Below are 263,085 nucleotides of genomic sequence, written 5' to 3' on the forward strand. Positions count from 1 at the left end.
AGACAAAATAGGGAAATTTAATTTATTTCTGAGATAATGTAACTGTCTCAGATCTGTGTTGTAACTGGGTCCAGGTTCAGCTGCAACATCTGACTTTAAATGAGTGTTGAATGTCATGTTATATTGAGAGAAGTGCAAAGAGTCCTGATCAGATCAGATCAGACTGGTCCCACAACGAAGAAGTTAGCTTAAGCATGTCACTCCTGGGTGGGCTCAGCCACCAACCTGTAGCTAAATAGTCGAATGTCGTTCCTGCAGCGTCTGAGCTCCAGTCTTTTCATCCAATCATGGCTTTCAATCCAATGTGAGATTGGATTTAGGCCAATCGCTACGCGGGATGACTTTGGAAAGCACCAATCGCGGCGCTGCTTTCCATTGTGAGATTGGATGACGTACAAATATTGGAGAACAGTTATTGGTCCCACAATGAGGAAATTAGTGTAAAAGCTTATCATACCTGGGTGGACCACCAACCTTTAGCTTAATAGCCAAATGCTGTTTCCGCAGCGTCTAGACTCCAATCTCTCCAGCCAATCGTGGCTTTCATGTCCAATGTGATATTGGATCTAGGCCAATCGCTATGCAGGATGACATTGTGAGATTGGATGACGTACACAAAGAGTAAATTAGCATAAAAACATGTCTACCCTGGGTGGACTCAAACCACCAACCTTTTTGTTACCAGCTGAACGCACAATCGAAAGCAGCGTCGCGATTGGCCCTTTCCAATGTCACCGTGCATTGTGATTGGCCTGAATCCAACCTACTTGGAAATAAACCTTGATTCTGACCCTAATGAGATTCAATCTCATTTATCACAATTATCAAAATAAATGGCCCATTTATTCAAAGTTATATATTATTATTGAGTTTTAGACTGAATTTTTTCTCCTGGATGAAGGTTGTGGTTTTAAACTTCTTTACAAGCAGAGAATGACAAACACTTGATAAACAACAGAAACATTTAACAAATCTGAGGTTGATCCATTATGTGTTATTCTTCCTCAATGTAAACCTGGATAAGCATTAAATCAAAATATCAATATTTAACCTTTGTTATTTTGATGAAAATTATATTGAGGTTATAAATGATACTGTTTGATCACCAAGCCATAAATCAAAGTAATGGATTGAAATGATAGATTGATTTATAAATTATTGTAACAGTCGATTATCATTTACAGTAACACAAATATTATACTGAAAAAAACCCAATTCATAACCATTGATAATTATGACGATAAATGCCCCACTTGGTAAACTTGAAACTATTGGTTGATTTATTGATTATCGCACAGTCGATGATCATTTAAGTTATTTATCAAGCTTAAACTTATAAAATGTGACAATTTGCTGCTTTTTCTCTGTGTTTTGTTGCCACTTGATAAACAGCAAAAACAAATGTGTAGTTGATCAATTATGTGTTAAACCTCCTGACTGTGACACTACGAGCATTATATACATATATCAATATATATTGAACCTTTGTTATTTTGATGAAAATTATATTGGGAGAATTATTTATATCTTTTATCGCCAAGCCCCAATTAAAATGAAATGATTGAAACTATTGGCTGATTTATTGATAATGGTAGAGTTGATTATTTAAATAAAGTTAAACAGCGAAAACAAATGATATAATATAACAAATCTGTATTTGATCAACTACGTGTTAAACCTCCTCGCTGTGCTTACACCATAGTTATCAATACATATCGAACTTCTGTTATTTTGATGAAAAACCTTATTGCTTGTGTTATTGATTCCTCACCTATGTGTCATGTCTTTATCTGTCTGTCACCAGCTTCTCCTGCAGGAGGAACAGGAAGCTTCACATCTTTTCGTTCCCACGTGACCTGTAGTTTAACATCAAAGCCCAACCGGACACTACATCCTGCTCATTAATTAATTCCCCCCCCTCTGTGTCCGTTATGTGAGTGAGTGAGCGGTTGTGTGGTGGGTTTTTTTTTTCCTCCAGTGGAAAAATATGAATTACAGCACTGCGTGGTGGACATGCGCGGAGCTGCAGCGAACATGGCGGCTTGCATCTGATAGAAAGTGAGGGGATCTGCTGCTGCTCGCACGGTTGGTACCACTCATGCCTCGTTCTTTTACACCCACCCCCCGCGTTCGATTCCCCTCGCGTTTGCGTTGCGGGCTGCGGTGAGAAATAAGGAGAAAAAAAAGAGCGGACGTGCTCGCGCGGCCGTAGGAGCGCGCGGTGCAGGGGTAGATGGCACAGCGTGTTTCCCCGGGAGCAGCAGCCTGGTGCGCACTGTGGCTCCTCTGCAGATCCTCCCTTTACTGGCTGTTTTACACTGAGAGGAGGACACCTTCTCGTCCCCGCTGCCTTCTAGCGTCGCGTTGTTGTTGTTGTTGTTGTGATGTAACGTTAAGAGGTGTTTATAGTTAATAACCAGCACCGTCCCGCCCACTAAACGTGACCGAAACCCAAACCAAAATGCGTCACGCACTTTCCTTTCACGTTCCAATGTTATTTTCTGCTTGTTCAGCCTCTTTTTCTTTCCCCCCAGTCAGACACAAAACTGAGAAATGCTCCCACTGATGCTTCCTGGTTCCTCACAGGTTTGATGTAAAGCGTCTAAAAATGTTCTGCTGAAATAAATAAATTAAATATCCAGGCTGTATATTGATGAAATTACATGTTAAGTGATCCTGGAGGTGACGCCCTGCAGCGGCTCACACCCCTCAGCAGCACTCATGCTGGATTTATTCTTTATTCTAACAGTCAATTATCATTTCAATTGTTTATGAAGCGAATAAATCTGAATCTGGTGACTCTAACTTCTAAAATGTAGTAATTTGCTGCTTTTTCTCTGTTTTGAATCCTCACTGTAAATTTGATAAATTATTCTTTTCCAAATATCATCAAGATGCAGGTTCTCATTTGTGAGGAATTGAGAAACACTGGATAAACAGCAAAGCATTTTATAAACCTGGGGTTGATCAATAATGTGATAAACCTCCTCACATACATCAAGCTGAGAAATACTCTCATTGATGCTTCCTGGTTCCACGGAGGTTTGATGTAAAGTGTCTTAAAGGTTCTGCTGAGATAAATAAATTAAATATTCAGGCTGTATATTGATGAAATAACATCTTAAGTGATGATCCTGGAGGTGAGGCCCTGCAGCAGCTCACACCCCTCAGCCTCGCACCAGCTCTAATGGTTGATTTATTAATTAGTGTAACAGTCCATTTTAATTTCAATTATTTATGAATCAAAAAATCCAAACATGAGGTGGCTGTAACTTCTAAACCCACTTTTACTAAGCTCCCACAGTGGATCAATATATCAATATATATTGTGATAAAAATTACACTGCGATTATACTGTTTTATAACAAAGCCCTAATGGATTGAAACTATTGGTTATTATATTAATTATTGTAACAGTCAATGATCATTTAAAATTATTCTTCAAGCAAAACAAATCTAAACATGGTGGCTCAAAGTTCTTAAATGTGACAATCAGGAAATGTGATAAATGATTTTGTTATTTTTCAGGTGACGAATATAGATATCATCAAGCTGCAGGTTCTCAGTTGTTTGGATATTTTTTTGTCTATAAAATATCTTTACAATCATTTGGAAAAAGTTAGAAACCAAAAATACATTTTGAACTGCAGCAAATACTGTATGTGGCATTTCAGATAAAGAATAAAGAGTCTATTGAACTAAACTTTTGACATTTTCAGCATTTTCTGACATGTTATTAACTAAATGATAAATCAGTTAATAAAGATAATTATTATGAGATTATACAGCGTTGACAATAGTGATTAGTTGCAGCTCTTACAAGTTTGAAGAGGCAGAAATCAATTGTGAAGATAATGATGAAAACAGAGTAAAGTTTATTTCTGGTTGTTTATATAAATTTATCATTCTTCAGATTCTTTAGATTTATTCTTAAGTGGAGAAACATTAGAAGTTAAGGCCATATTTATTTGCAGAAAAACATGACTTTGTGTAAGCACTCCTGTGGGTGTTAACATGTAAAGTGGGACAATTTATCTAAAACCAATCACTGTAAAATGAATCAAAGGTCATTTTAATATATACTTGACTAAAATGTCAAATCTGAGTTGGCTACTTGACAGAGAAAAGCTATTTGCTTTTATTGTGAATTTACTATTTTTGGAAAGATTGAACGTTGCAGCCACGCCTTTCATCTCTGTGAAGTTTTACACAACTTTAACAAACTTTTATAGACTTATTGAATTAACTTCTTGTAAAGGCAATTGACTGTTTAATTAATTAATAATTAATTTACTTGTAGCTTTAATGTCATTGGAAAATGCTTCTATTTTATGAGAAGTAACACAGTGAACTAAAATTTGTGTGAGCAACAAACATCTAAAAAGCAAATCCCTTGTAATGCAGCTTAAACATATGCACTAATAGTTTTTTTTACTATCATAGCAAAGATATTTCTGTGCAAAGTATAGTTGAAATATTATCTGTAACCTTTGACAGTTCCTCATATCACACAACAGTTAAACCGGCTCCTGAAACCAGGTCTGGGGTCGTTTTTCAGGTTTTTGAACATCACACTAATCCCAGATCAGTGGCGGCCTAAGTGGAAATGGAGGTTGTAAAAGTTAAGTGCTTCCTGGTCTTCGGGGCGGTTTTGTCTGACCCTCTTGAGTGAGGCAGACAGACCAGTGCAAACACTGGAGCAGTCTGAGGCAGAGCGAGCTGCCGAGCTGGAATCCTTTTCATGTGATCCAGCAGATGTCCCACATCCACACGTCTTAATGGCTTTTTATGGCAGCTTGGAATCTTTATGGCTCCTTGTGACTCAATGGGTTTCGCTGCAGAGACAGAAGGGTCTTCAGAGGGAGGAACAGCCACAATGCTTTGCAGATGCTAACATTTTTTAATCCTAAGTAAAGGAGGCTTTGTTTGGCCTCTGGAGAGATTTTAACCTTTGGGATTCTTGGGATTTCATTTGGACTGGATCACTGTTTTTGATGCTCTGCGGCCTTAGACTGTATCCCTGCTCCTTTTGGACCTACACTATGAACGCCCTGTCCCTGCAGTGGGACCGTGCTGAGAGTTTTTGCAAACCTGATCTGGATGTTTGTGGTGGATTTTCAGCATAAACAGTGTGGTAACAATTGTATTTGATGAGTTGTTGTTACAGTGCATCAGAAGTTAATGTAGCAGAGCTGCTAACTCAAAGAGTTTGGCCAGAGGAGTTCATATGGACAACACATGCCACTTTTTATTTTGAAATGCTCTTGCATCAGCCATGTTGTTAGTGTTCATGCTGCATGATAATTATTTATTGTGCTCACTCATACAAGTAGATGTTGTTGTTAGGTTCTAATGCACCGGTTGTAAATGTTGTAGTTGGAGTTTTGATTTGAAGTTTCACAAAATTGTGGAATATTATCTCTTTGGGCGGAAGTTGGAAGTAACAGATTAGATTGCATGATACAATCGGTAAAATGCATGTGCGCCTCTGTTCCTTAGGCCCGTCTGTCCCTATAAAGTACAGACTAACAACCTAGTGTTATGTTGTTGATGTTAGAAATATGTAGCTTGACGTATTTCTCAAAACATTTTTTAAAACACACTGTTTTTCTGCCATGGATTGATTCACATTTGGTGCTGAATATTTCCTGCTGCAGGGCTGTGAATGTGGGATTGAGTCAAAAGAAGCTACAGCCTGTTTTCATGGTAATGAAGCAACGTGTCACTCTGTGTTTAGAACAGAAGAATAACTTCTATCAGGTTATGGCCTCTCAGACATTACTTGTTAACTGGATCAGTCTATTGTTGAGTACAGAGTCCAGAGTACATCTAAAAGACAAGACAAATTGCTTGAAATACAACATATTAATGAAACATATATAATAAAATACAAAATATAAAACGTACACCTGTGCATCTTATAAATCACATTCATAATAAAAAAAAAATTAGAAATAGTAATTTCCCAGGATATTCAGTTTACACTACAGGCTACATTAGAGCAGGTCTGTGCCTTCTGGCATTCTGTGAATATTCTGGATGAAGTTGTGTATCTGTCTCTTTTGCAGTCGGTCTGACTTCACCTCCTCTGCAGCGGCACTTTGACTCTGGTCGTCATGGGCCGAACTCCACACAGAGGTAGGTCTCCACAGGCTGCCGGCTACTACATTCTCATATTAACAGGCTTCACGAGACAAAAAGCTCCCAGATGTAATTTGAGTTTTTGCTGTTTGGTATTCTGGACGTTTATTTTATTTTTTTTCTCAGAACTATTACAGTCGGAGGTTTAATGACTTCATTCTCACAGTAATTAAAGTCTGCATGTCTGAAGCTCCCAGAGTGATGAGCGCTTCAATCACTGTTTTGATTTCAGATCAAAAAGAGGAGAAGAAGGAGAGGAGAAGCAGCATCACAGCAGGCTCTGCCCTCGACAAATCCAACGGTTGGCAGTTTTCATTTCTGGCTTATTTCTTTTCATTGCTCGTCCTTTTATTAATGATTCAAAACTTTTAAAGTTATTTGTTGTTTTTTTTTATTAACCCAGTTATGTCTCAGTACTTGCATCATCAGTGATCAGTGGGCTGTAAAGTATTTTTCAATAAAGTCTAGGGTGGGTTTGACAAAAGCTTTCACAAATTACACGTTAATCTCTCTAACAAACTCGTTTCCGAACATTTTTTCTTGTAAATATGTTTCTTATAAACCTCCGTGAACTCTGCAGATTTGGCATAAACAAGCATCAAATTGTCATTTTCCTCTCTGCAATTAATTTTACTTCCAAACTGGCACTAGAAGGCCCGACAGTCCCCTTCAATTCAATCAAGCTGCACCGAATTGCACACACTCACAGATAAAGATGCCTGATTTGATTTGATCAACGTTCCTGCATAGAAATCGATGAAAAAGTAAAAACAAATCAGCCCTATTTCACAAATTTAAAGACAGGTTTAAATATTTCTGGATCCAATCCCTTTGTCCATGTACACGCTAAAATTAAATGGGTCTATTCTCGGCTCATGTCTCATCCATCCACCAAGATTCATGGAAATTCATGCAAAATATTTGTTTTTGTGTGTATTCCTGTTGACAAACTAATAAGCTCACTGGCAGAGGTGACAATTTATTTAGGAACACATTATAATGATTCACTTAAATGAGACTTATTCTTCTTTTGATTCTTGCTTTATGACGATACTTAAAAAAATTCTTCTTGAAGTATGTCTCAAGCCCGACAGACTCCTATTTTCCAGTAAAGAGCTCAGATTTGTTAAGGTCCATAGTCGTCACTGCTGTGCTTTCGTTCACACTTTCTTTCAGTAATCTGTGGTTTGTTTCTTTTGTTTTTCTTGCTAGAACCGTTCAGCTGGGAAGATTATCTGAGACAAACGTCCTCCGTTGCAGCTTCGCCTACATGCTTCAAACAGGTAGCTGATCTGTAACGTTCTCGTATCGTTTCCTCGTGCTGTCTCCGTAGATGATATTCTGTTTTGTTAAATACAGTCTGCTGTGGACAAGCAGCTGAAGTTTGGTGATATTCTATGTTTTGCTACTTGTCAGCGAAGACCAACAATGATCTTTTGTATTCCTCTTCGTCACGCAGCTCCATTATTGTCCAAAAAACATTAAAACACATCAGTTACCGATTGTGTTGCACCTACTGACACATTCCTTCATTATGAGGAACAAGAGCACAGAGTTCTATTTTAAACTGAAAATCACAATGTAACGTCAATGATCATACTGGTCATCGCTCAATTTGACCTGAGGCTCTCTTTGTGTTCCTGTGCAGTCCAGACTCCCCCCCTCCAACGACTTCAAAGCAGGTATGAAACTCGAGGCGCGGGACCCTCGCAACTCCAACTCGGTGTGCATCGCGACGGTGATGGGCATGATGGGTACTCGTCTACGTCTGCGGCTGGACGGCAGCGACAACACCAATGACTTCTGGCGGCTGATCGACTCCTCGGACATCCAACCAATAGGAACCTGCGAGAGGAACGGAGACATGCTGCAGCCCCCGCTGGGTGAGAGATCCGAGTGTTTACATGTCATTGTTTCAGTTTGGGGTTTGTTTGTTGTTTGAATAAATACATTTGATTGAAAAATTAACAAAATTTGTTGCAATGCACAATAAGAGATGAAAGTGATGTGATATAAATGAGTATTTGGCGCTTACACCCTTCATGATGTCATTGAAAGGGGGTGTGGCTGCATAGGGTGTGGACACTGCTGGTGGTTGATGGGATCTAGAGAATCCTGTTGATGTGAAGGAGATTAGATAAGTGGACTCAGCATGACTCGACTAGGTTGTTGAGCCAGGAGGAGACTTGGGGAGGAGGTTGGCACAGAATCACTGAAATGACATTGACAGAGAGGAGAGCAGATTTAAAGTTTGGCAGTAATGACATGATTGGCTTGTTGAGATCATGGCAAAATCTGATTGGATTAACGTAAACACCACCAGCGGTCAGCTGATTAGAAGACGCAGGGCGAGTGATAAAGAAGTGTAAAGAATGATGGAAATGAGGAGAAATAAATTGTAATTTATGAATCTGTGAAATCTCTACTCTTACAGAAATCCAGTATTAACACAAAGAAATAGATTTTCACAATTGGCCACAATAAAATAACCCACAGAAATATGAAAGAGAAGGTACCTCGGTTTAAATGGAAATGTTGTGACACAGGTTTCAGGATGAACGCCTCCTCGTGGCCCATGTTCCTGCTGCGGACGCTGAGCGGAGCGGAGATGGCCCCTGCCTCTGCTTTTAAGAAGGTAACAAGAACCAGAAGGTTGATACCAACAAGGCCAATACATTTCCTTATTGATCCTGAAAAAACAATTTGTGTAAATTTGTGTGTGTAGGATCCAGCCAGCCCTGTTAAAAACTACTTCCAGCCTGGTATGAAGCTGGAGGCGGTGGACAGGAAGAACCCCTACTTGATTTGTCCTGCCACAGTGGGAGAGGTCAGGGGTCAGGAGATTTTCGTCATGTTTGACGGCTGGCGAGGCGCCTTCGACTACTGGTGCCCCTTCGACTCCAGAGACATCTTCCCCGTCGGCTGGTGTTCTCTGACGAAGCACAGCCTACAGCCGCCCGGAAACTTCTGTAAGTTCTTCTTCTTGTGTATTGCTTTGTGTGAAGTTTGTTTTTGACTCATGGACATTGTGAGTTCCACGTGATAGGAGCAGCTTTGTGTGTAAAGAACAACAGATGATAGAGCTGGTGCTGATACCACAGGTTAGGTAATATACTTACAATTAAGCCAAAACCTCCCGGATAAGAACGCTGGCATCTTTTATATTTGTAGCCAGAGTCAGCACAGTTGTGTTTGAGGGGTGGAGTTTCAGAATCAAGGTCCCGCTGATACACATGCTCAACCAATCGCGAGTCCTTCTCAGCTGTCAATCATGACATTTGATCCTGCTTTTAGAGCACGTTACTATAAAACTTAACTTAACTTAACTTACAAACATCAGTGTGATAAGAACTACTTACAATGACAGCAGCTGTAGTTGAGAAAAAATGTATCTGGTGTGTATTTTGACTCCGTAGTGTGGTCCATGTCTTATCTGTTAACAAGGAGGAGACAGAGTTTATGACCTATACTGCAGCCAGCCACCAGGTGGCGATAGAGACGCTTTTGTTGCTTCACTTTTGGAGAGCAGTCATGTCCTCAATCTTTATATAGTCATTGTATTTCCAATAGGAATGAAGGCAGAAACTATACAGTCTATGATCTAGATTAATAAAAGATTATTATCTTCTTGCTGTAATTCCATTAATATGTAATTCGATATATATAATATATATATATATATATATATAAATGTATATGTGAAAAGCAAATGAATATTATAACTAGCTAAATTGATTATGTTTTATATACTAGAATTTCTATAAAATGATATTTCAGCTCATGTGCTTATAAACTGTGACCAAAGTTCATATAAGATTCTGAATATTGTTCACTCCCACAGATTTCTTTTAATAACTCTACATTATTTTCTTTATCAGACTCTGCTCATTTGGGTCAATAGGTTATTGTTGTTGTTCTTATTGTAGAATGGTGTTGTATCACTGAGACGTAATCTGAAAGGAGATGATCCAGTTTTCACCACTAGAGGGCAGCACAAGCACAGATTCTGATGTGTCTGTTGCATCGTTACAGGATCAGAAGCTGTTTAGAAACTTGTTTTGTTTTATCGTCCATGTTGTGATAAAGGTCTAACTCGTAATATTTACTAATAGAGTCAGTGTTGGGGTTGTGAGGCCTGACTGTAATTTGTGCGATCTGACAATAGGAGCAGAACAACAATCACTGATACTGAGTGTGTAAAATATTAATAATAGATCATGCAAGTGCAAATTTGTCTGAAGCCTCTTCGGATAAAAGAAACAAATATTTTACCACTTTCTTCTGTCTGTTTTCATATCCTCCTGATTTTTATCTCTGCTAGGGGAGATTATGTTTTCACCCGTCAGTTTGTTTGTTTGTTTGTTTGTTTGTTAGGATAGATCAGGGAAGATCCGTAAATTGTTTCACTCTTTCTTTAACATTGTGGAATAAACATTTTCTCCAAATTCCCAGGGGAATAATTCATGGATCTTGATAACGAAATCAGGCACATTAAGGGAACTAATGACCTATGAGTGTGTTAAATGTGATGAGGACTCTTGGTATGAACTCTTCTGAATACCGTTCTTGTTCCATTCTTTTTTTTAACCCCTGAACCCCAAAGACAAAACACTTCCTGTGTCTGCAGAAATTAGAGCTTCAGTTGACATTGTTCAGTGCAGGCACATCTGAACTCATAGTTATCAATCTGGATGTAATTATACAGTAATTACACTCTGCAGTTACAGTTGCGTGTCTCCACATGAGTTTCTCTGAAGCTGTTTAGTTTCCTTGGCAGATATTTTGACATTTGCCATCCGTCAAAATCACTTTGACGAACGGCAGCGGCGTCTTAAGATTCTGAAGTTTGTGGTGTGGATAAGGTTTAGCAGGGGTAATAAATATCAATCGTCCTCTTCGCTGTTAATGTTACATCAGCTCCAGCCGGTTCCTCCCCTTCACCCTGTCACTGGTCAGGGAACATGTGGCTCTGAGTAGCCCAGGCTGTCTGTGTCTGTGCACTTGTATATTTTTCAGGACCATTTTGAGCATAGACCTTACGCAGTGAGGACATTTTGGCTGGTCCTCACTTTTCCAAAGGGTTGTTTGAGGGTGAAGACTTGTTTTAGGGTTAGAATTAGGTTTAGATTAGGGTTATGCATTTAGTTGTGATGGCTAAGATGTTGTTATCTCTTTAGAACTTGCACAGATCTTGTCAGGATTCCCTAATGGGGAACAAAGCCTGGTCCTAATGAGACAAAACATAGTTTCTAAGGTCTTGGTTATAGTTAGTGGTAAGATTGTGGTTAGGTTAAGGTTAAGGTATGAATTGGTCATGAATTGGGGATAAGGTTTTGGCAAGGCTGTTCAGAATAAGTGGAAGTTAATGCCTAACAAGGATAGCTGTGCTAACTTGTTGTGAGTGTATGTGTGTGTTTGGGTTTCCTCCTCTCAGTTGATGGATGACAGCAATTTCACGTCTGTCATAACATGTCTGGACATTCAGGTCTGGACTTTCTCCGGACTTTGCCTTTCACACGTGAAGAACGCCTGCAGCACGTAGGAGGCAGGACGTGACGTATTGGCCGTTATCACCGAAAGCTCTTGAATGTCGTTGTCTTTCCAAGTTGACATCTTCGCCAGCATCTTCCATGTGCACGGCTCCTCATTCTCAACCGGAGATATTTGTATTCTTTTGGCTTTTTCACTTTTGTGTCCATCACGTGTTAGAAAAGCTGTGCATTTTCTAGATATGTTCCTGCTGAATTGCCTAGTGGGCTCATTCGGACATTCTTGGAGTTTTTACTCAGGGGCTGGCGGGAAAAACTCTGGAGAATGTCTGGAGCAACTGACTCTGACATTTGCGATCTCGCATACAGCCCCTTCGTATAATTTCAGGAGAATATCCAGAGTGCTGTGCATGTTACAAAATAGCTTAAGTAAAATAAATGACCACAGCAGCTCAGCTTTTCTACACGTCAGCACTGCCAATCTGAAGGGTCTGCCCTGGTTTGGAAACAACCCCAGAGTTTGTGGCAGTTCAGTACGACACAGACCGAGGCAGCTTTGTGCAACAGATGCACTCAGACGTGTATTTCAGCGACAGTCTGTGCTTTCAAATGAGTGCGAGCGCAGTTTGGAGAGAAACAGACGTGGAGGAGAGGATCATGTAAATTAGCAGACAGCGATGTTTGTGTGCATGTAAGTGAATAAGTAGGGCCGGGTTGAGGTGTTAATGAGCGTTAATTAGCTCCGCATACGAGAGAGGCAGCGAGGATCTGTAATTACCACTACATTTAAAATTTCTAATTAGCTTTCATCAGATTTGTCCCGTTGTGAACCGCATACGTATTTTTGGTGAGAAGCTTCAGAGGATTTCTAACGCTTTTTGAACAGTTTGTGCACGAATCATCATTCAAAAATATTTTTGGATTTGTAGTATATATATTTTAATTTGTGTTTTTGTGTGATGTCTTTGTTAAACTGGGTCAAAATGCAGGATAATCCTTTTTGAATAATGTATGAAGAACACAATGTCTCCATACAAGTAGAAACAGATGCTGTAGATTGTATCTATTTAGGGCAAAATAACACAGCTTTTGTCAGCTTATAATTTATATTAGGACAAAAATGACCTTGTAGACATGTATTACATTTTTGGGGATTAATGTAGATGGAAACAATAGTAATGTATTTTGATACAGGCCTATGTTATCAAACAAAACATATCAGTGTGATCTTTTAAAAGTTGATAAATGTATTGCCGCCTTTTGCTGTAAACTCATAGATTTTTTTATTTTACTGCAACATTAACCTTCTTTCATATTTACATTGAATAAACAAATCAAACTCTCAAGAATCCTGATGTAAAAGTAAAATAATTATACTTAATTTTTTTATTTATCTTTTATTTAACAAGGAAAGTCCTGTTGAGATGCAATTTGCCAGGATGTCCTGGTCAAGTTGGGCAATGAAGGAAAAAGTCTGAAATATATAATATAAAATAATACATTTACACAATTAGCACATCAACACCAGCTTCTGCCCTCATCACCAAAAGCTCTTAAATGCTTTTATTGGTTGGTCTTGTCTGTGGTTGGCACAGCTTTTTAATCCGGAGGTATTTGTTTTCGTTTTGTGTTTTGTTTGTTTCATTGCATCTGTCACATTTTAGAATCATCATGAAGATGCTCATTCACTCCTGGTCCTGGTCAGTCCTGCGGAGTATCTCCTGTTGTTTTTGTTTAGCTAAAGAAACTCCTCAGAATGTCCGGAGGCTCTCAGTCGGACAGTTGCGTTCACAGACACACTCTTGGAAATTTACAGGAAAATGTCTGGTGCTCTGTCTGAAAGCAGTTTTACACACACACAAAAAAACATACTAAACACAGGAAACAGATAAAAAACAAAGACGATTCAACATAGGCTTCAGGAATCAGTGCCTCGAATTAGTCTTGGAAAACAAAAAGCAGATGTTAAAAGCCCAGAACGTTGACACAAGATTTAAACAGGCCGAGAGAGGATGACGATTCAAAGTTCAGGATACTTGTCCAAAAGCTTTTTTCCTTTCTTGAATTTGCATCGTAACCGTTCAAGACGTTTGTGCGATGAAGGGACTTTTCCCAGGCCGGCTTCCTCCGGCTGCTCTGCTCCACATTGTTCCAGAGCCGGGGTGACATCCGACCATGCCACTGTTTCCTGACGCGGGACCTGGCCATCTCTCATCAGGGGGAATGTCTGAGTGGGCTATAGGGTTACAACTGAGTGTGTGTGTGTGTGTGGGGGGGTATCCCTCTGGGCCGTGAGAGAGCGAGCGAGAGAGAGAGAGAGCGAGAGAGAGAGAGAGAGGAGAGAAGAGAGAGAGAGAGAGAGAGAGAGTTGAGAGAACGCTGGCTTCTGTTTGCGCCAACTCCAGAAGTTTTGCCCCTTTCACCCGTTTCAATCAGGAACTCTTCAGATCCAGTTTAACCTTTTACGCCCCCCTCTACCCCTCTTCCTACTTCCCTCTTCCCATCCCCCATCCGCTCTCGGTGCCCCCGCCGTTCACCCCTCTCTCCCCCCTGCGTCATCTCCCCCCTCCCTGAGAGACTTGCTGAGAAGCAGGTGACTGATGTAGACTGTCGATATGGCCTACAGATAACATGAATAAAGGGCCGGACCCCCCCTCTCCTCACTCCTTCCTCACCACAACCCCCCACCCTCCTCCCTCCTCCCTCCCTCCCTCCCTCACTCACTCTATCCAAGCCTCTATGCAAATCCAAACACACACCCTCCTCCTCCTCCTCCTCCTCCTCTCTCCTGTCCATTCATTGGAAGGGAAGCTTTGCATGCTTCGACCAGCAGCAGCAGCGGCAGAAGCAGAAGCAGAAGCGTGGGCTTTGTTGTGGACTACTGCCGGCAGAACAGAGAAGGACGAGGCAGAAAAACAGAAAATTAAGTGTAGACGAGGAGAGAGTTTTCAAGCTGGGAAGAGAGAGAAGTCCAGAGAAAAACAGACCAAACACCGGCTGAAGCAGAAAGAGTTGCACCAAAGAGGGAACCAGGAAGCAACTGTACTGAGTGACTTGTATTGTTCCAGGCTTTACTATCACCACCGCTGCTGCTGCTTCTGCAAATACTTCTGCTACTGCAAAGGACAGTAGCTGTGAAGTTTTTTGGAGGGGGATTTCCTGGTGAGTTTCAATTTTGCAAAGTTTTTCTTTTTAGATAAATGCAACAAACAAAAAAAGTTTGTACTACATGTGTTGTGTTTTAAAGAATGTTTCATGATTAGTTGTGCAGATTTAGTGAAGGGAAGTGGAGGCACATTAATGCAGCAACAACATGTTTAATGAGACTTTAGAAGTATTAATACTCCTTTGGAGATTCCCTATAATGTATTGAATTAGAATTAGTGAAAACTGCAAATACTCAAGTCAGTTCAGTCAAGTTCTGAATTCAGGAAGTTGTCAGGTCTTAAAAATAGCTTGTTTATGTTTGATACTTTTCACATTTTATAATAAAAGTGAATCTCATTGTCCTGGTAAAGCAGAAAAAAGTAAAGTGAGGGAAAATCATGCTTTCCTTGTTCGTGGTGCAGCCGCCTCCTCGTTGAGAGTAAATTTATTTTTCTATGTTTTTTTTAGATTCATTCAGATTCACTGTAAAGAGACCAGTGGCCCCCGTCACTCAGAGAGTCTGGAGATTTAACAGTATCCTCTGCGGTAATCAAGTTCAGGGCTGCATGTGTTTTTGATCATGTGCTTTTTGTGTGTAAAGCTTCGGGAATTAGTTTGCACAAGGCTCAGGAGAGGATTAGTGGATATCAAATATTTTCTCTACACTAATTTTATGCATCTGTCAAGTTAAGTTCAACACTCACACAAGTCACATTCGGGACTTTATTTGGTTCTTTTTTTGTCTTTAAGGCTTGAGAATTTGTGCAGGGACTAGTGTTGTGGTTTTACTCTGTGGCCTGAAGCTGTTTGAGGCACTTCCCCTCCTCTGTTATCTAGTGTGCAGTCACACACACACACACACACACACACACACACCACACACACCTGAATCTGCAGTTCATGAGTGCCATACAGCTTTAAATCTTCTCGAAAGAACATCCTGTGTGTGTTTCGACTGTTTCCATTGAGGCTGCTCGCCAGTCAGGGGTGTGTGTGTATGTATATATGTGTGTGTGTTGGGGGGTGTAATTAGATGAGAGGCAACTCTGTGGTGCCCCTCCCCCAACACCCCCAGACTGTAGACACACTTCTCTATGACCCCGTTCTCATGCGTGCATAACACACACACACACCCATATCACACACAGAGACACACAGACACACACACACGCACACGTTTCCTCGGGCTGTGGCTTACTCGGGTCATTGGGTCGAGTTGGAATTATATCGTCATGATCAGTACCATATGTCTTTGTTTGGTTGCATGCTGGATTCCTTACTCACGTTTTTTTTTTTAAGCTTTTTTGGGGAAGATCTAATTATTGATGTTCAGTTTTAGTCAATTTACAGAAAACATTTTAGATTTTAACCTTAGCTTTGGGCTCTTGTGCGAATCGTGTTTCTTTGGTTTGATGATTAAGTCAAATAGTTTTTTGAGCAAAGACACCAGACTTTTTCTGATTCGAGCTTTGTACATGTGAAGATTTGCTGCTTCTCTCTGTTTCGTGTCATTTTAAATTTAATAATTTTGTCTGGTTGAGAAGAAATAAGCAATTTGAAAACTTTGGTATCTTGGAAATTGTGATATGTATTTTCAATTTGTCAATTAAACTTTCAGTAGAGCGCATATCTCCTTAAAGGCTCAACACTCCCCCTTATGAAACCACATGAAATTTCACTAGCGCTGCATTTTTATTTGGATCTGCACCAAATTGCACACACTCACAAATATCAGTCCCCTAAACGTATCTAAATATCATTCATTATTCTCTGAGAAATCAATGAAAATGTGTTATTTTTAAAGTATTAACGTGCAATGTTAAAGAAATCCTGGACCTGCACTCTGATCCAGATCCACGCCAAAATGTTTGTTTTCTTTTCTGACCCTGAGGGTTACGGTTAAGTTTCGTAATCCATCCTGTAGTTTTTTAATCTTACTAACTAACAGACAGGGAAATAAACATAAATTGTTGGAGGTAATAACTTTAGCTGGTGAGTAAAAAATAACCATTTTGAAAACTTTGGGCTCAAGGAAAATTGTGAATTGCATTTTTAATTAAGTAAATTATTGAAAGTAGGTGGATATGTTTAAAATGATGATATTAGGTGGTTGCAGCACTAATATCAAGTGAATGCAGTTGAACATTCAGCTTTAAATGAGACCCAAGCGGAGGAAGTTTCCATGGCGACCGATTGTGAGGCTGCATTTTAGGGGAAACGGTGTATAAAACCATAAACAACACATTTGAAATAGTTCCAGTTGATGAAATGGTGCATCCATTAAGAAACACAGCGCTCTGGTCTTAAATTATTCACTCTGTGCCGACACCATATAACTTCAATGAAGCTCATGCAGAATACATGTGACACCGTCGGACAGTGTGGAATAAAATTAGCGTGTAAGCAGCTCTTCTTTGAAAGTTAAAATCCAGAGGTGATTAGTCTTTTTACATATAAACTAATATATGGTAGAAGATGACATTTATCGGTGAGGTGGAAATGGTGCATGTTGCTGTCACATAATGTGAAGGGATTAGATTTTCCTCCCTACAACAGGAGCAGATCAAAGAGGCCCCTGACTCAGATTCCCCGGGTGCGTTGAAACCCACTGATACTGATTGGTACCCTGCAAACAAATTTTGATCTGCCTTTGTAGGGCTTATGTCTCGGGGCTCAGTGTGAATAAGTGTGCCAGTGTTCGCGCAGGTTGGCGCTGCCGCTCCTCCCGTGTGCGAGCTTTGTGCGACTGCTCCTGGTGAGAAACTGAACTCTCGTCCTCTGAAACAAAACACTGCTCCATTCTACGCCCACTTTCACTCATTTCCCAATTAAGCAGCTTTCAGGGTGCCCCGGCCGGCCCTCGGAGAATACTGTAAACCTTCCATAGTCGCTCCACATCGCCTCAGTGAAGGAGGCTCTAATGAAAGCCCCCGGCCCCTTGAGAGTTTCCACATGCTCTCACCAAGCCAATGCATTTGTATTGAAATAGGAGATGGTTATCTTCCTCTTTTCCACCCTTTCTCTCTCTTATTTTTCTCTCTCTGTCTTTCACACATTCCCCATGATGATTGTGTGATCGTATCACAGAGTCACGCTCAGGCTAATGAAGACAGCGGCAGCGTGGTGGGGCCACTGCTTTGTGATTTATTTTCTCTTTCTTCCGAACAATGGGTAAAACCTTTTCACACTCTATTTTCACTTGCTTTACATTTGAATCCTTAAGCTGATTGACATTTTAGAATCCTCTTAATTTCCAGGGCAAAGTCTTTAAGTGGGAGGTTATCTGGGATCACAACAGGGCCTTCATGTATTGTTGCTGGATTTTTTTCACCTCTGCAATGAGGTTCTGCTTTTGTCTTGTTAGTTACGCAAAAAAGTGCTCAACCGGTTTCTGTGACATTTTGTGGATTGGTGGGACATGACTCAAGAAGTTTCACTTTCTTTAACATTGTGAGATAAGGATTTTTAAGCATGTTTCTCAGAGAATAATTCATAATTTCATTAAAAAAAAAATTGACATATTTAGAGGACTAATATTTAGGAATGTGGGCAATCTGTTGCAGATCCAATGCAAAGAATATATTATTAATGTCGGTTGCTTATTGCTATGTGTTGATTATTCGCATTAAAACTCTCAAAACACCTTCAAGTGGTTTAGTTCAACCACAGAAACTGTTCAATACACTCAGATACAGTCTGTTTTTTATATTATTTTCTTTTCTTTATGACCACTCAAAGCCATGAATAGGACAAAACAGAATTTCTTATATTGACATGAGAAATTACATTTAAAATTGATATTGTAAGTTTATTGTCGTATAATGGGAATCAGGCCCAAGAATCCAATATCTTGCTGTTTGAGGAAGGGTTTAAATCGGATCAACATAACTACTGTTTCTGTTGTGTTGCTGGAAGCCGAGGGTTTGATGAATTCTGGAGCAGGCAGGTCTCTGGGGGCTCGTGACTTTTGACTCTGATTTCGGTGCAGGGAGGGGTTTAATACAAAGGAGCTGCCAATCTCACAATCCTAACAAATCTCGTCTGCAGGGCCAGTGAATCGTTTCCCTGTGTTGTGTCTCTCTTCACAAATGTCTTCATCAGTTTTGAAAAAACAATTTAAATCTGGACAAACTCCTAAAATACTGTCCCTTAGGTGTGAGAATGAAATGTGACATATTGTTTGGTGCCTGTTGATTATTAAGTTATCTTTTTCTCCTATTATTCTAAATGCAGGAAAATACAGGAAGAAAAACAATATATTATTTATCTCACCTCCTCTTTCTCCCTTCTTTGTCCTATTTTTCTAGTTACCCTCCCTGGTGCACTCCTTGCCCCTGTTTCTTCCACCTCTGCCTCCCTCACGACACGTCGCTCCTCGTCTACCTCCTCCTCCTCCATGCAGACCTCGTACCGACTGCCCAACCCCTTGCCACCCCTCCCAGTTCGAAAGGGTGTCCGAGGTCGCCGTCCCAAATCCCAGACTATTGCTTTGTTGAAGGCAGCGGCCGAGGCGGCGGCGGCAGCGGCAGCAGTAAATGGGGCACCGCAGAGCCCTGCCAGGACTGAGACTCAACTGGCCCCCAGACCACACAAGAAGAGAGGGCCCAAGCCCAGGAACAAGGTGAGATGTCAGAGGAGCAGTAATCTGTTATGCTGTGGGCCAGCGACCCTGTCATTTTATGCTTTATGCATCATGGCAGAAATGATTTTGATAAAGTGGAGGCGAGATCAGAGGTGAACTTTTCAAGGAAAGACAGGGGGGGGAGCTTTTGTGGATGTTTATACCTGAAGAAAATGTACAGAGGAGAACAGCTTTGTTTTGTGCTGATGTGCATTTGGTGAATAGCGGTGAACGAGTTAAGGCACAGCTCTTGATAAATCATTAACTAACTGCCTTTGTAGGTTGCAGAGAGTAATGAGAGAGGGTTTGTTTGTTTTTTTTGCACCAGAAGAAGCCTCGGGTGGTGCAATCCCTGGGGTCATCATCAGTCACAGCTCCGCCTCCAGAGACCAGGCTGAGCTCCAGCCACGTCTCAGCCGACAACAACAACCATAGCAACAGCTCAAATGTAGTTTGCACAGGTGAGTCAGAGGCTTGAATGTGCGCTCGCGTTCTCGCGGATTCGACGCTTCAACCAAAATTGTTGGAAAAGTTTTGTTTTTATTCTTCTTTGCTGATGCTTCCCTCTCTGTGCGATGTCCTAGTTTGTGTCTACGTGAACAAGCACGGTGACTACGGCCCGAACCTCGACCGAAAACTCGTGCAGCAGCTGCCGGATCACTTCGGCCCGGCTCCAGTCAATGCCGTGCTTCAGCAAGCGGTTCAGGCCTGCGTGGACTGTACGTACCAGCCGTCAGTGCTGCTGTCCTTCCTGCAGAGCCAGTCCCACACGGGAGGAGAGGTCATCAGAGGTAAACGCAGTAAACAAGGATTTTATCTCTGGGAGGAAACCAAATGTATTCAATATGAAGTGATACAGAAACAGAGAAGAGGAGCACATTCTCACATTTGTGAAGCTGGAATCGTTTTTTCTTGAGAAACCACTTTAGGATTTAAAACTCATTGACATATTCTATCAAATTTTTTCTTTCTGACCAAAGTCAAAATTATAAAATGACTTCCTGGAGTCTTGGCTCATCTCAAGAAACTGTCTCCTATTCAGATATGATGTGTAAATTAATGGGCCTTAGAGGTGGGACAATTATATTATATTTGGACAGAGCCTGGCTAGCTGTTTCCCTCTGTTTCCAGTCTTTATGCTAAGCTAAGCTAAGCAGCTGCTGGTTGCATATCAATCTTCTCATCAGCTTATTTGCCAAAATGTTGAACTGTTCCTTTACAAAAACTCACTTTTGTAAAATGTCAAGCTGTCTGGTGAAATTGGTTTGAACTCACTCTCATTGTGTGTGTGTGTGTGTGTGTGTGTGTGTGTGTGTGTGTGTGTGTGTGTGTGTGTGTGTGTGTGTGTGTGTGTGTGTGTGTGTGTGTGTGTGTGTGTGTGTGTGTGTGTGTGTGTGTGAAAGAGAAGAGGAATAAAAGACAGTGCCTGTGGCAGCAGCTGATGCGAGCACCGTTCCTGTAATCAGAAGTGACATGTGCATCTAACCTGGTTTGGGATTCTGGGATCGGGTCTCCCTTGGGGGGCCAGACTGGGAAAGTTATGGGTGGGGTGGGGTTGGGGAGGGGGTTTTAATTTGTGGATTTGTGCAGGCTTGGCTTGGGTAGGTGGGTGCAGTGCAGAGTGTGGGATTGGGTGAAAATGTGTGTGTGTGTTTATGTGCGTGTATATGTGTGTGATTATAGAGAGGGAGGGTGATCACCCTAAAACACATCTGCTTTTCTTTTGCTTTGTGTGTGTGTGTGTGTGTGTGTGTGTGTGTGTGTGTGTGTGTGTGTGTGTGTGTGTGTGTGTGTGTGTGTGTGTGTGTGTGTGTGTGTGTGTGTGTGTGTGTGTGTGTGTGTGTGTGTGTGTAAATAGATACAGCATTCAGACTTATTTATGTTTATCTCCTGCCCCCTCCTCCAGTGCGGTCAGAGCATGGTATCCGCTACGTGAAGCTGCCCTCCGTCTCCAGTGCATCGTCGGTGCTGCGCTTCCTGGAGAACATGTGCCAACATCTGGAGAGCGACAGTCTCTTCAGCTCGCAGCCGTTCAGCCCCTTCAACAACAACACACGCTTCTACAACAAGACCAAATCAGGTCAGGGTTACTCTCCATTTTATTCTTCTGGTTTTGTTGAGGCAAATTATGAAATGACTCACTCCCACCACCCACTGCTCTCATTGTCCTTAACTCTGTCTCATCCTCTCTTGAAACAGAACCGGCTTCCCACGCTGAAAACGGCCTGCGCAAAGATGACACGACGAATGATCCCATCCCCAGCCCCCGCTCCATTCACGCCGCATCGGACTACAGAGCAACCAAGAAGGAGCGGCCATATTACCCTGGACACACCCACACACCGCCGCCACTCCGACGCGTCAGCTCCAACCCGGCTGAGCTTGATCCGATGTGTGCACACAGACGAGTGGAGGGTAGGATGTAACACACACACACATAAACAAACAGGACCAAATTTAAGTTTAAATGTTAGTGATACTAAGAAACATACAAACAACACAAAACATACAAAGAAATATCCATAATCTTGTGGTTTGCCATGCTGCTTGCCCGTGTTACACAAAACCCCTGCAGAAATACACATCCCTCATTCAAGTGACACGGATGAAAAAATGGGCAGATGCTTTAATAATTAATAAAGATATTAGGCATTGGTTTGATTCCTTTTTTTCCCTCTCACCCTCACCATCTTGAGCAGCGAGCTCAACAACAGGACCGGACCACTTGAAACAGGACAAGGAAGGTTCAGGGAACAACGCCTCTTCCTGGTCTGTTGATGATGTCATACGGTTTGTCCAAGAGGCGGATCCCCAAACTCTGGGCCCACACGTCGAACTGTTTAGGAAACATGTGAGTATTTCCTTCATGTGAACTTCTGTCTTTGTCTTGTTTGATGTTCGTCGATTTTATTTCAACCATTTAAACCGTAGGCTGCACATAAAGATGGACCAAGAGCCTCCACTTCCTCCCATTATCCAGACAGGAAGCTGTAAAACCCAGCCATCTTTAATATTTGGAGGCAGAGTCGGTAGTGATTGGGGGGTGGAGCTGCGGAAGCGAAGTCCTGCTGATACACATGCTCAACCAATCATGAGTCAGTCTCAGCTGTCAATCATAATGTTACACCCCATGTGGGGTGGATGTGGGCCAGTTCGGGGCCAAAACAATTAGGATAAGAACTACCTATAATGACAGCAGCCTTTGACTCTTTAGTTTGGCTCATGTTGGCTCACCCATCCACTAACATGGAGGAGGTTGGATTTATGACCAGTACTGGAGCTGGCCACTTGGGGGCAAACAAGACGTTTTGGCTTCACCTTTTAGGAGCTGTTATGTCGTCCATCTTTTTGTGCAGAGTATGATTCAAACCAGGTTTTGGAAATGGAAATGCCGTGAGGAAGTGTTTGTAAAGTGAATTCCCCCCCCTTCTTCACAGGAGATTGATGGCAAGGCTCTGATGCTGCTGCGCAGTGATGTCATCATGAAGTACATGGGACTGAAGCTTGGCCCGGCGCTCAAACTCTGTCACCACATCGAGAAGCTGAAACAGACCAAGCAATAGACGATAGAGACTCGTTCTTCTCTCACGGACAACCAAACACACAGACATGTATTATTCTGCAGGGACGTAATGCAGTGATCATCCACCTGAAGCAGGTCGAAGCCGCCGCTGAGGACGCCGCGCTCACGTCCTCTGGACTTTTTATGAATTTGGGGATTTTAGCAGACTGCCTGGAGTTAAGGATTTACACGCGGTGGGTATTTTATGAGCGGATTTAACTTTTTTGGCCAAATAAACAAATAAATACACAAAGATTACAGCTTTGATACCTTTGAAAAAATAAGTTAGACCTTAGATCTTGAGAAATAAAAATAGCATAAAGTAAAATTAAACAGTAATCAACAATAGTAATTACTACAGCCATGAGATGAACAATATTTATTAATGGAAACATCTTTCACATTATGACAGATACACAACACATAAATAGTATCAGTTCATCTGACCACAGATAACATTAGTGTATTAGTTCATGTTTTTTGCCTTATTATGAACTGGAGGCCATAATTTATCAGTTAAGTTACCTCTACATTGCCACTGTTACACACACAGACACACACACGTTGCTGTCACTGTATTTCCCCCCTGCTCTGCACTGGAGACTGTGAAAGGCATAGTTCAGGTACTGTCAGTGAACGTCTCACTGCGTCATTTCTCACGACGCTCAACATCGGTCTCTGTCACAGTCAGATTTCATTTATGCAAGTCAGTGAATGTATGCAGTCCCGAGTGTCGTAACTAACAGGTACTAAAACCAGGAAGGCTCAGAAGCGTTGGAGGTTTTTATTCCAGAGAAGACGTCTTGTTCCGTGAAGTCAGTCGTCCTCAAATGACTCAGCTGTTTTTCGACAAAGATCAGAAGTGAACTCTTTGCACCTCTGTTTATTTAAACTGTGGAAGTTTGACTTCAGAGGAAAACCTTCCATCACTTGTGATTCTGCAGCGCAGGCCGTCGGTGTAGGAAATCTGTCACTGAAGAGTTGCTTTCTCTTTTATTTGTCACGTGCTGGAAGTTGGACGATCATATCTGATTGAAGTCGGACAGTTTCAGCTTGAGCACTGATGATTGTATTATGCTTTGACAGACACACACGTGTACAATGACTGGAATACTGTCAGTGTTTTGACATTAACAGAAAGGCCCTTAAGTGTCAAGTTTTCCTGAACGAGTTAATGACGGACAACCTGTTTTGTATAAAGTCAAGCCAAAAGGTTGTTTTTTGATAGCATTTTGTACTGTAACAAAGTGTATCAACCTGTATCAAACTAAAGTGTAATCCTTTTTTTTCTGCCTGAGATAGTTTTTGTGTGCACCATCAAATAACTACTTACAGGGCTACGTTGTGTCCGAGTAATTATTCACACGTCTCAAAGTATTTATCTGTTGTCAGCGGCAGAAATACTGATTTTCTGAACATTTCAGAACCATTTTTCAAACCAAATCATGTTTGTTGTAGCTGCATTTCACTCGTTTGCTCTCCTGTCGTGGTGTCAAGTCCACACTTGAAACCATCTTGCTTTAAATGTTAAACTCAGGTTTTAGTCGGGGTTGATTCTTAGAATATGTTTTACATCATTCGCAGTAAAACAGACTGCACAATAATCAAGTGTGTATATTTTGATGCTTTGTCATCTATCGACCCGCAGCATTTCATGTGTGTATATATTCATAAATATATATATACAACTTTTTACTGTAAGTTTACTGTTTGTTAAATGTTTGATATGCGTTCACACAATTAAACATCTGTTAACATCCTCTTAGCGTTTGCTGCAGTTATAGTCCACAAGTTCCTCATTTGCCACAACTTTTTCATTTGCGATGCTATAAAACAGAGAAATGTCTCCTTGTAATCGATCTTAGCGATTGTTTGCAAATTAGTTACGACCAAATTGATCAAATAGTTTATGATCTCCGCCAAAGAGGTTATGTTTTGACCCGTCGGATTGTTTATTGGTCTGTTTGTAAGCTGGATTACGATTTGCCTTATATGCTTTACTGAGTACCAATCTTCTTGTTTTGTTGTCAGAGGAAACAAAAGAAAAAAATTGGTAATTTATGAGTTAAAGGGGGAAGGAAGTCTGAAAAAATAACAGCATTGTGTGTAGAATAAAAGGGTTGTTCTGCTCCCCTGTCTTGTTAATCATCTTTGGGCCCCCTCAGTAGTTTCTTGGGACCCATCAGAGGGTCGAGGTCCCTAGGTTGTGAACCTCTGGCCTGTCATTTCAATAGATTCCTTGAAAACTTAATTAAAAGTAAAATGAGAGATATTAGAGGATTTTAAGGGGTTAAAGTAAATTAAAAGGCAACATAAACAAACAAATAAATGAAAAAATAATGTTTAAGAGCACCAGAAGAACTTAAACTATGTTTATTGTGCAGGTGTGTGTATGTGGTTGTGACTTAACCTTTGACCCTTTACATGGGGGGTAGGGGGGGGGAGGTCAATGGATCTTAGACATCTTATTTAAGGAAAGTGACAGTTCAAAAGGAATCATTGTTCAAAAGATCAGCCAGTTCAAACATTATGATTATGACTCTGCATTATGTTGTTTCATGGTTCAGAAGAAAGATCCCAGCTCAGTGCTCATTGCTGAAGACTCACGAGTAATAAGGTGATAAACAATGTTAAATGATTATATGATGTGTAGCTTTAAGGAAACAGGAGCAGCTCCCCTCAGTGACACTGTGGACATTTATTTAATACAACCCACCTCAAATGAAATCACTGCTTAAACAAAACCTTTTACTCTCAGAAATGAAAATAGCAAAAATGTAGGATGTGACTTTGTGGACCAAAGCCTTGTGAATCTTCAGGTGAGATTTCAGACATTCAGTTTACCTTTAAAATTAAATTATCTCAGTTATATAGTAACTGTAAACTCAGAACACAAAAATACCACTGACTTGTGTCTAATGCATTCAGGATAGCTGCCCATTTCAGAATAATATACATTATAATTGTATTATACTGTTATACATGTATATTCCTAATATTTAAAGTTGCAACTGATAAATCTGGGGGTAACTTTAGTTGCTTTTAATATTGATGGATGATTTTTATTCCTCTTAAGTAATAATTTCTCATGTATTTGTTAATTCTTTTTTGTATTATAAATCTGCATCTCGAAAATAACGCTACAGCTAAATAAATGATATAGACAAGAAGTTTTAGCAAAAATTCAAAGCAAATCGATAAAAAAATACAAATGGCATCATGACAATCTGTAAAAGCAAAATAACACAATACCAAAAAACAAGCATTTAAAAAGAAAATTGGAGAATAATACAAAATAAATAATAAAGTGAAAATAATAGTCCAGAGAAATAAATTAGTAATTGTTTGATTTAATAAAAGGCCGTAGAACATAAATAATAAAATAATATGTAAAAAAGCACTCAGTTTAGACTAATTTTAGAATAATGTATGTTCAAGTATATCCATGTATTTTACCAATATCATTTTAATGCTGGAGCTAATAAATATGTTAATTTTAAACACTTCAACAAAGGGTGTGGATTTTTTTAAAAGTTCTCTAAGTAATAATAATAATAAACCATAGTTTATTTTTTGATTCTATAATTATAAACATGAATGTGAACGGTAATTCCACAGTTAAATAAATAAATGTAGTGGACTAAAAAGTAACGAATAAAAGGGAAATACTCCAAAACTGTACTCAAGCAAAGTACTTGAATAAATGCACTTCATTACTTTACATCACTATATTATTATATCATATATAATATATTAATTTGAGCTCTTTGTAATGTAACGTTAATTATTGATTCGAAAAGATTCCACTATAGGAACTAATGTTTTTCGTTGATGTGACAGTCGAGATAGTTTTGCGGGGGCACGTGGAGGTGTTGGTTTGCAGGTGGATCCTTTTCTTCTTCACTTCCTCTGAAGTTACGCGGGTAAAACACAGATGTTGGCGGGTTTAAATAATCTGAGCTCCAACATGAGATGAAGATGAAGATGAAGATGAAGATGAAGATGAAGATAAAGAGATGAAGGTGCGAGCTGGACCGGCCAGCTGCTGTAAAAACAACAGGAAGTCAGTATCAACACGATAGAGAGACGTGGAGGAAACGGAGGTAAGATCCATGATGTGTCTTAAATCAGCCACAACTCAACGATGCACTTATAGTTTATTATTCACTGTTCAACACACGTTCATTTACTGCCAATTTCATATGTTTTACTTTATTTTCGTACATTTAAAGTATTTTAGATGTTATGATACTGGGAGTTTTAAAGATTTCAGGTATATATATTTGTTAGTTAATTAGTTAATTCCTTGTTTGGAGTCGTCTGATCAACTGTAGAATGATTCCTTGTCACTAGTGAGTCCTCCTCAAACATTTCTACAATATACTGTCACTTTCTATCGTTGGTGTGCTCAGCTTTTTAGTCTAAGGAGCTAAATCTATTGTGTTCATCCTACCTGGATTATCTGCAGTGAAGTATGTTCAGTCAATGTTGTTTCATAAAATGAAACTGAATTTGCTTTATTACTTTTCATGTGTGTTGCTTTTAAATATGTTTGTGGATTTTTTTAAGCGCTTTGCAAACTTGTTTACATAAGTGTTATATATTATATATAATGTGTACACACACATAGTGACTGCAGTGGTGGGAAGTGCACTTTCTCTGGTAATTTACAATAATACTCAAGTGTGTAGATGAACGTTTGCGAGATGTGTGTTTAACAGAAGATGCTGGCAGAATAAAGCCACATATTGAATAGTATATGTTTAAATAATATACGAAATGGCAGATGAAGGTTCAATCTTTCTATCTAATGTTTCGGCATTTCAACTTTTTCCGCTCCAAGCTGCTTCAAATAGTTTTTTTTCAACAGTGAAATTCAGATGTTTCTTTTTTCCACGACTGTAGTTTGAATCTGATCAGTAGCGTTATAGTCACAGTTCAAGGTGAAAAACTGAAGTCCAGGGTAAAAGTAGTAAAGATGAAACACTGCCACCTAGTGGAGGCATCGTGTCGATGCACTTGTTTCTGACATGGAGGAAATGAAGTGTCACACAAAAGGTTTTCAATGCAATCACATTTATTGGCTTTTTTTCTATGCACAGTTACTAAGCAGCCTGATGAGCTGTTAAAATGAATTAGATATAGAATAATGGAATTTTCACAATGTTGTAACCCCCCAAAAATAAATACAAGACTGAAAGTGTTGCACAGCTCCAAAATATACAAAGGCTTGGAAATAATCATGTAAACTTTGAAAAAAAAAAAAAACTTTTTTCTTTTTAATCTTTTATTGGTTTATTTTACAAAAGAAAGAATTTGCAAGATTTTTTTCTTTAAAAACGTATTTACAGGTTTATACAAAAATACAAAAGTGATTCAAATCTCTTTAAGTCCTAGCTAGTTTTAAACATGGAGCTTCTTTTAAATAGTTACACTTTGTCTGCAATATCAGAATTTGTCCTGCTCTCTGTCACTTATTCTAAAGTTAGTGGTATTCCATACTGTACACCCTTGAAAGAAAATATCAAGTGGATGTTGTCACACTTTCCCTTTAGGGCAAAACTGTGTGCAGACATTGGAAAACAGTTAGGGAAAGAAGAATCTATATCTATCTAAGGTCATAGATTCTTATCTTTTAGATTCCCAAGCTGCGGAGGACTGAGCTAAATGAGCACTAAGAGTTTGCATGGCAACCACAGTTTGTCTTTCTAATCAAATTGTCAGTCAATCATTTATCCACTGCTTTTACAGCTAAAGGAAACAGTCTTGAAGTACCTCTTTAGCATCGCTGCTAGCACCGGTACAGTACGGAAAAATCACACCAAAAGAAAATCCTCAAATACTAGGAGTATTTTTGTTTTTAAGCTTTTTCAATGACATTTCACAGAGTGACATTGCATTTTTCATATATATCAACTGTATCAACTCTACATATTTATTTTAATTGTTCAGTAATAATGTTTTGTGGGAATCAAAAAATTCTGTTATGAGTCAAAAGTAAATACAATGACTTTCTGATCAGATCAAAGTTTTTTTTTTTTCATTCTTATATTTGTTTTTTTCCCCAAAGCGGGCTTGTTCAGATATGCACTTTAAATTCAATCAGCAGTTTCTCTTTGAAAATATTTCTCTCACTCCCACAGCTCCAGCAATAGGACCCAGCACCAAAAGTGTTCAGATTCTCTCCCCCCCGACAAATTCAATATCATTTTCTTTACAGTCATTTATACGTATGATTGTCCAGTGAGTAGATATACAGTACAAGATAAACCCCTGTTTGTGATCACAACTATACAGAACAGAATTAGCCAGACAGTTTGTACATCTATAGAACACACTATTGAACTTGACATTTGAATGGAAAATACAAAATCTTTTCTTGTGGTATGGAGACATCCCTCAGATAAAAATAATGATATGGTGGTATCCTTTTCTTTTCTTCTTTATTTTCTTGACTTATTGCATGCGATAGAAAACACAACAAATAAAACAATGAGTAGGAACAAGTGAGTTTCAGCAATATGGGTATGACGAATGTAAAATTCTCATAATCAGTTCACAGCTTTGTACTCTCCCCATCTTACACAGTGTCAGTTCTGCAATTCAGATTCTCTGAGTATCAAACAGTTGTAGTTTTGTTATCTATCTATCTATCTATCTATCTATCTATCTATCTATCTATCTGTCTATCTGTCTATCTATATAATTTACAATAAAACAGTAATATGCTTGCTGAGGTATTCACAGAATACAGTGAATGGTTTCTATTGAAGTACGGTCTCTGAATTTAAGAAGTATATGTGTTGTGTTTGCTGTGGTAGGCAGGTGAGAGTTCAAATTTTCCACTGATGATAGCTTGCTTCTGTAACACACTTGATTTTACAGCATACTCTAATCCCTGTGTTGGGCAGAAAAGGAAGCAGCAATGCAATATATGCATCGCTGTCTTTTTAAATATCGGTTGAATATAGTCCTATACTCCTCTTGTCTCCACTCTTTCAGATTTCGTAGTAAATTTAGACAAGGGTAAGACAATGGCGTACCCCAGCCACTGGGTTGAGCTTTCACCTGTCTAATGCTACTGGGTCAGTGCAAATGAAGGAGAGGCAACAAGGAGAGGAGAACAGTGTATATTGTTAAGATTCATGTGTAATGTCAATAAAACCTGTTCTTCTTTGCTACACTCAGGTTCATTCCCTATAAAATTTCTGCTTGTTGTTTTATATAGATATGACTTTTAATATTCAGTACAAATATACATATGCAATTTTTCATTATAAGATATATTTTTTTTTCAAGGAATATTCTTGAAGAATCATGAAGTGCAAAAGCAAGGTTGGTTCTTGGAATCTTTTCCAAATCAACCTCTAGTAAAACCGATTGAGGACCTTCTAAAGCATTTTCACCATCTCCACGCAATGTTCAGATTAAAACTGCTTTGAAATGCACCTTTGCCACTTTAAGTGAGCACAGCAAAACTTGCCAGCAGCTGGAAAAGCTGAAATCAGTCTAAACATACTAGATTTCAAGGTTGGGTTTAAACAAGTCTGTGATTGAATTCTGGTGGAACATGGCGAGGGTCCTTGTATACGTGCAGAGACTTATAAATGCCCTGCTTACAACAACCTCTAGTAGAGAAAGGCCACTGTGCGATTGTCCAAAATTAGCCAGTATCGTAGAGAAGTGGGCTCCATCTAGTTGCAAGCCCTTGCTCCTTCTTGTTTGAAACTCATGTCTAAGACAAATCAATTTAGATCACTGGAAATGGGGTACAAATGTCACTGAAACCTTTCACAGTGAAAGATTGATAATTCTTATAATACAAAGGAACCACAAAAATGTTGAAACCGGGATCCTGGGGATGTTTCCATATAGGGTCATGCAACATGGCGAAACTTTATCACCATGTCAGGAGGCGCAATTTTATAAAAATACATGCATCATGTTATCTTTTTGGATATAATTTATGCGAAGAAATATATGATTGGCTCTGTGTGATATACTCTCAATGCCAGGTCTGCAGATGGAAATACAATAGATACGTTTGATGCTGTGTTGAGATGTTGTTAGTAACTTCCACAACGGAACAACCTTTGCTTGTTGGCAGGAATATTGAGTCATAGACTCTGGGCCGATGCTTTGGGCACCAAAAGTTCAAAGAATATTAAACTTCATAAGATTTTAAAATGTTAATAAGAAAGCAGTTCCTCAGGGACACACACGCACTCACACCATTCAAAACACAAGAAGTAGAAATATCAGTGGATGTTGCATGTGCTAGTTCATGCACACGCACATTGTCCGTATTCCACAAAATGTCTTTTGTCATTATTTACCAAACATTTAGGACTCTTTTATTTTAAAGACAAGTCAATCAAAATAGGTCTTAAATCTTTTCTTTTTTTTTAACTATGAGGGAGCTATTGTTTTGATAATACAGTATTTAGATATATCATCAAAGCTGGTTCAGTATCTCACAACACTCTGACACCCTTAAATAGAATAGTGGATCCAAAACTTAAAAAAAGAAAAACAAAACTTTTACCAGATTTCCGTGTGTCACAAGAATTACACTGTTGGCCTTGATGAGACACTTTTCCAGGATTAGAAAAGTACGAGGGGCCGTTTTAAAGTAAGAACATCATCAAGACATCTCTCACTGGTTGTTTTTTTAGGATGATCTGTCATCATGGGGGCTCCCATCTGAATTCTCTGTCTCCCCTTCAGAAATGGCTTGCATCGGGGCGGTGTAGAGGCGGCTGCGTGTACTGTAGCGACTGCTGTTGGCTACAGGGGGGATCCGAGAACGTCCCTGTCGAGATGCAGCTGACATAGGCAGGGTTTTGAGGGTGAAACTCTCAGCGTTGGCCCTGGGAAAAAGACCTGGTATCTGGATTGGGTCCATGCTAGAAATGGGGGGCTCTTGGAATGCGGAGGTTGGCTCCTCGTACTGTCTGAAGGCTCCCTCTTGAAGGGACTCCCCTGGCATTTTAGGAGTGATGGGGCTCTTTAGAATCTCTGTCGCTGACATGCGGTAGCTGGAATCAGACCTGCTACCTTTCTTCAGCAACAGGAGTTTAAACTCCTCGTTGGATGTGGTGGATTTCTTGGCGCTGCGGTAGATTGGCACTGGGGCTCGTTGTGACCCAGCAGCAGTGGCTAAATTGGCTGGGAGGTTCAGAGGAGGTGCTGGCGGGATAATGACGGTGGTGACATTGCAAGGGGTCACTGCCGCTGGAGGGCAAAGACGAGACTTCACATTTAAATCTCCTGAATCTTTACGGCCAAGGACCTTTCTTTTGGATCTGAATGAAGAAATCAAGGTACAGATGAAGACAGTGGACCAGTAGATACAGGGATAGACAATATAACACAAACAGTAAAATTTACAACACCTGTGTATCATGGCAAACAGATCCTCAGTTGTACGGGTCTTGTTGGGTGAGGTGAGAAGTTCATCGTCCACTTTGTAGTCATCCGTCAGAGGGGAGAGCGAGTTATCACTGGGTGTGGAATCTGCAGCACACAAAGTACCTATCACATGTCATCTGGTTGTCTGATCATTTATTATACAATCAGTGAAATATAATTTACACTAAGCTCTCCATTTGTAATTAAAGGAGATTTTAAACTAGCTATATTTTCAGCTATTGTGCCTTTTTTAAAATTTTCGATCAGTTTTACAAAAAAGTTTTACTTCTTCAAGTGGAATTTTGTGTAAAACCGTACCTTTACTGAAGTAATCCTCTGTGTCAGGAGTTGTGGAGTCGTCTTTATTCTCCTGTGAATGATGCTGATGGGCACTTCTGGTAGCACCGGATGTCACTTCATCCTCTTCGTCTCTCTCTACGAGTCCTCTTCTCCTTGCATCGCTGATTAGGTAAGGATGCGATGTCTCCATTATGGTACCAGGCACTTTGACTGGACTAGCCCAGGGCCCTGAGTCTGAGTGGCATAATCCAGCAAACTCATATGCTGGGGGTGGAGGGTGATCCGATCGCATGCCTCCTCTGGAACATGCAGCCCTCGGTAGGTCTTTCACCGGCTCTTCCTCTTCCTCCTCTTCATCGTCATCATCATCATCATCCTGGGAGAATGAGCGTTCCCCCAAAACCCTAAACTCAGAGTGTGCATGAGTTGAATGTGTGAGCCCTCTGAACTCTGTGTGCGAGTGGATATGTGTGTGTAGATCCACAGGCGAAGGGTGGGGAGCACGTGGCACTGGCCGATGCAAAGGTGAGCTGTCTTCAGACATATCTGATAATGGGTCTATCCGGGATCTGAAGGCCGTCATAGCCCAGAAAGTTCCAGGTCCATAGCGGTCCTGTCTGAGTAGCAGGCTTTCATAGGATGGTGGCCCATCAGGGTGGCGGCCAGGGGGAGGTGGTTGTGAATGTTCAGGGGAGGAGATGTGGTCATGACATGGGGGTCTGGGTGGTGGTCTGCGAGGCGGGAGTGGCCTAGGGTTAATAGGTGGTGGAGCCAGGGTAGAACAACTAGGAGGATATTTGGGTCTCGTAGCAGTCTCCAGTCCACTTGCTGTTTCCTGGACTGCAGTGGCAGCACTATCTGTGGATCGCCTAATAGGATGGAGCTGCACTGAACGAAGAGCAGATGGCGTTATCACCAATAGATGGGAATTTGTAATTGTTGGAGTAGAGTTTGAATGTGGTGGCGGGTTGGTATTCGATGTCTCAGGGACCAAAAACTTTGTTCCAGTGGCTAACACATTTGAAACTCTGTGTTTGCTGTGGTGGAGCGTGTGCATGTGGTGTGTCCGGTGGGATAGCGTGTGTCTGACATAGCCACCATGAAGAATATTGAGATCAAGTTGAGAAGGTGGAGGTGGAAAGTCTGGGTCTCTCTTATAGCCAGATGAAATGGAAACTCCATCTCTGGGGAAATGCTGCAGAGAAGAAAGAGAAGACTTTCTCTCTGGCACTTTAGGCTTCCTTTTGCCCGTGGAGGGAGATAGAGGTCCTGGGAAAAATGCTGTTGAAGATGAGGGTAAGGTTGATGTTGGAGTCTCTGATTGGCTGGAATAGCCACTTGATGGCGAGGCCAGGCCTGCCAGCTTCTCAGGTGACCCAAGTTTGTAGTCTCCAGGTGGGAGAGGTGGACTAGTTGGCCTGGTCTGTGACACCTGGGCAGAGGCCTGGGTTTTGGATTCTGTGGAGGAGGAAGAGCTGTCTGGTGACTTGATACAGTCCATGACAGTAGTGCCTGTGGCTGTGCTTGAGTTGGACATAGATGTGTACTCACCATTGTTGGACTTCAGCTCAGTGTTGTGAAGCCACAGGTCTGCATAGTCAGATTGCACAGCACCTTCATCCTTAAACGAGTGTGTATCTGCAGAGCTGAAGGACATCGGTTCTACAATGTCGACAGTTTCACCCAGTCCCATTCCCCATGATCCTAAAGGCTCTGCTACTAGACAAGATGTCTGTAAGGGTTCTGGAGCACCTCCAAGCTCAAGCTCCAGTTCCAGCTTCATATCTGTGGAAGACAAGGTGAGGTCTTGTTCACTAACCGTCTTTGGTTGATCTTGATCTGCCTGTGTGTCCGTTCCAACATCAACACTACTACTGCTTTCCTTCAGCGAAGAAGTCCGTTTGGGTGGTGGAGGTTTGACTTTAGGTTTCTTCAGTGGACGATAGCTTCTCCCCAGGGTCATAGTGCCTGCTCTGAGGTCAGATGAGGATTGGAGGTAAACTCCATGGGATAGTGCTGCTGCCACAGTGTTGGATTGACTGCAGTCAGGTCCTGGGTCTGCATAGTTATACATGTAACCTCTGTAACTCTGATTACACTCCCCAAAATGCACTGATGAGGAGTAGAAACTGTTTGTTTCTGATGCGTAAAGAGAGCCAGGCTCCTTTTCATTGTTGGGGGTATTGTTGCCGCTAAAACAGGTTTGGTTTTCCAAACCTTGTTTGGAGCTGTACTCCTGAGCTAACCCATGACTCTGACTCAGGTTTTGGATCTGATCAGGGTCTTGGTCTGGATCAGTCTGGTCTTGGTCTTGAGGGTATGTCCACTCCCCCTCACTTGCTGTACTGACCCCTGCGTCATCTAGCTGGTCGGTGGCTGAGGATGTAAATGAGCTTGACCTGTGGCCCTGGCCCTGGGGTCTGAGGTCAGAGTGGTATGAGGGATCCAGGGAAAATCCCTCATCGATGGCATTGGGCACAGTGTTGAGTGATAGCTCTGAGTCACAATGGGAGGAGCCTGTCAGTGGTGGAGAAGAGGGCGGGGGTATGGTTTCAGATGTCTGAGAGGGGCAGGTGGAGCTGGAACCACTCCAGTTCCCACTTGACGACTGGTGGTCCTCTTTATGGTCCACATGGCTTCCTAGAACTCCTGTTGTAGACACAGAGTGAATAGGACTGCTGAAAGTATCTGAACTTGATGAGATCTCACAGCTGCCCATGTCAGCTTTGCGGGGTAAGCGAGAACGGCCCCTCTCCATCCAGCTATGCTCCGGGCTTCCTCCTCCTCCACCCCCTCGGTCTCTTTCCCCAGATCGCTGTAACCTTTTTAGGCTTCCAAGTTGCAGCGGCTCAGGGGCTGCCTGGTCATCTGTGCTCTCTTCCTCATCCTTCATCATCATCATCTTCATTCTTGGACTGGGGCCAGATGGAATAAAGTCCTCAGCTTCATATGGTGACAGCTCCTCATCTTCATCATCATCATCATAATTGTCATCATCATCATCGTCATCATCATCGTCATCATCATCACTGTCCATTAGACGTCCACCCTCTCGTGGAAGACTGCGAGAGCGCAAGCGTCCACCGTGGCTTGAAGAACAGGTGTATGTGGAATCTGACTGGTCACCCAGTGACGAAATGTTGCCTGTCGAATGAGAGAGAGAGGCAGGGATTCCCTGATGGCCACGTTGCGCTCTGATGCGCCGTCTGGAGGGAGCAGCTGAACCTGGAAATGAAAAAGACAGAACAGAGAGGGGGAACAGAGGGAGGGATTTTTAACTCAGGTGGATGTTGACCATATGGACTATACTAGGTTACTATAAATAAATGATTTGAATTCCAGTTTGATGGATCTCGTTTGAGGATGAAAATACACAAATCTGATAATATTGGTAGCCTTTTAGATGGTTGTCCTGTTTCTGATCCCGAACCAAATATTAACCCACAAATAATTGTAGCAGTAACTGTTAAGTCAAACATATAGTCATTTAGGGAATTAAGCGAACTCCTCGTCCTTTATAGAGAAAATATGGGAGCCTGACAGACTAAAAGAAACTGCAATAAAGAACCTAATATACTTGTTCATTCTCAGAAACGTACATGCTATAAGGAAATCATCTGTCTGGCAGCCAGAGTCACGAGTGTGATGGAGCCGACCACTGATTGAGAGATCTTCCTGATAGAGAGAGAGTTGGTGCGGGTTGGCATGGACGATCACTGTGCGCTCTCTTGCTACGGGTGATTCATCTGAGTCTGAATGCAAAGAGACAAAGCATGTTGCGTGTCTGTAATATCATGTGCAAACCTTTTCTTTAGAGGATGAGGATAAATATGATGAAAAGTTACAAAATAAAGACCCACACAACAAAATAGTCCTATTTTTCTATCAGTGAGCAGGCGTTCTCTATAACATACCCATGTCCTGGTGCACTCTTTTGGGTATTCCTGTGATGGTCTTCCTCCTCCTTAGCTTCCTCCTCCTCTGAAGAACCGACTGGGAATGTACTAGAGAGCAACGAGCACTGGCTTCCCTGTCAAACCCAACACCTGCAATAACAGAGACCATACGCTATAAACAGTATATAGACTATATGCACAGAAGCAGTTAATAATGCTTACTATTGAGGTTATATTTAAGAATGTTATCATTTTGTTTCTCATTCAAACATGGTGTAGTCAATAGAGCTGTGACCCTCTGGAGTTTGCTGTTGTGAACACACGTCTGAGCAGAGAATCTCCCACTCTGTCGTGCATGTGTGAAAAGTAAAACTGCGGAGAAAGTTCGTACCCAGTTCTCCGGAGTTCCACCCCAGGTCATGTCTAAAAAGGGCTTCGGATTCCTGGCTTTTACAGTAGAATTCCGTATTTGACCCCTGATTACTCCAAGGTCACTTATTTGCACAGCTGCTTAATAGTTACACGTAGGTTATCAGTTTTGGTTTTAACCAGGGTTAAAAGCTCATTCCTAATTTGTTGTCTCGTCTTTATCTTACCTGTGACGTTGATGGGGATGATGCAGGAGGAGATGGAGTGAGAATCGGCAGATATCTTCTGATCTGAAGGTGGGTGGTTTTCCTTGGACCAGCTCGTCTGCTTATCTTGGGTTGAGGAAGCATTGGGGGCTGAGGACTTGGCTCTGTGCCCTCCCAAGACCTCACAACCTTCGTCTTCCCCCATCGAGGTAGCCTGGAAGTAGCCGGCAGCAACATTACATGGTGGGTACCGATACAATTTAGTTAGCTAGCATGATGTGGAACAATAAATAGCCACTATCTTTAAAACGTCTCTAACATTGGTAGATATTTAATGACAAAAACAAGAATGACTTCAACACGAGTGAAGCTGTTAAAATGAACTACCGGACAACTAAAGTGACAAAAGGATAAACAGAAAGTAAAAACAACACAAATGCTCAATACCTTTCTATTCCATGGGATGAAGATGCAACTTTCAATAGGGTGAAGTGAGTAAAAGCACTCAAACTATGAACATAAAAAAATACAACAAAAGAAAAACAAAATAACAGATGAGATGACACAAGTAATCCAAAAGATTACATAATTTCAAACAAAAATATTAAAGGAAAGTCAAAAGGTGATGGATGAAACAGACAATCAATGTTTATTAGATCAGTCTCAATCTCAAATTGCCCTATTCTTCATCTTAAAACAATTTTTTTGTACAAGCATTGATACTCTTTTCTTTCAAATCTTCTCATTATAGATACCGTCTCTTAATAGTTACTTTAAAGGAAGTTCAAATATTTGCCCTTTTGCCATTTAAGCATATTTCTTACCTTTCTTTGGATCGTCTGGACATCTGCTTCTCTCCCTGGCCTCTCCTGTGGCAGCAGCACATACAAACAATTATTGCTCTGAGTACAACACAGATAACTTTTTTTTAAAGATTTATTTTTCCAACCACGTGTCACAATATTTTCTTACTTTTCTCTGGATGGTCTGGATCTCTGTTTCTCTCACAGTCCTCTCCTTCAGGGGATTCAAAAAGAAGTCGGGGTTAAGTTAGTGTGAGAACAGACCTATAATAGATACTGTTCATCTTATGTCACATGAAACCTCAGACACACAACAGTAACTGTACACACAAGCGGGTATTACACAAATCTGACAGAAGGGACCTACATTTTAGACGAACAAGACATGGACAGGTTTCTGATTTACCTTCCTGGGTTGATAGTCTAACTCTCGCTCCCTCTCTGCTCTCTCTTGCTGCACGGCAACACCAGAATGAGATATTGTGTCAGTTTATTGTTACACACGGTAAATAAGAATAAAATATGTCAGTAAAGTCGAAAATAATACATGTTTTTCTCTCATGTTGTTCCAAATGTGACCTTATTTTTATTCTCACTGTCCAATAACTCTCTCAAGATGCCAGTGTCCAGTTGCTCAGTGGTAAATGTATTAAAAGATGACTTAGATTGAGATTTAAGTTTAAGAAGCCTTTGCACGTAAGTTACATCCAGCACAAAATGTATTGAGAGTTAACTGCTTACTAAGACACATTCACATAATATGGTTTGAGCCATTTAATGAAAACACTGGATATCTGCCCCACGTGTTCACGGTGCAACGTTCTTACCGCTCGCGCCAGCCGACTTCTCTGCTGCCGGCGAATGCTGTGTGGTGAGGGGAAGGTGGGCATAGGGGGCGCCACTGAGATAGAGATGGTCACCCTGTTTCTCTCCCGACTTGTGGACCGTTGTTCGTGCTGTTGTTCGTCTGTAAAAGAGAGAAACAGAAAAAACTCCCAATACCGCGGAATTTGCACGTGGTAAAATGCGACTATGCGGACCGGATGAGCCTCTCACCTCGGTTCTGGGCTCTGAGGCTGAGTTGAGCATTTCTGTGCAGCTCCTCCAGACATGGCGGTCGGGTGCAGGGATGAAACACGTTGTGTTGTTGGTGCCATGGAGCCTGATAGTGCACTGACAGCTTGCTTTCTATGTCCAGGTTCGACACCGCTGAAATACGAGAGGATAGAACACGTTAAAGGGAATCTCTTTAATTACTCTAAAATAAAAGAGATAACAACCGGTCTGCACATATAAAAAGTTGTTTACTATAACATATATGTATTTAAAGCTATGACCTATTTTATTTTCTATAAGTACGGTTCTGTATTGTCAACATTGTTTTTATTACCTATCCCAAGGATGTAATGTTTTCCATGCTGTTTGTATGTTTGGCTGTTAACAGGATTATCTAATTATTTTAGTTTAACATTGTGAGATAAGGCTTTTTTGTTTTTTTGGGACATATTCTTGGATTTCTCAGGAGAATAATTAACGGATTCTGTTTGACAGTCAGGCAGATTTAGAGAACTGATAGTGTGTGAAATTTGGTCCAGCTTGATTGAATTTAAGGGGACTGTTTGGCCTTGGTGGAGTTATGCGCTTTACTGATTCTACTCGTTTATGTGATTATCTAAAAGGTCCTAAACATCCTTGTTTACACTACAAAATAAAATATCGATTGTTAGTCATGGAAAAAAATACAGCTCATTTAAAGATGCCAACTCTCGTTGTACATTTCACCAGCCTTACAGGGAAGCAAGCTTTAAACCCTGGCAACATATGAAAAAAACATAATAAAAGAAAATAATATTATAAGTTGAAATGAATAAATATATTTTAAAACATTTATGTAAAGAATATCACAGTCCTCAGTCTCTCTGGGGTTTACAGTAAAACTATGCCCTGGCCCACCAGCAGATGGCAGTTAAGCCCACCTCAGCCGAGCAAGTGTGCACACACCAGCAGACCACTGTAAATTTCTCACGGTTCCTCCTTGTCTGGAGACATTATTGCGGCAAATTCGCAGTATCGGAAAACAAGAGACCCTAATTTTATTAACAATGTTACAGCTGAGTATTCTTAACTTTCATTTCCAAAGGTTAGAACAATCGGTTATAAAGGAGATGACTGTGATTATCCATCTTTCATCTGCCTTCAGATCCTCTTTAGCTTTTGTTGTGAATCCTATTTCTCCTCTTTTAACTTGGAATTCAAAACGCAATAGTGTCCTTGAAAGCCACACTGCACGTCAGTAACCAGGCAACCTTTTCCTCGCTCATGCATTTGTGTGCAATTAAATCAGCAAGCTCGCATCAACAGCATTCAGTGTATTTAAACATCAAGGTTAAAGGAGCACATGGGAGCAGCGCATTCAGCCCAAACATCACACAGCTTTCTGCTCTACAGGCTGCCACACACAGGAAGTTACATTCATTTTGCAGCTTGTCTCTTTAACAGAGATGGTAAGAGAAGATGATAACAACTGTAAAATACAACCATTAAAATCAGCAGCTACACAAACTCACTTGGCAGATGGAACTGTTTGAAATAGTCACAGATAAACAGTGACATCAATTTTAGGATTAACTGAGATACATGTCAGATTCAGTATTTTTTACCATGATGGCATTTTATTTAGATTGTCTTCGCTTTTGTGGTTGTCTCATCATTAAACTGACAGATCTGCAAAATCTGCAAATAAAAGTATCCGCTGCTGCTTTATTATTCCTGGATGTGAGTTGTAATTTCTATCATTAAAGTAAAAAAGGAAGGATAGAATATTGGAACAAAGGTGTTTCTTTGAGAAGAGTCTGTGGAAGATGCTGACCTAGTTGTTGTGACACAGTTAAATTAGTGGATTTGTTGCTGTGGCTTTACTCCCTGTCAGCCCACTTGTTTCCCTCATCTCTCTTCTCATCGTCCCCTCAGTCTCTTCCTGTTTTGTGTTGTTTGTCTCGTTCTCTGGCTGCTGCCTTGAAGACGTCCTCTCACCATAATCATCAAATTGTGCTTTTGTTGCACAACAGCATTTTCCCTGCTGTTTTATCATCAACAAAATTCAATTTAATCATTTTAAGATTCCTTCCAGATGTTTTAAGTCATGTAAAAATATCATGTTCGGACTAATACTATATGAGATCATGTTTTCTGTAAAAACAAAAAGTTCAAACTACTGGTTGAAAATACTTTTCACATCAACTCCCCCCTCATTGAAAAATGTTATAGTTTAAATCATTGCTGCTATCGCAAAAATCTTTATCATATCTTTTATACCCACTTGAGCTCAAATAGCAACAAACAAAGCCTTATTTACAGTTGAGGAGGAAATGAACATATGCCTGTGAAGTTTGGGAATATCGTCCAACACCTGCATCGCAAACAAAACAAAACCAAAGCTTCATCAGATGTAGTTTTAACTTACTGTACATTATCACACTGCAGAATCAACGTCACTAAACAAACTTGGGAAAAAAACGGTATCAACCACTAGACACGTCCACACAGTGATTCAATGTTTTCCTCCTGACCCTCAGATTCAGAGCCCCAGAAAGAATCAGTGATCACAAACAATGCAGCGCTGAGGACTCAATATACAAAATTAACCCCCAAAAGTTATGATGAGCAGTGTGAAAGAAAATCTGAGTTTCACCTCTCCTCTGTCCCTGTACTCTCTCGCTCCTGTCTCGCTCTTATTCACCCAGACTACATCATCTGCATTAAATTGTTAAAAAGCTAAAACTGGGAGTTTCCCTTTTTGTAGCAGCAAAGCACACATACACACTTAGCTCATGCACGCTCTGTCGTTTACCCATCATCCCTCTCTTCACTGTATTTCTCCATCTCTGTTTCACCTCATCCTGAAATCTGCAGGTGCTGAGTTAGCAGCTCGCAGTGTCATCACCAGGACTTTAATGCCGGCAGAAAACACTATGAATGAAGAAAATGGAGCAAAATATAGAAAAGAGAGTAATGAAGTAATTCACAAGGTCTAGACTCTAGAAACAACGATGAAATTATTACACAGGAGCAATTGAAATGTTTAAAGTAAAGTTGTGTATGAACTTTCTGCTATAATGTTTATTATAATATTAAGTAGTGTATTTATTTATTTCTCGTCTTTGTAGCACAGTACTCGTTCAACATAATTCACAAAACTACGTAATATAAACAACAAGATATAGTAAACGTTTTCTCCGGGCTCAGATGATTCAGACAGAAAATTGCAGCCTTGGCTGCAAACATAATCGGACACATCCGAAATATTATCACAACCAACAATCTTCTACGTCATCGTCACAACCAAGGAACAACACCATCACTACGATCACGGCGTCGCAACAAAAGAGGCAATGAGTGACTTCAACAGAACGGCTGCTTTTCGCTCTGCCTTCCAGTCAGAAATCTCTTATGTCTTCTGACGTTATTAGACTGCTTGTAGTACAGGAAGTTGTGTTCAAACTGTCATGCAGACCCACTCCTCAGCCTACTTGGGGAAAACCTATATTGTCAAGGGTTTGCCAAAAAAAACCCCCCAAAGAGTATCGATCCAAGGGACCTGCTGACAGGAAGCTGGCCCCTGAGGACAAAGTCTAAAGATGCAAACATGGTCCGTCAACATAGCTTCATGCTGACGGCTGCTATCGGCCTCACTCAGCCGACCATCTGAAGAACAGCAGCTTCTGTAGAACTGATGATGGTGATCACAGGCCCCAGGTAAAGATGCCCCCCCCCCCTCCCCATTGCAGTGGTTCAATACACACAGGATCAGTGGGAGAATCTAGAAAGTAGGAGTGTTTGGGGATTTACTACAAGGGCTCTGCTTGCTTTTGACTTGGAAAATTTACGTGGGTTATAGTAAAAAATTATTTAACTTCTGTAGCACTTTTCAGTGTTTCACAAAGATGGACAGATGAATTCATCTATAGACGGTTGAACTGGCTGTCTGCAATGAGTTTCAAGATGTAGTACACATCGTCTTTATGAACTGCTGGAAATAGTGTTTATGTGATTGGTCGGGAGGTTTATGTCGACTCTTTATATAGAAACAGAAAATTCTCTAGTTACACATCAGAGCATAGTAGAATATATTTTTGTAAAGCCCAACAGATTTATTGATTGGCTGATAATTTTGGCTGTTATGAGCTTTTCAGAGATATCAGTATCTGTGTCTCTTTGCCGATTTGCACAATATATAAAAGCTTTTATTTGACAGAATAAACAAAGCATGTTGTGCATCCAAGTTTATGTTGAAAATATTTATTTTTCTCATTTCAAGCTATATATTTGGTTGTGTTTTGTTTTTATTTACAATCATTTATAATAAGGTTTATGGTTAAACTGTAAAATATCGAGCCGCAATCACATTAGTCATAAATATTTGATGATGACATTCTATCAATCATTGCCAATTTTGTTTTCCTAATAGCCTAAATATACCAGTATCAGTATCAGAAAAGTTTTACTCACTGACATTGTACTTATCATTGCCCCCCCCCCCACCAAAAAATGTTGGATTCCTAAGACAGAACCAAGCCGTCAAGTATTAAACAGCAAAATCAGGAAACTAACTGACTGACTTTAAAAGCTTTAAAATGTGTGACATACAGAAGGTTATTGGCTAAAATGTAAAAGTGTTGTTTATGGCACCACTTCAGCCTCATCTTGCTAATGGGTCTAATTTTTATTACCTGAGCAGTGGATCAGTTATTTTCAGCTCAGCTTATTGCTCGGTTTTTATGGTTTCACAGATCCACAAACTTCCAGGGAAGGAGACGAGGAACAGAAAGGAGAAGGAGAGGTATAATAAATTCTAGTAATAACTGTAAGATTCTATAATTCTGTGCTCAGACCATTAAGGAAATAACAGTATTAGGGTCAGTAGCAGACCACAGCCTTTCTATGCACAGATGACAGTCTTAAGAGTGAAGATTGAAAATAAAAAGCTGTGCCAACAAAAGCATAAAAAGATCACAGCCAGACACGTCAGGGGTGCGTCTGCATCGTCCACGACATTTGCAACGAGAACACCGACTGCTTTAATACTCTTCTTCCTCGTGCTGGTGCAGCTATATGATTTTGTAACCCTCTCTTTGGCCCGCTGTTGTCTCTGGTCCAGATGTGAGTGAATGTAAGTCATTAGTAGGGAATGTATTAGGGTGTATCTGGGTCAGGCAGCACACTCCCTATGGCAGTAGCTGCAGAATCTTGTCATAGTAGACAGCTGTTATATAAGAAACACTGGCTGCCCAGTTCTGCAGAGGAAAAACTGTGCAGTGTGTTCGTGGACCCACGGTGGCTGAGCAGTCCCACCAGCTCATCTCATCTACGGTGACAATATCGTTTTCTTATATAAAATATATCACACCAGCTGTTTGTTTCAGCCAGTGTTTGAACTGGTGCAACATCTGCAGGAGGAGCCGATTTATTTAGAAGAATAACTAATACAGTGGGCGACAAAGTACATCATAATTAAAGCTTGTAAAGATTTCACAGGTTAACATCTATTTATTTCACACCATATATACATTATATAGTACTTAGCTTTTCATTGCGGCTGTGTATAATGTAATGGGTATACAACTAACATGATCTAATAAGATACTCAAAAATGTCCATCCCTTCTTGGAACTTTGAACCAACAATCCAAAACCCCAAAGGATGCAGCTGAATATGAGAAAAATAAGAAAAACATAAAAAACTGAAATATTCTGTGTAATTTGCCATATTTACAAAACGATTAATTGATTTGCCAGTTGTCAAAATTGTTGATATTATTATGGGTTTTTTATTATAATTACTCTTGAAATCTCAAGACTTTTCTTTTTGGTGCACTGTTCCATGTAAAAGTACAAATAATTGGACAAAAATAGTAAAAGTACCACATTAAAGTTCTACTTGAGTAAAAGTAAGAAAGTTCTTGCTTTTAAATACACCTCAAGTATTAGAGTAGTAATCTAAAGTACTTGCACGGTGTAGCTTATTCCCTGTACTACATCATTAGGACTGAGTCTTGGCGTTGGCCTCCTCTGACACCTCTGAATCCATTTTTGATGTTTCTTCACCAGAGAAGCTGCTGCTGCTGCACTTTGCTCTCGTTGAAGGAGGCGGGGTCTAAATGTTACCTGATTGGATCAATGGATCAATTCCCCTCTCATTATTGATTACTTTTAAAAACTCATTATAAAAATGTAGTGGAGTAGAAAGGACAGATATTTGCTGATTATAAGGAGTGGACTTAAAGTGAAAAGTACCTGAAAATAAATCTACTTAAGCACATTTTTGTGTACTTTACTTAAATACAGTAACAAATGTACTTCGTTACATTCAACCACTGTATGCAGTTCAACCTGACACATTTGATTTATGGATATATTTGATGTATTTGAAAAATGTAGGATTTCAGGATTGGGTTGAACACACAACTCAGTTCAAAACAACACAACACCCTCATGCCCACAACAGTGTAGTTTGCACATATAGTGATTTAACATTAATCTGCTAAAAAAGCATCTAATTAAATCAGAATTAATAACCGTTATTGAAAGTGAGCAGGATTGATTCGAATGAAATGAGCATCATAAACAATGTTAACAGTAATGGGTGATTTTAAGGATGATAGTTATAGACAGTACCTCTGGATCGCACAGGGACGCAGCCTAAACCAAGACAAACCAAAGCCATGGTCCTCCTTCCTTTCTTTTCTTTCTCAGTTGCTCTTCCCTTTCTCCTGCAGACTCCTTGTCATCTGTCTCTCAGTAGCGGCACCTTATTTCCTCCTGCAGACCTTAAACCAACCCTGTGCAAGACCAACATCCAGACGAGCAACATCTGCAGACTCAGACTCTCCCCCACCGCCTCCTCACCCACCCACCCAGCCTCCCACCCACCTGCTGTCCCTGCTCGCCTCCCTTCAGCCGACCCAACGCGGCCACTGAATAAGAAATATTTCTTCCTCTTTGTGTGCGCCTCAGTTTGGCCTCGCTGAGAGCTACATCTCACTCACGAGGAAGGACGGTGCACCTACGCTTCCTCGCAAACTCAAAACACGTCTCCGTCCCGTCTCTGTCGTCTCCACGATCCACCCCCGTCAGATGGTAGGGTCCCGCCTGGGCATGGCCTGTCACTGACTGTAATCTCTTTATGATGTGGAGGGAGGGGGAATCAGCCATGAAGTATTAATGTATTAATCCACCACATGCTGGGAATATGTATCACGTGCTCAATCCTTCTATTGCTGCCACCAAAGAGTCATGATCTAAGATTGCGTATGTGTGAGTAAACCTGAGTATGTGCTGGTGTTAAAACACATTTTTACTTTCAAATAATCAATAAATATCTGACATTTAGGGCAAATCTGACATTTTAACGCATAACGATGAAGGCAAAATGAGATGCAGCACATAAATCTTCATTTCACTCAATGTCCACCTCAAGTAAACTTTCTCTTTGTCTACTTTTGATTCGGAGGAGTCAGAATCCCCTCGCCATTGCACAATAAACAGCATGACGCACACACAAACAGAGAGAGTCTGTGAGCACCCTGCCTGGTAATCTGCTGTAATCTGGAGCTCTGGCAGTTCACTGACTTTGGAGTGGAGCTGGGGGAGCTGGCAGTGTGCTCGGGCAGCTCCCAGCCTCCCGCTGTTGCTGGGAAAAAACGCAGACACACCAAAAATATCCCAACACACACTCAGAACCAGCGACGTGTCTGCACGCGCTCCGCCGCAGCGGTCAACATCAGCAGGAACAGAGGAGGGGGTGATTATTAAATGTACGGTTGTTTCATGTGGTTTGCCTCAGTTATTAGTTAGGCTCCTCAACAGGACTGCTGGGAGGCCTTTAATAGCTTCTGGTCCCTGGGGTTGTTTGTCGGTTGTGCTGTTGAGTGATCTATGAAACATCAGGCAGGATCACAGACCTTTCCACTGTACAGGAACCTGAGCTTCTTGGAAAGGGCCCTAATGACTCGTCCCGTCCGAGCAGCTTAGGCCAAATCACTTCATTAGCATCATCTTTAAAGTCAGTTAAAACACACTCCCAGAGACTTGCTTTTTATGTAGAGATCATGCTCACGTGTCCTTTTACCTTTTAGCTCGATTACCTCCGCCAGGGTATTTTTGTTTGTTTGTTAGTTAAGCAGCATCACACAAAAACTAAAGGACGGATTGTCATGAAAGTGTGATTGTGGAAAGATGTGGTACGGGTCGGAAAGGACTCATCAATCTTGGAGTGGATCCGGATCAGGGGGCTGATCAAGGACGGGTTTTTTATCTGTTTTTATGAAAATTGCTAGTTTTTATTCCCTTGAATTCAGTCAAGCTGCACCAAATTGTACAATACATTCACTCAATACATATCAATCCCCAAAACATGCATAATTCTTACCTAGATCCATTAACTACTTCCTGAGAAATTATGTGTGAACCTTGATGACAATATTCCCACATGTTAGTGGGTTTGTATCGTTGTACAATTTGGTATTGATCCATATAAAAAACTGGATCTAGTGGATTTAAATGTGGCTTATTTTCAGCCGCTGTAACAAATAAGGCTAAAAACCTTTAATTAGCACCAACGTGTAGCTGAGAAACGTAACATTGCCTCAGTTTTGATTTAACGGGACTGTTGGGTCCTGGCGGAAGTTTACGCTCGATACCGAGTGCAATTCTAGTTCAACTTGTTTTGTTGCACATGAACCTCAACATAAAAAGTGATGATGAATGAATAATTGTAAAATACCTCTCTCTCTTTCTGTTTCCTAATATTTATCTCTCTTTGTCTCTTTTCTTCCTCATAACATTAATAAATCATTCTGCCCCGTTCCCTCTTCCCATCCCTTCTTTTTCAGGCTGCACACCTGCACTATTGTTCATCTCCTCCTCCTCCTCCTCCTCCTCTTCTTCCTCCTCTTCAATCCCTCTGACCTGCACAACATTCGCGTTACAGCGAACGAGGGCACGTTTCTCCAGTGTTCGGGTTCGAGGCCTGTCTGTGAGCGCAGGCAGAGGCGAGCCACAGTGTCTCACAACACAGCCAAAAGTTTTATTTATAGCAGCCGCCACGTCACAGCGAGCCCGACGAGCCAGAGAAAATATCAACAACATAACAGCAGGTTAAATGTTCAAGGGATTATTTCCTGGCTCTGCACACACTGTTTACCCAATAATAACAGACTCCACACAAAGTGCTCCTGTACTGCCCCTTAGTGGCACAGAATTGACACGACACAAAGTCAGAGTCGGTGCATGTGTGTGGCAACAACATACTGTGCCACATGTGTGTGTGGCCTGAGTCACACAGCTGAGATGTTGGCTGGATTTACAAGTGCTGCCATATGTTTATCATATAGTTTCTATACGACAGAAAGATTTACTGGAGGGATGATCCAACATACAAACAAATCCCAGTGTGCATACTGAGCTGTTATAATGTCTTAATGGTAAAAATCAGGACACTATTCTGTGAAAACATCATTATCTGGGAACCTCTGCTGCTATTCTACACTTTGTTTTCAGTCCAATATATTTTCTCTCCTATTTAAAGGTTAGATGAGACAGTTGTTACTTCTCTTGTGCAATCGACTCATGTGATACCACCTCCAAAATGCACCAATTAATATATTATATTTTATTTATTTATTCGTTACCCAAACTATTCAATCCGCTGGTTTCATTAACTCTGCCTGAGGTTATGTTTCTGTCTACTTATTTCGTTTGTGGATTGCACAAACTGAATGTTGTTGACCAGTGTTACCAGGCTAGCTTGTTCCCAGTTTCCAGGCTTTATGCTAAGCTAAGGTAACGTGCTATTGCTATTGTACAGACACGAGTTGTTTGAATCTTCTCGTCTACATCTTTGAAATACAGTCAGTAAAGCCGTTTTCAGACATGAACTCCAAACAATGGGGTCCGGACTTTAACAATTAATAATAATAATAATAATAATAAACTTTATTTATATAGCAGGTTTAAAAACAGAGTTTACAAAGTGCTTTGACAGCAAATCAGAAATGCAAATACAAGAGAAAACCATCGGCAGGGTGCAATGTTCTAAAACAAAGTTGTGTTTAAATATATTTAATAAATATAATACTATGTCACATAAGAACTTGATGCCATAAAAGCAGTAAAAGGACAATAAAAAAAAGTAAATTAATAATTTAAAAGGTGATAAGAAAAAGGTAAAAAGACAATGTGAAGATCACAGCCTGGGATTCTCTGGGTCAGATGCGTTCACAACAACAGGAAAATCTCCCGGATTCAGGTGAGGGGCGGTGTCTGAGTAGAGCTTATGAGCAGGTGGCAGCTCAAGACGTAATTCCACTGTGGAAAACGTATGTTTTTGTTTATAACCCCTCAACATCGGCACCGGCCCTAATCACCAAAAGCTCTCAAATCTCATTGTCATCCAAATTTTCAAGTCAAGTCCCTTTTTTACAGCTCAGAATCACAGATTTGTCTCAAACGACTTAACAGCACGGACGACGTACAATCCCTCTATCCTCACAACCTAAATTTACATAAAAAATAAAATATTCCGTCAGAAACGAGGAGTTTATCAAATATGTGCGGCGAACGAAGATGAACTGAACAGGTCAAAATACCACAATACATTTCTGTGTCAGTCGACACGCGGTTGCTGAGAAAAGCAGCAGCGGGAGTTCAATGTTTTATTATCTCATGTTGTTGTAGGGCTTCCTTTCCTCGCTCAACCTTTTTGAGGCTTCTGTATTTCCCCAGCCCTCATCAATATTGCAGCATTGTTCCTAAAGAGGCAGTAATCAGTGAAGGAAATATGGAGGGGAATAAAAGAATGGTGTTAACCAGAGGAAACATGTTTCTATTCTATTGTACTTGGTCGATCCTGTTTTTTAAACTGCGTATTTGTTTAAATACATTGATTTACACACACACACACACAAACACACACACAGGGGTCTTTGGGTTCGGATTAAATGTTATGCCAGGTAAGTGGCATCACACTACACATTAATCTGCTTTTCTAAGTTACTTACTTACTACAAGTAACATAGATTTTAGTGAATAACCTCAATGGCTGGAATAGAACCCACAAATCCTTTGTTTCTCTCGACGTCTGTGCTTCCACACCGACTGCTTCAGGCCACAGATGAGGATAAATGGCGTCCTGCTACTGCTCTGCCACTGAAGAGACCAGTGGCAGGAGGGTGGGAATAGATGCAACTATCATGCCAATAATGATGTGTGTGTGTGTGTGTTTTCATATTGTTCTGTGTGTGTGCGACTTATACTAATTCTAACAGTGTGTGTGTGTGCGCTTGTGTGTGAGTGATAGAATGTGTGTTTGTGAATACTTCAGCCATGTTGGTGGAATGGCACAAGACAAGCCATCGCCCATGTTATTTTTAACTGCGTGTCTCCATGGAAACCGGCACATATGCCAGGGGAGGGGGGGGGATCTCCTGCTGTGCATGTGTCGTGGAAGACTCCTACCACTGGTCATTGTGTGTGTGTGTGTGTGTCCCCTTTTATGTGAGTTTGCAGGTACATGCACATCTGTGTGTGTGTGTGTGTGTGTCCTTTTAAGTGAGTTTGCAGGTACATGCACATATTTGTGTGTGCGAGCCTATTAATTGTCTTTGTAAATCCAGCCTTTCAAATTAAAAGCATATATTTCCTGAGAGACAGACAGCGATATGTACTGAGAGGGAGAAGGGAGGATAAAGGGCTTCTGAGGCGACTGAGGAAACACCAACATGCTGAACCTGATAACAGGGAGGGGATCTACTGCTGCTGCCTCAACCTGAAATAACCCAAGCTGGGCTGTGAGCTCACTGAACGCATCCCCTGCTAAATGTCGATTGGCTTGTCTCCTGTATGCAGGGGAGCCTCTACTTCGGTGTCATTGAATTATTGACATACCTTAGAACTTATAGCTGCGCTGAACAGTGGATAATTCCAGGAAACAAAAATCAACTGGATGCAGTTATTTGTGGCCCCGTGTGCCTGCCGTCATCAATACTGACTCTTCATTATTTCTAATCAATGGATCAGTGGCTCTACAGTGACTAAGACGTTCCTCCGCTGCTGGTTTGTGGAGGCGGTTTATGTTGAGCGAGAGCATTCTTCTATAGCTTTGGAAGCAATTGGACAGTTGTCAACTGAGTGAATGTAGTCGTTTCTATGGAAACAACTTAAAGATTAAAGCTGTGAAGAGCGAGAGCAGTGCCAGAGTGATTCCCATAATGCTGTGTGCCTGGGGATCTCAGGGAAAGAGAGAGAGAGAGAGAGACAGAATGGGACACAGAGGCAGGAGAGAGAGAGAGAGTGTGTGTGTGTGTGTGTGTGTCAGCTCTAGAGGTGCAATGCCACAAATCTTCCACTCTATTGTGACACATGACCAAAGACACCAAAGTCTGCACAAACACACAAATGTGCACATACACTCACATACACTCATTTTGTTTCTTAAAATAACCACATGATGTCTACCCCAGCCGTTAGTCTAACATGGTCTGAAAACTAACCTTTACCATCACCAATTAAGACTAAGGCTACAACCACACTCCAACAACTCTGCGACAGATACACTTACGCTCCAGACTGTTGGTGCTGCGAAAATGGAGACGTCTGGAAACGCTGCTGCTTCCGTTTTAGTGTGAAAACTCCGGGAATGCGTATTAGTCTGTACGGGCAGAAACAGAGATGTTTGGAAACGATGACTTGGACACTTCGTTTGGTCACGACGTAGCCTTTGCTTATTCGTCAGGCTCCTATCACATAACCCCCAGAAAACAACCCGGCATTACCCTCGGCTACCAGTGCAGAATGCAACAAGGAAAATCAATTACAAGCGTTGCTGACAGTGTTGTGCAGTTAAATTCTGCATTTTACAATGATACAACTGCTTCATGTGTATGAGATGAGATGTTATTTTTGGTGACAACAACAATTTTGTTAACACCAGCACGCTCATGCCCAGTGTACGTGAGCGGGCACTTGATATGTGTTTTCAGGCGTGCTAGAATGGACAATGGTTTAAAACTGATAAGAAGCCAAAACGCTTGTTTTAGTTTGAAAACGCAGATTTCAAATTAAAATGTAGTAGAATCAGAATCAGCTTTATTGGCCATGTATGCGCACACATACAAGGAGTAGTATGAATGCAGCCTGACAACCATATTAGCTGCTCTTAGTTTAGTGTGGTAGTGTGCTAACATTTGCTAATTAGTGCTAAACACAAAGAACAGATAAGGCTCATAGGAGTATTATTATTTTTACAGGTATTTTGTGAGAGCATTGCACAAATTTAAAAATGTAACCTAATGGTGGCACTAGAGGAAAATCGAAGGGTTCAACAAAGTCACTATGAGGCTTCATCCTGAGGGCGACATGAAGGTGGGTCCAGTTGTTGGGACTGGAACCACAAATGTCTATTAAATTTCCTGGCAAACCATCAAACGGTTCCTGAGATATTTTCAAATCTGGATGAAAGTGGTGGAACATGAGACCATCAGATCGTCAGAGAGATCAGATGCTAAAAAGGTCTTCACTACCTACTACATAAACTAATATTGTACCTTGTGGAGACCAACTTTTTGTCTGCAAATGGATGCGTGTCCTTTTTAATGTAACTGTGAGTTCCCAAAATGTGCATAAACAAGTATACACACACACACACAAGCATTACTGTCTCTAATTGGAGCATTTTCCTCACTCTCACACTCTCCGTCTTATTTCTCCTTTTACCCAATCGTCTATTTGCATCTTCTCCTCTTTTCAATTTAATGTATGTACCTCCTCCCTGTGCCCTCCTCTCTCTCTCTCTCTCTCTCTCTCTCTCTCTCTCTCTCTCTCTCTCTCTCTCTCCCTCCCCTCCCCTGGGTGATGCCAGTGCTGTTGTCAGGCTGGAGCTGAAAGCAGCCAATCGTGTGGCTCTGTGCTGAGGAGCTCTGGGGTGATGTTAGGCAGTTTCATGCTCATACGATGAGCTTTGCCAAATGTAGGTCATGCTTCTCTCTCTCTCTCTCTCTCTCTCTCTCTCTCTCTCTCGCTCTCTCTCTCTCTCTCACTTTTACAGACACACATACACACACACACACATAAACCTCTTCACCCCTCCACAGATGCACACATACACAGATAAGGAAGTATCCTCATCAAATGGGTACTCACATATAGCCACAGACACACAAAGGCACACACACAGGTTTCATACCTACACACACACACACACTCGTTCTGACACAGGGTGGGGTGACACTGCTCGGTGGTAACACTCTCGCCTGTTGGTAACTTTACTGGTGGATCTGTTCCCTGCAGGACACATGGGTCTTCAGATGTTGGGATTCTTTCTCTGCAGCCAATGTTTCCACCAACGATAAAAAGTTGATCACAGAGTGAAATCACTCTACGAAACAAAAAAACACTCTTGGCTTCCTCCTGAACTCTTGCTGAACTGTCTGTGCTGCAGTATAGCACAGGCTGCATTATGATCTGAGCAGCAGCCATAGAAGCCAGCAGATTATATATAGATGGTAAATCAGAGACCTGAATTCTGCAGTCTGACTGGATTTAAAAAATAATGTAATGAGTCTAAGAGCGACTTATTCTTTTTCATGAAACGATGGTACACTGGTGAGCAGGTTTACTGAGGTCATGGGAAAAAAAACTGGAAAAGAAAAGATGCAATTTCACATTTTATCTGTTCAGTTACAGGATTCATAAACAATTCTCTGTGTCCTCATAGCACCTTCTCATAATACTAAGAAGGTGACTGCAGGTGAGTTTCTTTTCCTTTATAGAGTTTAAGTGGTAGTTCTGGCTGTAAACTACACTACAAAGTACAGCCACAAACTTTTGTGTTCTATGTTCTGGGGCTAATTTCCATGGTTATGTCATGCCTTGCCCCATTAAACATTAATGTTGAATTATACTTTGAACAAGACCATGCTTTAGGACATTTTTTTTAAAGTTTGACCTTTTCATGTTCAATGCGGCAATAACCCTTTGCACAAAACACGGTCCAGAAAGAAAGAAACTCAGTTTGCTGTTTTAAAGCATTGGACTGTAAACCTGAAAACCTGAAAGCTGTTCATAATCACACCAGAACCACTCGAGTTAATGCAGCCAAAGATGTTACTATGAAAAAGTTAAATAAGTGGAACTAGAATTAACGCCTCGTGAAACAGGGAAATTACTGTTCACACCCATGTCTGTCCTGACACATATAGTGTCTATTGTGGAGAATTTGAAGAGATTTAATGAAAGTAATTGCATGTTGTCATGATTAGTGTACGAAGGCTTGAGTTACATGTTCACAGAGACTTCCAACATTTGAATGGCAAATTCAACCTTCGTCCAAAATCAAATTAGTTCATCTTTGAGTCGACATTAACGTCTTGTGTCCAATTTAACAAATTCTCTTCAGGCATTCCTAAGATATCGTGTTTGCGAGGCCAAACCAGTGAGGTCACAGTGACCTTGACCTTTGACCACTAAATTCTCATCAGGTCGTCCTTCTTGAGTCCAAGTGAACGTTTGTGCAGGTGTAACAGATATAATCAAATTCCCGCCTGCAATCCTGATAAATCTAATGTGTTGTGAGATGATGAATGACATGTACAAGTAAATCGGTTTTCAATTTGGGATGTACATTTTTTAGATTTTGTGAAATATTGGATAAGATTAAGTCTTTACGTATTGAACAATCATTTAAATGAAACCTTCTGAGAAGTTCAAAGGGGACGTGTCTATTTGGTGGAACTGCGTACAACTCTTAGACATGTGAAAGATGACAAGACATCTCCAAAACCTCTTTTACACCAAAATTAGCAGGTATGCAAGAGGCTCCCCGTGACTTTTCAACTATAAAAAGGTGATTTTCCCATTGCCAGTCGAGAAGCCTGCTGTTCTGTAATTTTTTCCCCTGATGCGTCATGTTCGACGTCACGGACGAGGACTGAGGCCCTCTCTCACCTGGCTGTCTCTCAAATTAGTGCAGTAGTGTCACATTTACGTCACAGCTGGAGCCAAGTAAAACCTGTGTCTACTGCACATTCATTTGACCTGGGAGTGAATGCTGATTGTAACCATTTCTATTGCAGACAAAAGCTATAGATGGGTGATGGTGAGTTTATTTACCAGTGGAAAAGGTGCTTGTTTGTTTTTTTATACCTCAACATATGTTTTTGTTCATATAAACTCATGATCTCAATAGTAACTAGTAACTATAGCTGTCATATAAATGTAGTGGTGTAAAATGTATATAATAGGATGAAATGTAAAACCCCAAATGTGACACATTTTGTATGGAAGTTGGTAAAAGTTCTAAACACAACCCACAAATCAATTACTTAACTCCCACATGTGTTTATGCTGATGTTTCTAGATGTTGCTGATGTTTCTTTTTGGACTTGACTTCATGATCTACTCGAGTGTTAACATTTAGCTTTTCCTTTATAGAAACCTTTATAAGAAACCTTTCCTCTTAAATTGCTTTGTTTTGATCGGAATTAGCATTACACCGTGAGCTGCTGACAAATATGCAGCCCTCCCCACACACACACACACACAAAGCTCCTCCTCAGAGTGAGAATCATTTCTACTTGCCTGGGTTGCCACTGCTAGGTTGACCTATTTTTGTCCAGACCTCTCTCTCTCTCTCTCTCTCTCTCTCCCCTCCTCTCTCTTTCTGTCTCTCGCTCTCTCTCGCTCCAGCCCCATAATTCACCCTGCTTAATAATTCACTACAGCTTTATAAGCTTCTACTCGACTAAATGACAGGCTCAGGAAAACAACAACAGTTTTTACAGATGCATTTGGCAAAGCGACATTAATAGAATGGATCAGGATGTACAGTATGTAAGGTAGAATATATATATATACATATACATACAGAGAGAGAGAGAGAGAGAAGGATATAAGTTATTTGTAGCTAGAAGAGAATAGAATAATATACATTCATCACCTTTTAAAGGATAACCGAATGAGAAACAGACGTATAAGGAAACAGAGATAATGGTGGTGGTTGTAGGGTGTTGTTGTACAACCGCAGAGTATTTGCAAGTCTATGCACAGACTCGCTCTGCCTGATGTGATTGGATGGCCAGATTGGACAAGAACCAATAAGGGCACCAGGAGAAAGAGAACAGGCACAGAGAGTACTCTGGCTGATGCTGGGCACACCCTGTAGCCCTGTGTGTGTGTGTGTGTGTGTGTGTGTGTGTGTGTTTGAATGTGTGTACCAGTGACTATAAAATTAATGTGTATGCTAAGTTTGTGATTATTTATATATTTTGTGCACAAAACGCAGATATTTTTAACCAAAAAATTCAGCCTCCTTTATTTTACATCTTCCCTGCCCCTGATTGAATCCCCTCCCAGGAGCTGATGCCGAAAGACAACAACTATAATATATTCTGTACCCATATTGTCATTGCATTATAAATAACACACTGCAGCTTTTTGCATAAACCCAAGTACCTGTGCAAATCTTTAAAATTTGATGCTGTTTTGTCTGAATTTCCCTACATAGTCTATTTGTAAGATTTGCCGGCTTCAGCTGAAGATTCAGAGCTTTAGTGGGAAGAAAACGAGGCCAAATGATCTAGTCTTAAAGGAGACATTTTGAAAATACCCACAATGATAACGCATTGTATCTCTTTTGTTTCATCTGTAGAAAAATGTAAGTGTAATTTTTGGTTTAAAGGGGTCGTGTGTCTCACATTCCAACACATATTGGCACATATGCTTTCCCCACATACCCTGAGGAGGGCATGTTTTCCATGGTGATATGCGCTGGTGAATTTTCATAATGCTCTAGCCCACAGTCATTAAAGGCCTTTTGTTTTTAACCATTCACTTGAGTGCCAGGAATAGGATTTTTTTTAATACCACACCCCACCCAGGGATTAGGACGTATTGTCTCACCTTTAAAATCAGGGGCTCTCTTTCCTGAACACGTGACACCCAGCAGTTTAGTGTTTTTTCCTGACGATGACATTCGTACCCAGTATACTGGCTCATACAGTAGGTGGGGAGAGAGGCACAACCAGTTGCTGACAGAATTTAATAGAGGTAGTGCAATGTGAGCTGTTGGCATTTTGCACTGAGATGCAGTTTATACAGTAATTTGGGTATTTTGTCTTAGAGAGCAAAATAAATACTTGATGGGGGAAATGCGCCGCAATTAAAAAATAATGCTTAAAATATAAACAGATTTGATGAAACACTCTCCAAACACTAGATGTGTTTAAATTGACCTTTCAACAATCAAAAGTTGAATGTGAACATATTTGAACCAAAAGAGGTGTTCCTGCTCTGGATCAAACTGAACCATGGTTTGGCTCTTTTTGGATAGTTTGGACTTTCGGAACCAATTGTAGGAAGTAGAGACAGCATCAAAGAATAGAAGAAGAAAGAAAGCAGAAGCCTAAGTGGCCTCTCAAGAGACGGAGTTGCCCAGGGTCGAATGATGCTTGCATTCTTCGCCTCTGACAATATAATGTTTGAATAACAAGGAGGTTCATTTGGTGCATTTGAACTAGTGTCAACACCACGTCTGAGGACTCTCCCCCCCACCCCCCACACACTAAATTGACAGCATAACCTCATCAAACACACCCGTCTTCCTACCACTCAGTGTCGTACATATGTAGACGCAGCTCACATCGGTGATGACGACAGGATTTGCATTTGTCATACAAAGGTTTTTAGTGCGCTCCCTAAATTCCAACGTGAAAGCAGAGCTAACATCACACACATGAACTTTGGTCGGGAACATTCAGGTGCGAAAACAAACCCTAAAAGTTCCTGTTGTCCAAAGCTGAGTCAGATTGTATGAAATTTCTTTAGCCACCTGAGAAGCAGGAAGGATAATGTTGTTAAGACAAAGCCAGGATGGCTGTTTCCCCCTGCTTCTAGACTTTATGCTAAGCTAAGCTACCTAGCTGCTGACTTCAGTTTCCTATTTACCACACAGACATGAGAGCGGTACCGATCTTCTCATCTGACGCTCACCAAGAAAGCAAATACGCACATTTCCCCAAAACGTCAAACTGTTCATGTAAGTCAAGGCAAGAATGCATTTTCATTATATTATTTAATTTAAAACAGCCTCCTGTGTTCACTTCCGTGGCATATTTTCCACAACTGCACTAATGAGAGCACAGATATAGCCGTGGTGTTGGGTGCGTGAGTGTGTGTGATGCTGTAGTCTGATTGATGTGACAGTGAGAGTGAGTCTTGAAGAACCACGGTCTTATTGCTCTTCTCTTACACACTGCCCCACACACACATACACACACACACACACACACACACTCACACGACAATGCATTGACTAACATTCATTTCCCAGAAACTACGCTAACCTTAACCATAACTAGTATTTGCTTTACCCTTTAAAATATAACAATGGGACTACTTAAACAAATTTAGATCCCCACAACATGAGACTCACACACACACACACTCAAAGACACCCACACCGCAGATGCACAATGGTAGCAGTTTCCCTTCTTCTATCTCCTTCTGTCATCTTCTCCCCAACATCACCCTTTTTTCTCTTGCTCCCTTCACCACTCCTTCTTTATCCCTTCTTCCTCTGTCTACACTTCATCTACTGCCTCCTGGAAGCCAACCAGCTGTAATGATCGCATTGTCTCTGCTCCGTCTCCTCAGCTGACCAGATACCGATGTCTATTAGCCAGTCAGCATCTGAGCCACCACAAGGGAAGATAACCATAACCATAATGTTGGTGTGAGGTCATTTTCTTGCACTTTGTAGTTTTGTTTTTTCTGAGCCTTCTTCTGTCAGGAAATGGTGCTAGCTCCGGTTTCCTCTTTGGACAAATAATAACTACAACGCTGTATTAGGGCCGGAAGTACTCACAACATCATCGATGAGTAAACAATCAGGTTTTAACAGTCGGTCTTTGCCAAGACCAGCAGATCCTGGATAATATCCAATGGAACAATACTCAGTATTGTTCCCTACTCTTGGTATAGACTCTAGAGACTCTGCGTAATTATAACCACAGTTGGCTGCAGTGACGCCAACTTTACGAAGTTACGAACAGTTGACAGGTGGGCGTTGACGTAATTCAGACAGGATGGTCACTACATGTTATCAGATTAACCAGTTACTGTGGTATTTTAGTTGTCAATTAGTCATTAAACTTACCAATAGAATCATTTAGTCAACACGAGATTAGACAGTTTCTGATTATGATTGACCTCAACATTACATCCACTACGTAAGGGTCTATAACCCTTTTGAAAATATCGCTGTTGCAACGTTTGCACCCATCTCAAAACGTCATTATATCCATGTCCCTTAAAACACGTAGCATCACTACGGTTTCTCCCTCACCCCAAAAAAGTGACTTCTTCGTAGCGCCCGCCATCTTGTTTACACTCACACCCAGGGCGTGCAAGCCCTCGGTAACTGCCGTATGGAGATGTCGCAAAATACTCTCTGAATATTTTAGATATTAATATGCGATTTAGGTCGAAATACTCCACATGCCGCATAGTTTATTGGGGGAACAAACCATTTAATGTATTTATATCTGCTATTTTAAAAAAATGTAGCTGTAATTGTACAGTAGGCTACGTATTTTGTTAATCTGTCAGTTAAGGTCATGTTAAGTGGGATTTAGGAACATAGTGGTAAGACTAGCAGACACTACTGCAAACTGCAGAGCATAAGAATTATTAAGAAGGAGAATAAACGGAGGAAACACATGGATGATAATGGTGTGTCACATATCCAACATTTCTTTAATGTTTCATGAAGATGTTGTTAATAGACTAACTACATAAAGGTTAGAAAGGTTTTGTTGTTTTATAAAAATGACAATTCCACCCCTCTGAGATCAGAGGAAAACAAAGTGCACAGTTTGAATCTAGGAAGAGCTGGCAGAGGATGGCCTCATGGATTATCACCTCCGGAATCTACTGAACGATTCTGACAGCTTTGAAGGAGCTGGTGATGCAAAAACACAAAATTTAAACCCCACCGGGGATTTCACTTGCATTTAATCCCCACAGTTAAAGCAGATTTCACCAGAGTAGTGTGTGTGTGTGTGTGTGCATGTGTGAGCATGTTATAACTGAATAGCTGTCACTGAATTGTAGGTGTTAATAATTATTTTCCAGACGATTTCTTGTTGAATTTAGGGGCATTTTCACACCTGAAAGTCTGAACTAAGGTTCTTGCCTTTGTCACATAGTTTACATTCGATCCTGTTTCACATTGTAATTTAGGGAGCCCACTAAAGAACATGTCTACCTATACTTGACACTGATTGGTTTGTAGAGCATCGTCCGTCTGTCATCAGCATGCTGCATTCTTCTTCTTCTTCTTCCTCTTTTTCTATTGTTTAATGCTGTCTCAGCTTCCTACAATTGGTCCAAAAGTCTGAACAGTAGGTGTCATATGTTCCGTTTCCTTGGTACACCCGGGGTTGGACCTCTAATGACATGAACATTTTCAAATAGGCCTGTTTGGAGTTCTTGAGTTGGTGTTGTGCACCTTCTAGGCCTGAAGAGTGAAGGGTAAATGTACATGATGTGTGGGTATTGATTTAAGTGGAAGAAAATCAATTTATGCTTCATTATCCTGTTTTATACTGAGAACACATGAAATCAAGATGTGGTTTCCTGTACTGACTTGTGTTGATGCTACACTGTGTATTTTTTTCACAGCAAATAAACAAGCGTCTTCCAACTCATTTATTTTTTGTATCATCACAATAGCAGAAATGACTTGGCGACAATAAAAGCAACGAGTGTCTCCAAACTCCACAGGCAGCAGGAATAATATCCACAGGCTAACAGGCTAACAAGCACTGAGTCTACTGTGACTCTGAACGAATCTGGTGAGCCCCCAAGCCCTAGAGCGCTCTCGTCCGTGTTATCCTGCAAACGTGCTGCAGTTCGGGCGTCTATTGGAAGTGTGGAGGGCAGGCCGAGTGGGCGGGAGACAGCGAAAGCTTTTGTCAGTGTCAAACTCGGAGAGCGAGCATATGGCTGCTTCCTGGAAGCAGTTTTTACCAGAGCAGGCCCAGAGTCAAACTCACAAAAGAGTTGCTCCAAAAATCAGTTGTCAATTCTTGGCAGCACTAAAGAAAAACAATATCATACAACGATAAGACAGGAGACAATACATGGCAGGTGCTATAACGCATCTATGTCTAAGAGTAACTTAAAATTAAAGGATTTAGAAATGTTGGCAGAAATCAAATACAATTATATAAATAAGTATATATACATTCCTTTTTATACATATATTTATATATATACTGTTTATTTGTATGTAGATAGATAGAAAGTAAGATTGTCTTCCTGTTTCGTTTGAATGAGTCCTTTATTATGAATGTGTATTTGAGTACATCCTCTCCCCCAGAGTCGGTCATGTTGCTCCAACACATTTCAACATTAGCTCAGAAGAAAAACATGAACTAGTGTGAACTAGTGTGAGCCTTTTGTGTTTTAATGTTACCTGAAGGCCACCGTTGGTTTTCCTACACTTTGTATGAATAGTGTGAGACGAGGGATATTACGTTGATTGCAATCTGTTACTTCAAGTTACTACGATATCCTCCATACTGACATTTTTACGAAATGTCCACGTATTTTAAGAATTTACATGTGAAGCATTCTGCAGCTTGCTATGAGATATAACCTGAAATTCAGCTTTAAAGAACAAAAAAAAATGGAATTATATAGAAATGACCACTTTCTTCAATTAAAAAAATCATAGTATAAGATGTGGATAAATGCAGAGTCAGAAATTAAAGGCAAATGAAAAAACAACCTCCCACAGTGGGCTTTCATGCTGCTACATTAACAAGCTCTGAGGTCAATCCTGCTCTCAATCCTGCTTCTCCTACAAAAGGACACAACCTAACGAGATCAGCGTCAGTCCTATCCAATCTATCTGTTTACTGTGGAGTTAAGTAAGGTATTTACCGTCTAAATCTGTTCAAAGGCTTTAAAACCACAGCCCTGGTCACATTTCACCCCGGCTTTAAGAACATACAGTTGACTCAGAGTACTCCCAACATATGGAGTCTAGCCATAAAAACATATGGAGGTGCACTTTGTTCACAAGGAATAAAGCAACACAAAGAAAGAATCACATGAGAACGAGAAAAGCAAGTAGTAAAACCAAGTCATAGCCAATGGAAAAACTGCAGACCAGCATTATAATAATGCACTGGACTTGAATATTAGATTATTGTAATATTATAATTATAATAGACATATAGGACATCTGTCTACCACTGTTTTAACTTCCAAAAAGTTTTCATAATGATTTCAAGCAACAACATAAAAAGGATTAGGTGTGACAGGCCAATAAATATTTTTTGCGTGTTTATCATAAAATTGTCTATTGGCTAAAACGTGTGGTGTTATGCGCTTGTGAGAGATGAACTTACTGTTTGCAGTGCAGCATTTGACAAGTTTGCATTCAGAGCTACTAATTAGAGCGTGGGCTCACTCAGATATTTTCTGGATAATTTACCAGGGGGCTTTCTTTCTCACATACAGCGCCCCAGGAAAATTTCAGGAAAATGTGTGGACTTCAGTGTGTGTTAAAGCAGCTTATGAGTGTTTTGAAAAAACTATCCAAACTATTAACAGTTCTAAAGTTAAAAAAATCTCTCTATGCTGTTTATAGATTTATTGTAATCAACCAGTGAGGATTAATGGCTTTTACCTGGATTCACAATACAGTAGATGGCAAAAGCGATCTTGAAAACCAAAAGAGTCAACTGTAATGTGGTGTAAATAATGAGCGCACTCTTCTCTGCAGTTATAAATATTCATCTACAGAAGCAAAATGCAAGGGGGGGGGCGAAATGCTCTTAAAAAACTCTAATAAACCATTTGGTCATTTTGACTGAAAACCACTGGCGTCTGTACGAGTTTGGACGAGAAGGCGGAGACACGACCAGAAAATGACTTCAGAGTTACACTTGAATGAAAAAGACGGGATTGTGTAGCCATCTTCGTCTCATTAGAAACAACCTGTTTAAGGCAGAGTCTGACTGTACTATAATGAACCATTGAAGAGAGCAGGAAATGTATAATGCATTATCTCCCCTTTTATCCCGAGGATGAGAGAACGGCCAGTTTCTGTGGGACATCTAAGCGTCGGTCATGGATATGTGCATCTGTGTGTCTTGATCTGGCATTGAGCGAGAGTTTGCGTGTCTATACGTTCATGCAGGTGTGTGTATAGAGTGTTTTATAGATCTTACAGAAAAGAAGATACTTGACCCCCTCTTGTGAGACGTCTAACCTAACAGGAGACACCAGAGACCAGCGACGGAAAGATAAATTAACCTCTGAAACAGCAGAACATCAGTCATCTAGAATTGTTCACTTCCACTGGTCAAAAACACCCACAAACATCTGCTAACATCTGGCTTTTGTCTGCAATGGGAATGGATACAAACCAGTATTCACTCCCGGGTCACATGACTCTGCAGTAGAAGGGTTTTTTATTGGCTAAGGCTCTGAACGCCACTGATGAGACATAAACGCATCAATTCTTCTTCTTCATTTCGGGAGTCTATCTGCTGATGCTGCACCTTTTCTGACGCAACGTTACGGCGCGCATTGAACTTCCTGACTTTGGTGTGTGAGCAGCCATGACTGTTTGCGTACTTGTTGGGTTTTTTACATCTTGGGAACAAAGTGCTTCTCAGTTTACAGCGCATTGACGTTGAACATGACTCGGTGGTGGAAAGCAAACTCCTCTACTGGCAATGGGAAAGGAGTCGATTATCTTTTTTTAGCAGGTTTACCCATTTTTTTAAAAACCTGCATATACCTGCTAATTTGATGTAAAAGAGGTGTTAGGGGCTCAGTGGTGTGAAAGGTACATGGCCCCAAACTGCCAGGTTTGACATGCATTAAGCCGTTTGCTATATTCTGTCATAATGAGCCATGTAGATTGTATAAGATCAGTGCGCTCGGGACTGAGGCCGCACTGCAGCACTAACACATCAGATGGTGTAAATGCACGGCACGAAGGTTCAGCCGGGGTCACATCATCCTCAGGATCACTGCTTCTGATCCACTGCGAACCAGATGGCCCTGCTTCACTTTAACACACTTTGATTAAAAGGTCTGCTTTGCTTGGACACTTGGTTTGAATCCGTCAGTATCACTGTGTGGTGCTTAGTAATCGTCCAATCTCTGCCTCGGAACAGACCACATGTCATTAAAGTAACACATTTTCTGCTTTTCGTACGAGAAAGGTTTTATCTGTACAAAGCATGGAATAAAATGGGAAACACTGGAAACAACAGTTCCTCTTAATTTGCTCACCCATTCAATCAGGGCTCAATGTCACACAATTGTTTTCTTCTATTTAATTGTATTTATATAGTCTATGTAAATGTCACATATCTTTACTTTCATTTAAAAGATTTTGCATTGGATTTTATCATTATTATAATTCAAATGTAATGTTATGAGCATTTTTTTCTTCAGGGGACTGCCTCCTTTATTTGTATCTCATTAAACATAACTCAAATAAAGTCAACGTTGCTTTTCAGGACAAGGCAAGAGATATTTACTTGAAATAAGTCAGAGAATCTTCCTTACAAAGCACCTAAATATTCAAATTATACAAAAAATAAGAGCGACTAGGTAATATAGATTAAAAGTAGATCATATAAATCTAATTACACTTTGTTAGATCTGCAGTTTTTGCAGTGTATGATCTAGATTAATGTTTTCCCTAATTTGAGCAAATATAAAATAAAAAGTCAAATAAAATAAAGTAGAATAAATGAATCAACGTGTGTTCAGCGTAAATAATATTGACGATATTAATTGGTTATTTTTCTTCATGATATATTTTATTTAAATGCAGTTTTACAATACATGAAGTTGCATAACTGTAAATGGACTGTACATAAAAGATGAACCTTATAATCAGTGTGATTAATTTTAGATTAAACTGAAGGTGGCGCAGAGGATCTCTGACTGGTGAATAAGCTGTTAGATATTAATTGATTAAGCACAGATACAGGGGGAAATAATAGGGTTTGTGACATGTGATATGTTAGGCTATTAATCTGCTATCACATGTCATCTGTAGGGACTTGGCCTCAGTGGAGTAATCTGCTGGGTAAGGCTCGTTCTCACACGCACACACACACACACACTCACAGGCACAATAGTGATGGGGAGTCCCCGGTAAATCACACAATCGCTTAATTGTAATTTCTTGCTACTGTAATTATTTGACTGTGTGGTGATAATTACTATCATAGAATGGGAGCAGAATCTGTCAGGAAACTGTAATTATTTTACACATGTTGAATCTGCAGTATCAGTCCTGTATTCTATTGGATAAACAACGATTTTTGTTCTCTGCACTTACCTTAGATATATCTGCCATAGAATATTAATTGTAATAACCTTTGTAGCAACTTTTAAGCTATACTATTTCCTGTGCTGTACTTTGTCTGCTAGACGTTAGCATTATAGCATGCTAACGTCTTAAGTTGAACGCGGTAAACGTTAAAACTGCTTAACATCTGCATCATAGACTGTGTTTAAACATGGATTTACTGCTCTTGAAAAACTGAGGCCAAAGCATCTCAATCGCCCCCTAGTGGCTGGCTGCAGTATAGGTCTCAAAACTCTACAACCTCCATGTTAGTTGATGGGACATGAGCCAAACTAAAAAGTACACGTCAAACAAAGATGGTTTCTGTCATTTTAGGTAGTTCTTATCACACCGATGTTTGTTCAAGTGTTTTCCTGTGAGTTTGGTTTTAATTAGTTATTCTGATGATATATGAACATCGTGATTGACAGCTGGGACTGACTCTCGATTGTTCATGCGCGTGTATCAATACCACGGCTCCATCCCGATTGCTACTATACGCCGACTCGTATAAATAACGTCATTGCCGCAAGATGTCTGCCTTCATATCTGGGATATTTTGGCTTAATTTCTGGATAGCGGCAGAAAGTGCAGACGCGTCAACCATCTTTATTTGCCTCAAATCACCACTGTGTTTAATTTCAGTCTATTCAGAGCTGCCTATAGACTCTGTGTCTTGTTGCAGTTCAATTTCTTCCACTCCATCATTTCTCTCCTCTTTCCTCTCCTCTTCTCTCGTTCTCCCCTTATCTGTAACAGCTGTGCTAGCCTGCAGCATTTTGCTAGCACATCTCTGGTCTGTCATCCGAAGGTGCATTAGCGCAGTCATCAAGCCGGACACAGTTGCATATAACACGCATGCAAAAGCCTACACAAGGCACATACTCCCACTCATTATGGCTCAGGTATGGAAAGAACTGGTGCGTCCTGGTATCAGACCGTGGCTGTTTGTGGAGGTTGTAGCTGCTCAGTTTAGGAGTACATACTGTATACGCATGTTTTTTTTGTGTTTGATCCAGAAGAGGCTGGTAGGTTTTGGTGGGCCCTCTGATACGATCGATAGTGACAGATATATGGTTAATTAGTGCAGCCTTGGCTCGGCTGTCCTCACCTCTCACCAGCCTGCTGTGAAATTGGATTAATTTACCTCGCCTTAACACTGTATATCAGCAACCAATACTTCTTTAATGAGCACAGATTTGCTGCTACTCGGGGAACGAGGCTTGTTTCAAATTTTGCCTAATCTGTAAAGCTTGTCCGTGCACTTTAATGTTGTAGAAAAACTGTACAGCAGTGTCTCTCTCTCTGTCTCTCACGCACACACATATGCCTGCACAGTATGGTGAGCATGTTTCAAAGCAGGGGTTGCTAGTAGTCCAATTAGGCTGGCTCTTCTTTACGGTGTGCTAAGGTTCTTACGGGGACAATCTGTTTCCAAGGAAGTCCTTAAGAGCAGCTCAGTCCTTAAAACAAGCAGCAGACAACCTCTCCTAAGCTTTTCCTGACTCCATCTGTTTCCATCTTACGCTGATACTTTATACTAAGTCCATCCAGAGGCTCTTCAGCTGAGAATCATCTAAACTGTCCGTGCTTTGGCCCTAAATCCCCAGCGGATACTCATAATCTCTGCTGTCCATATTCTGAACCCGCTCAAGCACATGGTCACAACATTATTGATATAATTGGCTTCCCATCTTATTTTTGTCATCTGCTAATACCGACTGTGTGACGACTGTCAGCTCTGGTGATTCCAGCGTTGGGGTAGTATCACCAACTCTGCTGAGCCGAGGGAGAAACGACTGGATTCCAATAACCTTTAGGTGCATGTTCCAGTATATTTAACTAATGTAGCATACAGTAATGAAGCAGACATTAAGGAGGGATGAAAAAAAGACTCATCATAATTTCTTTGTAAAGTTATTGTTTCTCGTGTTTAGATGAACCAAAAATGGTTCTTATTTGTGCTCATTCATCATTAACATTCTTCTTTTCTCCCGTCTCTTCTGTTTCTCTCCCTCTTTTTTAAAATTTCTGTTGTAACATGACTGCTCTTTGCCAACAGCACCCCTGCGAAGTACAAAAACACCCCTCTGTGAGCGTCTCAGCGTGGGACCCTGTTGCGATGCTGAGCGGAAAGTGAGAGTGAGAGAGGCATAGAGAATAAGAGAGAGAGAGAGTCCGTCTATCTATCCATCCACCTGTCTGTCCCTCCAAAATACAGTAAATAGGTCTAAAAACATGTAGCTTTTTAACAGAAGACTGTTCTAGAATAACTGTAGAATTTAAATATGTTGGCGAAATTTGTAGATTAACAGTGTCGTCTCTCTGCTGTAGGGAGTTAAAGTTGGATCTAAACCGGCAGCAAACTGTTACCTTGTGTTTATTACGTCAAAGTGATTAGACGTCACTGACTTTCATTACATCCGCCAAGGAGGTCATGTTTTAATTGCCTCTTGTTTGTTTGTTTGTCTGTCACCAGGATTACGTATTAACTACTGAACCGATTGACTTGAAACCTGGGGGAGAGGTGGGGTCTGGGTCAACTTGTGAAGCACATTAAAAAAGGAGGCAGATTCTTGGCAAGTTTTTTCCACATTTCTGTGAATTTCCCAAGATATAATTCAGATATCTTAATGAAAAAAAATCAGGCATATGAAGAGAGTATATCTATGAGGTGTTATTTGGTGCAGATCCAGATGTATCTGATCCCAATACAATTACATGCAGTATGTGATAATGTGGACACTCAGCCTTGGTGGAGGTATGCGCTCTCCGAGTGCCCTTCAAGTTTTCATATAAATCTTTAAAAATCTCATTATAGTCATCTACATCACTTTATCTCTATCACTTCATATTTTTCACAAGTTTTATTTATTAAGAGTTAGACAGTTATTTAATGTCCTGTTTTATGCTTCAACCTGAACCACATCTTCCTTGGTACCCCACAGTTGCTGACACACCAATGAACATTTAAGTTTCTCAAGTAATAATTTTTATTAATGTAAATCAGAAAAGGCCAATGTTAAGTTCTCAGAGAACGAGGTCTGATTTTCATTTGTTTTTGCAGTTTTGCTTAAATAAATACTTAAAATCATAATCAGAATAGAATATTGATAAACTCCTTGTTTTTAGCTCTACTTAATATTTCATTTCAAAACATGTGTAAACCTTGTTTTATACTTCATGTAAAGCTACACAAGAACAGCAGAGGTCATGTGTTATGGTTCATTCATTGTTTTTCACACCGTCTCCTGAGTGACTGGATATGTAACATTTCCTTAAGAGCCAACAACATCTCATTGTGGTGACTTCAAAGTCTATTGTTATGTAATTGTACACAAAGAATAAAGTGAGGTACAATGTGCTATATGCTGGAGTCACTAGATAAAAGAGTTGTCCACTGCACAGACACACAAACACACACACATGCACATTGACCCAGAGAGATCGCTGAGCGTGTTCGTTTCTCTGGTCCCCTGCCATCTGTCAAAGATTTTGGGGGAACAGTGATGATCATGGGGTCTCCAGGCAGAGATGACAGCAGCTCAGGACAGTTCAGTACAGCAATGTCACAGGAGGCTGACACACACACACACACACACACACACACACACACAGTCACACAGAATCAAGCTTTACTACAACACAAACACTGCAATGCAATGATATGAGTCAGTGACTCAGAATTACCAGTGATCTACATAATGTAACTTTACATTAATCCTCACTATTTTAAGATTATGTGCTGAATTTAGGTATTTTTGCCTTTTGATCTCTGCAGTTCAATCTCGTAGTTGTAGTTGACTCATGTTTGCCTCCTGCTCTACTCACACACAACCTCTCATCTAAATAAAACCATGTATATCTTCCTCATAAAAATACACCTGATAAACACTGGAATGGTTCTCACTAGAGCGCATACCCCCTCCAAGGCCCAACAGTCCCCTTAAATTCAATCATACTGTTCCAAATTGCTCGCACTTAAAGAATTCAGTCCCCTAAACATGTCTGGTGTCAAGTGAGAAGAAAATCCTCAATCCGCCCCCTGATCTGGACACACACCAAAATTTAAAAGTGAGTGGAAATACGTCCAGTAGCTTTTGCATAGCCTTGCTTACCATCAAACAAACCAACCAACAAACGGACAGGGGTGAAAACATAACCTCCGTAGCGGAGGTAAAAGTAATCTAATAATAATGCTAGCCAATGTCTGTATATTCTAAAAGTTAAAGAAACAGTTGAAAAACCGAGCAACACAGTGATTTAAACAGCTGTTTAAATGATGTTAAATCAATGAAGTGTCTCCGTCCGACTTTAAATGATGGAAGTTACATGTAAGAAAAATAAAAGTAATCATCTTGTACTATAAAGCTATAAATAATAATTACATTGTCAAAGTTTCGTATTCTGTACAACACATTAGTTATTGTATTCTGTGTTTACGTGTCAACATATTTTACCACAAACTTTAGAGCAGTGACTACCTATCTGCTTTCGTCTGTGCTTTACAAAGGCAATACTGTCTCCTTGATGATATGAGCTGCAGAACCCGTGTAGTTTATTTTTGGCGTAACTGCTCAGCTCTAGCAGAACTTCCACAACAACATGGAAAAAAGCCAGAGGCCAGTTTGCACAGGTGAGGAATCGTCTCCAGAAAGCCAGCATGCCAGCCATCCAGCCGGCCGAGCGCTGTGATGTACAGACCAAGAAGTCCTGCATGCATGTTTTATAGCAGGCTGCAACAGCAACAGAGACAGAGGCACTTAAAGCGGAATTTCAAATGATGACATGAGAGACAGAAAGAAGAGGCTTGCAGAGTTCAGCGGGTTGTGTGCGTGTGTTGCCCTTGCGTGTGCGTGTCTCTGTACTTTCCTCTACCAGCGTGTTTATGTGTGTGTGTGTGTGAGTGTTTACCTGTTGGTTTGGGGGAAAGGTTGGTCTGAAAAGTGTGTCAACTCTCTCTGTGTTACTCTACATGAGGCGGTGGAATCACTTTAGCCAAAATTAGCATAGAGGTAATTGGGCCACGAGAACAGAAAATGTGCAGTGATGATTTTTACTCTCTGTGACGTAAGAGATTTTGAGGAGCCAAATAAAATAAACTGTGTGTGAGTGACACACTGTATCATCACATCCCTTCCCCCTCTCGTGGCCTCCTGTGGTAGCATACAGTAAGTGGACACACGCTGCCAATAGATTTGATTTGGTTGTTTTTGTTGTGTATATTTGTGTATGAGAGCATGAGAAAGTAAGATCCCAGCTGACGGGGACGTTCTCACAACATTAATTAACTAATACATTTTAGTTACCTAAAAGTTCTTCTTCTTTGTTCGGTGTATTGGTGGGAGGCAACCAACGCCAAACCTAAAACTTTAATCCATAGACTGTTAATAAAGAGGAAAGACAAGTCTCAGAGAAACTGTCTTGGACGAATAAGAAAATTGAGAAAACAAATGTCCTCTTCCACTTTTTAGTTTGGCCCATTTCCCATCTGCTAACATGGAGGAGGCAGGATTTATCATCAAGATGCTTTGGCTTCACTTCTGGGGAGCTGTTACGTCGTCCATCTTTATTTATGGACTATGGCTCAATAAGCTCCAACCCCCCCCCCCAATGCAACCCTTTAAAGGACAAGCAGTATAGAGAATGGAATATACATATTACAAAACGAAATTTTAATATAAACAGAGTTTACCAGAATTAAACTTTTTAGACTGTCTAAGTTTTCCCCTGCATCAAAAACAAACGCTGACAGCTGCTGATTCTGAGGACAGGCGAAGTGGACAGTGTCTGAAACGCGATGCATCTTTAATAACGTGTTGAATAAAACAGCACAAAGTTGGTATCAATCAGCACCAATGTGTTTAGCCTCTAAATTAAAAAGTTTTTGGCAGTTTTGATGAGTCAGCGGCAGAGCTCATGTGCTCTTTATCCCTCTGTGATATTATCTCCATACAGGTTTCCGATTGAAACACTCGTATGTTATTACATGTCACACACGTGCGGGTATCCAGGTCAGCCCATCCCCACCCCTGCCACCCCCACTGGAAATTTGCCCCTGCCCACATGCGCCTTTCACATCAGAAGCCCGGCCCTGCACAAGCACGGCCGTCCCTTATCTTCCTCTGTCTCTCTCCCTTTAACTCTCTTATCAAACCTCTCCTCTCCTCTCAGGCTCGTAAGTGTCTGGGTGGAAATCAAAGTGCATTAAACATTAAATACGCTGTCAAGAGGCAGAAGTCTCTCCATGCTGATGATGATGGGGAAAGTAGGCCAGTGAGGGAAGAGGTATGGATGGGGAGGAGGAGGAGGAGAATGGACACAAAGATGCAAAGATGGAGGGAAGAACAGATGGAGGCAGAGACACAGAGGAGGCTGCGAGAGAAACAAGAGCAAGTAAATCATCGCACATATTGGATTCCGCAAACACCTGAATGGATGCTCTTAGTGTGTGTGTGTGTGTGTGTTTGTGCATGTGTGTGTGTGCTGAGGTGTGAGACGTGCCTGGACAGAGTGTATCCTAACCTGCCTTGTGCGGTAGAAATCAGATGCCTGAATCACACGCACACACACACACATAGAGACAGAGGCTGTTGGCCAGTCGCACAAACCGAAGTTGGTAAATATGTCTCTATTTCTCTTTTTACCGTCAGAGTTTCTGTGTGTTTGCGAGTGAGAAACAGGGAAAAACACATTTACTTCCAGACCACTGAGATTCACACACTGTACCGTTAACACTCAAGTCACTGTGCTTCCCGCTTCTTCCTTTTGTCCATAACAAAACGCTTTGACAACACGACGTGCGCCTGCTCAAGAGCTGATTCTAGTTGTACTACAAAAGATTGTGAGTAAAAATGTATGACCAGCGAGGGAGAGCGAGAGAGAGAGAGAGAGAGAGAGAGGGATGGAAGGAAGGAGGGAGGGAGGGAGAGATTGACACAGCTGAAAGGTTAAAGCAGGCCTCCCTCTCTCTCCTGTTACTATGCAGACTAGTGAGATAGAGTAGTCCCCCGCTGCCACAGGCCATACACTCCTACATTCAAATTCAAAGTCAAATTTCCTTTAATGGCATACCAGGAAGAAACCAGTGTTGCCAGAGCAGTACAATATATTTACTACAGACCAATATTTTCACATTAGAATCATCTCCACTTTGTGTGTGTGTGTGCGTGTGGGTGTGGTGACTTATCTTCATTTTCGGGACAAAAAGCATATCCCCATATCCTAAATCATTCAATGTTAAGGTGAAGACATGTTTTGAGTTTAGGTTTGTGTGTGTGTGTGTGTGTGTGTGCGTGCGTGTCACCCTACAGTGAGTCTTAGCTTTGAGTCGTGTTAATAAAGTTAAAACAAACCAACAGACTATAATAGGTGCGGGTGGGGTCAGTGGCTGAGGGCGGTGACTGTGTCGTTGTGATATCAGAACCTTACAGAATTCCTGGCAGCTTGTTTCAAGGCACAGTTTCTGAATACGAGCTGTGCAGCCTTGACCATTTGATGCTCTCGCAGTATTTGTGTTGCACCTACATGCTTCATAATTTAAAACGATGTGGAAATTTAATGTATGCGCTCAATATTTTTGTTACTGTAGGCATATGTTTTCGAGGATTAAGATGTGTATTACGAGAATAATAAAACATTTTAAAAGTATTTACCCTAAAAACCATTTACAGCCTAAAATTAGGACTTCATTCTTGCAATATTTTCACTTTTCCCCCCTAAAATCATAACTTTATTCTCTAAATCTCCTAATTGTTCCCTTTAAGTGGTTCTACTACTCCATTGTGTAGACTTATGCTACTCATAGTCTTCAGGAAAGTTAGAGCTGGAACTAATAAGTCCAGTTTTAGTCAGTAAATAATCTGATTCAATCTGAGTTCTCATTCACCTTAAAACCCTGAGAAGGAATAAAAGCCTTGACTTGGATGAGTCAGTCAAATATGTGGGAGGAAATGCTGACGATGCTTCATTCAGTTATGAACATTGACCAACGCCGTCTCAAAGCTTCTGTTTCCACTGGGCTCCTTTTGAACTGTGACAAATTTGACCTATGACAAACTCTTTGTCTGTTCCATTTTATCTGATGCTCTCCTCTTCTTCACCTCTCCTGTAGCTCTCTCTCTTCTGTCTGTATCACTCCTCATCTCCTCTTCTCCTCCTCTCCCTCTTCTCCTCATTCCTCTCACATAAAAAGAATCTAACCAACCAAAATCTAACCAAATGTCAAATTTGTATCTGGTGATTCCCCGTATGTTTACACCATAAACATACTTATCTATATATTAGAGCCCAGCTGATACCAATATTAGAGGGTAAAACAATTCTGATACCGATATATCAGCCAATATATATATATATATATATATATATATGTATAGCAGTGACCGTTGCTCAATATTCCATATGGGCTGACAGTCACACGACACAGCAACACTATACTGAATGCAGCTCCAGGCCGATGTTCAAACAGATGTACATCAATCAGCTTTATATTGCTATTTACTGAATTACTTACTCTTATCAACTGTCATCAACAGTTGTAATCGATGGATTCTGTGCTCTGATAACATCGATCTCCCATAACATCGCTATAACCTCATCCCTTCCTCCGAATTTCTCCCCGTCTTGTCTTAGTTGTGATGATTCTAATGGCTGTAATCATATGTAAAGGCTTTGGAAATACTTTTCATAGAGGGCGGCATGGTGTGGAGTTTGCATGTTCTCCCTGTGTCTGTGTGGGCTTCCTGTGGGTATTTCAGCTTCCTACCACAGTGCAAAGACATGCAGACTGAGGTTAAGTTAACTGGAGACTCTAAATTGTCCGTAGGTGTGAATATGACTGTGAATGGTTGTTGTCTCTAAATGTCAGCCGTGCAGGTGACTTGTCCAGGGTGAACCTCACCTCCTGCCCAATATCGTTTCTCAAAATTGTGTGAGACCTGAGCTAAAGCCACTAGACCAGCTATGAAGCTAAAGAGTTCTCCTCCGACACCCAGAGCTTGTTCTCACATCCTGACTCTGAATCTGCTGCTACAGCACCAGGACACAACTCTTCCTGCACCACCTCTAACTCCGCCCGCACCTGTTCCCTTCATCTTTTTCTTTTTAAACAAGCTTCTTATATCAACAACCTTCAAGTTTTGCCTAACTGGATCAGCTAACTAGTTACCACAAGATACCAACAATGACAAGTAACCAGTGCACTAACTATGCCTTTTATATTCTTATTTATATGTTGTATGTTTAAATAAGTATATTTATTTTAGATCTGGGGCTATTCATAAAACATTAGCGGCTGTTGCCTCAGACACCCACACCAAATAAAATGGTTTCTTTCTCCTTCAACCAAGTTTTGTGAAAATCAGATCAGTAGTTTTTGCGTAATCGTGTTGACAAACTAACCAATCAACAATCGGACAGGGGTGAAATCAGAACCTCATTGGTGGAGGTAACTGAAGCTTTAACTTGAAGTGTAAAAATATGTTTTGCACTTATACAGGTGGCTCGAATAAAACTAGAGCCATTATAAGGCTTATGTAGAAAGCTGGATTTACTAAAATAGAAGCAAATCTCCTCAGTCAGCGATAAGTGAAATAAATGACTGAAAAGGCATCAGAAATTTTGCTCAGTAACTAAATAATGGATAGATCTTCTGACCTAAATGATCATTTCAGGACGTTGTGTATGTCAGTATTTGTGTCACTCAAGGCCGACATCGTGGAATGACACGTGCAAATCAATCAAAACAAATCATCCTGATCATTAGTGCCATGTGTTAATGGATAGCTCTTATTGTTAGTGCTAACATGTGACTTCTACTTCTGATAAATGTCCAACACGACTGACTGAAAACCATCTGAACACTGCCCACTTCCATGTTCAGGATCAAATCCAGGTTAGCCCCACATTGGCTGCTCTGGATCTTGATGCTCTCATGAGGAAACCATTGTCACTGATACTGAATCCCTGTCTGTGTGTACACAGAGATATTTAGCTCCTTGGGGTCATTGCTGCCATTTGAGAGAAAGAGGCGAAGATAATAGCCCTTTTGAAAGCTGAATAAAAATAGCAAAACTTTGGTGGGCGTCCAAGTCTGAGCCCTGGCCCACAGAGCACTCAGACTGAAGTCCCACACACACAAAGTGTATTCACTCAGTTTTCAGTCATTTCACGTGTTATTTTTTCTCCAAAATATCCTTGAAAAAAAATGGAATGACCAAAATAGTGATGACGGATGAATGAAGATCCAGGATTCACTGTAAAAACAACACATCCAGTACAATGGTAGCATATCTACAGACTGTGGATATCACCGACCAAGTAAACTGTGTCTGTGTGATCAGTTTTGAGGCATTTCATATTGTAATTTTTGGTGAATTGTACTCAGAAAACCAAAAAAAGGCAGATACAGGAGGAGACATCATGTCTGCGTTTGCCAAATACTGTAACTTCTATCCATTAAAAAAAGAAGAGGAGGAGGATGTTGTGAAGCCAGTTTGGAGCTTGGGAAAAGATAGCAGCATAAAATCAGCTGTATCAATACCCACAGGTTGTACTCACTCACTCTACATTGTGAGAATTTGTTTCTACATTTCTGGTAGTACCCAAGGTTTGGGTTAACAAAGGTTTACACTGGTCTTCGGTGGATACATCAGATAGTTAAATATAAAACCATAGTTTTGATTGGTTAAAAAAGATGTAACCATGGTTCTCTCATGAGTGCGAAGCTTTGTCTGCTCAGACCAAACACACAGATCCAGGATTTCAGCCTCTTGGATTGTTTTATTAGATTTTGGGAGCTTTCACACCTACTTCGTTGGGTCTGGACCTTCTGACTTTTCAGTTTAGCCCGAACCAAAATAACAGAAATGAAGGAGCGCCCCCAATGGACCAAAATTTTGTCTCACCAAAAAGATGTGGTTCGGTTGGTTTAGGGAGTGAAAACACTTTCATGAATATTTCAGAGTTTAGAACCAATCGCAGGAAGTAGAGAGACTATTAAACAATAGAAGAAGAAAAAGAAGGGGAAGCGGCTTGCATGATTGCTTGTAGTCTTATGGACTATAAAACTTTTGAGGATTGGTCAGTTTCATTTTTGTGAATTCAAACAACCATAATGATATTGCAGCAACGAAATGAGCAGCTTCATTCATTTTCTCCATTCAAACAGAAAGACTAATACCTGCTGACCTGACAATATGCAGCCGTCAGACTCACGCCCATCAACAACCTGATCAATGTCAAGTATAGGAAGACGCAGCCAACACAGGACATATACAAAATACTAAATTCTCATGCGTTCCCTAAAAAAGTATTCACTAGAGACAAGTAAAGACCAGAGAATACTATGAAAAATAAACAGAATTGTATCTGTAATTTAGTTTTTATGTCCTATTGGTGTAACCCACTAGCCTTAATTGATAGCATTAGCTCATTCGTGGATTTCAAATTTGCAAAACTCCAACAGTGAAGCATCTTTGGATTTGCTAAGTGATACTTATCTCGTATGTCTGGACTGGCTACAGGGATATCGAAGCACAATCCAACAAACCAACAAAAACAATCAATATTTGAGGGTTTTCTGAGCACAACAGGTGAAACAGACAGGGTTCCTGGGTGTAGTTGCCCTGACAGGTTCAGGAGCAGTGAGATGTGAGGGAGCTGTTGTGTGTTTGTGTGCAGCTCGGATGACACTTTCGGACTGTTGTACGGAACTACAAATCCAATGGGCTGTCCCCGTCTATATTTCTCACATGACTGAAATCCAAGAGACCTCGTATATGTTTCGACATCGGAGCCTCATTCATCCAAACCCAAAGCAAACAGGAGTAAACAGAGCAGAGCAGTGAGACTGGTTTGTGTTGTAAAGACATGGCTCCTATGCTCTGATGTGTGTGTGTGTGTGTGTGTTGTTGTTGTTGGGGGTTGGGGGTAAATCTAAAGCGGGAGTTCATGAGCATACAGTAGCTTTAGGCCCCAAAATGCTCTTCTGTGATTGTCCCAGATTGTGATAACCTACAGCGGGCGATGCTGCACTGAGCGTGGACTGAAATCAGCAAAAAGGACGGTGGAACATCAAAAGCTTTATTCTGAAGGGACTGCAGAGGACATAAATAATCTGTAGCTGCTGCTGTACAGAGCGTGCTGTTACACCGAGTCTCCCACTGACGCCGAACAGGCGTTTATTCAGCGGCTGTAACCACGGCTGCACCTGAACATCCAGACATGACCGGTTCATATTTAACCTGCAACATAGGACATCTGGATTCATTATTGATGCTGTGTTGGTGCGGGCTGCATGTGGAGAGGGTGGGTTTGGCGCACGGGGAGTCGCCTGTGAAAACCCCAACACACACACACACACGCACCACACACACATCTCCAAACCCTTTTCAATAAGAGAAGCTCGACCCTGAACTTCATGTGTTCACATCCCTTAGTATGAACGACCCCCTGCAAACAGCGCCTGCCTTGTGCATGCTTCAGGTGTGCGCTACCCGCAGTAACGAGACTGCGATGCTGAGCCAATGCAGCGGCAACACACGCCCCTCCGCCCCGCACACACACACACAGACACACACACACACACCACCTCACCCCCTCCACCGTCGACTGACACACACACACACACACACACATCCGAGTCTGGACCGCCAAATGAATGAGCAGTCAACACATCCTGCGCTGTGAAAACGCGCCTCGGTGTTGCTGGACGGCTCCGATGTGCAAATGCAACCGTGTGACACATTTCAATGAGGGATGAGAGCGCGGCCGCGGCTCCGGCGGGCGCGCGTCGTGCAGCTGGATGGGAGAATGAATTTTAAAGGTGGGAGCCCTTCGAGGCTTCAAGGCGCATAAGTGTGGTGTGAATGAATAAAAATAAAAAAACACACGCACGCCGCTCAGGTGTGAATCATGGGGTGATGTTTCTTTTTTGAGGGGGTATAAGGGGGGTGATTTTTGGTGTACTTACGCACTGCCTCCTTTTTAGGGTCTAGGGCACTGGCAGTCTGCTGTATCTGGCCTATTTTGTTCTGGAGGACCCAGACCCGCTGGTTGGTGTGGATGATGTCGTTCTCCAGCTCCTGAAATAAGGAGCAGGCGTGCCGGGCCAGGTCGGACAGCTGTCGCAAGGTCCGGGACAGAACCACGTTACTGATGGCACACAGGTCCTCGAAAAGCAGACCCTCATCGTTGGGGATGTGGTGCCTGCACAGAAGCGGCGGCTCCACAATCCTTTTGGCGAATGGCATTTTGCGCACGCCACAAATAACAGGAGTTGCGAGCCAAGTGTAAATTCCCACTGCCTAGAAGAAAGAGGGGGAACGGGGGAAACATCCAAATATTTTTAAAAATCCGCGACAGAGCCGATGAGGTTCGGGCCGACCGCGCGTTATCCCCGGGCGTCAATCCAAAGTTCCCACATTCTCCTTGAGATCCTCCATCCTGCTGCTGGTCTCCGGGGATCACTCACACTCCCGCTCACACATGCACACACATGCACACACATGCAGGACACGGCTAAGCTCAGGTCAGTGGTGTGAGGATGCGTGTTGAGTCTGCGATCATGGGTTGCCTCCGTGCGAGCGTCAAGCCTCACGCTGCGCAAAGGACGCACCGCTGCAACGTTTCCAAATAAGAGCATTGGTGGAGTAGAGCTGCAGGAGAGGGGGTGCAGAATTCATCATTGAGGACAAAACAGCAAACAGCATCATGCAGATTATTCCCACAATGTTCAGCTTCAAATATTTCAAATGTTTTCAGTACACAGTCTGCAGATCTTTGACCTTTATTTTCCAAGTGTGTCCTTGTGTTTCCGGTGCTGCTGTGGCGGTTTCCCGGGGATTGTCGCAGCTCGTCTCAGTGGCCTGAGCAGCGAGAGGCTGAGAGGATGAGAGAGGAGACTGAGGTAAAACCCGGAGATGTGCACATGTGGGGCCGGAACCGAACCCCCCACAACTTTCTCATCATGTCAGGAGCGTTTTATTACAAGACGGTGATTAGTTCAGACTTTTATATTTGACCCCTGATGTAGTAAATAAATTAGCTCTATGAGGAAAATGTGATGAATTTCCCTTCATCCTCATCACGATCTACTGTTGCAGCTCTGGATCAGTGGAGGTTCAGTGTGATCCTTTCTTACAGGAGCAGAACTTCGATTTAGGAATTTCAGGTAGTTGATGATGGAATTGCAACTTGACCACAAGTCTGTATAATTTAATTAGTCAGAATGATCTTGAAATATAATGATTCTGAAGACTTATCTACGATGGCCCTGAAGTGCAAAACACAACGACAAATCACAACACAAAACGACAAATTACAAAACTGTCCTAACTTATTACACGAATGTACCTGCTATCGGACAAGGCTTGTTGCTTATTGTATAGATGCACTGTCCATGTGTTCTATGATTTGTTGTTGTGTTTTCTCATTTGCTGTTGTGTTGTTTTTTATTTGCCATCATGTTTTCAATTGATATTGTGTTTTCTTATTTGTTGTCGTGTTTTCTTATTTATAATTGTGTTTTTTTTATTGGCTGTTGCGTTGTGTTTTCTTTCTCAACATTTCACCCAAATCTTAAAAGACCAAAATACATTTTTATAGACAAGAGCTGAGACATGGGGGCGAACAATATTAAACAGTTAAAAGCAATTAGAAAGCAATAACATTACAAAATAAAACCTACGGAAACACATGACATGATAAACTTGGAATAAAGCCCACTTCACTGTACACTGTGTATCCTCTAAATAGAATAGAATAGAATAGAATGACAAACTGTGGGCTTCTAGGAACAGCTCACCTACAGCAAGAACCTCTACTTAGTGAACAGATCTCTTTTTTTCTGCTGAATGTGAGTTTCCAGAATGCTAAGCCTGGCTGTTGTCTCATCCATTCACCGTGATTAGCCTATAGCCTCCAGGCTCAGTCTCTATATAGACATGTCGGCTGTAAACTTGCTGCTGCAGCAAATCTGAGGCAGCGCAGATTGACAGTAACCTATCATGGGCCTCACTCCGAGCCGGAGACAAGCGGGCTGCATACTGTAAAAAACCTTCTGCACACACATCCCAGCAAATAAATCGTGGAGTGATTCATTCAGAATAAGTCGACCTGCGACCATTAACCCCCGTCACGATGAATGTGAAAGGCCTGTTGATCTTTGCTTTAGATCTAATGAGTATTCATGTGTTGCCAGGGGGCGTTTTCCTCAGTGTCCTGGACGAGTTCACCAAGTAACACGGAAGTATCGACTCTACTCAGTCGTCAAGTGAGTAGTGGTGGAAAGTAACTAAGTAGATTCACTCAACTACTTCAACTACACGTTTAAGGTACTTGTTCTTTATTTGAGTTTCATTCTTTACATGTTCACACTCACACATGTCAAAGATAATCGTTGTTCTTTGCTTCTTATTCATTACAGTTATGTGATAGTTACAGTGGGTTTAGTTCTTACCTCCGTTTGTTTTGGATTAGCATGAATCTAGGTGGAAGGTTTGGAGCAGGGAAGAAACCAATACAATTTTTGACGTGGATCTAGATCAGGGGGAATCCAGGAATTTATTTTTCACTTGCGTTAACATCATGAGATTGTGAAGGCTTTTTCAATATTTTCCTTGATTTCTCAAAGAATAATTCATGGGTCTTTATGCAAAAATCAGGCACGTTTGTAGGACTGATATCGATTAGTGTGTTAAATTTGGTGCAAATGAAAATCTAGATCTAGTGATTTTTAAATGTGTTTTCTAGTTTGTATATTAATTCTACTCTATATGTCCACACTCACACATTTCAAAGATGAACCTTGTACTTTGCTTCTGATTCATTACATGTATATGACATTAAGAGTTGCTGGTTATCTTGCTCATTATATCGCATTGCTGAGTTTAGGCAGTGATGCACCGAACAAGAACAGTTTATTTTTTATCAGGAGTATCAGTTACAGATGCTTTTAATGTACATATGTGTTGTATAACATTAAGATAAACTTGAAAAAGTGTGAACCTATCCTTTAATGAGCACGGTTATTCCAACTCTTTCCACAGGGAGGCACTGTTGCTTCAAGTTAATGTTGCCATGGATGTTCTGCAGGTGCTTTGAGTTTATTTGATCTTGTACAACAAGTATAAACTCTATAGACAGTATAAACTAAGTATTTACATTATATAGTGATTGAGGCAGAAGAAAAGGTTTTTATTTGCCTGCCTATATTTTTATCAAATAAAACGACCCTCCAGAAATTTACAGAGAAAAAATAATATTTACACTCGTTGCCTTCAAAAATAGTTTTGTTAATCACTCTTTTAAAAATCAAAAGGGAAATTACAAATTTTAAAATCTATATTGGTATTGTTCCACATCTCTGTTTGATTCCTTTGAGTCTGGGGGGGACTTTGATTTAGCTCTGAACATTATTTGTATTCTTTTATACCAAATGATTATATTTCATAGCATCACAATACTAAGATCATAATAGCCGGTCTTCATAATAATATGTATTTGCACTGATATAAATAATTGATCAGGATAACTGTGACCCACAAACAAAAAGAAATGTATAAATACCTAAAGACCAAACTTTCGTCTGAGCACTGATGCATTTTCAAAAGAAGTAAAGTGTTCAACTGAGGCGAGTGTATAAAGCAATGTTTCCTGATCTGAAGTCACGTTGCTGCTGTGGATGCAATAACAACTCTGATTCTTTTTTTATTGTTTGTATTTTATTGATGTGTTAGTAGATTATTGATTAATTAGTTGCAGAGAGAGAGAGAGAGAGAGAGCGAGAGAGAGACTATTAAGCAACCTGTTGTTAGTAAAAAAATTAATAAACTTTGTCCTCGTGGCTGATTTCTTATCAGTGTTGCATGACTTGCACATTATTTGTTGCTCGGAAATCCACAGCCACATGATAAGAAGGTTGGATTTTCGCACTATTGTTTCCTGTTTGCTTGACATTTTCACCTCAAAAGGTCACGTTTCTGTTATAAAAGACACTTTTTGGAGCTGAGATTATTTTTTTTTTCTTTCCAAACTTTAGTGATGATAATAACTTTATTTACATTTAAAACGTGGAAGAAAATAAAGACTTAAAAGCTAATAAAATAGAAAAAATTTGAGATAAAATGAGATAATAATAAAAAAACTTTTATAACTACAGTGGAACACTGTAGAGTAAATACATCTATCACAGTCACCTTATTAAACCCAATTTAAATTCACTAGAATTGGATTTTACACACTCATAAATCAGTTTAGTAAAAAAATAAATAATAATAATAATCAAGAGCCATTAATTATTCTCAAAGAAATCAGTAAAAATGTTGAAAAAACTCACAATGTTTGAGAAAATGAAAAGAATTTTGTTTCTGGATCCGCACTCTGATCTAGATCCACACTAAAATTTAAAGGGTTCTTTCTTAACCCATACTACATCCTTCCACCAAGTTTCATGTTAACCCATCCAGTAGTTTTTTGCGTTATTTTATTCAGAAACAACGGGAAAAATCGACGGGGCTGAAAACGTAACCTCTTTGGCAGTGGTAACAAATTCTGCCTTTCGAGAAAATGCCATTAAAAAAGAAAATAGATTCAGTAAGAAATCAGAGTTTATTGTTTTGCATTCAAAAGAAACAAGGAATAGAAAGTATATTGTCCATGTTTTGCTCATAATTTATTGTTTTTGGTAAATTGCCGTCATATAAAGTTTATTTCCACTGGATTCACTCACAACATGTGGTCGTCTTGATTCGTTGCTTTTCATTTAACCAAAAGGTTTTGAATTTTGTTCTCATGTTAACATGTTTACAACCAACAGAAGAATGAATAGAGCTCATTCTACACAACTGACTGACTGAACATCTCTCACAGGAGATTAAGTGTCGATTTGCAACTGATAATCTTTCAAAGTATAACGCACAGTTTCAGTGGAGACGCTCAATGTTCTTTCTGTAAATGAAAACTCAGATACACCCTCGGTTATGGCTCTGGCGTCCAAAGGCCAAGGCGGCACAGAAGGTTGTTGAAACTGTATAACAGTAGTGTCCCACCTTCTCAGAGTTAGTGTGTGTGTGTGGACAGAGCTGAAGCCATGACGGTGTCAGCTCGGATTCTTGTAACGTTGCTGGCCTTGTCCTGCTTCGTCTCTGCTCAGGACCTGGAGAATAACGTGAGGGAGTTTCTGCAGAGGTTCGACAAAGAGGCCACGCACCGCATGTACAATTACTCTCTGGCATCATGGGCCTACAACACGGACATCTCGAAGGAGAACTCGGACAAGCTGGTAAGCACCGGGAGAAACATCCTGAAGTTTCCCAAAGATACAGATGCAGTGACATCATTTTTGAATCACCTTGTTTTCACTCCCTGCAGTCACAAGAGGGGCAAATCTGGGGCCGTTTTTACACTCAGATGTCAGAAGAGTCCCTGAAATTCCCCATCGACCAGATCAAAGATCCAGAAATCAAACTGCAGCTCATCTCCCTTCAGGACAAAGGCTCCGGCGCTCTGTCCCAGGACAAGGCCGCACACGTGAGACTGCTGCTCGACCTTAATGTCTTATTTTACAAACATTCGTTCAAGCTGTTAAAAGCCGCAGTGACTCTTATTCTGTCACCAGTGTGTTCGTTTCAGTTTACATTCTTCTTTTGCAGCTGAGTAAAGTCATGAGTGAGATGAGTACAATCTACAGCACCGCCACAGTGTGTCTGATGGACGACCCCCTGAACTGTCAGACTTTGGAGCCAGGTACGCTCGGTTAATAAAAACGTTTATGGCTACGTGGCTGCCTGCTGCTGTCAGCCAGTGGAAATAGAGCAGTTTATAATTAACACTGTCACTGAGAAAAGGAAAGTGGCTTTTCTTAAAGTGTTTGAGTTGATACTTTATTTCATTATGGGAATTATGTTACTGTGATTTTTAATCCTTTGAATTTAAACTCTGACAGCAGCAAAACAGGATCACAGCTACATGGTGGAAAGAAACAAGTGTGATGTTGAGATACCTGTCTTGAGTATTTTGATAATTTTATGCTAATTTATATTTATACTCTATTCAATTTTAGAGTTGAAATATTATTATTATAATAACCGACATCTTAAGTTGGTTTTCATATCGATATTTTACATCTAAAGAATCAAGGTGCTGAGATTAAGTCTTAACTGATGGTGGACGGTAATTTTAGTGTTGTGACCCCTCACAAAAAATCCATACATGCTCAGGTTCATCACATGTCTATGAATTGTTAGCAGGTTTCAACAAAGACAGATTTGCCTTTAAACGTCTCGGATGGTTTAGGGTTAGATAAGGTAACTGTTAAATAACTGCTCAAGAGCCAGTGAGGTCAAATTATCCAATTTGTCACCACAACAACAAATTGAAAAATTAATATTGATTTGTAGGTAGATTTCATTTCAACAGATCTTAAAATGACTTTAAATTGTAACAGAGCATTTTGTTAATGTTGTATACACTCTTTATTTTCTTCATTTAACTTTCATTTAACCAGGAAGGTCCCATTGAGATACAGTATCTCTTCTTTCAATGAGTCCTGGTCAAGTTGACAAGTTTGAAATATTAAATATAAGAAGGGACAAATTACACACACACACACAAATAGATTAAAAACAAAGAACATACATAAAAACAGGAATTAAGTAATTATTGAAATTAAAAAGCACATGTTGAAAGCAATGACATTGTTCTATGAAAACTAATATTAACTATTATCATTTTTAAAGATTATTTTACTCACTTTCTAACATACAGTGGGGGAAGAAGTACTGAGATATTTCACTTTACCTTCACTTGAGAATATAAAGACAAACATTTACCTGAGATCGTCACTGACTTGCCTCTGTTCACAGGCCTGGAGCACGTGATGTTCAACAGCCGAGACTACGCCGAGCGCCTGCACGTGTGGGAGGGCTGGAGGAGGGAGGTGGGGAAGAGGATGAGGCCCCTGTACGAAGATTATGTGGATCTGAAGAACGAAGCTTCCAAACTAAACGGTGAGACGTTCAAAAGAGAAATATCTTGTCTAGTATATATTATATAGCACTTATATCTGTACTTGTACTCCTGAATGGGAGGACGGGTGACACAAGGACATATAATAATAATAAGGATAATAAAAACTCCAGAAAAAAACTTTTGTTAAAAACATAATTATTTTTACACTTTCTTAATCTTTTTCCCTCCGACTCTTGACACTTTCAGGTTTTGAAGACTACGGATCTTACTGGAGATACAACTATGAGACGATCGAGGAGGATCCTCAATACAAGTACACAAGAGACCAGCTCATGGGAGACGTGCGTTCAATATACAAAGAGGTACGTCCAGTGTCCGTCCATGTCTGCTGCTGTGGCTCTGTGATGGATGTTGTGTAAAAATAGTTATCAAGCTACTATGCCAGGGTTTGTGATGTCACAAACCTCATCAACCAATCCTGGCAACTTGTGGGTGGGGCTCAGCAGCTGGAAAGGTTCATTTTAAGACAAACCTATTGAATCTGATATTTTGAGGAACAAAGAAGAGTTTTAGAGGGCGTAATAATAACATGCTGGCCAATTAAAATTTATGTCTGAAACACAAAAAATTCCTCCTCTCTGTCCTTAATTAATTTTCACACTCTAGACGACTGGCTTGAAATAATAATTCTAGGTTTGAACTTGATGAGAAGCAACGTTACTACAGGTAACTTAATTCAATCCAAATATCCCAGAACAGTGTGTTAAATATGAAGAGGACAAAGGAAAGATATCCTCGTTTATCCGACTGTTATTCAAGATTTTCGGTAGAAAGTGGAACTTTTTGCTTCTTTTTGCTTCTCGCTATGCAAACTTTGTGTATTTCCTTCTGTACGTAACCTACTTTTTCAGAAGATGGTATATTTTTATGATCACTACATCTATCTCTTCTATGACCAAATTGACATTTACATTAAAATATATTTTTTGGAATGTATATTTGACATAAATTCAAAACTGGATAAATATAATGGAGACTAACTGTTTTTTCTTAGATCCTGCCATTATACAAGGAGCTGCATGCCTATGTGAGATCCAGGCTCATTGAGGTCTACCCAGGACACATTGATGCAAAAGGACCTCTGCCAGCCCACCTGCTGGGTAGGATGAGGATTTCCATTTTCAGAATAATGTCACAGGCTTAAAACTGGAAACATGAATCCTTCGGATATCACCGTTCTTTATTTCCCCTCTTTTTTTAATCTAATAATTATTGTCTTTTGCTGTAACTTGTTGATTTGTGGCAGAAATGCATCCCAGTTAGAAAACAAACATCACATAGTCAACAGCTTCATGAGAGACATATTTCTTGAAATATTCTTATATTGATATATGACTAAAGAAATAAAAAAAAAACACCCTCACAATGTTGGAGAAAGTGAAAAAAATCCTGTATCCACCCCTTCGATCTGATTGGCCCTAAAATTGAATGGGTTCATTAAGTTTTGTAAAAAAAAATCCTACAATTACACAAACAAACAAAATGATCTTACAGGATGTGAAACGCTGCAGTTAAGAATTGTATATGTTAATATCACATCATAAATAAAACAGCTGTAGAGCAGAGAGATTCAAAATGTTCATGTACGTGTTCAGATCCAGTCGAGAACTGAAGTATGTCTCCCTCTGTTGTCCAGCAGCTCGTATCACTGCCCCCGTTTGTGTTGGATTGAAGGGAATGAAAAAGTGTGTGAAATTAACTTTAAACTTGTTTTTTAAATGTGTGAGTTGATTATATTTTAGAGACATTACTCTGATCTCCGGGGAAATAATATAAACACTGTTACGGAGGGGAAAAAGAAATGCATCAGATGTAATCTAATGCATAGTGAGCTCTTCCAAAACAGGGGTTTCCAAACCTTTTCGCCCTCGACCCCCACGTCTCAGTGTTTCCTGGGGTTAGCTTGGTGGTTCTGTAGTTTAATCTGCAACTGATGCTTTTGCTAATTTAATTCAATCACCTCAGGATACATGTGCGGAAAAAGGAAATCTAAAAGCTGGTGACATTTGTTGTATTTCCTTGGTTTTATTTTAAATGTAACTACTGTCTGTTAATTCTTTGTATTATGGCTAAAATACACTATTTGGTAAGGAGAAAACTAACCTGTTGTGTTGATTATCCAGGTGACATGTGGGGAAGATTCTGGACCAACCTGTACCCTCTGACTGTCCCCTACCCTGACAAACCAGGTATTGATGTCAGTGAGACTATGGTGAAGCAGGTACGTCACAATTTAAATGGTCTGTAATTGTACAGTGTTTTTCTAGTCAATGTGCATCTATGTGCAGCACTTCCTCTATCAAATATCACATTCAGTATTTTGCCCAAGGACCCTTTGGCATGTAGAATGGGGGAGACTGGGATTGAACCGCCAACCTCCTGGTTATTGGATGACCCGCTTTACCTCCTGACCCACAGCCTGTTTTACGTATTATATTTTAAATAACAGTAGATAGGTATACATGTGGATCATATCTTTAATGTGGTGCATTAAATGAAACAGAAAAAGAAAGTACTCTATCTATCTCTCAGGAGGTAGAGAGGGCCGCCCACGAACCACAAAGTCGGTGGTTCATTCCCAGGTTACTCCAGTTTGCATTCCAAAGTGTCCTTAGGCAAGATACTGAACCCCAAATTGGCTCTGACAGCTGTGCCGGCAGTGTATGAATAGTGCACTGCGTATGGAGGAGTTGTAGGAATGTGTGTGTGAATGAGTGAATGCGACTTGTACTGTAATGTGCTTTGAGTGGTCAATAAGACGAAAGCCCTATATAAATAAAAGCCCATTTACCAAATGTCAACTGAAATTTCAGGGCTGGAGTGAAATTCGTCTTTTCAAAGAAGCAGAGAAGTTCTTCATGTCCGTGGGCCTGTACGAGATGTTTCCGAACTTCTGGAACGCCTCGATGCTGGTGAAGCCTGAGGACGGACGCAAGGTGGTGTGTCACCCCACAGCCTGGGACATGGGGAACAAGGAAGACTTTAGGTACTTTTTTTATATTAATGCACATATTTTACATGAAGTACAATCTTGAGACTAAAACGCTGGGGGAAGTTCACAGCACAATAGAAAAAACAGGAAAAAAAACAGAATGAAGTTCAAGAAATTATAAGATAGAAGATGACTAATGACTAATTAAATTTTTTTGCCATCATAACCTGAAATAACCCCAATCAGCAACAGTCACTCGACTCTCCGAGGGGCCGTTCTTGCTGCACATCGTTGTAAACCTTGTTAATTATTAACACAAGTATATTAATATTTTATTTTGTAGATCATAGATATGATAGTAGTGTAATATCATTATCATAATTATAATTATATTGTTAGACAAACACAATGTTAACCATTCACCACACACTCTCACACACACACACACACACACACAGGGTATCTTAAAGGTTCTGTGTGAAGAAGTTAGTGACATCTAGTGGTGAAGTTGCATGTTGCAATTGAACATCCCTCACCTCACCCTCCCCTTCCAAACATGACAGAGAACTTGTGGTGGCCTTCAGTTGTTATAAAAACTCAAAGGGTATTTAGTTTGTCCAATCTGGGCTACTGTAAAAAACATGGTGGCCTCCGTACAGAGGACCCGCTCCTAATGTAAATATAAAATATTTAAATATAAAGGGCCCATTCCAGGGTAAAGAAAACAACAATTCATACAATTTAGATGAAACACACTAGTGAAACATCACAAGGAGTATTTTATATTCAATTTCTGCCAATAGATCCCTTTCACCTAAATCGTACACACTGGACCTTTAAACACAAGCGCCTCCTTTTATGAAGAACACGAGATCCATAAAGATGAACTTACTGGAACAATTGTGTTGATTAATTTCTGAGTCCTTCTGATAAAGAAAGCCAAGGTCTTAATGTTGTCAAACATTAATGATTATGCCCCAACATGAGCTATTCTGCAGGATCAAGTGTCTGTGGCAAGGTTTGTTCAACAGGTTTTAAAATACAACTCTTCAGTTAAAATGACTGAATAAAACTTATTCTGCCTGAAACCATGTTACTTCACCTGTGTCCACAGACCAGAACTTGATTATTTTATATATTTTATTGGGCCTTGGTGAATGTGACTCATCAGTAACTTGTTATTGAGGGTGTTTTATTGGTGCAGTAGATCTGATATGGTATCATGTCATGTCTGCATCAGACTTCATAACCGCTGACATCAACACTTCTCCCGTGATGTGTTCAGGATCAAAATGTGCACCAAGGTCAACATGGAAGACTTCCTCACTGTGCACCACGAGATGGGCCACAACCAATACCAGATGGCCTACCGCAACCTGTCCTACCTCCTGAGGGACGGAGCCAACGAGGGGTTCCACGAGGCTGTCGGAGAAATCATGTCCCTTTCTGCTGCAACGCCCAAACACCTGCAGAGCCTGGGCCTCCTGCCTGCTGACTTCACTTATGATAAAGGTAAAATTGAGAGATGTAGAAAACACTGTCAGTTATTGACTAACCCTCCAAAACATTAAAGCTGCTATAATCAATAGTTATATAAGAAAATTAGACAAGTGAACCCATAGAGAATAATCACAGACTCGGCGACTCCTGTCAAATGTATGGAGCTTTTCTAGTATCTCTCAGCTGATTGTTTTGGTTTTCTGGAAACTTTTAGCATGTTTCCAGCAGCAGGCAGCTGTTTTCAACAAAAAACAAAAAACAGAGACATATAAAAACACTTTAGAGCACATACCCCTGTTAGGGCCAAACTTTCCCTTTAAATTCAATCTCTGGGAAATATGGAAAAATTTCAAAAAACATCCAATCTCAAAAAAATGGATCTGCCCCCTGATCAGGATCCGCACCAACGTTTAACGGCTCTGCAGGATGCCCACTGAAACATCCCAAGAAGAATACTATTCCTCTGTTTTCTTTTTAGACAGAGCTCAGAGCTACGCCACTCAAACGACATTGAGACCAGAAACACACGTCTCTCCATCCAGCTCTCACTCTGTTTTCAACGTTTCGTCCTTGCAGAAACAGAGATCAACTTCCTGCTCAAGCAGGCGCTCGCCATCGTGGCCACACTGCCGTTCACCTACATGCTGGAGGAGTGGAGGTGGCAGGTGTTCGCAGGGAACATCTCCAAGGACGAATGGATGCAGCGGTGGTGGGAGATGAAGTAAGCAGAGAGCCGTCTGTAAATAATTCACTAGTTTTCAACGTTTACAGGTAAATTATATATAAAATCGACATCACTGTAATTAAAAGTGGACATGCTGCAGACGAGTAAAGTCGTATTTTGTGTTGCGTAAACTTGGCGGCTGCTTCACTGTGACAGCGTCAGTCAGGGCTGACTGTGTTGTCTTTACAGGAGGGAGATGGTGGGGGTGGTGGAGCCGGTGCCGAGAGATGAGACTTACTGTGACCCTCCTGCTCTGTTCCATGTGTCTGGAGACTACTCCTTCATCAGGTGATTCTCCATAACAATACATATATAACTGCTAACTCCAGCACCCTCTCTGGAGAAAAAAATTAATATTTTCTCTAAAGAAAAGATCATAGTGCTCTCTTGATTTTTTAAATAATCAAACAAACCAGTGGAACATGTTCTGTCATAAAACATCGCCCACGTGTGTGTGTGTGTGTTTGAATGTTAGAGGTGAGTAAAAGGAATCTTTATAAATTAATTTATTGATAATGATATCATATTTAATAATAGTTAATATAGTACAAAGTCATTGCTTTCAACATGTGGTTTCTATTTACCATCGCTTCGTATGTTTTTATGTATGTAATTTGTTTTTAATCTGTGTGTGTGTGTGTGTGTGTGTGTGTGTGTGTGTGTGTGTGTGTGTGTGTGTGTGTGTGTGTCTCACTGGCGGTGAATACAGGTACTTCACCAGAACCATCTACCAGTTTCAGTTCCAAAAAGCTCTCTGCGATGCTGCTGGTCACACTGGTGCCTTGTCTTCATGTGACATTACCAATTCTACCACAGCAGGAACCAAGCTGAGGTATGAACAACTTCCTTCCTTTAGTTCTTTTGCTCTATCACATTATATTAGGCTGTCGTACGACGCAGGGATATAAGCATCAGTAATTTATCATCATCATCCATGTTTTCCACCAGGGACATGTTGGAGCTGGGGAGGTCCCAGTCCTGGACCAGGGCCTTGCACACGATATCTGGTGATGTCAAGATGGACGCCCGCCCCCTGCTGGATTATTTTGCAACACTTCACGAGTGGCTGAAGGCAGACAACCAGAAACACAACAGGATGGTCGGCTGGGTGCCAGCAATAGATCCATGTGAGTGCAAAAGATTAATATCACAATATGATAAAACATACAAAAACAAAAAACTAAATGTGGTTGACATAGTTAGGCATTTATCATTTTTATACTGTTATGCGTGTTAGAGATGCTGGTGGGTCGTGTTTGGTTCCTTTGGACAGAGGGATGCTAACTGTTTGCAAAGCTAAGCTAACTATCTCATAGCTGGAACTTAGTATAAATTGTGTTTACACGAAAGTGGAATTCATCTTTATCTTTCCTTCCCCTCTGTTCTTTGTTTTCCTGCACGGCAAATGTATTTGTCATTACTGAGTGTACTGTTTATGTCATGTCATGTTTATGTGATGTTTATTTATATCATCTAATTACCTTTATTTACAGTTTCCAAGTATGCCATCAAAGTACGAATAAGTTTGAAGGCCGCCATGGGGGACGACGCTGTGAGTATTATTAATCATTATAAATATTGTTGTTTGACGTGTTATTACTGTAGGGTTACATGATTATTACACATGAAATGAAAGTAATTGAAATGTATCTGCAGTGTGTTTGGTATCTTGGCAAACATTCATGTACCATAATGTGTTTCAGTATTCCTGGAACGACAACGAGCTGTACCTGTTCAAGGCCAACATTGCCTACGCTCTGAGGCAGTACTACGAACAAAAGAACGAGACACTTCTCTTCATGTCAGTATTAACTGCGTCAGCCTCAGAGTAAAACGTTTTTTTCTTCCTTTGCCACATCTGTCTGAGGGCTTTTCTCTGTTTGCACCTGCAGGTCAGAGAATGTCCTCACCCACGACGTGACTGAGAGAATCTCCTTCTACATTATGGTCACCAACCCGGTGAATACCTCTGTGTACATCCCAAAGAGTGACTTGGAGGCTGCCATCCGGTGAGGCACCAGAAAATAATGAAAACTTTGTACGGACCAGACGATGAGTCGAGCACAGTTACAACTGGAATGGCACTCATACCTCCTACAAGGCACAACAGTCCCCTTATGAACCCACATTTAATTTCACTAGATCAAATTTTTTGGGGACTTGCACCAAATTGCAATTTTCATCAAGATCCACGAATTATTCTCTGAGATATTAACAAAAATGAAAAATGCTCTTTCTCGCAATGTTAAAGAAAGTCTCTTAGTCAGGCTTTTATCAAATTTGTAGCAGAAGGATTTGAGTGTGACCTTTCCCTGAAGACATCTAATAGCGATGAGAAATAATAAACCTGTGTTGATATTGATCCCAGGTTATCCAGAGGGCGAATCAACGATGCCTTCCAATTGGATGACAGGACGCTGGACTTCCAGGGTATCCCAGCAACACTGGCCCCTCCTGTGCAGCAGCCAGTGGAGGTGTGGCTGGTGGTGTTTGGGGTGGTCATGGGAACCGTGGTGCTCCTGGGCACCTACCTCATCATCTCCGGTGTCAGAGAACGTAAAAGGTAAGATTGGCCTCGAGACTCATTTCCCGGGATGTTGGACCATTTACTGTGAGACTGTGAGATGTGGTGTGTCTCCGTGTGTTTGCAGGAAATCTGAAAAGCCAGCCATGGAGAATCCGTACGAAGCAGACAACGAGGGGCAAACCAACAAAGCCTTCGAGGAGAATGATGATGAACAAACTGGATTCTGATTCCACACAGACCAGAGGGAGGGTTTCCTCAGCGCTCATCGACAGTGGACTCAGAGTCACCGTCCAAGAATAAGAAATACAAATTATTTTATAAGGCCTTTCCCTCTTTTACCGATCTCTCATCAAACAACAACATGACAAAATGTGAATATGTGTAAAGGTTGTGTTTGTCTGAAATTCTGACCCTCACTGTTATTGTACAGTCAATACCCGTGTAAGAAAAAGAAAAGTACTCCTAATTGCAGTAAAGTTAGCATATTTACTATAGTTCAAGTAGTGCGCTATAATGAGTCAAAACGTCATAAATATAAGGTACATACAAAATAAGATAAAAGGAAAATAGAAATGTTGTATTTTCAGTTTTATGATTTGTAGAACATTATATTTGTATAATTCATCCTATTCTACTTTATTTCTTACCTCTGTTATGTGGAAATTCAGATATTTTCAGTCTAAGTCAAATTAATGGCGGAATTTATTTATGTTTGTGCTTCTATTTGAATTCATGTATATACTTTATGTCATATAATTAGAAAATACTAAATGAATAAAATGATTATCACATTGCCTGTTTAAATATATTTATATATATATTTAGTTACATACACAAAAAGTTCACTTTAAACAACACACTGCCCTACAACAAAAAATGTTGTTGAAGTCTGGACCAAACATATACACACATACAATTAGATTGTGTTTCCTTTCAACTTCACATAGTTGTAAGAATAATATCTATGCACCACTGCAATTACAGAATTTGACACAGTGACATTTGGTTCTGTTACTGGACCAGTGGCTCAAACAAAGGAACTCCTCAAATGTTTTTCTTTATTCTAATGTCACCTTCAAGTCCCAAATAAAAGTCACAAGATAATTTTGTATGTTTAAAGGAGACATATAATTCTGATATTCAGGTTGACTAATTTGAGGTATTACATGCGCTGATGTTCACTTTCCTCTCACTGTCGATTGCTGCAGCTCCTCTTTTCAGCCTCTGTCTGAAACACTTGGTTTTAGCTGCTGTCTCTTTAAGGCCTCCCTCCCAATTAAGCTCAGTCTGCTCTAATTGGTCAACCGTTTTCTGGGGGTATGTCAGACTAGCTGCTAAACAGGGATTATGCAAATGTTGGATATCATGATGTCACATGACACGATGAAGTGGAAGTATCGGCTGGACTACTGACAAGACGCTTCGGGAGCTTCGGGAGCTTCAGGAGCTTCAGGAGCTTCAGGAGCTTCAGGAGCTTCAGGAGCTTCAGGAGCTTCAGGAGCTTCAGGAGCTTCAGGAGCAGGGTTTTCTGTGGGAGCTCCCTTTGATGCAGACTTTGGGCATTTTGACTTTGCAGAACTTTTACATCCCCAAAAAAACAATAAAGCACACAAGTAAAAAGAATAATATGTCTCCTGTAAATGACTTGACTGAGAAGACAAAGACGTCCCCATCATTTCTGAATGATGAAGATGAATGTGTGGTCCTGCTCGCTTCCATCCATGGTTCTCATTCTCACTGGTGAGTCCGAGTTGAGGATTTGGATGAACCATCCGAGGTGCAGCGCTGACTCAAACTTGGTGTGTGCTGTCGAGTCAGAATTCATGTAGAAGAGGAAGGACAGTTTGCTCTCATCGGTCGTGGAAATCCGGCTCAGACTCCGTTTTTCGCACGTCTACAACGACAAAAGTGTGGATGACTTTGCTTTTGGGTATCAGAATTGTCCAAATCAACTTAATCAACTTTAAATAAATTAAAAACACAAAAAATTCCCTTATTGGTTTTAACATCACTTGACTCTGACTTCTCCTGAAACTGTTGAATGTCAGTTGTTCAATCAGTCAATTATTTTAGTCCAGACCATGGACTATGTATAAAAATCTCCACTTCCTCCCACTACACAGACATTAAACCAAAGCATTGAATTAATAATTAAAACCCAAATTTGCAGGAAATTGGTACTCGGGCATATATCACTGTGATCAGATCTACTGAAATGACAGAAAACATGTAGTTGGCTTTTTAGTTACGTCCAATGACACAAAGGAGGCAGGATTTCGGGCCTATACTGCAGCCAGCCACCGGAGGGAGCAGTCATGTCGTCCATCTCTAAATAGAGTACGGTCCAGACTATTCCATGAAAGTTTCATGAGTATTTTATGATATTTAATCTCTTTAGGATTAAGTCCGGGTCAATTTTCTGCCTGTGTATATTTACAATATATATATATATATATATTACATTTTTGTTCATACAAAGTACTCTATCATTATTACTTTACCCATGACATACCCATGCACCTACAAAATGACTGTGTGACAGGATGATGAATGACATGAATTCTGTTACCTCCACTTGTAGAAACACCCTCTCTTCCTCCTTGTTGCACTTGAGGAAGGAGCTGGAGCCGGTGATGTTTAGAACCACTGGTATTCCTCTGAAAGTCACGTTTGACTTGTAGTAGTAGATGGTCATATTCTCTGAACACACACACACACACAAAAACATGTAAAAAACTGTTTATTAGTCCATTCCCCCAACACAGAGAATCATCATTATTTTCGGGATTAAATAAATTAAACTGGAATCATTCAGGTGATTATTTGTGTTGCTGCTGTGGAAGACAAACCTGGATTGGGTGAAGCGTAGATGGATTTCTGTGAGCACAAGGTTCTCAGGTAATTGTGGGTGGCCACATGCTTGATTGAAGCGTTCAACCCTTGAACCTGACTGAAATTGCTGCTTCTTCTTGGAACTGAAAGTAACACAGGGTTTTTATAATTGTACATCCTCTGTGTATATATACTGCATTATTAGATTATGATTGAAGATTATGTGTTTGAGGAGAGGAGAGGAGAGGAGAGGAGAGGAGAGGAGAGGAGAGGAGAGAGAGGAGAGGAGCGACTAAAACGTACTCACCAAGTGTCACTGTGCTGGACTCAGAGACTATGACAACATCGTTAAAGTTACATCCTTCCCCATCACATCCCTGACAGGAACTCTCGGAGCTGCACCCCCGCCCTGCCACCATGGAGATGTTGGTTTGTGTCATGGTAACGATGAGCATGTCCCTCTTCTCCCCGATCTCCTCACTTTCACCTTGACCAGCATCCCCCTCTGGACACCCTTTCTCACTTTCTTCTCCCACTTCATTCTCCTCCTCCCTCCTCATCTCCATGCAGAAACTGAGCATTGTGGATTCCTTAGAAACTGGATATAAAGTGTTGTCGTCGCCGGGCGGCAGCTCCTCGAGCTTCTTCTTCTTTCTCTGCTTGTGCACCATCTAAAGAATAGAGAGAATCAATTTAAATTGTAGTCTCACTTATTAAGGAATTATTGTGGTGTGTAGAAAACACAATATAACAAAAAGGAGCAGTCAAGGAAGAGGTGCGGAGATGGCATCTGAGGCAGAACAACGAGGTTGGAAAGCAATAATCCGCCCAGTGGAGGTTAACTCCAGGGGCTTTATTGCTCAAAGAGTTCGGTATCCATGGAGAAGCCCTGCACCAGACTGTGGCCAATGGCGATGGATCAAGAGGAAAGACCCCAACTAGACCTCAAGAGGTCAGGTCTCACACACCCAGGTCTGATCAGTCTATAGTGGGGCTGCCTTACCAGAGGGCATCATGTGATTCAAAGGCTGCATGTTGAGTGACAGCAGAATTGCTTTCATGCGACACTGCGTCCTGGAGATGCTTTGGTTTTCATCCACCCCCGACTCAAACAGAACAGAGTCTCAAACAGACACTCTGAAGACTATCAGTGTGGAAGACTCACCAGAATCGGATTCCCCTCAGCTAAGATCTCTGCCAACTCCTCCGGTGTGAGATCCTGCAGATCCACACCGTTTATCTGCATCAGCCTGTCCCCTCTCCTGCACGTGTTTGTGATAAATGACACATAGAAGAGCAGTTGAAATTAGTTTGCTTCAGGTGTAATTGACATTGTTAAGTATGAGTCATTACAAAGTGGTATAATATGTTCTGCTGAGTGGTTTATGTTTTATTTTGAAGTCCTCTTTGACCTTGTTTTTGGGCCATATTATTATTATAATCAACATTTATGACTGGACAGTTTCTACTATTTGCTTTTTATGTTCTTTCTATGTTTTGTTTAAACATCACTATCACATCAGCTTTTTTCATTAGATTGTTTGTTTGAGGTTTTTTTGTGATGTTCAGTTGCTTGCATTCATCTTGACATTTATTTTGACCCCTTACAAGTGAGCATTCTGTGGTCCGGGTTATAAATACAATAATTCTTGAATTATATATATATATATATATATATATATAATAATATGTGCTTTTTTTGTGCTATATGTGCTCACAATAAAATGTGTCAGTCAGTGAGAACATTTTGATTTGAGTGAATGTATAAAAAAACAAACAGTTTGACTTTTACCTGACAAACATTTTCTTCCCAATCCGATTCTTGTACACGTTTTCCACATCATACTGGTGCTTTCCTTCATTGACCTGGTGGATGATGAGCACACCTCCATTCACAGAAGAGTCCTGAGGATTAGAGTAAGACAAACAAACTTCTCATGAACGAGGAGCTTCACAGTCAAATCTTTTAAAATGCACATCACAAATCGTATGGTGTTAGAGGTAGTTGGATTCTGTCACCCACAGTCTGATCCATGGTGCCGGAAGTGTTCGCTGCTTGTGATGCCAAAGACTGAAGCCAGCACCAGTCATGGTGGCAGACTTTAAAAACCCTCTGTGTTTCTGTGCTTCTGCTTTGCGTGAACAGAAGGGGAAGTGTGAGTGAAGGGCCGCTGAGACGAACAGGCACAGGGAACTGGAGTCAGAAGAGGAAGTGAATAAAGCTGAGGAGATCTTTGATAAAAAGATTACACACCTTTGTTGGGGAACAAGAGAAGTGGGATTAATAAAAAAATTTTTATCGGCAACAGAGGCCTGACTTATTAACTGGCTCCTTCATTTTTTTTTTTTTACTGTGATATTTTGGTTTGGATATAAAACTTCATAAGATTGGCAGTTTTTGTATCTGGGATATTTTGGGCAATTAAGTACTTTTGTCTTTGCCCACTTCCTTTCAGTCTATCTATCCTTCTATCTACCTTCTATCTATCCTTCTATCTATCTATCTATCTATCTATCTATCTATCTATCTATCTATCTATCTATCTATCTATCTATCTATCTATCTATCTATCTATCTTATCTATCCTTTATCTATCCATCTATCTATCTATCTATCCTTCTATCTATCCATCTATCTATCTATCTCCATCTATCTATCTATCTATCTATCTATCTATCTATCTATCTATCTATCTATCCATCTATCTATCTATTCATCTATCTATCTATCTATCTATCTATCTATCTATCCTTCTATCTATCTATCTATCTTCTATCTATCTATCTATCTATCTATCTATCTTATCTATCTATCTATCTATCTATCTATCTATCTATCTATCTCTCTATCTATTCTATCTATCTATCTATCTATCTATCTATCTATCTATCTATCTATCTATCTATCTATCTATCTATCTATATATCCTTCTATCTATGTATCTATCCTTCTATCTATCCTTCTATCTATCCTTCTGTCTATCTATCTATCTATCCTTCTATCTATATATCTATCCTTCTATCTATCCTTCTATCTATCCTTTTATCTATCTATCTATCTATCCTTCTATCTATCCTTTTATCTATCTATCTATCCTTCTATCTATCCTTCTATCTATCTATCTATCTATCTTTTTATCTATCTATCTATCCTTCTACTTCTATCTATCTATCTATCTATCTTATCTATCTATCTATCTATCTATCTATCTATCTATCTGTCTGTCTGTCTGTCTGTCTGTCTGTCTGTCTGTCTGTCTGTCTGTCTGTCTGTCTGTCTGTCTATCTATCTGTCTGTCCTCTATCTATCTATCTATCTATCTATCTATCTATCTATCTATCCATCCATGAACAGACAGAAGAGGAAATAACAACCACTGTCAGTTTTAAAGTACGTCATCATGGGAACTACTGCAAGAGAATTACTTCCTCTTTGACAGAGTGAACAATATAAATCTGTACTGTTTACCTCTTTTAATAAAACGTATCTAATGACTAATGGAATGGATGATTAACGGTTCCTCACAAGCTGTCATCATCCGTTTGCTGCATTTTGTGACCTCACTTGTGGTTTTTTAAAAAGGGAATTTACCTGATCAGCTTTTTCTGAAGGATATTATCCAGTATGTCAAAATGTTGTGTCCTTTAAACTGCTGGGCTCCACTTTTCATGACCAGGGTGAAGTATTCCTGTACATGGACAACAGGCTTTGAGCTTGAAGGCCTGACATTGGAAATTCTCTAAGAGCTTTAGGAAAAGCGAGCGAGTGAACATTGTGATGAGAAATTCTTTGTTTCAACAAATTAAAGGTGTGTGGTTCTGTTGTAAACAAAGAAAAGTTTATATTCTGTGAACAAGGGGAAACAGCAAAGCTTCACAGAACAGAGGCTGTTTGTGTGAACGCAAAATGTCAGAGTGAGAACCTCCGGACTTTCTGTGGGCTTTCTCTTCCTGGCCCTCAAGTATCTGTATCTGAAAAAAAATCGCATTGAATATTTAATAAAATCTAAAAGCAAACAAAAGAAATATGTTTGTGCGTAAACATGACTGAAAGCGAATTTCTAGTTCCTGTATAACAACTTTACTGTTTTGATCCCGACATGAGGCGTGTAGCTAAATTTACACCATCACACACACACACACACACACACACACACACACACACACACACACACACACACACACACACACACACACACACACTGAAGCTATTTCTAGATTCCCCTGTTGAGCCAGGGAAGCCCGGCTAAATCTGTGGACACTGAGGTGGATTGGGTTACATGGAGGCACATGCCAGTATTCCTAAACGCTCAGGTCTTCCTCTGCACGCTGCTGTCGGTCAGAGTGGAGACACGGACCACGTTTCCAACATCTCAGGAGCCGGCGTGAGTCGACGATCCAAACTCAACCAGGTACTGAAACGCCCCGTGTGAGGTTCTGCATGACATGAGTGAATTTGAAATCTGTAGCTTTGAGTTTATCTGAAGTTACAGGAACAACCCAAACAGAGTTCACTAGACTCTTTAGCTTTGGACAAATGGATTTTCACCCCTGTCCATTTGTTTGGAAGTAATATTGTGCAAAAACTACTAAATGGTCTACAGCCAAACTTGGTGGAAAGGATCTGGATCAAGGGGCGAATCCAGACTTTGTTTCCTCTTACTTTAACATTGCGAGATGGGGCATTTCGCTAAATTTTCATTGATTTACCTGATCAGTCATGTTCAGGGGGCTGATATTTATGAGCATGTGCAGTACGGTGCAGATCCAAATAAAAATCTTGATCTAGGGAATTAAAATGTGGTTTCCAAGGTCCAAAGCTGACTGTTGGAGCTTCGGCAGCAGGGCCGTACACAGACATTACGGGGGACAGGTGCTTAAGTGAAAAAAAGAGCATCCCTCTCATGATTATTCATAAAAAGTGAGTGAGGGTGAGTACAGTTGTACAATATCTTAATGTAATGCTCTATATTCTTTGAATTCATCTTGTGCCAATGTGCTGTTGACAGTTGTTGCCGCTAGTGGGCGCTGTTGTGCTGCAGGTAGTTGAGATGCAGGGCAAGAGAAGAAGGGGAGAAGGGAGTGGGGGTGAATGGGTCTTGGCTCATGTTGGAACCTCACTAAAAGTTATAAGTAAAACCCCAAAAGCATTGGACTGGTTCATGCCTTCACACACAATCACATCACTGACAGTTTGACAGTTAAAGGAACTAACTCTGGACACCAAACAGAATCTGAAAGTACTATAACCTTCCCATGCTTGTTTGAAACTGCAGCTCAACACTCTGCTGTGTGTGTTGTTGTCTTTGTGTGTGTTTCAGATGGTGACAGTGGATGTGTTAATAATTGGGGGCGGCCCTCATGCCTTGACCTTGGCGAGCTTGCTACTGAGTCCTGAGCCGGAATCAGACCCTGGACATGACTCACCGCTCTCCCCCTCCGGCTCGGACCCTCCGAGGCCTCGGCCACACCCGCCAACATCCAACAACAGATCCTGCAGTGGCAAGAAGAAGAGGAAGGCAACAGCTGGTACAGTGTGCTTTTAAACTTTAGACTTTATACACTAAGTCACAGTTTGGACGACTAATAGTTGCATATAAAGCTGAAATGTTTTGTTGATTAATTGATTTATCAAGAGAATAACCTGGCATCTATTTTGATAATTAATTGATCATTGGAGTAATTTTTTGGGTAAAAAAAAGCAACATATTCCCAAGATTGTGAGCTCTAGGAAACTGTGATGAACACTTTCAATATATTTTCTGTGTAAATATATTTGTGACACTTTACTGACGAAACTATTTGGTAATTAATTAAGAAAATTATTCTCAATTTCATCTATAGTGGATTATAATCTCTTCCTGAAGCAAAATGTAAAAGCTAATGTTTGAGTCAGCAAGTCCCCATCATCAGTTATTACCTCATATCTAAATCTATCATTTTTTAATTACTAATGATTTTAATTGAGTTTTTCTGAATGTTTTTAAAGTCAAGTTAGGTGAAGTTAGTTTTTTCAAGTCAGTCTTTTGATTGTATATAAAATAAGTTTTGATTTATTAGGTCTAGATATAGTATCTCAATATTTGGGTCACGATTCCAATTCTAGATTTTGTCTGTACCCAAACATATTGTTGATGAGATCTGATGCAGGAATGAAGTTTGAGATGTCCTGATAATCCATTTTGAATATGAATCACTGAGCAAAGGTGAGAGGTGGGTGGTCACATGGTTACCAGTGTACACAGAAAATAAAGCAAAAAGATAACGATAAATGCTCCTTCGCGGTTTTTACATGAATGTGACGAAATCAGACCGATGTTTTTTCCTTAGGTGGTTGAATAGATCAGTGCATTTATGACTTTGTGATTAGTCTCTGCAGGGTTGACAGTGGAGGAATCAGAGAGGGTCGTTGGCCCCCCGCTGAGTCTCCGAGCGGTAGATTCGTATGGGGAGTGGACGGCTCTGTGGGAGAGGCAGTTCACAGCTCTGAGCATCCCTCACCTGCGCTCACACACACTGGTGCACACTGACCCTCTCAACAAGGTAGAACATAAACACAATCAACTCCCTCCTGAAGTAGAGACAACAGTTGATTTTTCTTACTTTTGACAGTATATTGTATATTTTCTTTGACAGAAAGCACTGCAGGAGTTTGTTCTAAAGTGTGATCGTTCATCAGAGCTGCACAGTCTCCCAGACCAGGTTTATATTCTGGATGAAAATGCTTTTTTCAATGACACGCGACTCGGCAAGAAGGAGAAGAGACGACTGAACATCACCTCCACACTGAAGAAGAGTTTATCCTTCAGTCTGCCGGGAACCAAACTGAGTGTGGACTTCTTTAGAGATCAGGTTGGACATACAGTGTGTGTGTGTGTGCCTGTGCGTGTATTTTTATGGTGGATTTAATACTACATTTTCATTAACACCCTACTCTCCATTTAAAGACAACGAATCAATTAAAACAATGAATAACTTCTTTTTGTGAGTGAAAATCTTAATTGGTATTAATCACTGCTCTCTCTTATGTCATGTCTTTACGGTTTGACTGAATATATGAAACATATATAATGCAACACCGCAGCCAAATAATTGAATATGCTAGAACCTTGCATTTTGTCCATCTCTTCCTCAGATGGTGGTGAAATGGAGAATTTTGAATATTTGTGTCACAATGTCTTTGATGTTTATGAGCTAATTGTTTTAGTTTCTCTCACTGACTGACACAAGTCTTTTATTGACAGCTCTTCCATGGGTGTATTTGACCTTTAACTCCAAAATAAGAAACTTGGGTTGGGCACCACACAGAGAACAGGGGAAAGTATTGAGAGATGTACTAACGATGTAGCCACAAAAATGTGGAATAATGGCAATATTTTATATGAAGCAGCATGAGAGCCAATGATCCGGTTCTATCTAATCTAAACACAGGTGGAGAGATACAACTTGGGCAAAGTGCTGGTAAAGGGAACGGTGGAGCGCATCATCCCTGTCGTTGAGCACAAGGAAGAAGAGGATGACTGTACGAAGGAGAGGGGAACAGAGGGCGAGGCCATGACTGAAAGGTGCCGAGACGTGGCAAGGAAGAGAGTGAAGTACTTTCAAGTCCATCTTCAGGAGGGCATCATCCTGAAAGCCCACCAGGTCGTTATGGCAACAGGACCAACACGTGCCCACATGGTAAACATCCCCTCATGGGTGAAAAACATTGGAGAGAGTTACCCAGAGGAGCGTTTGCTGCACACAGTGCATCTCATGCACCATCTGCCAAAATCTAAGCACGAAGAAGAACAGACAGAGACTTCTCCCTCTCAAGGTAATTCAAATCTCCTCAGAGGCCACTGTGACATCACAACCATCCAGAAAATCAAACCATTTTTAGCATTTGTCTTGAAGCTGTAAGGATAACTGCTATTGTTAAGCAAAATCATTGTATACTGTACCTGGATGCCTTTGCACATTTACCAGAATCCTCATATAATTGAGTTGTATTTGCTTTCACCTGATGTTTCTGAAGACCTCAGTGGTTGTTTGATTCCCAGTCCTTGCTGCAACACTTAACAAGTACTATGTGTGTCTAGAACTTTGTGTAGTGTGTCAGAGAGGGCAGAGAGTAATGGTAGTTGGTGGAGGTCTGACCAGCGCCCATGTCGTCTCACTTGCCCTGCAGCAAGGTGCCAGCCATGTGATATGGGTCATGAGGAAGCACCTGCAGGTCTAGTGCCAGTGTGAAACTGCATGAAGACCAACCATAAAGAATTACTGCAGCTACACCTGTCTACCTCTGCCACACATGTCAGACTTCACTGTCTCTTTTACAGTTAAAGCAATTTGACGTGGGCGACGTGGAGAGCCTGGTGGGTCGTTACTCTCATGTGGAGCACGGCATCAAGATGGATGGCCAAGCCTACCTGCGACAGTTCTATAACGAACGGAGCCTTCACAAACGACTGGCTATGATTCGCCAGGCACGGAAGGGAGGGGCCGTCACCCCAGAGGCCTACATCCACCTGCAGCCCTTCATACTGAGTGGACAGGTGGACGTCAAGACATACTGTCAGGTAACGGTACATATGCAATACACAGGGTAATGGGTGCAGTGAATGAGATTTGTTAAAGTGAGGATGAGGTGAAGTGAGATGAAATGAGATGATTCATATAATCCTCCACCTGTCCAGGTGAGTGAGGCCAGCTGGTGCTACAGGAGCCAGGCCTGGAGTCTGACCCTCAGCACAGGGGACCACTGGACCGGAGATATGATCTGGCTCGCCACCGGCTGCAAACTTGACGTGAGACAGGACCCGTTGCTTTCCGAGGTGATGAAGGAATTCCCAATTCAGGTGGGTTAAATAGTTTTCAGATATGTATAGTATGTATGCATCTATGGACAGATGAACAGAAGGAAAGTTATGGTTGATATAAAACAGTTAGAGCAAATACCTCCACCAAGGCCCATCAGTCCCCTTAAATTCAATCAAGCTGCACCAAATTTTACACACTTATGGAGAAGATTCCCATTAAAATGCGTTTTTTCATCATGATCCATGAATTATTTTCTGGGAAATGGGATTTTGTGTAATCTTTCTTAAAAACAAACCAACCGACAAGAAAACAGAGGGGGTGAAAACATATCCTTCGGAGGTCATAACTTAAAGGATGACAAGAACATAAAATCATCCCATGTGATCCACTGTCATGATTTAAGAGTGATTCATAAAATGTGTCCGGCTTGTCCTCTGTGAAGGTGATGGACGGTTGGCCGTGCATATCAGACAGCTTACGGTGGGCAGACGGGTGCCCGCTCTATCTGATGGGACAGTACACTGCTCTTCAGGTGGGTCTTCTACACAACGTTTTGGTGCACAACAATCTGCACGCTTATTTTACTTATATATCACTTGCCTTTTTTGCCCCTCATGCACAGGTTGGACCTCACGCACTAAACCTGGCTGGTGGACAGGCTGCCAGCATGAGAATCGCCAAGGACATCATGCGTCATCGACACCCGGACGATGGAGATGGACCTGAGGAGAAATCTAAAACCGAAGAGTATATTCAACAAATGCACGGCCTGTTATGGCTTTGACTTTACTCTTTAGCGTCGAGGAACTGAAGTGTCTTTATTATACTCGTCAAATGGGACTGTAACTTGATTAAATGCTGTGAAACAAATTTTTCTTTTTTTTATCCTATCGGTATTTTTAAAGCACAAATCGCAAGTATATTCCCAGAACATTTAATGACGCGGGTGGAAAAGCATAGTTAATGTCAGACAAAAATGTAAATAGAGAGTGTCTTTATCTAAATCAAGGGTCTGAGGATGAGTGAATTTCAATGTTATGTACAGTATATAGTAAAAAAAACCTGTATACTTGACTTGACTGGATCTGGGACTGATAACTTTAAGAAGTAGTTAAATTCTCTTTTGGATCATGAATTGTCTGTTTAAAATAAATCTAAAAGTAAAAAATAATTAGCACAGATTATTAACAGCAGTTTAGATTCCACACTGCTATCTATAGATAGAAAGATAGCTCTCAGGAGAGCGTTTACATTTGCCAAGTCTGAACAATCCTACATATGATTATGTAACTTGTATTGTAGAAATATGAAAGAAAAAAGGAACTGGGCTGATAAACCAAATGATTAATTGCCATAAGACATAAAATAGAATGTTAGTAAAGATGGACGACATTACAGTTCCCCAAAAGTGAAGCCAAAGTGTTTCAATCTCCCCCTGGTGGCTAGCTGTAATATTGGTCATAAATAAAACCAAACTAAAATGGCATTTTTTAATTATGTTTTAATCAAATTGGTGTTCAAATGTTAATTTTCCAGTTCCGTCCCAAAATGTTTAGTGAAACTCTGTTCGGCTGTTTAGTGTTATATTGTTTACAAACAGACAAACACCGGTGATATAACCTCCCTGGTGCAGGTAAACATCTTCCTAAGCTCCGCCCCTGCTGGACTTCCGCATTTATAATCCTCCCTCCGGTGCTTTACGTTCAGGAAGGTGAGTGTCGGTCTGTTGTCATTAAATTAAACACGTTAGTGGTGGTTTTAATGTCATTTAACGCTGATGGTGATGATGACAACTCTGGTGAAGGTGCTGCTCGTGTCAGGCGAAGTAACTAGAATGAAAATAACCGGATGAATTAATAAACTGGCGACGTGAGGCAGATTCACTGAGATCTGGACTTTCTGCAGCTGCTCCGATGTAAATTAAATTTAGAAAAATAAACCCTGAGCAGGTGGAGAACAGACAGGACGGAGATGATGCAGGGACAGGGAGGTGAGGGACTAGGAGGTGAGGGACAGATCGACAGTTGAGGAGGACGATCCTTCAGCAGCAGCAGAGATCAGCTGGTTTCACATGTGTAGTTTCTGTGTCACTGGTTTCAGTGGTTTCGTCTCATGACACCGGGAAAACCCCGTAATGTTGTGATCTCACTGGTTGTATTTCCACATCATTTTACTCTGACAGGTTTCTACTCATGTAAGAGTAAAGTAAAGTAACATTGTTTCATATCACAACACTGTAACTATCCACCATGTTGTAAACTTTTATATTTCATCATTACCACAAATACCAATTATATTAATCTATACTATTTTTTAAAAATATTCGTATAATATTTTATTTATTGTATATATAATATATATATATATATATATATTATACATATAGACAGATACAATTTACATCATTTTGCAATCATCCTGTGCCACTGCACTTTATCTACCCCTAATATTCATATTATATACATATCTCTGTATTTTTGTAAATTTTATTTTATTTCAATGCCCAGTTTCATTCTGTTTTGTACTTGTCTACCTTGTTTGTGACCGTCTGCTGCTGTAACAATGTATTTCCCTGGTATGTGATCAGTAAAGTTTATCTTATCTTATTGTATCTTATAAATAAGAATCTTTACAAGTTAGGCTGCTCTGACAGAAACTCTCAGAGCTGCAGTAAAGTTGAGATTTAGTTGGAGACCACTAATGTACCATAGTTTGAGATGCACAAGTTAAATCACGAAGAGAAATAAAACCCAAACCATTCTATTACGTCCATGGATTATCTTTATTTCATTACTGTGTATGTGATGTAGTGAGTGGGGAAACCAGCTCTCTCGGCACAATGAACGTGAGGAAAGTGGAAAAGACAGTTCTGAGTGTGGAGCAGGGAGAGGGAGTCGGTGCTCGGGTCCGTAGAAGCATCGGCAGAACGGAGGTGAGTCATTCAACATGTTAACGTCGCACAGCTTTCATCCAGTGAGCTTACAAAATAACTCAACACAGTTATCATTCATGAAACACTGGGCATGTGTTACTTCCAGCTGAGGAACCTGGATCCCTTCCTGATGCTGGACGAGTTCAGAGTGAGCAAGCCAGCAGGTTTTCCAGACCATCCTCACCGAGGATTCGAAACAGTAAGTGTCACTTGACTGTAATTCTGAGGTTTGCATACAATGTAAGGGACTTAATTCTTTGAGGCAAAACTCCTACTTTTATCACCAGATGGCGACAAAGGGACATTGTGAGCTACTGAGCCACTTTGCTTTCTACAAATGATCATTCAGGTTTATACATTTAAAAAAATTATACAGAAAGCCAGAGATGTCAGCGATAGTATAATCTCTGTATAAACTGATCTGTAATAATAACTCACAAAATAATCTATTTTTAAAATAGAGGAATCGTCCCTGCTTCTGTTGTCTTGTGGCCTGTTTTCTGCTCAGTTTTTCAGTTTTATGTTTATTTTAACTGACTCCACCACGGCCGGTGTGAGGGCCGGGCATCCAAGGATACAACCTCTTGATGTTTTTTGAGTTTGTATCTTTTCTCTTCTCTGGTTTAGAGTAATTCAAGTGTTTTTTTATTACATATGTAAAACCTCCTCATTTAGTCCAGTTCAGCCTCAGTCCTCATACATATTATAGGTTGTTTTTTTCAAAGTCTTGATGCTTTATTAATGGAAAAGTGCATTTGTGCAAAGTTTGGAAAGTTCACAGATTAGTTGCACTCGTCATTTATAACAGATGTAATGTCTGTCTTCCTTTCTTAGCTTTTCTAATATTTTTTTGTACATCTTTATTAATAGGCAGAACTTGTCTGGGCAATACAAGTTCCTGCTTCATGTGTGAATAAAGTGGAGCATTTCTGATAAAACAACTTTTCATTTCTGACTCGAAACCGGAAAATAGGATAATTTGTTCTTATTCTGGCTCCTACTCAGTGAACTGCTTAGTGGTTCAGTTGTTTATGAAAATGGCTTCATGTCTACATTTCTCTCTCAACAACTAGAGCCAGTCAAGTATTTTCTCTTACTATTGTAGTTGACTGTCATCTAACTTGGACACCTGGCCAATCAGCAGGCTCCTGAATATCTCTCTCAGACAGATTTCCATCCATCCATCCAGAGACAGGTTGAGCCAATCACAAGGCTTTATCTGAAATAGTGTGGGTTTGATACGCTGACAGACAGAGACGCTCCCCTGAAGCATCTTTGATAACATGATGTGAAAGAGGTCTAATCCATGCTGGGAAATACAGTTTCTCTAAACGAAGAACAAACTTTCAGCGTTTGTTAATGTGTAATATCACACATCCCGTTGCTTTGATTGGTTGTTGGAGGGCGGACAGTTCTTATTGCTCCTTGGAAATCATAAAGGAGCTGAGAGGCTCTGATGATGCTCTAATAAATCTCACTATATTCCAAAGTTATTCTACCAGCGTCTGTGCTGCAGTATCAGCAGTAACTCCATCACCGCGCTGACTGAATGGAGCTAATGTGGCAGCTCTGACTTGTATCTTTGAAGTTGAACTCTGAACATTGTCCTCATATTGCCAGACTTTCCTCCAAGCATATTTGATTTGGCAGATGCAACTTAAATCTCCCAGTGTGGGCGGACAGCACTAGGCTACACTCCCAGCATGCCTTTCAGCAGGTGTGTTTGCTCACACTCACATGGCGTTTGAAATCCCACAGCTGTGGAGACAGATCAGAGGCAGCTCCCTGCAGGGGCCTGAGCTCTCTCCCTTCACACAGATGTTCACCTCTGAACCTGGGACCGGAGATGCAGCTCTTCTCTTCCCGTCCAGTCTGACCACTGGAGCAATGAGACAAGCGCACACGTGCTTTCAGTGTTGAAGTAACTCTAGTTTTGAAGCTTGTTGCAGGAGATTATAAAACAAGGTATCATCCTTGATGGTAATAAGTTATTTACTTTATAATCGAGCTATAAAAAAAAAAGATAAAACTACAACTACCACACCAACTAGTGCAGTTTCATACTCGTGTGAGGTCACTGTGACCTTGACCTTTGACCACTTTAATCCAAGCAGTAAATATTTGAGTCCAAGTGATATCTGGTCAAAAATATGTAGAAATTACCTGAAAGCAGATTCAATAGACCTCTGACTTCCCAAATGTGTAAATCAACAATTTTTGCCAAATTGGAAATTATTCTCTGGTAGCATTTTTAAGATAATGCATTCACCAGGCAAGGATGTTTTTTGTGAGATCACCTTGACCTTGACCTTTGATCACCAAATTCTAATCAGTGACATCCTCGAGTCCAACTAAACGTTGGTCATCTGAGGTCATCTTGCCTGAAGTTACTGTAGCTGTTAATGCTACATGTGTGTGTGTTCGTGTCTTTCCTCAAACAGGTAACATATGTTTTAGAGGGGATCACGGCCCATGAAGACTTCTGTGGCCGTTCTGGACGACTGGAACCTGGAGATCTGCAGGTACTACATGACTTATCATAGAGTTCATTTTGGTTTATTTGGGGGATTTGTTTAAAAGAAATAATGTTATCTTAGGAAATGTTTTATTTTATAAATGTTACCAATTTGCTTTTTTTTACAAGAGTTAAATGAAAAGGGTCAAACTCTGTTCTTATAGCATGACATTCATATTTAAAATCATTCTTACTGAAAACATGAACACTTGAACAAACATCAGTGTAATAAGAACAACCTCAAACTTTTTAATTGGGTCCATGTCCCGTCCACTAACATGGAGGACGCTGGGTTTAGGAGCTTTACTGCAGCCGGCCACTGGGTGGTGATGGAGATGCTTTGGCTTCACGTTTGGGGAGCCGTCATGTCTTCCATCTTTATTTACAGTCTGTGGTTTTAACATTAAATATGAAGCTACAGACAGTTAGCTTCTGCCAACTAGCACCTCTGAAAATATACCATCATACTACCTCACAGACATGAGAGTCGCCTCATGCATTTCTCAGCAAGAGGGCTAATCAGCATATTTCCCATAATGCCAAACAATTCCTGTAACCTAACCTCTAATAGATTTGTGCTTCCTGTTTTTGAGATGTTAAGATACACGTTATCTCACTGAGGTATTGTCCGTTATCTGTGATCTTCATCTCCTAATTGTAAATGTGGAGAGCAAGGTCTTAACAGGAATCAGGAGCATTCACGAGCTACAGAGCAGAAGAGGAGTTAAGCCTTTACCAATCCCCACAAACTCATTACATATGCATCATGATGTTGTGCACTCACACTAATTGGATATCATGCCCTGTGGGTTGTTTCCTGTGTTTTTAAAGTTGTAAAGTTACACACACATACACACAGGCTGCTGACTCAGCTTCAATCTGTAGCAGAGGTTCAGTCAGTTCAGCTCTTACACACCGTGTGCACGCTCCGTCGGCCCGGGCTTCACGTGGGAGCTGCAGATGCTCAGACAGACGCCTGTCTGTCCTTCAGGGAAAGCTCAAACTCCATGTCAGAATAAAACATGGCTTCGTCAAAGGAAGTGGTGAAGACATTGGGCCAACTGAGGAAAATCCCTCCCCTAATGTTTGGATGAGTTTCACATCTGTATATTTAAATTTAACGGAAAATTGATATTTTAAAATCACACTATTCTCTTCCCAGAAACATAGTTGAAATAAAGCTGCTTTAGAATGAGCTGTAACTCAGGTCTGTGTCGTCTGTGTGGGTTTTCTAGTTCCCCCTGGTTGTATTCTGCATGTTTTATTATCCAGCAGATCCCCCTCCCAGTAAATACCCAGCAGGCAGCAATAAAAAAAAAGCAAACATCATGATGAACAGTCACAGATGAATTATCATTGGCCGGCAGCGTTAAAGCGAAGCTCGACAGTGGAAATTTCCATCCGGCCCAAAGGAGAAGCAGAAGCTGTTAAAGTGAACTTCACTTCATCCAGAGTTTTAAATCACTACCTGATTCAAAATCATGACCAGAGTTACAGCAACACCTCATTTTGTTCCACAGCATTTCATCAGAATTCCTCTCACTCAAGCTGAATTGTTTTATTTTATTCCTGCTGCCTATAGATTCATGCATGGCTCATGGCTTCTGATTATCTTATACAATTAATACAATATTTATGTGTTATATGTCTCCCTGTCTACCAGTGGATGACTGCAGGACGGGGGGTGGTCCATGCCGAAATGCCTGTATCAGAGGAGCCGGTGGTGGGCTTACAGCTGTGGGTGAACCTGCCGAGGCGAGACAAGATGGTGGAACCAGCGTACCAGGAGCTCAAAGGCTCAGAGATTCCCAAACGCAGCCGGGGAGGGGTCACAGTCGCTGTTATATCTGGAGAGGCTCTAGGAGCAAAGGTGTGTGTGTTTGTGTGTCTCTACATGTGTGTGTGTATGTGTGTGTGTGTGTGGGGGGGTCACGTCTACTTAATTTGTGTATGGGGTTGTGATGTCATTGCAGCACAATCAGTCACTTTACCTTCCTGATAGCTGCTGATCTCATCCTGATTGCTCATTTGCTGGATGCCAGAGGCAAACAGGAAAAACATGTGCGTGCATTCGTGTATTTGGATCTGTGTGTGTCCATGTGTCCGTGTGTGTGTGTGTGTCTGTGTCTGTGTGTGTCCTTGTGTGTATGTGTGTGTGTGAGGGAATGCCTGTTAACCACGCTATTTGACCAGTGTTAGTGTAAGGAGTGTCCGTCTGAAAAGAGGAAACAGAAAATGAGAAGCAGATTGTCTCAGCCTGTGAGAGTTTTAGTGCGTGTGTGTGTTTTATTGTAATGTCCAGGGTTACTATCGGCCAGGAGAATCACTGATAAACATCAATATCTCTGTATTCAGTGTATTTATACTGTATACGACTCTGATTTGTATCCAACTTTACAGCTCAACTTGGCCTTGGTTTTATGTTCATACTTAATAAGGCAACACTCAGTTTAATAACAGTTTACAGTCAGTGAAGTGTGTTTGGGATGAGTCACAATATTTGATCATAAAAACTCAACATACATTGAGTAACTGAATACCTAAAAACTTAGATCTCTTACGACAGAATTAGCGAGAATACACATTTTTTTAAAAGACTGACTCCTTTCCCATTGCACGGAGAGCAATCCTGGTTTTTCCCTGGTGAATCAAGTTTGACTTCATGAAATCGCCAGAAGCTGAGAAGCTCAACTCGCTGTCTTGACAGTGTTGCCCATTGCACAATATGAAGAAACAATATATCCCTGTTGCACGTTGTTCCCAAAACACCAGTACACAAATGTTCATGGCTATTTCCACACCAACGCCCTAAAGTTCAATGGCCATTCTAACATCGCGAAGGAAACTGCTGCATCAGCATCTAGACTGCCAAAATAGCGAAGAAGAAATTGGCGCATTCACCCAGGTGTCATGTTTCCATCACTCCCAGTCTGAGCCTGAGCCGATAAAAAAACATTTCTACTGCAGGGCCTTTTGACCTGAGAGAGACTGTTTCCATTCCCTGTGCAGATAAAAGTCAGATGTTAGTGTTTGTGTGTTTTTTGACCTCAGGGACAAAGCTGTCAAAGGACAACCAAACACAGAATTACTTTTCAAAAGATGAGATTTATTTCAACCAAAAAGGGAAAATTAAGTAGAAAACTGCTCCGTAACATTTACTGAGGGAGACATCTGTGTCTTTAACTGCTAAATGTCCCTCTATGTTCCCCAGTTATTTATTATGTCCCTCATTTGGTTTGGAGCAGGTGGTTTTCTGTAAACTAGTGAAGGGTACTTACTTTTACATTGAGTTATATCCAAAGAATAATTGATTACTTTTTCAAATAATTTGCCCTAAACTGCACAATTTTTCGGATCAATCTGTGAAAATAATAGAAATTCTTTTTTCAACACAATAGAAACACAAATGCAGGCACTGTAATTTCCTTCGTGTTTTCAGTCAGCTGAGTTTCTTTAAGGTCATTTGCATTAAGTGCAGATGTGGAGTAAACTCATGGACCTGATTAAAATTGCACGTGTGCTACCTGGTGCGCTGTGTCACTCACATCCATGAAAATAAAACTGAAAACACAATGAGCTGTGGAGGGACATATACAGTAAGTCATGGAAGTAGCAATAACCTATTCTGACCTTATCTCTGAAGAACATACGGGATGATTAGCAGATTATTGAGCTAAAGCAACGCAGCTAAGTTCACAACCCGTTTGCAGGCAGTAGTAGATGTTGCAGATGGTTCTGAAGTAGAAACCAAACGGCCACCACAATGTCAGTTTGTGTGAATATGGTCTGTTTAATATACGATATTTACTTTGTGTTTGCGTCTGTTTGGACGTTATGTCCTTTTCTTTTTTTTCCTCCAGTCCAAGGTTTTCACGAGGACACCGACCCTGTATCTGGACTTCAAGCTGCAGGCGGGGGCCCTGCATGTGCAGCCAGTCCCTTCAGGTACGAGAACATTTCTTACAGTGTTGGTTAATAACAAGAGTGGTCTATAATGATGCGTCTAATGGTTGCTTTGAGACTGAAAACGGAACAGTGTGTGATAGTTGAGAACATAATATTCCTATTTTGCCCATTGTTTTTAAAGTCTGTTTGTCATTTTGTTCAAAAAGCAGATTCCCCAGCAGATCAGTGAAATAACATGAAACAATATTTCAATATTGAGTTCATAACTTGTTTTTTTCTCCCCCCTTGGTGGACAAAAGAGTAATTTTAGGTTTAAGATCAGATAACTTTTTTAATTGTTCACCATCTTTATTAAAAATACACACTTTTTTACACTATTTGTTTTTTGTTTAACAGGATGGACTACATTCATCTACACGTTATCAGGATCCATTAACGTTGGTGAGTTGAGAAAGGCCCAGTGTCGACACTTTTATGCCTTTATGGTCAAGGTCATTGTGACCCCAAAAACCCTTGTTTGCCTTGTGAACGAGATTTCTTAGGACTGGCTCGAGAGAATTAAAAAAAAAAATGTTGGTGGTCTAAGGTCAGGATGGCCTCAAAAGAAGTTATTTCTTGACTAGTTGGACTCAAAGACTTGGATTCAAAGACTGTGACCTCTGACTTCAGTTGTACAAGGTCACAGTGACCTCATATCACCACTCTAATATTGTCCAATACTTCAGATTAATATAAAAAGAAAACAATCAGAAATAACCAGGGTTATGAAAACTTTCTTTAGCTGGGTATGATGAACTTATGCCCTCTCACTCTCTGTGAATTTGATCACTCCCTCACTTCCCTCGCTGCTTGTCTTGCTGCGATATTCACGTTACAGTAACGTGTGTGTGTGATCTCCGTCCAATCGCAACTTCCCTCCTACGTTCAGCCAGAAGGCCCATGTGTTCCACTTTAAAGCTTGATGGATTCGTACTGTCACTGAACCATGATGTCTTCAGACTTCAGACTAAAGCAGCTCAATCTGAAATTTAACCAGCATCACTGGGAAAAGTATTGCTATTGTAAAATACGACCGGCTTAGAGTCTGGCTTCAGATCAGTCACCTTATCCACATGTAATAACTACGCCCTGTTGTATCGATGCTGCTCTTTGACATTATACTGTGAAATTCTGCATTTCCTGCTTACTGGACGGCATCATGTGACCAGGGAATTCCCCTCGCATGAGAACGAACCCTTTCAGAAGGCAAACTCATTGTCAGAGGCTTTGTTGGTTTGTTGAAACCTGTTGTTCTCGGTCAGAATTCCCCCTTTCATATTCCGTCATGAAATTTCATTATGATTTGATTATTCTCCGTCGATACGCTGCAGGACGTCACAGACTGGTTGTAAATGCTGACAGATGTTTTGATGACACGAGAGGATGAAATTGGCCGCCGAGATTAAAGACGTTATTTGAATCTTAAGTCTTGACCTTTGCATGTAGTCTGGCCAAATCAGAACCAGCTGGCTTTGATGAATGCGTCCACCACGAATGGAGGTGTCTGGCTCTCTCAGCGTTTAGAGCCAGTAGGTGATGAAGTGTGCGAGCAAACTGCTAAACAAGGCCGAGGTGTTTAAAACATGCAGGTGCCTTTTATTTCGTTTGAACCCAAAGTGGTTTTGTTACGCTACGAAGAATAGTGGTAGCCTGAAATGAAAATGAAATTATTATTAATGATGCACATGTCTGTTTATTGACTGCAAGTTATCTGGTTCTGGGTGAATAATTAAATGGTAATATGCCAACATATGAACAGGTGGCCGAGACGTCTTAGACAAGCACATTAACAGAAAACACAACTGCAAGAGCCACAACACAACTGCAAGAGCCACACAATCACAATGGAAGTGAGTGACAACAGATGTTAACAATGAAACAAGAGGTGATTTTGAAACACGAAGTGGTTTTATACCTGTACCGTAACACCTGGAATAGACAAGGCTCAATTTCTTTAGCGGCGTCTGGCTTGACTGGGTTTTCACAAACAGCTCACCGACCATAGCAAGAGAAAAAGCTTGACGGTAGGAAATCCATTGTCGCTCTCTTCCGTGGTGGTTTTATTTCTGTTGTGAGGCTTTGGCATTCTTGTTTTCCGTTAATACGCTTGTGTGAGACGTCTCTCCCACTGAACCATTGCCCCTCAACCCTTAAAGTCTAACAGTGTTGTTTTTTTTTTTTTATTTCCTCCACTGAAAAGCCTCTCAGGGATTCCACTTTTCAAAAATGCATAAAAAGACCACAATCCCAATCAATCATTTTTAATAGCGAGTGTGTTTTTTATTTTTATTTCCTCACATTATCATTGACAGACTGTTAAAAATAAAGAGGTCAAGCACTGTTTAAGCACAAAATGTTCCTGTTGTCAAGGCCCAGAGCCGGAGCAGCAGGAGGTGGCGTCCCATCACACGGTGGTGTTCGGAGACGGAGACTGTGTCATGGTTGAAAACAAGGTGAGTTCTCAGTGCTGAGATGACCAGTGGCTCCCAAACGTTTTTCCACCGTGCCCCCTTTGGAACCTTTAAAATAATTCAAGCCGTTTTTCATAGTTAACGTTTTAACAAGGTTCTACAGGACATTCAGAAGTGACAGCAACATTTATGGAATAGTAAATTATAGTAATGGTAAACCAGCTAAGCTAACCCCCTGAACCATAGGCTGTAGATGGATGACATGACAATTTATCAGTCGCCCCCTGGTGGCTGGCTGCAGTATAGGTCATAAACCCTTCCTTCCCCCAAAAAGTACAGATCAAAAAAAGTTTTCTCAAAGATGGTTTCTGTCATTTAAGGTAGCTCTTATCACACTGATGTTTGTTCTGGTGCAGATTTTTCCAGTAACTTAAAAACTAACTGTCTTTAATAACTCATTTGATGCTATAAAAATAGGGACAAACATCATTATTGACAGGTTTAGGGTTAGTTAGGACAGTTTAGACTGACTCATAATTTGTCAAGCACATGTATTGGCGGGATCCTACGCTCTCTGCTTTCTGGATCCAAATGATATCTACTTACCTACCTACTTAATCATATGTTTCCACAAAGATTTATGTTGGGACTCTGCTAGTTCTGTTAAATAGGTTTGAATCGACTATTTTCCCTAACACAGAGAAATTACTGTCAATCCACTTCACACACACAAAGACAATAACACTGCCTCTTCTTTCCTCCTCAGCGCTCTGAAGTCTCTCATTTTGTGCTCATCGCAGGAGAACCAATCAAAGAGCCTGTGGTACAACGAGGTACGACATTTCCTTCCCTCCATCCCTCTGAACAAATGAAATCCTTGATGTCACATGCGTAACGTAATCAATAGCAGTAATGTCATTATTTGCAATGTTGTGTTTGTCTTTCAGGTCCATTTGTCATGACGACAGAGGAGGAGATCAGTCAGGCGATCAGGGACTACCAGAGCGGCAGAAATGGTTTTGAAAGAGCCGTAAACTGGAGATCCAAGATCAGAGACTCTTTCTAAAGCAGTGGTGGGAACCCTTCAGCCTCTGGGCCATTTGATCCAGTTCATGAGACAATACATATATACAAAAAGAAGCAAATATTTTTGATTTCAACAAATAAAATAAGGGTTTCAGAAACAAATGACCAACTCTACCTTTAAAGGTTCCGTGTGTAGAATTCAGGGACATCTAGTGGTGAAGCTGCGTGTTACAGCTGAATCCCCCTCACCTCACCCTCCCCTTCCAAACATGAGAGAGAACCTGTGGCAGCCTTCAGTCGTCATAAAAACTCAAAAGGTGTTTAGTTTGTCCAGTCTGGGCTACTGTAAAAAACATGGCGGCCTCCGTAGAGAGGACCCGCTCCAGATGTAAATATAAAGTATTTATATATAGAGGGCTCATTCTACGGTAAAGAAAACAACAATTCATGCAATTGAGATGAAACACACTAGAACTATTTTATATTTAATTTATCAAAGAAAACATCACTTTCACCTAAATCTTACTCACTGGACCTTTTAACCTCCTGAACTGCCCACAGAATTGGGGGCCGCCCCGATAGTTATTAAACATGTTTAAAACATGGATGATTACATCAGTACTTTCCAAGTGGAAACAAATCAGAGGCGAGTAGAGCTTTTGAAATGGCGACAGAGAAACAATTTACGGTGGACAGCTGAATTCGAGGAAATGTTTTTCAGTATGAGGCAAGAACACAAGTCCCTGAACAGCGTGTCTCACAAGATTAATCACAACCAGATAATTATTAGCAGTACAAGCTAGCATAACACTGTTGACCCATATTAAACTGAATGATAGATGGGGCGTGTTGACCGCGACTACACAACCATTTTCTTATCCAGACTCGTTTCTTCTGCAAAGAGTCTATCTCACTGCAAAGCGACGGGCTGTTACTTTCAAATCTTGTAGTGTGTGCATGTTTGAGATCAGAGAGAAGAATATCTGTGACGATTCTCCTTGAGTGCTTGATGCAACTCGATTGTAAAATCAGTCTCAGGATGTAGTTTGAGCTCAGCCTTCAAGTTCTCACTCTACAGAGAGATTGGTGCCCAACAAAGTAAACAAGCAAGTTTAGTGTTGAGTGAGATAACGGCTAGGAAGCTGAACCCTCGCTGAGAAGGAGAAATTGTAAAGCCTTGTCTTGTTGTGACTGCGCAGCTGCTTGCACCAGACAAAGTCAAATGTTCCTACTCTGCAAGAACAAAAGCCAGAAGATCGATGTGCTCCAGGCATTTGGCGAGAGGTTTCAGGAACTGAGCGCATTAACTGAACTGTTTAATGTGGAACCTGCTGATGTGCCTACAACATGAAATCATCGAGGGGCAAAGTACAACAACCTCTCTCTGCTTGAGTTCTATAAACTGTACGTACGTCATGAGGATTTTCCCATTTTGAGGAAGCTTACACTTAGGGTTGAGGTATTACAGAGCTTGATATACACTGTTAAAAAAGTTCTCTCAAATGTACTGCATTTCATCTTCCCCCCCCTAAATTTAGTGTAAATGTCGTAAAAATACAGTAAATTATATTTATAAAAAATATGAATCATAGAATAAAAATAATGCATAAAATGATAGCAGGGAATTAAATATTTCTTTTACAGGGTTATTAAATTATTCAAGGGGCTTGAATGTTAGATAACATTGAATTCAATGTATAAAATACAAAAAATAGACTATTGCTGTATGTATGTACTTGTATTTATGTCTGTATTTCAAAAGAATCTCTGTTCAATAACTTATGTTTTTTTTTTACGGTAATTTGACGCTAAGTGGCAACTTTTGCTGCCAGACTTTACCGTTGTTTTTACAGTTGTTTTTTTCAGTGTACTGTCTGGGTTTCGTAATTTAGTGTGACCCCTGAAGGACGTTATGAAAACTGAAATTGTACTTGAGAGGAAAAGATTCTCCATTTCTCGTCTAAACCCTCCTGTTGCCTCTGATACAATGAACTGTCTTTCTTGTTATAGAAACATATTTATGGGGGTGTTCGATGTTGGAACATTGAACAATGGAAACTTGTTTTTTTAGAATATGTGCTGCATGTGTTTACAGGACATTTAGTGTTTTACAGCGTTTATTTTAACTTGTTACACCCAAGTGCTTCATGTGGGAGTGAATGACATGCCCCATTGTTGGCACAGTGGTCGTTTACCCCCTCTCCCTTGTAAAATATAGATTTTATGGAAAATGTGCCCCTAACTGCTCCCTCTCCACTTCCCTTGTTAAATTGAACCTTTATCCCAGTTTCCTTCTACTGTTTGAAATATCACAGTTGCATTGCTGTTATGAAATTTGTAATAGTTGCTTGTACACAATGTAATGAAGATAATTAACATACACATACTGTACTTGAGGTATAATGGTTTTTCCAGATGTTTATATACCATAGAATTTACTGAAGACAAAGATTGACTTTTGTTTATTATTCCAGGAGTAGTCAAAATACAAAATACAACAATATAGTAAAAAATTTTTGCATTTTAATAGGATTTTGTTTTCGCAGGCGACAGAATTCCCATGCAAATGATGAATGTATGAGCGCCGTTCTCACATTAAATCCATTATGTGTGTAACATGCTGAGTCAAATGGGCCTGGATGGGCGAGGGGGTGGGGTGTCGGTGGGACAGGGGTGGTGCTGGACTCCTATTTCCCCTCACACGTTACAGAGGTCTGGATCACATTTAAAACACATGTTACTGCTCTTTGGCTGCATGCGGTTTGGCAGCTCCGGAGGAGAAGACACTGATGGGGATTTAACAGGCAGGGGAACTGATTTCTTGACACAGACATTTAAAAAAAGCAAGACGGGAACACTCCAGCAAATAAAAAGGAGCATTCGGAGGCAGCAGGAGCAGCAGCAGGGGGAGAGACATAAGGGCAGAAACCAACACTTATCTTTTTAGGTTTTTTCAGAAAGGTCGTGAAGGAAGGCGTTGTTTTGCACGTCAGGGTTTTTAGTCGGACAAACCACATTAGGATCTGGAGAAGTGAGGTTGGGACAGAGGGAAAGTTTATTTTACAAATATTCTAACTAACACTTAAGGGAAGCCAGCTGCCTTTTCAGGAGGTGGGAATATAACGAGGAAAAGTTTGAAATAGAAGAATTTGTTCGAGGCCCCGTAAAACGTCCCAGGCCTTCTAAACAGAGTTTATTGATCAGTGAGTCTTCAAGTGAATCTCGGCTTCTGTTTTTACTGAGGAAATTACCCACCTCTTACTCGTGGTAGTGTTGCTGTTTAACAGGAAACCTCCGGTGCTGCATCAAAGCTTCGGCAGCAAGAGGTACACGTTTTAAAGCCTCTTTAGCATTCTCCATTTGGTGTCTGGGGTGCTGTGACAGGTCACGTCTGGCTCAGGCACACACACACACACACACACACACACATACACACACACAAACACACACTCTCACGCTCAACTGTGCAGCTGGAGGATCAAGAGTTTGTGTTGCACATACCTGCGCTGAAGAGTCTGAGTGTGTGTGTGTGTGTGGTCTGAGGGACGGAGCTGGTCTGGGAAACTGAGTCAGAGAGGCAGTCGGTTCTAAGTGCTTTCTGTCAGTAGAAAAGGGGAGACAAGTTCGTACTGCTGAGTGCTTCTCAGAGCAGAGCCAAAGGGATGATGATGAGGATGAGACGGACCCTGTGCAGACTCTCCTGCTTGGTGACTCTGGTGGTGGAGCTGAGCTGGATCAACGGGGGCCACAGCATGCACAGACAGGGAGGGAGTCGGGTAAGTGCTGCAAAAAAGCTTTATGTCTCAATGCGTGACCGAGAATCGATGTTAGCTTCTCGCAATTCGCTGCTTCTGTTTGTAGCTGATGACAGATTTTGTTCCCATTGGTAGAAAAATAACTTGTAATTATGTGACATTGTGCAGGGAGCAATTACTGATTAGTCTTGATTTCACTTCTTTTTCCTCCTCTTTCCTTTTCCCACCCATTGTTACATAATCCTCTTGACACTTGACCAGATGCTGTGACTGCAGTTCACTCACCTTTGCTCCTGTCCACTGATAATAAAACTGCCGTGATATACTGTAAATCATGTGTCCTTGCGTGTGGCTACAAGACAAACCGCACATCAGCGTCGTAGCCCATCTGCGAACTCTCCCCCCCGTCTTTACCTCTCTTTCCTGTCATCCCTTTTCTCAGGCGCTCTCTCTCGTGCTCTGTTTCTCATTAAGTGGGTCTATCCCCTGGTAGAAACAGCGGCGGGGAAACCTCCCAACTTTCTGTTCTGTTGTTCCTCTGATTTAAGTGGAAGCAGTCGGCCAGCCAACCTGCCCCACCCTCTCTTCCGCAACACACTGAACACATCAGAGGGCTCGGATCATTTACCAGAGTGAAGAAAGCATTGCTCAGACAAGTGCATGTCTATCCTCTGTGACGTGCCTCCGCCCCAGTAGCAGAACTACCATCCAGTTATCCGGCTCTGGCTTTCCTGCCTCAAAAATGAGCCTGGGAACTCCTAAATCGTTGCTCTCCCATCCTCAGCTGACACCCTCTTCAAAAGTCTATTAAAATTTCAACAAGTTAAAACAAAAACAAAACTGTAAAAATCCCTCACACGGGACATCATTATGTTATTAGTGCTAGCAGTAGGTGATTTGTTTTTTTTAATGAGGAGGGGGGGAGTAGACAGGGACAGTAAAAACTTTATGGAAATCTGTCATTGCTCCCAATGGCCAATTTTACTCGTCTCCACTTCCTCCCACATTACAAATGTGACGCACATCTTGTGCAGGTTGTGTAACTCGCAGCCAGTACAAGTGGAGGTGCGGAATCTAAATCCCGCCGAAACCACCCACCTGACCGAAACGCGACTCAATCTCAACTGTAAATCATGATGTCTCACCCCCTTTTTGTAGCATCAAATAACTAATCAAGACTGATATCAAAAAAAAATAACACTCGACCATTCACCAGTGTGAAGAGAACTACCCAAAATTCCAGAAACCATCTTTAGGAAAATGTGTGTGTTGATCTATTTTTTAACATTGAGAAAGCAGAGTTTAAGCCTCATACTGGTCGTTCCCCTTATTCCCAGTCTATTTGCCTATTCAAATCTATTCTGCTTCCATTTGTCCTGGTTTATCATCATCATGGGGACTTTGCACTTATGTAACAGGACAGCTGTTTTTTATGGTTTAATCTCAGATCTGAATCAAAGTTCTTCTCTCTGTTTACTGGTAATTGTGCATGTGTGCATACAGTGCTTGTGCCTAAGGACACTGCTGCCTCCTCTCAAAGTGCATGCTGGGGATTTGTATTTTGAATGTTTTGTGGTTAAATCTGTCTTCATGTCCTCTTCAATATATACATGTATAATCTTTGGTAATAGAGACTTAAAGGTTCAGTGTGTAGAATTTAGTCACACCTAGTGGTGAAGTTGCGTGTTGCAGCTGAATACCCCTCACCTCACCCGCCCCTTCAAACATGAAAGAGAACCTGTGGTCGCCTTTAGTTGTCATAAAAACTCAAAAGGTGTTTGGTTTGTCCAGTTTGGGCTACTGTAAAAAACATGGTGGCCTCCGTAGAAAGGACCCGCTCCAGATGTAAATATAAAGTATTTAAATATAAAGGTAAAGAAAACAACAATTCGTACAATTTAGATGAAACACAGATGAAAAAATCACTAGGATTATTTTATATTCTGCCAATAGATGCCTTTCACCTAAATCTTACACACCTTTAAGAATGAGCAGTGTTCAGAGACAAAAAGGCTCAAAGTCAATGTGGAACAGACACGTGCAAGTTGCTGCTTCAGCTGCTAATAATCACACTGTGTGTGAGTCACAGCCAGTTGTCAAAGTGTAATGAGCGTCTCCCACTGCGTGACGTCGACTCCCAGTGTCTCCACAGCAAACGTCACATGAACTCAGCAGAAAATGACGTACATAAACAAAGAGGTTGCCTTTCACATATAAAGAACGCAGCAGGACATTGTATTCGGTAGCGTATCCAGGACGCAACATGTAAATCCTGCTGCGGAATCACATGTTTCTGTTTAAATGCACATTGAGCCTCAGCCTCAGTCGTCTTTCCAATCTTCACTATTGTCCTCTGTGTGTATGTCTCCTCTTTTTCATCCTTAGTTCTTTGTGTTATCTTTTTGTTCTTTTCTCTTTTGCATGTTAGAAACTTCATTAACACGATCACTCACTCACTCGCGGGGATATTTTCCCACTGTATTCTCACATGGGCTCACTCTGACAATTTCTAGACATTTTACTAAGGGGGCTGGCAGGAAAAGCAACTGACTCGGACATGTGTGTTCTCACATACAACCCCTTAGGAAAATGTCAATCAGTTGTCCATGTTCAGTGCATGTTGAATCCAAAGTAGGTCATTTGTAAGATTTGAGTAGATGGGCCTCTTGTATTTTGCTTCCATCCCAGTTTACATGAAACTACCCCTGCTTCCAGAATCTTGGCTTTTTTGTGTCCATCAACTGTGGCCTCATCCTGACTCTGCTGGCTAATGCTGCTGGCCCAGAAAAGTGTTGCAGTCATTTGGTGTAAATCCCATAGGACAGAATAAAGCTACACGTGTTTATATTGTCCTTCAGGTTGTGATCGGAGGCTGCAGCCTGTCAGTGTAAGTCTTGTATATGTTACAGGTGTTTCAAACAGAGAGCAGCCTTCGAGGACCATCATTAAAATCATGGATTGCATGTGCGGTGTTGGGTTTTAAGCCCAAACCCTCCTCCCTCTCGAGTCAAAGTGGGTGTCAATGACATTATTTTACATTAGCTCTAGTAACCTTGTATCCAAAGTAGTTTTAACATAAACATTTTTTTATACAGATCATCCTACAGATCCATTTGAAGATTTTAGACACGAGCCAAATGATAAAGTCCTATTGAGACGTCTGTTAGATTTCATGTTTGTTGACTATGAATCATGAATGAGGTTGTAATATCGACTCTGAATATACCATTGTGTCATCATTTGAGTTGCCTTTTCCTGTTATAATAATAACAATAATAATAATAAAAATAAATAAATAATTGTTTTGATTAAACATTCATACTTGGAAAGTTTTGTGGTTTAAATTCAGACGTGTGGTCTGTTCAACGCAAAACTATGCATTGAATCCTCCAAAGGCTTGACCTGACCTTTAACCTCAAATCAACTCATAAGCTTTGAGTTTAAATTGGGAGGATGAGCTTATAATGGGACCATGTGACCAGATAGAAATAGACAAATGTCAAGGTGAGATGTTAATGGTGGACTGTGGCCTGTGATCCCAGCAGGGGATGAAGCAGTGGGAACGAAAGGTGCGATCGGCCTCCAGCCTGGATGAGCTGCTGAGGCTCGCAGACTTTCCTGACTGGAAGTTGTGGAAATGTCGTCTGAGGCTGCAGCAGCCAGAGAGCCTCTCCTCTGTGCCTTCAGGAGGGTCGCACCGCTCGACGCGCTACGCAGCCGAATCCTACAGCCTGGAGATACTGAAAGGTTGGATAGAATGTCTGGATCGTGTTTATGTCTATGTTTGCTGATGAGGTTATTGACATTTGTACGTCTTGCTTGTAGCCATAGATGAAGAGTGGCAGCGGACTCAGTGCATGCCGAGGGAAACGTGCGTCGACGTGGCCAAGGAGCTGAGCACTGACCCATCAATGTTCTTCAAGCCACCTTGTGTGTCCGTCCACAGGTTTGTTTGACCTGAAATCACAGCTTCACAACTAACAGGAGACATTTAAAAATGATGTTTTAGATATTACAAAACCCAGTGAAGCTGCTCCTCGGAGTCAGCTGCATTAGCTGTATGTTTCCTGTAAATGTGGAACACATGTTCTGCAGTGAAGCGTTTGTACCAACGCACGTCACTTTACCCAGATGTGGCTTTTTATTTTCCCACTGACAGGTGCAGTGGTTGCTGCAATCAAGAGGGCATCACCTGCAGAAACACGTCGACTATGTACGTGAACAAAACTGTGAGTGAGCCAAACTAAAGAGCAGATACACTTCTACTGAGGATTTAAGTTTCAACACTCTTACACCTGTGTGTGTGTGTGTGTGTGTGTGTGTGTGTGTGTGTGTGTGTGTGTGTGTGTGTGTGTGTGTGTGTGTGTGTGTGTGTGTGTGTGTGTGTGTGTGTATGTGCGTAATTCTGTGCGTTTCAGGTGCTTAGTATCATTCCATTCAACTTTGTGCCGGAACCTGTGCTAATAAAAGTGGCTAATCACACAGAGTGTCGGTGCATGGAGCCGGCCATTATACGACGTAATGCTCAGCCTCACAGGAGCAGTGGGTGAGTCCAGCACCTCAGGTCGACTCTGTTTCCTCTGGTGAATCATATTTTTCTAATCCATCTGATTTATTGGCAGCTGCTCTCCGACGAGCCAGCTCTCGGCGTCGGAGGACTCAAGGAGACTCTGCGCCAGTGGGTTGATCTGGGATTGTTCCGCTGACAGATGCATACCTTACCCTTCCAGTACACCAGGTGTGTGTTGGTGTGTGTGAGACTTTTCATGTAATAAAACCGAATGCACTTGAAATCGTGAACGTCAAGATGAAAAGTGATTTCTTGTGCTTCTACTTACATGCACTCCCCCATTATTACATTGCGGCTCAGAGTTGCCACTCAGTTCATGGATGCCCGACTGTGAAATAGATGTGGAGCGCTGCGACTGTCTTCCCAGACCGGAGCCAACCCAGGAGCCAAGACCGGCCCAACGCTGCCAATTCAACTCTACCATCTGTGCCCTCAATAATAAGCGTTTCGATCAAGCCGGATGCAGGTAAGGCCTGCCAGACAGATGCTCCAGAATAAAAACTTTATTTAATTTAGTCTGATATAGACTTATTATTTAAGCAACAGGTAAAATGATAAAGGGAAAATGCTATCAATAAATAAATAAAATGGCACCAAGTAGAGCACAGATCTCCACCAAGGCCCATAGTGTTCTCTTTTTGTCAGATCTGGATCCGCACCAAAATTCATCATATTCTCTTGGATTTACTTCAAAAACTATCACACTGAATCCCGATTGTCTCAGCTACTCCTTCTAGCCCTGTGTTGTTCCTACAGTAGCTGAGAATAGACCCCCATATGAAAACATATTTAGATTTGTATTCTCATCTGCACTCAGCCGTCATAGATGCTCACCTCCTAAATATGCTTTTTTTTCATCAAATCCATGAAGTGTTTCCGTGAGAAAGTGACCTGAAGCCTAAAAACACTATTTTCGTAAAGCGGACAAAAGTGGATAAAAAAAACATTCCTTCATCTGTGACTTTGTCCGGATACGCTCAAAAATTTCATAAATTCTTCCTTCAAAGTTGAAAAGTTCAAAGTGTTATTATTTGTCATGTATACGATCCTGTACAATGAAATTCTTACTTTGCCTTCTGCTACAAAAAACATGCTTTAAGTTTCGTGGAAATCCGTTCACTTGTTTTTATGTCATCTTGCTCACAAACAAACGGACAGGGGTGAAAAATTAACCTCGTATAGGTGGAGGGAATTAAACAGGAAACAGCGAAAGTAACAGGATGAAATATTAGAGTTGGTGAGGACAGCAGTTACGTGCAGGGTGAAGTGAATAAACAGTTTCTAAATGACCCCTCTCTTATTCACAGGTGCAGACCGACCAAGTAGAATTCCACCGGGGAAGTAAACGACGACAACCTGCTCACCAGAGAAAAAGGCAGAGAAAAAAAGGCTCATAATTTATTTACAGTCCTATTTATGCTGATCACTTTAACTAATTAAGATGATATTAACTCACAAGATTGTGTTAATTGATTTTACTTTAACATTCTTACCTTAAGTCTCAATCAACGTGTCAAGTTTGTTTTGTACATTTGTTCTTTGTGCACTGAATATGTAGTTTATATTAAAAGATTATTTTTATAATTTGAATTTGCAATGAATGTATGAGTTATTGCTGAGCTCCTATCCACCTTTTTTGTCAACAACAACACCCGGTTAGTTCATTTTTGTTACTTCTGAAAGATAATAAGGATACTTTATAAAAATGCTTCACCCTCTGTGGAAGTTTTCATGTTTTATTTCCAGTCAAAAGAGATTTAACCTGTTTTTTGATTCTTAAATCTCTGAGAAAATGTTCAACGAGAAAGTTGTAATGCCCTTGTTTTTTTTTCGACATGTTTATCATTAGCTGTTCGGTTGAGTTGAAGTGTGATACTCGGCAACGTTACCTCTTTGAAAAACAGTTTGTCAAGGTAATGTAATGAATCGTGGGATACGTTGGGCTCCACACGCTGGAGCCTTCATTTATCGGGGATGTAAGGACGCATTTACAGGAGCTTTTAAAAATGGGACAGCCTTGTCGCGCCGATGCGATTCAATCAGTCTTTAAATTAATTCACTGAACTGAGTCTGTAGCTGTGTCTCAATACAGTCTGTTCAGGATGTACACCTCGCCTCGCCCAATGTAATTTGCAATCGGCTCCCGCTCCCTGTGACCGTCAGCACATTGAGATGATTGGTGCACGGACAATGAGCCTAAAGCATAATGTCATTAATGTTCTTAGGCTCAAGGTCTCTACTCAGTTGAGGATAGGAATATGTGGAGTGTTCTTTCATGATTCCTGTGCAGAGATGAAGCAGTTTTACAAAGAAACAGGACAAATTGTCCACATGGGCAAAACTGACCAGTCCCCACAGACTCAAGGCTGCGATTTCTGCCTAATGTGCATCCACTCAATAATACTGATGTGGAGGAAGAGATTACAGCTGCAAACAAGTATTTTTTACATTTGTGATTCATTTAGATCACTTTACATCTTTTTTTTTCGATTTGTCAAACTTTTTATTAGAGTCACACACAAAAAAAAGCCAGACTACTTTTAACCAATGTTGCAAAACAATAAAAACACATTTTTATATACAATTAAGCAGCTGTTTTGCTAATGTGAGATTTGCGGCATTGCTCTTAGAGTCTGTGAATTATTTCTTAGCCAGATGGTGGCAGAGCTGATAGAAATCTGCACCTCTATACGTTTTATACTGGATATGTATTTGAGCTTCCAGGTGAAACTCCATATTCTCTGATAACAAGGACTCTGCGGACTGTAAATACAGCATCTCGTAAAACATGTCAGCCATTTGTAAATGTGTTGATTTTACTGTTGTTGCTTGGTGAATGTATTGATTTCCAGTTTTGTATTCCTCTATATCACCTGTAAAATGTAAACATCAGAGTGTGCCATATACGTGCCTCCTTATTTTCTTTGAATGGATTTTGTGACCATCATATATTGATTGAAGATACCATAATATTTCCCTGTCATTGTGTCTCCGATATTTTGTCGACTTATCCATCCACCTCAACCTCCTCATACAAACTCAACCTTCATCGCTTCTCTCTGCTCCCATCAGACGTCCTATGGCCACTAGAGGTCGCCCAACAAAACCATTTTTGCATTGTAAAAAGTTGCTGAACCAGTCTTTCAAAGCTTGTGACTCATTATCCTTCATTCATCCAATTTCTGACTTTCTAATGTTCTTATCAGTCCCCACAGAAGACAAATGCATCAAAATAAAAAAATATAACATTTCCAAAACATGTGAAATTTTGTGTAAAACATCACATAAAGGCATTCAAAATAATTCTTATTTATCTCTTATTCCAGAATATAGTATGGAGGCTTGTAAGAAGTAGATTCAAGTTAAAATAAAACTGAAATAAAGGTTGGAGGTTTTTTTAAAGGTAAACCTCAGTGAAAAAGATATCCTTTAAATGCATAAATATAAAAACAACAATATGTCATTCTCCAATTTAAAAATACAAATGTCAATTACTTGTGATGAAACTGTCACATAAAAGGTTTCAGGTTTCATTTACTGGCAGGAAAACACAAAATCGTAAAACGCTGTGAATCCTGAAATGTGTCAAAGCTAACTTTAAACAAAAAACAAAATTAAACAAAAATTATAAGACATGAAATCCAAAGCAAATACCCTATACAGCATTACAATAATAAAAGTAAAGACTATAAAATAATCATATCTTCCTTTTAATCATATGCAAAAGCCGAGATCAAGAACATGGTACCAAAAATAATCAATTGATTTATATGACAGTTAAAGAGCATGAGGAATAAAACACTTTCAACACTTACAACAGAGGGATTCACTTTTGCTCTGGTGTGAGATGATTACTGATGCTGCAAAGTGCCCCCCCCTCGCCGTGTCACCAATTATAAATTCTGTCAACAAGTGAGAAATTCCCCATGAGACGACACTGACATCAACCTTGGGAAATAATGCGATGACATTTCAGCTCTCTGATGTGCTTTGATAGTTCTGACACTTTGCATTTGGTCGCTTCCCAGGCAGGCGGGCGTGTAACAAGGGCGCCAACCACATATGGATCAATATGCCGCTCGGTGAACACATACAGAGCCCATAACGCTGACCTTTAGAGAGACCGTGTGAGAGGCGCAGGAGGGCGGAAGTGTTTCATTTTTTTTCTCCTCCTATTCAGGCAGTTCTGAGTAATCAAGGCCCCATTCACATCTATATTCAGACATTTTGCAATACTAGAATGGAAATGTCTGGAGCAACTGAATCAGACATTGTGTTGTGTGTTGTCTTTACGTTTTATTCATATTTTTTTTATAATACACAAATGCATCCCACATAGTAAAATTGTTCTGGCCCAGATTTGGCCCACATCCCACATCCGGCTCAGATACCACATGGAATGATGGCACTTGGGCGGTGCACTCCTGTTTGCCAGATCTGAGCCACTAGTCAGCCACAGCAATACCGCATGTCAACCAAATGGGCCAAAGGTTGCCCGTATTAGTTTTGTGCTATCTGGCCCATATTCATCATTCAGATGGGCCACTTTAGGTTCATGCTCTCTGCAAGGTGTAATCCCACCCTAAAGTGGCCCATATGGCCCAAACAGCATTAAACTAATTTCTAACTTTTGTTTGACATGTGGTGTTGCTGTGGCTTACTTGTGGCCCAGATCTGGCAAACAGGAGTGGATTGCCCATGTGCCATCATTCCAGGTGGTATATGAGCTGGATGTGATATGTGGGCCAAATCTGGACCAAAACATTTTTGCTGTGTCAGTATCCCGTGGGACTTCCACATCCAGACTGATAAATGTTAATGTCTAACCAACTGGACATTGTGGTGCTCGACAAACAGCAGAAGGAGGCAGGTGTGATGGATGTAACGATCCCAAGCGACGGCAACATCAAGAAGATGGAATACGAGAAGCTTGAAAAATACCAAGGGCTGAAAGAGGAGCAAGAGAAGATGTGGAAAGTGAAGGTACCATTGGTGCCAGAGGTAATCGACACAAGGCTGTAACCCCCTAACTTGGAGAGTGGCTTCAGCAGAGCAACACCTGAGATCTGTGTCCAAAAGTATTCAGGCCAAGCAGCAGATAAGATCCTGCACCCAGAACCCCCAGGCTCCCAGGAATCTGGTCGAGGACCCAAGCTCGAGCACAAAATAGCCAGCATGCGTGAGTGGGGATTTTATTTTATTTTATTTATTTATATTTATAACATGCCTGAGGATCTCTACACATTCTGACCTAAAATAATTTTACTTTATGTCATATCTGTAATCCTTCAGGTGCGACTGTGAGAGTTGCTCGTGCAGGATTCCTTCTGGAATCATGAAAAAGTTTGTTCCTGCTCTTCCTATTGTCCTGTGCTTTAGATCCTATCTTTTTGGATTTGAATGTATTGCAGGAAACATTCCTCCTGACCTCCTGCAGGAATTAGATTCATTTATTGTGCTTAAAACCCCAGAGCAACACTTTTCTGCAGGTAGAACTTAAAAACGGGGATTTCATACATGTGTGAATGGGCTTTTATTCCTCTTAATCTGTTTCCTTCGTTCCTTACACTAAAAAGATAATAAGGGATCCTTATTTACATTGCAGAGTTTCCACAGACTGTAAATATGACATGTTAAGTAGAAGGTTGAGACCATGCAGGACAGAAATTTGGCAACGGACTCGCACCACAATTAAACAAACACTATCCAGACTGAATTATACACCCACTCATCACAACCTGGGCATGATCCTGTCCCTGTGTGAAGCACCAAATTAGGAAACTGTGGCGTGATATGGTGACTGTAAATCTATGTGACAGTGCAGAATAATCATGTCCAGTCAACAGTGGTGCTGAAATTATGTGATGTATACACACGACCGAGGCCATGAAAATAACCCAAGTATAAAAGGCGCACACGAGGATTCACTGTCACGTTGAAATATAACGTAGAGAGGGATTAAATGAAATTATATTTATTTCACATTATTTTTCCTCAACTGGTGAGAGAAAATGAGTCTGAACCTTCTGTTGGTTTAATTTCCTTGAGAAGTGCATGTAAATTGGATTAACACAACTAGAAGAAACAAGAACACACGTTGCATAATCCCGACACTAAATTACAAATGTGATCTCAAACACATGCGTTCACGTTCAGTGTTTATTTTTCGCACTGTGTTCAACAGGGACACGGCTCAATACACAGCCTGTAACCAGAGGACGGCTTACATTGAAAGAGCATCTCTGCTTTAAATTTCACAGCGATCACAGCACCTGACATTAAGAGATATACACATATACACAGCAATATGGTGCAGGCAGAGTTTCACACATCAATAGTCAGTAGAATATCCCCCTGTGGATCACATTGACTGAACTTTCATATGAAGGCATGCGGCACTGCAGATGTAAATAATCTCGTTTAATATAGTTCTGTCCAGAAATCATGTTTCAAGGGGATTTCATTCCCTTCAGTGAAGGAACGTCTTGATCCTAGAGACACTATTGGAACTACAGAGGTTATCATCCATATGCTGCTGGATACAGACGCTGCCATCTTCAAGTAGAGCCAGAGTCATTCAGAGCCAGAGTCTGTCCACTGGGGATGGAGCTGCGCTGGCGAGGTCCTGTCAATGCACGCGCTCGACCACTGGTGAGTCAGTCTCAGCTGTCAATCATGCTGTTTCACCCCGATTTTATAGAATCAAATTACAACAAATATACCAGAAAAAATTACATTTGAACAGCGTGATTAGAACTACCGCAAATGACAGAAACCATCTTTGAGAAAAGCATATGTAATGGCTACTTTGACTTTTTAGTTTGGTCCACGTCCCATCCACTAACATGGAGGAAGCAAGGTTTATGACCTCCAGGTGACACTATGGCTTCACTTTAGTCGTCCATCTTTATACAGTCCATGGTTGTGTGATCCCTCTGAGAACGTTAACATGTTAAAGATGTTCGTTTTCAGCTTGAAGCATCGCTGTGCTTTATTACACAACTTGTATGACTGAAGATGTGAAATCTGGTCCTGAGCTGTGATTGATCACCCCCATTTAGAGACGTTCTCTTCTGTCCACATTTATTTTTTAACAAGCTGCACTTTATTTGGTTTTGTGGTGAGTGGCAAGTGGAACATGGTGTTATTATTTGGACAACACACATAACTACACTACACAACACTACACTACACACTCACACTCACTCACACACAGTCCTCCTGAAAGATCTGTCTACCGTTGATGATGCTCAGGCTTGCCACAGAGTAGTGTGTGCTGCGGATGGAGGTCACACGTGTGTTGTAATGTGTCGGGCTCTGTGAGGAGTGTTTGATGATCATACGACAGCAGCAGCACAGTTGTTGCTTGAATTGCTTCTTGAAGCTCTTGCTCAGCAGGTAAAGGGCAAACGGGTTGAGGCAGGAGTTGGTGAAAGCCAGGATACGAGCTGTGACACTGCAAACAAAGTGAACCAGCGAGGTGTCCACCTGGCCGGGGGAAAGACAGAGGCTCAGATACCACATGGAGAAATGTATCAGTATACTACGATACAAACAAATACAAATAACTACACAATATAATCCTATTGTATATTAACAAGAAATATAGTCAGTAAGTGATTTAATGTACCTGGGAGTAGTGGTAGGAGCGGTACAAGTAGATGACGTGACTGGGAAGCCAGCAAACAGCAAAGAGGCCAACAAACACCAGCACTGTCTTCGCCAAACGCTTTCTTGATTCAACCTGCGGGTTATTGAAAAGACTTCAAAACAAAGAGCAATGATAGTAAACAGAAGAGACATCGAAACTTAGAGAAGAGAAAATAATAATAATAATAATTTATTTATTACAACATTAAACAAAATGTAATATATATATATAGTATATATATATAGTATATATATATATAGTCATATAAAAAATATATATATAGTCATATAAACTGTTGAGTTCACTGAGGTTATGTTGTTGATATTATTTCAGAGAATTTTCGGGCTACACACTATATAATAAACTGATTACAGTATTTTAAGAGTTTGTATAAAAATTTCTGAGTTTGTAAATTAGTTATTTATATAATATTGATTGACTTAAAAAATTAAATGATATTAGCGTATTGTAAACTAGGTTACAGTCCCATTAGTGATAACGCTAACACTAGCCTGTCGTTTCGCGTGCACGTTGCCCTCTACAGGCAGGTTTGAGGCGCTCCTCATCAGGCTCCGGGCAATGAAGGTGTAGTACACAGAGATGATCAACAGGGGAATGACGTAGAAAATAAGGAAGGAGGCCATGGAGTGGATCTTAGGGTGCAGATCAGCGTGGGGGTAAGGCGCGCAGGTTTTGAAGCTTTCATTGGTGGAGGTGAGGTTGAAAGTGTGGAGGTCAGAGAAGACGGCCTCGGGGATCGCAAGGACCAGGGAGAAGAGCCAGATGAGAGCTGCCCTCAGGACAATGCTGCTCGTGGTGGTTGATGTTTGGATGTCCAACGGCTTCACTATGGCCTTGTACCTAAAGAAAGAAAGAAAGAAAGGTAGGTAGGTAGGTAGGTAGGTAGGTAGGTAGGTAGGTAGGTAGGTAGGTACAGTAGGTAGGTAGGAAGGAAGGGAGGTAGTATAGGTAGGTAGGTACAGTAGGTGGTAGGTAGGTAGGTAGGTAGGTAGGTAGGTAGGTAGGTAGGTAGGTAGGTAGGTAGGAAGGAAGGAAGGAAGGTAGGTAGGTTGGTTGTTCAAGGGTGTGTATCACTCCATCCCCCGATCGCAAATACACAGACCCTGACTCCAAATGTGCAAGATGGATATTTTAGCATGATTTCTGGATAGGCGATCAACTACTTTTGTCTTTACCCCCTTCACGTCCTCTGTGAATTTTAAATCACGATAATTTTAAATGATGTAATGATGAGGATTTGATCTCCTCTTATAGGAGGATAAAATATTACAAATAACTGTATCATCCATCACACTTAAACAGAAGTTGGTCGGATTTTTTCCAACACAAACGTTTTATTAATGAAACATGTGATGCACTGTTGCTTTGTTCTCAGGGCCTTGTGGGTTTTCCTCCATTTACAAACATGTAGCTTAGGTGAAAAGAAAATGTCCGGATGTGTAAATGTGAGCATGATTGTTTGTGTGTATGTGCCCTGTGACAGACAGACAACCTGTTACCTTCCTTATCTAAAAATAGGCCTCACTTTAATAACACATATAATAACCATGGACTGTGATAATAACAGAACATTGCTATCGTATCTAGGCAACAACGCTTGGTCCATGGAAACAACAGCACTCACTACAGCTCCACCTCATTCATAAAAAGTTGCGTACACGCAGGAGCAGCCAGAAAAGCACACAGACCCTTTTACAAAAGCTGTGTGTGGCAATAATAAGAATAAGAATAAGAATAAAAATCCCTTTCCACTTCCTGCAGGTCACTGTTTTTATAACACCACCTACGAGTTGCAGCCTTCGAGCTGAAAACTGGAAGCTTTGATGAATATTCAAATCGTACGATCACACAGTCAAAATGTCTTTTTTTTTTTGTGGTGCTTTCTTCTTCAGATAATTAGCCATTTTAACTACAGTGCTCACCTGCCCCACATGCAAATGTTTCAGCAGAAAACAATTTCCACCCTGTCCCTATTTTGCAGGCAACAAAGTGACTGTCCCTGATACAAAAGAAAGGCCCGAACTTTTTCTCCTTGTGTAGTAGAATGATAATCAAACAAGGGCAAAAAGTTTGCCAGACCTTTCTCCAGCGCTGACCCAGAGCTGTGGACAGATGTGACAGTGAGCGAGGAGCTGATGATGACAAAGCAAAGGCACAAAAGTTTGTGTACTCCTGACAGACACTGGGGATTAGTGAAATGTGAAATGTTTGGGAAAACCCATCAACGCTCACCTCTTCAGCAGCCGTTTCACCTCTGATCATTAATGCTCTCTAACATTTCAAACACCTTCCTGTTGCTGCAGCATGCAATTAAAGTTATTGATTACCAATAACACACAGAGGAGCTTGTCCGGCTGAACAAAAATACTGCTGTAGACTTTTTAACAGTGGGAGACTTTGTTTCCTTGGACGAGCGTCTGTAACGACGAAGCTTATAGAACTCTATTTTATATTTATATTTTCTATTCTCTGGGACATCAAGGATTATGTAAAAAAAAAAATATGGATCTGCCCCCTGATCCACATCCGCACCAGAATTTAAGGGGTTTGCAATACTTTTATTAAAATACATTGTTTTGGTGTAAATTCTACTTTTAGGCTATATATGTGAAATGTCAATTTTTATTTATAAGCACATTTAAAACAACTTGGTTGACCAGAGTGCTTCACAAAGTATAAGGTACAACAAGAAGACAGCAACAACCAATACATCAGAGTACCGGTACTCAAAATAACATAAGTGTAATGTTTGATTAGCCTTTTTCTCCACCATCTGTATGTCTTCCATCTCTGTATGCGTCATTGCTACGTGGTTCATCATGTGATCAGGGTTTTTACAAGGGCCCACAAATGTTAACAAGGTCACTATTGATAATACAATAAATTTCTCATTTTTATCTTTTTTATTGTTGCTCCTGAGTGAAGGCTGTAGTTTCAATCTCTTCTTTATGAGCAGAAATGAAAAAAACACTTGATAAACAAAACATTCAACAAATCTGACGTTGAACATTAAAACCAATTATCTGTTAAAATTCCTCACCATGCTTGCTCAATGCAATGCTATTGAACTTTAGTCATATTGCTTTTGATGAAAATGATCTTGTGATAAATTTCAGTCCTAGATTAAATTTGGAGTTATGAATACATCACCGTTACAATCCAAGTTGTGGCTGCAGGAATGATTCCAGTGAAACTTTAAGGTGAGTTTCACAACGTTTTGGGGTTTATAGGAGCAAAATAATCTCGTTTTAATGAGGAGTTTCTGTTACTGAGAGAAAATGACTCAGTGACCATGAGATAGGGACAAAAAGAGGAAAATTAAAACACCCACACATGCAGGTTTGCACAGCAGCTTATTAGGACTTTGCATTGATTTCCAAACAAAACCCTTATCCTTACCTGAACCAATCAATTGGTTCAGGCAGTGTGTTCATGTTCTCTCACACGCACGCACGCACACACGCACACACGCACACACACACACACACACACACACACACACACACACACACACACACACACACACACACACACACAGGTATCCATGACTTCAGTGGACATTACATTGACTTACATTGATTTCCAAGAGACTTACTCTAACGCTAACCATTACTATACTTGCCTAACCCCTTATCTTAACCTGGATCTTAACCTAACCCAAACGTAAACTTTAAAACATTTCTTTATGGGGACTTGATTTTTGTCCCCATATGGAAGACAAGTCCCCATAATGTGAAAATAGATGTAGGTCCCCCAATACCTGAACCACACAAACCACACAAACCCACACACACACACACACACACACACACACACACACACACACACACACACACACACACACACACACACCTGAAACATGTCAACAGCGTTAAACAGTGGCCCACTCCGTGCATAAAACTCCTCTGATCAGCACACGCGTATATTTGTTCACCATTTAAGACAACAAAAATACATGTAAAGGAAAACATTTGTACGATGCCTTTTATATTTTATGTAAAGCCCCTTGAATTGTCATGTTGTTGACCTATAATCCGGTTACCAGGGCCATACATAAAATGAGTCCTGGTCAGTATAGAAATGACCACAGAGGTGGAAGCCTACCTGTCAGCAGAGAGAGCCGTGAGAGTGAACACCGAGACCCCAACCGAGGTGAGCTGAATGAAGGGGATGACTTTACAGCCCACTCTGCCGAACAGCCACTCCTCTGACAGGTAGCGGCTGGCGTCCACCGGAGCGCAGGTCACCAGCAGCAGCACGTCCCCGAGGGCCAGGCTCGACATGAAGAGGTTGGGCACATTGCGCGTGGACTTGGCCGAGCAGAAGGTCTTGATGAGGGTGATGTTGCCGATCAGACCCAACACGCTAATGACGCCGTAAACCGAAGCGATGGCGACGCCGGAGAGCAACATCGTCCGCGCCGGGTGCTTTGGAGAGGAGTGCGCGCGTTTGGCTGCGGACGGCTGGTGTGGCTCCCACCGTCACACCAGCTGATGCTCGAGAGATTTCTTTAGAAATAGTTCAAACTGAAACACGGATGAGCTTTTTCAGGTTATAGAGAGGAGGATAGAACTACTGAGGAGGGTTAAGTGTCCAACTTGGTGTCCTCTTCTGTGTGGAGCGTGTTACTCCATAGGGGCTGTCACCCAGTGCGCACAACTTACCCAGCATGCGCCAATGCTCAACGATCAATATGAATGTGTGTGGTATTGAATTAACGAGATAAAACAACAAGATATTAATTACAAAATTTGAAATTCGTTATAAATGTTTTAGAGAAGAATACAATTATCGGTTTAAAAAGAGACATTTACATATTTATAATTTTTTTACTTGTCTGAGTGAAAATATTTTATCCTTTCATTTCCCTTTTTCCTGGATTATAATGAATTCCTGTTTTTACTGTCAAAGTGAACTAACAGCACATCATGGTGAAACGACAGCTACATGCACAGACTCACTGTTCATTAACTCACCTGACTCTGACAACACTGTTCTGTGCCTTGTTACACTTTCAGGTAGAACTGCATTTAGGGGAGTTGTTTTGTGTGTTTGTCTATGTTTTTTGTAAGTTTATATTTATTAATGTCAGCATTAGACTCTGACAAAAACAAGTTTCAAGTTTATACCAGCAGCACAGTTCCCAGAGGTTGTCTCCCCTGCAGGGGCGACAACTGAATCGTGGTTCTATATTGAATCTAAAGCAAACCTCATATGACAGGGACAGAGTTAGATGCACATGTTTCATAATCCATGCTGTGGTTTTTGCATAATCCTGTTTACAAGCAAACAAATGGACAGGGGTGAAAACATAACCTCCTCATCCGAGGTAATTAAACTGAAATGTAAACACCAAGGAGTCGTCAGCAGGGGAGCACATCTTCTGGAAATCAATTGCTGTGCAGCTCTGAGATGTTTCGCTTATCTGCAATTGAGCAATTTTGCCATTTCTTTTGTTTGCTATATTCACAGCATGTTTCAACTGAAAAAGGAGCAGCATGAGGAAGCAAAAGATAAAGAGAAAAGCTGGACTTCTTCTCCTTTGTTTTCTGCCCAGGAAATCTCTCAGAAATCAGTGAGCTTCTGAGTCACCTTCTGAGTGGATCAGGGCACAGGTATGTTTTTATGTTTTTAAGGGTAATTATTTCACCAGGTCTTTCTTCCCCTATTTCAAATCCCATTCATCCATATGATTTATTCAATTTCATAGTCAGTGTGATTACTTTCTGATGACAAGCTGGAAGTTCAAATAAGCCTTTTTAAACTTTCTTGTTAGTACTTTCTCATTTATCTGTTCGCTATGTATTACTGCCACCAGCAATTATCCGGATATGTTATTAGAATATGTTTTTAATTGAAACAGTCTGCAGTGTTATTATTTGTAAGTGCACCTCTATGCCTCCTGCGTGTAGTGATAGACTGCAGCCCCCTGGAGAGGTGCTGAAAAGGATGTGCTGATATTACTCAAATTCATTTTGACTGAGCGTACAGCCACGCTAAGCCACACTCTGTAAGGTCGCACTGAGATACCAAGGTCATTGAGATTAAATACAAAGTACAACTTAAAGGTTCAGTGTGTAGAATTTAGGGACATCTAGTGGTGAAGCTGCATGTTGCAGCTGAATACCCCCACCTCATCCTTCCCTTCCAAACATGACAGAGAACCTGTGGCAGCCTTCAGTTGTCATAAAAACTCAAAAGGTGTTTAGTTTGTCCAGTCGGGGCTACTGTAAAAACAAGGCAGCCTCTGAAGAGAGGACCTGCTCCTGATGTAAATATAAAGTATTTAAATATAAAGGGCCCATTCTAGGGTAAAGAAAACATTTAGTTCAATTTAAATGAAACACGAGTGAAAACATCACTAGGATTATTTTATATTCAATTGCTGTCAATAGATCCCTTTCACCTAAATCTTACACACTGGACTTTTAAGTCAATAGTGATACTTTTGCAGGTGTTTTGTCCTCATGAAAAGTATTGGACAAATAATAATTTTGACCAGATGGTGGTGCAAGAGGAACATTTAAGGGAGGACCAAAGCTACTATTATTCACTCTGAGGACATGAGTATTTGTACTAACATAACAATAGTGTGGCTATGAATAGAGCGAAGCAAACCTTTATGATTTATTTAGATTCCCTTAAATGATGAAGTTACTCTTAGACCTAGAAACCTATATGTTAAGATTCTGTGCTCAGCCTCCGGTGATTTGAAAATATAACCCCTGACAAAAGTCTGAAAGCGATTGAAAATGCATTAACCTGAGAGTGAGTCATGTCATTCTTCTTTGAGGGTTGTGAGATGGAGGTGTTTTTCACAAACAAACACATTTATCTGATCCCTTGGCAGCCAGAGGGTTCCTGCAGGAAGCCATGTCTCCACAGACTCGGGACAATGGACCTCCACAGGTACCAGAGATGAATAAGGGGGCGACTGGTCCTTCAGCAGGCTCTCAAGATGATCCATAAAAGACCCCCCTTACAGGTGATGCATTTACTCATTTCTTTAACACAGACATCACAGAGGCAAGCGCAGAAATAGCATAATCCAGCTGAGATGTAATATGCCACTGAGAAAGAACATCTCTAATCCCCGTGTGTTTCTGTGGTTTGTCAAGAGCCGCCAGGCAATGTTACCTGCTTTAATTGTATGAGATAGCAAACAAAAGGTACCTTGGGGTCCGGAGTCATTATGTGGAGGCGAGATAAGACTGCCTGGAGCACAAGAGATGAAATTGATTGTAGCGTTAAGCAGGGGAAGTGAGGGATCCAGAGGCAAAAAGAAAGGAGCCTGGAGGTTGAGAAGGTAGTAAAACATTCTGTGGTGGAAATTGGTCAACAAACGAGGTTCTGAGACAAGGTGTCTTTGTAAGTTTATTGTAAACGCTTTTTTTGCAGAAAGGATCACACAGGCAAGGTGGAGGTTGCAAGTGAGATGAAGAGTGAAGTGTCTGTGCTCATATTTAAGTGTCTCTGTGTGGGTTACCTCCTGACCCCAAAACACGCAGGGCGGGGGGGTGTGTGTGTGCGAATGTATTGTTCTGTGTCTGGAACAGTCTGTAAAGGTGTGACTTATGCTTATCCATTTATCCTAAATGTGTTGGACAGTCCAACCACAGAGTACAGCAAAGGTCACTATAGAATTCAGGTGACCTCAGGATCAACATGCTAGACAGTGACAGTGGGTGCACCATCAAGTTTATGTCGAGCTGTACCCTAGATGGAAATATCTGCTGTCAGCATAAACTAAGAAGTTATTCAGTAAATTTCCATTACAATTCTCGATTATGTCTGTACAGTATATGCATGCATCTGTGCATTTACATGTATCAGTGAAAAAAGGCACATTTAGGCAAGAAAAGACTCACTGTGATTATACAATAAGGTAAATGAGTCACTTATATGAGTCAGGGACAGAATGTCACATAAATATCAAGCCAAAGATGATCAATACAGCGGAAATACACAGTTTAATTGTCCTTCGTAACAGTCGCCTGTCTGAAATGTGGTTTAGCACAAAATGCCAAATTGAAGCTCTTGTGAACTTGCACTGAGCCGAACAAACTTCTGCACGGAATAACGTATATCTATATTTATCTATATATATGTCACATCTACACTTATTCACTCCATATTGGGACACTCCAGTTATACAAAAAACATTTATGTAAAACATTTCACTCTCACGAGACCATCGAGGTCTCATAGCATCTTTTTAAACAACCTCCTTCTTTAACCCTCTATAAGGGTTTCTTTAACCCTGCTTATTTTAGTGGGCAGTGTAGAACAATGTGCAATATGCTTTGAACTGAGACATCTTCCCTCATTTGAGGTTGAATTACATAATTTAACTGGAGTGTCCCAATATGGAGTGAATAAGTGTAGATGTGACACAAAATGGAAATACAACAAAGAGGCATTTTGAACACAGCAGCTTTCTTTCTTCATTTCTTCTTACTTACTTACTATAATTTTATTACGGAGACTTGTCATCATAACCCGATGGATTTAATATGAAGTTGTGAGTAACATAAAGTTGTGAGTAACTAATAGAAAGTTGCGAGTAACTAATAGAAAGTTGTGAGAAACTTCATCTTTGTGTGACATAATGTAGGACGGTGCTCTTGGGTGTTTTTTGCCACCCAATGAGTAATGTTATGTGAGCGTAACACAGAGCAGCTCAAGGTAGAACCAAGGTCAGACATGAACTCTCCACAGCTCCTACAGAGAATATCAGGAGATTCTCCGGAGTTCGGTGCCTGTCTGGAAGCAGCTTTAGGGTTGTGTAAGTGTGGTTGGTTACTAAAAATCACTTAAATCTCCTATCAGACATTCGAGGAAACTAATCTGGTATACTTCCCCGCCCTCTTTCTTTCCGTGTGTGTGTGTGTGTGTGTGTGTGTGTGTGTGTGTGTGTGTGTGTGTGTGTGTGTGTGTGTGTGTGTGTGTGTGAGAGAGAGAGACTGCCTCAGGTGATAAATCCTCGTCAAACCAGTCTGACAGGATAAAATGCTTCTCTTGTTCCAACAGCACACACCAGCTTCTCACTGCACCGTAAACAACTCTGTGTCAAGTGTTAGGTTGTGTCCACCCTCAAACACCCTCCCCCCTCTCTCTTGCAACATGAAGCTGAACAATTAAAAGAGAATAAACAATGATGCTTATATTGACACCATCAGCTCTGGAGTTCAAGACGAATATGTCAGATTTGAAATGTCTTTTAATCACGAACGGCACCTGTTGTGTCGGATCCAGTCTTTGTGAGGAGTCTCCCTGGAAAATTCCAAACGCACTGGGAGATGGGACAAGCCGCAGCACGTCAGGTGGGCGCAGCAAGAATGTTACCAGGACAGCAGGGGCCGCGCTGATTGGCTGAGAGCGCTGTCAGTCACTGGGAAGCGTCGGACCGCACCCAGGCGACACATCACCTGCAGGGAAACCGACGGGTTTCGACGCAACTTCGCACCGTGCGGCTTCGGTTCATTTAAGAGGGGGAAAAAAACCCCGCGCAGGAGAGTCATTACCGGCTGGTTTGAAGAGGACAGGAGTCTCAGCTATGGAGGGGAGGATATCTGCTTTAGCTGTGCTGTGTCTGGGTGAGTTTTCCTCTGAGAATTAACCAACAGCCTTCGTTTCTCTGAGCTGCCACACCTGTTTGCGCGGAACAGGCCCAGAGGAACCTGTTGGCCCGTCTCCTTAGGTTGTTGTTGTAGTAAACCTTTTTTAAAAATAAAATCAAACAAACAAAGTAAAATTTACAATGCACAAAATTTAGAAATTGTTTAATATGAAAAGCAATTTCCCTGTAGCCTTTATATTGTTTGCTCTAACCTCATAAACAGACTAGTTTTTGGTTTCTAATAAAGTATATGAGTGTGTGTGGATGCATCAAAGAAATACGTTGGTTGATTATTTTCTTGATCGTTAAGTAAATAATTTAGTCGATTAACTGGCCATAGCAAGCTAATTGTGAGTTTACTCAGATGTCTTGAGTTTCCTGTTTATTCGACAGACATTTGGTTCAGATGTTTAATGTGCAAGTTAACACAGGGTCGACAGTACAATGAAAGTTGTTGGACAAGAAGAAACCGGTCAGCTCAGCAGTGCAATAGTTAAATTAAGATAAAAGCAAGGTAGAAAGATACAATACGAAACTAAGACTATATACATTCAAAGGTGCGGTGTGATATTCGATGCAAATGCAACGACTTTAACTGTATGGAGTGTGTGTATAGTTATTGCACATCCCTATGTACAGTTATTGCACCGTGTGTATCCGTTTTTTCCAAATTCCTGATGGTAGAAACTGTTCTGTATCAGCGTCCTCACCCGTTATTCAGCCTCACCCATGTGGGAGTTGAAGTTTATCTCCCCTGTGAAACCCTCAAACAGGGCCCTCACTTAAGGACTATCAATAAATTCCTGTTTGGATATGGATGATAATTGCGTGGTTTTCAATAGCTTCCATGTCATATGGGTCTAAATCCTTGAAGTTGCTCTGACTACCCTGGACAAACATAGCACACTTGCTTTTATTGGATGTTAGTGTGTATACAGACATGAGCCACTTCAGGCTATGATGTGGATCTTCTGGCCAAAATGGATGTGAGCTGAAAGTTGCTAACTTAAAATCTGCGAATGTGTCCCAAATATCCGATGTGGGCCTTTTGGAGCAAACATCATACCTCAGCAAGGTGGGATCTAAATGTGAACCTCAAGTGGCCCGTGTGGTAAATGGTGACTATGGCCCAAATAGCACGAAACAAAGTTGGGCCACGTTTGGCAACTTTGGTTAGCGTGTGGTGTTGCTATGGCTTACTTGTGGCCTAGATCTTGCAACCATGAGCGGACCGCCCAAGTGCCATCACTCCATGCAATATGTGGGCCGGATGACGGTGCCGAAACAATTTGGTAATGTGGGGTAATAAATTAAAAGATGCACCATAATCCAATAAAACAAGGTGTGGCCTATTTGCCCCATGTCCCCGCAAATGCTTGAAGTCAGTGGTTGTCATGACATGGAAGCAATTGAAAAACATATTTGAAAAAATAATATTCACGTAAAATAGAGTCTTCCAACTTTGGGTTACACTTAGTGAGATAACTGCTGCTACATCCAGAGCAAATGTCTGTGAAATACCCGACATAAATCACCTGGAGCAGCTTCAACCTGTGTGTGTGTGTGTGTGTGTGTGTGTGTGTGTGTGTGTGTGTGTGTGTGTGTGTGTGTGTGTGTGTGTGTGTGTGTGTGTGTGTGTGTGTGTGTGTGTGTGGCAATGAGGTATTGTGTGAAATTCAGTTTCCCAGTAATTTGGGCAAAGGTGCACGTAACATAATAACCTCATCATGCAGATTGCAGTTCAGTGTTTTTATATGATAGACAATGGCTTGTATATGACTATAATCCATTTATTCATTATTACTTTTTAAACCTGTGACAGTGTTGTCCAGCGTTGGAGCCCTCAAGGTCACCATCCCGGAGCCGCAATATGAGTTTGCCAGAGGGGACAACATCACACTGCCCTGCAGCTTCAAATCCACCCTTGCTGCCCCCCGACTAGTCATTATCTCATGGTCGGCTGAGGCTCCAACTGCTAACGCTAAGGAGGTCAGTCTCTATCCGTCCGTCTCACTATCATCATCCACTGTTTTGTTCTTCTTTCAATGTTCCTGTGATGCTGTTGTTGTTGTCCAACAGACCCTGATCCTCACCTACTACTTTCCTAGTAAACTCACTGACATCAAGTCAATGTACGAAGGCCGAGTGTCTCTGGACGTAAGCATTCCTACTGGAAAGGCCAACCTGAAACTGTCCTCCATCACGTTGGCAGACAACAAAGTGTTTGAGTGTCGTGTCCAGATCCCAACTGATGATGAGGGCACTCCGGCAGCCACTGTACGTTTGGTGGTCCTAGGTAAAGTTGCATTTGCTTTCAAAGAAATTTGTTTGCTTGTTTGCTGCAGTGAAGTGAACAGAAAAAACCCACATCCCAATTTATCAGTTTTTCATCTTTGTGTTACAACCCGTACTGTATTCTAAATAATGTCACGGCATCCTCAGTGAAGTTTGCTCTGTCCATTCCAGAGACATGCAGGTTGGTATAAATGTTGTGCGTCTCTATGACCCCGTTCAGACCTGGTATTAACACCCGACATGAGAGATCCCATCACAAGTGGAACGCATTAAGTGTATGTGTCCACAGGAGGCATTGAAGCCGCTTCCTGAATGTGTCACCACTCGTGATCAGATCTCACTTCCCCTGCTCTGTGGTGATCTGTGGTAATATTGTGCTGTATCACACAGAGAAGAGAAAAACACTTTAGATTCACTGTGAAACTTTAGCAGGTCGGAGGACCTCAGTTGAGTGGTTTGTCTATCATATGTGGCTCAGGACAAATTTGTGTTCATACAGCAAAAACATGTGGGTGCGTTCAGACCTGAACTCAGCGCCGACCAAACGTGTCCTTGGCCACATTGATTCATTGAGGCCCTTCTTACTCCACTCTCTATCTTCTCACACACAGTGACATTGGACACATCTGTCAACTCAGACTGGGTAAAGATAACATATAATCCACGCTTATTTGCAAATAGAACAGGGAAGTAAGATCCAATCACGCACATTCAGGACACATTGTATTGCCAGGTATGAACAGAGGAACTTAGCGGTGTCCATTCGAGATTGTTGTTTATCCCAGGTACAGACTGGCAACCTATCCAATGTGTACTCCACCTATCGCCAAGTGTCAGCTGCGATAGGCTTCAGTCCCTGTATGACCCTCAAAGATCCTCATATCGCCAATGGGTGGATGCAATATTTTATTACTCATATACTGTGTGCTACTAAAGAAGTTGTTGTTAATTTTATGGACACATCACACCTCATTTTTCATTTAATTTGTCTAGTGGCCCCGTCCACGCCCATCTGTAAGACCCAGGGAAAGGCAGAGTACGGCCAGAACATCAACCTGACCTGTGTGTCTGCGGAGGGCTCCCCAACGCCCACGTATAAGTGGGACAGTCGTGACGTACGGAACATGCCACGTGCTGCCCCACACCCCAGAACCACGGACAGTAAGTATCCATGTCGCCTGTCAGCACATGAAGTTTCATTTTCAAAAGAATGACTATGGCCGCAATCGGGGTGGGAATGAAGTCACATTATTCTTTTTTGGTAAACTGTCAAGTCAATTTTCAGCCAAAGTTTAAGTGTGTGGTGCTCATAAGACTTTCATTTCAGACACTGTTCAAACATTTCAGAGATTTAGTGGGAGTCAAGTGCTAGGAAAAAAAAATTTAGAGGCTGTAATAAGATTTACAGCAAAATCAAGGTCTACATTGTTAATGTAAAGAACGATTTATACAAGGCAAGGCAAGTTTATTTGTATAGCACATTTCAACAACAAGGCAATTCAAAGTACATAAAATGCAAATAGCATCATGACAAATTGTAAACGCAAAATAAGAAAATAAGCATTAAAAATGAAATTAAAAGAGTTAAATACAGCATAAAATAATGAATAAAGTAAAAAATACAGAATAAAAATAAGAGTCAGAAAATGTGTAATTATTTGATTGACTAAAAGGCCGTTGCAAACAGGACAGTCTTCAGCATTGATTTAAAAGAAAATAAGAGATGAAGCGCACCTGCAGGTCTCTGGGAGCTTGTTCCACAAATGGGGAGCATAGAAACTGAACGCTGCTTCTCCAGAATTCAGACCTGCTCCAGACGACCTGAGGGGTCTGGATGGTTCATAACGTAGCAGCAGATCAGAAATAGGTTTTGACCTTAATAAACCAAGAGCAGGATTTTGAAGTTTTCTATCAAATAGGAAGCAATGAAATCCCAATGTGCACAGTACATGTAACTGACGCTTTGTCTTTCAGAGGGTGGTATCCTGTCACTGTACAATATCACCAAAGACACATCTGGAATCTACACCTGCACCTCACGCAACAAGATCCGCTCTGCTACCTGCAACATCAGTCTTGCAGTCATGCCACGTGAGACACCTTCACATTTCTGCTTTTCATGAACAATCTTGAATAAATACATATTGACAGTAATTTACTGTAATATCGGTCATTCTGATTTTTTTTTTTCTTCTCCTCACTCGTCTTCTTTCAATCCTGCAGCTTCCTTGACCTTTGGTTCCACTGCAATAATAGCCGTCGCTGTATCTGCCGTTGTCTTGATCGCCCTCATCGTCATAATCTTTTGCTGCTGCCGCCACAGGAAGAAGAAGAGGGAAGAGGAGGAATATGCCATGGGGTAATTTCAACCGAAAAGAATTGTGCACACATGCAAAAAAAAAATGCAAGCGCTCACACATTGACTGATGAACAGGATGCTGTAATTTGGGGAAAGATTAATACGACCCATTCGTAAGATTGACTTATCGTCAGAGCATTGAGGTTCATAGGGAGAGAAATTGACAGTCTTTTGTCTGCAGAGACTTCGGCTGTGAAAGTTCTACAAAATATTTGGAAGAAGAGAAACTGCAATTACCGTTTTGTGGTTTCACTGTATGCCTCAGTTAGCAGAAAATAGGTCAAAAGGAGAATTCACCTGCACAGCCAAAGAGTCAAATATAACTCAAAAGATCAGATACAAGTTGTACAGGTGCTCAACATGTAGAACTGAAACAAGAACAGGTTAAAGTCAGCTTTCTTAAAGAAGGCAGAGTCACACAACCTGTCGCAGAAGAAAGAAGGGTCCATTGTTGCTGAGAAAGCTAAATAATCGTTCCTCTAGAGAGTTAAGCAGAAATCCTTATTAACCTATTAACCTATTAACCTCATTAGCCAACACAAATGTCCCTTAAGAAATGCACAAAAACAAAACTCTTGCCCCATCTAAGTAATGTGTGTCCGCTTTCCAGAGTCCCTGGGGAAGAGTTCCACGACAAAGAGCCGGCAAGAAATGGTGAGCGTCGCCAAGCTGATAGGGATGAAGACACCCGTGTTGATCGTGACCCCAATGAGGAACGAAGCCAGCGAGGCTACGACAGTCGCAAGGATAACGACGAACCCCACAGCGACTACGATGATCGCCGCAGCGAATACGATGATCGCCGCAGCGACTATGATGATCGCCGCAGTGACTACAACGACCGCCGGAGCGACTACTCTGACCGCCGTGACAGGAACAGCGATCGCAATGAGCGCCATGACGACGAGCGGAGCTACAATGAACGCAGAGACCGCCGCAATGATGATGACGACCGTTACGATGAGCCCCATGATGATCGACCACCCGTGCCAAATAATAAACCACTGAGGAGGGATTATGACGACTAAGTACTCCAGTCTGAACCAACGCCTGTCTTCTATCTTCTACTTCACACCTCACGCTGTGATCTAATTGGTTCAAACAACATTTTGACTCAGTAGACCTATAGCTATGACATAATTAGCTCAAAAAATGGCAACATGTATAGGCTACTAGACTTAAACATGATCTGTTATCACATGTTTGAGAGGTGGTAAAGTTTAAGGTTGGGGGGGGTTAATCTCGGTAATGTAAAATAGATGCGACTGGAAGCACGTGACTCGGAGGATCAGTTGGGGAAGGGCACTAATTCACATGAAGTGGGTGGTTGGGGTCAACAGTTACAATCCCATTTAGGCTACATCCATACTACTACGTTTTCGTTTGGAAACGCTGCTGTTTGGAAGCGTTTTAGTTTGGACGGGCAGCAACCGAGATGGTTGGAAACTATGACGTAGACAAGCACAACGTGTTGCTGACATTAACCTCTACTAACAGCTGTTCTGCAGTTAAATTCTACATGTTACAATGATGCTACTACTTGCAAACCTAGGAGACGAGCTATTATTCGAGCAATTCTTGTTTACGCCGGCACACGCATGTCCAGTGTACGCGAGTGGTTAGGTGATATGCCTTTTCAGGCGTGTTGGCATGGACGGGCATTCAAACTGGGGTCTGCAAAATGAGGCAAAACGTAGTAGTATGGATGAAGGCTTAGTTAAGGTACTACCCCCCCCCCCAGAATGAAATGATTTTTATACTATATACCACATAAATTCTGTGTGTGTGCGTGTGTGCGTGTGTGTGTGTGTGTGTGTGTGTGTGTGTCTTTATCGCAGCTCAGTCCGGTTTGGTCACATTCTGAAGTGGAGACGCGCTGTGAGACAAAGATTCTGCCTGATGTGTGGAGGAGACTTGTGTAATTCAGTAATTATGTGGAATTTTAGCTTTAAACTTGATATGTTGACACACAAAAGAATGCATGGCGTTACGACTGTGTGTGTGGTTGTCATGATTAAGACTGGCTTCTGCTGGTGGGTGTAGTGGTGGTTTCTTTTTTTTTTTATCTAAGGAAGCTACCGTCACGCCCAAGATAAGGGCTTTGGTTTTGTGTTGTTCTTTATGCTTACTAGAATTACTTTTTTAATGCAGCAAACAGCCTTCTCCTTCATTCCATGGAGTGCTTTTAAATGTCTTTCTTTGTTTTTTAACCACATAATAGAAACTAGAGCTAGAATTAAATTTTAATGTAAATAAAAATCATGATTTTAACATGTCTTCTTGTAACCATGTTTCTGCAGGTTCAAAATGTGCCTGTTGGTGCGTGGCATTGTCTCAGTAAAGTACAGTTAAGTAGTGTGATGGGGGCAATGGCTTCTATGCTTAAACTCACCAAGCGTCATTCTGTGGGTTGTGTCTGTCACCGTGGTAACAGCAAGTGCATTTTCAAATAAATTCAGGGTTAGGGTCTCGACAACTGCTCAACCCTTAATTCTTCACTGACGACGCTTCACGTACTTGTGTCCTCAGGAAAATATATATCACACACATATTTCGATTTTCTGTATTTTTAAAACGGCGAGTTGTGTCCATTTGAAATATCCTGTATAAAAATAAAGCTGATGGAATAAAGCTGCTTCTCTGAATCCTTACCACTAGAGGGCAACACAACACCTCCCAAACAACTCAGTTCTCACAGGATCACATGGAATTGACGACATTTGGATTTAAAGATTTTTTATTTTTTTAAATGAATATATTAATAATAATATAAAAATATAATGAAATGTATAAAATATAAATTGTAAACTATAATTGTCAAGATTCTAACTATTTTATGATGCTCATCGTCATTGGGAGCAGAAGTAGTAGTATTAATAGTTAAGTACTACTATTGATTAGGATATTAATATCTGGGGAATTCATTCAATAGAATTTTGCATTTTGTTTTCAATATTTTTTCACGTTTCAGACTTTATTCTCCCGTTTCCCTCCATCACTGCCTCCGTCCATTGTCTCCACTAGAGCCTCTCACCCTTCTGAGTAAACTACCACAACTACTACAGGATATGTTGTCACTTGGATTTCAAAATAAGATGATAGGCATGATTTTAAGCACCTGATGTGACTGATGGCCAAAGCATTATTCAGACTTTACTTATCTTTACCTGAAACTGTCTCTCTGTGAACAAACTTAATGTGTTCAGTATAATTATTTATAATCAATCTAAAAATAAAAGTAGTCTTATGCCCTCAGAGTTTAGTATTAGTAAATCACCATATACATTAAAACACCTCATCCTTCACTCTACTCACACAGACTTGTGGACCCTCATGAGCATATGTATGTATAATCTATTTACATGTAATATTTTTTACTTTCCCTACATTGTTTGGTGCTGGGTCCACACTCGCTGGGTTCAATGGTAAAAACACATAACTTCATGTGTATGTATCTTCATACTTGGTGGATTATTTACATTAGGAGAGGAGGTGGGACTGATATTTGGATATATTTAAAAGCAAGTACTTATTTGTACTCAAGTAGAAAATGCGATGTGGTACTTCAGTACATTTTTGTCTATTTAGTTGTACTTTTAGTCTACACTGATAAGGTTTGAAGAGTCTACTTATATCAGCCAATAATTAATATGGCAATGCAAGTGTTTCCAATAGCATCATCTATAGCATTCTTAATTCAATTGAATGAGTCTGTATTATTCTTACTACTACTGTACTATATTTAGGAGCATGTACTTTAACCACACATGAATTTCATGGGTAATTTGTACTTTTACTTTTAATACTTTTAGGATATTTCAATGCAAGTACTTTTAATACTTAAAGGATCTTTAATAGCAAGTACTTTGTTAGTACTTTTATTTTCAGTAATTTTAGAATATTTTAAAGCAAGTACTATGCAAGTACTTTTACATTTAATACATTTAGGATATTTAAAAGCAAGTAATATGCAAGTACTTTTAAGACTTTAAGGATATTTAAAAGCAAGAACTCTGTAAATACTCTTACCTTTAATAATTTTAGAATATTTAAAAGCACGTACTAGGCAAGTACTTTTATCTAATAGAAAGGTTAATGTGGTATTTTACTCAAGTATGTTTTTGTCTATTTAGTTGTACTTTTAATGAAGTAAAACTTTGAGTACTTCCTCCACCACTGCACACGACATGTCGATACTCTCTAATCGTTTTCTCTACGCTCATCGTCGCATTCACCGCGTGTGTCGACATAGCTTTTATTTTGAAACGTGCCGCTGGAAATACCGAGTTTTATTTTGGCGAGCTTGACGCTGGTCCCGTTATGTGTCAGTTTGTCGAGATGGAGAGAAACAGAGAAGAAGAAGAAGAAGAAGAGTCCGAACATCAGGAGGAAACTTTGGTGAAGTTCTCCCGCAGGATGAGTGAAATGCTCCTGACGCTGAAGTGGTGGATGTGTATCGCTTGTGTTTCAGGTAAGAGAAGAAGATGAAGATGAAGTGCAGCAGGTTGTTTAGCTTCGGTTTGACGTTCGGCTAACGTCTCCTCAGATGAACACACCAACGTGCTGCTTCATGATTGTTGGGGCCGATTCAACATTTAAACCAAAACTTTTATCCAACACGTGGATATTTATACGTTTTTAAATTCAGTGTTGGTGACGTCTCTTCACTTCTAAATCTCGGTTCTTCAGTCGTTCACTGCAGAAACGTGTGAATGTTTCTTTGTGCGGAGCTTCGGGCTCCACATTTAGTCATGTGTGAAAGAGCCACAGGGGGGTTGAGGATTAGTTTAACTTCTGACTGGTTTAACCACAGGTTGCTCAGTGCAGTGACAGTTTCCTCCACAGCTGCTGATACATTAAAAAGTACTTTTAATAATGGAAAAACACACAGTACATGCATGTAAAGTACCAGAGCAAGATTGGATCCTTTACTAGTTTGGTATAAAACAAGATAAGATAGAGTTATAAGTAATTATTAATGCCCTAAATAAAGAGTATGTATGTGCTTTAAAATTAATTTCAAAAGTCCTGATTGAATACATACATATGCATCCATCCATTCATCCATCAATCTTTTCATCCATCCATTTATTTATTCATCCATCTAACGATCCATCCAGCTATCCTTACATCCATCCCTCCCTCCATCCATCCATCTATCTATCTTTCCATAGATAAGATAAGATAAGACAGTATTTAAAAAGCCTTTAAGAAATCTTTATTTTCGTGAATACAAAATATTTCTATGCGATTTTAGCAAAAACTTTACTGGAAAATACACTCTATGGAAAATCCCCTTAAATTGATCAGTCTTTTTAAATTGATCCATCCATCCATCCATTTGCTGGTGCTTATCCAGGTGCAGGTCATATTTATTATATGTAATTATTAATACCAAAAGCAGGGAAATAATTGGGGCTGGCCAGGAAAACAAGATCAATTGATCATCATTCATCTACCTCAGATTTGTAAAAGGTTTTTTTAGTTGTTTATCAAGTGTCCTTCTCTGCTCATAAAGAAGAGTTTAAAACCACAACCTTCACTCAGGAGCAATAATCAGTCTTTAAATACAAAAGAAATAATGTGACATGAAACATTTACTCTGCATTATCTTCTCAAGGACACTTAATATCCAAAGCAAAGTTTCTCTGTCCAATATTACAACAGTCGCCATCCTTCCATCCTCCTTCAGCTTTCATTTTCTCCTCTGGAGGAGGCTTCCTCACAAAACTAATAAAGCCTGGATCGCCTGCAGCTTGTGATCCCAGTAAGACCAACCTCCTGGGTGTTTTTGTTCCAGTTGTTAGGAGTCAGAGACCAGTGATGTCCTCCCTGAGGAATTTCTGTTTCAATGAGCTTGATTTATCTTGGTCTGAAACGATGCCCCGGTTTTGTTTTTCTATCCGAAATCCACACCACTTCAAACCTTCAACTTTAACTGTAAAACCTAATTATCCTCAGATGACACAGAAGAAACATTTAAATACATTCCTACAATACCATAATCCACCTGTAACAAACAATAAATCATTGTATGCAGTGCTTACAATGGCATTATATATCCACTGGCTTTTAATTAACAATCTCTGTATATTTCATATTTTTCAGTTCAGCTATGTAAGCTGTAAATACCATACTGTACATGTGCAAGTAAAATAATCCTGCTTTTATTTTGAAATCTGCGTACTGACCTTGCAGTAAGTAACACTGTGCTCGATGTAGCTTATGTGTTTTTGATCAAATCCATCAGACATCAGGCATCAGAACATTATAACAGAGGGAAAACAAAATTCTGTGAACTGGCCTGGTCTTGATAAAGTGAAGCTGCCGCCCCCCCACTCACAATTTACCTCATCCCTGTTCATTGGTGCAGTTCAGTCACACCTCCCACTGTTCAGCCTAAGAAACGCACACACAGCACCAGCATGTGCAGATGTTTCGGGGTGTGTGTGTGTGTGTGTTTGTGTGTGGGAGTGTTTTTTTCACATGGTCTTCTCTCCAGCGGGTGTTGATGTTGAACTGCCGAGTTGAGCTCCTGGTCATCATGTGACTCAGAGTACTGCGGCTTCAGAAGATCCAAAACAACCTCGGGTCAAACTCAGCTCACAGTCAGACTTCAGCAGCTGAAAGAGCCTGGGTTTTTATTATTTTAGGTTTCCACTTCAGTTTGTTTGTTGGTTGGTTTGTATGTTAGTTTGTTCTGTTAGTTAGAGATTTACACAGAAAACAACTGGATGGATTACAATGAACTTGGTGGTCAATTTTGGTACAGATCCGAATCAGGGGGCATATCCCAGAATTTTTTTCAGGCACATTTTGGTAATAATTATTAGGGTGTGAAATTTGGTGCAGCTTGATTGAATGTAATGGACTGTTGGGCCTTGGCGGAGGTATGTGCTCTACTGAGCCGCTCAAGTTTTACAATATATATCTTGTCAAACTTAAATGTTATTTCATTTCATTGCCGCTATAAGAAAAACAATATGCGAGCCTGTCTAGGTAGTTCGAACCCTGATATGTTTTAACTCACTAAAGAAAAAGACATTTCAATCTAATTCATAACAGGTATGCTTTCCATCAGGAGATGAGGGGAGCTCGTGGTTTGTCAGCTATTTTTAAAGGGAGCAGACGGGGGCGGGTGTCAACTGAGCTTCTGAATCACCGCGTGTTGCTATTTGCTGCAGTCGTCCTTAATCCCCTTCATTACACATCCTCAGGTATTACTGCAACATGTTTTGGCTGCAAGGTCTGTGGTTTTCAAAGTCTGGCACCCTGCAGGCAAACATCGAGACAACGACAACCCCCCCACCAACAACTTGGCATCATTAAAATTATGCTAATGAGATGTTAGCAGTTCCTGTTTGCAATGCACCATGGGTTGTTCTGTCAGATACCACTGGGTTATTTTGAATCTAAAAATGATCTGAATCCTCTTTCATTCAGATTTGTCTGAGCTATGACTCAGAGGACTACAAACTTTGACACAAATTATGGGACTTAAGGTTTTAAAGTACCTGAATTGCCTCCATAAGCTGCGTCACAGCCACTGCCTCTGCTTCAACTGTCGACTTTGTTGGTGAGGTGGTAAAATCATTGAGCAAAACTACTACATCTAACTTCCTGTTATTGTTAGTACCCCAACATGTCCCCTCTGACACTCTGAGCCTCCTCAGAGTTCAACAAACACGAAGAATTAAATGATTATCAAGACTTACTTTTAATTTATTTATTTGTATTTATTTATTTTTCCATCTTTCACTTCACTGATCCTTTGTTATTGTCTTCTTATCTTCCTCCATAGGCGTCCTCCCTCCCTGTTGCTCGGGGGTCAACGTGTTTGTGAGGGATGAGAAGAGGTATGCCGTGCTGTTCCAGTCTGTGGTTCTGCCGTGTCAGTACACCAGTGTGTCCACGCAGATCCCCGTGGTTCAGTGGGTCTACAAGTCGTACTGCCGCGACCGCACGCGGGATTCCTTCAACTACCCCGACAGCATGGGTGGAGGCCTGGGAGGAGGCGGGCTGACAGGTGGGACCGGAGGAGCCGGAGGAGGGTACGAGTCAGGGATGACGGCAAACTACCTCGACTGCTCTGACAGCAGCCGGACGGTCCGAATGGTGGCCTCCATCTCTGGTGCCTCGATCACACTGTCAGAGTACTACAAGACCAGAGACATCTCCATCATCAACAGTAAGACTCCTGCAGCACTATGAAACAAGTCAGAAGGATTTTCAAAGTTTGAGTGTGTCTAGTTTACTGCATAAAAGAAGCATAGCACCCTCTCTGTTTTCTTTTTGTAACATATTGATTGAACTAATGCTCTGGATTCTTCTGCTGCCAAAGCCTGGCAAGTTTTGTGAAAGCCATAAATCATTGGCTCACCCTCCCCCCAGATTCCAGATTAAATGCCCAAACTCTGAGAGATTCTATGCACATGTAAGGGAGGTATGAGGCGCGTGATTTAGAGGCTTTACTGTACACTTTACCGAGCTTTCAGAACAATCAGGTTACATAAGTCAGAAGAAACGATTGAATATACCCACCATCAACTGTTATTAGCTAATGCTACTGGAGAAGAAATAAAAGGACAGGACTCATATTATTCCAATCAGAAATAACTAATCAACTATGAGTATTTTCTTAAGTAGTGGAAAGTAGAAAACTACTTTACAAGTAGAGACCATGTGTTGGACTCAGTCCACAGAAACATGAAGCTGCACCACCACTGCTGCACCAGGAGCTGTTCACCTGTTTATTCAAGTTCAATGAAGCTCGACTCAGAACGCAGAAATCCGAACTGGGGAATCTGCTGTTGTCGACACTGTACTTCCTTTGACCTTTAACAACACACGTGAAAAGTGAAAACCCGATAAGATGAAAGGTACTCGAGCTATGCTATGATTATTGTTGTTTATATATGAAGTATTGTAAAGTGTTCTTGGCTGTTTTGAAAGGCGCCACAAAATAAAATGCATGTTATTATTTATTAAGATGCTATCAAAAAGTATTATAGATTATCATTGACAACTGCATCTTAATAATAATCTTGAAAAGGAATTACCTTCAACTAGGATTATAAAACTGAATTTTACGTATATTTATATCTTTTCACACTGTACCAGTAGAGATTTGTATTTGTATTGGCACTTTCATTATGTCAGCTGATAAGTAACACAAGGTCAGTGCCATCATTATAAAAGTTTGTCGTCCATTAAGCAATAACAAGGTTATTTTTCAATTAGCAGACTGGGGGGAGGAGCTTGTTCAGGTCTATTAATAAATAAATCTGTCAAGCTTATAAATATTTCAGCAGTTTACCACAGATTAAGCACAGGAATTCACTCTGATGCCATCCCTCTCTCCTGAGGTCTACACTTCCTTACAGTCTTACCATTGTGCCTTTAGAAGATCATCTAAGGAACACTGCTGTGCATATATGCGTGTGTGTGTGTGTGTGTGTGTGTGTGTGTGTGTGTGTGTGTGTGCGCGCGGGACAGAGTGGCAGCCTTGTTTGCGGGCCTCGGATTTATGGAGCTCTAACTCTGGCTGAAGAATCGACCTTCTCTTCACCAGCCAGGAACACAGACAAAAGAAACGGGTTTTCATGCTGTCCCGCCATTCATCTCCACCTCTCACTCCCACCGTTCTGATGTACTTCAATGTCTCGCTTTTATTTTTACTCTCTAGATCTCTTCACATCCCACCATCCACACAGTCAGTTGTCTCACTGTAGGCTCTTTTCTTTCTTCTCTTTTCCCCATCCTACTCCACCTCCCGTCCTCAAACAGGTCAGTGTAGAGATGTTGTAAATGGACGAAAATATCTCAGACTATGTTCCTTTTAGAGACGCCCAGTCATCCATACTCATGTAATCCTATTCAGGGTCGCAGGGAGGCTGCTGGAGTCCGTCCCAGCATGCACTTGGTGGAGGGGGTGGGGGTTCTGTTAATCACATGGCTAACACACACACACACACACTCACTTACACTTATTTATTTATTTTTAAAAGTTGGCAGATGTGTGAGGAAAGATAGAATGAATCAAGGGAAACCAACAGGACATGTTTGATTTTATCATAAAGTTGCTTTAAAGTAAATCAAATAAAACTTTGTTTGCCGCATGAGTGGAGGTGTCACTTTGTTGAAAGTGAGACTGGTCACTGTGGTGCGGCCTGATCTCTCCTACCCTTTCCTCGGCTAACAGGAAAAGGAAGTGAATTATACAACCCATTTCCTCTCTGCTGTATTTATACGTGTGACCCCCTCACAATGGAGTCAGCAGCCCAGCATTGTCTCCAGTGTTCAGCTCTTGGGCCAAACTATTTTGGTATTTTGTTATTTATGGCTTAAAAACTTGCTTCAGCAAATGAAAAATGTCTGATAGTTTATTTTTTGTTTATCCAAAAGTATATGGACACTTTTTTATAGACCGTATATGGAGATGGATGATATGATGGCTCCCCAAAAGCAGACAAAGTGTCTTGATCGCCTCCTGGTGGCTGCCTGCAGTATAGGTCATAATCCCTGACTCCTTCATGTTAGCAGACGGGACATGGACCAAATTAAACCGCCCCAAAAAAATTCTCAAATGTGGATTCTGTCATTTTAGGTAGTTCTTATCACACTGATGATTAATTCCTTTTTCTGGTTAGTTTTGTTCCAATTGGTTATTTGATTCCATAAAAATGGTGTGAAACATCATGATTGACACTTGAGACTGGCTTGCCATTGGTCGAGCATGTGTGTCGACTCGACTCCATCCTCCAAATGGCTAGTCAGTTTTTTGGAGTTTGCTTTAGAAGAATTCACCAGTGAGACCCCTGACTTTAACCACATCCAAAACCTTTAGAATGAACTGGAATTTCCAGGCCTTGTCACCCAACATCACTGGTTTACCTCACCACTGCTCTTCTAGCTGAATGGAAGCAAATCCCTGCTTTCAGACTTTGAAAGTCTTGTGGAAAGATTTTGGATTGAGACAATCACATATGAGTGTAATACTTGTGTTGTCATGTACTTTTAGACACTGCTTGAATGTTTCTGGAAACATGTTGAAAGTTATAAGATAAGTTTTCTTATCTTCACCACCATTTGTTTTCTATTATTTCACCTCTGTATTTAACTTTTTTTCCCAGCAGCTTGAAACAATGAGTTGTTAAGATTTAGTTTCTCATTTTTAACTTCTTTCTTTTTCTCGTGCAGAGGCAGACCTGCGGATAGGAGAGGTCCAGTGGGGAGACAGTGGAGTTTACATCTGCAAAGTGGTTATATCGGACGATCTCGAGGGTCAGAACGAAGCCCCTGTGGAGCTGCTGGTTCTGGGTAAGGTGCCACTATAGTTTTCCAACATGTTTATTGCAGAGAATTTTGTAATGAAAAAAAATCCCCCTAAAAGCTCGGTCACACTTGGTCTTTGCACCAAAACCTGCCAATTTGAATGGTCGACCAACTGAAACACTATGTTCCTGAGTTCCTGACCCCAGCGACGTCCTATCACCGCTAGAAACAATGATTGGCAGACTACACACTACAGTATCTCTTTCATAGGAATTCCTCCACACACATCATTAACGCTGAATTATATTTTACATAAGAAGGCTTTTATGAACTATTCATCACTGACAGCACAATACAAGCTGATTAATGAGCTGATTTATAACAGTGGCACTTCGTGGATACTCTCGTCACAGCTTTCACTCATACTGTCGGTTAATGGATAGAGCTAGGTGATGAAACTTGCGTGTGTGTGTGTGTGTGTGTGTGTGCGTGTGTGTGTGTGTGTGTGTGTGTGTGTGTGTGTGTGTGTATTCTCTGTCCCCTGTCATAAAAGTGTCTGTAGTGTGTTGTGTTACAGTGATAGTGTACTTTTCTGTGTTCAGTTACAACAAATATTTCCATGACAACGACTGAGAGACTGTGCAGCTCTCTGTGCCCTAATTCACTCTGAGGCTGAACTTTTGTTTGGCTGGCACTCAGAGACTTATGTGTATGCACAAAAAGACACACACACACATTACACAAATACTCGAGCAAGTACTGGATAATAAGCTACAGTGAGGAAACACTTGAGTGTGTTCTGAATCCTGTTTAAGTTAATGATAAAGATAGGATACTACAGCCAAATAAGATTGCTTAATTTTCCTGCATTAGTCGCCCTTTGCAGTCCTCAGCCTGGCATGAGTGACACTAAATCCACCTTGTTTAGCTAATATAGCATGTGAGGCACTTGTTGTGTTTCCATAACAACAGTTGGGGCCACAGCAAATGGATCGGGGGGCTCCTTTGTCTTTTAAGGGAATGGCTTCACAGAAAAGGAGACGGGGAAGATTTAATGACGTGGGGGGAGGGCCAGCAGAGCGTGGTGATACAAAAGAGGTGGGTCGACACCATGTGAGGCACTCCACCGATGTGGACGTCTGAGATCTCAGTGGCTGATTAAAATAAATATTTAAAATATCTGCTTCTCTCCTGTCTACCTTTAAACTTCATTTTCATAGTGCAGAAGCTACTTTCCAGGTTAATCGTTTCATTCGTGCTGTCAACCATTGGAAAAATATGTTTTAATACTTTTACTTTACTTAACATTTAAAATCTAACAAAGAGTGTAGGAGACATTATTGTATGACTTGTAATCTTTATGAATCCATCCTGTAATTTTAGAATCAATACAATTAATTAAAAAAAATGATATCTCTTTGATCACTTAGATAGGGAAACCTCTTTAGGTCACCATTTTGTCGATAAAAGTTCAATAAAATATTATAGATGATAGATGGCATAAAAGTAAAGTAATATCTGGACCCTGGGGAGGTCACATGTTACCTGGACAGATATTTTGTTTTTGTTTTTGAGCCTACTCCCTCTTGTGGAGCTCTGGGGGGAGTAAACATGCTGTCTAGAGTAAAAACGTAACCCCAGACATATTTAAAAGCAAATCTTGGTGAATCACCAGCCTGCAGGCAAATTCATGAGCAAGTGGGAACATCTCAAGTAAGCTGCCTTCCACGGCTTCAGCAGGAGGGAGACGGAGGACAAAAACAACAGATAAATACCAAATGAAAGATGCCTCAAATGTACAGAGGCACACAATGCAAATTTCTACACTCATCTGTTGTTGGGTTCATGTGAAGATGCAGCTGCTTCTCAGTGAACTTAAATAGTTTTCTTTTGTTTTCACACCCAGCAAAGAACACGTTTAGCCTTCCAGACAGATACTAAAGTGAGGTATGTGCAGTCAGACCAGAGCCAGGCCGAACAGATCCAGTCCAGCTTCTTCTCTGCTTCTCCAGTCCTTCTCTTCATAGCTTTAATACTCCTTTTCCTCCTCTTCAGCATAATCACACTGTCAGTGGCCAAACACCAGTATCTTGTTCTCTTTTCACAAAGCTTCAGCTCACAAGGCCAGGGTGGAAATATGCACCCAAACAAAGCACACCCATGCACATTTTTGCACCAGCCTGTGCTACACTGCCCTTGATCTATCATCCTAATGTTTCATCTGCTGACCTCGTGTGGAGTCCTTTACTGCGGCCTTAAAAAGAAAAAGTGAGACGAGAAAGACACAACAGTGGAACGATGCCAGGTTTTGGGAATTTATGTTTCGCTTTTCTTTTCCGAAAACAGATATTTATATCTTGAAGAAATCGATTTTGATGATTTAAAATTGCAAAACCTTTTAGACTTAGTTTTCTTTACTTTATAGACAACTAAATAAATAAGAGACATATTCTTAATGGATTTATGGTGAGGGTTAGGGTTCAAAAAGCTTTGTAATGCCTGTGATCAAAGGTCACAACAACAGAATTTTTTTGATCTGGAACACTCAGACAAAGGGTGGAACCTGGGTAGAGCATGCAGGAGGCAGGACGTGACGTATAAGTCCAGCTGCAGGGATCGTGCCTTTTGTTTACTGTCTGCCCTTATCGCCCTAAAAGCTCTTGAATCTTGTTTTCTTTCCAAGTGGACATCTTCGTCAGCTCCTCTTTTTCATCCTGAGATATTTGTATTCTTCCAGTTTCACGTCGGCCGTGTGCTAGAAAAGTCATCAACACGCCCACTTGTGCGTTGTGAATTTTCCAGTGTACTGGCCGTCGTGGAATGATGTAACACAGAGATGTGCCTTTTCATTCACAAACAGTCAGAGTACAATGAGCAGCTTGAATAGAGCCCATTCAGACTAATGTCTCAGTGTTGACGTTCATTCTACAACTGTAATGAGAAAAGCGACGATGGCAGCGATAAATGAGAAGCCTGCTAACATACCTGAATATTTTACACATTGGTCTTTGCTAAAATATATGAAGGAGAAATTTAGAGATTTAGAGAAAGAGTATTTTAAAGATCTAATGTTCTCATCCTTCAGTGGTCGGACTAGAGAGAGACACAGAAATAGATTCAGGAACAAACAGCTTATCTGCAGTTTGTTTACATTTTTTTTGTACGAGGAATGTTTCCATCTGTGATTTTTGCAGCTCTGCGTGTAACATTACTCACAGCACCTGCCTGTTTGTCATGTTATTATCATGAGAATGATTCACGTTCCAGTCGGTCTTCTCATCAGACAGATAACCACACAGCCTTGAAGATGCAAAATCTCAATCAATCTGCTGATCACTCTGATATGAGGACACACTGGAACAAAATCAGAACGTCCTCTGGTGCATGCTGCTGTTGACCTGCCTACTCTTTCTTTTTCTCATTTTCTCCAAGTGTCTCTCTTTGTTTTTGTCTTCCTTATCTTCTCGTGCATGCTGTGGCAGCAGTAAATTTCTTTGAATCAGCCATTCCAAATTACATCGAGCCAATTTCCTCCTCTCCTCTCTTTTCTCTAATCTGCTCTTGTCACCTCTCCTCTCTCTCCTCTCCTCTCCTCTTTTTTGCCCTTGTCACCTCTCCTTTCCTCTCGTCACCTCTGCTCTGTCTCTCTCCAGGTTTCTCAGGTGTGCCTGAAGATCTGCTGCCCGACTTTGATTTGAAGATTATGCCAGGTAGGGGCATAATGTGTCCTCACCCTCACCTGGTTTCTTCCATTCATACTAACCCCATCCGCTGCTCTAACCAATTAATCATTTAGATGGTAGAGATTTAGAGATGTAGTTTCTGTGCTAACAGCTCTGTCACTGTCTAACCCATCCTCCTTTCAGCAAACTAGAATAGCTCTCAGTAGAGCACATACCTCAACCAAGGCCCAACCTTTTATTCAGTCAAGCTGCACCATGTTACACACACTCAGATATCAGTCCCTTGGTATGGCGGGTTTTTATCATCAAGATCCATACATCAGTTCTTGAGAAATTACACAAAAATCTCAAAATTTTAAAGAAATTGAGAAGAAATTCCTGGATCAAATAAAACTAATACAAATCAACTCAAACTAATACAACTTAGTGGGTTCTTCCTTGGCTCATACCCCACCCTTCCACCAAGTCTCAAGAAAATCAGTTAGGTAGTTTTTTAGTAGTGACCCTTCTAACAGACACACAGCAACGCAAACCTAACCTACATGTCAGAGGTAATAATGTAAAAGGTGTTTCAGAGACTTCAGAGCTGTTGTTGCTCAGCACTCGTCAGATTATGAGCTGGCTGTTGCTCCCACTAAGATGAGCTGTGCTGGAAAACAGCTATTATGGTCATTACAGTTATTTATGTTTGTGGTGAACGTGTCATCGTTTGGTAAATGAGGAGGGAGGGAGTTTTCTTAATGTCACATGAAATTCCTGTCATACTTTTTAAGTTATCACAAAGAGTGTGGGAAAGGATAAAGGAATGGATGGTTTGGAAATGACCCCCGATAATGAATCACTGAGCCAATGGTTAGTGTGAGCTTATCTCTACAGTTAGTGTTGCATTAGCGCATGATGTTGTCCACATCAACTCCCACAGTGCTCTGTGTGTGTGGGTGTGTGTGTGTGTGTGTGTGTGTGTGTGTGTGTGTGTGTGTGTGTGTGTGTGTGTGTGTGTGTGTGTGTGTGTCTGTGTGTCTTTGTGTGTGTGTGTATCACATTACCATCTTATTCGTTGTAACAGACAAACCTTTAGTATCTCTCAGAGCAGCATAAACTGTCCTTTTCCTTCCTGTAGCAAAAACAGGCTTCCCGTGTGAGTGTGTATGTTTGTTTTTGAGTCTGTGCGTGTGTGTGTGTGTGTGTGTGTGTGTGTGTGTGTGTGTGTGTGTGTGTGTGTGTGTGTGTGTGTGTGCATGAGGGACATTACATTGTTAACGTTTCCTTATCTGCCTTCTCCTTCCCTTTCCTTTGCTTTGTCCCTGTAGACAGATAAATGTAGTTTATCGGATCTACTTTCTTTATCACCTCTACCGTCTGATAGTCTTATTTGCGTGTTTTGTTAAACTCACATTGTGGTTAAGGTTTCATTTGTTCTGATTTGTTACATATAAAAGTAAAAAAAAAAAAAGACTCTTAATAACAGAAGGCTTACTCCTCTCCCTCGCTGACGTCCCATAACTTCACCGTCACACAGACGGATTTCTCAGTGGGTTAAAACCCGTCACAACATCCTTGTTCTACAGGAAATGCATCACATTGAGGAAGAAAGGATGCCGTGCCATCTGGCTTTCAGTTTTTGTGCACTCAGGGAATAATATGTTCAAATATTTATTTTCTTTTGGTCAAATTTTGGTTATTAACCTCATTTATCTCTTTATATGTTAGTACATCTGAAGCTCCCATGCTGAAATGAAGCTTGAAAGAAATAAAAAGTAAATAAAGAACCAAGTTTCGTGTTAATCCGATGGGTTGTTTTTGTGTAACCCTGCTAACAATCAAACAAACAAGCGCAGATACAAACAACCTCCTCGGTGGAGGTCATAATAAAACGTTACGTGCCTCAGGGGGAGGGAGCTTTGTTAAATCGGAGAAATTTATCGAAGTCACTTGAGGGCAGCGTCATTTGGGTTTAAAGCAATGAGGTTATCAGACTTCTGTAGCTCGCTCCTCATCACTGCCTGGGGCTAACGGCCTGATGGTTACATAGCCGCTACGAGCACAGCACCTCCACATCTCCGAACAAACGTGTTGCATTGTGGTTAATGTAGGCATTGGATTTTAACTCAGAAGAATGTGTGGAAAACACAGATCTATGTTCATGGTTCTGCTACTGTTTGTTTTTTTAATTGAGTCCAACAGTGTTGCAGAAGTGTGGTGCTTTAACACAAGCCATGTGTGACAAGTAAATCTTTGCCTGTATGACTTGTTTTTATGTGTGTGTTTTTTACATGTGTTTTATGCAGGATTGTGTGTTGTGTGTACTTCCAGAGTGGGTGTTTGTGGCGTCGGTGGCGCTGGGCAGTGTGTTATTCCTGCTGTTGTTTGGCGTTTGTTGGTGTCAGTGTTGTCCTCACTCCTGCTGCTGCTACGTCAGCTGCTGGTGCTGCCCCGACACATGCTGCTGCCCCAGACACCGTGAGTATGAACACACACACACACACACACACACGGAGGTTATACAAGCACCGTCTGAAAGAAGTGTTTCTATGAAACGTCTTACTGGGTTTGTGTTGCTCTTTTTTTAGTGTATGAGGCAGGTAAGGGTATAAAGACGGGAACGTCCACCCCTCAGTCACCTGTCTACCCTCCATACTTCGTCTCTGGTGTCCCGACCATGGTACCCATCGCTCCTCCCTCCCTAGTGAGCCAGATGTCTTCTGCCCCCCCTTCAGACGGCAGCCTACTCACAGCAAGTGAGGTCTTACTCTTTATTTGCGAGTGAATATGTGTTTTAAAAATTACTGAACAAAGAAAATAGTCCCAGTAAATGCGCACACACAAAGACAAACAGAGATTTCCTATGCTGATGGGTCAAGTGTGTATCTCCAGTGCCGATGCATGCTGTAGGGATTCCCTACCGCGTGCCGTCACCTCAGGATCAGGACTCTCTCAGGGTGCTACAGTATGTAGAGAAACAGCTGGCTCACTTCAACCCCTCCAGATCCGTCAGCCACCAGTGTAAGCTGCATGAAACCGTCCCGGGGTTTTCCTCTCTCAAGGATCTGTCCAGATTTGTCAATAAATGGCGATGGATAGAGACTGCATGCTCTACTGTACATTCTGCTGATTGTGTCTTTTGGGCTTTTGATTCTCTTCAGCCTGTCTTGGCACGCCTCTCTGCACTCAAGCTTCCTGCATATTGAATTTCCTGTAGTTCAGACGTGATACAGTAGCGGGTCTGCATGCCTACTTACCTGAAGGTTTTAACAATTCTCACTCTGACACTTTTTAATTTCATTTGGACTTTGACTTCATCTGCAGTGTCTTCCTTTAAAAAAAAAAAAAGTTGAATTCTCTCTTCAATCTTTCTATTATTGATGAGTGACTTTACTCCACCTGTTCAGCCTGCAGTCTGTCCGAGCTGAGCTCTCTCCACGAGGGAGAAACAGGCTTCCGCCAAACATACAGAAACATCCAGAAAAAGGCTCTGCCCGCCATCCCTGACCACGACCCCCTGCCTGAACCCCAACGCTACCGTGACAACCGCAGCCCGGAGCCACAGCGTTACCGTGACAACCACACTTCACCCCAGCGGCATCGTGATAACCCCAATCCAGAGCCCCGGCGGTGCCAGGAAGAGCCTATTCCTCCGAGACGCTACAGCGACGATCCTCCGTCCTCCTCACCAACGCGCAGGCCTGGACGCAGCCAACATCAGCAGAACCACAGCGACGAGGAGAACCGCAACAGGTACAGACATCTCTGAATGCCCAGTTTCTGTCCACACACCCTTACAAACATACTTGTCACTCTGTCCTCTCTTGGTCTCGGGCTGTGTTTTGCAGGTGGAACCCTCGTTCAGAGCATCTGCACAGAAAGTCGTACCGCTCGGCAGGACGCACCGGCTCACTGGACGAGCTGGAGGAGTTTGCTTCTTGCTACAAGCAGAGAGGAAGGGGAGGAGCAGAGAAGACGGAAGAAGACCGAGGACACTATGAGATGGAGTTTCTGGAGTCTAATCGATATCCTTCCTACCGTGATTGTCCAGCACAACATTACTACAATGATGAAAATGAGCTGGAAGACAACCGGGATCATGAAGATCATCCCAGATGGAGCAGGAAAAATGGACACAACATAAGTCCACTTCCTTCACCCACAAAGAGGAGGGGCACTTGGGACAGTGATCGTCCTCCTCCTCCTCCTCCCAGAGTCAGTCCTCCATCGACTTCCTCTCAAGAGAAGGACTATGATGGCACATTCCTGAACAGCCTGCTGGATCGCAAGGCTAAGTTGCGTGGGGTCGGCCAGGGGAAGAGTGGGGCCCGGGGTGAGGAAGATTCAGACACACCCTCGAAGGGCAGCTCGAAAAAGAGCAGCGGGGAATCCAGTCGGCACTGCAGCCGCTCGCCCAGTAACAGGCCTGAGGCAGATTCACTGCCTCCTTACTCGGACACAGAGCGAAGCAGGTCTGACAGGCCATCACCACGGCCTCCCCCCGCAAACACTCGCTCCCCTCAACCTCCTACCCTCTCCCTGCCCAGCCACAGAGAGGAACCCAGAGACAAGTCCCGGAAAGTGGTGAGTTACATTTAAACCTATGAATTATTGGTAGGATTGTTCGCTAATTTACAGCAAGTGCAGTGAGTAGAATTTAGTAAGCAGCGTCTTCTCTTGGAATGAAAAACTCATTTTAGGTTTGTAATCAATGAAAATATTTGCTAACACATGGCTAACTACAGAAAATTTAACACCCAGTTTTTTTTTTTTCAAGCTTTTAAAATATCTCCTGGGTCATTTCCACCAAACAAACTTCCCCAGGGGCCCATGAACCTTTTGAGGAACTCAGGAGCTAAACCTGTGTTTCAACCAGAGGAACTGGGGATTAAATACAAATGAATCAATGAAGTCTCAGTGCCAGGATGGAACTATCCGATGATTTAGAAACTATCATAGCAAAGCAAGAAAGTACTGTCATGTCCTGTTTAGTAACATTAAAAATATCTTGTTTTCTTCATTAGAGAGACTGAGAGAAGCAGCAGTGATGTGAGAGCAAAGTGAGCAAACAAGATAAAAACTTGATTTGATGATTGAATAATAAAACACTCAGCAGGTCGTCCACAGTAAAAAACATTTATCAGTCCTGTAAAATGGAATACAAAGAAACAGGATGACTCCGGATGGCTCATCAGTCAACACCATAGACTGTGGGTCTCCACTTCCTTTCTCTATCCAGAAATGAAATATCCCGGATATGAACGGCCATTTCGCGCCAAGTCTACTGCAAAATAAAGATTTGGAGATGGAGCCCACATGAACATACGTCAGGAACCATGTCAGAATAATTTATTGAACGTGAACTTGTCCCATCTATTAACATGGAGGAGGTTCATGACCTGTACTGCAGCCTGCCGCCATTTTCAGAGAGCTCCCGTGTCGTACATCTTTACATACGGCCTAAGGTCAACACCCCTCGAAATAAATGAAACAAAAAGATCAAGTGTCGACCTCCAAACACATTTTAGGCTCCACAATTTTCATGAACCTGCACCTTGAGAGTGATCATGTTATTAGGATTATGGCACACTTCTTTTTTTGTTCAATTTTCAAGAGCATGGAGGGGGGGCTCAAAATAGATTATACTGAGAATATGATATATTTTAAACCTGTTGTGATTAAAACTATTAACATCTGGGCTCTGATGTTGAGAAACTCTGACATTGCAGTGTGAATAAGGTTTGTAGGACCGACAGTAAGTGTTGTTGTTGTACTTTTGACAGGTCAGGTTCAGAAGCTACCAGAGTGAAAACTAGGTAGAAGACTGTTCTGTATCCAACTACTCTCCATAACAATCATAACCGGTTGTGTCCTCCCTCACAGACCTGGGTCAAAATGGTTTTCAACACCAAAGACTTCCTGAACAACATTACCTCATTTATCAGTAGGGGTGGGAATCCCAGATTAACTCACAATACAATATGCGATACATGGCCCATGATAGCGTTAATATCCCGATACAGCGATAATCGATACATTGTTGGACATATAACAATAGATCACATTATCTGTTTAACGAAAGAAAAATGCCACCACAGTGGTAAATTGCTGGTTTTGTGTATGTTTCACAGAGTTTGACACAAAACGAGGTTAAAGAGTGCAGAAATAAGTGCCCTAAGTTATCTTAAGGCCTTTTTAGTCTCACACAAACGATGTCCACATGCGCCAATATTCCAATGTAAAATTGCCATAAACTGGTAAAAGTCCAAACTATAGAATAAAATATCGATATTTGTCGCTAGTAAATTGATAATCATATCTCACGAGTCAGGTTGGCGATATATTGCCGTATCGCTATTTTGTCCAACCCCTATTCAGCAGTTTCCTGCCCTTGAGCAAAAAATCTGCAAATAATTAGAAAAAAAGTTGAAAGTCGCAGTTTGTCCCAGGTTCTAGTTCACCACAATAACCTCCTCTGGCTAATGTCCACTGCCTCTGCACTGTCTCACTCTACTGAACACATAATGCTTTAATATTTTTTTGTGTTTACTCTGCTGTTGTTTTAATGGCTTACCCTTTTTTTTTAATCACCCCCAGAGCACCCTCCTCAGCCGAGACTCCCTCATCGTCTGATCGACTGACGGCCACAGAGACTGAAGTCTCGGAGCAGACGCAGCAAACGGCCATGACACCGGAGGGGGAGCGGCACGTCCGCTGATCAGAGATGATGGATTTGCCTGGAGTGTGGAAAGCTGAATCAGTGAATGAAGCAACGAACAGATACACTTTTATTATCGAGACTGTCACTGTGGCTTTCCTCGCGTGACGTCACCGAGTGATGAGGTCACTGCGCTCTGTTTCTGTCACCAACTGCCTCTCATATATCTCAGCTGGACTAACACTGAACCCGGGGGGGGGTGTACGACCTGGACCGTCCCTCCGAGCAGGACAATGTCTGTCTTCCCTCATCTCGCTGCAAGACGCTCTGACTTTTCTTTACGCTTCGAGCACAATGAGTTCATTCATTTCAATTTGATGAGATATCTGCGTTTAAAAAGCTCAACTGTGGCATCAACACCATTATTGTACAGTTGACTTCAGTTGTTTGACAACACCCGCTCTGCGTCATTCAGTCATGTATTCAGACACAGACCCAACTGATTCAGAGACTTAAATGTCGACTAAAGCTGGAAGTAGCAGCCAACATGATCTTATGTTAATATGATGTGTATCTACAGGGGGGGGGGGACGACCTCATGGTGAAGTAGAGTAACCTAGAAAAAAATATTTTAATACTGACAGTGAACCAAATGTCTCGTGTTGCATCCGAAAGGTGTTTCTGGTGTTGACAAATTATCCTCCGACTGTGCAGTTCACCCTCAGCTCTATGTTGACTTTCAACTTATTGTTGTTTTTATTATGGCCCAAAACATTTTCTGTCTCTGCCCACAGTTTTCTTCAGTGTTGTTTCCCGCTGCAGTGGCACAGGGTTTTCAGCAACAAGCCCTAATAAACTCACTGCACGTTACCAGCTCGACACCAAAGGGAAGACAACAGACACCGTTGGAGAGTAGCTGAAATCAGAGGAGCATTTAGAAACAAAGTCTTATATATTTGTTTCACCTAAAAGTTGTTGGGAGACTAAAGGAGCGTTAACAAGGAACATTCCTGACTGAAATCTCGAGCCCGGACGATTTATTGCCGATATGAGCCTTTTCTCGGACATATCGTATCGGCGATATGCGCTAATATGAAAACTTTTATTTTACAGGATAAACAATGCAGATATTATGTGCACTTATGTTTACATTTCACGAAGAAATATTTTCTTAATTCACGTTTTATATATTTGGTTGTATTTGTGTTTTTTTTTTCATTTATAGTTATTTATAGTAAAGTTGTTTTTAAACAAAAATATCAAGCCTTAATGTTAGTTGCTGTGTTTGCTGCGGTGGTTTGAAGTAGAAGCAGTAGCAGTACTCGTTTCTCTGTACGTCAAGGATTTTCATATTGTATTTAAACATGTTAGAATTTGCACAAAGTAACTTTGAGGGACGTAAACCTGATTACATTTTGTATATTAACATTTAAGGTATTGAACTGCAGCTTTCCTGGAAAACATGTTTGTACTAAAGTCTGTGTGTGTACACTTTACCTATTTGTGTGTGAGGTGTGATACGACTGTTGTAATGTGTAAATGATCGTGTTTGTCTATGTGCTCCAGTGAGACTGTGTACATAAGATGAAGTGTCTTTGATTTGATAACTATTGTTCAGCCTCTTCTTATCTCTGCTGAGTCAACAGCTTAACCAACACTTTATTGTGTTATCAAACATACACACACACACACAATACAATGACCCACTGATTTCTGCACATTTATCAGTTGTATTGCTCCTTCTGTTCACAATAATTTCATTATTCCTGCCTTCATTTGAGAAAAGGCTAACGTCAGTGTTTAGTTTTCTCTACTGCTGTCTGGTACTGACAACTGTGTGTGTGTGTGTGTGAGAGAGGGAGAGAGAGATATGACTCTTTACTTCTGTAAAAGAGACAATGTGTAATGTAGTATGACTCATGTCTTTGTTCATTGTTGTTACCACAGTCTGTCTGTCCTCGCTACACTCACACATCAGCTCTGTCAGCTCAGCCACACAAATCGGCTGTTTTGTCCTCCACAGTGAGTTTGTGGCAACGCTTGTATCCGTTGAAGTGTGTGTTTTCTAAAATGGCGAGACGCGCGGTGGCAAACGTAACATCGAGACATATACGGTGTTTATCTTCGTATCTTCTCGGCAAATAAACTCTGCAGAAATATGAAATATGTGAGCTCATCCTTTATTTTATTGTACGAAGTTTACATGGTCTGTTGTTAATGAATCATGAAGTACCGGCATTGGTGGACTCAACTTGTCTTTCTCTTCTCTGCTATAGCGTCATCATATTTCAGAAGGATATCATGAAGATTTTACACAATACAAATGGCAAAAGTCTTACACACGAATCCACACGCGACAGAACCTCTCAAATTTGGTACAAATGTTCAGTTGAACTTAAGGATGAAGTGATTTGACGATACATGATACAGATCATGATTTTTAAAAAACTTGTAACAGAGTATTTTATGCATTGAGATATTACTACATGTTCTTAACTACAGGATTTGAATTCTTCTTCTCGACTACAGGGACACTACATGAGGAATTCGGTATGATATCCAGAAGGAGACACATACTCTCATTTGGGTTTTGTAAAATGTGTTCTATCTGTGTGAGAGAGGGAGTGTGTGTGTGTCTGTGTGTGTGTGTGTATCTGAGCTCATAAACTGTATGTTTGTGATGGGAGGAACAGTTAAGACAGTGGCCACTCACAGCTGGGGAGTATTTCAGGAATGTTGTTGAGCAACTCCCTCCTGGTCTTCACAGAGGCATCAGCAGGGAAACAACTCAACACAGACTAAAACAAGTGTGTGTTTGCTTTTTGCTCTGGTTAAATGTGGGCGGGGCTCACCTGGTTTTCAGGTTCTTTTTTTGCACCAATCAGCATTAAGTAAAATTTAAATGAAACTCTGCAAATGATGTCACTGATTCAGGATTAGATAGAGTTTATTTTTATTTTGTATTAATATCTGTTACATTATAATAATAACCTGAATCTGCAAAGTAACTACAGCTGTAAGATAAACGGGGAGTGAAAAGTTACTTTGGTAAATGTGCAACCACTTATTACATGTCCTGATAAATTATGTTTATTATTATTATTATAAATAAGTCTATGTAACATATACAAGTGTAGTTTTATTGCATGTAATTCAACAATAGTGAAGAGTCATCAAGAGTGTTGACATTTTAGCAACAGTTTTCCTTTCATTGGCTGATGTAGCTCTGTATAAAGGCAGGTATGTTTATTAGCTGCAGTGTATTTGGATTAATATTAGGCCTCACTGACATTGTGTTACAGTGTTTTATTGTGGGTGGTTTCATGATTGTATTAATTAAAAAATCAAATCAAATGCACAACAAAGGTGCAGTTGTGTTTGTGGTTCAAGCCTCAGCAGACAGAACAGGAGTCGAGGAAGAACAAGCAGGAAACAGTGGGTGGATCTCGGCAGAAGTTTCCAGGAAAAACAAAATATTAGGGAGCAGCAGGTGCAGAGTGGTGAAAACACTCTGAGAGTCTGAAGGACTTGAAAAGTACTTCAGCACAAACATGGTCCCATTCACGTGCACATAGTTACAGACGTTTATAAAGGACGTGTTTAAAAGTGACTTGGTTGTTAAGCCTGAGAACTCAACAGTTAAATTTAAACAGAAATCACATGACACGTGAGGCTCCTGCTCAGATATAAACAGGTTTAGACTGACATCTAGTGGATTAAGCTCAAACCTACTCTACTGGACAAAAGAAAACTTAGTTCTTCCACTGTGTTTAATATTTAGAAAGGAAAACAATCGAAATTATATTTTTCTTTAACTGATGATTTTTGTCAGATGATTTATATGTAATATTCAATGTCATCTGACACAAAACCTTTTTCCCAAAGAATCACATGGCAACTAAATATCACTTTAATTTTGCAACAATAACAATAATGATAATAATAGAATATTTTCACATCTAAATGTATTTTAACGTGATATTTAAAAGCTGAGCTGTTGAATGTGAATTTCTAAACCTTTTTGTTTCGAGTCAAACACAAAACACATTTCATTATTTTAAAGTTGTTTGAAATGATAAACACACCCATCAGTTGTCAATTGTAATGAGCTTTCTTTGAAAATAAAAATGAAGTCGTGAACTATACTCAATACAGAAACCCTTTGGAGTCCAGCTTCATTTTTGCAGACTTTCCATTTTTAACGTCTTTACCCTTAAAGCATGTTTTTATTTTATGAAAAGTCAAACTGTTAAATCTTTGTCACAGTCAAAGTTATAGTTTTGTAGAAATTGAACTATCAAAACAATATTTTACATGATGTCAGTATTGTCTTTGCAACCAATGAGTTGCTTTTACCTATAAGTAGATTTTCTTTCATAAAACAATTAAACATATCAAAAGGAAAATGATCTCAATGAACCCCAGACACATTTACTTTATTTCTTTTATACATTCATACAGTAAAAATCTAAATAAAGACAAATGAAAACATGCAAATATAAATAAAAGAGAAATAAATAAAGGAAAGATAAAACATGTTACGGGTTCTAGTAAAACACAGATTATAGATAAAATGTAACTGAAGTGAAAACATCACATTACAAACATACGGTTTTTATTGAAGCTGTGTGATCGTTTGTTGTGTTGTTTTTCAAACGATTGACCGAAGAAACAATGAAATGTAGAAACAAAGAATCAAACATATGAGTACATAAATAAATAACGATTTATTAATAAATAAGAGAAAATAAATCTATAAATAAATAAGAGATTTTGAAAATGTTTTTTTTTCCTTTATTGAATAAACCATAAAATATAGAAACAAAGAATCAAACATATTAGAACATAAATAAATAATATGATGACTAATGTTGAGTTGGGGGGGTTGATTTCTCTGAATTCCACCTGTTGACGTCACCACTCGGGATGATTGCACCTGTTTCGGGGGGCGTGGCCACAGATGACCTGAGTCACAGATAGAAACTGATCAGACGAAGTGAGGAGACGAGACGAAGAAGACTCGTGTTTAGATTCAGGTTCAACTACAGAACCATCACGTCTGTGTGTGTTTTTAAATCTACCTCCGCTTCACCTCAACTCGTCTGTATGTGTGTGTGAGTCGTTTGGCCTCCTCGCTGCTTGTGTTGCTGCAGCTTCCCGTCGTCATGCGGAGTTTACCTGGCGCCGCCATCATCTGCATCCTCCTGCTGTCGCTGCTAGAAGGTACTTTTCATTTCCTCACGTCTTCACCTCGTGGAGCCTGAAGAACAAACCGTTGAATCATGTTCGAGAATTCAGAGATTTTTTACCTCAAAATTCAGATTGAAACGAAACAAACTGCAGGTATCGGTCACATGACAGGTTTTGTTTATCTGACAAAGATACTATCTTGTGTTACACTGGCCTACACTTCACTACACACCCAATGTTACACAATGTAACATTTTTTTAATGTTACATTCACAGTTTCATTCACAATATTTTATAGACAATGTAAGATATATATATATATATATAATGTTACAGTCTCATTGTTAGAATGACTCTGTTATATCCCCAGTATCTGTACAAAAGAGGCAAATAACTTTGTGCAGTGCTGAAGTATTTTATCCATCTTGAGTAGTTGGTTTTTTTTATTTTAAGAACTTTGACAAAAGCAATAAGAGGTTGATATAACCTTAAACTATAATGAGCTCTTATTCAGAAGAGTCCCTGACCCTGTCCTCCACACAGGGACAGTTGTGACTCAACTGGTTTCACTCCAGCTTGTGAATGTATGTATGGTGGTTTCACAGTAAGCCATTTCCTGTGCCTTTGCCTGTGTCACCTGTTTTTCTGGTTCTGCCACTTTGAAAATATCTCCTTGTGTTGAGACACTGTCAAATGCATTGTTTCATTCTGATGACGCGTCACTTCCCTGCTTTTTGGCCAAACGTGCCATAGGCTACTGTTTCTCTAAATTAACTAATTTTGGCACAAGTTGGATTTATTCCCCCCCACACACACTCTCACACACGCACACAAGAGCGCTGCAGGCCGTGTGACCATCTGTTTGTTGTCCCTCCCTCCACAGTGTCTGTTTGTATTCAGGTGATTGTTGCCCAGCAGGAGCGCAGCACAGCTCTGTTCGCCTCAGTGATCCTCCGCTGCGACTACAGCACCTCTGCAAACCTCCAAGATGTCCTGGTCACCTGGAGGTTCAAGTCCTTCTGTAAGGACCCTGTACTGGAGTACTACTCCACAGGTGAGGAATTCTGTCTTTTGACCTCCTGAACTCTGTAAATGCTGTAGTCGCCCTCATCCAGCAGCACATTATCCTCTGTGAATCCTTCCTGCACACGTTGTACATTATGTAAGTAGTGGTTGAGCAGGCAAAGTTTATATGTGACAAATATGTGCATTTAAATTTGTTTACATATATTTGTGTTTTTCCATCTTTTCCATTTTAACTGTCTCTTTTTCTTTAGTTTGGTTCTTATATACTCACACTGGTCTTCTCAGCTCAGTCTTAAGCTGTTTTCAGACATACACTGAACTGTGGACAACCTCAGGACATTCTGCCTCTGGACTGTCGGCTAAGCAGCAAACTTTGTTATTTATTGTGTTTTTTGTCTGTGGTTTGCAGCGTACCAGTCTGCGCTACAGTTGGGACAGGACCCAGCCAATGACTGTCCAGATCGTCAGCGAACAGTGCGCGTTGTGATCCAGAAGAGAGGAGGCAACGAGCCGATCCTGGGATCAGAATACCGCGAACGCAGGATCAGTATTCAAAACAGTGAGTTCATGCAAACACTCTTCAGACGGCATCAAGCTTGTGACGTTTTAAGAACTAATGTTCTTTGAATTCTTTGCTTCAACTATTATTTAGCTTGTACATACTTCCTATTACAGCTGAAATACTTTATAGATCAGCCAATTGAGTAATGATCGAGTGAATAATCCACAGATTTACTGTTATTAATAATAATAATAACTTTTTATAGCGCCTTTCATGGGACCCAAGGATGCTTTACATATTTGAGGGAGAAGGACATATTTAAGGTGGTAGAGACAAAGACAAATTGTATCAGATCAGGTCATATGCCTTTTTAAAAAGATGATTTTGATTGTTGATGAAAATAACTGCTAGTCGCAGCTCTCTGTCATAAAGTTGATCAGTGAAGCAAATTAGAAATGTTTGAGCATGAATTGGTAAAAGCAGCTCATCCTGACCGCGAGTGTGTGGTGCTTGTGAAAGGAAGGAGTGACGACGTCAGTCAGCGACAAACAGGCCACAGGACAAACATGACCAGATTCTGTACAGTCGCAGTTTGTGGATAGAACATGTGACGTAGATCCTCGATCAGTACAATGACAGACAATCTGTGAAGGTACATTGACCCTTGTTTAATTTGAGGTGTGTGTGTGTGTAGAGGCAGACCTGGTGATGAATGAGGTGATGTGGTGGGACAACGGGGTGTACTACTGCAACGTGGATGCCGCTGGAGACACCTCGGGAGACTCGGACAAAGAAATCAAACTCATCGTCTACCGTAAGAAACAAACATGTGCAGAGACATACGCTCACTCACAACTTCACAACGTTTGACTTGGAGATTTAAAAACTGAACTACGTATCTTTCATATCACAATATAAAGTAGTAGGGAGCACATTCCTCCACCAAAGCTAATCTGGCCACGTCAAAGCAGTGTTTTCCATTAATAATCTGAACTGTGGTGACTCATTATATTTAATTAGTCCTGCCACAGTTACATAAGGAAGCAAAACAAACTTTTTACACTTCACATAATAACATAAGGGATTTTTAACTTGTTGTTTTTACTCCATTGCTGCAGTGTATAGCTATGTACCACGTTATTGTACATACAGTTGTTACCATCCACGCAGACAGACCTCATAGTTTCAGCTGCAGTTTTGCACTTGATGCAATTCTCTCTCATACAAGAGCTTGTTTTGTGGTAATCCGTACTTTAGTTTTTGTGTAATTCTGTCCGCTCTCAGACATACAAACAAAAAGAAAACATAACGTCCTTGACGGACATTATAAAACCTATTAAACATACGTTTCTTTGGCCACACCCTGCTGATCATCCTTCCTCCCTCCTCTCTCTCAGACTGGTTGGTTGTGTTATTCATCGTCATCGGAGCGTTGCTTCTGATCCTCCTCTTCTTTATCTGCTGCTGCCAGTGTTGCCCTCAGAGATGCTGCTGCTACGTGCGCTGTCCCTGCTGCCCACAGCAATGCTGCTGTCCTGAAAAAGGTCGGTTTAAGAACGCTCCCGAAACCAAATGGGCTGCAAAAGAGCTTCACATGCACAGGAGAAACAATATAATGCAACAAGGGAGTAAAATATATAAATGATTTGTGATTTTGGCCGCGTCTTGCATTGAAGACGTTCATTTGTTCAACTTTGTCACGATATAATCCTCACAGAGTTGTTGGTGGCTGTAAACATTAGTCATGTCTGTTCAAGCTGGGAAAAGATTGTTATCTAATGTGATATAAATATAAGTGATGGTGGATAAAACCCAAAGTGAAATTGCATTTTTAAAGTTTTTCTGAGGCTAAAAGGAGATTTCAGCAATCTCACGTAACCAAATTAAATGAGTTTGTTCCAAAGTTTTTAGAGTTGTTGGAACAGTTTTAACCCCTTTGTGTTACTGTTCCTCCGCTGGAGAAGAAAGGAAGAGTCACTTAACAAGTTCAATATTAATAAGATTCGAATAAACTTGTGACCAGCGCTCTGTAGCTGAGTCGAGCTTCACTGAACTTTGAATAAACAGGTGAACAGCTCAAATACAGATGCTACTAGCATTACCACAGGCTAAGCAAACGGCCACTGTACTAATAACACTAAGTTTAGGAAACGTCTAAAAGTTTATTGTAAATCTGTTGGTGTCGTCATCTTTCAGCGGTGATGGAGCATCGCATGATGAAGCAGGCTCAGATGTCCTGGATGGGAGGACAGCCGGTATATGGACCAATGAGCCACGCCTCATCCCAGATGAACCCGCTGCTCTACCCAGGTACGCACACATGACCCAGCATGACACTGAACACAGTTTTTTACTAGTGTGTTTCATCTAAATTGTACGAATTATTGTTTTATTCACCCTAGAATGGGCCCTTTATAGTCAAATACTTAATATTTACTTCGGGAGTGGTTTCTCTCTACGGAGGCCGCCATGTTTTTTTACAGTAGCCCAGACTGGACACACTAAACACCTTTTTGAGTTTTTATGACAACTGAAGGCTACCACAGGTTCTCTTTCTTGTTTGGAAGAGGAGGGTGGAGTGAGTGGAATTTAGCTGCAATTTGCAACTTCACCACAAGATGTCACTACATTCTACACACTGGACCTTTAACACCTCCAGACTGCAGATGGGTTTATCTCTGTAAATGTAATCATCTGACTTTGTTTTCTCCTCCAGGTTCTAACTCAGGGAAGATAATGCAAATGCAGCCAATGCCCCTCCCTCCCCCTCAGTCTTCAGCATACAGCATGCCCCCACCCAGTGTCCATGGCAACCACAGCCCTGCCAACACCAATCAGATGCTTAATTACCTGGAGAGCCAGGTGAGGGGGATGGACATGAACAGTCCTCTCTTACAGGTATGTAGCTGCTCGTTAAATCAGTGTCTGTATCTATTTATCAGCCAATAATAAACTGTTTCTGTTTGTATTTCTGTAGAGGAAGTATTTAAGGTGATGTAGTTTAGAAAGATTACTCAGGCAGGTGGTGGCTAAAAGGAGACGTAGTGTAGGGTCAGAGTTTGTTTTACTCAGTCAGAACTAGTTTGTACGACTTGTTTTTAACCATGTTGGAGATCAACGGTGTTTGAGTGGTACCGAACGGCCACCAGCACAACTGAGTTGGTATTTTAAAAAATACTCCAAAAAGTTTAAGCAAAATATTGATGCAGGGTTTCCCATAAGAAATAGTTTCACAGAGGCAGGAAGCTAGTTAGTCAATAGATGACGGTATATGTTTTCCACTTCCTGTATGAAATATTGCAATTTTTTCTGGGCAAAACTTATATAATTTAAAAACGTGGTATTGGATGAGTACATTGATTTGCTGATGCTAGACCCAGCATTTTCAGGAGCATTTCCGTGGCCTGTATCAGAACATCTCTAAACGTATATGAGGTTAGTAAAGGATGGTGTTTGGTTCAGATGAGGTTGCATGCCTCCACTAGACTGTAAACAAATGAACTAATATATCTGGAGAAAACTATATAGTTCTGATTGTATCATTCCCATTGGTACTGTATGGTAAAGTGCAGTGTTTCTTGTGCTATAACTGCAAACAAAATGTGCAAGTGGTGGCTTTCATTTGTGTTTTTTCTTCTCTGTGTGTTTACTTCTCGTTTTTTTTATTTCTTTTGGTTTCCGCTTCCCAACAGTCCCAGCCACCTCCACCCCAACACATGCAACACATGCCACCTCCACCCCAACACATGCAACACATGCCACCTCCACCCCAACACGTGCAATACATGCCACCTCCTCCCCAGCACATTCCCATCAATGTCCCGTTTTCCCCCGGCCCTCCCAGCATGATCTCTGCCCTTGATGATGGCCCACCACAGCGTCACGTCATCACACTTCCACCAATAAGGGAGCAGCACCCAAGCAGAATGCCACCCCCTGCACCCAAGACTCGCCCCCCGAGCTCGAGCGAGAGCAGCCGCAGTGGCTTCGGCCGCCGCGATGAGCGAGGAGCAGCAGGTAGGCGTTACCCCTCACCCACCAGATCTAGAGGCATTCCCCGGAGCTACAGCCAGGACACCCTGGACGCACCGAGTCACAACGGGTCACGAGGAGGCATGGACCATCCCCGCTCCCGTTCCAGGGATGACCTGTTCGACAGCAGGTCCAGGACAAACCACTCCCCACCTGCATCCCGGCAATCAAGACAAGGGTCCTGGAGCTCGGACGATGAGGCCAGCAGCAGGAGAGGAGGAGGAGGAGGAGGAGGGAGAAGAGGAGGTGGAGGCTGGGTTGACAAACCACCCAGCTACTCCGAGTACGAGCCTGGACAGAAACCGGGGACGCGGAGAAATGAACGCTACTCTGTAAGACACTCGCTGCTTTAGTTGATAAGAGTTAATAGGCACACTTACGCACTTACATCAAGACAAACGCACACGTAATCAAACACACACACAAAAGTCTGAGTTACACTGATTTCAAGTAACGTGATTTTAAAGTTAGTGTGTCTCTCTCAGGGCAAGAGTTCTCGCAGTGGTACCAGCATCGTCATCTGAACCCTCCAGCTGTGACGCCCTGTGACCTCTGTTTCAGAGAACATGCACGGCTCTGTAGAACTGGGAGCTTGTCGTCTGGGCAACAATTGTTATGTATTAAAATGAATCATGAACCAACAGATGTCACGCACGAGGGAAACTGGCAGATGTGATACTGAGAAAGTGTGAAGATGTAAAACAAATGATTGGTGTCCACGAGAAACCCTTTTTGGTAGCCTATTGTTGTTTTTGGGATTTTAAAATACCAAGTCTTTCCTGGGGCTACTGAACAGATTTGTGGAATATTATCTCCCACTGCTGGTTAATCAGTGAAATTCAATATTCTGAAGTCTTTTATGTAGCCTTAGAATTAATGTTTCTCCTTTTGAAACTGGTATTAATTGCAGAATGAATTACTCTCAGGACCAGTTAACAACACTTGTTACAATAGAGCTATTTATACACACATCAATATGAATACATTCTTGTGAATGCTGAAGTTAGTTTTTATCATTTTTGTAAATATTTTTTTTCATATCTCCTATTGACTATAGTGCAATTGTTTTACTAATGTTTTGAAGGAAAATGTACAAGTGGCATCTGTTCAGTGGTTTGTACATAAGAAGAATGAAGAAGAAATTTACTGTAAACACGGCATGTAAATAAGTATTTTTCCTGGTAATGTACTGAAGTCAACAATCTTGCAGGCCAAAAATGTTTTATTTTTCTTTTTTTAAAGACATTTTTTGTTTTCAAACTTAACTTCCCACCCACACACACCTCTCCCATGTGTATCAAGGCATGTTTCAGAAGGACACATTTATGTTTTGACCCTTCCACTTTAGTTTTTAATCTTTTGTTTTTACACTGTACAGTCAGTTTGTGTTTATTGATAAAGATAAAAATAAACTTTTTACCTTTTGGGTATAACAAAACTGAATATTGTTCATTATACTGTCAAATCTAATTATGCTGTGCTATAAGTTTTGTTATTTTAACCCAAGGCCTAATGTTAAACAAAAAATGTTTAAACACTGTCCCAGGAGTTAAATAATTCTGTACTTTTGAGCTTAGATTTAAAATTAGGCAGTTATCAACATTTTATCAAACAGGAATATATACAAAACACTTAATTGTAGCACACTGAAAAATATGAAAACAAAGAAAAAGACACAACCACACAATTGCTTCTTTTTTTTCTTGTCTATAAATACTGAATACTGTACAAATAAATGGCACCGTCATCTGTGTAAAACAAAATCTGTACGACATCATGGTCTGTAAATGTATGATAGTTGAAATCAAAGACAAAATGAAGACACTAGTAATTAATGTATTCAATAATATAACTGATAAACATTCATATTTAGAAAGTACTTTAATCAATAATAAAACTATAATTCATGCAATCAAAAAAAAACAATATAGTCAATACCAAAACCTTCTTACTAAATATTGTCAATACTAAAATTGTTACTCTTCATAAAAGTAATGAGTAATGTATTCAACTATACAAATATAAATAAACATTATCTAATTTGCAAAAAGATCGACCCACACAGCTCATTGCCAGAAAGTCGATAAGACACAAAGTCATTATTACCAACTTATAATGAGAGAAGCTACCTTGCATGAAGCAGGTGGTTTGACTACATGTCAGGAGAAGGAGAAGAAGACTGGAAACATTAGATAAGAACCTACTGGAGTAGAATTTGTACCTAAGAGGTATTTAAAACAAGCGGAAGGAGAAAGATTATGTGATGATGACATTCCCACGACAAATCATGAATATTTGATTAAATCAATAAAAACACCAATAGTTTATACAACCTTAACATAATTGACAGAAGTAATCAATGTGACGATTAGCTTGTTGATAAATATTTGATCAAATCAATGATAAAACCACTATTAATATATTTAATAATTTATTTTAAAAAATGTAAATAAAATCAAGATGAAAAAAGAAAATGCAATAATAGTTTATATAATCTTAACATAATTGATGGAAGTTATCAATGTGATGATTAGCTTATTAATTAATATACTTGATGATGGCATTATAAATATTTAAAGATAAAATCACTAATAGGTTATTTAATGGATTTAAAAATATATTAAAATCAAATGAAGCACTTTGAAATGCATTTCTGGTATCAAAGGCGCTATTCAAATCGTTTATTATTGTATTATTATTATTATTGTTGATCTTTATTATTATTTGTATAGATTTGATGTTTGTAATGAATAAAGTAATAAAGTTGGTGACAGCCTCACTGACTCTGGATCAAACTGCGACTGTGCGGCTGTCGCGCACCGATGACGTGTATCGCAGAGGCGGTGCGGGTCTGCCACGTCGGTCTCTGTGCAGCATTGACGCTGTTGCTCCTCCAGCCCGGGGCTCAACTTTTAAACCCGTTTTATTCCCTCTAACCCGGGACACCGCCGCCCCGCAGCACCGCCGGTGCCGCCGCGGCTCGTCTTCACGCCAGCGCACCCGGGGACAGTGGAGCTGTGAGGCGGGGAAAATGCTCGGCGCTGCGCGGACTTGTCTCACAACTGACTGATGCATCCTCGTCCAGCTCGCTCCTCCGTGTGTTCCCCATGTTGTGTGAGTATCAGCGGCTACACGCAACGTTCAAACCCCGCAAAAACACGCACACACACACCCACACACACACGCACCCACACGCACGCGCACACCCGCCTCTGTGGGTTCCAAGTGTCCCCAGTGAAGAGAAATGATAACTCTGCCATATGTCATGAGCTCCACTGCATGTCTTAGCAAGCCTGGGACACACACACACACACACACACACACTTGAAGGAAAACAGTTTCCTTAAAGAGAAACTCTGCACACACACCCCTACCTCAGGTAAAAAAGTGTTTCCTTAACTAAAAGCAATACACACACACACACACACACACACACACACCAGGAACAAGAGTTCCCTTCAAGAAACTCTGCACACGCACACATCAATTCTGCGCAGCTTCACTTTCGCTTGTGTTTTTTGAAAAAACTAGAAAATGTCAAAATACCTTCCTGCTGCCCCTCCACAGTTCCTGTTTCCACTGTAGAGTCGTGTGTGTGTGTGTGTGTCTCGTGTGGGTGTGTGGGTGGGTGTGTGGGTGTGTGTGTGTCTCGTGTCGTGTCGTGTGTGTGTGTGTGTGTCTCGTGCGTGTGTGTAATATTGCTTCCAGTGTTCTATTCCCAAACCCACTGGTGTGTTATCGTCTCCATCATGTTTGATTAGCCCTGTTGGTACAAAGGAGACGTGGAGGTGGGATGTGCTCTGGCTGGTGTTTCAGGAGCTGCTCACTGGCGGATGAAGTTGGGACGGAACTACGTTTTTAAAAACCCACTGAGGAATGAAGATAAATATTCTACAGTATGTAATGTGAGGTGTAGAATATAGAGTTCAGTTACACCTGGAGGCTCAGATGGATTCTTGACTTTCCTTCTAACTGGGCTGCAACTATTTACAGTGGTTTTCATTCCAGTTTAATTTCTCATTTTTCATCTAGCAGCCATCTTTTTGATATCTCTAACTCCGTTATTTTTAACTTCCATTAAGGATGAATCAGCCAGTGATACCTTTTATTTTCTTTGACAATCCAAAATCCAAATGTATTCAGTTGAGTATGATGGTCGAGAAAGAAACAATTCAATTCTTATTTGAGACGCTATGAATATGAATTAATAGTGTAGTTTAAATTAGATTATCCTGATGGATTTTTTTGATCAATGTACAAGGTTATTTCCACAGAAAACCATAACATATATTATAATTAATAACAATATAAAAAAACAGTAAATCTGGAGAATTCTCTGTTCAGTCACAGACAATTATATATATATATATAGTTCAACAGAAATTACAGTATCCTATGCTTAATACTTCAAGAGATTCAATAATCTTGTCATTTGTTCAGTAAACACGGGCACAGCACCGTACAAATTAAATTCTTACTTTGCTAGTTCTCCATAAACCAGGGATTAAACATAGAAATAAGGAGGCTAAAAGCTAACTTAATAATAGAAAGAAAAACACATATGCATATCTATATCTCTGTTGTGCAAAGAGCAGCAGCAGCAGCAGTCCAAAGGGGAATGTGCATTATTGCCACAGGTTGTAAAGTTAATATCCTTTCACTTGCAATAGTCTTAAAATTATTAATTGATGAATCCATTGTCAACTGATGATAAGCAACCCGATTGTATCTGGGGGGGGGAAGACCCAAAGCTGATTACAGCTTCTCAAATACAAGAATTTGCTGCTTTTTCAGTTTTTTAATCTAATCTATCCATTATCCATGCTGCTCATCCTGTAAGGGTTGCATTGAAACCCTTACAGGTCTTTTTTATATCATTATACATTCAGTAGCCATAGCTTTTGAAATGTTGGTTGGACCAAAACAAGACATTTGACAATGTGACCTGAAGAGTTCAGAAGGTTGTGATTTCAAAGAGTTAACAACTCCTCACAAAATCTCTAAATAATGAAACTGATTAGTTCCAAATGACAGTAACTATTAGATGCAACCTGAAGTCCTGAGTCAAGTCAAAGTATTCACCGCAGCAGTTTGCCGGACTCCACAGTGAAAAGAAACTTGAAAGTGAAGCAGAGGTGCTGACAGATAAAGAAAAAGCAGCTCATTGTCTTTGAAATCAATTATTTATATCCCTCCACATCTGTAACATTAGCTGTATAATGTCAGTGAGTGTGTTATCGGTTTCTGAGAGTGACGCAGCGTCTGAGCTAATTGGCCTTTGTTACAGCAGATGATTTGACATGTCAGAGCAGGAGAGGGCCGGCTGTAATCAATAACAACATAATTGATGGCTGCATTCCATTTAGTTTTGTCAATGGGTATTGTTCTTGCTGGCTGACTGACAGAGCTAAACTGGAGAGGAGCTGTTGTTAATTTTTATTAGTTACACGTATGTGTTTCCTGCCGTGGCATGTGAAACTGCTGCGACGTGTGGGCAATAAAACAGTCTGTTATTAGCCTTTACAAATCATACAGGTACTGACACATTGTTCTGAGTCAGGGAGTTGAGAAGACGCTGAGGTATTTCCCTCAGACTGCAGGTTTCAGTACTAAAGGAGACACAAGCTCATATTCATGTTAATCGTTTTAATTTGGGTTAAAGTTGAAAATGTTTTTTAATGCTCAAATGTTCAGAAAACGAGTCACTTTCCTGAAACTGTGCTTTTCTGCAGCTCCTCTTTCAGCCTCCGTCTGCAACTCTCACTTTACTTTGGACTTTTTAACTTAGCAGAACTTTGACATGTAAAACCTATATAACCCTAAAGGAAGATGATATGAGCATCCTTTCTTTTCATCCCAACCTCTCGATGAACATAGTGAGCCGACGCACACTCCTCGTCAGTTATTACACACAGCCACACTTCACATTTGTCTTTGTCTTTGCAGACACCTCCAGGTTATTGTTTCCCAATGTGAGCTTAAGCAGGCAGACGGCATATAAACAGGTCTGACACTCCGGGTAGGTGTATGTCGGGGGCGGCTCTGTTTGCCTAGTGAAGCTGTGGTTTGACTGTAGCCGGCAGTGTTGCCACCAAGAAGCCTTTGGGATTTCTTTGGTTTCGGTTTCAAGGGGGTGTTGGCGTTATACTGAAAGGTAATATTTTCTCACATTTATGTCGGTGACGTAATATAAACACTAGAAACTCCTGTCGGTATAATAAAAGCAGTTCAACAGTGCTATGATCCCCCTCCATCAAAATGATCATCAAATTTAGGGCTTTAATCGTTCTCACTACAGCGGCTGGGGTTCATCTCGCTCCCCTAAATTTACCTTAAATGTACAATATGTAGCTTTGAACACTAGGGGGCGCTCAATCAAAATAACAACAAAAGACTGAACAACTTGCTTCCCCATGAATAAATTGTTACATTAGCCCGTCTCTATAAACAGTGATGTCACAGGTAAAGAGGATATTATGCATTTAAAAGGGGACCAAAATGAAACGTCCCGATACCTTGAATAACCTCGGAGATTTCTCTGGTGAACATTGTCAGAAACATTTTAGATAATGTAAGTACACAAGTCAGCTAATTATGTAACATGTGTGTAGGCCATAGAAATTCAATTCACTTTCATAAAAAACCAGCTCTGCTTTAAAATGATTTTATAAAAGATCCAATGAACCCACTGTTCAGAATTACAACAAACATTCAGAGGTTCAGGATGTAGGTCGGCGGTTCGATTCCAGTCGGCCTAACTGTACTTGAGCAAGACATTGAACCCCAAATTTCCCCTGAACGATGTGTTGACAGTGTGTGAGTGAGGTGTAATAGAGAAAGTGCTGCACATAGATGCACTGTATGAATGTGTTTATGGAAAAACTTTGCGTGGTCATCAAGACAAAAACACTATATACAATACAGACCTTTTACCATTCAGGGAAAAAAGAGCTGAGGCAATTGCACACAAGAAATACTGTCAATCTACAGACATTATTCGTAGAGCTTGGGGCTGTCGTCTACCAAGTAATCTGAACACAAGAGGCGGTTCATCATTTGTGGCTCAGTACACCTGCTATGTCAGTTCCTGGGTGGTGGGGGAAAACCCTGACAGTTTTCTGAGGGCAGACATGTGGAACTGACACGGTTCGTTTCACGATAGCATGTCGGGTCTTTAACCTCAAGTAGGTTTGATAAAGAAAAGACAAAAGTGCTTCTGTCAACATGAACGTGGAAGCACTTTCTAACTGCAGCAGATTTTTCATGCTGACAACAAAATATAATTTAACTCCAAACTAATCTCAACTAGTTAGATTTTTAGGTAATCTTAGCAAATTCGAGGCTGCACTTTGTCAAGCTGAATGATTCTTGAGATATTCGAGCCCGATTTGGGGAATTATTAGAAAGATGTCGCACTTATTCAACATCTCCGACTGTACTGACTCTTTATTGTTGTCCCTTATTTGCAAACAACCCAGTAAAAGTAAACATTTCCTCCACAGTGGCCTGTCTGTACATGGTGGCTCTTTGAGGGGAAGGGGAGGAGTCCCAGCGGCTGTTGGTTGGTGGGTGGCGTTCGCGGTTGCCACGGTAACTGGCGACCATGCCAGGAGGTCGCAGGGGCCCCAGCAGACAGCAGCTGAGTCGCTCTGCTCTGCCGTCCATGCAGACTCTGGTTGGAGGCAACCTGGGCAATGGTACAGGCCTCAGGAACAGGTATGAACACGCTCACCTGTAACAACAAGTTTACTTCAACTGATTGATGTTTTTTTCCAATTTTTCTAAATGTTCATGTTAATGCAGTAAACCAGGATTGTTTCATTTCATTTGAACAATACATATTTACTCCACATAAGACGCCTTACAGATACGTTTCTGAGCAAATGAAGTCAAAGACAGTCACAATTATTTAATCTGGAGATAATTTTCTTGATGAATCAGTACAGGCAGGACATGTCCGAACAATGCAGGTTCCTAAAATCCAAAGTGAAACCATCCCAGTGCTTCTCTGACCAACGACAGTTGAAAGATTTTTCCTGTGAAACAAAGAAAATCATTAAATTCCTACAGTGAAGAAACTGTAACTAGCTCATGTTTGGAATTTATAATAAATCATTTAAAAGTGATGTCGAGTACCACTTGTTAATCAAAATAGTTTCAGATTTAGTTCCTGTCAATAATTTACTCATATCCTCTTCAAACTTTTTTTTTTGAGGGATTAGTGCTGAGCCTTGTAGTTTCTCTGTGCTACTTTACTGAGCTGACCTAAATGTTTCATACACAACTTGTAGTAGACTTGATGTGACACAAACATGTGTATCCCTCACGCATCTTTTTTGACTGTTTAGTATTTTTTTTTTTTTCCTGTGTCTTTCTTTAGGAGCACTAACTCGGTGGGTCTGTCGGCCCCGCCCCTCTCGGCTCTCATTACTCCAGAGCCAGTCCGCCACTCCAGGATCCCCGAGCTGCCATTGGACAGCGGCCTGCTGTTTGAGTTCCTGCTCTTTCTTTATCTGCTGGTGGCCTTGTTTGTCCAGTACATCAACATCTACAGGACAGTGTGGTGGTACCCATACAGCCACCCCGCTGCTTCTACCTCTCTCGTAAGAAACACACACACACACACACACACACACACACACACACACACGTATACACTTAACCCACACTTTAGCAAACACACATCAGCTTTGTTGTCTGTAGCAACTTGAAATCATCTTTAAAAATTAAAAACTCACGTTCAATTCCAAAACAAACATGAAACTTGAGCACTTTAGGTAGTTTTCTTTTCTAACTTCTGTGCAGCCTTTTTTTTTTGTGAAAATGTAAAACATTTGTTCAGCCACTGGATCCACTGATTTGACCATATACAGTTTATAACATAACTGATGTTTCAGGTACTTACTTTCATATGGTGCTAAAATAAGAAACCTTTTTATGGATGATCTTTATATTGACAGCTGGAATTTAATACTCCTGAAGCCCATTTTTATGTGTATCCACAGCTTCGAAACTTTATTGCCTCATGTCCTTCCCCATCTTATTTTAGCCGCCATATTCAAATTTAAACCAGATGCAAGACGGACCGTAAATATCACCTCAGAGGCTAAACACATCAAATTTGACAATGCTACAAATTTACAAATCTCAAATGAGTTTCGGAAAAAAAAGAATAGTTTGTATAATATCCTGCATCAAAATGCAGCACCTCGATCTACAATTATACTTTGGCCTCACTTTCTAAAGTAAGAATACATTAGATTTTCTCTCTATAAAGGGATCAACTCTCAACATTATGATGTCTGGCATTTTTATCCCTCCACATTGGCAACAACCAGCGGCAGCAGGCATTATGTTTTCAGGTTGTTCATCCATTTATGTGAACACGATATCTCAAGAACACGAGAGAATCCTTTTAGATTTGGCACAAATGTTCATGTAGACTCACAGATGAACTGATTAGATTTGGTCGATCGAAGGTCAAGGACACAAAACATGTTTTCAGCCTCTTGAACATTATGTATCAAGTCTGCCTTTTTAGGGAATTTATAACATTTTTGACCGGTTGTTACTTGGAATCAAAGATGTGTTGATTCGATTCCAGAGGACAAGGGCAAAATAAATGTAAACTGCACTGGTTGGTGGAGGCATACAATCGCAGGGTGTTAATTCTAGTTAACCTTTAGAAATGAGAGGCGATAAAGTGGACTTGTAACCCAATTTCCATATTATTCATGAACCTATTTAGCTACTCATTTAGTTTTATCTAGTCTTCTTCTTTTACCTACTGCTTTTTGGTAATATTTATATTTTTATTCATAGCTGCTTGTCTCATTGAAGTGTTCTTGTTCTCGAAGAACAGATAAATGAAGATATATTTACCTCAAATTTTGTGTCATGTGTATTTGCTGAAAACTGATATTAGCTTTTTCCTTCTTTCTGTGCTGCTGCTGTAGAACTTTCATCTGATGGACTATCACCTGGCGACCTTCATCACAGTCATGTTGGCCAGGAGGCTTGTTTGGACGATAGTTTCTGAGGTAACCACAGACTTGTATATACAATAAGCTCAAACATGTTAGTACACAACACGTACCCCTGTGGGGTCCCTCTGATATCTGTGACTCATTCTGTCATATCGTCCAGGTGTCTCAGAGCAGCGGCGGATCGCTGCTGCGCTATGTGGTTCTTATCGCAGCTCGGCTCTGCCTGCTGACCATGTGCGGCTGGGTGCTCTGCTGGACGCTGGTCAACCTCTGCAAGAACCACTCAGTGCTCAACCTCCTCTTCCTGGGATACCCGTGAGTAAAAAAAATCATCTTTTTAATAAATCCCCTATAAACTATGTTCTTAAACTGAGAAATTATTGGTTGGTTTACTTTTTGTTAATGTGTGTCTGAATAGACATGTGGACCCACCCTTCATGTGTCTGACCATTTAGTTTTGACCTCATACGTCGTCTTTTTAAACTAAAACTCGCTGCTCTGTTCTTCTGTTCTCGGTCACTCACCTCCCTCCCGGCCAGATTCGGTGTGTACGTCCCGCTCTGCTGTTTCCATCAGGAGGGAGGGAAAAGCCCAACGGCGCCAACCGACTGCGATTACCCAGCCGATCACCAGACGACGGACCTAGCAGAGGCCCCGTTCTTTCGACCACGCGACTTCCTCTTCCTGTTAAGAGAGAACCTCCGAGAGCAGTTTTCCAGCTCCCCGCACATGCCCACTCACACCTGCCCACCAACGCAACCGCAGACAGCCGAGTTGATTCGAGCCGAGGTGGAGGAGCTGAAGAGCGACTTCAACCGTCGAATCAAGGAGGTGCTCTTCAACTCGCTGTTCAGCGCTTACTATGTCGCCTTCCTGCCTCTCTGCTTCGTCAAGGTTGGTATCCGTCACTTAAGCTTTTACAAATCTTCCTTCAGTCCCCGGAAATTATTGATGACTTAATCTCTGATTCTTCATCTCCACAGAGCACCCAGTACTATGACATGCGTTGGTCATGTGAGCATCTGATCATGGTGTGGATCAATGCGTTTGTGATGCTGATGAGTCAGCTGCTGCCCCCCAGCTACTGCGACCTGCTTCACCGGTCGGCAGCTCACCTGGGCCGTTGGCAGAAACTGGAGCACGGCACGTACAGCAATGCACCTCAGCATGTGTGAGTGGCCCTTTTGTGCCCACTTTTTTTTTTAACACTCGCAGGGGTTTAAAAATGACTCCTGTAGGGGTTTGTGTGTAACGGTGGTGTTGATGTGTTTTACAGGTGGTCAGAAAGCACTATTTGGCCTCAGGGGGTGTTGGTACGACACAGTCGATCTCTGTATAAGGCAATTGGACCCTATAATGTTGCTCTGCCCTCTGATGTTTCCCATGCAAGGTTTTATGTGAGTATCTGCACTTTGTATCCTCGGCTGCTTTCACACATGCACTGCACTCCGGACAGTTGACTGATATTTTCCGTAGGGGCTGAATGTGATAACACAAATGTCCCAGTCAGTTGCTACTGACGTTTTTTGGAAGTTTTCCTGCCAGCCCCCTTGTAAAGTGTCTGGAAAATGCTTGAGTGATCCCATATGAGAATACAACAGTAAGTGAATAGGTGCCTTGATGACGTTTCTAACACATAACGGATGCAAAACGGAAAAAGACAAAAAGAAAACAATTCTCTTCATAAACATAGATAAGGGCCGACGCCAGTGTTGACGTGCTGTTAAGAAAAAACTGCTTACTACAGTGGAATTTATACGTCATGTTGTGCCTCCTTCATGCTGTGCCTCCCCTCGCCTGAATGTTCTGTACATTTACTCGTAGTGAACATGTCTGACCTGCACAATCACCTGCTGCGATCTACATGTGAAAGTTAAACTTGTATATTACATTTGTTCCTCCATGACCTCCTGTCTGCTTTGTATATTTTTGCTCATCTTCTTTTCCTGTCTTTGTTTTTCAGTTTCTGTTTCACAAGCCATTGCGGATCCTGAACCTGCTGATCTGGATCGAGTCGAGTGTGGTTTTGTATCAGTTATACTCTCTGCTGCGCTCTGAGCGCTGGAACCACACGTTGTCTCTGGGCCTTATTCTCTTCTGCAACTACTATGTCCTTTTTAAACTGCTCCGAGACCGCATCGTGCTGGGCAAAGCCTACTCCTACCCTCTGTCCTCCAACACTTTGGGGCTCAAATCCCAGTAAAGGCTCCGCAGAGCGAGACCTCACCTCCGGACTCTGGATTCAGAGGGGAAAGACTGGAGGAGGTCTGGTACAGCGGAAGACTGGAGGGTTGTTATAGCACTCACGCTTGGAGGTTAAAGGACAGACTGTGAACTCATAATTGTGTTTTGATACGGTTCTATTTTTAATGCAATGTTTATATATACCTATTTAAAAGAATATTTTTATTTTGTATACTATTTCGAGTTACGCCGGGCATTACCACACTGACAACATTAGCATGTGGTGTTAGGTGACAGGGAAGTCGGGGAATGCCAGGAGGTGACTTTCACCAAAGATATTTTAAGTGCAGGTGGCCAATGACAGAGACAACATGGTCTCTGACAGTCAGTCAAACCAGATGAGTGATTCAGAGCAGTGGAAGGAGTCGTGCCTGAGAACCTGAATCCTGATTGGCCTAAATTCTGCTCCGACTTTGAGGCTCCCTAAATCTTAAATCTGGAACCAGTTGCCGTCTGGGGAAGCAGGATGATCTGATCATTTCAGCACTGCTGCAGAAATTAATGCTGATCCTTTAGTCAATGCTCTTTACGGAATAGTTGGGCAATGTGGAAAATAAGCTTCTTTGCGATCAGGCGAGGAATGAGAAGATTAATGCGACTCATGTCTGTACAGGAAATATGAAGCAGGTTCTAGCTAAGCATGAAGAGAGAAGGGAGAGACAGCTCTGCTCTGTCCAGTGGTTCTAAAATCTACCTTCCAGCAGCTCATAACATTTTATATCTCCTTTGTTTAACTTCAACAAAAGCCAATGTGTAAAAACAATGTTCAGTTGTGTTATAGGATGTTATCTGCTGGGGACATCAGCTAAGCTCACCCTGTCCTGCAGACATGAGCTATTGATTTTCTCACGGGATTTCCTGCCAGAAAGAAAATAAGTGAATTTCCAAACTTTGTCCGACTAATCTTCGAGCAGAGCCTCCGTGTGTAGGTCAGATAAAACATTGACTGACTTGAGGTCAGTCAGTATGTAAATCACACCTGAGGTAATCCTATCCACTGCTTAAACAGAACTGTACTCGTCCTCAGCAACTTCTTTTGGGGGCCTTTTTATCAGTATCTGCTAGTTTCACCTCATTGGCTGTGTGGAGGGGCAGTAGCAGCACCAAGCTTTGGAAACTTTCACTCTGCCTCTCCACACATTGACATGCTGAAGTCCTGTTTTTTGCTATGGTCTAGCATCCGACCCATTTGTGCTCTTAAAAGCCATCCAGACACTCTGTTTTCTTGAATTTTGGTGCCTGAATTATTAAACTTCAGTGGGGGTGAGGACCATGTGACATCGGGTTCATCTCTTTGCCAACTGGATGCAGTTAACAGAATGATTGTGGTTAATAAATGTTTCTGTCGGTTCAGTCTTTTCCCCCCACAGCGAATATGTCGACAGCAGTGGATGTTTAACGGTGACATTTCTGTGGAGGATGAATTTAAAATCCAAAGGGTGTGGACGGCTGGAGGGGAAGGACTGTCTGGGTCACCTCATTACCAGTTCATGTATTGTCAGTTACCGCAGCGGTGTTACAAACAGGTTGCCTTGCAGTTTGTTGCCTCTCTCTGAAGTCGCACTCTCCTCCACTCCTTCACCTGCTCTAATCTCCAGGCAGTATTGTTAGTCCCAGGGCCCATTAGCTTCCCATTATTCAGAAAGAAATCAATACAAATTGACCTGAAGCCTTTTCGTCAGCGGGCAAAGTCTGTGTAGGAAATCTGAGAATCAATATTTCACTGTTGGAGCTGTTGATTTCACTTTGGCTGCTTCAGCTGAGTTTCAGGTTGAGTGCAAGTGAGGTGGAGGAAGCTACTTTTGAGATCAACCAGCGTGTCCGTCTGGATCACAGAAAAAGAAGTGTGAAGAATTTATGATTGAACCCAAATGTCATGCACGTGTCCGTTGTTCTGCTTCGTCTGCAAATTCAGCCCCTTCACCTGTTGGTGCTTCTACTCGGTTTTATGTCATTTTCCACTTGAATGTTGACGATTTTGCATTCAAATGGTGCTGTTCACTTTCTTTGTCATTGGTGAGCACTGTCATTGAAATATCAGTTTTGTATGGGTATAGTTTTATGTCATCCTAAACTTGCCCTTATCCCATTACTACAGAAAGGAGACATTTTGAGGTTTGTTTAAAATTCTGCTTCTTTTTCACATCTTACTTGAATGTTTTTTGCCCAAATAACCCAAATTCTGTCTGCTTAGTTTGGTGAATCCCATGAGATCACAGCTGAAGTGAGCTTTCGAAAGATAATTAATTCACCACCACAGTGGCGAAAATTGTACTCGATCGTCCTCTGGCCTTCAGGATATTAGGAGATAAATGTAAAATTGTCGCCGACGGTTTCGATCTGTGTTCCCTTTGCTATAAAAAATGTTCAAACTGAGTTACAGAGTTTGTTTTGTCAGTGCCATGTTTCAGGGTTCATACTCCAGGTCGAAAGTGCTGGAGAAGTCACAGGAGCTGGTCCTCATAGTTCGGCATTTTTACAGAGTTCTGTTTCCACAAAGCATTTCTGAAAACATCGGAAATAAAAATACAAATGGAGTTTAAACCAATAATGTGTTTCTGTGCATGAAATGTCTTGTGTGAGCAGGACGGAAAGAAATGTGTGACACAGTTGCGTATTTCAAAAGTATATATTTCATTAAATTTGCCACAGTCTTCAGTTTGAGAGACAAAATAATGCAGTGTCACAAGTGTGAGGAAGTAAAAAGTGCTTATTTAGGCCCAGGCTTAGTCTGCATAACGGACACCTGCAGTGTTTTACCTTTGCCACCAGGGGGAGCTAAGCATTAACGTACAACATTTAACAAAATGTGCTTTGCAGCCTTGGTGTGAGTCATCTGCAGTCGTTGAACATCCAAAACTTTCTTCAGGGTTAACTTTGCTGACAGAGAAAACTGTGCCTGTAGATAAGTAGTGTGTCAACTGAGAGGTGATACATGATAGTTTGGAGAGTTGGCACCTTTGGTAGCTGACATACATTCATCCACAAAAACCATACTCAGTAGAAAAAAGTTTGAACAGTGCAATCTTTAGTATTAGCTCAAGAAAGATGATATGATGAAAAGTCAAACTGCCGCGTTGCTTAGGTTTTATTCCAAAAACATCTTTTTACATCAGTCCATGTTCCAGATCTGAGGAACTGTTGTCCAGATAAATGTTCCAAGGGTTCGGAAAAAACATGCCACAGTTCTGCACAACCACCTGAACCTAAATGTTTTTCCACTTAACAAAAATATAACTAACACTCATGTTTTAGGAAACTAAGCAGAAATGAAATGAAGTGAAAGACTTCCTGTTCACATAAGTTAGTGTTGTTACTGGATCTGTCTTTATGATGTTGGCTTCTGAGAACAAGCAAATGAAATTTAGATTTTCATGTTAATTTTATGTCAGTGCTACAAGTAGTGGGGTGAAAAGTCTGGATTCTTGTGGCCCCCATATTCCAGAAAAGGTCATGAGGAATGTAGTGGGCCTGTTATGAAGCTATACCTGCGTCCATTTCCTCAGCCCTCTCGGCAGTCCACAAAGTTTCCTTTAATCCAGTAGCAAATCTGAGCGTATTTGAGAGGCGTGATTCTCACCGCTACATTGAATTCCTGAGATGCCCCTTGTCGCTCCACCCACTGATGCCCAGAAAACACACCTATCACCTTCCGCTCCCAACGCCGACGCCTCCCATCCCACATCCGGGCGTAGACCCCTGAGCCGCTGGCCCCGGGTTGAGCATCGCAGTGCTGGTACAGCAGGTCGGATGTCTCCTCGCCAGCCCGACAGAACCGATACACCAGCTGGCCTGGGCGGTCGTTATCGAATCCTGCGAAGTGGACGCGTTTCCCCGGCAGCCTCTGAGCCGGTGGGCTGACTCCCAACTTCATGTGGCGGCGTTTGTGGGGTTTCTTGAGTTCAAGCAGAGCATAGTCGTAGTCCATCCCGATGTCGTTGGCGTTCCCTTTAATCCATCCTTTGGGGACATGGGTGCGCTTGGCTCTGATCCACTGGAACTTCATCTTGTCGTTGGTTGGTGGGTTGTAAGGAGTGTTGCCACCCTCGACACGGTTGGTGAAGTTGGAGGGAAGGGAAAGGGAAGAAGACTGTGCGTCTCGTTGCTTGGGTTTTAAAAATCCAACCCGGAGCTTCTGGGCTCCTTTCACATAGTTCTTACCATCGTGAACACAATGAGCAGCTGTGAGAACATGACGGTCCCCCACCAGTGTCCCAGAACACCCAGTGGACAGCTTGACAGCCACTGAGAACGGATATTTTAGCAGGAAGTTCTGTCCAGCTATGCTAAAACGTCCATCATGGCCGAAGATCTGACGCTTTCTCCTGACGTGTGACTGCGCAGCCTTCTTAGACAACCTGGAGGAATAGGCCGTGCTGGTGGTTGAGTTGGGTTGGTAGCCATAGATCCCAATGGCGGTCTCAGTCAGTTGACCATTCGAGTGAAGCGTCTCGTAGGCCAGAAGACGCCGCAGGTCCCAGTAGCTTGGCTGGGTGGCTCTCTTGTGGCATTCGGGGTCACAGGGGGAGCTGACATCCAGACGGGCCGGGGACAGGAAGTGAGGGGCAGGCCGAGGCTCTGAGTTCTGTGGGAGGACCACAGGGACACGCTGGAGGATCCACTGGGGGCGGGAGGAGAAAATGGGGGGAAGGAAGAGGAGAAATAGGAGGGAGGTAAACCTGTGGATGGGAGGGAGGAAAGATCAGGTGAACTACTGTCCAAAAAACATGAAGTGCATCAAACCCAACATTTCCGCGGATCCCAAGGGGTCAAGCTCAGACCGGACGTTGGGGCCCCTCAGCATGAAAAACATCCTCATTCCTAAATGCAGCATCATGGGTTTATAATTCCAAGTGATGGGAGTTGAGGGAAAACTATTTCAGCTGGAAGGTTTTATTTTTTTTTTATCAGCACTGGAATTTGGAAGTCGGAACTCCCACTATTTTTAATGCTGCAAATACGTCAGACAGGGCAAAGATCAGGCGTTATGATGGAAAATTCCTTGAGTGTCCGTGGGGATTTGACCTTAACCCTGTAAAGTGGCTGAATAACCAAAGTTTTGTATATTTGGCACAGTTGAGAAAAAGAGAGGTTTATTATTAACACCTTTCAACAACAAGGCAGGTCAAAGTGCTTTAGGTGTAGTCATGACACCGTCCTGTATCTGTCCCACTCCACTGGGACAACAGCAAAGTGTCCTGGAGATGTGAAGTCTCCTGTAACTCATGCGACACACAATATAAAGGCCAGATTTAGAATATGTTTTAAAGGAGAAAAACTAATATAGTAGCTGTTCATCCAACGAGTTTTTTTATTTGCTGCTCCACTGATTAAATGTTAAGTGTGCAAGTGAAATTCCCCTTCGGTGTTTTTAACTTTTACGCACAGACACACATGGACATAGAGGTGACTCACCGCGGGAGCGCAGACCGGGAGCGCATGGTTTCTCTTCTGCAGGTGAGCTGGTGGCTGAACACTGAGGGGAAAACCCCCTCCTCAAACCAGATGTGTCAGAGGCAGCGGAGGGAATCGAACCGGTGAACCAGTCCTGCTCCAAAAAACAAACAAAAAACCCACAAAGAGAGCAGTTGTCTTCTCGGCTGTTCTCTCAGGAACTGACAGCTTTATTTAATCCGGCATGGAGTGGAGTCGTCCAACAGAAGCAGCCGGCTCGACAGCAGCGGAGGAGCTGGACCATTGTGCGCTGCAGGAGGAGGAGGAGGAGGAAGATGGTGAGGATGATGAAGAGGAGGAGGAGGAGGAGGGCTCCTGCCTGTCTGAGCTCACTCCTTCATCTGCAGAAGACTGGAGGCAGCGGGAGGGTTTCCAAACCCCATCACGGTCACATGACATCCCATCACTTACTCCGTCACCTCCCCATCTGTGAGGGACACAAAATGACGTGTGGGGAAAAAATGTATAATAATTAATTTTTTTTTTTAAATGAATAAGGCAATTTTTGTATTTTACCATGTATTTATTTATATAACTCTTTCTTTATTCTTATAGCACTTATCCAAACAAGGTTCACAAAACCCATGGCAAAAAAATTGATGAACTAAAATAAAAGTTATTCAATTCAGTTCAAATCATAACATAATAAGGTCAATACCTTAAGATTTATGGAGAAACCCAACAGTTCCCACTTATTTATTTATGCATTGTCCCACATACCCATTTACAGTCTGAGCTGAATAACACTTCAAATCATTTTCAGATAAAATACAGATTTGTTTTATTTATTTAAACTTCAAGTAAGGTTGTAACACTCTTTGCTTCAGCAACTAGAACAGTAGGAGCCACGTCAGGGAAGTTTTTCTGTTTCTCTTGTGATCATTGACCTTAATATCTCATCTTTAAAGTGCAACCCAACCAGGTTTGAACCTAACTTGGGCTTTCAAAACAATAGTCCTGTTACTTATACTAAGGGAAGTAATGTATACATTAAAAGTACAACTTGAATATATTCTCAGTTATAAAATAGTCTCACAAAGGGCAAACAAACCCTACACATTATATTTATATATAAAATAGAGATCTTGTCACATTAACACATTCATTCTATATATTGGGCAACAGGACCAGATTCCCCCTCTCTCGCTCTCTCTCTCTCTGCCACACATACACATCCAGAAATGCTGTCAGATACTCATTAAATAATTACATCACACACATGCATCAGTGTTCCGCCCAAACAAACTTTCACACTGTTGATTCACTTGGTTGATCGCCCTCATGACTCTTGGCATTAATCACAAAGACCATTCACTTGGGAGAAAGCCATTAATTCCCCCCCACACACACATACACACACGCACGACATTTACATTGTAGTGACTGTGTTTGTTTAGGGGAACTAGTTGAATGGCTTGACCCATGTATTTTGAAATATGTGTGCTTTGTAGCGACTTCATCCGGCCACCTGAACAACCACAGGACTGGGCCGGAGCAGAAGCTGGGGGGGGGGAGGAAAATAAAAAGTTGGCTCCATTTCTAAGAAAGTTAAATAAAAGAGGAACATGTGAGAAGCTGCACGTCAAGATTACAAACATTGAATTGAAGAATATAATCATGTTGTGATATAAACAGTAAGTTGATGGTTGTTTAATAAATCATGAAGTTGTATTAGCTGAGGGAAGTGACACAATCACACATCATTCATGAACTAATTATTATAACAATTACAAATACGATATTATTATAATATATTTATTCATAGTTGTAATATTAATTGCAAACACACAACACTGCTCCATTTTAAATTTAATGGTCTGTATTTATATAGAGATTGTTCTAGTTCTCACGACCACTCCAATCTCTTTACAGTACATCCCAGTGAGAATGAGGGAGGCGGGAATCGAACCACCGTCCTTATGGTTAGCGGGCCTGAAGTGGTCCAAAATGGAATACTCTGAATGTACTTGTGTATATGGGTTGACCTGCTCCCTTACTCCTGCTGAAATCTGTTTAGTTAGTTTCAGGTGAGTATTCCTTCAAACAATAGAGTAAAAGTACACGTGGTGTGTGTGTTTTTTTACACACAATCTACTGATTGTGATGTAAAACACTTCCTCTCTGTGCAGCACCTGCAGGATTCACTGTCAGTAAATCCTCTTGTGGGCGGATCTTTTGCTCTCTCGCCTGCAGCGAACCAATCACGCTGCTTTACAGGGACTTCCCATCAGCCCCGTGAGCCTGTGAGCAACACGGAGGTTTGATAAATGAATTAAGTTGATAAAACGGACTCATGTTTGATTCTGTCTGAGCTCAACGTGACGCCACAGAGTCAGTGCACCACGTGCCAGCTTCAAAGGAAACGGACACCGCGAGTTAAAACTGTGTCTGACTCACAGTCCTTTATCTACATCTGGGGGTGCTTGTTGAATATGTGAAACTTCGGCTTCACACATAATAATACTGGATTGATACAGAGAAGATTAGCATGGCCCCTGGCGCAAGACTGACACGCACAATCGTGAAGCAATCCCGTTTTGTGTCTTTATCTCAATCAATTCATTTTTGCTTCTCTTCCTGTCAGCGGTAGAAATGCTGCTGCACCAGTAAACCACTGCAAAGATGGTGGCTGAGGCCATTAAAGGTCTGCAGGAGCGCCCCCTGTACTCCAAAAGGCCTCAATACAGTCTGATCAGGCCCTTCTTATAAAGTGCAGGGGCCTGGTCAGTCCAGCTTTTTGTGTGCAGGTGAACACGCAGGCACTTTTAAGAAGTCACCATCTCAATGTCCATTTCCCCCTCGGATGTTCACCGGTGTCGTTGGTGTTGGCGTAGAAACGGTCCGGTCTTGTCTCAGGTGTGGTGGCACAGACGTACAGGGGGAAAGTGGGCAGAGTGGAGGATGGAGAGGTGGGATTAAAGTCCCCAGAGATGAGGAGGAGAGGTGCATGTGTCTGCAGCCCGCTCACCACAGACTGGACTAATATCTATGAGTGTGGTTTGTGTTTTTCATTTGTTTTTTTTAAATATCGGTGTGTTTTAGGGGCTGATATCTATTAGTACATGCAAATGGTGCAGATTAATAAAAATATGGATTTATGAATTTAAATGTGGTTTCATTAGGGGTCTGTTGGGCTTTGATGGGGGTATGCACTTTACTAAGTACCAGAATTGCTTCTTTAATGCGTATGTTCCTGTTTAGACAAAGCAAACTAATTATTACATGTGGATTAGAGAGCTTCAGAGGTGTTTCTAGCTAATTCTTTTTCCTTTAAGAGCCAGGCTGCTGCCCCCCCACACCTCTTCTGGCTGCACAATATGGTACAAATTCAGCTTCCTCCAGTTTTTATCACACGGATTTATGTTCAAGTGTTAATCTTTCCAGTAAGTTTGATTTTAACGAGTTATTTCAGGCAGTAAAAAAACTGGGAGAAACATCATGCTTGACAGCTGAGGCCAACTCTGGATAGTGGGATGAAGTGGAGACATGTCATCCATTTTTATATACAGTCTATTTTTCAAGTCTTTATGCTAAGCCAAGCTAACTGGCAGCTGGGTGCAAATTTTGCGTTTTGCTGTACAGACTTGAGGGCTGGTATCAATCCTCTCATCCACCTTTCAGTGGGGAAGCAAATAAGATTCTCAGATATTCAGCGTCTCAACTGCAACTGATTATAGATCAGCACCCTTGCCAGGACTCAGGGTGGACCTGCTGGCTCATCAAACACTGCTCCGAAACCCCACCCATCCCAAAAAACCCAAAACAGTTAACACGCACATGCACACACATACCTCTCTCTCTCTCTCTCTCTCTCTCTCTCTCTCTCTCTCTCTCTCTCTCTCTCTCTCTCTCTCTCTCTGGAAACGCTATCTGGGTCAGGATGGTCTGCCAGGGTGTCGCCCTCCTCTCGTCCTGTTCACGCTGATCGGCTCCGTGGCCTCGCCGGCCTCTGCTGGTTTCTCACGTTTTCACATGAGCCCAAAACTTTTCTGGTTTTCTAACTTCAATCTGTAGATGAAGTTCTCCCCACTGCATCAGAGCAGTTTTTGCTGTTTGATAATCAATATGTGCAAGTTGATGATTGCACTTGAAATAGGGGGTGCAGAAGTAGAACTGAATATAAAACTCATAGATTATTTATCTTGAAGTGCAATCCAATCATGCAATATTTTTTACAGTGCCCATTATGATACCTATGATGCTCTTTTTATACTGGTTATATTTTTGGTCCAATGATAATAAAGCTTTCTAATTCTAATTATAAAAGAAGAATTTTGAGGAAAAAAACTACACTGTGTTTGTTTGTATTTCTTCTCTAGGACAACAGGAAGGAATGCCCCCTTTTTTCTTTTTTTTTTTACCAAAGGAGACCTTTCTGTTTGTCTTGAATTGTTATGAAAGAGTCCGTTTGTTTGGCTTTGCCCTCTGTTGTCAAGGAAACCCACATTCCCCAGAGTACTGTTCATGTTAATTGTTTTATTCCTCCCACTCTCCTCCTCTCGCTTCTGGCCACAGACACAATCGAGCAAGTGTGGACGGCCTCGCATGTTTGAATCCTCTCTCTTTATGTCCCTCTGTCTGTCTGCTCTGTTCCATCTTTGTTTTCTCCCCCGTCTCTGTGCCTCTCTGCCTCTCGCTGGAATCATCTCTCCCGCCCCGGCCCTCTTCTCTCGCTCGTCCCAAGTGGCCACGAAACAGCTGTTTGGCAAAGCCAGACAACCACAGGCGTCTTTCGAGAAGCAATTTGCTGTGAAATCTTGAATGAAACCTCAGGCCAAGTTTAAATCTGGATGAAAAGTCAAAAGGAAGATAATACAGTTGTTGGCAAGCGCATTAGATCATTTTTAATGTAAAAAGGAAATGGTCGACACTGTCTGCCTCAGCTGCTGTGGGAGGAAATGTCCCCTGTTGATGCTCGGTACATTCCAGGAGTTATTTTGTGATGATGTTTACTGTTTGGAGTATTTACTTTCCTCCATCCTGCAGCAGACTTCTAAATTACCCAAGATTGTACAGCAACAATACGTAAATTGGTTTCAGTCTGTTGCCTCGACAATGGACGACCAATCTCCAAATCTTCCCACTGTACAAAAATGAAGCCAAAATATCCGGATGCTGCCATCTTGTGATTTTGATATCATTTGGGGCCAGAGACTGCACAGAATAGTGACTGAGGGTGGAGCCACAGTGTCGAGGTCACGCCGTTATAGGCATTTGACCAATCATGAGTCAGTTGCAGCTGTCAATCATGATGTTTCACTGTTTTTATAGCATCCTAAAATGAACACTTAAATTCATCAGTGTGATAAGAAGAAACAAAAATGTTAGAAACAATCTTTGGGGAAAAAATTATTCGTGTCCCATCTGCTAACATTGAAGGGACAGTGTTTAGGATTTATACTGCAGCCAGCCACCAGGGGGAGGTCAAGTAAACTCAAGCTCATATCTGTGTTTGACTTCCTGTTAAAAATGATCACCTGTTCCAGACCTGAGCTCCTGACTAACCAAACCCGCCTTACTCTGCCTCTGAGTCGACCACGGTGAGCAGAGTTTAATGGCTGAACCTTATGTAAGTTAATAATGCTGATAATGTGCAGTGAAGTTATTTATTCAGTAACATTTGTAATATTTGCAGACTAATATTTATTCAGTCATATTTTCAAACTTCCCATTGAAAATTATATTAATTTCATAATGGTGGCTTCACTCTGGCCTACTGGTCTGTTGCAAATCCACTGATCCATGTGACAGTAAAATAATCTACTGGCCCATAGACGACTGAGTTTACTCAAAATGCATCATCATGTAGTTGCCTCACTCTAAAGTCTGTGGGCCAGTGTTGATCTGCATCACAAATTAAATGACAATTTTCCCATTTCAGGGTGAACTAAATATGCATTAGTAATCTTTCATGTCACTGTTTATAACACAAAACGTCCTTTGCTGGACGGGGCTGAAAAAAACAAAATAAGAGAATACAAACTTCTGGTTTTCTTCAGCATAACATTCAGTTGATAGAGATTTCAGTCAGAAGATGCAGAAGAAGAGGAGACATGGAGTCATAATGTGGACCAACGGTCACAGCTGCTCCTTCTCTCTGCTTCTGATGACTGAGCTATTCTCAACAGAATTCGCCTACAGGACCGGGCGAAAGCTCTTGCATGTGATACTCTGGCTCATCGGAAAATGACTCACACCCTTGTGAAAGATATGGCAAAAACATTTATGACATCCACCAGGAGCTTGAGGCTTTATTTAAGTCTTTTTTTGGGGGGTTTACAATTTGATGTCCTAACAAATTTGGTTCATTTAGAAGTTGGGGATTGTTTGAACCCTGCTCTCCTCTGAAGTCGGTTTTCATTCTACAGGCCGACGCATGTAATCAAAGCCTGATTTAATCAAAACAATGAGTCTTTCATTGTACCACAGTTCTGTGGTAATTACCCTTCAGTAATGGATGCTGAATGCTGGTCATGGGTGCAGTTTATTTCAAATAGACTTGTGATTGATACCACAGATTTTTCCCCCCCCCTTCCTTCCTGGAACCCTCTTTAAATGGCCTCTCCCGAGATTATTTCAATTTTCCAGTTTTTTGTTGATGTTTCTTTTGTACATTTCTCATGGACAGCTCTGACCGGCTCGTGAACACAGTTTGTATAAAGGGGTCGTGAACCATTGCTGGTGTGCGCCTCCAAAGTCCTTTGAGGCACACAATGTCAAGTTGGGTTATTCAAATAAGACTTATGCGACTGATGCAAAAGCTGACTTTTAATTGTATTTCTCTTTGGCCTAAATTATATGTTTTAATTGTGAAATATGTTCGGGTTGCTTAATGTTTTATTGGACAACACGGTGTTGGATGTGATTTAAAACCAACATAGTCTGACACTGAAGAAGCTGATATATTAGATTTAAGCTCTATGAGACAAATTGTTTGTCTCATAGAGCTGAAAATATCACCTCCTTGGCAGAGGAAACCACAACTCTTAAATATGTATAAAGTCATAGCTGTTATGTTCTGAAAGATCTGATTGGATCTGAGTAGAAGACACTTTCACTGTCCTGTCTTCAATCTAAGCTACGCCAACCCCAGCTTCATATTTCACACACATATCTATTGTATCATCTCACTTCTGGAAATAAATCACAGTTCAAGCTGTGTCCTTAACATTGATCATAGTCAGACTGTCTGATACACAGTTGCCGCAACAGCAACACACTTGATACCAAACAGTCTGGTCGAACGCACGTCTCGTTTATCACCATGCTGTGCACAGGGATTGTCCTAGAACACCACCAACCTGCTTTTTATGATCCAGCTGTTTGGCCTGACAAAGGACGCTACGACTCAAACACCTTATGCGCTTGTGCTCGTTCCTACAGCCCGATCCAAGCTGACTAACTGTGAGCATCCACCCATCCCCCAGAGAGTCACCACACACTGAGCAAAGTGACAGTCTGTCAGCCACAGATAGAGCCCAGATATCAGGAATCCCTGTGAATCCAATCCATGCGTAAGTCCCCTGGGTCTTTACAAAGGCTTTTCAGGGCTGTTATCCAGGCATTATCTCATCCTCATCCTCAGAGCAGAACATATTCATCCTCGAGATCAGTTATGTGTGATCGGGAGACTAATTTCTCACAGTCAGAGCACATCTTGAGATAATATCTGAACCCTGCAGTAATTCAAGTGTGTGTCTTTGTGTGTGTGTGTCTGTGGACGTTTCGGGGAGCAACAAGTGGTTCAGTATGTGGTACAATGTCAGGAGAAGAACGATGATTATGTGCTGCACAGGAGAGACTGCATTAATCTTTCCAGAGCTGCAGGGACAGTGCATGTTCGTCTCAGCTCTGTGACTCAGATAACCCAAAACACCACCAGCACAGTGAGTGTTTTCTCAGCTGGGGTTTTCCTGTTTTGCTCCAATACTTCTGATACGTAACATTCGTGTTCATCGCTCGCTCTGTATTTCTGATGATATCGCAGCTTGGAGATCAGAGGTTAAACTCTTCCAGCCGGGCAGAGGTGGTCTCACCACACCACACAAGTCTTGAACATTGAGGCTGTCAGCATACCAGTAAGATCTGTTCTGACCACAACACAAACCCCAGCAGACCACAATTGTGCCCCTACACACTTTGGATGACTAAATATTCTCCATTTCACTGGTTAAGACACTAATTATCTCCGCTGCACCACAAGGGATTTCTCTGTGTGTGTCTGTGGGAGGTGTAGGCGGTTGTTAATGACGGGGGTCAGGATCTGGGACATGTGAGTCACTTCCAGGTCTTTGAGCGGCTTGATCTGCTCAGCTCCTGCCTCCTCCTAAATGGATCGCCCATTTGGATTTCCCCCACATGTGTGAGTTTTTTATAAATTTGTACAAACATTCTTCATGAGAAGAAACAAAAGCCTCCCCCACGCTGAATCTCAGCTTGGTTGCCTCCCTGAAAAACACAGCCTGGCATTATGTGTGTTCCCCCAAAACAATATCAGTGAAAAGGCACAACTCCAGTGATTAAAATAATAATTGTAGACCCAACAGTCATGCTAGTAGCTCTGTGTAGCACTACTTTGTGGAATCTACCTACTAATTCCAGAGTTCTATCTGTATTTGACTCTCAACAACTATTCATCTTATAGACATTGCACTTGGCGTGTGTATTGTAATGGGCCCAAGGAAGAGTACTGTTGAATTTGGAAAGAAGATACCTTCAATATCAATAAAATGTTAATAAACAAAGAAAGTCCCTGCGGTGGAAACGCAGCTAAAAAAAGGTCACAGAATGGGGGAGATCACCGTTGACACCTATGCTCGGATGAAGCCTTCATGATGAAGTGCATCGGCAGTTTTGTCAGTCACAGAAATTATCAAGAAATTGAAATGATTATGCTTTTTTTTGTTTTCAGTCAAGCACCAAACTCTTCTCACACAATGAACTCGGCAGGTGCTTGGCAGGATGGAAAGGTCACAGAGACTCATCTGCAGAGGTGAAAAGTTTGAAGAAGGTAGAGAAACTAAATCTGAGATAAATATACCAGGCTGCAGTTTTGTTTTTTACATGAACACCTGCTGATACAGTTCAGGGCTGCAGGGACACGGCATCCTGGTCACACTGAAAATATCTGTATGACTCAGAGAACCCACAACATCATTGGTACAATAACTGTACCAGCAGAAGGTTTCCTGTTGTTATCATGTATTACATGATGGAACATCATCTGTTTTCTTACTTTAATTTTCTTCTCACCTTCATGTGCAGGAGTTTAACCGTTTTACCTCTGGCGAGGAGGTCTTCACCCCTGTCCATTTGTTTACTGGTTTGTTTGTTTGTAAGCAAGATCACACAAAAACTACAGGACGGATTTCCATTAAACTCAGTGGAGGGCTGTGGTTTGGGTCAGGGAAGAACCCATTCAATGTTGGTGTGGATCTGGATCAGGGGGATAATCCAGGAATTCTTTCTTACTGTTTTAGGAGATGATAAAGACGAGGCATTTTTCAAAATTCCTGGATCTTGATGAAAAAGATCAAAAATGTTTAGGGGACTGATATTTCCAGAAATGCAGATCGTTTCAAATGGGAATGTTGGGCCTTGGCCTCGGTTTTTAGTTTTAACAGGGGAAATACTGAAAAGACTTGGAAATACTTACAAAATGTTTGAATGAGCTCAAACAAGTGATATTTAACAGCTAAGAGAAAAACATGGTCCAGTATTTTCTGTGATCTTTGTATCCGACTGTTGCGTGAGGTATGAGGCTGAGGCGTCTCGTACCAACATTTCTCTGTAGCTGTCATCTGACCTCTCTCTGTACCCAAACACCCTTGCTCCCAGAAAACAACTGTTGCCACAGTAACCAGTAATTTGGGGCACAATGACTGACCAGCAGGAAGTGTGGAGCGTTTCAGGTTAATTAGAGCTTCCGTGTGGGAAAGGGTGTGTTCACAGCAGGAGGGAGACCTCTGCGTCATTCTGACAAAGGGGTTTTCCGTGTGGTTATGACACTGGGAATATTGCTGCAGTGTTGTTCTGCTCGCTCATACAGTATCACCCCATCCTGTCAGTTTTACGATCTCGTGTTTTTTCATTTTTCCTGTCTGGGCCTTGTATAAATTTCTTCCGTCTATTGTGTGTGATACCTGTGAAGGATTTCCTCTTAACAAGGTAAAAATAAATAGGAATTAGATTGTCACTCAGTAGAACCCACACCTCAGGCCAAGGCCTAACAAACCCTTAATGAAAACCACATTTAAATTCACTAGATCCAGATTTTTCTTTGGATCTGCATCAAATTGCACTTTAACTTATAAATATTCATCCCCAAAATATGTCTGAATTTATTTTAATCCATTCTTTGAGAAATCATGGAATTAAATATTGAGAAACACTCTGTCTTACAGTGTTAAAAGTCAAACAAATAATAATCCTGGATCCGCCCCTTGAACTGGACCCACACCAAAATCAGGAAAATGTTTATTAACATTATGAATCAAGTGAGAAGTAGAATGGTTTCTCAAATAGAAACTATTTTGCAACCAATGGAGTCAGCCCTGTTCGACCAATGTCTGTGAAAAGTGAACTTTGCTTTGTGACTTTTAATGAAGACGGAGTACTTATAAGATTAAAATTATGATATTGTTGACTTTAAAACTTGTTAAACTACCAACAGATGAAACTGTCCTTCCAACCATAGCAAAGCCAAGCGTGTGTGCGTGCGTGCGTGCGTGCGTGCGTGCGTGCGTGCGTGCGTGCGTGCGTGTGTGTGTGTGTGTCTCTGTGGACTGCGGCTCAAGTCCAAGATCAGCACGAAAACTGTTTGTAATCAATCACTGACCTGCAGTCAAACCAAAATGGCTCCAAGTCTTTTCCTGCCACAGCCACTGATCCAGGCTGCACGTATTCAGTTTTTCATTGTTTCAACATTTTAAGTGCAGTTTGATGGATTAGTGTGGAAAACCTAAGTGAGCAGTAATCATTCAGAAACATGGCAGGCACGTATCCTTGGAGGGAATTCTGTGTCCATTCATCTCACTCAAAAACTCTGTCTTACAATTCTGCTTTTTTGAGAGTTCATTATTTTGCAATCAGGAAAAACTCCTCTTTTTTCACTGCAGTGAAACTTTGTCCGGACATTTTTAAGAGGTTCAAGAAACACTTGTGTCTTTGTGTCGTAGAATGAAAAGTAATGTAGCCTCAAACTAAGTTATTACTGACATTAGTGACATGAAATTATCGCTCAGTTGAATATTCTTACCTCTAAGTAGCTTGTGTTTTTTTCTGCTTTTGTTTGTTTGTTTGTTTGTTTGTTTGTTTGTTTGTTTGTCAGCTGATTTCCATGAAACTGAGTTTATGTTTCAAGTCTTCTTCAACACAGCATGATGTTCATTTTGTAAATAATGGTCCCATTTTCAGTAAAATAGACGATAAAGCATTGTATGCATAGTGTCGTCCAATGGATGCAGGTGGGCGTGTAGCTCTAAGTCAGGCTCCACCCCCCACTCCCCCAAATAAGGGAGCTGAGGGGAACAACTGGGTCAAGTGATGGTCACCTCCACCAAGGATCTTTTATTTTAATGTGTTTGTTTGTTTTATTGTTAGCAGGATTACACAAAAAGTACTGGACTGATCACCACAAAAGCTAGAATGGGTCAGGGAAGGAAATCATAAAATTGTGGTGCACATGTGGGAATAAGTTGTTTAGTTTTATTAGCATTGTGCAACAAGACGATCTTTGCTACAGTTTCACTGATTTCCCAGTGGATGATTCATGGATCTTGATTAACAAAATCAGACATGTTAAGGAGACGGCTCGGCTCATAAGTTTAAACTAAACCCTACATTTAAAACTTCACGCAGCAGGGAAACAGCAGGTCCTTGCAAGTATAGTTATACTGACACACACATGTGCACTGTCTCTTCCTGTCATGGTTTTGGCAGTTTCTCAACTTCATCTCCATCTCGCTCTCACTTTGCCTCCATTCCCAGCTGCTCACATCTATCAAGACTCCTCTCATTACAAACAGGAACCGATGGTATTACACTGAAACCCATTCAAACACAGACACACACACCCACTGACATCGAATGGGGTGAGTGTGTTCAGGCAGAGCAGCAGTGTAATCAGTCATGCTGCTGCAATACCCTCACCACGCTCGGCCTTCGGCTGGAACAAGCTGGATTCTCAAGAGGCTCCTCCCAGTGTTATCTGCCAAACTGTTGCATGAAAGAAGAAATCCTCCACCTTGTTGCTGGGAGCCGACCTGAAACTGCAGCTCGCTGGGGCCTGTTCCCTCACAGTATCAGGAGACTCCCTCCTTCTCAGTTAATAACCGAGGCAGAGCAAGTGCAGAGGGATCGGACAGAATGAGCTGTTGTTGATGAACAGGTGATGACATGAGGGCTGACTGCATTTAGTGTGACGCACATTGTGTGAGTGTGTGTGTGCTTTTGTGGACATTTTCAATAAAGCCATAATCCATAACTTAGCTTAAAGTGTTACAGTTATACCACGTTTTTTTCATTAATGCTTAACACATGTGGTCACAAGTTAAAGTGGTGTTCGTCCAAGCAACTCACCATGTGTTTGACATTTTGTCGATCAGCTTGTTTGAGGTCTAACCGGGTCTCGTTGCCTTGGCACAGCTCAGTACTCTTATAATTCCTAAGCTGTCTTAATGTGCGGTAATAGCTGGTTACTTAATGTTAGAAATATGGAGCCCTAACAGGGGGGTCATAAACTCCACCTCCCCTGTGTAATTAGATGGGATATGGTCATCAAATAATTTTTTCTTAAAGATTGTTTCTGTCATCGTAGGGGAACAAATCAGGTGAAACATAACTGACAGCTGAGACTGGCTTGTGATTGGTCCAAACGCATGTAGCGGCGGGACCTCGCTGTGCAGACTGACTCCAAATGAGGTAAAAAGCGCTTGTTGGCAGTGCCGAGGATTGTGGGATAATTTAGTGCTGATATGAATTCATGCTTTCGGACACAAAACAGAAAGTAAGTGTGAAGTAATCGTGGGAGCTTTACTGGATTTCTATGTCATAACTTTGGGGAGAAGATGACAAGTCTGATGGGAACTGTCAGTTAATGATATGTAGAAACTAAACTGGATGAGCAAGTTACATTTTCTCTCTTTTTCCCTCCCATGACCCCTGCTGTGCTCTGAGGGAGCCCGCCAGCATAGTTTGACCATAAACAGGCATGAGAGAGGGCAGAGCACCACACAGGCAGAACGTGCACATTTATGTACATAAACACCCACAAACACACAAGAGGAAAGAATGAGACCAACGTGAGACGTGGGGAGTTTGAAATGCAAAATACGCCCGTTCCTTTTGGCAAAATGAAGATATAACGCTGTGCTACCCGTCGTTTGGCAGTTTAGACTCTTTCAGAGCTAATTTCTATAATGGAAGTTATTGTGTTAAAGATTATGTAACACTTAAACTAAAAATTACTTCTCATATGTTAAATATTTTGTTAACTTGTGTACTTACGATATCCAAAATATTTATCAAATGTTCAAACCCAGATAAATACATCATTTTATTCATTTTAGTCACTTATTATTGCATTATATCCACTTTACCCGCGGCTTTGTCCGTCTCAACGAAGCAGAAACAAACTGCTACTGCTAGCCAGTTAGCCAGTCAGCTGTTTCTTTCTTCCACTGTTTATTTTGGTCACTCTAATTGGATCATGATAATTAATTGCCGTTTGTTGTGGTAAATTATGGTGAAGGCAACAACTCCCATGATCCCACGCTCCTTCACGATGTCATCAAACTGGGTCTTTTGTTATTATTTCGATTGAGAGACCCCTAGTGGCCAAAGTTACACATTGCATCTCACTGCCCTGAACTCTCTGCGAAGCAACTGTCAGTTTGTAATGATAAATCGTACTGCGCTGGACAATTTAACGGCAATGTACCACAGACCACAACACACTCAACCACCCTGATCACCATAGGCTGCTGCCAAGTGGGGCTCACTGCAGCAGCTCATTATACAGCTGCAGACACGTGTGTTGTGTTAGTGTGGACAGGAACCTCAGATAGGACAAAGAGGGAGACATTGAATACATATGAAGAGAGGTGGTGAAGAAGTAAAAGAGGTCGTGTGGAGTGACATCTATCAAAGCGTGAAGAGAGGGTGAAGAAGGAAAAGAGCAAGGATGTCAGTTTTGAAAAATAATTATGAGGAGAGGGACGGGGGAATAAGGAGAAAGGAGCTCAACAGTCAAACCTGTATGAAGTTTTTTTTTTCTAAATCACAACTTCTGCTGCCCGTCATAGTACAATTAATTTCTCTGTTATACTTTTTCAATGTACTTTTTATTTGAAGGAGACAAGAAATGGGATTAGAGAGCAGGGGAATGACAAACAGTAAAAGGTCCAACTGGCCAAGAATCAAACCAGGGACCTGCTGCTCAAGGCGCCTGAGTCCATGAGTTATACATCCTAACCATGCAGCTATCAGGTCACACCCAGTGTTGAGGTTATTCACGTGTGAACCTTTAGGATGTATGTTACCTTATGATCGGAAGAGGAACAGGAAAGACGGAGGCTCCACCAGAGCCTGTATATTTATGTCAGGAAATAACAAGTTTTCAACTTGCAGAGAGTGTAACATGAGTTTCCCTGTGGGTGAGTGTACTGATCGTGCTGGATGGAGAGATGAAGGCTGTGTGGCTGTGTGTGTGTGTGTGTGTGTTGCGTGTGTGCGTGTGTGTGTGTGCGTGTGTGCGTGTGTGTAGCGCGTGCGTGCGAGCGTGTGTGCACTCACATGTTCGTATGGAAGACACAATGTTCAGGGGCCGTGGGAGCGGGCGTGGTCGTTTCTGGCTCGCACAGGAAACAGCTTTTATTTCTCAGATGTGCTGATGACAAATCCAGGCAATAACAGATCTTGCTTTTGATGATAAATACTGTATGTGCACCCCCCCCCCCCACCCCCACCACCATCAATTATTTACTTAAAAGATTGATTTCAAACCTTATTTTACAGCTTCTCTTTCAGTTTTTCATCTGATGGTTTCATCAAACAGCTGCAATCCCACAGAACCAGCAGCTGGTGATGACCACGGTGTTGAGGTGATGTAAACATGATCACATGATCTCCGCAGCAGAATTAATGTGTCACTTCCTGCCTCTTCCTCGCTGCACCTGGCTGCTCCATCCATTAATGACGATAATTCTTGCATTTGTATGATAGTTTTCCCCTCTGTACGATGTACCATCAATAAGGCATGATGCACGATAATTCTATCATTTTGTGACACTAAGTATTATCAGTTTTAATCAAATATGGATCACGTCCGTGTTTGCACATCTCTTCTCACGTGACGTATTCAGCCAATCCTGCTTGTGATGATGAACGAGACCGGCACGTTGTGACTCACAGCACACTCTGGTAAGATACTTCAACATGTTTGTGTTATGGGGACTGTCCTCTGGTCACTGTGGGCAGGACGGGAACATCTGGATCTGAAATGACACTCCGACACTAAGACTGTAAAACTGCAAACAACAATCCTCCTGCCAATAAGACTCCGGACAATCATTAGATCTACAAGCCTGGGAATCTGGGAACATGCAAACACAACCACACAAAAACACAGAGAAGAATGGCTGAAGAACGAGGCGGAGGGTGTTCACTGTATTTCACAAGTTCCTTTCATTTCTTATTTCTTTCTCCAGAGGAAATATTCCCACATTTGAACCAAATATCTGAGGACAATTCAGAGCTGTTGCAGAACAAAATCCCTGCAGCCTCACATAACCTCCTGCACACCAGTCATCAAGTGCATGACAAACAGCAAGAAATATTTGGTCAGTGGCCTCCTGCGGTCTCCTGCTCAAAGGGAAGCATAGATGCCCCAAGAGGCAGTGCCCTCCACCCTGCTAATAACTCCACAATACACTCCCAACAGTGAGTTCACATTACACAACCGACATTGCAGTTGAGTCACCATCTCATTGCATCAATTCAACTTTCCAAGAAACCCCTGGAGAGCAAGTAATCCACTCCAGAAATAGGATTAGCAACTAAACGCTGAAGAAAAATATTTAAGAAATAAAAATTACCATCAAACTATGTAAAACCAATTTCTGGTCCAGGACTCACGTGCTCTCACTTCAGACGTGATCTGGGTGTGGAGTTTGCCTTTTCGCACATGATGAACGCAGCAGGAGATTCTCCGTTCAGACGCATTCATAACAACAGGAAAATCTAGTGGCGTCTTGGTAGAACATGCAGGAGGACATGATGTATGAATTCTGCTGAGAAAACACCGACATCGATCACTTTCACCAAAAGCTCCCGAATCTTGTTTTTCCCAGTTGAGCTCTTCATCTGTCTCTTCTACGTGTTTGATGCCTCTTTTCCGTCATTCTTTTTACAGTTTTGCGTCCGTCAACATGCAATCCACACGCCCACTTACTCGTGGTGAATCCTCAGGGCGAAATCCTGCTGTATTCTCACGTGGGCTCATTCTCTTTGTAGTTTCTACCAGAGGGATGGAAGGAAAAACTCGACATAATCTCACAGCCCCTCTAGATAAATTCTTAAGATTTTAAATAGTCGAGTTGCATGTCCAAATACAGTTAGTGCAACTTTCCTATGCTAAAAAGGCAGGCTCAAAAAGAGCTTGGCAGTTCACTGACTTGGAATAAGGAGATTTGTGCCACAATCACTCCCACTCCTCACCCCCAACATCTGTTCTCATGCGTAACATTGGTGAGTGGGTACGATCTCCTGTGAGAAGTGTGTAGCTGACTAGATAGTCGCAGCCTCAATTGTCAGAATCAGGTCCAGCTAATTCTAAATACTTAGACTTCATTAAAAACCAGCGTTTATCTCTGTTATTCAGCGAGGAAAATTCAAATATGTTTAGTGTATGTGTGACAGCAACAATTCTTCTGGTGCAGGAAGTCGAGGATCATGGGAAATATCCACCGTTCAGTTGTGTTTCAGATCAGTGAGTAGGATGACACACATAGTTTTCTCACTCGTCCACTCGAGTATCACTGAAGGTCAGCGTGGACTTGTTAAATCTCAAGAACACACCACAGGACTTTGCAGGAGATGGGTGGATCTGGTTCATACACACACAAACACTGGAGGCAGAGGAGAGACTAATGAGTTTCATTTGTTTTTGACAGTGGAAACAATTTTGGAGGAAATTTCCCCTACACTTGTTTTCGAAACTTCCGTTTGGCTCCGATATGACTGTTGTATGTGTTTCCCCTATGCACCAGGTATTTTTATACTTATAATAAAACCAGTGCTGGTGCAACACAGCGATATTAAAGACCTCTGAAATGGAACGAGCCCCAACAAGTGGACGATCTCTAGTTTGTAGATGCTTCAGGGTGGATCCTGATTTGGGTCATGTTTCTCTTCGCTCGGAGTATGAGGGAGACATGTTTCTGTGCCACCACACGGCGCATACTCAACAACACACGTCTTTGTCTATACATACGATCTGTCAGTTTGTAAATTACTCAACCAGAACGTGTGGAGAAGTTTATTGTGCATCTGTTTCAGTACAAAGACCTTCAGATGCCTCCATGGGCTCATTAAGGGAGTTCTGGCTTCACACAGAACTGGGCCGACTGCCAGAAGAATATTGCAACACAACATTTATCATCTATAGAAACTCCCCATCACATGAAACCCTCCACCCACATTAAAGCCACGTTCCCGCTTTCATCCTTATCTTGTTTTGTTTTCCTCACTTTTCTTTTCGTTTTGCTCCAATTTGTTTCCAGCTCGTCATGATTTATGGAGAATGATTTAGAATGATTCTGTTGTTTTTCTCCTCCTCACAGGGCTCAGACACTTGGGGCCCCTCTCGCTTTTCATCGCACTGTAAGTAATGTACTTCACTGTTTGTACTGTGGAATATAGGGACGACTTCAGGGTCAGACAGGGGACAGATACCTTGGCTTGTGTCAAGATCATGTACAGCTGAAGCTTTTCAGAATCTGTAAAATAAAAATAATTTTATATGTTGATATCATGTATCTTTTAAGTTTTTTACAACCTGAACTTGACAACATGTTCCAGCTTGTTTTATGTCAATATAGACTCTACTCAATTTATCTTCTATCTGCATGACAACCACTGTACTTAATCCTCTCATACCTTGTTTCCAATTCTACACATTATTGCTGTGTCTCAAATGTAATACTTTGGTGAGTATCCCCTCATGTAATACACAGTGGAAACCAGAGTGGGGAACATGTACGGCCCCCAAGAGAATTCACAAAAACATGACATGACAGCAATTCAATTTATTCTGTGATAAATGTACATTACATGGATTAAGGTGTTATTCAGACGGAGCCCTCTGGTTGTAAGGTCACAGTCAAGGTGAAGGAAAGACATGAGTCAACACTGAAAATGCAGAATTTTTTCATGATTCATTTTTTTTTTGCTGAAGTGAAAGACCAGTCCGAGTGGATAATGTGTGGGGACACGGTCACAGCGATGAAAGAGGACAACCTCAAAGCATGAAGCTGAAGTGCATGAGTTGTAAAACACACAAATGTGCTTGGATAACGTTCATGCTCCCCCGCGGACATTTGTGCACAACAAGCAGCTTTCAAGTTTTGTGATGAGTCAGCAAATGGCTAAGAAGATGAAAGCTCATTCAAACGGAGGATTCGTCAAAGAGCTCCGTTGCTGCTGCGAAGCTGCTAAAATCAGACAAAGTTGTGTGACTGATATTGGAAAGTTTTGACTTGTCAATGTGAAACTAAGACTGTAAATAGAGATGGCCAACGGCTCTCCACTTCCTCCCACCATCTGGAAATGCTGCCAAAATATCCGCGTATACTAATACTGGCATCTTCTGCATCTGGAGCCAGAGTCTGTGCAGCAGTGATTTGGGGGGGGTGGTCCTGCTGCTAAACATGCTCGACCAATGTTGACTCAGTTTCAGCATCAAATAACTGATTCAAACCAAACTCATCAGTAGAATAAACACTTGAACAAACATCAGTGTGTTAACAACTACCTAAAGTAACAGAAACCATCTTTGAGGAAGAAATACATTTAACGTGTACTTTGGTTTGGTCCGTGTCTCATCTGCAGACATGGAGGAGATGGGATTTATGACCTATAATGCAGCCAGCCACCAGGGGGCGAGTGAGACAGTTTGGCTTCCATCTTTCTCCGTCCATCTTTATATACAGTGAATGGTGTGAACACATGGATGCATTAAAGTGTGAGTATGATTATCGGAAAATGAACAACAGTCTCATATTAACACACTGTAACTCTGAACCAAACTAAATAACTGAGTAGAGATTTGTTTCTTAACTATTTTCATGATTAAAAATGCCAAAAAAACCACCAACACAAACTTCAAAGTTGAATTTCGGAAAAAGCACAAGAATAAATCTCACATTAAACAAGTGTTGAGGTCTTGTTCAGGCTGTGAGGTTCAGATGTTCAAGCGCTGCAGCAAGCATCATCAAATCATGTACTGTGAGCCAGAGAGGTAATACGAGTCCTTCCAGATGTTAGTCTCTCCCAAGTTAGTGGTCCTTCTCTTACACTGGCAGCAGCGCTGGTACTGTGCAAGCTTATCTACCAGCAGCTGACCAGCAGACCTGAGCACAGGGATTGGGGACAGAGAGAATAAATGAATGAAAACAATGAATGAATGATGTAGCATCGTCTCAGGTTGAACACAGACAGAAGAGTGTTGAAGCTCAGTTCGTGAGATACCGGGAAATGGGAGATAATTTACAACATCACAAAATTTAGAGACATTTAATCAAACCACTTTTTTTGAGAAAAGAGGGAGATTAGGAACAGGAAGTGTTCAGTTGTCCCAAGGATGCAGCAACTTAAAGTAATGGTTGATGATCTTTATATTGAACGTCTGTATGTGACTTGAAAATCTTAAGAACCATTCATCTTATCAGCTTCACACTTGGCCCGTGTGTTGTTAATGGCCAGAGGAAGTGCAGAGTCAAATTTGGTGCGATTTGGAAAAGCGATACGTTCAATATCAATAAACTTTATATAAACAGGCGACCAGCGCTCTGTAGCAGCGGCGATTGAGATTCATCAACAACGTACGTTAACGATAACAACGACTGATTCTCTACTTGAGGGTTCTGAGTCGAGCTTCACAGAACTTTGAATAAACAGGTGAACTGATCTTTGTGCAGCAGCAGTGGTGCAGCTTCAGGATTATGTGGATTCTGATCCTGCAGCCGATCTGTACTCACGTGGCTCAATCACATTTACAGATTCAGAAGCTGCAACAAGCATTATTACCGCAGGTCAAGCAAACAGGCAGGTTTTGAAATGGGCTGCACTTCTTCGATGTCGCTGAGCCGATGAACAGCGATGAAAGTTCAAAGTGAGGGTACATCTACAAACCTGAGGAAGCGCTTCTCCTCTTCCTCTCGTCGGTGTTTGAGTTTCACGTTGCGACTCCACTCATCCTCCAATGATTTGCTGAGGTGCTGCTTCTTCTCAAAGCGATTAATGCGGTCCAGTATTAGCCTGGAGGGAAAACATACCAGAAAGAGACAAACTCCCACCGTGTTCACAGCTTCTTTTTCTCCTCCACATCCTCATTGTGAACTATTTCACTCATTGCCTCCTTCCAAACTCACTCCGTTTTGCTGCTTTTGAGCATTTCCCTTTCTTTCTCCAGCTGTGCCTGGCGGCTGTGCAGTTCTTCCTTTTTCCTCTGAGTGGCTGCACTGAAATTTACCAGAAAGAGCTGCAAGTAGATGTAGATTAACATCAGTTTCACCATGTATGAGACCAATTTTTGTATTTTTCCAATTATTTATTTCTTCATTTATTCTTTTATACATTTATTTATTCATTTATGTACTTGTAATATTTGTATTTGCTGCTGTAACACAACAAATTTCTCCATAGTGATTATCTTGTCTCGTCTTAGCTTATTAAATAATCATCTACACCTCGATCAGCTGCAACATGGAAACAGTTGGTTTCATGTTAATGCATCAATGAAATAAGTCCCGTAAAATGGTGTATAACAATATAACGCTCTAAAAGGGCAGATTCTATATCACTTTGACTTTTGACACTTAGACAGTGGTGACCTTCTGCGCCCTCTCTCGGCTCTCTGTGTTCCTGGCTGCCGTCTCACAGCGGTCGAACCCGGAGTTGTCAGTCTGGCACTCTGGAGGCTCTGTGGGCTTCTTATCCTCCACCTACGAGGAAGAACACACTCATTTCAGTTCTCTTTCAGATGTCGCTTGGTGAGAGGGCCTTTCTCATCCGAAAGTCGAAATAAGCAAAATAACAATTTAGTTCCTCACGGCCTCTGTTTATATTCCAGAAGTTCTCCCTGAAATGAATCCACAAGTTGTCATCGCTGTTTGTCTGTTTGTTAGCAGGATTACGCAAAAAAAACTCAACCAGTCTTATTGGAATTTTATCGCTGGGGGGGCACTTTAGGAGCAGATTTGTTTAAGGAGGCTGATGGAGGAATTTTCTTTTCACCTTCTTCATCATTGTGAGATAGGGCGTTAGCTCTGGCGGGAGTTCACACTCTCAGTGTGTTTATGGTTGTTGAATTTGTTTCTTTTACAACTCTTTGTTGGCAGGACATTTTTATTGAATAGTGAGTTTAATGGCACAATGTGACTCTCATTCCTTTTGGTGCAATAAAAGAAGAATCTACATCCTGTGTATCATGATTTTAAAGCAGTGGTTTGTGTTAAAGGTTAAAAAAGTGGAACAAAGCACATAAGACACAAAGTAACACTATGGCAGATTTACAGTACACTGTGGCTTATGAAATAAAAACTTAAACTGCAGTTATGCCCTTGATGGGCAGGATGGGCGGCCGCTTCTCTGCCTTCCTTTGACCTATGACCTTCCTCATCCTGATCAGCACAAAAGCATATTTGGAAATCCTCGATCTGATGTTGATGCTATATCTTTTCTGGCATACGATAAATCAAAAAGGACTCAATGAATAAACATGATGTATAACTTGGTGATCCTTGCTTGACGACATCCTTTGCAAAATGTTGAGCCTGAAAAATCAGCTTTTAAAGGTGGAGCGATTCTTTTTCACTTTTTCTTTCCTTTTATATTTTCTTGTGAATCTAAAAGGTTTGCAAAGTTTAAGGAAAGTGATGTGTTTTCTGAGCGTTGGAGCTTGTAAACCTTTCCAGGTAATAACCCATGAACCTGAATATGGGTATTTCATGTCACCTTTAAAGTATTTCCTTGCCTGAGTGTCCAGAGCTCTCTTGTAATGCTTCGTCTTCTCGTGTTTCTGCTGGAGCTGCTGAGCCTTCTGCAAAGCTATCCTGAAACAGAAACCCCATAAGAGACGTACGTTATCACATCAGATGATCATTTGAAATGCCTGTGCGGTGCCATTATTACAGACTCACTCCTGCACCAGCTGGACCTGGTCTAGATGCTCCAGTAAAAGTCGGCTCTGCTGGTCCTGAGCCTCGCGCTCCTGCCGGCTCTCGACCTGGCTCTGGAGATCTTTCATGTAACGGTGCTGCTGAATCCGTTTGACGGGAGTGAGCGGCCGAGCCGGGAAGATGAATGAAGTCTAAGCAGCCCAGAGAAGACATTGACTGTTGACATTGACTTGATATTGAGATCCCACCAATATACAAGAGTCCTTCACTTACATGTTAATAACCAAATATCCATTAAAGTCTATTTTAAGGGGATAATAGCCTGAATTTGAGTCTTGGAGAAGACTCTTGCTGAATGTAGCTAGTGTGTAAAAAAAAAAGTGAAATGTTGAAACTGAGACTAATTAAAACCAAACTTAGTGAAAAAATTGACATGTTAACAAACTACCCAAATTGACAGGAACCATCTTTAACATGGCTAGTTTGAATTTTTTGTTGAGTCCATGTCCCGTCCACTAACATGGGGGGTGATGGAGATGCTTTGGCTTCACTTTTGGGGAGCTGTCATGTCGTCCTTCTTTAATTACAGTCCATGGTTAAATCTGACAGATGGTGGGTGTGAGTATTTAGCAGAAACAAATCTTTACATAGATATTTATTAAACCCCTTGACATTATAACTTAAAGTCTGAAGCGTTGATCCATCAGCTCCATACTCACAGGGTACAGAGGACACGTCTTCTCTTTCTTCTCTGACATGTGCAGGTTAAATGTAGCGACCTGCTTTGCATGCTCACGATGCTCACACAGCTTTTCCTGCCAGATGAACACAGAAAAACAAATCCCTCATATCATCACAATGACCCAAAAAAATAAGGTGACGGACAGTTTGGAAAGTTCTAACCAGGATAAAAAAAAATTGCTTTCTTAGAGGGTTTTGGCTCTTATGACTTCTTGGGACATGCGAAGAGTTTTGCAGGCTGGTTTATTGGACCACAAAGTAATACTGGCAAAAACAACATTAAAGCAGTTTTGAATTTTAATTTCCCTGGGGTCCCACACTTCTCTGGAAAAAGGGATGATGCCTTGGTCTCAGCTCACCGACCCCGAGCAGAGCGGAACCACCCTTAACTCCTCAAATGTTGAGAGAGTTTTTACTGTGACCTCTGTCTTTTTTTTTTTCTTTCTTGTGAAACATTTCACTGCTTTTACTTTATCTTGCTTAACCATGTTTCTACACCCTCAGTCTATGTGTTTTCTGATCTCATGTTTTCTTTGAATAGAAACCAAAAGAAATATCCCCAAAACACCTGTGAATCAAACCGTGCAGTCGATGATGTGAAACAGGTATTTAAATATAATAGAAAATAAATGTTTATATATGTATTAAGATAGTTTTCACATATTTAAGAGAAAATGTCACAGGACTATAGCTCTTGTCCACTTAATCTGCACAGTCATAGTTTTTGGCGACACCAGCAGCTCAGGGGATATCAGCCTGTGGATCGACTGCAATATTTCAATAACTGTTGAATGGGCTGCAGAAGAAATTTGGTTCAGACATTCATTCTCCCCAGAGGATGAAACCTAATGACTTTGGTGATGCCCGTGGTAGAGCTATCATCATCAGGTTGACATTTGACCTCATGTTGTGTTTGTGTATATTGCTGTGTGACCTACGACCCCTGCTGTCACACAAACCTGCTCTTCCTCCATGCGCTGCTTGTCCCTCTGTTGTTCTTTCAGCAGCAGGAGTTTGTCCCGAGCTTTCTCCTCTGCCTGTTGCTGCTTCCTCAGGTACACTGGGACATTTCTCTGGGCCCGCTGCATGCACAGGTAGCACAGCTCCTGTAGGGACGAGGCCGGGGGATCAGCAATGTAAAGGATTCAGAATATGAAGTCTGTGGATCATGTTCTTCTCAGGCTTTTTCAATACAGACAAGTGGAGTCACCTGTCCAGCTCGAGTGTGGCCAGAGCAGCTAACTCTCACACAAGGCTCCTCCAGTTTGGTGGGGGCGCCCTCTGGTGGGGAGATGAAGGTGACAGGCCTGGGAGTGGAAATAAATACTTGACTTGTGTATAATGTGCATGGAAGTGGGTGACTACCTGATTTCTGTGAAATTGTTGCGAGATTATTACACAGATGTTGTGCGACATGTCTACACAAACATTTTGTTTGACACATTATTTGTCAAATTCTTCCTGAAGCGTAATCCACGCTGTTTCAGTTGTGTTTTTGAGCAAGGAAGAGATTTTAATAGAAGCCAAATAAATCAACATCTTACACACGTTTATTTAACATTTGATTAATATAGATATAGCAATTCTTTTAATTCTCAAACTTTTCACACAGTCTTTTGACGTGTATTTGAGGTTATAACAGACTCAATGACAGCAACTTATGGGTAATGATGATGACACCTAACAAGAGGATCTTATTGGATTCACAAAGGGATAGAAGATATTAGCTGGATGTCCCTTCACTCTCTGTCTCATTCTCAATTTAAGATTTGGGGGAGTGAGACATTTTTCTTAACGACAATTTTCTAGGATCACGTGTGTGTGTGTGTGTCTGTGTGTGTGTGTCGACAGTGCCGGGAGGCGATGACATGAGGGGAATCTGTCCCACAGGTAGTTGTGCATCATTGATGGAGCTGTGAGCCGCCTCAGGGCAGTAACAATATGAGACCACCACTGAGCTCTCAGCTCTCAGCGACTCGTCTACCTGCAAACAACAACTCGGTCCACTGAAAACTGAGCCTCAGAGTGTGTGTGTCTCTGTGTGTGTGCTTGTGGCTTTGTGTGGGAAGTACTTGTCCGTGGTGGCCTCCGTTGGGGGTTTTGGATTCACTTCTTCAAAAAGATTGAGAGCTTTCATCTTGGCAGGTTGCAGTGTCTGATGGGGTTTAGAGTCTCTCTGTTGGGGGACGCCTGTGAAGACACACAACACTGAGTAGATTCACCAAGCAATTAATCTGCTACACATGATAAATAAGAATTAACATAATTTTCCCCATATCGTGTTTACTTCAGCTTCTAAACCTAAACGGCCTAAAGTTTTCTTTGCCGCATGTGGACGAGAGACGTGTGGGGATTAGGATTTGACTCATTAAACTCGAACTGTCGGCCTCGTGCAAAGGGCTCGTTCACCTCCTGCATTCCTCTGGTCTGGAGCTGGTGACATGCACCATCCATCTGTGTCTGTGTCTTTGTGGTGTGGCTGAGGGGAGCAGACGGTTGGCAGGGTGATGGGGTTGACCGTCTGTGGCCTCTGCAGCCTGGACACGCCACCAGACAGTAAAGAGACACTGCTGCCAGGTCTCTGGAGAGGCAAAAGTACCAATTACTTATATGAGCACATGTGCTATTATTGTGCTGTTACTTGCAAACACACTTGTTGATACTCACTTTGTTAAAGGCTAACAGCATCCTACCAGTTCCATCCATGGCATTAATAAAATATCTGTTGAACTTCATCCGGACCTTTGAAGAACATCAGCTGATATTAGATTTAATATCAAACAAGCCATCATAGCCGACAACGTGAATCACAGAATAAGAAACATAGTACAGGAAGCGGAGCGGAGCCACCTTGTTGTTGGTAAAGGACAGAACTCCAATCCCCTGGAACGTGACAAACACGTTTCGTTCAGAGGCCAAAGCTCTGAAGAGGAACAGAAGAGTTTCTCTCACGCAGCCCTCCACTACGTCTCGACTGAAGGGAGTCTCCTGTGACACGGCTGCAAAGTTCAGCTGCACCACTGGCAGGTGTGTCACTGCGAGGGACACACAAATCCTCATTGTTCTTTTGTCAATGTGTCAAACACCGTTGTGAAACAAAATCCTTTCCGATCACCAAGACTCAAATCCAAATATTTACCAGAGGTAAAGAATTACCATTAGCAACGACCTGTATTCACATAATATAGGCTATCAGCCGTAGTAGTAATGCATTTTAAAAATATTATAATGTAGGCTGTTAAAAATGTGTTCACCTGCAGCCAATGGCCTGGTCTGCTTTAAACCCAGAGACTGGAGCAGTTTCCCTGCCAGGAGGAAGATGGGTCGTTGGATCACGGAGGACCTGTTCCCAAGATCCAGCCTCTGCTGAGAGAAGGTGAACGTCCCCAATCCGGCCAGCTGGACCCCCTGATACAAGAAATCAATCAGTCCACTGTTATTAGGCCATTGAATGGGCAGTGTCGACACTGTTTCATACATATATGGGCTAATAGACAGATCGATAGATAGATAGATAGATAGATAGACAGACAGACAGACAGACAGACAGACAGACAGACAGACAGACAGACAGGCAGGCAGACAGGCAGACAGACTAACCTTCTGTAATGTCATCTGTCGTTCAATGTAAGCAGATACATCAGCCCAAATACTGTCAATATCTGAAAACAGAACACATACATTTTCATTGTCAAATTTGATAACACTGTGCAAGTTGCATTGTTTGTATTTACAACCAGAAGCTGAATGGACACTTTACCAGACTGTCAGCAAACAAACAAAAAAGACAACAAGCTTTGGTCCCACCATTTTCTGAGAGCAGGGAGAGTGTCGGTAAATCCTGCCTGTCCGCCTGGGACACCAGCCGCAGGACGTCAGTCATCTCCTCACAGCGTGAAGTGGAGTTTGCACAAATCCCGTCCTCTCTCCGCTCCACAGCCACTGACACAAATCAATACAAGTACATGAGAGCCACGGTCGGCATAGTAACAAACCCCTGCAGGGCACACACGAGCCAAGTTTCCAACGTTGTGTTGCGTCGTAATGAGTGACACCACTGCTGCTTGTAGCTGTCACCAAGGAGACGGCCTGTGGTAGAGAAGCCAGTAAAGCTCAGTAAACTTTCTGACTGTCTGTCTAAATAATATTTATCACAGACAGCAAGCCAGGATGATAACTGTTCAAAAAATTATCAAAGTCACAATTGATATGTCATATCAGTGTTTTTAGTATATGTCACTATGTGGCTTCATTTCTCTATAATAGTGTTTTGCTCATAAAATGTGACTGAAGGTGACAATTAGCTTATTCTGTGTTTTACTACCACATACTGGAAAAGAATCAATACATATGCAGCTTCGTAAAATGTCTCATTTAAAAACAGAGAAAATACTGCACTGCTGTATTTGTAAAATAAGTAAAGTTTGCTCAGTCTAGCACATATGCTGGAAATAGTCCAAACTGTTGTCAAGGAAAGTTTATCAACAGTTAACATACTCAACCCCCCTCCTCAATAGTTTTCTAAAAATAAAAATGACATGAATAAAAGAGAAAATAGAATATATATATATACTCTCTTTATTTTTTACACACACACAATATCATCCTTGTTATATATTTATACATTGACATATTAATCTTTCAAGTGTTGTGAGATTTGAATTCTATGTAGATGGAGGCTTTAAAATGGGCCCACTGGGTTTTCTGCCTCTCCCTGCAATTCAATTCAGTTTCATTTGATTAGCATCAATTCATAACATCCATTATCCCAATGCACTTTACATAGAGAGGGGAGGGAGGAGAGAGAGAGGGACCAGGATATAATGAAAATATGTAGAGTAATATTTATAGATGTAGTTATTGATGATAGCACCACCAGGTCATAATAATAATAGTAATAATAATAATAATAATAGTGATAACAATAATGAATATTGCACTGTATAATAGAAAGATGTGCAAAGAGATAAATTACTACTAATTTCCTTGTAATAGGAGCCTATCACTCTTGGGTGGGGGATTTCACGGTGTGTTCATGCAGCGACATCATGCTCGTCCTTTCTCTTTTATCATCATCAGGGAAATGCGCCAGTGTCATTCAGCAGAGCTGCACTTGGAGGCTGAAGACGGTGAAAACAAAGAGATGGTTTCCTTTCTGCTCGCTCTCCTTTTCCTGCCCACATCGACACCCGGTAAGACATGAGCCTGGTTTTACATAATGTATCCAATCAACTATAAATTGCTTGCTCTCACTGTGTTATGGTTGATGGAGGGAGCAGCATTTACTCACATCAATGTTATATTGTAGAAGGTAAAGGATTTGCAAAGTACTGAAAATACAAGTACAAGTAAAAACTTATAAATAACTCATCATGATTTGTTTTAAATGTATAATTTTACTGAATCTGCAAAGAAACAAGTGCATGAAGATATTAAAAAGGGAAGTAAAAGTTATAATACTTCCTCCTAATTGTTTTGTGGAACAAGCATAAAATGGATATGACTACAGAAGCCTCAAAACGGTTTTAACCACCTAGTTACATTACATCAGTGCTTATCACTGAATAAATTACATTGAACCGACACGTCATTATACACAGCAACACTTTAAAATTGCAGCGTCTCTTCACATATCTTTCCTTAAATGCTCTGACATTTTTTGCACCATGAAACTAGGCTGTGGTCACAAACCACCATGTTCTCACAGTCACAGCTTTTCATTGAAAACAAGGAACCCATAAATAACCACAGTGGTGTCAAGCTCATGGAACATTTGCACTTCCATTGAAACACTAGCCCAGTAGTTTTAAGGTGCTTAAGGTCTGTATATGTCTCCATGGACTCACTCCAGTTTACTTCAGCAATTATTATTATTGTTATATTGGAAACAAATTATAGAAAATCATTACTAGTGATACTTTGTGATTTTTTATTATTTGTATATTTTGTGTATTTATTTATTAGTATTTTCATTTTTCAATCATGACGTTTTCCCCCTATTTTTAAAGCATCGACTAACTAATTAAAACCTAAAGAAAATAAATACTTATACACATATCAGTGTGATAATAACTACTTAAAACGAGAGAAATCATGTTTGAGAAAATTGTATTCAACATGTACTGTGACTTTTTAGTTTGGTCTATGGTCCTGTCCACTTGCATGGAGGAGACAAGGTTTATGACCAATACTCACTGGCTTCACTGGTGTGGGCCATCCAATACAATAATATATTTGACTCAGTTCTAGCTGTCAATAATCCAGCTCATTAACACAGTGAAATGAAGTTAACCTTTTGCTGCTCTCTCGCAGTTGCACAACAAATGGGACATGAGGCGATACGGGTCCAGGCAGGTGAGATGGTGGCGCTGCACTGCCCCTGTGACGTTAATCCTACTGGTGATGCCGAACCCATCTGGACCAGTTCTACCGAGCGGGAGATGGATCTGACCGACGTGTCCTCAGCGGAGGAGACCGGTGTGCTGGTTCAAGGGATGAGTCTCGTTATTCTCCGTGCATCTGGAAATCATCAGGGGAACTACTCGTGCTCTCTGGGGTAAGTTTTCATTCGTAGGTTGATGAATGGTCGGATGAATCTGGATTTCTGCCGAGGCGTCGCAGAGTGTTAGCCAACAGCGTGAATCCATGGACCCGACCAGCTTTGTTGGTTTGGTGTTGTGGTTCAGTTTTTGCGGTTTCCTGTTCTGATAGCTTCTTTTTATTTCTTATTTCTTTTTTTCTTTTATGACATGAAAGGAATTCCAGCTGCCAGTGCCGGTTCACGGTGACAGTGAACACAGCACAGTCCAGAGGTAACGATTCCTCAAAGACCTGTCACTCACAACAGTCCTGCGAATTGACATGCCCTCCTGTAAACATCCGAATAGTAAATATAACCAGCAACGGCATCACATGGCACAAGGTAACCACTGATTTGTGACTGAATACATTTTTTTTTAATTTCTCATTGAGTTCAGGCTTAGAGATTAAACTTTATTTTCCATCTTGTAGGAGGGACGGTTGTTGCCAAATAAGGGTTACTTCCTGAGTGTGGAAGAGAACCACGGTGGTGTTTACATCTGTACCAGATCTTTCCTGTACACTAGCCAGGTGTATAATATGACCTTTACATTTGTACTTCATGTCAAACCAAAAGGTAAGACAAGCACTTTATCTACACGTTTATCCCCATTAAAGTTCATGTGTTCTAAAATAGAGCTTTCTCTGTTTTGCCCAGTAGTGACAAAAACTGCAGTGATCATTTCACCGCAACATGAGGAAGTATTTTATGTGGATTTGGGTGAGCCTCAAACTTGTAGCGCTGATACACAGACAAACGTTTTTTCTTTTCAAATCACTACTTTTAAATCTTGCAAACTGTCTTTTCCAGGTTCAACAAAGGTGATAGATTGTGAAGCTCTGGCCTGCTCAGTCTTTGATTCGTTGTTCTGGTTGGGTGACAAATCTCTCACAACTACCAAAGAGTAAACACTGCACATGCACGTAGCAACAACTCTGCAGATGTCAAACACAGTCACATTAACACTCTTTCATAATCCTCATCCACTTTGTTGTTTTTTCCAGGGAACCTTATGGTGAACAAATAAAGATTACGGCATCTCTGGTCTTCAAAAAAGTGTCAGAAGAGGATCTTTCAAAAAACTATACCTGTAGACTGCAATCTACTTGCCAGAACCCACACTCCGTCAACATTACTCTCAGAACAGGAAAGTCTCGTTGTTAATGATGAATCCACGTTTTTTTCTGGGGTCAAAAATGTGGGTTTAGAAATGTGACAATTTAAATTAACTATATGACTCTCTCCATTATGAATCGACAGCTCGCCGTTCTTACACGCCCCTGATACTCAGCACTGTGGGCATCGTGGTCGTGCTGACTGTGACACTATTTATCTACGTGAAGTTGAAAATTGAAATCACTCTTTTCTTAAGAGACACTCTTGGCTGCCATAGAAGCGCCTCAGGTAGGAGTCACATTTTTTTTAATGTTAAAGTGATATAAGTTTGTGCTTTTGTTCGGGGGGGGGGGTGCAGACAATTGAACTGCAGTGACAGAGCTGTTGTTGTTCTTTGATTAGATGGAAAAAGCTACGATGCTTTTTTGATGTGTTATGAGAGCGACGGAGGCGCAGGACTAAACGCTCAGGACAGAAAACGGCTGGAGAGTGTTTTGGAAGGGAGGTTTGGTTACAGCCTCTGTCTTTATGATCGCGACGTCTTACCAGGGGAAGGTACGTATTAATATTGACCTCACATTTCTTCATATCAACCCAGAAATATGAATGGAGTCGTGCATAATCTGAACCCTGGTTGTTTGCAGCTGCAGCAGAGGCCGTGTTTGACTGCATAGAGGAGAGCCGGACGGTGGTTCTGGTTCCCACCTCTCCAGATCCTGGTCTTGGGTCCAGCCTGCTGAGTGCCATCCATGCTGCTCTTGTGGAGCGGCAGACTCACTTGATTTTCATCACAACTGAGACAACGGAAGTGTCGACACCAGGTTCCCTATCTGAGGCCCTGCAACCTCTCAGTGAGGCTGGAGACTGCGTCACCTGGAAAGGCCAAAGCTCCATGTCGTCCTCCTCCTCCTTCTGGAAACAGCTACGCTATTATCTACCGGCCTCACGGCAAGCTTCTAAAATAAACCGTCTACCACTGACAATCTAGGATGTTGCCTCATGGCGAAATGTTTAACCAAGTTAGAATCCACATCCTATGTCATATCTATCTTTACTACCATCGTGTATTCTGTATCCACAATAAAGAAATTAAATCTAACTTTTCATGGTGAAGAAAACCCTGTCCTTGGTCTTTGCTGCATTTACAAATGAATTTATATATGATTAAGGAGTGTTGTTGAGTTGTACAAATACTAATAAATAATAGATAAAGGAGTAGGTGGGGGGCATGTACAGGAAACAGGAAATTTATTTTGTCGTTAAAACTGTTCAACTTTGCTGCCTGCACTTGATTCTATGAAAAATCAGGCCCTGTAAATCTGCGTAACACGGAGCAGCAACATATGTGGTCTGTTGTTCTTACATAACGAAGAATAAGTAATTCTAAGAAGTGCAGTTCATAGGATGTGGCTAACACTAACAACGATTTCTGGGGAAATCTTTAAACAACCCCACAGGAAATTGTATATGTGACTTGTGATAAGACGTCACCTTTAACAGTTGCTGCCAAATAGACGGTGCAACTGGGGTAAAACAAAAACAAGAACTCTTCATCCGGTAAGTAAATATCAGAAAAACTCGATGTATAAATGTAAAATGTTAAATGTATAAAGAAAACTCGTTTTATCAGCGTCATGACTGACATTTTGACAGATTCAGAGACACAGGATGCAAACTGGACACATTCTGTTTTCATTCATCTTTCCCATTGTCCTGGATGGATGCTGTGTGGGAAGTCCTGAAAAGAAACAAACAGGTAATTAATTTACTCTATTATTAATACTAACGGTGTCTCCTTGGTTTAGAATATACAGTTAAAATCTGAAAATATGTCTGTGTTGCAGCTGCAGGACTCACAGGTCTGCAGCAGGATGCTACACATCAGCACTACAGAGCCGTGGAGGGGGAGAGCTTCATGCTGCCGTGTATCAAATCTGTGAGCGGACACATTAACGTGGCGTGGTCCAGGACTGGAGGACGTGAAGGTCCATCCTATGACTGTGGGAAAGTGTTTCCAGCTGAGGCAGAACATTCTGGAAACTACAGCTGCCTCACAGGGTAAACAACCACGTTTCTCATCGTTATCATAACCTTTGTTGTATTTAATATTTCTGATCAATCTCAAAAGCTGCTTTGACTAATGCAGCAAAGATCTGCCTGTTAAAAACAAGGTGTGTAATCACAGAGTAACTCATTTTTTGGGAGATTGCAACACAATATGGAATATTCACTCAGATGTTTTAATATATGAGTTTCACATTTTTATAAGTCATCCTTAAAACAACACTCACTTGCCTAAATCACACCAAGATTCAACACTGCTCTTCCTTAGGCCCTGAACAAAACACATGACAAGTGTGAAGCCAATCACATAAACAGATCTTGAGATAAATGAGCCACAGACGGAGATTTCTGGATTCATTGAATTGACCCTATATCTCAGTACAAACAGTCAGTGCTAACTAAGATGGTGAGTGAGCTGCTTAGCATCAGCATGTTGCTGGGACATAGCATTTAGCTGAAAGCTTTGCTGTTCCTCGCTGCAGCCAAACAAAGCTGCTAGATTTCAGAATCACAAATTAGCATCAAGGGGTTTTAGCATCTGTCCAACCTACGACACAATCTAAACTTAGACTTGGTTAGTATATAAGTCAAATAACTGGTGGCTGGCAACAGCAGAGGCCATAACCCTCTGCTCCAAATATTCATTCATTAACCAGACTAATAGTAATCAATAAATAATAATTCATTTGTAAGTCCTAATATATTATTAATATCATTTCATCACATTTATTCAAATTCTTAGTAACAGGTCCCTGCTGTCCAGGGGCAGCGAGTTGTTCTTGCACCTACAGGTGGTGGAGGAAACCAGTGTGGGATGTTTCCAGCAGGAGGAGAGCAGCGTGGAGCTGCTCAACAGTGCTGGTGGGGAGATCCCCTGCCCTGGACGCAACTGCAGCCACGACACAGACGTCAGATGGTTCAAGGTGAAGTGCATGTATGAGTAGGATTTTCAGTTTCACAATGGAAACCTGTGACCAACAGCTAACACTCAGACACACGTTCTCTCTTGCAGAGAAACATCTCCGTGTCTGAGCTGAGTCGAGCCACCTGTGAAGAGAACGAGCTGCTTCGTCTCTGTGAAGTCAGAGGCGAATACGATGCAGGTGTATATTTCTGTGACAGACCAATAATGGAGCAGGGAGTCACATGGACGCTCCGGAGGGCTGTTGAAGTCAAAGTTGTGCGTAAGTGCTATGTGTGTGAATCATAGAATGTATATGAAGATGGACGACATGACACCGCCCCCTGGTGGCTGTTCAATCCATGTTGGCGGATGGGACATGGACCAAACAAAAACAAAAGTACACCCCAAATAAAATGTTCTCATTAATGGTTTCATTTTAGTTATAGTTCTTATAACACTATATCCAAGAATGCTTTTTTCCGATAGGTTTTGTTTTAACTATTGTTATTTGATGAAATAAAATGTGCAAGATGGCAGCGTTCGATATTTCAGCTCCATCTCTGGATAGTGAGCATATTTAGACGTGGGCCACGGTACCGAGTAGCTCTGGTATAAATGTGATGATCCACTTTGAGGTGCTATAACATAGAAATTGGCAGGCTTGGTGAGGGAACACCACAAACCATATATGTGTGTGTACCATGACACTATGTGTAGTTGTGTATTACTGCATATTTATCTAATAAATTCACAGCACAGCATGTATTTAAAGATGGAGGACTCATCACCACTTCCTGGCCTACATGGCAGAATTGTTTTGGCCTAGAATTTGCAGAGCACTTGTTTGCCAAATCTGGGCCACATGTTTTTACTGGTGTTTTTTTCCAGTAAACACATTGGCTGATGATGTGACTTTATTTCTCAAACCAGCACACAGGACAATAAGTGACCGTCCCAGGATTGTGTATCCTGCTGACAACATGACAGAGGAAGTGGAACTTGGTGAGTGCACTGAAATGTGATTAAAGCTTAGCGCTATCAGAATTAATAACTAATATATGGTATCGAACTGTTATAGAGCCATATTGAGCGGTTGTCAAATCAAAAGTCTATTACCATTATAACCAGCCTATAAAACTTATTTTATGTTACTGTTGTGTATTTAATATTTTTCAAACTGATTTGGCTTTGTCTGTCTAATGATGATTTATTGTAATTTCTGAGTTTTAATGTATAAAATGTTTATATATGAATATCTGAAACACTGACAAAGACACAATGCTCTTTTTCTCTGAATGACTGACTTCCACGAAGCTTTATGAAATCAATTATATATCTCTTCTTTAGACATTAAAGTTTAGTTACCATGTTTTTTACTCGTGCTAGGTTGGCCTCGTACTCTGACCTGCACGGTGCTTTTTCCTTATGAGAGTAAGACTACAGGGGAGGTGCGTTGGTACATGAATTATGGCGGCAACAAGGAGAATATGACTCTACTGGACATGAAGAGGCCACAGTGAGTCACATTCAATCTCAGTGTTAGATTTTGCCATCAAGTAACCGTGTTTTGTTGGGATGTGCATGATGATGATTCAACTTGACTCGCGTGATCAGTTTTGATTAGGAGACGAAGCAGCTGAAATGCTTTACCTCATTCAGACAGAGGTCCGACATACTTGAAGAATACAGGATCCTACAGGAGGGCGTCATAAACGAAGTGACTCCACAACACTTGGACCACACATATACCTGCATTGCCAGTAACGCTGTCGGAAAACGCAATGTCACTATCAGGCTCAAGAGGAAACGTCAAGGTAATATCAGTTCTTTGTTTTATTAAAGGTTCAGTGTAGAAGATTTAGGTCTATTGGCAGAAATTGTGATAATATGTCAATTTTGTGTCCACAGCTTGTTTCTTTCCACTGCGCCCATGTCCATGTATTGCCCCTGTCAAGACATGATACGATCTAATGAGTGTATTTTGGACTTGGTTGTAGTGAAATGGCCGTCACTGGTTGGGTTCCCCGTCGCTTCTTTGCTGCTGGTAGTTGTGGTGGGAGTGAGTTTGCACATGAAGTGGCTGGAGCTACAGATTATCTACAGATCCCACTTCCAACACGGGAAACATGACAGAGGTTAGAAATCACATACACACACACACACACACTTGTCTCTCACAACACACTTGTTGTGTAATTCTATGTTTGTCTTTATGGAAGGCAATGTACGTACACATTTCAGTAGAGATTCTGACAATAAAGTCTAATCTAATCTAATCCTTAACCATCAAAACGAAATGCAAAACCCTGACCATAACCCTAAAACCAATTCTTAAACCTCAAACAGTCTTCGCGGAGTTTTTGAGGACTGGTCAAAATGTCCTAACTATGATGGTATTGAATCAAGAATGCCCCTCATAACTATAGAAAGACATGCGCACACTTCAGAAGACTTTCTCTGACCTTAACCATAGTTACTTCTTTCCTAACCTGAATCTGCTGTTAGGCAGGTCAAAGGTCATCTTGGCAGTTACACAAGCAAAGATAGTGTAATAGTATAGTGATAATGTTCCATTACACAACCATATCTCTATCTAAACTTATGACTCGTTCAAAGTGTCCACATTTACACTTTTCATGTTTAGGTTTCATAACTGAATCGTCTTTTACGTCCACCGACCCTCTGTTTCAGATGAGAAAAGGTTTGATGTGTTTCTGTCATACGTGTGGAGCACCACATCAGCAGAGCTGGAGAGAGGTTGGACCCGTTCCTCCCCATCAGGACCTGTCACTGATGAGGAGGGTAGGCCAAGACGTTCAGTGTATATGTATCTGGATTTCATTTTACATGTACCTAAAGAAAGTAAGCACTCGTTTCTATTGGCAGCATGTCCATCCAGCCTGGACCCACTGAACACCGAGGAGGGTGAAGCCACACAGAGACCACTGGAAGTGCTACTGCGCCAAGTGTTAGAGGAAGAGTGGGGGTATCGCCTCTGTGTGGAAGAGAGAGACATTCTTCCAGGAGGAGGTCAGAGGATCAGCATGTGTGTCAGTACTTGTAGTTCGATCTAATCTGAGCTGTAGACCTAATGGAGTCAGGACATTTTGGTAAAGTGAGTCAATTTAAGCTGGTGATGTCAAAAATGTATCCTTCGTCCGAGTTTCGGGGGAATCCGTTCAGAGTTGAGATGTGACTTGTGGTTAGATTAAGGTTAGGTACAAGTTGGTCCTGGACTGGTTAACGTTAGGAATACGGTTTTGGTTAAGCTGTCCACAATAAATGTCCTAGTAAGGACGGCTGTGTTGTGTGTGTGTGATGACTGCAAAGATTCCTGATCATTTCCATTTTGTATTGCAGCCTATACAAATGATGTGGCTCTTGCAATACAGAGAAGCCACATGCTTATCTGTCTCCTGTCAGCTGACTACCTCTGCGACAGCAATGGAGTGTTTGTGCTGGAGTCAGGAGTTCAGGTAGGCTTACGTTTCAGGGCAACTAATGCTGCGTTCACTGCAATTCTGACTTTTCATAATCATTTTCTGAATTGCTACTTGGTCCATATCTTTAGGCTTTGCTGCAAAATTCTTCCCTCAAACTCCTGCTGATACAGACCTGTAGAAACTCTGCATCCGTCATCCAGGACCCCCCGCTTCCTCCACTGGTCCAAAGGGCACTGAAGGTGCTACCGAGTCTGAACTGGACGTCAGATGAACCTGCCGGAGGAACCAGCAGATTCTGGATGTCTTTGAGGAAGGCCATGCCCGATCACAGAGTGACACTGGTTTCACTTGTGTAGGACCAATGATTAGATTGTTTCACCAGTAACATTTATCATTCCAAACAGGTGTTATGTCCATGAACATTATGTACTGAACTCAAACTGTGGCATCATTAACTAACAAATATGTAAAGAAAATCGTCATTAAATCAAAACAAGTAAACCTACCTTTGTACCAAAAATACTAATTGAACTGTTTCCCTGTTTCCTATGAATACACCATATAAAAGATTTATACTACTTAGTGAACAAAATGTAAAAAAGAAAAAGAAACATTTAAAGAATTAGCTTATATTTGTCTATAACAGTTTAGGGATAACAAACTTATGTTGTGAGGTCTACCTCATCGTGTACTGTGGAGCGGACATATTTGACACAAAACATATAATCCAAAACTTTTTTTTAATTCCTTTTAAATGTTTTCAGGAGAGTTTTGCTTGACTAAACAGGTCACAGCAGTGGGTATTGGTGTAATTGACTTGGGGAAATTCTGCACAGTAGGATAACAAAGGAATTTAAAGTTTACATGTTTGATCATGGGTATTTTCCAGAAGGAGTTTCAGGCACAGGAGTCTAGTCACTGAGGTACTGCAGGTTTCTAATTTTAAAAGGAGTTGGGCTAGACTTCAGAAATGTGGGCTTTCTATTGTTAAAGTTGCAATGCAGAGTGTTTACATAAACATTACTAACCTACTGTACACTTTAACCACCCACAAATCAATAGACATGATGTTACCAGCATCTGAATTCATATTAGCACTGTGTGATTCTGATCCTCACACAGTTGTCAACTAAAAACACATCAAAGTCCTTCAGCGAATGTAAAAGTTAAAAGGGCTTCAGTAAATGGGAAAGTGAAACTGAAAGAAATCAGTGTTGATTAAACAAAACCGGAAATACGGGTAAAAGAAAACCTAAACATCAAACAAAGAGCTGCCAATGAGGTGATACAGCAGGTGAAATGCAAAGTGAAGTTGATTTGCGATGGTTATGTCCATCTTATATATCAAAATAAAAATTGGGGTAAAAAAAAAAAGAGTTGTACATTGATGTTGAAAAACTGAGCAAAACAATCAATCTACGCATATAGTCTAGTCACTTGCCCCCCCACATCAGCATAATGCTCATACTCACACTCCCGTTTGTGGATCAAAAAATAAAACACAATCACACTTTAATGTACATTTTTTACACAAATATTAGACGACTAAAAGTAAGAGTCGCTCAGGATCGCACCAAACCAAGAGGAACAAGCAGGATGCATAAGAGGCATGACGGCTCTAAAAGCGGCTTGATTTTCTCATCAGCCTGCAGAAGGAAACTGTAGCAAGATTTTTACAGTTTGAATAATAGTCTAAAGGCTAATTTACTTGCCCCACCTCTTGATCTCAGCATCTCTTATCGCAGGGGCTCGATGGCTCTCCTCTCCGTTAGCATCCACCAGTAGTGGTTAAATGTGTAAATGTTCATTAAGAGAGTACCACAGAAGGCTTAAATTATTCTTCATTGCAGGAGGAATCGCCTGAGCCTTCATAGATATTTAACCTATACAAAATGATCTATTAGTGACAAACTGGGAGTCAGTTAGGGTTTATCTGACTGGGCCTTCAGCTTCCTTTCCCACAGTTTTTTCTGATCAGAGAAGCCTTGCTTGCCCTTGTTAAATGAATTAGGTCCTGCAGATGTTGGCGTCTCCCTGAAAAGTTAAAACCCAAAACAGAAACATGTCACACGATTACTACCACTTCATTTAGGGAGAAAAAGCTAAATGCTTTCACAGAAACCTGAGGAAACAATCAGATTGTCTTTATACCTGCCAATGTTCTTCATCCTCATCTTTGCTTCTGGAGGCATCTCCTCAGGTTCACTCTGCATGTGAATAGAAAATATCAGTCAACTTGTGCTTATTTGTTATTTATGCATTTACACAACCATGCCTTTACTGTGGCCATGCACACTTACATCGTCATCTTCGTCAAATACAGATGCCAACCCTGACTTTTTTGGGGGGACCGGTGGTACAGGCTCTTTGGGTTTCTAAAAAAGGACGGAAGGTGTAGGTTAACTAAATGAAACAAAGTAATCGAGCAGTATCACACTTTACAAAATGTAAGAGTAACAGATCCTGACATTTAATATGTTTAACCAGATAATATTTGACACTTTTAGATTAGATTAAACTTTATTGTCATTGTGCAGAATGAAATGCAGTTTGTGTTTACTTGATAAATTACTTGAATCGTTAGTTGACTAGTTCTATCAATTGACTTGTGAGTAACTCTTGATGTTACCCATGTTTCAGCACCACTCAAAATATTGAGGATTTTGGCCTTCATCGTTTTTTACCTTCCACCAAGGATGATATGTTTTTAACCCCGTCCATTCGGTTGTAAGTAAGATTACACACTGAACAGGTATTGTATGGAACAGGGAAGAAATGGTTACATTTTGGTGTGGATCCGGATCAGGGGGCAGATCCAGGACTCTTTCCCCCCACTTTGTTTAACATAGGGCATTTTTCAATTCCCAGGGAATCATTTATAGATCTTTAAGAAAACAATCAAGCACATTCAGGGGAGTGGTATCCACCAGTGTGTGAAAATCTGGTGCAGCTAGATTGAATTTAAGGGAACTGTTGTTGGCTCCAGTGAGTGCCAATCTAGTTTGGATCTACGGTGCCATTATTACCTATGTGGGTGTACCAAAGTCTGTGATGCAAGTAACAACACAAGTACTACATCAAAATGAAACCAGTTATCTATGCAATCAGTAAATATGCAACAATATACACTCACTGATGCTCCAAGTTTGATAGATATGGGGATCGACTTCTTCCCCATCTTGCCTTGCATGCTAAAGCCTATTTTGGGGACTTTGCAGGGCGCCGGCGGGTCCGCCGAGGACTCGTCGTCATCCTCCTCGGGTGCGAGGTGCTGGGACGTGCGTTTGACTGCGGACCCTTCTCCGCCCGCAGTGCTACAAGAGACAGGCTTAGTTTTCACTCTGCCTCCCTCCTCCTGCGGCCCTGCTTGAGGCAAGACAACTCACCACGGTGAACACATATTTGCTGGGGACCTGGAGAATAAATAAAACGCTATCACCTGTACCTGGGTGGCTGGGATTCTAGCCATCAGCGAACCATAGGTAGCTACTGTTCGACTCTACCACACGAATCCACATGGGGACGGTGTGCGCGTTAAGTACCGATGACATCAGGGTTTAATTGAACTACGGTGGCACCGTGCGCAAGGTCTGGAAGCAAATAATAACAATGCTAGCTAGCTTTACACACACACACTGGCTAGGCTAACACTATGTTAGCAAGCGATCAATAAACCTATGTGCTAGAAGCAAGTCTCTGCTTTACTGTCTGGCTAATGCTAGCTGTATTAGCCTAATAGATACAGTCATTCGTATTAGTCCATAGCCACACAGGTAACGTTGCTACAGCGTTAGCATTAGCTGGGTCACCGAGATGTAGCTTAGCTTGGTGTCATTTTACGAATTCTCCCTCTGTTCGGCTTCAGTCGTGTCCGGTGTTGACAAGCAGGCATCGCATCGAGCTAACACAACATACTGATTAGTTCTAAACACACGTGAGAAGCTCAAACAGCTCAAATATCACCTCCGTCGTCGCTGCTGCTGTCTCCGCTATAGTCCGCCATCGCTGCTCTTCTCGGACTCGCCGGCAGATGTCGCCGGAGCTCCTTGAAGCGTCGCGCGTCGCTCGTCGCTGTTTACAAAAGAAGAAGAGCATGGAGTAAAAGTGACAGCACGGTGAGCTAACTGGCAGAAACACGTCGCGTGTGTCGTCCCGCGCGTTTTGTCGAGGTGCTCATCGCATCGGGGGGTTCGTTAACATCTCACTTTCTTTGGGGGTGACGTTAAAAACCAGCGTTAAGATCGCGTTTGGACGCTTTTAGCCTGGAAAGTTGTGCTAGCTTCACGTTAGCTAGCACAACAATGGAAGGTATGTTTGTCTCTGTTGTCACTTAACTTCGGGTTGTCTTCTTTCGTCCAGGCCCTTGAACAGCTTGGCGTCGAACAATGAACCAGTCAACATGGGGCAGACACTGTGTTTATGCTCCCGCGGCTCCATCACCATCGATAACAAGAAATACTACTTCGTCCAGAAATTAGATGAAGGGTAAGATGGCATGTTGTATTTACCCAACTCCGTTTAACGTCACTTTCAGGGTTAAGTGTGATTCTATGTGTGTTTAGCAAGAAATCTATTTAAAAGGCCCAAACTAATAATGGATTAAATGCCAAGGTCCAACAGTCCCCTTAAGTTTAATCAGTCTGCAACAAAAGATGATAATACACCCATAGGTAATTGCTCCGTAAGTGTGGCTGGTTATTTTCATCAAGATCCATGCACCTTCCCCTTGTAAAACAGTGGATATGTTGAAAAATCCCCCATCTACATATGTTAAAACAAGTGGGGAAAAAAAGTCTTGTATCAGCCTGCTAATCTGAATCTGCACCAAAATGTAATGGCTATATAATGGTTTCTTCCCTGGCCCGTTCTGCCTCCTTCCATCAAGTTTCATGGAAATCTCTTCAGTTGGTTTTGTGTAATCTTGCTTACAAACAGTCGGCGGTGAAAACTTAACCTCCTTGTCTGAGGTAAACAATTCTTATGCTGTCAAATGATGGTGTGGCTTATTGCTCTGACATCCATTGTTGTCTATAAATACACCACTGAGCCCTTTGGAGTAGTGGGGGGGTCATCTTAGCTTATTACTATAAACATGGGACCTCTATAGTTCAGAGTCAATCCTACAAACACTATGTTGCTGCTTTTATAGGATCTGTTTATTTTTTATAAAAATATGGAATATCACCATCCTTATCCCTAAAAGTCTACTTTGCTCTCTTCAAACTCTGACCTGTTTTTCCTCTTTTCAGTGGGTTCAGTTATGTGGACCTGGTTGAGGGGGTAAAGGATGGGCGCTTCTATGCCCTCAAGAGGATTCTGTGCCATGACCGCGAAGGCCGCCAGGAGGCTCAGACTGAAATGGAGATGCATCACATGTTTAATCACTCGAACATCTTGAGCCTGGTCGCCCACACCTTTGTTGATCGTGGAGGAAAGAGTGAAGCCTGGTTACTTCTGCCTTATATTTGTGTAAGTAGATGCAGTAGTTAGAATGACAAGAATAGCCTTGAGGGAAATGGTCTGACTCTGATGTATTGTGTTTGTGTGAACAGAAAGGCAGTTTGTGGTCCGTTCTGGAGAAGCTAAGAGACAAGGGGAGCTCAATGCCTGAAAAACTGATTTTGCAAGTTTTTCGTGGCATCTGCTCTGGACTCAAGGTCATTCATGAAAAAGGTTACGCACACAGGTACATTTTCTCAACATACACATGTATACAACAGATATTTACATTCATAGGATCAGTAAAAAGACTCTTGTACTAGCTTCGAGTGTCAAAACTGTCTGTGTAGAGTCCCGGTGACTTGCTTTCTGGAAAACTGCACTCAATGCACTATGATCAAAAAGTGAAAAGATTGTGCAGAAATGTCAAGCAACTTACTACTCAGAATTTAATGAAGAGCACATCCTCGGATTAGCTGAGTTTAGCTTATTACAGTTTATATCCCAAAGAAGGTGTTCCACATACTGTGGTTGATCTCTCTGATTATATGCATTTACTGTATATCGTCACCAACTATCCAAAACCAGGTGTAATGTAATCAACTAATGATTGATATATGAGTATGATACTAATATTTGCAGATTGTCGTGTATCATTCATGTTATCATTTACTCACTTTTCTTAAGTTTTCTTCTTTTTAAGAAGACATTTTGCAGACATCTGAACACATGCTATTTATCTGTTGTGATTTCACAGAGATCTGAAGCCCACAAATGTGCTTCTGGATGAGGATGACAGGCCAGTTCTAATGGACCTGGGCTCTATGAACCGGGCCAGGATTGAGGTACGGGTGCAGGGTCTATATATAAATACTCAAATTTTATTTTACTATTTCCCTAAACACAAGTAATATGATTACAATTGGGATTGTTTTTCAAGCATTGCTATATACCTTAAGGGCTGGACTTACACTTCCAGAAACTGTTATTTATTTATTTTTGTGTTGTTAAAGGTTTATCTTCCAAACATGATGTCCTCAAAATAATCCTCAATCTCTGATGAATTTAATGAAACTTAATGTACGGCAGGTAAAAGGCACCAGAGAAGCCATGACCATACAGGACTGGGCAGCCCAGCGTTGCACCATTTCCTACAGGGCTCCTGAACTCTTCAATGTAGAGAGCCACTGCATTATAGATGAGCGCACTGATATCTGGGTAAGGCCTTGTTTTATTTTGAGTCCCTCCTGGCTTGTGTGTGTTGTTTCATGTTGTTTTTTTGAGTTACTGTGGATTATTTAATCACCACTTCTTTTTCTCGTCTGTCGCGATCCTCCCACTCTCCCATCAGTCACTTGGCTGTGTGCTTTACTGCATGATGATGTTGGAGGGACCATACGACCTGGTGTTTCAGAAGGGGGACAGTGTTGCCCTTGCTGTCCAGAATCCAGTGACCATCCCACAGTCTTGCAGGTGAGTCTTCAGACTGTAACATTTTTACAGTGTAACTTAAAAGTTTCCGGCTGATGATGATCAGTTTCTGTCACTGCTGAGGATAGTAGTAGGAAAAATTCCCACATTATATTCCATGGAAAAGTAAACAAATACAACCGTTCCAAAGTAACACTAAGTAGGTGCAACTGATAAATAAAACTCTAAAACAGCAGCACCAGAAATATTTTACCCTGGAATTTGTTTGCAACAGCCATTGTTAAAACACGTTTAAGTTGAAAGGTCGCTTATGAAGGTTTGTGTAAGTATGTTAAATATATGTTGCTCTAATGTGGTGTCTGTTGGTTCCCAGTTACTCCGAGGGCCTGCAGGTGCTGCTGAGCTCCATAATGGTGTCAAACCCCCAGGAGAGACCAAACATCAGTTGGGTTCTCGACCAGGTACAGGACCTGCAGAGTCGCAGCCCCAACACCCAAACCAACATGGTCTGATGTTGCACGGTGTATTCAATTTGGGCCCTTTGCACACATAAATGAACGCATTTTATTTTTAGCTTGAAAATACTCTTTTTATTTATTGACTTTAATGTAAATGCTCTTTGGTACAGACTCTCACTCAGCTTGGGGAACTTGGCAGCAGGCCGATCCATCCTGGACTCTTGTATTCCTCACAGATTTACCAAATGATCAGAACATGTGAATGGCCTTAAATGTAGTTTTGACAATGTGAAAGGGTTGCTTCTAATAATGTAGTGGCTTTACCTTTCATTGTTAAAGGGACGGTTTGACCGTGTGAAAAATCTACTTTCCTCGAAAGTTACATGAGAAGATAGATAACAGTCTCACGTCAGTGTGAGGCTGGAGCCAACAGCCTTTGAGCTTAGCTAATCACATTTTAGCATAAAGATTATAAGAATTATCATGTTCCATATCTTGTGGATTTAACCTGTACAAAACACACAATATTAAAATGACAAGTTGTTAATGGTTCAAAGCGATGTTTATTTGTAGAGCCCAGTCAATATGGAGGGTGGAATTCTGCATTTTGGCTGATGCTGATATTAGGGAGTGAAAACAAAATTAACAATGATTCCTAAAATGAGGTTATCAAACCCTACCAAACTTTAATTGAGGCTTGATAATTCACAGTTTAACCATAGATTTTATTTTATTTTAACTTCAATTAAGCAAATAAACAGATTATTTTATGAAGAATGTAAATACACATCTTTACTGCATTGTTTACTATGAAAGGCTCATTGGCTGAACTTCTATTGTATTTCTATCACAAAAACATACATCACAGTCTTAAAAGTTGTAGTTTTGGGGAATTTTTTTAAAGGGAAAAAAGATAGAAGCCTTGGTCATACCTTCCTGTGGACGTGGCTTCCTGAGTTCAATACATATCAGATTACAATCCCTACCAACAAGGAGGATGTTCCAATTTCCTTTTATTGTTTATCTCAGTTTTGTGTGTGTAACATCATGTAGTTGTTACACTCATCAATGTCCTAATTCAGCTTCAGCTATTTTCCACACTATCACTCACACTGTCTCTGGTGGGGAGACGTTAAGCGGGGGTGTGCTCCTCACCTGCAATGCTGCGTTTGAACACAGAGTGGCGTTTCAGCACCACAGTCCGCTGCCCCACGTACAGACATGGCCAGGGACCATGTTTCTGTCTCAACTGTTGGTAATGTGCAAATGGACTTTAAGTAAAACACAGGAAGGAAGTATTTGCTTACACCAAAAGAAAATGAAAATCGAGGCAAAGAGAACCGATGTTAATGTTGCACACCAAAACAACTCGTTCAACGCAATACATGTTTTTTATCACTGGCAGTCAAAGTCATTGCCATGGCATTATACTCCCATTTTTACTTCACATTTTACTGTAATGGGTTTTTTAAATAATTTGGTATTTTCCATTCCAGCTATGCTTTTGTTTGATTCTGGGTGTCCTGTCGTTTGTAAGTGTGGTCTGACTCCTCTGTTCTCAGGGTTCACCCACATCTCAGAGTCTGATGGTCCTTCCTAGTCGACCTAAATGGTACCTTACCAAACTGCTATGAAATAATTTAAAACTTTTGGCATTTTAAGTTAAGATTTATGCTTTTATGAGTCTGTAATGGAGTGATACCGGACCACGTGGGAATTGAAAAGGTCCCTGACTGTTAATATATGCAGTTAATTGTTGGAAAGGTAACTGACATACTATTTTAATATATTTTTCTTTTAAATGCTAAGTTTTGAAATGACTATGAATTTCTGTGTGGCTGTCAATGGTGAACTAATACTGGTATCACTCTGAGTGTAAGAGTGTGTTATTTGATTATGGAGAAATCTGTTGACTTTATTTTTCATCTCTTCTCTGCACAGTAAAGGATAAAAAAATATTAATTATGGAGCCCTGTGTACACCGTTTTTAATATACATGTGAAATAAAACTGCATCCTATATTAAGTCGTTGTCAAGATAAGTGTGCTTATACACAAATACAATTACCTGTACTATGCTGTCCATCACATGTGCACAATATGACCAAAAGTATTCAAAAGCCACTTGTAGTTAGTGATTTCATTACAGACAAAGCATATTTTATATTTTAATTCTAAGGGATCGGGCAATCACCATGTTGTGTACAGGCAGGTACTGTTAACGTTAAATCCAGTTTTAATTTGTCAGATTGTTGTGGAGTAAGATGCAGTATTTTCCTCTGAAATTTAGTTAAGTTAAAGTAGCATGAAAAGTAAATACCTCAAGTACCTCAAATTTGTAATTACAGCAACACTATGCAACTTTTTTACCTTAAAATAGTAGCTTAAAAAATAGTCTGAAACTGAATTTGTTACAGCAGCAGCTCTTCTGGTTCAGGAAGCCGGGGATCATGGGTGATATCCTCCATTCAGCTCTGTTAGCCAGACTAAATAAACAGAGCTCCGTTAGGTTTTGTTTTTTCTCAACATGAAACCCATTTACTGAACAGAACAAATCCCCACATGTAGCTGCAGATGGCGCTACCTCTCAGTAAACGTTAAACAGCCTGCTGTTGGATGTGATTGCCATTCCACTTTATGGCGTGGAGATGCTAGAAGCCACGATTGCACAGCTGTGATGTGATGGGATGCAAACACTCACTCAATGGGACGTGCAGAGGTACGTAAAACAAGCCCTACAGCAGCACTAAGGCACAAGTTCACTATGTGCAGTTCCAGTTGTTGGACATAGTTGAGTAAAGTATGCCTCCATTGGACTGTGGAACAGTGTAAACACGTTGTGTTATTATGAATCTGCCAGTGTGTTGGATGAATCATGGTTCAACCGACTTGGGGAGAACGCAAAACACAAAAACTTCAGGACAGATAACCACGAAACTTGGAAGGATGTTGTGTGGGTCAGAGACGTAGCCTTTAAATGTTGGTGTGGAACCAGGAATTTTTCCGGTAGGGAGTTTTTCAACATTTTTAAGAGAATAATTTATGGATCTTGATGAAAAAATATAAGGCATGACTGATATTTATGAGTGTGTGCAATTATTTCATCTGAATAAAAATCAGTATCTAGTGAGTTTAAATGTTTCATAAGGGGACTGTTGAGATGAAGCCATGTGAAGTTGCAATCAGTGCTTCTAAACATTAAAATGAAAATGTGTATTCATGTGGGTTAGTGACGTTTCAATCAAGAGTCGAGACATTTATTTAAAGATGGATTGATGTTATGTAAAACAAAAAAATAACAGGCTTTCTGTCTTGATGCAGTTTTAAAGGAGAAATAATTACCTTTTTTAAGGAAGATGACTCAGTCTTAGAGAAATCTCCAGACAAGCACAACCTTCATCTGACAGTGTTGAGCCCCAGTGGCCATTTCTGTGTGTGTGTGTGTGTGCTGGCGCAGACATGCTTGAAAACAAATATCAAACTGCTCGTGTGGCTGGATTTACAATCCCCACGTCCACCCAGATCACTGCAATGTCGCATTTCACTGCTGTCCCAATTACTTTTGAAGGTAATTCCTACCTTACCGGGCGCAAATGCACACACTCAAATGACCAGTCGTAAAGTATACATAACATGCCACATATTTACAGTGCAGATGCCCTTTTGTACACAAACACCCCGAGGATTCATTACACTTTAATTAATAAAATCCCAGCTGATTTCTTCCTCAGGCCCAACTACAGAACCCAGACTCCCCTGAGACTGGGTTCAGGACAGACGCCGTCACACTCCGCCCCACCTAGCTGCCTTTTTATATTCCCTATCATTTGCCTGTGAGGGGCTGAAATGATGTCATGCAACACAAGCGCAAGGTCAACTCAATGTGTGGCTACATTTTAGCACCAATCTCATGTGCGTTTGCTCGTCATTCGTTTCTGGGGATTTGCTTTGTGTGTGTGTGTTTCATTTGTAATCCAACACCAGTCCTCAAACACAAACACACTTTAGCTCTCACATCATAAACTATTATCCGGCTTCATTGATTTGGCGATGAATCAATTAGTGAATTATTTAATTAGCAAAGCATTATGGGTCAGTGCGGAGCTGCTCCCACCCTGCAGTGATCCTAGGTCTCTTTAAATCATTTCACATGTATGTGCGTGTGTGAGCACATACAGTCTCATCTTTGCCAAACTACCACACAAAAGTTCTCGAAACGTAGTGAAGTAAGATACGAGATTCCAGCGAGACCTTTTAAAGTCGCCCAGTAAAGTCTCCTGTTATTTGCCAGACGAGCGATCTTATTTCTTTAAAGCTTTACTAAGTCTCCAGTCCCAGAACTTTTGCTGTCACTCAAGTCCAAATTAGCCTTGGTTGCGGCTGAAAGGACGGAGAAATATGGACATTACATTTACCCACGTTGAGTGGATGAGTTATTGCTTGTGTTTGTGATCGGGGCGTTCTTTCCATCCAGGAGCTTTCTTTGTGCCCATTAATTCATGGGAGTGTTTGGGTTAAAATGCATAATGAGTTCATTAAGGGGGATTGGCGTAATCAGGAAAGGTATTGCCTTAATTACTGGCACGCGGCCAAATCTATCCGTCCCATGTGATATCGGCAACCCGCCCTGTCCAAAGAGCTCAGTAATTTAATTAAGTGTACAAAATGCTACACCCTAACGTCGCCCTTGGGGGCAATTATGGCACTAGAGATTGAAAGATCTCCACCGGGGGTATTTTACTTACTGGCAGGAGATTGCCTGTGTCAGTTAGCTGATTGCATTGATTATATTGATTTGTAACAGCTTTTCGGGTAATTTCATCTACAAAGGTGAGAGCAACACACTGGCCCAGGGACTTTTTTATTTATCCTTTCTTTATTTAGACTCTGCACTCTTTTGCCAAGTGATTAGATGAAATGGAGCTGCACAATAAGTCTTTTAAAGTGGGAGTTGGGGAGGCGGGATCGATCGTTTTTATTTGGCATATAAGGTCAGAACAGGTTTGATGTTTATGAATTCTTTAAAAGGTAACAAGTCTTTCACCTGCAGTGCAGCTGGTTGTGCTTCAACAGCAAGAAAGTAGCTTAAATAGAACCAAGATCTTTAGCGCATTTCTAAATCCAGTTCAGTCGAATCACACGATAGATTTTATTTTCTGCTTCTAAACCTACAGACCTCAAGTATATGTTACCTTCTCTTAAAGGTGAAACGAAATGTACAATCCATTTAGTAATCCATTACTATACCACACCACTGCTGCCAATGTTTTTAAATGAAGCTAGAAATAGCTGAGATTACTGATATTAGTAATTTATACTCATTTAAAGTATTACTTAAAGATGTTTGTCCTTTCTGATCATTTGTAATAATATTTGATTATTAGCAGTGATGTAATATATAATTCAAATCTAATTTGACATATTAAAATATACCCATTTGTCATGTCTTCACCCCAGATTAGCATTTTATATAGTAAACAGAAAAATTATTTCTGTTTATGGTGTTTAATTCACACACTGTATGTCGCAGATTTGTTTTCATCACAGAGTTTGATCCTTCAGAAATATATGATGGTGACAGAGCTCATCTCACTGCAGTTTAAGAAAACATAATCATTTAAATCTGAATCAATTCTATTGGCCCAGTATGTACATGCATAATAAGGAATAAAACTATATATACGTAATACCTTCCCCACGGAGGTTATGTTATTGTCTGCGTTGTCTGTCTGTTAGTTAGCAGGATTATGCCGATGAGAAGGATTACAATGAAACGAAAGGATTCAGTATGGATCAGGAAAGAACTCATTGCGAGATACGATGTTTTAAAATATTTTCATTGGTTTCCTATAGAATAATTCATGGTTGTTGATGGAGAAAAATCAGGCATGATTAAAATGTGTACAATTTCGTGCAGGTCCAAGTAAAAATCTGGATCGAGTGAATACAATTTTTTATGAGCTCTTGGAGGGCCATTCTAGCTTCTAGCTTGTTTCTGAGGGTGATGCTCCCACATACGGTCCAGTAGCAAAGTTCAGAAAGATGCAAATAGACACAACCAAACAAATAACAACACAAACTCATCACTTATTATTCAGTATTCATCTATTTCATGTTTTTGTTTTGTTTGGTTTGTTTGCAGCATGAAAATAATACATTTTCTCCATTCGCTTTTATTTTCTGTCTGTGCAGAGCGATGAGACTTGAGGTCTCTTGTCCACTGTCGAAATGCCACTGAAACGGCCTCGGAGTTGCCAATTAAAAGGAAGAAACGTGACCCAGCAGATTCGTTTTAATTACAGGCCTATAACCTTTGCTAAGCGTGTCAAAGGCAAAAGGAGGATAATAGCTCCGTGAGCAGTTCATCAGCGCTGATTAAGAGGACGGGATGACAAGATAATCCAGAGGTGGCTCGGTCATTAGCGATGGCCGCAGAAGAGCAAATTAGCTGATTAAACAACTTCCCGCCCAGCCAATGCCGGGCGGGCTGAAGGGAGGGCCGTCCGTGAGTGATGGATGAGGAGGCGTGGAGGAAGTGTTTATGTCGTTGTCACCGAATGAGTGAAGTGTCTTCATCAATTTGGAGCCATTACCATGTCAAAAGAGAGGATGGTGCTCAAAGCAGGGGGACAGAGTGGGGGAGGAGAGATGCAGAAAGACCATCTGCATACTACAAGCTTATTCATTTTTTCATTTTTTCACACACACACACACACACACCCTCTCTCACTTCTCGCTTCTCGCTCCTGCAGTCCCTCCCCCCCCGGGCAGGCCAGTTTACCGTAAGGCCGTTTAATTTCCCTGAAATAGGGCTGTGACAGCTGTGTCATGCCGATGAGAAGGTGCTGAGAAGAGTGGCAGCCTGTCACATCTCATCTATCTCAGCTCCCACACGGCTCTGCCTCCTCCTCTTCCTCTTTCTGCCTTCACCTTCTCGTGTCTCTTCACTTCTCTTTCTGAGACGTCCAACATTTTTGCTCAGATGAAAACGCTGCAGTCCCAGTCTGTTAAACTTGAGTGTGTGTGTGTTTGTGTGTGTGTGTGTCTGGGGGGTTTGGGGGGGGTGGGGGCATTGATTGACGCTGGTAAAGGCCAAAAGTAATAACTGGGAGCTGTTTTTTATTTCACCTGCATTGATTGTTATAGGTCTCTTTATCATCTGACCCGGCTCAATTATGCCAATTGGATAGCGCAGTGACACTGTGAGGTTGTGGGGACAGTAAAATGAAATGCAGAAAGTGAGAGGGGGGGGGGGTTAAAGCGGTGTGTGTGTGTGTTTGTTTGTTTGTTTTTGAGAAAGGTGGAGTAAAGATGAAGTACACGACTGTAGAAATAGCTCGTTGGTGGAATTTGCATCACTTAGGATGTATTACTCTGCAGAGAGAAGGACAACGATTTAAATGTTGTGATGTCATTTCCACCTGTCAGTCATGTCGGGGTGCGATTAATGTGAAGCCATTACATAAATGAGATGTTGACGTGACCCTCTGTATTACTACACACACACACACACACACACACACACACACACACACACACACACACACACACACACACACACACACACACACAAACACACACACATAAACTCACACACATAAACTCACACAAGGGTTTCCCTTTATATTTTGTAAATATATAACAAAAGTAGAAAATGACCTGAATCTGTCTGTTTGCCTTCACTTACACTTTGGCACACTGATGCAGATATTTGGCAAAACTAACTTTTTCCTCTCCTTCACACTCAAACAGCATTTTTAAGTCACTGAAACAGAGATTTTTACAAACGCCTTCCAAAGTGCAGATAAAAAAAACTGAAAGTGTGGAAAACGATGACGCCACAACTTGCTTTGCTTTGTGTAATGAGCATGCACCTGACACAACAAGAACAATGGCAGCTAAACACCAGTTTCTCTACGTTTGGATCAATGTAGAGTTTATCGCCACCTATTGGCCAGGCATGCTTTTTTAAAAAGTGTTTGTAGTCATTTTTATGTTTTCGTCTGGATGGAGATATTTTGCAAAGCAAAGGTTTGTATAGACGGAGAGTTTTTTTTTTTTTTAAAAGGGGGAAAATATCAGTTCAATAAAATATCTGCCAGCACACCTTTAAACAATTATATCTGTGCGCACACACGTACATCTATCTGTACCTGCATGCAGACGTGCAAGTTCATGTGTAACCTTCACAAATAGTGGAAGGAGCCACTGTGACTACGCCTCAGCTTGGGACTGTATTAATGATGCCAGCCGCTTTGATGCTGTCAGCCGAACAGATTACCCTGCTCTTAACCCTCTTTTGAACCCAGCGTGCCACACAAAGCGGGCTGAACGCCCTCATACCAGTGCAAACACTTATTCCACTTTATTCACTGTCTTTACTTCACAAGTGAAAGGACATTTATTCTGAGTCAGCATCGCTTCTCACACTGAAAACAGGCTGGATTAGAGAAGGTCAACAGCTCAGGGAAGGCACACACAACTGAAAGAGGAAGAACATCTTCATATGTTCATTAGCTCAACAGTCCTGGGAAAGTAAACACGGTTATTACAACAAGCACCTTGAATACATCGATGTGGGAAAAGAATTTCACAATTGTCCACAATTTTCCTGCTTTCCTCATAATTCAAATGGATTTGTTGCATTTACTAATTTAGTTTTAAACACAGTACAAAAAAAACTAAACAAAGCCCAATCAAGTCCATTAGTCTGAAACAATTTTGTCTTGCATTTTATTACTTGCGAATTTTGACCTCATGATGGCGCTCATGATGTTCTTCTTCCACTTATTCGAGGTTGGGTCGTAGTAGCAGCAGGCTAAGCAGGGTTTTGCAGACGTCCCTCTCCCTATCTACGCTTTCCAATTCCTCCTGTGGAATCCCAAAGCATCTCCAGGTCTGATGGGATGTGAAGTCCCTCCAGCGAGTTCAGGGTCTACAGGGTCTCCCCCTAGTTCGGCATGGAAAAACGAAAAAACCTCCAATGGAAGGTGCCGATAGGAAGGATCCTGATAAGATGCCTGAACCCCCTCAACTGGCCCCTTTTAACACGAAGAGGCAGCGGCTCTACTCTGAGCTTCCTGCAGCTGTGCTAACTCCTTTCCCTTTCTCTAAGTTTGAGTCTAGCCACCATATGAAGAAAACTCATTTTGGCCGCTTTATCCACAGTCTTATTCTTATGGTCACTTCAGGGTTGCGTTCCATTTGCCAACCAAATTCAGACATTTCCATGCATAAGATATGTCAGGAAGGCCTTGAGGAAATTTCTCTTATTTTTGCACACACGTCCACTTGGACTGACGGATGGACTGATTCGATTTTTGTGGTCAAAGGTCAAGGTCACGGTGACGTCCCGTCCATCCCATTCCTATGAACGTCATATGTCAGGAACACCTGAAGAGAATTTCATTACATCTGGCATCAACGTCCACTTGGACTAAAGGATGATGCGTTGAACTCAGAATTTGTTCATCATAGGTCAAGGTCACTGAGCGTTTCTGGCCATAACTCAAGCATCTGTACACTAATTATGATAAAATACACATAAGTCTTTACTTGAACATGAATCTGGACAAACATGGATGTAAACTGTAACTTGACTGGTTGGCAGGTTTGATGCTGATTTGACAAATTTGCTATTAATTTGAATTAAAAACAATAATCTTTAGATCTAAAGTGGTTATAATTCTTTGTTTTAATGTGTAAATAAATGACGTTAAAGCTCGAGGTGTAAACTTCTATTGGAGCGTTTGACTGTCTCCATGTGTCACTATGCTGTTTGCAGAGCTGAGGTGGGAGAGGCAGGCTGCAGGGGGGAGGCTGGGTTGGAAGGTCAGTGTCTCTCCTGCCAGAGGAGAGGAGGCAGCCTGTGTAGGTGGAGGGGGGGATTTAATTAGAGGGAGTGCCTGCATCCCCCTCTGGTCTCCTACGCCTTATTACTACTTGCTGCCAAGGGTTAACTGGACTGATAAATGGGATCAGTCACACTTGTACACACACACACACACTTACCTGGTTTGTTGAGAGGGAATGACTAAAGCCTGAATGATACAAACAAAACGAGTGAAGATACATATATTGAAATCGCATGTAGCTTAAACTCTATTCTGATGGAATGCACTGAGACAGACACACTGTTACAGCAGCATCATGTCTTACAGGAGTCTTGTTTGTGAGTTTCGCATTAAAGCCAGTTTGCCTTTCACACATGAAGAACGCAGCAGGAGAGTCTCTGGTCAGGCGCGTTCACAACAAATGAAAAATCTCCTGAGGTTTCAGGTGGGGGGGGCGGTGCAGCATGAAGGAGGCAGGACATAACGTTTAAATTCCTACAGCATATCAACATCAGCAGAACCAAACGCTCTTGGATTGCGTTGTCTCTCCAAGTTTACATCTTCGTCCGCGTCTTCAGTGTCTATAGCTCCTCTTTTTCATCCTGAGATATTAGTTTTTATGTTATGCTTTCTTTGCATGTTGGAATGGGCTGTTTTCTTGGCCTGTGGTGATGCAGGTTGCAGGTAATTGAGCTGCGGCAAGTAAAGACCGGCTGCGGCACTCAGTCGGCAAACGTCACTTACGTTGATGAGTCTTAGCCGCCACTGCTACAGAGGTTGCTTGTATTGCACCAAATTCAACACTGCACTTCTCGTGACCCTTAACAAAACCAATACCTTAAAGATATGTTCCGGAGACATATGAGCCACATACAGACGGACAGAGATGTCTGCAATTATTAGGTAGAGTACCATCAAGTCAAAATTCACACTTTACACTTAATTTATTTGGTTAATCATAAAATACCTGTAAAACTAGCAAATCTACTATCAGCCTATGCTCTACTTTTTGTGTTAATTAGCAAATGTCATGTTAGCATGCTGATTTTAACATTTATCTCAAAACACCTCTGACTAACACCGTCCTCATAAAGCCGCTCACATGGTGGGAAACGCTTCATAGAAGGTGCAGTTGGAGCAGCGTGTTGTTGTCGGTCGCCCACATTTCGGAAGCGCTCACAGCCCAAAGCTGTTCTTACTAGACTGCATCTGTCAAATTACAGACTAGGGGTCTTCAGATTAGTGACATTCATGAGGTCACTTCCTGTGATAACTGTGTCAAACACCTCAGCTGAAGGAAAGTACCTTCACCACCAGGGCCTGAATTTTCATAAATCTTTAGTCTTCATCAAAGCGGAGCCCGTGTCCATTAATAACTCAGTGTGGTTGGCCTGATGACAGAACACAATGCACCTAATGGAACAATTTATTTCCATAATGCTGCATTGTCAGGGCAAGTGCACAGACTCGGGGGGGAGGCAGCAACACGAATCGCTGAAAAGAAAACAGAGGACAGTGATGAAGGACATTCAAGGTAGATTCAGACTATTTTTTTAAACTTCAATGGAGGTATAATCTTTTTTTGTTAAGGAAGACAATCATATAAACATATACACATAAAGCATCAGCATCAATATTTCCACTCTCTTCATGGAAAATCCGAAGACAGCGACCTCTATGTTGAAACCATGGCAAAATAACGTAACCTGAAAAATACTAAACAGCTACTTAGCCATTCTTTGAGTGATATTTCACTTCACACTTATATTGGAAACACACTTAAGATCACTCATACTTTAATGGACCCTATACAGGCAAGGATATAAACAGATACGGGGTCAAGACACCTGTTGATATGAACTGAAACACATTTTGGGGAAACATTGTCATCACTCTCGAGTCTGTATGTCTTGTGTGGTGCTACATCTCGGAGGCAGTTAGCCTAGCTTAGCATTAAAACGGAACCAAGAGCATTTAGCCGCTAAAGAGACAGCTTTGTGCCTCAGGAGTTGGTAGAGACCCAACACAGAGCTAAAAGAGAGAGAATCCTGGACTTAGTGAATATTGACTGTGTAAATAAACAACTGTTTACTTGCTAACAAGTTCACCAAATATCATAGTGATAATATATCAATGTTGTGTTCACATTTTGTTCCCACAAATGGAGATTAGTTATCAAAAATGCATGCTGTAACATTTAATAAAAATAATAGAATTAATGACGACTTGGCAGCATCACTATTGTCTCACTGTTACATGTTCCTGTAATGTTGTGAGTAGTCAAAATGTCTTTTTGCTGAATTAGCAGACAGTGCATGGAGACAACCTGCCCCAGTATCAACATTGACCTTGGTGCAGTGTTAGAGCTTTGTTTTGTGTTTTTTGTAATAACACTCAAATATTTTATGTAGACTGAGACGATTATGGCATAAACAAAAACAGGAGACGGTAAATGTTCTAATTAAAGCCTGACGTTTTGTCGGGTGTATTGTGAGACAGAGCAGGAGACAAATCACTGAGTGAGCACTTCATCATCTCTGCCTGTCAGAGCCGCCGACAGAGCGGCCAATTATGGAATTGCTAATTCCACGGTTAGCTCATCTTGAGCCAGTCGCAGATTGGCACATTTTGAAATGTTTTGTTGAAACTTCAGAGCACGGAGGGCTAACAATTTAAAAACAGTATTAATCTCACAAGGATATTTAAACTAAGCAAATGTCAATAAACATGAGATTTATCTATGGTATTTGTAAAATGTGTGTCTCTCAGACTAATTTTGGAGGAAGTAGAAGTATTCATAAAAACACTTTCCTCCACAAAAAGTTACAAGATTTATAGATTTAGATTCATTTCAGAATCACAAAATAAAATTTCAAAGTGATGAAAGATAAAAGAAAAAAGACAAAGAAAATACTACTCCAGCTCATAGTTGATAAAAACTGTAACCTGACATGGCGGTCATTTTCCTGTCCAGCACCCATGTTGTTTAAATAGCAAGTGCACTTGTGCCATCTGAGCACGAGCATGTGATTTAGGCTGCCTTACATGCAGTGAATCAGGAGGAGGGGCAGCTTATCCAAACCAATTAGCACACTGACAGAGAGGGATGGGTTCCCTGACCCCTCTGCCCTTCAAGCCATCAACAGAATACATATAATGAACAAAGAGTGAAGAAAAGAATGAGCCAGACATGATTGTGTTGAAACCACTTTATTGTAAAAACTTAAATCCTTCCCTCAAAGTCAGTGGCACAGAATATTGCACTTTCGATATGTATCAAAACTCAATTCTCATCTGGTCTCCTGTAAGATGAAGCTGAATGAGCAGAGATCTGTGTGTTGGTTGCGCTGTGTTTTGCCACTTTGTCACTTCACCGGAGCGCTGCTGCCACTGGAGCTGTGGGTTGACCACACTTTGTCACACTTGATGACATTTTGATCAATTGTGAGCCATTAAAACACATCACAATGCCGTGATTTACCTCCGCCACAGCTTCACATTGACACATTTTAACAGCGCTCCATTAGTCTATTGACAAACTCAAGCGACTGATCAATTCATTTCAATTTTTGGAATATTGATCGAACAGAAATTACCTGATGGGAGGTGGCGCCGTGCGCAAGATCAGAATGAGACTCATTTGCTTAAAAGATTAGTCTCATTGAATTTGTTTTATTAACCTGTCGCACTCTGCTCTCGACGACTCACAGGAACAACCTTAAATTAATTTGGTCAAATATAAACAAACGTCTCCTCTGTCTTAAAGAATGAGGATTAAGGTGTAGCTGTTTTTTTTATTCTTGAACTATAAAAGTAATAAACTCAATAAAATAACACATTGATACAATTAATAGCTTCTTAGTCTGCATGGCCATGAGAGTCAGAGCCCTGTGTGGACCCTCTTGGAATCTTCTGGCCGCTCATTTCATGCACTTTGCGTTTCACATCCTTCGTATTGTTCAGAATAAGCAGCCGCACACACTTTCTTCTTGATTTGACTTTCACATCTTGTTCAGTCAAATACAACAAAAAAAAGGACCTCTTCTTCCTGCAGTTTGCTGTAGTGCACGTTAGAAACATCTACTGATTCCAGAAATCTCGGTCTGAGGAAATATCTCAAGGATCACTCATCGTATCATCGAATTTGGTGCGATTGTATGTTCAGTATTAATATACGTTGAATAAATAACCAACCAGCGCACTGTAGCAGCAGCAGCTGGGACTGGGAAGTGGTGATATCGATCATGACATCAGTGTGTTCACATCAGTGCGTTCACATCCACAGCAACGACCACAGATTCTCCAGCTCAGGGTTGTGTGCACTGAGTCGAGCTTCACTAACCCTAACCCTAACAGGTGAACAGCTCTTTGTGCAGCAGGGGGGGTGAAACTTCAGGGTTCTGTGGACTCCAGCTGCTGGTCTTAATTTGCCGCGGCTCAATTACTGCAGGTCACTTTTATAGTTTCAGAGAGAAAGCTGCAACCAGTCCATTAAACAGGCTTAAATAATAACATTTAAATAATATTTAAAATCAGTAAGAAATAAGTTTTGAGTGCCATAATGAAAACGTAACCAACTTTGCCTTTAATTTTCTCAGAAACTCTACAGTAAAATCTTCTGACACTTGACATGCAGACAGGGAGAGTCACCATGAACAAGCGTGAGGTGAAATATCTGTGTCACCTCTCAAGGATTTCCTATAATAATATTTAAAATCAGCAAGTTTTGAGTACGATAATGAAAAAGTAGCCAACTTTGCCTTTAATGTTCTCAGAAATTCCTCTCACTACCTCTCACTACTTGTCTGCCCGTCTTTCCTCTGTAACCTTTGATTCGAGTTAACAGGTAAATTGGGCCATAAGAAGACATTACCTGAGTGCTAATGGCAGTGGGGGATTTCCTCGCAACGGGAAAACATTGCAGAAAACAAGCCATCATGAGCTATAAGCCTCATGCCCAAAGTAACAATCAGATGAGGATTTAATAGGCTCCCGGTGGACTGACAGACATTGTATTTACAACACTCTACACTGCTGAAACGGAGTTCATCTGAAGGGGAGAACCAAGAGCGCAAACAGCCAACTGGCGGAGATCATCAAAGCACTTGATGGCTCTGAATATCCTCATAAGTGGGCAGATAATGCACGGTGGAGAGGGACAGTGAGATAGCAGGGTGAAAGTAATGATGCCTTGTTGTGGCTGATAAGGCGTATTTATCTCCTATCTCCCATGTCTGCGCACAATGGGGCCCTTGTGTGAGTGATTGTAAAACACAGTGCTGTTAAATGCACGGACCCATTAAATGGCCATAAAACTCACACTGGACTAGATCGTGTTGAAAGGAAGCTTTTGTTTCCACTGTGGAAAAAATAAACAGGTGAGCTGGGACAGAGATTGGTGTGTTGCATGGTTGGAATTCCCCAATATAGATGTTGAGCAGACTCTGATCCTGTGGGGTTTTTTTTATTTGCTCTAACTGCTGTGGTTTATTAAGCTGCAATTGATTAGCTAAGATCATAACTGGAAGATACGAGGGAACAATTCAGATTAGATAATCCATCATCCGACTCACACATCAAAGTGACATGCTCAATTCTCACCCTGCATTTATTTAGATATTTGTTTTATATTCATTCATATTTTATCTAATATACCAGTCTCTCATGGCATGTAGACAAATAAACACACTTTATTTTAACATAAAAGCCAGACAAAATAAATCACAACTAACATACAGTAGAAGTTATACAATTTACTACACTATAGCTTATTGGAAGCTCCTTGGAGACAAACACTTCCTACAGGAGGAGTTTTTAAATGATCAGATTCTATGATATAGTCAGAAGATTGAGCCATACATGTGCAAAACTGCAAGCATGGTTTTTGTTTCAGTTTCCTGTTCAGCAGTACTTGATTTACTTATTGTCATATCCCTGCCTCTTACTGTAAAGTTGCTTTCAGACGTGCATTGAAGTTCGGCCATTTTCCTGGAAATTTGAGTGAGCCCATGTGAGAATACAGCAGGAAAATATCTGGAAATCCACAGTGAACGAGTGAGCTTGTTGATGACTTTTCTATCATGCAACGGACACAAAAATTAAATAAACAAAAAAAATAAAAATATCTTAAAAATAAAAAACAGGAGCCATACACATAGAAGACACAATTTAAAAAGATAAATAAATGCGAGAGCTTTTGTTGAATAAAAAAAACAAGAGCAAACAAAAACATGTGATATTCGTTGTGGAATATATACGCCAACCCCTCACCTGAATTTTACAGCTGTATTCTCACACGGGCTCACTCAAACATTTTATGGATATTTTACAAGGGAGCGGGCAGGAAGATGTCTGGAGCAACTGACTCGGACATTCAAGTTCTCACATACAGCCCCTCCCGAAAAGTCTGGGAAAATGTCCAGCTGTCAGTGCATGACTGAAAGCAGCTTTAGTGTTTAAATTTGAATTTATTTGGTTGTAACTGTGTGTTGCCAACGGTCTGTGGACATGTGTTAAGATAATGTTTTAGTTTGTAATATATCCGTGCAGGGCATCGGAGAAGAGAAGAGAGAGGGAAGGGGCCAAAGCAGCAAAGACACACAGCAGCAGATTCACATCCAGTAGCAGGATATCACTTGGCAAAGCTCAATATTGGTTAATAAATGATGGGCACGGAAACTCAGAGAAGTAAAGCTCTCATGAATTAACTTTATCTCTTTAATGAGACAACATTCATTTCTGTCTCAAGGTCCGACATAAAGCGAGGTGATTTATCATCTGTCTTTAACGTTGTGGGAATTTGTCTAATTAGCAGAGGTGTGGAGAGTTGATTTTCACCTCACAGGAAGCCCATTGTGCACTCGCATCATTTATCACAGTGCGGACGTTGTACCCGAGGCCTGGTGGGAAAAAACTATTGTTGGTCGACAGCATCCCTGAAAGCTGCACATGTCACAGCAAGCCTGACTCGGGGGAATCATGCAAATGTGGTGGGTACACGTTTTGTGTTACGTAGAAGGTTGAGGACCTCACTTTCCATCTTTGAGCAGTTGATTGCCAAACGCCAGTAATGGTAGCTGCAGTTGGGTAGAAATGAAAGTGCTGCAAAGTTTAAATCAAATGGAAACTATACATATAAATATTTGTTGCCTTCAAACGGGGTTTACAATGTTCACGGGAAGAGTTCAGAAGAACTCAACTCTCTTGTCAGGACCTCAGATCTCCAAGTTTTCTGACAGCTCATTTTCAGAAATGGCGGTAAAGGTACATTTTATAATTGGTGATGAGTCAATAAATTGTAATTTTAGTCGTATAGAGTTTTTCTTCCGAATTTTATAATACGTCTGTGGAAAATGTTGATAGAACAGAATCATCCCTGTCACGACAGTACCTATCTGTTAGCTTGCTGAATTGTTGGCCTTTGTGACACCTACAGTAATTTTCATATTAGCATCCATGTTGCCATCGCCCTGCAGCAGTGATACAAATAAATCCCCATGGATCCACCTTAAAATGTATTTAGTTCTTTCTTGGACCACGGTCCCATTCTTCCACCAAGTTCAGTGGAAATCCATTTTGTCATTTTTTACGAAATCCAGCCGACAAACACACGAACAAGGGTGAAAAGATAATCTCCCATAACTTCACTCTGCTACACACACGTGTACAAACGTGTTCACTATCCAGCACATCTGGAAACTTGTCTTTCAGTCTCCAGATGAGTTAATAAAAGAATCTGATCAATCTTATGGCGTTGACATGTTTTCATCCAAATCCATTTTATCAGACGGGTCCGTAGACGCTCCAGAAATCGTTCACCTCCTGAACTTGCTTTAGTCTCATCTATCAACATCGTGAAGGGTCTTATCAGCAGGTTAAATAAACCAGCGAGGATCAGTGACCCAGTGGGAGTCAGTACTGTACTCACTAGGCCAGCGAGCACAAGATCACACCTGGAAGCCGAGCTGTCTCTGAGCCGTGGTAATGATTGAAAAATATGCCTGTAATTGCTGATAAGCCCTTTAATGTTTCAGTAAACTCTTTCTGCCGCTGAGTTTTACTGACGCATAACCCGTAGATAAACTCCGGCTTTGTAGTGCGACGTCAAGGGCTGGCGGCTTCTTTGAACCAATTGTCCTCTCATGGTGTGAAGGGTGTGTGCCGCGCTTAGAAAGTTCTGTTCAAGAGGTCGTGTGCATGTGAGGACATGAATGGAGACGGTTTACGTTGGTCAGGTCAGGACTTCTGAGTCTTGTTTTTCATGCATTATCGCCACGCTGTCCAATAGGAAAACCCGTAAATTGCACCAGTCCCTTTGACACTGTGACCCTGACCTCTGAAAGATTTTTTTTCAAATCGATCAATATAGAATCATTACTATTTATCTTAAAAGGAAGTAAGTCACAGTCACACTATAACAGCTCTGCGAGGCTGTACATTAATACTCAAGGTGCTACATTGTTCAGTGGCTACATTGTTTATCAATCATCATCTGACTCTTCTTTTATATCCAAATAGTGGGTATATGTGGGTTTTTAAATGTAGGTAAACCCTCTAAAAAAAAGGCAATGTGATATGACAGTCAAAGATTTGATGCCTGTCTATTCGAGGTGTCAGGATACAGGTGTGTTCATCCTCTTTGGAAGCTCCAAGCACCCGAACCACAACACCTCAAATAGGCAAGCATAACATTTTAACACAAATAACAGCTCACTTGATAGAAATGGGAAACTCTGCACATTTCAGTCATCATCATCGCTCTCTTCCGTTGTGGTTGCATTTCCATTGTTTGGCTTTTGCAGTTGTGTTGTGGTTCTTGCATTCCTGTTTTTTTTCGTTAATGCACTTGCGTTTGACATCTGAGCCACCGTAGAACTGATATGAATGTGTGCAATTTGGTGCTGCTTGATTGAATATAAGGAGACTAGTTGTAATGATTAAAAATGACTAATATTGGACTAACGCACTTAGTTCACACCATTTAATCCCTTCAAGGAGAAAGGCCGTGCTGCTGAGAATGACGCCAGGTGACATTGGAGGCAGGGGGCACATGAGTCTCAGGCACTGATTCAATTTAATTTGTGCTCTTCTGTCAACAGGCCCGGGTGACGGATTTACCTGTGGCCTGGCTATTTAAATTACTTTCAAATCATAAAAGCAAGGGAACGTGTTGGGTTTGGAGGGAGGAGAGGCTGAAAGAATCAGGCAGAAAGCAGCACTGATTTCCCTGGAGCAAATTACCTCTATATCAGCGGCACAGACAGGCGGTAATCTGCCGGCTAGAGAGCTGAGGGCGAGAGACACAGAGTCACACTGGTGAAGGAGACATAGAGAGGGAGAGGTGGGCGGACCGGTGAGACAGCTCCAATCTTCTGGAGGTCAACTTTGCTTGTGCACACGCTCCGGGAAATTACATATCATGAGTGATACCCCCCACACACACACACACACACACACACACACACACACACACACACACACACACACACACACTCACACACTCACACACAAGGTAGACTATAGTGTTTCATTCATACAAGCAGAATGGATTTCTGTTTCCTGTGTGTTGCTGGAGCTGTGACACTGTGACGTAAAACAAACGACAGCCCGGCTCTCACTGCTGTCATTCAAAGTGTCAAGACTGACATCAAACACCAGATCCTGTTATCTGCGGATCAGACGTTCGTCTCTAGCAGGAGGTTTTAATCATCACAGTGAAAAAGTTCCAAATAATCATTATTTTACTGACAATTAATTTGATTATTTTCTTGATTAATAATCTGGTCCCAGAAATAGGGAGAAATAGTTCAAAAGAAATGGGAAGATCCCCTGAATTTTTTGCATCTTAAAATGTTTTTGCTTTGTCCATGAATTGGAAGATTTTCTGTTCACTATCACAGACGATCGAGAAAACAAAATATTATTTAACCGGCTGGAATCAGTGAATTTGTACTTAAATAAAAAGCTAAAATGAATTATTGTGCACTTAAACACTTGGTAATGGAGGTTTTATCGTTTTCATCATATTGAAATGTTATTACTCTTTGGCCAAAATACAAATACAAAATAAAAACAATATATTCCTCCATCAGAAGAAAAGATGTAGATGTTAATAAAAATAATATGTGAATAATACTTGTTGTAAATATATATAAGTAAACTTAATAAAGCTGACTAACACTAACCCAATGTATACGTGCATATAAATAAAAACAATATTTACCCCCCGTCAGAATTATAAAATAGATGTAGATAAGAATAAATATTATATGTGAGTAATTCTCAAAGTGATGTAAATATACAGTATATAGTAAATTAATCTTACTAACCCAACATATAAATGCAAAATAAATAAATACAATATATCCCCCCCATCAGAATAAATATGAATGTGGAGACGTTCATGCTGGGGAAATATAAATGAACATCTTTTCTAAATAAACTGCATTTGAATTTAAATAACATCTGCATAAAATCGCTCTGCTGTTGCTTGGGAGTTCTGTTACACAACGTTCAATCGCATTGTTGTTGTCGCTACATTTATTTGTGTTGCTTCAACTTGCAGTTTCTGTTTCATATAAGAGTTAACTCACAACTTAAGTTTTTTCCCTCAGCACAATAAGAATATAGCCTTTTAGACTTAGATTAATAATGTGTTTGGTTTTAATTAATATTTCACGAAATAACAATTAATACAAAGTTCAAAACTCTTCTGCTGAAAATAACAAGTTTCCTCTCCACTTCAGCTGATTCACCTTCTACTTCCTCAGGTCTTAAAACTGCATTAGTTCACATTAAGCAGAAGGCCAATTAACTTATA

General features: G+C 41.1%; 18 protein-coding genes, 1 long non-coding RNA gene and 1 other non-coding gene across 34 annotated transcripts; 14 read left to right on the forward strand and 6 right to left on the reverse strand.

The window, feature by feature from the left end:
- Positions 1 to 1,961: 1,961 nt before the first annotated feature.
- scml2 (Scm polycomb group protein like 2) lies at positions 1,962 to 24,720 on the forward strand. 3 transcript variants are annotated; one of them, XM_035160241.2, is made up of 15 exons: positions 2,036 to 2,085; positions 5,658 to 5,706; positions 6,069 to 6,138; positions 6,374 to 6,442; positions 7,354 to 7,424; positions 7,790 to 8,024; positions 8,688 to 8,776; positions 8,867 to 9,110; positions 19,085 to 19,398; positions 19,727 to 19,859; positions 19,983 to 20,189; positions 21,305 to 21,478; positions 21,598 to 21,813; positions 22,098 to 22,249; positions 22,836 to 24,720. In XM_035160241.2, the coding sequence occupies exons 3-15, from the start codon at positions 6,117 to 6,119 to the stop codon at positions 22,959 to 22,961; spliced, it is 2,052 nt and encodes a 683-aa protein (XP_035016132.1). In that variant the 5' UTR covers positions 2,036 to 2,085; positions 5,658 to 5,706; positions 6,069 to 6,116; the 3' UTR covers positions 22,962 to 24,720. The 3 variants fall into 3 exon arrangements, with proteins under 3 accessions (XP_035016124.1, XP_035016152.1, XP_035016132.1); XM_035160233.2 differs by lacking the exon at positions 5,658 to 5,706 and having other exon boundaries at positions 1,962 to 2,085; XM_035160261.2 differs by lacking the exon at positions 5,658 to 5,706 and having other exon boundaries at positions 1,962 to 2,085; positions 19,730 to 19,859.
- A 2,094-nt stretch (positions 24,721 to 26,814) lies between these two features.
- Positions 26,815 to 68,747, forward strand: LOC124852280. Its single transcript, XR_007032894.1, has 3 exons — positions 26,815 to 27,063; positions 37,190 to 37,385; positions 67,863 to 68,747. It is a non-coding gene; the product is annotated as an uncharacterized LOC124852280 (long non-coding RNA).
- On the reverse strand, positions 28,020 to 78,928 carry nhsb (Nance-Horan syndrome b (congenital cataracts and dental anomalies)). Its single transcript, XM_047340952.1, has 13 exons — positions 78,357 to 78,928; positions 39,002 to 39,154; positions 38,773 to 38,912; positions 38,352 to 38,399; positions 38,115 to 38,159; positions 37,967 to 38,011; positions 37,590 to 37,652; positions 37,164 to 37,356; positions 36,586 to 36,717; positions 36,271 to 36,423; positions 32,690 to 35,896; positions 32,356 to 32,476; positions 28,020 to 32,265 (listed from the first exon to the last, which is right to left on the reverse strand). Exons 1-13 carry the CDS (start codon positions 78,634 to 78,636, stop codon positions 31,632 to 31,634), a joined length of 5,214 nt encoding a protein of 1,737 aa, XP_047196908.1. The 5' UTR covers positions 78,637 to 78,928; the 3' UTR covers positions 28,020 to 31,631.
- Positions 78,929 to 78,953: 25 nt separating this feature from the next.
- ace2 (angiotensin I converting enzyme 2) lies at positions 78,954 to 93,790 on the forward strand. Of its 2 annotated transcripts, XM_035162457.2 has the most exons (20): positions 78,954 to 79,292; positions 80,586 to 80,718; positions 83,538 to 83,666; positions 83,756 to 83,914; positions 84,037 to 84,130; positions 85,249 to 85,392; positions 85,601 to 85,716; positions 86,409 to 86,514; positions 87,538 to 87,635; positions 88,228 to 88,400; positions 89,632 to 89,858; positions 90,423 to 90,567; positions 90,760 to 90,858; positions 91,280 to 91,402; positions 91,519 to 91,697; positions 92,064 to 92,122; positions 92,274 to 92,371; positions 92,463 to 92,579; positions 92,939 to 93,133; positions 93,222 to 93,790. In XM_035162457.2, exons 3-20 carry the CDS (start codon positions 83,598 to 83,600, stop codon positions 93,322 to 93,324), a joined length of 2,304 nt encoding a protein of 767 aa, XP_035018348.2. In that variant the 5' UTR covers positions 78,954 to 79,292; positions 80,586 to 80,718; positions 83,538 to 83,597; the 3' UTR covers positions 93,325 to 93,790. The 2 variants fall into 2 exon arrangements, with proteins under 2 accessions (XP_035018348.2, XP_047196906.1); XM_047340950.1 differs by lacking the exon at positions 78,954 to 79,292 and having other exon boundaries at positions 80,253 to 80,718.
- A 98-nt stretch (positions 93,791 to 93,888) lies between these two features.
- On the reverse strand, positions 93,889 to 98,072 carry il1fma (interleukin-1 family member A). Its single transcript, XM_035162476.2, has 7 exons — positions 97,953 to 98,072; positions 97,722 to 97,834; positions 97,095 to 97,191; positions 96,237 to 96,600; positions 95,947 to 96,072; positions 95,667 to 95,797; positions 93,889 to 94,991 (listed from the first exon to the last, which is right to left on the reverse strand). The coding sequence occupies exons 1-7, from the start codon at positions 97,962 to 97,964 to the stop codon at positions 94,770 to 94,772; spliced, it is 1,065 nt and encodes a 354-aa protein (XP_035018367.2). The 5' UTR covers positions 97,965 to 98,072; the 3' UTR covers positions 93,889 to 94,769.
- A 2,104-nt stretch (positions 98,073 to 100,176) lies between these two features.
- On the forward strand, positions 100,177 to 105,601 carry zgc:113276 (uncharacterized protein LOC553748 homolog). Of its 2 annotated transcripts, none has more exons than XM_035165022.1 (10): positions 100,177 to 100,341; positions 101,251 to 101,458; positions 102,300 to 102,472; positions 102,566 to 102,781; positions 103,361 to 103,745; positions 104,011 to 104,144; positions 104,251 to 104,490; positions 104,608 to 104,769; positions 105,174 to 105,263; positions 105,354 to 105,601. In XM_035165022.1, exons 1-10 carry the CDS (start codon positions 100,210 to 100,212, stop codon positions 105,513 to 105,515), a joined length of 1,902 nt encoding a protein of 633 aa, XP_035020913.1. In that variant the 5' UTR covers positions 100,177 to 100,209; the 3' UTR covers positions 105,516 to 105,601. The 2 variants fall into 2 exon arrangements, with proteins under 2 accessions (XP_035020913.1, XP_035020924.1); XM_035165033.1 differs by having other exon boundaries at positions 102,309 to 102,472.
- A 768-nt stretch (positions 105,602 to 106,369) lies between these two features.
- Positions 106,370 to 117,722, forward strand: pir (pirin). Its single transcript, XM_035163134.2, has 10 exons — positions 106,370 to 106,442; positions 107,542 to 107,663; positions 107,770 to 107,862; positions 110,105 to 110,185; positions 111,842 to 112,048; positions 114,039 to 114,123; positions 114,481 to 114,525; positions 116,494 to 116,576; positions 117,301 to 117,367; positions 117,482 to 117,722. The coding sequence occupies exons 2-10, from the start codon at positions 107,571 to 107,573 to the stop codon at positions 117,598 to 117,600; spliced, it is 873 nt and encodes a 290-aa protein (XP_035019025.2). The 5' UTR covers positions 106,370 to 106,442; positions 107,542 to 107,570; the 3' UTR covers positions 117,601 to 117,722.
- Positions 117,723 to 120,287: 2,565 nt separating this feature from the next.
- On the forward strand, positions 120,288 to 129,107 carry vegfd (vascular endothelial growth factor D). 2 transcript variants are annotated; one of them, XM_035164267.2, is made up of 9 exons: positions 120,288 to 120,886; positions 121,169 to 121,336; positions 124,858 to 125,062; positions 125,141 to 125,261; positions 125,475 to 125,544; positions 125,734 to 125,861; positions 125,938 to 126,053; positions 126,186 to 126,351; positions 127,193 to 129,107. In XM_035164267.2, exons 2-9 carry the CDS (start codon positions 121,223 to 121,225, stop codon positions 127,209 to 127,211), a joined length of 939 nt encoding a protein of 312 aa, XP_035020158.1. In that variant the 5' UTR covers positions 120,288 to 120,886; positions 121,169 to 121,222; the 3' UTR covers positions 127,212 to 129,107. The 2 variants fall into 2 exon arrangements, with proteins under 2 accessions (XP_035020158.1, XP_035020149.1); XM_035164258.2 differs by having other exon boundaries at positions 120,289 to 121,336.
- A 3,836-nt stretch (positions 129,108 to 132,943) lies between these two features.
- On the reverse strand, positions 132,944 to 138,016 carry LOC118110750 (gastrin-releasing peptide receptor). The gene is made up of 4 exons (XM_035158788.1): positions 137,662 to 138,016; positions 134,049 to 134,397; positions 133,516 to 133,629; positions 132,944 to 133,373 (listed from the first exon to the last, which is right to left on the reverse strand). Exons 1-4 carry the CDS (start codon positions 137,967 to 137,969, stop codon positions 133,092 to 133,094), a joined length of 1,053 nt encoding a protein of 350 aa, XP_035014679.1. The 5' UTR covers positions 137,970 to 138,016; the 3' UTR covers positions 132,944 to 133,091.
- A 4,929-nt stretch (positions 138,017 to 142,945) lies between these two features.
- LOC118113149 (cell surface A33 antigen) lies at positions 142,946 to 150,461 on the forward strand. Its single transcript, XM_035162561.2, has 7 exons — positions 142,946 to 143,153; positions 144,999 to 145,165; positions 145,256 to 145,472; positions 146,465 to 146,632; positions 147,446 to 147,562; positions 147,695 to 147,830; positions 148,441 to 150,461. Exons 1-7 carry the CDS (start codon positions 143,114 to 143,116, stop codon positions 148,856 to 148,858), a joined length of 1,263 nt encoding a protein of 420 aa, XP_035018452.1. The 5' UTR covers positions 142,946 to 143,113; the 3' UTR covers positions 148,859 to 150,461.
- A 1,684-nt stretch (positions 150,462 to 152,145) lies between these two features.
- Positions 152,146 to 171,591, forward strand: LOC118111003 (immunoglobulin-like domain-containing receptor 2). 5 transcript variants are annotated; one of them, XM_035159230.2, is made up of 11 exons: positions 152,146 to 152,301; positions 155,632 to 156,018; positions 159,030 to 159,149; positions 162,758 to 162,814; positions 165,101 to 165,247; positions 165,358 to 165,525; positions 165,662 to 165,790; positions 166,177 to 166,522; positions 166,618 to 167,353; positions 168,553 to 168,585; positions 169,367 to 171,591. In XM_035159230.2, the coding sequence occupies exons 1-10, from the start codon at positions 152,151 to 152,153 to the stop codon at positions 168,583 to 168,585; spliced, it is 2,274 nt and encodes a 757-aa protein (XP_035015121.1). In that variant the 5' UTR covers positions 152,146 to 152,150; the 3' UTR covers positions 169,367 to 171,591. The 5 variants fall into 5 exon arrangements, with proteins under 5 accessions (XP_035015121.1, XP_035015111.1, XP_035015131.1 ...); XM_035159220.2 differs by lacking the exon at positions 168,553 to 168,585; XM_035159240.2 differs by lacking the exons at positions 168,553 to 168,585; positions 169,367 to 171,591 and adding an exon at positions 167,794 to 168,518.
- A 2,797-nt stretch (positions 171,592 to 174,388) lies between these two features.
- On the forward strand, positions 174,389 to 181,615 carry ildr1a (immunoglobulin-like domain containing receptor 1a). Of its 2 annotated transcripts, XM_035159300.2 has the most exons (10): positions 174,389 to 174,650; positions 175,501 to 175,671; positions 176,053 to 176,202; positions 176,840 to 176,959; positions 177,543 to 177,689; positions 178,342 to 178,455; positions 178,862 to 179,043; positions 179,838 to 179,861; positions 179,892 to 180,509; positions 180,663 to 181,615. In XM_035159300.2, the coding sequence occupies exons 1-10, from the start codon at positions 174,593 to 174,595 to the stop codon at positions 180,699 to 180,701; spliced, it is 1,623 nt and encodes a 540-aa protein (XP_035015191.1). In that variant the 5' UTR covers positions 174,389 to 174,592; the 3' UTR covers positions 180,702 to 181,615. The 2 variants fall into 2 exon arrangements, with proteins under 2 accessions (XP_035015191.1, XP_035015174.1); XM_035159283.2 differs by having other exon boundaries at positions 179,838 to 180,509.
- Positions 181,616 to 182,984: 1,369 nt separating this feature from the next.
- On the forward strand, positions 182,985 to 194,955 carry tmem39a (transmembrane protein 39A). The gene is made up of 9 exons (XM_035152908.2): positions 182,985 to 183,291; positions 187,680 to 187,893; positions 188,558 to 188,780; positions 190,134 to 190,217; positions 190,324 to 190,478; positions 190,703 to 191,057; positions 191,147 to 191,334; positions 191,440 to 191,560; positions 192,127 to 194,955. Exons 2-9 carry the CDS (start codon positions 187,781 to 187,783, stop codon positions 192,364 to 192,366), a joined length of 1,479 nt encoding a protein of 492 aa, XP_035008799.1. The 5' UTR covers positions 182,985 to 183,291; positions 187,680 to 187,780; the 3' UTR covers positions 192,367 to 194,955.
- A 65-nt stretch (positions 194,956 to 195,020) lies between these two features.
- Positions 195,021 to 197,960, reverse strand: LOC118105308 (serine protease 23). The gene is made up of 2 exons (XM_035152921.2): positions 197,823 to 197,960; positions 195,021 to 197,086 (listed from the first exon to the last, which is right to left on the reverse strand). Exons 1-2 carry the CDS (start codon positions 197,846 to 197,848, stop codon positions 195,910 to 195,912), a joined length of 1,203 nt encoding a protein of 400 aa, XP_035008812.2. The 5' UTR covers positions 197,849 to 197,960; the 3' UTR covers positions 195,021 to 195,909.
- A 2,335-nt stretch (positions 197,961 to 200,295) lies between these two features.
- On the forward strand, positions 200,296 to 200,402 carry LOC118114595. Its single transcript, XR_004697477.2, has one exon. It is a non-coding gene; the product is annotated as a U6 spliceosomal RNA (small nuclear RNA).
- A 15,749-nt stretch (positions 200,403 to 216,151) lies between these two features.
- Positions 216,152 to 224,948, reverse strand: LOC118099095 (coiled-coil domain-containing protein 81). The gene is made up of 16 exons (XM_035143796.2): positions 224,807 to 224,948; positions 224,600 to 224,661; positions 224,254 to 224,407; positions 223,850 to 224,034; positions 223,667 to 223,741; positions 223,409 to 223,580; positions 223,072 to 223,189; positions 222,210 to 222,306; positions 221,959 to 222,105; positions 220,978 to 221,073; positions 220,280 to 220,449; positions 220,114 to 220,192; positions 218,972 to 219,082; positions 218,510 to 218,619; positions 218,271 to 218,396; positions 216,152 to 217,489 (listed from the first exon to the last, which is right to left on the reverse strand). Exons 1-16 carry the CDS (start codon positions 224,880 to 224,882, stop codon positions 217,351 to 217,353), a joined length of 1,917 nt encoding a protein of 638 aa, XP_034999687.1. The 5' UTR covers positions 224,883 to 224,948; the 3' UTR covers positions 216,152 to 217,350.
- Positions 224,949 to 226,028: 1,080 nt separating this feature from the next.
- Positions 226,029 to 229,813, forward strand: LOC118099808 (interleukin-18 receptor accessory protein-like). 2 transcript variants are annotated; one of them, XM_035145765.2, is made up of 10 exons: positions 226,029 to 226,191; positions 227,312 to 227,555; positions 227,756 to 227,921; positions 228,011 to 228,155; positions 228,240 to 228,299; positions 228,390 to 228,483; positions 228,584 to 228,726; positions 228,840 to 228,983; positions 229,098 to 229,250; positions 229,340 to 229,813. In XM_035145765.2, the coding sequence occupies exons 1-10, from the start codon at positions 226,035 to 226,037 to the stop codon at positions 229,681 to 229,683; spliced, it is 1,650 nt and encodes a 549-aa protein (XP_035001656.1). In that variant the 5' UTR covers positions 226,029 to 226,034; the 3' UTR covers positions 229,684 to 229,813. The 2 variants fall into 2 exon arrangements, with proteins under 2 accessions (XP_035001656.1, XP_035000783.1); XM_035144892.2 differs by having other exon boundaries at positions 226,031 to 226,191; positions 228,237 to 228,299.
- A 193-nt stretch (positions 229,814 to 230,006) lies between these two features.
- On the forward strand, positions 230,007 to 235,611 carry LOC118106338 (interleukin-18 receptor accessory protein-like). 2 transcript variants are annotated; one of them, XM_035154784.2, is made up of 13 exons: positions 230,007 to 230,252; positions 230,349 to 230,451; positions 230,540 to 230,753; positions 231,508 to 231,682; positions 231,772 to 231,943; positions 232,594 to 232,665; positions 233,050 to 233,179; positions 233,323 to 233,477; positions 233,661 to 233,798; positions 234,355 to 234,465; positions 234,550 to 234,693; positions 235,024 to 235,139; positions 235,235 to 235,611. In XM_035154784.2, the coding sequence occupies exons 2-13, from the start codon at positions 230,364 to 230,366 to the stop codon at positions 235,460 to 235,462; spliced, it is 1,743 nt and encodes a 580-aa protein (XP_035010675.1). In that variant the 5' UTR covers positions 230,007 to 230,252; positions 230,349 to 230,363; the 3' UTR covers positions 235,463 to 235,611. The 2 variants fall into 2 exon arrangements, with proteins under 2 accessions (XP_035010675.1, XP_035010684.1); XM_035154793.2 differs by having other exon boundaries at positions 231,523 to 231,682.
- Positions 235,612 to 235,827: 216 nt separating this feature from the next.
- On the reverse strand, positions 235,828 to 239,171 carry LOC118106362 (PEST proteolytic signal-containing nuclear protein). Its single transcript, XM_035154838.2, has 5 exons — positions 239,070 to 239,171; positions 238,240 to 238,469; positions 237,407 to 237,481; positions 237,258 to 237,313; positions 235,828 to 237,140 (listed from the first exon to the last, which is right to left on the reverse strand). Exons 1-5 carry the CDS (start codon positions 239,107 to 239,109, stop codon positions 237,029 to 237,031), a joined length of 513 nt encoding a protein of 170 aa, XP_035010729.1. The 5' UTR covers positions 239,110 to 239,171; the 3' UTR covers positions 235,828 to 237,028.
- stk16 (serine/threonine kinase 16) lies at positions 238,465 to 244,459 on the forward strand. 3 transcript variants are annotated; one of them, XM_035154825.2, is made up of 8 exons: positions 238,465 to 238,588; positions 239,466 to 239,591; positions 240,356 to 240,575; positions 240,659 to 240,792; positions 241,303 to 241,390; positions 241,635 to 241,763; positions 241,897 to 242,018; positions 242,350 to 244,459. In XM_035154825.2, the coding sequence occupies exons 2-8, from the start codon at positions 239,506 to 239,508 to the stop codon at positions 242,486 to 242,488; spliced, it is 918 nt and encodes a 305-aa protein (XP_035010716.1). In that variant the 5' UTR covers positions 238,465 to 238,588; positions 239,466 to 239,505; the 3' UTR covers positions 242,489 to 244,459. The 3 variants fall into 3 exon arrangements, with proteins under 3 accessions (XP_035010716.1, XP_035010699.1, XP_035010707.1); XM_035154808.2 differs by lacking the exon at positions 238,465 to 238,588 and adding an exon at positions 238,648 to 239,221; XM_035154816.2 differs by lacking the exon at positions 238,465 to 238,588 and adding an exon at positions 239,164 to 239,294.
- Positions 244,460 to 263,085: the final 18,626 nt, after the last annotated feature.

The sequence above is a fragment of the Hippoglossus stenolepis genome, chromosome 1, assembly GCF_022539355.2.
Source record: "Hippoglossus stenolepis isolate QCI-W04-F060 chromosome 1, HSTE1.2, whole genome shotgun sequence".
In the NCBI taxonomy this organism is placed as follows: domain Eukaryota; kingdom Metazoa; phylum Chordata; class Actinopteri; order Pleuronectiformes; family Pleuronectidae; genus Hippoglossus; species Hippoglossus stenolepis.

What these genes read in the sequence shown, in the direction of transcription:
- tmem39a (XM_035152908.2), top strand. Translation starts at nt 187,781, where the DNA reads ATGCCAGGAGGTCGCAGGGGCCCCAGCAGACAGCAGCTGAGTCGCTCT. An exon ending in CTCCTCTTCCTGGGATACCC is followed by an intron (nt 190,479 to 190,702) that starts GTGAGTAAAAAA and finishes CCTCCCGGCCAG; the next exon opens with ATTCGGTGTGTACGTCCCGC. An exon ending in AGCAATGCACCTCAGCATGT is followed by an intron (nt 191,335 to 191,439) that starts GTGAGTGGCCCT and finishes TGTGTTTTACAG; the next exon opens with GTGGTCAGAAAGCACTATTT.
- LOC118105308 (XM_035152921.2), bottom strand. Translation starts at nt 197,848, where the DNA reads ATGCGCTCCCGGTCTGCGCTCCCGCG. An exon ending in TCCCGGTCTGCGCTCCCGCG is followed by an intron (nt 197,087 to 197,822) that starts GTGAGTCACCTC and finishes TCCCATCCACAG; the next exon opens with GTTTACCTCCCTCCTATTTC.
- LOC118113149 (XM_035162561.2), top strand. Translation starts at nt 143,114, where the DNA reads ATGGAGGGGAGGATATCTGCTTTAGCTGTGCTGTGTCTGG. An exon ending in TTTAGCTGTGCTGTGTCTGG is followed by an intron (nt 143,154 to 144,998) that starts GTGAGTTTTCCT and finishes AACCTGTGACAG; the next exon opens with TGTTGTCCAGCGTTGGAGCC. An exon ending in CAACTGCTAACGCTAAGGAG is followed by an intron (nt 145,166 to 145,255) that starts GTCAGTCTCTAT and finishes GTTGTCCAACAG; the next exon opens with ACCCTGATCCTCACCTACTA.
- nhsb (XM_047340952.1), bottom strand. Translation starts at nt 78,636, where the DNA reads ATGCCATTCGCCAAAAGGATTGTGGAGCCGCCGCTTCTGTGCAGGCAC. An exon ending in TCATCCCATGGAATAGAAAG is followed by an intron (nt 37,357 to 37,589) that starts GTATTGAGCATT and finishes GGCTACTTCCAG; the next exon opens with GCTACCTCGATGGGGGAAGA. An exon ending in AAGAGTGCACCAGGACATGG is followed by an intron (nt 36,424 to 36,585) that starts GTATGTTATAGA and finishes CTTTGCATTCAG; the next exon opens with ACTCAGATGAATCACCCGTA.
- stk16 (XM_035154825.2), top strand. Translation starts at nt 239,506, where the DNA reads ATGGGGCAGACACTGTGTTTATGCTCCCGCGGCTCCATCACCATCGAT. An exon ending in GTCCAGAAATTAGATGAAGG is followed by an intron (nt 239,592 to 240,355) that starts GTAAGATGGCAT and finishes TCCTCTTTTCAG; the next exon opens with TGGGTTCAGTTATGTGGACC. An exon ending in TACTTCTGCCTTATATTTGT is followed by an intron (nt 240,576 to 240,658) that starts GTAAGTAGATGC and finishes TTGTGTGAACAG; the next exon opens with AAAGGCAGTTTGTGGTCCGT.
- LOC118106362 (XM_035154838.2), bottom strand. Translation starts at nt 239,109, where the DNA reads ATGGCGGACTATAGCGGAGACAGCAGCAGCGACGACGGAG. An exon ending in TATTTGACGAAGATGACGAT is followed by an intron (nt 237,314 to 237,406) that starts GTAAGTGTGCAT and finishes ATTCACATGCAG; the next exon opens with AGTGAACCTGAGGAGATGCC. An exon ending in AGGATGAAGAACATTGGCAG is followed by an intron (nt 237,141 to 237,257) that starts GTATAAAGACAA and finishes TTAACTTTTCAG; the next exon opens with GGAGACGCCAACATCTGCAG.
- ace2 (XM_035162457.2), top strand. Translation starts at nt 83,598, where the DNA reads ATGTACAATTACTCTCTGGCATCATGGGCCTACAACACGGACATCTCG. An exon ending in CAGCGGTGGTGGGAGATGAA is followed by an intron (nt 90,568 to 90,759) that starts GTAAGCAGAGAG and finishes TTGTCTTTACAG; the next exon opens with GAGGGAGATGGTGGGGGTGG. An exon ending in CCGCCATGGGGGACGACGCT is followed by an intron (nt 92,123 to 92,273) that starts GTGAGTATTATT and finishes AATGTGTTTCAG; the next exon opens with TATTCCTGGAACGACAACGA.
- LOC118110750 (XM_035158788.1), bottom strand. Translation starts at nt 137,969, where the DNA reads ATGTTGCTCTCCGGCGTCGCCATCGCTTCGGTTTACGGCGTCATTAGC. An exon ending in ACGGCTCTCTCTGCTGACAG is followed by an intron (nt 134,398 to 137,661) that starts GTAGGCTTCCAC and finishes TTCTTTCTTTAG; the next exon opens with GTACAAGGCCATAGTGAAGC. An exon ending in GCTCCTACCACTACTCCCAG is followed by an intron (nt 133,374 to 133,515) that starts GTACATTAAATC and finishes TCCCCCGGCCAG; the next exon opens with GTGGACACCTCGCTGGTTCA.
- LOC118111003 (XM_035159220.2), top strand. Translation starts at nt 152,151, where the DNA reads ATGTGTCAGTTTGTCGAGATGGAGAGAAACAGAGAAGAAGAAGAAGAA. An exon ending in AGACATCTCCATCATCAACA is followed by an intron (nt 156,019 to 159,029) that starts GTAAGACTCCTG and finishes TTTCTCGTGCAG; the next exon opens with AGGCAGACCTGCGGATAGGA. An exon ending in GAGACAAGTCCCGGAAAGTG is followed by an intron (nt 167,354 to 169,366) that starts GTGAGTTACATT and finishes AATCACCCCCAG; the next exon opens with AGCACCCTCCTCAGCCGAGA.
- vegfd (XM_035164267.2), top strand. Translation starts at nt 121,223, where the DNA reads ATGATGATGAGGATGAGACGGACCCTGTGCAGACTCTCCTGCTTGGTG. An exon ending in CAGCCTGGAGATACTGAAAG is followed by an intron (nt 125,063 to 125,140) that starts GTTGGATAGAAT and finishes TCTTGCTTGTAG; the next exon opens with CCATAGATGAAGAGTGGCAG. An exon ending in CCTTGTGTGTCCGTCCACAG is followed by an intron (nt 125,262 to 125,474) that starts GTTTGTTTGACC and finishes TCCCACTGACAG; the next exon opens with GTGCAGTGGTTGCTGCAATC.
- pir (XM_035163134.2), top strand. Translation starts at nt 107,571, where the DNA reads ATGAACGTGAGGAAAGTGGAAAAGACAGTTCTGAGTGTGGAGCAGGGA. An exon ending in CTCACCGAGGATTCGAAACA is followed by an intron (nt 107,863 to 110,104) that starts GTAAGTGTCACT and finishes TTCCTCAAACAG; the next exon opens with GTAACATATGTTTTAGAGGG. An exon ending in GAGAGGCTCTAGGAGCAAAG is followed by an intron (nt 112,049 to 114,038) that starts GTGTGTGTGTTT and finishes TTTTTCCTCCAG; the next exon opens with TCCAAGGTTTTCACGAGGAC.
- LOC118099808 (XM_035144892.2), top strand. Translation starts at nt 226,035, where the DNA reads ATGCAGCGACATCATGCTCGTCCTTTCTCTTTTATCATCATCAGGGAA. An exon ending in CCTGCCCACATCGACACCCG is followed by an intron (nt 226,192 to 227,311) that starts GTAAGACATGAG and finishes GCTCTCTCGCAG; the next exon opens with TTGCACAACAAATGGGACAT. An exon ending in ACTTCATGTCAAACCAAAAG is followed by an intron (nt 228,156 to 228,236) that starts GTAAGACAAGCA and finishes TGTTTTGCCCAG; the next exon opens with TAGTGACAAAAACTGCAGTG.
- LOC118106338 (XM_035154784.2), top strand. Translation starts at nt 230,364, where the DNA reads ATGCAAACTGGACACATTCTGTTTTCATTCATCTTTCCCATTGTCCTG. An exon ending in AACTACAGCTGCCTCACAGG is followed by an intron (nt 230,754 to 231,507) that starts GTAAACAACCAC and finishes TCTTAGTAACAG; the next exon opens with GTCCCTGCTGTCCAGGGGCA. An exon ending in CTGGACATGAAGAGGCCACA is followed by an intron (nt 233,180 to 233,322) that starts GTGAGTCACATT and finishes TACCTCATTCAG; the next exon opens with ACAGAGGTCCGACATACTTG.
- LOC118099095 (XM_035143796.2), bottom strand. Translation starts at nt 224,882, where the DNA reads ATGACTGACGTCCTGCGGCTGGTGTCCCAGGCGGACAGGCAGGATTTA. An exon ending in GACAGATGACATTACAGAAG is followed by an intron (nt 224,408 to 224,599) that starts GTTAGTCTGTCT and finishes TTCTTGTATCAG; the next exon opens with GGGGTCCAGCTGGCCGGATT. An exon ending in GAGGAGAAGCGCTTCCTCAG is followed by an intron (nt 217,490 to 218,270) that starts GTTTGTAGATGT and finishes CCCTGTGCTCAG; the next exon opens with GTCTGCTGGTCAGCTGCTGG.
- ildr1a (XM_035159283.2), top strand. Translation starts at nt 174,593, where the DNA reads ATGCGGAGTTTACCTGGCGCCGCCATCATCTGCATCCTCCTGCTGTCG. An exon ending in CAGGATCAGTATTCAAAACA is followed by an intron (nt 176,203 to 176,839) that starts GTGAGTTCATGC and finishes GTGTGTGTGTAG; the next exon opens with AGGCAGACCTGGTGATGAAT. An exon ending in GAACCCGCTGCTCTACCCAG is followed by an intron (nt 178,456 to 178,861) that starts GTACGCACACAT and finishes TTTCTCCTCCAG; the next exon opens with GTTCTAACTCAGGGAAGATA.
- il1fma (XM_035162476.2), bottom strand. An exon ending in GTCCAGCACAGTGACACTTG is followed by an intron (nt 96,073 to 96,236) that starts GTGAGTACGTTT and finishes TGTTACTTTCAG; the next exon opens with TTCCAAGAAGAAGCAGCAAT. An exon ending in GGGTGTTTCTACAAGTGGAG is followed by an intron (nt 94,992 to 95,666) that starts GTAACAGAATTC and finishes TTGTCGTTGTAG; the next exon opens with ACGTGCGAAAAACGGAGTCT.
- zgc:113276 (XM_035165022.1), top strand. Translation starts at nt 100,210, where the DNA reads ATGGAGGCACATGCCAGTATTCCTAAACGCTCAGGTCTTCCTCTGCAC. An exon ending in ACACTGACCCTCTCAACAAG is followed by an intron (nt 102,473 to 102,565) that starts GTAGAACATAAA and finishes TTTCTTTGACAG; the next exon opens with AAAGCACTGCAGGAGTTTGT. An exon ending in TGAAGGAATTCCCAATTCAG is followed by an intron (nt 104,770 to 105,173) that starts GTGGGTTAAATA and finishes TCCTCTGTGAAG; the next exon opens with GTGATGGACGGTTGGCCGTG.
- scml2 (XM_035160233.2), top strand. Translation starts at nt 6,117, where the DNA reads ATGGGCCGAACTCCACACAGAG. An exon ending in CATGCTGCAGCCCCCGCTGG is followed by an intron (nt 8,025 to 8,687) that starts GTGAGAGATCCG and finishes GTTGTGACACAG; the next exon opens with GTTTCAGGATGAACGCCTCC. An exon ending in TGCACACAGACGAGTGGAGG is followed by an intron (nt 21,814 to 22,097) that starts GTAGGATGTAAC and finishes CATCTTGAGCAG; the next exon opens with CGAGCTCAACAACAGGACCG.